This window comes from Sus scrofa, chromosome 7 (genome assembly GCF_054392235.1).
Source record: "Sus scrofa isolate SSC_HxYL_T2T_F1_AM1 chromosome 7, Sscrofa_HxYL_maternal_Yorkshire_Landrace_v2.0, whole genome shotgun sequence".
Lineage (NCBI taxonomy): Eukaryota > Metazoa > Chordata > Mammalia > Artiodactyla > Suidae > Sus > Sus scrofa.
The window spans coordinates 55,673,270-55,931,742 of NC_139389.1; the positions used below are offsets into that span (position 1 = coordinate 55,673,270).

The following is a 258,473-nucleotide window of genomic DNA, read 5'->3' on the forward strand; positions in this document are numbered from 1 at the left end:
GTTACTCTTGGGTTAGACAGCAGAGTTAGGGCCATATTCTCACAGAACTGCTGCTAAAGTACACCACAGGTTAAGAGTTAATGCCCTGGTGATCCTCACTAACCTTTGTCCACTTGCACATAAGTTCAGAGTTACAGTCACATTTCCTGGTCCTCCATCCAAGAAGCCTGGACATTGAGGAGAGGGACAGCCCAGCACTGACTTTCCATGGAGCTCAGGCATAGAGCGCCTTGCTCCAAAATGGGATCCAGCAGGACTTCTGACAACTGGGAACTCCAGGCAATCACCAAACAGATATCACAGAGGTATTTAGAAAGAGAAGCAATAAATAATCTTTCCTAAATATTGATGTTACCTGGAGCACGTCCTGCTGATCTATATCCCACCAATGGAATTCCTTTGGGGCAAACATTTTCTTAAAATATTTTGAGTCATAGTTTAAATGGAGAATTTAACTCAGACAGAGAATAATCCCTGAAGACCTGAGTCAAGCAACAACAAAAAGAACATATGCTAACATAGCCACAGAGAAATTTAGTGTGTATGTATCAAAGATTTAACTGTAAGAAATCAATTTTTTTTCAGTTTAGAAGTGCCCTGGCATTTTAAATAGGTAGGTTTTTCCAAGAGAACCTGGATACCACTGTGAGCATCCTTCAGCAATGGGTAAGTATATTTATTTAATTCAAGGATCAAACAGCTATTGGCAATGTAAATTCACTGACCATTTTTAATTATTATTATGGGATGTAAGGAGTAAAAAAGATTGCCATAGTAATTTTGCTTTGAGTGTGGAGGGGGGCACTTCCCTACAATAAATGTAAGCCTTTCCTGTACCTGAATTTTCCTTCTGTAGGGACTTTAGTAACATAGCTATTGCTGGAGAGCAGCATGAAAGCTCCCTGAGGTTCTCTTTCCATTGCTCAAGCAATTTATTTCTCTCACTATTTAAAAAAAATGATATTGAGATTGAAGTGCTGAAAGGAAGATAAGCTGTGCAGTTCAAACGATTAATAGTGATATTAAAGAACAGAAAATAGAAGACAGAAGTGCAAATTCAAATAAAAATTTTATTTGCACCATGGAGATCAAATCAACTTCTGTTAAACTTCTCCGTTTTATAGACCCAGCAATAAGGCTTTGTTCTGGTGTTTTCACAGTCATTTTTCTTCTTTCAACCTCACAGCAACCTCTGGGCTAGTACCCTGACCCTGGAGTTTTCTCAAAATTTATCTCTTCCATAGCGACTGAAAGATTCCTTCACAAGGATTATATTTTGCTGGGAGCTGTTCGTGCAGGTCTGCCTGCTGACAAAGTCCGGGAGACTGAGGACCCCAGACTGCACAGCACATCTGGGAAAGTAACAGTCCTGCTTCTGCTTCTCTGCCTGCTTATGCTGTTAATAAAAACTGCGAGAGCTGGGAAATTGCTGCCAAATCAAAACTCCCCCCAAAAAAGGCCCAGGAAAGGGTAAAGGTCGGGAATTAGTGCTTACTCATAAGCTGCCAGAAACCCCTAAAATCCCTACAATCCCCCCTTTTTCTAGCCCTCCTTAACCCTGGGGATTGCCCCTCTCTAATATAATGCTTTCGTATCGGGAGTGCTATTCCTTTCACTCTCAGTGGAAGTTTGACAATCAGCCAGGGCATACACCATTCAATTTATGACGAGGATCTCATTTTCCTTGCCAGGGAATGATGGGTAAACATAATTGTTACTGGGCATTGACAAGGGGAAAGTTGGTCCGGTTTGTACCTAGCAACTGGAAACAAATTAGGGAACTATGGGGATGCTGCAGAAGATCAAGCAATGTGAGCTGTTACGTCAGGTCTATAGTTCCAACCCCAAAGAGCAAAATATCAAGGCTTCTGATTCTATGAGAAATAAGTAACCTTTGATAAATATAGCTTAATTTGCTAATGGAAAGTAGTTAGGTTTAATACTTTAGACTTAATAGATTTATATACTAAGATCGTTGATAAGCTTGCTCTGTTCTGCCCAATGACAACTAAGTCATAGACATGAATACATCTGATTCTAAATAGGCAAGAGGAAAGTACAAGAAAAAGGAACATTGTGTAAGGCCCCGTGACATGGAAAATAAAGGGGAAATATTCATTGGATTAGAAAGATAAAAAAAGTGAAAGGATGTAAGATACATAATATAAGAAAACAAAAAATATATATACGCTAAAAATGACAAAAAAAAAAACGAGAGCTCCCACAAAACGGGACATGTATCACCTATCCAGAGGAGCCTCTGTGTTAAGGGAACACCAGGCAATGGAGGCCTGGTTGAATGCAAGTCGGATGAGGTAAAGAGTTATTGGCTCTTTCAGGGAGATCTCAGTGAGATGGGTCAGCACCGTGCCTTGGCAGACATGGATGGGGATCCCAATCGGGCGCACTCCAGGTGGGGTCAATCCATTTGGAGAGAGAAGGGAAAGAGACAACCGGCCAGAACAGACAAGGAAGAAGGAAAGCCTCCAGGCCAGACTGAACGGGACGAAGGAAGGAATCAAAGGGGAAAAAGGCAGACAGACATACTCGTTCCATCCTCACACACACCCATCTTCCTCCATACCTGTGGGCAAGGCTCTATCCAAAAGGAAGCAGGCTGGCACGCCCTGGCGGATGTGAAGAGAAGGGTTTCCAGGGCGAGGCCCGGTGGAGGTTGGCCTCTGCACCCCGAAAGGCCTTGAGAGCGAGAGAGCGCGAGAGCGAGTTGCCACGTGGCAGGGCCCTTCTTGGTCTTTCCTGAGAGCGGAGGGGAAGGAGAGCCCACCATCCTCTGGGCCCCAGACAATGCAGCCCCAGGGACTGCTGAGCCAGAGAGAGGAAAGCCTGCGAGGGGCTGTTCGAGCAGATGTCCACACGAGGGCGCCCGAGCCCCTTCTGGCCCCAGGTGCGGCTCCGAGGAGGAGGCTGGAACAGGTGAGAGCTGCAAGGCTCCAAATGGGCAGGCCCCGCCTTGGGGCGGATGGAGTGTTGAGCGGAGCGCACCCACGGCAAGCACCCAGAGGATGTGCGGCTGTGTCCTGGGCCCCAGGGACTCTCTCCTGCAAGACACCTCCTGTCAGGCGGAGGGCAGAGGTGTGCCTTCCGGATTTGGCGGTGGATGGGCAGCCTGGTGGGGTGGCAGTGGGTTTCGAAGGCTTGAAGCATGTCCTGGGTGTTGGCGTGCCCGGGGGTCCTCTCGAGGCAGGCGCCCAGACCCGCACAGCCTCGGGATTGGACCGTGAGAAGCTGGCCCTGGTCAAGCCCTTCCCATCAGGGGTTGCGTCGGTAAGTGAGAAAGAGGGGGGTGCCGAGGACTGCATGGGGGGGGGGCTTCGGTGGCAAGAGCGTGGGCAGCTGGGCTAAGCCCCGTGCATGGGTGCACTCGGGAGGCTGAGGGAAATGTCCTTCTCGCCTCTCCGGAGGAGCCTCCCTTGTCAGGAGGGCACCAGGCTATGGAGGCCTGGCCGAGTCCAGGTCTGATGAGTTAAGGACTGTGGTGGATTGGTCTCCTCCAGCAAGCTCTCAGGGAGTTCCCACGTGGCTGCCAGGCTGAAGGGTCTCTCCCGGTCAGTGCTGTGGCGGGGGCCAGGGCTGCCTTGGGTGATAGAGCACTGGCCAGACCGCAACTCCGTGTGTCAGGGGGCCCCCAAATCAATGGGAAACGTAAGAAGAGCGATTGCAACCAATGAGCTGAATGGATAAAGACATGCGTCCATGTCAGTCTCTCTTTCTCTCTCACACTCTCTCAGTCTCTCTCGCTCTCTCTCTTCATGGATGTACACACACACACACACACACACACACACACACACACACACAATAGGAGAAATAGCTAAGGAAATGGATAGACATATCGATCCCGAATCTCTGCTGACACAATGCCTCAGGTGTGAGTGGGTTTGAAGTGCCAGGCTGGGGATGTCCAGCGTAGGAGTGGAGCCTTTGGCAGAGCAGAGTGGATCTGCATGCCGCACGTGTGTGCAGGAAGATAACTCGGCGAGTGAATCAGTTCAAAGGGAATCACGTCTCTCTCCTCGTGACTTCATCCACGCCCGGTCGTTAGGTCGGGTCCGATGTGGCTAGGCTTGGAGAGCTTGACCGAATCCGCGGAGTCCTTCGGTCTGTCTCTTTTGCCGAGCGAGGGGCAGCCGTCTCGACCCGGACGCCTTCCTCGGTGCAGGCTGAGATGCTTTCTTGGGGTTTTTGTTGTCATGGCTCTTTCTGGACTGTCGCCGACTCGAAGGGCATCCTTTGCAGGTTCGCCCCAGAGTGATCCCATCGGACATGTCCATCCCTCCTGTTTTTCTCCCATGCTCCTCCCTTGGGTTCCAAGGACAGTGACTAGATGTCGTCCCTTCTGTTGCACAGCAGGATGTCCCTGGGACCCACTGCAAGGGCAAGGGTTTGGATCTAGGACCTCCCCAATCCCAGCACTCCCACGCCCTCCCCCTCCCATGTGGCAACCCCCATCGGTATGGCAGTCCAAGGGTTTCTTTCCTGTAGGAAGGTTCCTGGGTGCCATCGGTACGATTCGAGAGGGACGGAGGTGCACATGGTATGTGTCTGTCTCACAGACCTATTTGGTTCCGTGGGAGCATTTCTCTGTCCGACAGTGTGGTTGCCACCGGCCCCTGTGTCTGCGCACTTGGGTGGCTGAATCCACTTCCGTTGTGTCTGGGGACGTCTGCTTCCTAGTCCGATCATCTGTCCATGGACATCGAATGTGTTTCCTTGCGTTGCTCCTGGGCAGAGGGCTGCCTGAACCTAGTGGGGGCGTTTAAGTTGTGGAAGCGGACGTGTTTTTGGAGACAGGGCCGTGAGGGGTAGTGCTGGGTCTGATGGTCATTCCAGGGTTCTTTGGGGATGCCGTGGACCTTGGGGTCCGCAGCGGTTGACCAAAGGGCCGGACACACCCACCCCGTGGGAGGGCACCTTCTTTGCCACACTCCGCCCAGGGGCTGTCATTCAAAGGCCTCCTAAGCGTGGCCACGGGGACAGGGCTGAAGAGGACCCTCGGCCTCGTTGGGACTCGGACTTCTCTAGGAATCAGGGATGGTGTGCTTCGTCCGGCGCTGGATGCCGTCTGGCTCTCCGGATACGGGCCGCGTGGATTCAGGCCTCCGCCCCACGTGTCACCTGGGTTGGTGGTTTTGGGTTCTCCTTCCTGGTTTGAGTGCTTGAGCTGTTCCACTGGGAAGCCCAGCGTGACCTGGGTTTCGGGGTGCGCGCACTGTGCCTGCGAGGCGTGAGGCGTGCACGGCAGGGGCCAAAACGGACGGAGCTCTCAGGGAGAGCAGCGGTGCCAAGCGCGGGGCAGAGTCTCTCCCGAGGGCTCAGGAACCCCCCTTTGCCTTTCCTTGGGAGGCTCTTCTCTTCTTTCTAGGCACCGGCTGAGAGGGTGTGAGCTAGAGGCAGGCCGGGCCTATGCAAGCTGCGCTATGACCTGATCCCAAGAAAGGGCTCCCTTCTGGCCCCCTTGGGAGAGGGGCTGACTTGGTCGGTGGGGTGGGTTGGGTCAGCACCGCGCCTTGGCAGACATGGATGGGGATCCCAATCGGGCGCACTCCAGGTGGGGTCAATCCATTTGGAGAGAGAAGGGAAAGAGACAACCGGCCAGAACAGACAAGGAAGAAGGAAAGCCTCCAGGCCAGACTGAACGGGACGAAGGAAGGAATCAAAGGGGAAAAAGGCAGACAGACATACTCGTTCCATCCTCACACGCACCCATCTTCCTCCATACCTGTGGGCAAGGCTCTATCCAAAAGGAAGCAGGCTGGCACGCCCTGGCGGATGTGGAGAGAAGGGTTTCCAGGGCGAGGCCCGGTGGAGGTTGGCCTCTGCACCCCGAAAGGCCTTGAGAGCGAGAGAGAGCGAGAGCGAGCGAGAGCGAGAGCGAGAGAGCGCGAGAGCGAGTTGCCACGTGGCAGGGCCCTTCTTGGTCTTTCCTGAGAGCGGAGGGGAAGGAGAGCCCACCATCCTCTGGGCCCCAGACAATGCAGCCCCAGGGACTGCTGAGCCAGAGAGAGGAAAGCCTGCGAGGGGCTGTTCGAGCAGATGTCCACACGAGGGCGCCCGAGCCCCTTCTGGCCCCAGGTGCGGCTCCGAGGAGGAGGCTGGAACAGGTGAGAGCTGCAAGGCTCCAAATGGGCAGGCCCCGCCTTGGGGCGGATGGAGTGTTGAGCGGAGCGCACCCACGGCAAGCACCCAGAGGATGTGCGGCTGTGTCCTGGGCCCCAGGGACTCTCTCCTGCAAGACACCTCCTGTCAGGCGGAGGGCAGAGGTGTGCCTTCCGGATTTGGCGGTGGATGGGCAGCCTGGTGGGGTGGCAGTGGGTTTCGAAGGCTTGAAGCATGTCCTGGGTGTTGGCGTGCCCGGGGGTCCTCTCGAGGCAGGCGCCCAGACCCGCACAGCCTCGGGATTGGACCGTGAGAAGCTGGCCCTGGTCAAGCCCCTCCCCATCAGGGGTTGCGTCGGTAAGTGAGAAGGAGGGGGGTGCCGAGGACTGCATGGGGGGGCGGGGCTTCGGTGGCAAGAGCGTGGGCAGCTGGGCTAAGCCCCGTGCATGGGTGCACTCGGGAGGCTGAGGGAAATGTCCTTCTCGCCTCTCCGGAGGAGCCTCCCTTGTCAGGAGGGCACCAGGCTATGGAGGCCTGGCCGAGTCCAGGTCTGATGAGTTAAGGACTGTGGTGGATTGGTCTCCTCCAGCAAGCTCTCAGGGAGTTCCCACGTGGCTGCCAGGCTGAAGGGTCTCTCCCGGTCAGTGCTGTGGCGGGGGCCAGGGCTGCCTTGGGTGATAGAGCACTGGCCAGACCGCAACTCCGTGTGTCAGGGGGCCCCCAAATCAATGGGAAACGAAAGAAGAGCGATTGCAACCAATGAGCTGAATGGATAAAGACATGCGTCCATGTCAGTCTCTCTTTCTCTCTCACACTCTCTCAGTCTCTCTCGCTCTCTCTCTTCATGGATGTACACACACACACACACACACACACACACACACACACACACAATAGGAGAAATAGCTAAGGAAATGGATAGACATATCGATCCCGAATCTCTGCTGACACAATGCCTCAGGTGTGAGTGGGTTTGAAGTGCCAGGCTGGGGATGTCCAGCGTAGGAGTGGAGCCTTTGGCAGAGCAGAGTGGATCTGCATGCCGCACGTGTGTGCAGGAAGATAACTCGGCGAGTGAATCAGTTCAAAGGGAATCACGTCTCTCTCCTCGTGACTTCATCCACGCCCGGTCGTTAGGTCGGGTCCGATGTGGCTAGGCTTGGAGAGCTTGACCGAATCCGCGGAGTCCTTCGGTCTGTCTCTTTTGCCGAGCGAGGGGCAGCCGTCTCGACCCGGACGCCTTCCTCGGTGCAGGCTGAGATGCTTTCTTGGGGTTTTTGTTGTCATGGCTCTTTCTGGACTGTCGCCGACTCGAAGGGCATCCTTTGCAGGTTCGCCCCAGAGTGATCCCATCGGACATGTCCATCCCTCCTGTTTTTCTCCCATGCTCCTCCCTTGGGTTCCAAGGACAGTGACTAGATGTCGTCCCTTCTGTTGCACAGCAGGATGTCCCTGGGACCCACTGCAAGGGCAAGGGTTTGGATCTAGGACCTCCCCAATCCCAGCACTCCCACGCCCTCCCCCTCCCATGTGGCAACCCCCATCGGTATGGCAGTCCAAGGGTTTCTTTCCTGTAGGAAGGTTCCTGGGTGCCATCGGTACGATTCGAGAGGGACGGAGGTGCACATGGTATGTGTCTGTCTCACAGACCTATTTGGTTCCGTGGGAGCATTTCTCTGTCCGACAGTGTGGTTGCCACCGGCCCCTGTGTCTGCGCACTTGGGTGGCTGAATCCACTTCCGTTGTGTCTGGGGACGTCTGCTTCCTAGTCCGATCATCTGTCCATGGACATCGAATGTGTTTCCTTGCGTTGCTCCTGGGCAGAGGGCTGCCTGAACCTAGTGGGGGCGTTTAAGTTGTGGAAGCGGACGTGTTTTTGGAGACAGGGCCGTGAGGGGTGGTGCTGGGTCTGATGGTCATTCCAGGGTTCTTTGGGGATGCCGTGGACCTTGGGGTCCGCAGCGGTTGACCAAAGGGCCGGACACACCCACCCCGTGGGAGGGCACCTTCTTTGCCACACTCCGCCCAGGGGCTGTCATTCAAAGGCCTCCTAAGCGTGGCCACGGGGACAGGGCTGAAGAGGACCCTCGGCCTCGTTGGGACTCGGACTTCTCTAGGAATCAGGGATGGTGTGCTTCGTCCGGCGCTGGATGCCGTCTGGCTCTCCGGATACGGGCCGCGTGGATTCAGGCCTCCGCCCCACGTGTCACCTGGGTTGGTGGTTTTGGGTTCTCCTTCCTGGTTTGAGTGCTTGAGCTGTTCCACTGGGAAGCCCAGCGTGACCTGGGTTTCGGGGTGCGCGCACTGTGCCTGCGAGGCGTGAGGCGTGCACGGCAGGGGCCAAAACGGACGGAGCTCTCAGGGAGAGCAGCGGTGCCAAGCGCGGGGCAGAGTCTCTCCCGAGGGCTCAGGAACCCCCCTTTGCCTTTCCTTGGGAGGCTCTTCTCTTCCTTCTAGGCACCGGCTGAGAGGGTGTGAGCTAGAGGCAGGCCGGGCCTATGCAAGCTGCGCTATGACCTGATCCCAAGAAAGGGCTCCCTGGGCTCCCTTCTGGCCCCCTTGGGAGAGGGGCTGACTTGGTCGGTGGGGTGGGTTGGGTCAGCACCGCGCCTTGGCCGACATGGATGGGGATCCCAATCGGGCGCACTCCAGGTGGGGTCAATCCATTTGGAGAGAGAAGGGAAAGAGACAACCGGCCAGAACAGACAAGGAAGAAGGAAAGCCTCCAGGCCAGACTGAACGGGACGAAGGAAGGAATCAAAGGGGAAAAAGGCAGACAGACATACTCGTTCCATCCTCACACGCACCCATCTTCCTCCATACCTGTGGGCAAGGCTCTATCCAAAAGGAAGCAGGCTGGCAGGCCCTGGCGGATGTGGAGAGAAGGGTTTCCAGGGCGAGGCCCGGTGGAGGTTGGCCTCTGCACCCCGAAAGGCCTTGAGAGCGAGAGAGAGCGAGAGCGAGCGAGAGCGAGAGCGAGAGAGCGCGAGAGCGAGTTGCCACGTGGCAGGGCCCTTCTTGGTCTTTCCTGAGAGCGGAGGGGAAGGAGAGCCCACCATCCTCTGGGCCCCAGACAATGCAGCCCCAGGGACTGCTGAGCCAGAGAGAGGAAAGCCTGCGAGGGGCTGTTCGAGCAGATGTCCACACGAGGGCGCCCGAGCCCCTTCTGGCCCCAGGTGCGGCTCCGAGGAGGAGGCTGGAACAGGTGAGAGCTGCAAGGCTCCAAATGGGCAGGCCCCGCCTTGGGGCGGATGGAGTGTTGAGCGGAGCGCACCCACGGCAAGCACCCAGAGGATGTGCGGCTGTGTCCTGGGCCCCAGGGACTCTCTCCTGCAAGACACCTCCTGTCAGGCGGAGGGCAGAGGTGTGCCTTCCGGATTTGGCGGTGGATGGGCAGCCTGGTGGGGTGGCAGTGGGTTTCGAAGGCTTGAAGCATGTCCTGGGTGTTGGCGTGCCCGGGGGTCCTCTCGAGGCAGGCGCCCAGACCCGCACAGCCTCGGGATTGGACCGTGAGAAGCTGGCCCTGGTCAAGCCCCTCCCCATCAGGGGTTGCGTCGGTAAGTGAGAAGGAGGGGGGTGCCGAGGACTGCATGGGGGGGCGGGGCTTCGGTGGCAAGAGCGTGGGCAGCTGGGCTAAGCCCCGTGCATGGGTGCACTCGGGAGGCGGAGGGAAATGTCCTTCTCGCCTCTCCGGAGGAGCCTCCCTTGTCAGGAGGGCACCAGGCTATGGAGGCCTGGCCGAGTCCAGGTCTGATGAGTTAAGGACTGTGGTGGATTGGTCTCCTCCAGCAAGCTCTCAGGGAGTTCCCACGTGGCTGCCAGGCTGAAGGGTCTCTCCCGGTCAGTGCTGTGGCGGGGGCCAGGGCTGCCTTGGGTGATAGAGCACTGGCCAGACCGCAACTCCGTGTGTCAGGGGGCCCCCAAATCAATGGGAAACGTAAGAAGAGCGATTGCAACCAATGAGCTGAATGGATAAAGACATGCGTCCATGTCAGTCTCTCTTTCTCTCTCACACTCTCTCAGTCTCTCTCGCTCTCTCTCTTCATGGATGTACACACACACACACACACACACACACACACACACACACACACACAATAGGAGAAATAGCTAAGGAAATGGATAGACATATCGATCCCGAATCTCTGCTGACACAATGCCTCAGGTGTGAGTGGGTTTGAAGTGCCAGGCTGGGGATGTCCAGCGTAGGAGTGGAGCCTTTGGCAGAGCAGAGTGGATCTGCATGCCGCACGTGTGTGCAGGAAGATAACTCGGCGAGTGAATCAGTTCAAAGGGAATCACGTCTCTCTCCTCGTGACTTCATCCACGCCCGGTCGTTAGGTCGGGTCCGATGTGGCTAGGCTTGGAGAGCTTGACCGAATCCGCGGAGTCCTTCGGTCTGTCTCTTTTGCCGAGCGAGGGGCAGCCGTCTCGACCCGGACGCCTTCCTCGGTGCAGGCTGAGATGCTTTCTTGGGGTTTTTGTTGTCATGGCTCTTTCTGGACTGTCGCCGACTCGAAGGGCATCCTTTGCAGGTTCGCCCCAGAGTGATCCCATCGGACATGTCCATCCCTCCTGTTTTTCTCCCATGCTCCTCCCTTGGGTTCCAAGGACAGTGACTAGATGTCGTCCCTTCTGTTGCACAGCAGGATGTCCCTGGGACCCACTGCAAGGGCAAGGGTTTGGATCTAGGACCTCCCCAATCCCAGCACTCCCACGCCCTCCCCCTCCCATGTGGCAACCCCCATCGGTATGGCAGTCCAAGGGTTTCTTTCCTGTAGGAAGGTTCCTGGGTGCCATCGGTACGATTCGAGAGGGACGGAGGTGCACATGGTATGTGTCTGTCTCACAGACCTATTTGGTTCCGTGGGAGCATTTCTCTGTCCGACAGTGTGGTTGCCACCGGCCCCTGTGTCTGCGCACTTGGGTGGCTGAATCCACTTCCGTTGTGTCTGGGGACGTCTGCTTCCTAGTCCGATCATCTGTCCATGGACATCGAATGTGTTTCCTTGCGTTGCTCCTGGGCAGAGGGCTGCCTGAACCTAGTGGGGGCGTTTAAGTTGTGGAAGCGGACGTGTTTTTGGAGACAGGGCCGTGAGGGGTGGTGCTGGGTCTGATGGTCATTCCAGGGTTCTTTGGGGATGCCGTGGACCTTGGGGTCCGCAGCGGTTGACCAAAGGGCCGGACACACCCACCCCGTGGGAGGGCACCTTCTTTGCCACACTCCGCCCAGGGGCTGTCATTCAAAGGCCTCCTAAGCGTGGCCACGGGGACAGGGCTGAAGAGGACCCTCGGCCTCGTTGGGACTCGGACTTCTCTAGGAATCAGGGATGGTGTGCTTCGTCCGGCGCTGGATGCCGTCTGGCTCTCCGGATACGGGCCGCGTGGATTCAGGCCTCCGCCCCACGTGTCACCTGGGTTGGTGGTTTTGGGTTCTCCTTCCTGGTTTGAGTGCTTGAGCTGTTCCACTGGGAAGCCCAGCGTGACCTGGGTTTCGGGGTGCGCGCACTGTGCCTGCGAGGCGTGAGGCGTGCACGGCAGGGGCCAAAACGGACGGAGCTCTCAGGGAGAGCAGCGGTGCCAAGCGCGGGGCAGAGTCTCTCCCGAGGGCTCAGGAACCCCCCTTTGCCTTTCCTTGGGAGGCTCTTCTCTTCCTTCTAGGCACCGGCTGAGAGGGTGTGAGCTAGAGGCAGGCCGGGCCTATGCAAGCTGCGCTATGACCTGATCCCAAGAAAGGGCTCCCTGGGCTCCCTTCTGGCCCCCTTGGGAGAGGGGCTGACTTGGTCGGTGGGGTGGGTTGGGTCAGCACCGCGCCTTGGCCGACATGGATGGGGATCCCAATCGGGCGCACTCCAGGTGGGGTTAATCCATTTGGAGAGAGAAGGGAAAGAGACAACCGGCCAGAACAGACAAGGAAGAAGGAAAGCCTCCAGGCCAGACTGAACGGGACGAAGGAAGGAATCAAAGGGGAAAAAGGCAGACAGACATACTCGTTCCATCCTCACACGCACCCATCTTCCTCCATACCTGTGGGCAAGGCTCTATCCAAAAGGAAGCAGGCTGGCAGGCCCTGGCGGATGTGGAGAGAAGGGTTTCCAGGGCGAGGCCCGGTGGAGGTTGGCCTCTGCACCCCGAAAGGCCTTGAGAGCGAGAGAGAGCGAGAGCGAGCGAGAGCGAGAGCGAGAGAGCGCGAGAGCGAGTTGCCACGTGGCAGGGCCCTTCTTGGTCTTTCCTGAGAGCGGAGGGGAAGGAGAGCCCACCATCCTCTGGGCCCCAGACAATGCAGCCCCAGGGACTGCTGAGCCAGAGAGAGGAAAGCCTGCGAGGGGCTGTTCGAGCAGATGTCCACACGAGGGCGCCCGAGCCCCTTCTGGCCCCAGGTGCGGCTCCGAGGAGGAGGCTGGAACAGGTGAGAGCTGCAAGGCTCCAAATGGGCAGGCCCCGCCTTGGGGCGGATGGAGTGTTGAGCGGAGCGCACCCACGGCAAGCACCCAGAGGATGTGCGGCTGTGTCCTGGGCCCCAGGGACTCTCTCCTGCAAGACACCTCCTGTCAGGCGGAGGGCAGAGGTGTGCCTTCCGGATTTGGCGGTGGATGGGCAGCCTGGTGGGGTGGCAGTGGGTTTCGAAGGCTTGAAGCATGTCCTGGGTGTTGGCGTGCCCGGGGGTCCTCTCGAGGCAGGCGCCCAGACCCGCACAGCCTCGGGATTGGACCGTGAGAAGCTGGCCCTGGTCAAGCCCCTCCCCATCAGGGGTTGCGTCGGTAAGTGAGAAGGAGGGGGGTGCCGAGGACTGCATGGGGGGGCGGGGCTTCGGTGGCAAGAGCGTGGGCAGCTGGGCTAAGCCCCGTGCATGGGTGCACTCGGGAGGCGGAGGGAAATGTCCTTCTCGCCTCTCCGGAGGAGCCTCCCTTGTCAGGAGGGCACCAGGCTATGGAGGCCTGGCCGAGTCCAGGTCTGATGAGTTAAGGACTGTGGTGGATTGGTCTCCTCCAGCAAGCTCTCAGGGAGTTCCCACGTGGCTGCCAGGCTGAAGGGTCTCTCCCGGTCAGTGCTGTGGCGGGGGCCAGGGCTGCCTTGGGTGATAGAGCACTGGCCAGACCGCAACTCCGTGTGTCAGGGGGCCCCCAAATCAATGGGAAACGTAAGAAGAGCGATTGCAACCAATGAGCTGAATGGATAAAGACATGCGTCCATGTCAGTCTCTCTTTCTCTCTCACACTCTCTCAGTCTCTCTCGCTCTCTCTCTTCATGGATGTACACACACACACACACACACACACACACACACACACACACACAATAGGAGAAATAGCTAAGGAAATGGATAGACATATCGATCCCGAATCTCTGCTGACACAATGCCTCAGGTGTGAGTGGGTTTGAAGTGCCAGGCTGGGGATGTCCAGCGTAGGAGTGGAGCCTTTGGCAGAGCAGAGTGGATCTGCATGCCGCACGTGTGTGCAGGAAGATAACTCGGCGAGTGAATCAGTTCAAAGGGAATCACGTCTCTCTCCTCGTGACTTCATCCACGCCCGGTCGTTAGGTCGGGTCCGATGTGGCTAGGCTTGGAGAGCTTGACCGAATCCGCGGAGTCCTTCGGTCTGTCTCTTTTGCCGAGCGAGGGGCAGCCGTCTCGACCCGGACGCCTTCCTCGGTGCAGGCTGAGATGCTTTCTTGGGGTTTTTGTTGTCATGGCTCTTTCTGGACTGTCGCCGACTCGAAGGGCATCCTTTGCAGGTTCGCCCCAGAGTGATCCCATCGGACATGTCCATCCCTCCTGTTTTTCTCCCATGCTCCTCCCTTGGGTTCCAAGGACAGTGACTAGATGTCGTCCCTTCTGTTGCACAGCAGGATGTCCCTGGGACCCACTGCAAGGGCAAGGGTTTGGATCTAGGACCTCCCCAATCCCAGCACTCCCACGCCCGCCCCCTCCCATGTGGCAACCCCCATCGGTATGGCAGTCCAAGGGTTTCTTTCCTGTAGGAAGGTTCCTGGGTGCCATCGGTACGATTCGAGAGGGACGGAGGTGCACATGGTATGTGTCTGTCTCACAGACCTATTTGGTTCCGTGGGAGCATTTCTCTGTCCGACAGTGTGGTTGCCACCGGCCCCTGTGTCTGCGCACTTGGGTGGCTGAATCCACTTCCGTTGTGTCTGGGGACGTCTGCTTCCTAGTCCGATCATCTGTCCATGGACATCGAATGTGTTTCCTTGCGTTGCTCCTGGGCAGAGGGCTGCCTGAACCTAGTGGGGGCGTTTAAGTTGTGGAAGCGGACGTGTTTTTGGAGACAGGGCCGTGAGGGGTAGTGCTGGGTCTGATGGTCATTCCAGGGTTCTTTGGGGATGCCGTGGACCTTGGGGTCCGCAGCGGTTGACCAAAGGGCCGGACACACCCACCCCGTGGGAGGGCACCTTCTTTGCCACACTCCGCCCAGGGGCTGTCATTCAAAGGCCTCCTAAGCGTGGCCACGGGGACAGGGCTGAAGAGGACCCTCGGCCTCGTTGGGACTCGGACTTCTCTAGGAATCAGGGATGGTGTGCTTCGTCCGGCGCTGGATGCCGTCTGGCTCTCCGGATACGGGCCGCGTGGATTCAGGCCTCCGCCCCACGTGTCACCTGGGTTGGTGGTTTTGGGTTCTCCTTCCTGGTTTGAGTGCTTGAGCTGTTCCACTGGGAAGCCCAGCGTGACCTGGGTTTCGGGGTGCGCGCACTGTGCCTGCGAGGCGTGAGGCGTGCACGGCAGGGGCCAAAACGGACGGAGCTCTCAGGGAGAGCAGCGGTGCCAAGCGCGGGGCAGAGTCTCTCCCGAGGGCTCAGGAACCCCCCTTTGCCTTTCCTTGGGAGGCTCTTCTCTTCCTTCTAGGCACCGGCTGAGAGGGTGTGAGCTAGAGGCAGGCCGGGCCTATGCAAGCTGCGCTATGACCTGATCCCAAGAAAGGGCTCCCTGGGCTCCCTTCTGGCCCCCTTGGGAGAGGGGCTGACTTGGTCGGTGGGGTGGGTTGGGTCAGCACCGCGCCTTGGCCGACATGGATGGGGATCCCAATCGGGCGCACTCCAGGTGGGGTCAATCCATTTGGAGAGAGAAGGGAAAGAGACAACCGGCCAGAACAGACAAGGAAGAAGGAAAGCCTCCAGGCCAGACTGAACGGGACGAAGGAAGGAATCAAAGGGGAAAAAGGCAGACAGACATACTCGTTCCATCCTCACACGCACCCATCTTCCTCCATACCTGTGGGCAAGGCTCTATCCAAAAGGAAGCAGGCTGGCACGCCCTGGCGGATGTGGAGAGAAGGGTTTCCAGGGCGAGGCCCGGTGGAGGTTGGCCTCTGCACCCCGAAAGGCCTTGAGAGCGAGAGAGAGCGAGAGCGAGCGAGAGCGAGAGCGAGAGAGCGCGAGAGCGAGTTGCCACGTGGCAGGGCCCTTCTTGGTCTTTCCTGAGAGCGGAGGGGAAGGAGAGCCCACCATCCTCTGGGCCCCAGACAATGCAGCCCCAGGGACTGCTGAGCCAGAGAGAGGAAAGCCTGCGAGGGGCTGTTCGAGCAGATGTCCACACGAGGGCGCCCGAGCCCCTTCTGGCCCCAGGTGCGGCTCCGAGGAGGAGGCTGGAACAGGTGAGAGCTGCAAGGCTCCAAATGGGCAGGCCCCGCCTTGGGGCGGATGGAGTGTTGAGCGGAGCGCACCCACGGCAAGCACCCAGAGGATGTGCGGCTGTGTCCTGGGCCCCAGGGACTCTCTCCTGCAAGACACCTCCTGTCAGGCGGAGGGCAGAGGTGTGCCTTCCGGATTTGGCGGTGGATGGGCAGCCTGGTGGGGTGGCAGTGGGTTTCGAAGGCTTGAAGCATGTCCTGGGTGTTGGCGTGCCCGGGGGTCCTCTCGAGGCAGGCGCCCAGACCCGCACAGCCTCGGGATTGGACCGTGAGAAGCTGGCCCTGGTCAAGCCCCTCCCCATCAGGGGTTGCGTCGGTAAGTGAGAAGGAGGGGGGTGCCGAGGACTGCATGGGGGGGCGGGGCTTCGGTGGCAAGAGCGTGGGCAGCTGGGCTAAGCCCCGTGCATGGGTGCACTCGGGAGGCGGAGGGAAATGTCCTTCTCGCCTCTCCGGAGGAGCCTCCCTTGTCAGGAGGGCACCAGGCTATGGAGGCCTGGCCGAGTCCAGGTCTGATGAGTTAAGGACTGTGGTGGATTGGTCTCCTCCAGCAAGCTCTCAGGGAGTTCCCACGTGGCTGCCAGGCTGAAGGGTCTCTCCCGGTCAGTGCTGTGGCGGGGGCCAGGGCTGCCTTGGGTGATAGAGCACTGGCCAGACCGCAACTCCGTGTGTCAGGGGGCCCCCAAATCAATGGGAAACGTAAGAAGAGCGATTGCAACCAATGAGCTGAATGGATAAAGACATGCGTCCATGTCAGTCTCTCTTTCTCTCTCACACTCTCTCAGTCTCTCTCGCTCTCTCTCTTCATGGATGTACACACACACACACACACACACACACACACACACACACACACACAATAGGAGAAATAGCTAAGGAAATGGATAGACATATCGATCCCGAATCTCTGCTGACACAATGCCTCAGGTGTGAGTGGGTTTGAAGTGCCAGGCTGGGGATGTCCAGCGTAGGAGTGGAGCCTTTGGCAGAGCAGAGTGGATCTGCATGCCGCACGTGTGTGCAGGAAGATAACTCGGCGAGTGAATCAGTTCAAAGGGAATCACGTCTCTCTCCTCGTGACTTCATCCACGCCCGGTCGTTAGGTCGGGTCCGATGTGGCTAGGCTTGGAGAGCTTGACCGAATCCGCGGAGTCCTTCGGTCTGTCTCTTTTGCCGAGCGAGGGGCAGCCGTCTCGACCCGGACGCCTTCCTCGGTGCAGGCTGAGATGCTTTCTTGGGGTTTTTGTTGTCATGGCTCTTTCTGGACTGTCGCCGACTCGAAGGGCATCCTTTGCAGGTTCGCCCCAGAGTGATCCCATCGGACATGTCCATCCCTCCTGTTTTTCTCCCATGCTCCTCCCTTGGGTTCCAAGGACAGTGACTAGATGTCGTCCCTTCTGTTGCACAGCAGGATGTCCCTGGGACCCACTGCAAGGGCAAGGGTTTGGATCTAGGACCTCCCCAATCCCAGCACTCCCACGCCCTCCCCCTCCCATGTGGCAACCCCCATCGGTATGGCAGTCCAAGGGTTTCTTTCCTGTAGGAAGGTTCCTGGGTGCCATCGGTACGATTCGAGAGGGACGGAGGTGCACATGGTATGTGTCTGTCTCACAGACCTATTTGGTTCCGTGGGAGCATTTCTCTGTCCGACAGTGTGGTTGCCACCGGCCCCTGTGTCTGCGCACTTGGGTGGCTGAATCCACTTCCGTTGTGTCTGGGGACGTCTGCTTCCTAGTCCGATCATCTGTCCATGGACATCGAATGTGTTTCCTTGCGTTGCTCCTGGGCAGAGGGCTGCCTGAACCTAGTGGGGGCGTTTAAGTTGTGGAAGCGGACGTGTTTTTGGAGACAGGGCCGTGAGGGGTGGTGCTGGGTCTGATGGTCATTCCAGGGTTCTTTGGGGATGCCGTGGACCTTGGGGTCCGCAGCGGTTGACCAAAGGGCCGGACACACCCACCCCGTGGGAGGGCACCTTCTTTGCCACACTCCGCCCAGGGGCTGTCATTCAAAGGCCTCCTAAGCGTGGCCACGGGGACAGGGCTGAAGAGGACCCTCGGCCTCGTTGGGACTCGGACTTCTCTAGGAATCAGGGATGGTGTGCTTCGTCCGGCGCTGGATGCCGTCTGGCTCTCCGGATACGGGCCGCGTGGATTCAGGCCTCCGCCCCACGTGTCACCTGGGTTGGTGGTTTTGGGTTCTCCTTCCTGGTTTGAGTGCTTGAGCTGTTCCACTGGGAAGCCCAGCGTGACCTGGGTTTCGGGGTGCGCGCACTGTGCCTGCGAGGCGTGAGGCGTGCACGGCAGGGGCCAAAACGGACGGAGCTCTCAGGGAGAGCAGCGGTGCCAAGCGCGGGGCAGAGTCTCTCCCGAGGGCTCAGGAACCCCCCTTTGCCTTTCCTTGGGAGGCTCTTCTCTTCCTTCTAGGCACCGGCTGAGAGGGTGTGAGCTAGAGGCAGGCCGGGCCTATGCAAGCTGCGCTATGACCTGATCCCAAGAAAGGGCTCCCTGGGCTCCCTTCTGGCCCCCTTGGGAGAGGGGCTGACTTGGTCGGTGGGGTGGGTTGGGTCAGCACCGCGCCTTGGCCGACATGGATGGGGATCCCAATCGGGCGCACTCCAGGTGGGGTCAATCCATTTGGAGAGAGAAGGGAAAGAGACAACCGGCCAGAACAGACAAGGAAGAAGGAAAGCCTCCAGGCCAGACTGAACGGGACGAAGGAAGGAATCAAAGGGGAAAAAGGCAGACAGACATACTCGTTCCATCCTCACACGCACCCATCTTCCTCCATACCTGTGGGCAAGGCTCTATCCAAAAGGAAGCAGGCTGGCAGGCCCTGGCGGATGTGGAGAGAAGGGTTTCCAGGGCGAGGCCCGGTGGAGGTTGGCCTCTGCACCCCGAAAGGCCTTGAGAGCGAGAGAGAGCGAGAGCGAGCGAGAGCGAGAGCGAGAGAGCGCGAGAGCGAGTTGCCACGTGGCAGGGCCCTTCTTGGTCTTTCCTGAGAGCGGAGGGGAAGGAGAGCCCACCATCCTCTGGGCCCCAGACAATGCAGCCCCAGGGACTGCTGAGCCAGAGAGAGGAAAGCCTGCGAGGGGCTGTTCGAGCAGATGTCCACACGAGGGCGCCCGAGCCCCTTCTGGCCCCAGGTGCGGCTCCGAGGAGGAGGCTGGAACAGGTGAGAGCTGCAAGGCTCCAAATGGGCAGGCCCCGCCTTGGGGCGGATGGAGTGTTGAGCGGAGCGCACCCACGGCAAGCACCCAGAGGATGTGCGGCTGTGTCCTGGGCCCCAGGGACTCTCTCCTGCAAGACACCTCCTGTCAGGCGGAGGGCAGAGGTGTGCCTTCCGGATTTGGCGGTGGATGGGCAGCCTGGTGGGGTGGCAGTGGGTTTCGAAGGCTTGAAGCATGTCCTGGGTGTTGGCGTGCCCGGGGGTCCTCTCGAGGCAGGCGCCCAGACCCGCACAGCCTCGGGATTGGACCGTGAGAAGCTGGCCCTGGTCAAGCCCCTCCCCATCAGGGGTTGCGTCGGTAAGTGAGAAGGAGGGGGGTGCCGAGGACTGCATGGGGGGGCGGGGCTTCGGTGGCAAGAGCGTGGGCAGCTGGGCTAAGCCCCGTGCATGGGTGCACTCGGGAGGCGGAGGGAAATGTCCTTCTCGCCTCTCCGGAGGAGCCTCCCTTGTCAGGAGGGCACCAGGCTATGGAGGCCTGGCCGAGTCCAGGTCTGATGAGTTAAGGACTGTGGTGGATTGGTCTCCTCCAGCAAGCTCTCAGGGAGTTCCCACGTGGCTGCCAGGCTGAAGGGTCTCTCCCGGTCAGTGCTGTGGCGGGGGCCAGGGCTGCCTTGGGTGATAGAGCACTGGCCAGACCGCAACTCCGTGTGTCAGGGGGCCCCCAAATCAATGGGAAACGTAAGAAGAGCGATTGCAACCAATGAGCTGAATGGATAAAGACATGCGTCCATGTCAGTCTCTCTTTCTCTCTCACACTCTCTCAGTCTCTCTCGCTCTCTCTCTTCATGGATGTACACACACACACACACACACACACACACACACACACACACACAATAGGAGAAATAGCTAAGGAAATGGATAGACATATCGATCCCGAATCTCTGCTGACACAATGCCTCAGGTGTGAGTGGGTTTGAAGTGCCAGGCTGGGGATGTCCAGCGTAGGAGTGGAGCCTTTGGCAGAGCAGAGTGGATCTGCATGCCGCACGTGTGTGCAGGAAGATAACTCGGCGAGTGAATCAGTTCAAAGGGAATCACGTCTCTCTCCTCGTGACTTCATCCACGCCCGGTCGTTAGGTCGGGTCCGATGTGGCTAGGCTTGGAGAGCTTGACCGAATCCGCGGAGTCCTTCGGTCTGTCTCTTTTGCCGAGCGAGGGGCAGCCGTCTCGACCCGGACGCCTTCCTCGGTGCAGGCTGAGATGCTTTCTTGGGGTTTTTGTTGTCATGGCTCTTTCTGGACTGTCGCCGACTCGAAGGGCATCCTTTGCAGGTTCGCCCCAGAGTGATCCCATCGGACATGTCCATCCCTCCTGTTTTTCTCCCATGCTCCTCCCTTGGGTTCCAAGGACAGTGACTAGATGTCGTCCCTTCTGTTGCACAGCAGGATGTCCCTGGGACCCACTGCAAGGGCAAGGGTTTGGATCTAGGACCTCCCCAATCCCAGCACTCCCACGCCCGCCCCCTCCCATGTGGCAACCCCCATCGGTATGGCAGTCCAAGGGTTTCTTTCCTGTAGGAAGGTTCCTGGGTGCCATCGGTACGATTCGAGAGGGACGGAGGTGCACATGGTATGTGTCTGTCTCACAGACCTATTTGGTTCCGTGGGAGCATTTCTCTGTCCGACAGTGTGGTTGCCACCGGCCCCTGTGTCTGCGCACTTGGGTGGCTGAATCCACTTCCGTTGTGTCTGGGGACGTCTGCTTCCTAGTCCGATCATCTGTCCATGGACATCGAATGTGTTTCCTTGCGTTGCTCCTGGGCAGAGGGCTGCCTGAACCTAGTGGGGGCGTTTAAGTTGTGGAAGCGGACGTGTTTTTGGAGACAGGGCCGTGAGGGGTAGTGCTGGGTCTGATGGTCATTCCAGGGTTCTTTGGGGATGCCGTGGACCTTGGGGTCCGCAGCGGTTGACCAAAGGGCCGGACACACCCACCCCGTGGGAGGGCACCTTCTTTGCCACACTCCGCCCAGGGGCTGTCATTCAAAGGCCTCCTAAGCGTGGCCACGGGGACAGGGCTGAAGAGGACCCTCGGCCTCGTTGGGACTCGGACTTCTCTAGGAATCAGGGATGGTGTGCTTCGTCCGGCGCTGGATGCCGTCTGGCTCTCCGGATACGGGCCGCGTGGATTCAGGCCTCCGCCCCACGTGTCACCTGGGTTGGTGGTTTTGGGTTCTCCTTCCTGGTTTGAGTGCTTGAGCTGTTCCACTGGGAAGCCCAGCGTGACCTGGGTTTCGGGGTGCGCGCACTGTGCCTGCGAGGCGTGAGGCGTGCACGGCAGGGGCCAAAACGGACGGAGCTCTCAGGGAGAGCAGCGGTGCCAAGCGCGGGGCAGAGTCTCTCCCGAGGGCTCAGGAACCCCCCTTTGCCTTTCCTTGGGAGGCTCTTCTCTTCCTTCTAGGCACCGGCTGAGAGGGTGTGAGCTAGAGGCAGGCCGGGCCTATGCAAGCTGCGCTATGACCTGATCCCAAGAAAGGGCTCCCTGGGCTCCCTTCTGGCCCCCTTGGGAGAGGGGCTGACTTGGTCGGTGGGGTGGGTTGGGTCAGCACCGCGCCTTGGCCGACATGGATGGGGATCCCAATCGGGCGCACTCCAGGTGGGGTCAATCCATTTGGAGAGAGAAGGGAAAGAGACAACCGGCCAGAACAGACAAGGAAGAAGGAAAGCCTCCAGGCCAGACTGAACGGGACGAAGGAAGGAATCAAAGGGGAAAAAGGCAGACAGACATACTCGTTCCATCCTCACACGCACCCATCTTCCTCCATACCTGTGGGCAAGGCTCTATCCAAAAGGAAGCAGGCTGGCACGCCCTGGCGGATGTGGAGAGAAGGGTTTCCAGGGCGAGGCCCGGTGGAGGTTGGCCTCTGCACCCCGAAAGGCCTTGAGAGCGAGAGAGAGCGAGAGCGAGCGAGAGCGAGAGCGAGAGAGCGCGAGAGCGAGTTGCCACGTGGCAGGGCCCTTCTTGGTCTTTCCTGAGAGCGGAGGGGAAGGAGAGCCCACCATCCTCTGGGCCCCAGACAATGCAGCCCCAGGGACTGCTGAGCCAGAGAGAGGAAAGCCTGCGAGGGGCTGTTCGAGCAGATGTCCACACGAGGGCGCCCGAGCCCCTTCTGGCCCCAGGTGCGGCTCCGAGGAGGAGGCTGGAACAGGTGAGAGCTGCAAGGCTCCAAATGGGCAGGCCCCGCCTTGGGGCGGATGGAGTGTTGAGCGGAGCGCACCCACGGCAAGCACCCAGAGGATGTGCGGCTGTGTCCTGGGCCCCAGGGACTCTCTCCTGCAAGACACCTCCTGTCAGGCGGAGGGCAGAGGTGTGCCTTCCGGATTTGGCGGTGGATGGGCAGCCTGGTGGGGTGGCAGTGGGTTTCGAAGGCTTGAAGCATGTCCTGGGTGTTGGCGTGCCCGGGGGTCCTCTCGAGGCAGGCGCCCAGACCCGCACAGCCTCGGGATTGGACCGTGAGAAGCTGGCCCTGGTCAAGCCCCTCCCCATCAGGGGTTGCGTCGGTAAGTGAGAAGGAGGGGGGTGCCGAGGACTGCATGGGGGGGCGGGGCTTCGGTGGCAAGAGCGTGGGCAGCTGGGCTAAGCCCCGTGCATGGGTGCACTCGGGAGGCGGAGGGAAATGTCCTTCTCGCCTCTCCGGAGGAGCCTCCCTTGTCAGGAGGGCACCAGGCTATGGAGGCCTGGCCGAGTCCAGGTCTGATGAGTTAAGGACTGTGGTGGATTGGTCTCCTCCAGCAAGCTCTCAGGGAGTTCCCACGTGGCTGCCAGGCTGAAGGGTCTCTCCCGGTCAGTGCTGTGGCGGGGGCCAGGGCTGCCTTGGGTGATAGAGCACTGGCCAGACCGCAACTCCGTGTGTCAGGGGGCCCCCAAATCAATGGGAAACGTAAGAAGAGCGATTGCAACCAATGAGCTGAATGGATAAAGACATGCGTCCATGTCAGTCTCTCTTTCTCTCTCACACTCTCTCAGTCTCTCTCGCTCTCTCTCTTCATGGATGTACACACACACACACACACACACACACACACACACACACACACACAATAGGAGAAATAGCTAAGGAAATGGATAGACATATCGATCCCGAATCTCTGCTGACACAATGCCTCAGGTGTGAGTGGGTTTGAAGTGCCAGGCTGGGGATGTCCAGCGTAGGAGTGGAGCCTTTGGCAGAGCAGAGTGGATCTGCATGCCGCACGTGTGTGCAGGAAGATAACTCGGCGAGTGAATCAGTTCAAAGGGAATCACGTCTCTCTCCTCGTGACTTCATCCACGCCCGGTCGTTAGGTCGGGTCCGATGTGGCTAGGCTTGGAGAGCTTGACCGAATCCGCGGAGTCCTTCGGTCTGTCTCTTTTGCCGAGCGAGGGGCAGCCGTCTCGACCCGGACGCCTTCCTCGGTGCAGGCTGAGATGCTTTCTTGGGGTTTTTGTTGTCATGGCTCTTTCTGGACTGTCGCCGACTCGAAGGGCATCCTTTGCAGGTTCGCCCCAGAGTGATCCCATCGGACATGTCCATCCCTCCTGTTTTTCTCCCATGCTCCTCCCTTGGGTTCCAAGGACAGTGACTAGATGTCGTCCCTTCTGTTGCACAGCAGGATGTCCCTGGGACCCACTGCAAGGGCAAGGGTTTGGATCTAGGACCTCCCCAATCCCAGCACTCCCACGCCCTCCCCCTCCCATGCGGCAACCCCCATCGGTATGGCAGTCCAAGGGTTTCTTTCCTGTAGGAAGGTTCCTGGGTGCCATCGGTACGATTCGAGAGGGACGGAGGTGCACATGGTATGTGTCTGTCTCACAGACCTATTTGGTTCCGTGGGAGCATTTCTCTGTCCGACAGTGTGGTTGCCACCGGCCCCTGTGTCTGCGCACTTGGGTGGCTGAATCCACTTCCGTTGTGTCTGGGGACGTCTGCTTCCTAGTCCGATCATCTGTCCATGGACATCGAATGTGTTTCCTTGCGTTGCTCCTGGGCAGAGGGCTGCCTGAACCTAGTGGGGGCGTTTAAGTTGTGGAAGCGGACGTGTTTTTGGAGACAGGGCCGTGAGGGGTAGTGCTGGGTCTGATGGTCATTCCAGGGTTCTTTGGGGATGCCGTGGACCTTGGGGTCCGCAGCGGTTGACCAAAGGGCCGGACACACCCACCCCGTGGGAGGGCACCTTCTTTGCCACACTCCGCCCAGGGGCTGTCATTCAAAGGCCTCCTAAGCGTGGCCACGGGGACAGGGCTGAAGAGGACCCTCGGCCTCGTTGGGACTCGGACTTCTCTAGGAATCAGGGATGGTGTGCTTCGTCCGGCGCTGGATGCCGTCTGGCTCTCCGGATACGGGCCGCGTGGATTCAGGCCTCCGCCCCACGTGTCACCTGGGTTGGTGGTTTTGGGTTCTCCTTCCTGGTTTGAGTGCTTGAGCTGTTCCACTGGGAAGCCCAGCGTGACCTGGGTTTCGGGGTGCGCGCACTGTGCCTGCGAGGCGTGAGGCGTGCACGGCAGGGGCCAAAACGGACGGAGCTCTCAGGGAGAGCAGCGGTGCCAAGCGCGGGGCAGAGTCTCTCCCGAGGGCTCAGGAACCCCCCTTTGCCTTTCCTTGGGAGGCTCTTCTCTTCCTTCTAGGCACCGGCTGAGAGGGTGTGAGCTAGAGGCAGGCCGGGCCTATGCAAGCTGCGCTATGACCTGATCCCAAGAAAGGGCTCCCTGGGCTCCCTTCTGGCCCCCTTGGGAGAGGGGCTGACTTGGTCGGTGGGGTGGGTTGGGTCAGCACCGCGCCTTGGCCGACATGGATGGGGATCCCAATCGGGCGCACTCCAGGTGGGGTCAATCCATTTGGAGAGAGAAGGGAAAGAGACAACCGGCCAGAACAGACAAGGAAGAAGGAAAGCCTCCAGGCCAGACTGAACGGGACGAAGGAAGGAATCAAAGGGGAAAAAGGCAGACAGACATACTCGTTCCATCCTCACACGCACCCATCTTCCTCCATACCTGTGGGCAAGGCTCTATCCAAAAGGAAGCAGGCTGGCACGCCCTGGCGGATGTGGAGAGAAGGGTTTCCAGGGCGAGGCCCGGTGGAGGTTGGCCTCTGCACCCCGAAAGGCCTTGAGAGCGAGAGAGAGCGAGAGCGAGCGAGAGCGAGAGCGAGAGAGCGCGAGAGCGAGTTGCCACGTGGCAGGGCCCTTCTTGGTCTTTCCTGAGAGCGGAGGGGAAGGAGAGCCCACCATCCTCTGGGCCCCAGACAATGCAGCCCCAGGGACTGCTGAGCCAGAGAGAGGAAAGCCTGCGAGGGGCTGTTCGAGCAGATGTCCACACGAGGGCGCCCGAGCCCCTTCTGGCCCCAGGTGCGGCTCCGAGGAGGAGGCTGGAACAGGTGAGAGCTGCAAGGCTCCAAATGGGCAGGCCCCGCCTTGGGGCGGATGGAGTGTTGAGCGGAGCGCACCCACGGCAAGCACCCAGAGGATGTGCGGCTGTGTCCTGGGCCCCAGGGACTCTCTCCTGCAAGACACCTCCTGTCAGGCGGAGGGCAGAGGTGTGCCTTCCGGATTTGGCGGTGGATGGGCAGCCTGGTGGGGTGGCAGTGGGTTTCGAAGGCTTGAAGCATGTCCTGGGTGTTGGCGTGCCCGGGGGTCCTCTCGAGGCAGGCGCCCAGACCCGCACAGCCTCGGGATTGGACCGTGAGAAGCTGGCCCTGGTCAAGCCCCTCCCCATCAGGGGTTGCGTCGGTAAGTGAGAAGGAGGGGGGTGCCGAGGACTGCATGGGGGGGCGGGGCTTCGGTGGCAAGAGCGTGGGCAGCTGGGCTAAGCCCCGTGCATGGGTGCACTCGGGAGGCGGAGGGAAATGTCCTTCTCGCCTCTCCGGAGGAGCCTCCCTTGTCAGGAGGGCACCAGGCTATGGAGGCCTGGCCGAGTCCAGGTCTGATGAGTTAAGGACTGTGGTGGATTGGTCTCCTCCAGCAAGCTCTCAGGGAGTTCCCACGTGGCTGCCAGGCTGAAGGGTCTCTCCCGGTCAGTGCTGTGGCGGGGGCCAGGGCTGCCTTGGGTGATAGAGCACTGGCCAGACCGCAACTCCGTGTGTCAGGGGGCCCCCAAATCAATGGGAAACGTAAGAAGAGCGATTGCAACCAATGAGCTGAATGGATAAAGACATGCGTCCATGTCAGTCTCTCTTTCTCTCTCACACTCTCTCAGTCTCTCTCGCTCTCTCTCTTCATGGATGTACACACACACACACACACACACACACACACACACACACACACACACACACAATAGGAGAAATAGCTAAGGAAATGGATAGACATATCGATCCCGAATCTCTGCTGACACAATGCCTCAGGTGTGAGTGGGTTTGAAGTGCCAGGCTGGGGATGTCCAGCGTAGGAGTGGAGCCTTTGGCAGAGCAGAGTGGATCTGCATGCCGCACGTGTGTGCAGGAAGATAACTCGGCGAGTGAATCAGTTCAAAGGGAATCACGTCTCTCTCCTCGTGACTTCATCCACGCCCGGTCGTTAGGTCGGGTCCGATGTGGCTAGGCTTGGAGAGCTTGACCGAATCCGCGGAGTCCTTCGGTCTGTCTCTTTTGCCGAGCGAGGGGCAGCCGTCTCGACCCGGACGCCTTCCTCGGTGCAGGCTGAGATGCTTTCTTGGGGTTTTTGTTGTCATGGCTCTTTCTGGACTGTCGCCGACTCGAAGGGCATCCTTTGCAGGTTCGCCCCAGAGTGATCCCATCGGACATGTCCATCCCTCCTGTTTTTCTCCCATGCTCCTCCCTTGGGTTCCAAGGACAGTGACTAGATGTCGTCCCTTCTGTTGCACAGCAGGATGTCCCTGGGACCCACTGCAAGGGCAAGGGTTTGGATCTAGGACCTCCCCAATCCCAGCACTCCCACGCCCTCCCCCTCCCATGTGGCAACCCCCATCGGTATGGCAGTCCAAGGGTTTCTTTCCTGTAGGAAGGTTCCTGGGTGCCATCGGTACGATTCGAGAGGGACGGAGGTGCACATGGTATGTGTCTGTCTCACAGACCTATTTGGTTCCGTGGGAGCATTTCTCTGTCCGACAGTGTGGTTGCCACCGGCCCCTGTGTCTGCGCACTTGGGTGGCTGAATCCACTTCCGTTGTGTCTGGGGACGTCTGCTTCCTAGTCCGATCATCTGTCCATGGACATCGAATGTGTTTCCTTGCGTTGCTCCTGGGCAGAGGGCTGCCTGAACCTAGTGGGGGCGTTTAAGTTGTGGAAGCGGACGTGTTTTTGGAGACAGGGCCGTGAGGGGTGGTGCTGGGTCTGATGGTCATTCCAGGGTTCTTTGGGGATGCCGTGGACCTTGGGGTCCGCAGCGGTTGACCAAAGGGCCGGACACACCCACCCCGTGGGAGGGCACCTTCTTTGCCACACTCCGCCCAGGGGCTGTCATTCAAAGGCCTCCTAAGCGTGGCCACGGGGACAGGGCTGAAGAGGACCCTCGGCCTCGTTGGGACTCGGACTTCTCTAGGAATCAGGGATGGTGTGCTTCGTCCGGCGCTGGATGCCGTCTGGCTCTCCGGATACGGGCCGCGTGGATTCAGGCCTCCGCCCCACGTGTCACCTGGGTTGGTGGTTTTGGGTTCTCCTTCCTGGTTTGAGTGCTTGAGCTGTTCCACTGGGAAGCCCAGCGTGACCTGGGTTTCGGGGTGCGCGCACTGTGCCTGCGAGGCGTGAGGCGTGCACGGCAGGGGCCAAAACGGACGGAGCTCTCAGGGAGAGCAGCGGTGCCAAGCGCGGGGCAGAGTCTCTCCCGAGGGCTCAGGAACCCCCCTTTGCCTTTCCTTGGGAGGCTCTTCTCTTCCTTCTAGGCACCGGCTGAGAGGGTGTGAGCTAGAGGCAGGCCGGGCCTATGCAAGCTGCGCTATGACCTGATCCCAAGAAAGGGCTCCCTGGGCTCCCTTCTGGCCCCCTTGGGAGAGGGGCTGACTTGGTCGGTGGGGTGGGTTGGGTCAGCACCGCGCCTTGGCCGACATGGATGGGGATCCCAATCGGGCGCACTCCAGGTGGGGTCAATCCATTTGGAGAGAGAAGGGAAAGAGACAACCGGCCAGAACAGACAAGGAAGAAGGAAAGCCTCCAGGCCAGACTGAACGGGACGAAGGAAGGAATCAAAGGGGAAAAAGGCAGACAGACATACTCGTTCCATCCTCACACGCACCCATCTTCCTCCATACCTGTGGGCAAGGCTCTATCCAAAAGGAAGCAGGCTGGCACGCCCTGGCGGATGTGGAGAGAAGGGTTTCCAGGGCGAGGCCCGGTGGAGGTTGGCCTCTGCACCCCGAAAGGCCTTGAGAGCGAGAGAGAGCGAGAGCGAGCGAGAGCGAGAGCGAGAGAGCGCGAGAGCGAGTTGCCACGTGGCAGGGCCCTTCTTGGTCTTTCCTGAGAGCGGAGGGGAAGGAGAGCCCACCATCCTCTGGGCCCCAGACAATGCAGCCCCAGGGACTGCTGAGCCAGAGAGAGGAAAGCCTGCGAGGGGCTGTTCGAGCAGATGTCCACACGAGGGCGCCCGAGCCCCTTCTGGCCCCAGGTGCGGCTCCGAGGAGGAGGCTGGAACAGGTGAGAGCTGCAAGGCTCCAAATGGGCAGGCCCCGCCTTGGGGCGGATGGAGTGTTGAGCGGAGCGCACCCACGGCAAGCACCCAGAGGATGTGCGGCTGTGTCCTGGGCCCCAGGGACTCTCTCCTGCAAGACACCTCCTGTCAGGCGGAGGGCAGAGGTGTGCCTTCCGGATTTGGCGGTGGATGGGCAGCCTGGTGGGGTGGCAGTGGGTTTCGAAGGCTTGAAGCATGTCCTGGGTGTTGGCGTGCCCGGGGGTCCTCTCGAGGCAGGCGCCCAGACCCGCACAGCCTCGGGATTGGACCGTGAGAAGCTGGCCCTGGTCAAGCCCCTCCCCATCAGGGGTTGCGTCGGTAAGTGAGAAGGAGGGGGGTGCCGAGGACTGCATGGGGGGGCGGGGCTTCGGTGGCAAGAGCGTGGGCAGCTGGGCTAAGCCCCGTGCATGGGTGCACTCGGGAGGCGGAGGGAAATGTCCTTCTCGCCTCTCCGGAGGAGCCTCCCTTGTCAGGAGGGCACCAGGCTATGGAGGCCTGGCCGAGTCCAGGTCTGATGAGTTAAGGACTGTGGTGGATTGGTCTCCTCCAGCAAGCTCTCAGGGAGTTCCCACGTGGCTGCCAGGCTGAAGGGTCTCTCCCGGTCAGTGCTGTGGCGGGGGCCAGGGCTGCCTTGGGTGATAGAGCACTGGCCAGACCGCAACTCCGTGTGTCAGGGGGCCCCCAAATCAATGGGAAACGTAAGAAGAGCGATTGCAACCAATGAGCTGAATGGATAAAGACATGCGTCCATGTCAGTCTCTCTTTCTCTCTCACACTCTCTCAGTCTCTCTCGCTCTCTCTCTTCATGGATGTACACACACACACACACACACACAATAGGAGAAATAGCTAAGGAAATGGATAGACATATCGATCCCGAATCTCTGCTGACACAATGCCTCAGGTGTGAGTGGGTTTGAAGTGCCAGGCTGGGGATGTCCAGCGTAGGAGTGGAGCCTTTGGCAGAGCAGAGTGGATCTGCATGCCGCACGTGTGTGCAGGAAGATAACTCGGCGAGTGAATCAGTTCAAAGGGAATCACGTCTCTCTCCTCGTGACTTCATCCACGCCCGGTCGTTAGGTCAGGTCCGATGTGGCTAGGCTTGGAGAGCTTGACCGAATCCGCGGAGTCCTTCGGTCTGTCTCTTTTGCCGAGCGAGGGGCAGCCGTCTCGACCCGGACGCCTTCCTCGGTGCAGGCTGAGATGCTTTCTTGGGGTTTTTGTTGTCATGGCTCTTTCTGGACTGTCACCGACTCGAAGGGCATCCTTTGCAGGTTCGCCCCAGAGTGATCCCATCGGACATGTCCATCCCTCCTGTTTTTCTCCCATGCTCCTCCCTTGGGTTCCAAGGACAGTGACTAGATGTCGTCCCTTCTGTTGCACAGCAGGATGTCCCTGGGACCCACTGCAAGGGCAAGGGTTTGGATCTAGGACCTCCCCAATCCCAGCACTCCCACGCCCTCCCCCTCCCATGTGGCAACCCCCATCGGTATGGCAGTCCAAGGGTTTCTTTCCTGTAGGAAGGTTCCTGGGTGCCATCGGTACGATTCGAGAGGGACGGAGGTGCACATGGTATGTGTCTGTCTCACAGACCTATTTGGTTCCGTGGGAGCATTTCTCTGTCCGACAGTGTGGTTGCCACCGGCCCCTGTGTCTGCGCACTTGGGTGGCTGAATCCACTTCCGTTGTGTCTGGGGACGTCTGCTTCCTAGTCCGATCATCTGTCCATGGACATCGAATGTGTTTCCTTGCGTTGCTCCTGGGCAGAGGGCTGCCTGAACCTAGTGGGGGCGTTTAAGTTGTGGAAGCGGACGTGTTTTTGGAGACAGGGCCGTGAGGGGTAGTGCTGGGTCTGATGGTCATTCCAGGGTTCTTTGGGGATGCCGTGGACCTTGGGGTCCGCAGCGGTTGACCAAAGGGCCGGACACACCCACCCCGTGGGAGGGCACCTTCTTTGCCACACTCCGCCCAGGGGCTGTCATTCAAAGGCCTCCTAAGCGTGGCCACGGGGACAGGGCTGAAGAGGACCCTCGGCCTCGTTGGGACTCGGACTTCTCTAGGAATCAGGGATGGTGTGCTTCGTCCGGCGCTGGATGCCGTCTGGCTCTCCGGATACGGGCCGCGTGGATTCAGGCCTCCGCCCCACGTGTCACCTGGGTTGGTGGTTTTGGGTTCTCCTTCCTGGTTTGAGTGCTTGAGCTGTTCCACTGGGAAGCCCAGCGTGACCTGGGTTTCGGGGTGCGCGCACTGTGCCTGCGAGGCGTGAGGCGTGCACGGCAGGGGCCAAAACGGACGGAGCTCTCAGGGAGAGCAGCGGTGCCAAGCGCGGGGCAGAGTCTCTCCCGAGGGCTCAGGAACCCCCCTTTGCCTTTCCTTGGGAGGCTCTTCTCTTCCTTCTAGGCACCGGCTGAGAGGGTGTGAGCTAGAGGCAGGCCGGGCCTATGCAAGCTGCGCTATGACCTGATCCCAAGAAAGGGCTCCCTGGGCTCCCTTCTGGCCCCCTTGGGAGAGGGGCTGACTTGGTCGGTGGGGTGGGTTGGGTCAGCACCGCGCCTTGGCCGACATGGATGGGGATCCCAATCGGGCGCACTCCAGGTGGGGTCAATCCATTTGGAGAGAGAAGGGAAAGAGACAACCGGCCAGAACAGACAAGGAAGAAGGAAAGCCTCCAGGCCAGACTGAACGGGACGAAGGAAGGAATCAAAGGGGAAAAAGGCAGACAGACATACTCGTTCCATCCTCACACGCACCCATCTTCCTCCATACCTGTGGGCAAGGCTCTATCCAAAAGGAAGCAGGCTGGCAGGCCCTGGCGGATGTGGAGAGAAGGGTTTCCAGGGCGAGGCCCGGTGGAGGTTGGCCTCTGCACCCCGAAAGGCCTTGAGAGCGAGAGAGAGCGAGAGCGAGCGAGAGCGAGAGCCAGAGAGCGCGAGAGCGAGTTGCCACGTGGCAGGGCCCTTCTTGGTCTTTCCTGAGAGCGGAGGGGAAGGAGAGCCCACCATCCTCTGGGCCCCAGACAATGCAGCCCCAGGGACTGCTGAGCCAGAGAGAGGAAAGCCTGCGAGGGGCTGTTCGAGCAGATGTCCACACGAGGGCGCCCGAGCCCCTTCTGGCCCCAGGTGCGGCTCCGAGGAGGAGGCTGGAACAGGTGAGAGCTGCAAGGCTCCAAATGGGCAGGCCCCGCCTTGGGGCGGATGGAGTGTTGAGCGGAGCGCACCCACGGCAAGCACCCAGAGGATGTGCGGCTGTGTCCTGGGCCCCAGGGACTCTCTCCTGCAAGACACCTCCTGTCAGGCGGAGGGCAGAGGTGTGCCTTCCGGATTTGGCGGTGGATGGGCAGCCTGGTGGGGTGGCAGTGGGTTTCGAAGGCTTGAAGCATGTCCTGGGTGTTGGCGTGCCCGGGGGTCCTCTCGAGGCAGGCGCCCAGACCCGCACAGCCTCGGGATTGGACCGTGAGAAGCTGGCCCTGGTCAAGCCCCTCCCCATCAGGGGTTGCGTCGGTAAGTGAGAAGGAGGGGGGTGCCGAGGACTGCATGGGGGGGCGGGGCTTCGGTGGCAAGAGCGTGGGCAGCTGGGCTAAGCCCCGTGCATGGGTGCACTCGGGAGGCGGAGGGAAATGTCCTTCTCGCCTCTCCGGAGGAGCCTCCCTTGTCAGGAGGGCACCAGGCTATGGAGGCCTGGCCGAGTCCAGGTCTGATGAGTTAAGGACTGTGGTGGATTGGTCTCCTCCAGCAAGCTCTCAGGGAGTTCCCACGTGGCTGCCAGGCTGAAGGGTCTCTCCCGGTCAGTGCTGTGGCGGGGGCCAGGGCTGCCTTGGGTGATAGAGCACTGGCCAGACCGCAACTCCGTGTGTCAGGGGGCCCCCAAATCAATGGGAAACGTAAGAAGAGCGATTGCAACCAATGAGCTGAATGGATAAAGACATGCGTCCATGTCAGTCTCTCTTTCTCTCTCACACTCTCTCAGTCTCTCTCGCTCTCTCTCTTCATGGATGTACACACACACACACACACACAATAGGAGAAATAGCTAAGGAAATGGATAGACATATCGATCCCGAATCTCTGCTGACACAATGCCTCAGGTGTGAGTGGGTTTGAAGTGCCAGGCTGGGGATGTCCAGCGTAGGAGTGGAGCCTTTGGCAGAGCAGAGTGGATCTGCATGCCGCACGTGTGTGCAGGAAGATAACTCGGCGAGTGAATCAGTTCAAAGGGAATCACGTCTCTCTCCTCGTGACTTCATCCACGCCCGGTCGTTAGGTCAGGTCCGATGTGGCTAGGCTTGGAGAGCTTGACCGAATCCGCGGAGTCCTTCGGTCTGTCTCTTTTGCCGAGCGAGGGGCAGCCGTCTCGACCCGGACGCCTTCCTCGGTGCAGGCTGAGATGCTTTCTTGGGGTTTTTGTTGTCATGGCTCTTTCTGGACTGTCGCCGACTCGAAGGGCATCCTTTGCAGGTTCGCCCCAGAGTGATCCCATCGGACATGTCCATCCCTCCTGTTTTTCTCCCATGCTCCTCCCTTGGGTTCCAAGGACAGTGACTAGATGTCGTCCCTTCTGTTGCACAGCAGGATGTCCCTGGGACCCACTGCAAGGGCAAGGGTTTGGATCTAGGACCTCCCCAATCCCAGCACTCCCACGCCCTCCCCCTCCCATGTGGCAACCCCCATCGGTATGGCAGTCCAAGGGTTTCTTTCCTGTAGGAAGGTTCCTGGGTGCCATCGGTACGATTCGAGAGGGACGGAGGTGCACATGGTATGTGTCTGTCTCACAGACCTATTTGGTTCCGTGGGAGCATTTCTCTGTCCGACAGTGTGGTTGCCACCGGCCCCTGTGTCTGCGCACTTGGGTGGCTGAATCCACTTCCGTTGTGTCTGGGGACGTCTGCTTCCTAGTCCGATCATCTGTCCATGGACATCGAATGTGTTTCCTTGCGTTGCTCCTGGGCAGAGGGCTGCCTGAACCTAGTGGGGGCGTTTAAGTTGTGGAAGCGGACGTGTTTTTGGAGACAGGGCCGTGAGGGGTAGTGCTGGGTCTGATGGTCATTCCAGGGTTCTTTGGGGATGCCGTGGACCTTGGGGTCCGCAGCGGTTGACCAAAGGGCCGGACACACCCACCCCGTGGGAGGGCACCTTCTTTGCCACACTCCGCCCAGGGGCTGTCATTCAAAGGCCTCCTAAGCGTGGCCACGGGGACAGGGCTGAAGAGGACCCTCGGCCTCGTTGGGACTCGGACTTCTCTAGGAATCAGGGATGGTGTGCTTCGTCCGGCGCTGGATGCCGTCTGGCTCTCCGGATACGGGCCGCGTGGATTCAGGCCTCCGCCCCACGTGTCACCTGGGTTGGTGGTTTTGGGTTCTCCTTCCTGGTTTGAGTGCTTGAGCTGTTCCACTGGGAAGCCCAGCGTGACCTGGGTTTTGGGGTGCGCGCACTGTGCCTGCGAGGCGTGAGGCGTGCACGGCAGGGGCCAAAACGGACGGAGCTCTCAGGGAGAGCAGCGGTGCCAAGCGCGGGGCAGAGTCTCTCCCGAGGGCTCAGGAACCCCCCTTTGCCTTTCCTTGGGAGGCTCTTCTCTTCCTTCTAGGCACCGGCTGAGAGGGTGTGAGCTAGAGGCAGGCCGGGCCTATGCAAGCTGCGCTATGACCTGATCCCAAGAAAGGGCTCCCTGGGCTCCCTTCTGGCCCCCTTGGGAGAGGGGCTGACTTGGTCGGTGGGGTGGGTTGGGTCAGCACCGCGCCTTGGCAGACATGGATGGGGATCCCAATCGGGCGCACTCCAGGTGGGGTCAATCCATTTGGAGAGAGAAGGGAAAGAGACAACCGGCCAGAACAGACAAGGAAGAAGGAAAGCCTCCAGGCCAGACTGAACGGGACGAAGGAAGGAATCAAAGGGGAAAAAGGCAGACAGACATACTCGTTCCATCCTCACACGCACCCATCTTCCTCCATACCTGTGGGCAAGGCTCTATCCAAAAGGAAGCAGGCTGGCACGCCCTGGCGGATGTGGAGAGAAGGGTTTCCAGGGCGAGGCCCGGTGGAGGTTGGCCTCTGCACCCCGAAAGGCCTTGAGAGCCAGAGAGCGCGAGAGCGAGTTGCCACGTGGCAGGGCCCTTCTTGGTCTTTCCTGAGAGCGGAGGGGAAGGAGAGCCCACCATCCTCTGGGCCCCAGACAATGCAGCCCCAGGGACTGCTGAGCCAGAGAGAGGAAAGCCTGCGAGGGGCTGTTCGAGCAGATGTCCACACGAGGGCGCCCGAGCCCCTTCTGGCCCCAGGTGCGGCTCCGAGGAGGAGGCTGGAACAGGTGAGAGCTGCAAGGCTCCAAATGGGCAGGCCCCGCCTTGGGGCGGATGGAGTGTTGAGCGGAGCGCACCCACGGCAAGCACCCAGAGGATGTGCGGCTGTGTCCTGGGCCCCAGGGACTCTCTCCTGCAAGACACCTCCTGTCAGGCGGAGGGCAGAGGTGTGCCTTCCGGATTTGGCGGTGGATGGGCAGCCTGGTGGGGTGGCAGTGGGTTTCGAAGGCTTGAAGCATGTCCTGGGTGTTGGCGTGCCCGGGGGTCCTCTCGAGGCAGGCGCCCAGACCCGCACAGCCTCGGGATTGGACCGTGAGAAGCTGGCCCTGGTCAAGCCCCTCCCCATCAGGGGTTGCGTCGGTAAGTGAGAAGGAGGGGGGTGCCGAGGACTGCATGGGGGGGCGGGGCTTCGGTGGCAAGAGCGTGGGCAGCTGGGCTAAGCCCCGTGCATGGGTGCACTCGGGAGGCTGAGGGAAGTGTCCTTCTCGCCTCTCCGGAGGAGCCTCCCTTGTCAGGAGGGCACCAGGCTATGGAGGCCTGGCCGAGTCCAGGTCTGATGAGTTAAGGACTGTGGTGGATTGGTCTCCTCCAGCAAGCTCTCAGGGAGTTCCCACGTGGCTGCCAGGCTGAAGGGTCTCTCCCGGTCAGTGCTGTGGCGGGGGCCAGGGCTGCCTTGGGTGATAGAGCACTGGCCAGACCGCAACTCCGTGTGTCAGGGGGCCCCCAAATCAATGGGAAACGTAAGAAGAGCGATTGCAACCAATGAGCTGAATGGATAAAGACATGCGTCCATGTCAGTCTCTCTTTCTCTCTCACACTCTCTCAGTCTCTCTCGCTCTCTCTCTTCATGGATGTACACACACACACACACACACACACACACACACACACACACACAATAGGAGAAATAGCTAAGGAAATGGATAGACATATCGATCCCGAATCTCTGCTGACACAATGCCTCAGGTGTGAGTGGGTTTGAAGTGCCAGGCTGGGGATGTCCAGCGTAGGAGTGGAGCCTTTGGCAGAGCAGAGTGGATCTGCATGCCGCACGTGTGTGCAGGAAGATAACTCGGCGAGTGAATCAGTTCAAAGGGAATCACGTCTCTCTCCTCGTGACTTCATCCACGCCCGGTCGTTAGGTCGGGTCCGATGTGGCTAGGCTTGGAGAGCTTGACCGAATCCGCGGAGTCCTTCGGTCTGTCTCTTTTGCCGAGCGAGGGGCAGCCGTCTCGACCCGGACGCCTTCCTCGGTGCAGGCTGAGATGCTTTCTTGGGGTTTTTGTTGTCATGGCTCTTTCTGGACTGTCGCCGACTCGAAGGGCATCCTTTGCAGGTTCGCCCCAGAGTGATCCCATCGGACATGTCCATCCCTCCTGTTTTTCTCCCATGCTCCTCCCTTGGGTTCCAAGGACAGTGACTAGATGTCGTCCCTTCTGTTGCACAGCAGGATGTCCCTGGGACCCACTGCAAGGGCAAGGGTTTGGATCTAGGACCTCCCCAATCCCAGCACTCCCACGCCCTCCCCCTCCCATGCGGCAACCCCCATCGGTATGGCAGTCCAAGGGTTTCTTTCCTGTAGGAAGGTTCCTGGGTGCCATCGGTACGATTCGAGAGGGACGGAGGTGCACATGGTATGTGTCTGTCTCACAGACCTATTTGGTTCCGTGGGAGCATTTCTCTGTCCGACAGTGTGGTTGCCACCGGCCCCTGTGTCTGCGCACTTGGGTGGCTGAATCCACTTCCGTTGTGTCTGGGGACGTCTGCTTCCTAGTCCGATCATCTGTCCATGGACATCGAATGTGTTTCCTTGCGTTGCTCCTGGGCAGAGGGCTGCCTGAACCTAGTGGGGGCGTTTAAGTTGTGGAAGCGGACGTGTTTTTGGAGACAGGGCCGTGAGGGGTAGTGCTGGGTCTGATGGTCATTCCAGGGTTCTTTGGGGATGCCGTGGACCTTGGGGTCCGCAGCGGTTGACCAAAGGGCCGGACACACCCACCCCGTGGGAGGGCACCTTCTTTGCCACACTCCGCCCAGGGGCTGTCATTCAAAGGCCTCCTAAGCGTGGCCACGGGGACAGGGCTGAAGAGGACCCTCGGCCTCGTTGGGACTCGGACTTCTCTAGGAATCAGGGATGGTGTGCTTCGTCCGGCGCTGGATGCCGTCTGGCTCTCCGGATACGGGCCGCGTGGATTCAGGCCTCCGCCCCACGTGTCACCTGGGTTGGTGGTTTTGGGTTCTCCTTCCTGGTTTGAGTGCTTGAGCTGTTCCACTGGGAAGCCCAGCGTGACCTGGGTTTCGGGGTGCGCGCACTGTGCCTGCGAGGCGTGAGGCGTGCACGGCAGGGGCCAAAACGGACGGAGCTCTCAGGGAGAGCAGCGGTGCCAAGCGCGGGGCAGAGTCTCTCCCGAGGGCTCAGGAACCCCCCTTTGCCTTTCCTTGGGAGGCTCTTCTCTTCCTTCTAGGCACCGGCTGAGAGGGTGTGAGCTAGAGGCAGGCCGGGCCTATGCAAGCTGCGCTATGACCTGATCCCAAGAAAGGGCTCCCTGGGCTCCCTTCTGGCCCCCTTGGGAGAGGGGCTGACTTGGTCGGTGGGGTGGGTTGGGTCAGCACCGCGCCTTGGCCGACATGGATGGGGATCCCAATCGGGCGCACTCCAGGTGGGGTCAATCCATTTGGAGAGAGAAGGGAAAGAGACAACCGGCCAGAACAGACAAGGAAGAAGGAAAGCCTCCAGGCCAGACTGAACGGGACGAAGGAAGGAATCAAAGGGGAAAAAGGCAGACAGACATACTCGTTCCATCCTCACACGCACCCATCTTCCTCCATACCTGTGGGCAAGGCTCTATCCAAAAGGAAGCAGGCTGGCAGGCCCTGGCGGATGTGGAGAGAAGGGTTTCCAGGGCGAGGCCCGGTGGAGGTTGGCCTCTGCACCCCGAAAGGCCTTGAGAGCGAGAGAGAGCGAGAGCGAGCGAGAGCGAGAGCGAGAGAGCGCGAGAGCGAGTTGCCACGTGGCAGGGCCCTTCTTGGTCTTTCCTGAGAGCGGAGGGGAAGGAGAGCCCACCATCCTCTGGGCCCCAGACAATGCAGCCCCAGGGACTGCTGAGCCAGAGAGAGGAAAGCCTGCGAGGGGCTGTTCGAGCAGATGTCCACACGAGGGCGCCCGAGCCCCTTCTGGCCCCAGGTGCGGCTCCGAGGAGGAGGCTGGAACAGGTGAGAGCTGCAAGGCTCCAAATGGGCAGGCCCCGCCTTGGGGCGGATGGAGTGTTGAGCGGAGCGCACCCACGGCAAGCACCCAGAGGATGTGCGGCTGTGTCCTGGGCCCCAGGGACTCTCTCCTGCAAGACACCTCCTGTCAGGCGGAGGGCAGAGGTGTGCCTTCCGGATTTGGCGGTGGATGGGCAGCCTGGTGGGGTGGCAGTGGGTTTCGAAGGCTTGAAGCATGTCCTGGGTGTTGGCGTGCCCGGGGGTCCTCTCGAGGCAGGCGCCCAGACCCGCACAGCCTCGGGATTGGACCGTGAGAAGCTGGCCCTGGTCAAGCCCCTCCCCATCAGGGGTTGCGTCGGTAAGTGAGAAGGAGGGGGGTGCCGAGGACTGCATGGGGGGGCGGGGCTTCGGTGGCAAGAGCGTGGGCAGCTGGGCTAAGCCCCGTGCATGGGTGCACTCGGGAGGCTGAGGGAAGTGTCCTTCTCGCCTCTCCGGAGGAGCCTCCCTTGTCAGGAGGGCACCAGGCTATGGAGGCCTGGCCGAGTCCAGGTCTGATGAGTTAAGGACTGTGGTGGATTGGTCTCCTCCAGCAAGCTCTCAGGGAGTTCCCACGTGGCTGCCAGGCTGAAGGGTCTCTCCCGGTCAGTGCTGTGGCGGGGGCCAGGGCTGCCTTGGGTGATAGAGCACTGGCCAGACCGCAACTCCGTGTGTCAGGGGGCCCCCAAATCAATGGGAAACGTAAGAAGAGCGATTGCAACCAATGAGCTGAATGGATAAAGACATGCGTCCATGTCAGTCTCTCTTTCTCTCTCACACTCTCTCAGTCTCTCTCGCTCTCTCTCTCTCGCTCTCTCTCTTCATGGATGTACACACACACACACACACACACACACACACACACACACAATAGGAGAAATAGCTAAGGAAATGGATAGACATATCGATCCCGAATCTCTGCTGACACAATGCCTCGGGTGTGAGTGGGTTTGAAGTGCCAGGCTGGGGATGTCCAGCGTAGGAGTGGAGCCTTTGGCAGAGCAGAGTGGATCTGCATGCCGCACGTGTGTGCAGGAAGATAACTCGGCGAGTGAATCAGTTCAAAGGGAATCACGTCTCTCTCCTCGTGACTTCATCCACGCCCGGTCGTTAGGTCGGGTCCGATGTGGCTAGGCTTGGAGAGCTTGACCGAATCCGCGGAGTCCTTCGGTCTGTCTCTTTTGCCGAGCGAGGGGCAGCCGTCTCGACCCGGACGCCTTCCTCGGTGCAGGCTGAGATGCTTTCTTGGGGTTTTTGTTGTCATGGCTCTTTCTGGACTGTCGCCGACTCGAAGGGCATCCTTTGCAGGTTCGCCCCAGAGTGATCCCATCGGACATGTCCATCCCTCCTGTTTTTCTCCCATGCTCCTCCCTTGGGTTCCAAGGACAGTGACTAGATGTCGTCCCTTCTGTTGCACAGCAGGATGTCCCTGGGACCCACTGCAAGGGCAAGGGTTTGGATCTAGGACCTCCCCAATCCCAGCACTCCCACGCCCTCCCCCTCCCATGCGGCAACCCCCATCGGTATGGCAGTCCAAGGGTTTCTTTCCTGTAGGAAGGTTCCTGGGTGCCATCGGTACGATTCGAGAGGGACGGAGGTGCACATGGTATGTGTCTGTCTCACAGACCTATTTGGTTCCGTGGGAGCATTTCTCTGTCCGACAGTGTGGTTGCCACCGGCCCCTGTGTCTGCGCACTTGGGTGGCTGAATCCACTTCCGTTGTGTCTGGGGACGTCTGCTTCCTAGTCCGATCATCTGTCCATGGACATCGAATGTGTTTCCTTGCGTTGCTCCTGGGCAGAGGGCTGCCTGAACCTAGTGGGGGCGTTTAAGTTGTGGAAGCGGACGTGTTTTTGGAGACAGGGCCGTGAGGGGTAGTGCTGGGTCTGATGGTCATTCCAGGGTTCTTTGGGGATGCCGTGGACCTTGGGGTCCGCAGCGGTTGACCAAAGGGCCGGACACACCCACCCCGTGGGAGGGCACCTTCTTTGCCACACTCCGCCCAGGGGCTGTCATTCAAAGGCCTCCTAAGCGTGGCCACGGGGACAGGGCTGAAGAGGACCCTCGGCCTCGTTGGGACTCGGACTTCTCTAGGAATCAGGGATGGTGTGCTTCGTCCGGCGCTGGATGCCGTCTGGCTCTCCGGATACGGGCCGCGTGGATTCAGGCCTCCGCCCCACGTGTCACCTGGGTTGGTGGTTTTGGGTTCTCCTTCCTGGTTTGAGTGCTTGAGCTGTTCCACTGGGAAGCCCAGCGTGACCTGGGTTTCGGGGTGCGCGCACTGTGCCTGCGAGGCGTGAGGCGTGCACGGCAGGGGCCAAAACGGACGGAGCTCTCAGGGAGAGCAGCGGTGCCAAGCGCGGGGCAGAGTCTCTCCCGAGGGCTCAGGAACCCCCCTTTGCCTTTCCTTGGGAGGCTCTTCTCTTCCTTCTAGGCACCGGCTGAGAGGGTGTGAGCTAGAGGCAGGCCGGGCCTATGCAAGCTGCGCTATGACCTGATCCCAAGAAAGGGCTCCCTGGGCTCCCTTCTGGCCCCCTTGGGAGAGGGGCTGACTTGGTCGGTGGGGTGGGTTGGGTCAGCACCGCGCCTTGGCCGACATGGATGGGGATCCCAATCGGGCGCACTCCAGGTGGGGTCAATCCATTTGGAGAGAGAAGGGAAAGAGACAACCGGCCAGAACAGACAAGGAAGAAGGAAAGCCTCCAGGCCAGACTGAACGGGACGAAGGAAGGAATCAAAGGGGAAAAAGGCAGACAGACATACTCGTTCCATCCTCACACGCACCCATCTTCCTCCATACCTGTGGGCAAGGCTCTATCCAAAAGGAAGCAGGCTGGCAGGCCCTGGCGGATGTGGAGAGAAGGGTTTCCAGGGCGAGGCCCGGTGGAGGTTGGCCTCTGCACCCCGAAAGGCCTTGAGAGCGAGAGAGAGCGAGAGCGAGCGAGAGCGAGAGCGAGAGAGCGCGAGAGCGAGTTGCCACGTGGCAGGGCCCTTCTTGGTCTTTCCTGAGAGCGGAGGGGAAGGAGAGCCCACCATCCTCTGGGCCCCAGACAATGCAGCCCCAGGGACTGCTGAGCCAGAGAGAGGAAAGCCTGCGAGGGGCTGTTCGAGCAGATGTCCACACGAGGGCGCCCGAGCCCCTTCTGGCCCCAGGTGCGGCTCCGAGGAGGAGGCTGGAACAGGTGAGAGCTGCAAGGCTCCAAATGGGCAGGCCCCGCCTTGGGGCGGATGGAGTGTTGAGCGGAGCGCACCCACGGCAAGCACCCAGAGGATGTGCGGCTGTGTCCTGGGCCCCAGGGACTCTCTCCTGCAAGACACCTCCTGTCAGGCGGAGGGCAGAGGTGTGCCTTCCGGATTTGGCGGTGGATGGGCAGCCTGGTGGGGTGGCAGTGGGTTTCGAAGGCTTGAAGCATGTCCTGGGTGTTGGCGTGCCCGGGGGTCCTCTCGAGGCAGGCGCCCAGACCCGCACAGCCTCGGGATTGGACCGTGAGAAGCTGGCCCTGGTCAAGCCCCTCCCCATCAGGGGTTGCGTCGGTAAGTGAGAAGGAGGGGGGTGCCGAGGACTGCATGGGGGGGCGGGGCTTCGGTGGCAAGAGCGTGGGCAGCTGGGCTAAGCCCCGTGCATGGGTGCACTCGGGAGGCTGAGGGAAGTGTCCTTCTCGCCTCTCCGGAGGAGCCTCCCTTGTCAGGAGGGCACCAGGCTATGGAGGCCTGGCCGAGTCCAGGTCTGATGAGTTAAGGACTGTGGTGGATTGGTCTCCTCCAGCAAGCTCTCAGGGAGTTCCCACGTGGCTGCCAGGCTGAAGGGTCTCTCCCGGTCAGTGCTGTGGCGGGGGCCAGGGCTGCCTTGGGTGATAGAGCACTGGCCAGACCGCAACTCCGTGTGTCAGGGGGCCCCCAAATCAATGGGAAACGTAAGAAGAGCGATTGCAACCAATGAGCTGAATGGATAAAGACATGCGTCCATGTCAGTCTCTCTTTCTCTCTCACACTCTCTCAGTCTCTCTCGCTCTCTCTCTCTCGCTCTCTCTCTTCATGGATGTACACACACACACACACACACACACACACACACACACACAATAGGAGAAATAGCTAAGGAAATGGATAGACATATCGATCCCGAATCTCTGCTGACACAATGCCTCGGGTGTGAGTGGGTTTGAAGTGCCAGGCTGGGGATGTCCAGCGTAGGAGTGGAGCCTTTGGCAGAGCAGAGTGGATCTGCATGCCGCACGTGTGTGCAGGAAGATAACTCGGCGAGTGAATCAGTTCAAAGGGAATCACGTCTCTCTCCTCGTGACTTCATCCACGCCCGGTCGTTAGGTCGGGTCCGATGTGGCTAGGCTTGGAGAGCTTGACCGAATCCGCGGAGTCCTTCGGTCTGTCTCTTTTGCCGAGCGAGGGGCAGCCGTCTCGACCCGGACGCCTTCCTCGGTGCAGGCTGAGATGCTTTCTTGGGGTTTTTGTTGTCATGGCTCTTTCTGGACTGTCGCCGACTCGAAGGGCATCCTTTGCAGGTTCGCCCCAGAGTGATCCCATCGGACATGTCCATCCCTCCTGTTTTTCTCCCATGCTCCTCCCTTGGGTTCCAAGGACAGTGACTAGATGTCGTCCCTTCTGTTGCACAGCAGGATGTCCCTGGGACCCACTGCAAGGGCAAGGGTTTGGATCTAGGACCTCCCCAATCCCAGCACTCCCACGCCCTCCCCCTCCCATGCGGCAACCCCCATCGGTATGGCAGTCCAAGGGTTTCTTTCCTGTAGGAAGGTTCCTGGGTGCCATCGGTACGATTCGAGAGGGACGGAGGTGCACATGGTATGTGTCTGTCTCACAGACCTATTTGGTTCCGTGGGAGCATTTCTCTGTCCGACAGTGTGGTTGCCACCGGCCCCTGTGTCTGCGCACTTGGGTGGCTGAATCCACTTCCGTTGTGTCTGGGGACGTCTGCTTCCTAGTCCGATCATCTGTCCATGGACATCGAATGTGTTTCCTTGCGTTGCTCCTGGGCAGAGGGCTGCCTGAACCTAGTGGGGGCGTTTAAGTTGTGGAAGCGGACGTGTTTTTGGAGACAGGGCCGTGAGGGGTAGTGCTGGGTCTGATGGTCATTCCAGGGTTCTTTGGGGATGCCGTGGACCTTGGGGTCCGCAGCGGTTGACCAAAGGGCCGGACACACCCACCCCGTGGGAGGGCACCTTCTTTGCCACACTCCGCCCAGGGGCTGTCATTCAAAGGCCTCCTAAGCGTGGCCACGGGGACAGGGCTGAAGAGGACCCTCGGCCTCGTTGGGACTCGGACTTCTCTAGGAATCAGGGATGGTGTGCTTCGTCCGGCGCTGGATGCCGTCTGGCTCTCCGGATACGGGCCGCGTGGATTCAGGCCTCCGCCCCACGTGTCACCTGGGTTGGTGGTTTTGGGTTCTCCTTCCTGGTTTGAGTGCTTGAGCTGTTCCACTGGGAAGCCCAGCGTGACCTGGGTTTCGGGGTGCGCGCACTGTGCCTGCGAGGCGTGAGGCGTGCACGGCAGGGGCCAAAACGGACGGAGCTCTCAGGGAGAGCAGCGGTGCCAAGCGCGGGGCAGAGTCTCTCCCGAGGGCTCAGGAACCCCCCTTTGCCTTTCCTTGGGAGGCTCTTCTCTTCCTTCTAGGCACCGGCTGAGAGGGTGTGAGCTAGAGGCAGGCCGGGCCTATGCAAGCTGCGCTATGACCTGATCCCAAGAAAGGGCTCCCTGGGCTCCCTTCTGGCCCCCTTGGGAGAGGGGCTGACTTGGTCGGTGGGGTGGGTTGGGTCAGCACCGCGCCTTGGCCGACATGGATGGGGATCCCAATCGGGCGCACTCCAGGTGGGGTCAATCCATTTGGAGAGAGAAGGGAAAGAGACAACCGGCCAGAACAGACAAGGAAGAAGGAAAGCCTCCAGGCCAGACTGAACGGGACGAAGGAAGGAATCAAAGGGGAAAAAGGCAGACAGACATACTCGTTCCATCCTCACACGCACCCATCTTCCTCCATACCTGTGGGCAAGGCTCTATCCAAAAGGAAGCAGGCTGGCAGGCCCTGGCGGATGTGGAGAGAAGGGTTTCCAGGGCGAGGCCCGGTGGAGGTTGGCCTCTGCACCCCGAAAGGCCTTGAGAGCGAGAGAGAGCGAGAGCGAGCGAGAGCGAGAGCGAGAGAGCGCGAGAGCGAGTTGCCACGTGGCAGGGCCCTTCTTGGTCTTTCCTGAGAGCGGAGGGGAAGGAGAGCCCACCATCCTCTGGGCCCCAGACAATGCAGCCCCAGGGACTGCTGAGCCAGAGAGAGGAAAGCCTGCGAGGGGCTGTTCGAGCAGATGTCCACACGAGGGCGCCCGAGCCCCTTCTGGCCCCAGGTGCGGCTCCGAGGAGGAGGCTGGAACAGGTGAGAGCTGCAAGGCTCCAAATGGGCAGGCCCCGCCTTGGGGCGGATGGAGTGTTGAGCGGAGCGCACCCACGGCAAGCACCCAGAGGATGTGCGGCTGTGTCCTGGGCCCCAGGGACTCTCTCCTGCAAGACACCTCCTGTCAGGCGGAGGGCAGAGGTGTGCCTTCCGGATTTGGCGGTGGATGGGCAGCCTGGTGGGGTGGCAGTGGGTTTCGAAGGCTTGAAGCATGTCCTGGGTGTTGGCGTGCCCGGGGGTCCTCTCGAGGCAGGCGCCCAGACCCGCACAGCCTCGGGATTGGACCGTGAGAAGCTGGCCCTGGTCAAGCCCCTCCCCATCAGGGGTTGCGTCGGTAAGTGAGAAGGAGGGGGGTGCCGAGGACTGCATGGGGGGGCGGGGCTTCGGTGGCAAGAGCGTGGGCAGCTGGGCTAAGCCCCGTGCATGGGTGCACTCGGGAGGCTGAGGGAAGTGTCCTTCTCGCCTCTCCGGAGGAGCCTCCCTTGTCAGGAGGGCACCAGGCTATGGAGGCCTGGCCGAGTCCAGGTCTGATGAGTTAAGGACTGTGGTGGATTGGTCTCCTCCAGCAAGCTCTCAGGGAGTTCCCACGTGGCTGCCAGGCTGAAGGGTCTCTCCCGGTCAGTGCTGTGGCGGGGGCCAGGGCTGCCTTGGGTGATAGAGCACTGGCCAGACCGCAACTCCGTGTGTCAGGGGGCCCCCAAATCAATGGGAAACGTAAGAAGAGCGATTGCAACCAATGAGCTGAATGGATAAAGACATGCGTCCATGTCAGTCTCTCTTTCTCTCTCACACTCTCTCAGTCTCTCTCGCTCTCTCTCTCTCGCTCTCTCTCTTCATGGATGTACACACACACACACACACACACACACACACACACACACAATAGGAGAAATAGCTAAGGAAATGGATAGACATATCGATCCCGAATCTCTGCTGACACAATGCCTCGGGTGTGAGTGGGTTTGAAGTGCCAGGCTGGGGATGTCCAGCGTAGGAGTGGAGCCTTTGGCAGAGCAGAGTGGATCTGCATGCCGCACGTGTGTGCAGGAAGATAACTCGGCGAGTGAATCAGTTCAAAGGGAATCACGTCTCTCTCCTCGTGACTTCATCCACGCCCGGTCGTTAGGTCGGGTCCGATGTGGCTAGGCTTGGAGAGCTTGACCGAATCCGCGGAGTCCTTCGGTCTGTCTCTTTTGCCGAGCGAGGGGCAGCCGTCTCGACCCGGACGCCTTCCTCGGTGCAGGCTGAGATGCTTTCTTGGGGTTTTTGTTGTCATGGCTCTTTCTGGACTGTCGCCGACTCGAAGGGCATCCTTTGCAGGTTCGCCCCAGAGTGATCCCATCGGACATGTCCATCCCTCCTGTTTTTCTCCCATGCTCCTCCCTTGGGTTCCAAGGACAGTGACTAGATGTCGTCCCTTCTGTTGCACAGCAGGATGTCCCTGGGACCCACTGCAAGGGCAAGGGTTTGGATCTAGGACCTCCCCAATCCCAGCACTCCCACGCCCTCCCCCTCCCATGCGGCAACCCCCATCGGTATGGCAGTCCAAGGGTTTCTTTCCTGTAGGAAGGTTCCTGGGTGCCATCGGTACGATTCGAGAGGGACGGAGGTGCACATGGTATGTGTCTGTCTCACAGACCTATTTGGTTCCGTGGGAGCATTTCTCTGTCCGACAGTGTGGTTGCCACCGGCCCCTGTGTCTGCGCACTTGGGTGGCTGAATCCACTTCCGTTGTGTCTGGGGACGTCTGCTTCCTAGTCCGATCATCTGTCCATGGACATCGAATGTGTTTCCTTGCGTTGCTCCTGGGCAGAGGGCTGCCTGAACCTAGTGGGGGCGTTTAAGTTGTGGAAGCGGACGTGTTTTTGGAGACAGGGCCGTGAGGGGTAGTGCTGGGTCTGATGGTCATTCCAGGGTTCTTTGGGGATGCCGTGGACCTTGGGGTCCGCAGCGGTTGACCAAAGGGCCGGACACACCCACCCCGTGGGAGGGCACCTTCTTTGCCACACTCCGCCCAGGGGCTGTCATTCAAAGGCCTCCTAAGCGTGGCCACGGGGACAGGGCTGAAGAGGACCCTCGGCCTCGTTGGGACTCGGACTTCTCTAGGAATCAGGGATGGTGTGCTTCGTCCGGCGCTGGATGCCGTCTGGCTCTCCGGATACGGGCCGCGTGGATTCAGGCCTCCGCCCCACGTGTCACCTGGGTTGGTGGTTTTGGGTTCTCCTTCCTGGTTTGAGTGCTTGAGCTGTTCCACTGGGAAGCCCAGCGTGACCTGGGTTTCGGGGTGCGCGCACTGTGCCTGCGAGGCGTGAGGCGTGCACGGCAGGGGCCAAAACGGACGGAGCTCTCAGGGAGAGCAGCGGTGCCAAGCGCGGGGCAGAGTCTCTCCCGAGGGCTCAGGAACCCCCCTTTGCCTTTCCTTGGGAGGCTCTTCTCTTCCTTCTAGGCACCGGCTGAGAGGGTGTGAGCTAGAGGCAGGCCGGGCCTATGCAAGCTGCGCTATGACCTGATCCCAAGAAAGGGCTCCCTGGGCTCCCTTCTGGCCCCCTTGGGAGAGGGGCTGACTTGGTCGGTGGGGTGGGTTGGGTCAGCACCGCGCCTTGGCCGACATGGATGGGGATCCCAATCGGGCGCACTCCAGGTGGGGTCAATCCATTTGGAGAGAGAAGGGAAAGAGACAACCGGCCAGAACAGACAAGGAAGAAGGAAAGCCTCCAGGCCAGACTGAACGGGACGAAGGAAGGAATCAAAGGGGAAAAAGGCAGACAGACATACTCGTTCCATCCTCACACGCACCCATCTTCCTCCATACCTGTGGGCAAGGCTCTATCCAAAAGGAAGCAGGCTGGCAGGCCCTGGCGGATGTGGAGAGAAGGGTTTCCAGGGCGAGGCCCGGTGGAGGTTGGCCTCTGCACCCCGAAAGGCCTTGAGAGCGAGAGAGAGCGAGAGCGAGCGAGAGCGAGAGCGAGAGAGCGCGAGAGCGAGTTGCCACGTGGCAGGGCCCTTCTTGGTCTTTCCTGAGAGCGGAGGGGAAGGAGAGCCCACCATCCTCTGGGCCCCAGACAATGCAGCCCCAGGGACTGCTGAGCCAGAGAGAGGAAAGCCTGCGAGGGGCTGTTCGAGCAGATGTCCACACGAGGGCGCCCGAGCCCCTTCTGGCCCCAGGTGCGGCTCCGAGGAGGAGGCTGGAACAGGTGAGAGCTGCAAGGCTCCAAATGGGCAGGCCCCGCCTTGGGGCGGATGGAGTGTTGAGCGGAGCGCACCCACGGCAAGCACCCAGAGGATGTGCGGCTGTGTCCTGGGCCCCAGGGACTCTCTCCTGCAAGACACCTCCTGTCAGGCGGAGGGCAGAGGTGTGCCTTCCGGATTTGGCGGTGGATGGGCAGCCTGGTGGGGTGGCAGTGGGTTTCGAAGGCTTGAAGCATGTCCTGGGTGTTGGCGTGCCCGGGGGTCCTCTCGAGGCAGGCGCCCAGACCCGCACAGCCTCGGGATTGGACCGTGAGAAGCTGGCCCTGGTCAAGCCCCTCCCCATCAGGGGTTGCGTCGGTAAGTGAGAAGGAGGGGGGTGCCGAGGACTGCATGGGGGGGCGGGGCTTCGGTGGCAAGAGCGTGGGCAGCTGGGCTAAGCCCCGTGCATGGGTGCACTCGGGAGGCTGAGGGAAGTGTCCTTCTCGCCTCTCCGGAGGAGCCTCCCTTGTCAGGAGGGCACCAGGCTATGGAGGCCTGGCCGAGTCCAGGTCTGATGAGTTAAGGACTGTGGTGGATTGGTCTCCTCCAGCAAGCTCTCAGGGAGTTCCCACGTGGCTGCCAGGCTGAAGGGTCTCTCCCGGTCAGTGCTGTGGCGGGGGCCAGGGCTGCCTTGGGTGATAGAGCACTGGCCAGACCGCAACTCCGTGTGTCAGGGGGCCCCCAAATCAATGGGAAACGTAAGAAGAGCGATTGCAACCAATGAGCTGAATGGATAAAGACATGCGTCCATGTCAGTCTCTCTTTCTCTCTCACACTCTCTCAGTCTCTCTCGCTCTCTCTCTCTCGCTCTCTCTCTTCATGGATGTACACACACACACACACACACACACACACACACACACACAATAGGAGAAATAGCTAAGGAAATGGATAGACATATCGATCCCGAATCTCTGCTGACACAATGCCTCGGGTGTGAGTGGGTTTGAAGTGCCAGGCTGGGGATGTCCAGCGTAGGAGTGGAGCCTTTGGCAGAGCAGAGTGGATCTGCATGCCGCACGTGTGTGCAGGAAGATAACTCGGCGAGTGAATCAGTTCAAAGGGAATCACGTCTCTCTCCTCGTGACTTCATCCACGCCCGGTCGTTAGGTCGGGTCCGATGTGGCTAGGCTTGGAGAGCTTGACCGAATCCGCGGAGTCCTTCGGTCTGTCTCTTTTGCCGAGCGAGGGGCAGCCGTCTCGACCCGGACGCCTTCCTCGGTGCAGGCTGAGATGCTTTCTTGGGGTTTTTGTTGTCATGGCTCTTTCTGGACTGTCGCCGACTCGAAGGGCATCCTTTGCAGGTTCGCCCCAGAGTGATCCCATCGGACATGTCCATCCCTCCTGTTTTTCTCCCATGCTCCTCCCTTGGGTTCCAAGGACAGTGACTAGATGTCGTCCCTTCTGTTGCACAGCAGGATGTCCCTGGGACCCACTGCAAGGGCAAGGGTTTGGATCTAGGACCTCCCCAATCCCAGCACTCCCACGCCCTCCCCCTCCCATGCGGCAACCCCCATCGGTATGGCAGTCCAAGGGTTTCTTTCCTGTAGGAAGGTTCCTGGGTGCCATCGGTACGATTCGAGAGGGACGGAGGTGCACATGGTATGTGTCTGTCTCACAGACCTATTTGGTTCCGTGGGAGCATTTCTCTGTCCGACAGTGTGGTTGCCACCGGCCCCTGTGTCTGCGCACTTGGGTGGCTGAATCCACTTCCGTTGTGTCTGGGGACGTCTGCTTCCTAGTCCGATCATCTGTCCATGGACATCGAATGTGTTTCCTTGCGTTGCTCCTGGGCAGAGGGCTGCCTGAACCTAGTGGGGGCGTTTAAGTTGTGGAAGCGGACGTGTTTTTGGAGACAGGGCCGTGAGGGGTAGTGCTGGGTCTGATGGTCATTCCAGGGTTCTTTGGGGATGCCGTGGACCTTGGGGTCCGCAGCGGTTGACCAAAGGGCCGGACACACCCACCCCGTGGGAGGGCACCTTCTTTGCCACACTCCGCCCAGGGGCTGTCATTCAAAGGCCTCCTAAGCGTGGCCACGGGGACAGGGCTGAAGAGGACCCTCGGCCTCGTTGGGACTCGGACTTCTCTAGGAATCAGGGATGGTGTGCTTCGTCCGGCGCTGGATGCCGTCTGGCTCTCCGGATACGGGCCGCGTGGATTCAGGCCTCCGCCCCACGTGTCACCTGGGTTGGTGGTTTTGGGTTCTCCTTCCTGGTTTGAGTGCTTGAGCTGTTCCACTGGGAAGCCCAGCGTGACCTGGGTTTCGGGGTGCGCGCACTGTGCCTGCGAGGCGTGAGGCGTGCACGGCAGGGGCCAAAACGGACGGAGCTCTCAGGGAGAGCAGCGGTGCCAAGCGCGGGGCAGAGTCTCTCCCGAGGGCTCAGGAACCCCCCTTTGCCTTTCCTTGGGAGGCTCTTCTCTTCCTTCTAGGCACCGGCTGAGAGGGTGTGAGCTAGAGGCAGGCCGGGCCTATGCAAGCTGCGCTATGACCTGATCCCAAGAAAGGGCTCCCTGGGCTCCCTTCTGGCCCCCTTGGGAGAGGGGCTGACTTGGTCGGTGGGGTGGGTTGGGTCAGCACCGCGCCTTGGCAGACATGGATGGGGATCCCAATCGGGCGCACTCCAGGTGGGGTCAATCCATTTGGAGAGAGAAGGGAAAGAGACAACCGGCCAGAACAGACAAGGAAGAAGGAAAGCCTCCAGGCCAGACTGAACGGGACGAAGGAAGGAATCAAAGGGGAAAAAGGCAGACAGACATACTCGTTCCATCCTCACACGCACCCATCTTCCTCCATACCTGTGGGCAAGGCTCTATCCAAAAGGAAGCAGGCTGGCAGGCCCTGGCGGATGTGGAGAGAAGGGTTTCCAGGGCGAGGCCCGGTGGAGGTTGGCCTCTGCACCCCGAAAGGCCTTGAGAGCGAGAGAGAGCGAGAGCGAGAGTGAGCGAGAGCGAGAGAGCGCGAGAGCGAGTTGCCACGTGGCAGGGCCCTTCTTGGTCTTTCCTGAGAGCGGAGGGGAAGGAGAGCCCACCATCCTCTGGGCCCCAGACAATGCAGCCCCAGGGACTGCTGAGCCAGAGAGAGGAAAGCCTGCGAGGGGCTGTTCGAGCAGATGTCCACACGAGGGCGCCCGAGCCCCTTCTGGCCCCAGGTGCGGCTCCGAGGAGGAGGCTGGAACAGGTGAGAGCTGCAAGGCTCCAAATGGGCAGGCCCCGCCTTGGGGCGGATGGAGTGTTGAGCGGAGCGCACCCACGGCAAGCACCCAGAGGATGTGCGGCTGTGTCCTGGGCCCCAGGGACTCTCTCCTGCAAGACACCTCCTGTCAGGCGGAGGGCAGAGGTGTGCCTTCCGGATTTGGCGGTGGATGGGCAGCCTGGTGGGGTGGCAGTGGGTTTCGAAGGCTTGAAGCATGTCCTGGGTGTTGGCGTGCCCGGGGGTCCTCTCGAGGCAGGCGCCCAGACCCGCACAGCCTCGGGATTGGACCGTGAGAAGCTGGCCCTGGTCAAGCCCCTCCCCATCAGGGGTTGCGTCGGTAAGTGAGAAGGAGGGGGGTGCCGAGGACTGCATGGGGGGGCGGGGCTTCGGTGGCAAGAGCGTGGGCAGCTGGGCTAAGCCCCGTGCATGGGTGCACTCGGGAGGCTGAGGGAAGTGTCCTTCTCGCCTCTCCGGAGGAGCCTCCCTTGTCAGGAGGGCACCAGGCTATGGAGGCCTGGCCGAGTCCAGGTCTGATGAGTTAAGGACTGTGGTGGATTGGTCTCCTCCAGCAAGCTCTCAGGGAGTTCCCACGTGGCTGCCAGGCTGAAGGGTCTCTCCCGGTCAGTGCTGTGGCGGGGGCCAGGGCTGCCTTGGGTGATAGAGCACTGGCCAGACCGCAACTCCGTGTGTCAGGGGGCCCCCAAATCAATGGGAAACGTAAGAAGAGCGATTGCAACCAATGAGCTGAATGGATAAAGACATGCGTCCATGTCAGTCTCTCTTTCTCTCTCACACTCTCTCAGTCTCTCTCGCTCTCTCTCTTCATGGATGTACACACACACACACACACACACACACACACACACACACACACACAATAGGAGAAATAGCTAAGGAAATGGATAGACATATCGATCCCGAATCTCTGCTGACACAATGCCTCAGGTGTGAGTGGGTTTGAAGTGCCAGGCTGGGGATGTCCAGCGTAGGAGTGGAGCCTTTGGCAGAGCAGAGTGGATCTGCATGCCGCACGTGTGTGCAGGAAGATAACTCGGCGAGTGAATCAGTTCAAAGGGAATCACGTCTCTCTCCTCGTGACTTCATCCACGCCCGGTCGTTAGGTCGGGTCCGATGTGGCTAGGCTTGGAGAGCTTGACCGAATCCGCGGAGTCCTTCGGTCTGTCTCTTTTGCCGAGCGAGGGGCAGCCGTCTCGACCCGGACGCCTTCCTCGGTGCAGGCTGAGATGCTTTCTTGGGGTTTTTGTTGTCATGGCTCTTTCTGGACTGTCGCCGACTCGAAGGGCATCCTTTGCAGGTTCGCCCCAGAGTGATCCCATCGGACATGTCCATCCCTCCTGTTTTTCTCCCATGCTCCTCCCTTGGGTTCCAAGGACAGTGACTAGATGTCGTCCCTTCTGTTGCACAGCAGGATGTCCCTGGGACCCACTGCAAGGGCAAGGGTTTGGATCTAGGACCTCCCCAATCCCAGCACTCCCACGCCCTCCCCCTCCCATGCGGCAACCCCCATCGGTATGGCAGTCCAAGGGTTTCTTTCCTGTAGGAAGGTTCCTGGGTGCCATCGGTACGATTCGAGAGGGACGGAGGTGCACATGGTATGTGTCTGTCTCACAGACCTATTTGGTTCCGTGGGAGCATTTCTCTGTCCGACAGTGTGGTTGCCACCGGCCCCTGTGTCTGCGCACTTGGGTGGCTGAATCCACTTCCGTTGTGTCTGGGGACGTCTGCTTCCTAGTCCGATCATCTGTCCATGGACATCGAATGTGTTTCCTTGCGTTGCTCCTGGGCAGAGGGCTGCCTGAACCTAGTGGGGGCGTTTAAGTTGTGGAAGCGGACGTGTTTTTGGAGACAGGGCCGTGAGGGGTAGTGCTGGGTCTGATGGTCATTCCAGGGTTCTTTGGGGATGCCGTGGACCTTGGGGTCCGCAGCGGTTGACCAAAGGGCCGGACACACCCACCCCGTGGGAGGGCACCTTCTTTGCCACACTCCGCCCAGGGGCTGTCATTCAAAGGCCTCCTAAGCGTGGCCACGGGGACAGGGCTGAAGAGGACCCTCGGCCTCGTTGGGACTCGGACTTCTCTAGGAATCAGGGATGGTGTGCTTCGTCCGGCGCTGGATGCTGTCTGGCTCTCCGGATACGGGCCGCGTGGATTCAGGCCTCCGCCCCACGTGTCACCTGGGTTGGTGGTTTTGGGTTCTCCTTCCTGGTTTGAGTGCTTGAGCTGTTCCACTGGGAAGCCCAGCGTGACCTGGGTTTCGGGGTGCGCGCACTGTGCCTGCGAGGCGTGAGGCGTGCACGGCAGGGGCCAAAACGGACGGAGCTCTCAGGGAGAGCAGCGGTGCCAAGCGCGGGGCAGAGTCTCTCCCGAGGGCTCAGGAACCCCCCTTTGCCTTTCCTTGGGAGGCTCTTCTCTTCCTTCTAGGCACCGGCTGAGAGGGTGTGAGCTAGAGGCAGGCCGGGCCTATGCAAGCTGCGCTATGACCTGATCCCAAGAAAGGGCTCCCTGGGCTCCCTTCTGGCCCCCTTGGGAGAGGGGCTGACTTGGTCGGTGGGGTGGGTTGGGTCAGCACCGCGCCTTGGCCGACATGGATGGGGATCCCAATCGGGCGCACTCCAGGTGGGGTCAATCCATTTGGAGAGAGAAGGGAAAGAGACAACCGGCCAGAACAGACAAGGAAGAAGGAAAGCCTCCAGGCCAGACTGAACGGGACGAAGGAAGGAATCAAAGGGGAAAAAGGCAGACAGACATACTCGTTCCATCCTCACACGCACCCATCTTCCTCCATACCTGTGGGCAAGGCTCTATCCAAAAGGAAGCAGGCTGGCAGGCCCTGGCGGATGTGGAGAGAAGGGTTTCCAGGGCGAGGCCCGGTGGAGGTTGGCCTCTGCACCCCGAAAGGCCTTGAGAGCGAGAGAGAGCGAGAGCGAGAGTGAGCGAGAGCGAGAGAGCGCGAGAGCGAGTTGCCACGTGGCAGGGCCCTTCTTGGTCTTTCCTGAGAGCGGAGGGGAAGGAGAGCCCACCATCCTCTGGGCCCCAGACAATGCAGCCCCAGGGACTGCTGAGCCAGAGAGAGGAAAGCCTGCGAGGGGCTGTTCGAGCAGATGTCCACACGAGGGCGCCCGAGCCCCTTCTGGCCCCAGGTGCGGCTCCGAGGAGGAGGCTGGAACAGGTGAGAGCTGCAAGGCTCCAAATGGGCAGGCCCCGCCTTGGGGCGGATGGAGTGTTGAGCGGAGCGCACCCACGGCAAGCACCCAGAGGATGTGCGGCTGTGTCCTGGGCCCCAGGGACTCTCTCCTGCAAGACACCTCCTGTCAGGCGGAGGGCAGAGGTGTGCCTTCCGGATTTGGCGGTGGATGGGCAGCCTGGTGGGGTGGCAGTGGGTTTCGAAGGCTTGAAGCATGTCCTGGGTGTTGGCGTGCCCGGGGGTCCTCTCGAGGCAGGCGCCCAGACCCGCACAGCCTCGGGATTGGACCGTGAGAAGCTGGCCCTGGTCAAGCCCCTCCCCATCAGGGGTTGCGTCGGTAAGTGAGAAGGAGGGGGGTGCCGAGGACTGCATGGGGGGGCGGGGCTTCGGTGGCAAGAGCGTGGGCAGCTGGGCTAAGCCCCGTGCATGGGTGCACTCGGGAGGCTGAGGGAAGTGTCCTTCTCGCCTCTCCGGAGGAGCCTCCCTTGTCAGGAGGGCACCAGGCTATGGAGGCCTGGCCGAGTCCAGGTCTGATGAGTTAAGGACTGTGGTGGATTGGTCTCCTCCAGCAAGCTCTCAGGGAGTTCCCACGTGGCTGCCAGGCTGAAGGGTCTCTCCCGGTCAGTGCTGTGGCGGGGGCCAGGGCTGCCTTGGGTGATAGAGCACTGGCCAGACCGCAACTCCGTGTGTCAGGGGGCCCCCAAATCAATGGGAAACGTAAGAAGAGCGATTGCAACCAATGAGCTGAATGGATAAAGACATGCGTCCATGTCAGTCTCTCTTTCTCTCTCACACTCTCTCAGTCTCTCTCGCTCTCTCTCTCTCGCTCTCTCTCTTCATGGATGTACACACACACACACACACACACACACACACACACACACACAATAGGAGAAATAGCTAAGGAAATGGATAGACATATCGATCCCGAATCTCTGCTGACACAATGCCTCGGGTGTGAGTGGGTTTGAAGTGCCAGGCTGGGGATGTCCAGCGTAGGAGTGGAGCCTTTGGCAGAGCAGAGTGGATCTGCATGCCGCACGTGTGTGCAGGAAGATAACTCGGCGAGTGAATCAGTTCAAAGGGAATCACGTCTCTCTCCTCGTGACTTCATCCACGCCCGGTCGTTAGGTCGGGTCCGATGTGGCTAGGCTTGGAGAGCTTGACCGAATCCGCGGAGTCCTTCGGTCTGTCTCTTTTGCCGAGCGAGGGGCAGCCGTCTTGACCCGGACGCCTTCCTCGGTGCAGGCTGAGATGCTTTCTTGGGGTTTTTGTTGTCATGGCTCTTTCTGGACTGTCGCCGACTCGAAGGGCATCCTTTGCAGGTTCGCCCCAGAGTGATCCCATCGGACATGTCCATCCCTCCTGTTTTTCTCCCATGCTCCTCCCTTGGGTTCCAAGGACAGTGACTAGATGTCGTCCCTTCTGTTGCACAGCAGGAGGTCCCTGGGACCCACTGCAAGGGCAAGGGTTTGGATCTAGGACCTCCCCAATCCCAGCACTCCCACGCCCTCCCCCTCCCATGTGGCAACCCCCATCGGTATGGCAGTCCAAGGGTTTCTTTCCTGTAGGAAGGTTCCTGGGTGCCATCGGTACGATTCGAGAGGGACGGAGGTGCACATGGTATGTGTCTGTCTCACAGACCTATTTGGTTCCGTGGGAGCATTTCTCTGTCCGACAGTGTGGTTGCCACCGGCCCCTGTGTCTGCGCACTTGGGTGGCTGAATCCACTTCCGTTGTGTCTGGGGACGTCTGCTTCCTAGTCCGATCATCTGTCCATGGACATCGAATGTATTTCCTTGCGTTGCTCCTGGGCAGAGGGCTGCCTGAACCTAGTGGGGGCGTTTAAGTTGTGGAAGCGGACGTGTTTTTGGAGACAGGGCCGTGAGGGGTAGTGCTGGGTCTGATGGTCATTCCAGGGTTCTTTGGGGATGCCGTGGACCTTGGGGTCCGCAGCGGTTGACCAAAGGGCCGGACACACCCACCCCGTGGGAGGGCACCTTCTTTGCCACACTCCGCCCAGGGGCTGTCATTCAAAGGCCTCCTAAGCGTGGCCACGGGGACAGGGCTGAAGAGGACCCTCGGCCTCGTTGGGACTCGGACTTCTCTAGGAATCAGGGATGGTGTGCTTCGTCCGGCGCTGGATGCCGTCTGGCTCTCCGGATACGGGCCGCGTGGATTCAGGCCTCCGCCCCACGTGTCACCTGGGTTGGTGGTTTTGGGTTCTCCTTCCTGGTTTGAGTGCTTGAGCTGTTCCACTGGGAAGCCCAGCGTGACCTGGGTTTCGGGGTGCGCGCACTGTGCCTGCGAGGCGTGAGGCGTGCACGGCAGGGGCCAAAACGGACGGAGCTCTCAGGGAGAGCAGCGGTGCCAAGCGCGGGGCAGAGTCTCTCCCGAGGGCTCAGGAACCCCCCTTTGCCTTTCCTTGGGAGGCTCTTCTCTTCCTTCTAGGCACCGGCTGAGAGGGTGTGAGCTAGAGGCAGGCCGGGCCTATGCAAGCTGCGCTATGACCTGATCCCAAGAAAGGGCTCCCTGGGCTCCCTTCTGGCCCCCTTGGGAGAGGGGCTGACTTGGTCGGTGGGGTGGGTTGGGTCAGCACCGCGCCTTGGCAGACATGGATGGGGATCCCAATCGGGCGCACTCCAGGTGGGGTCAATCCATTTGGAGAGAGAAGGGAAAGAGACAACCGGCCAGAACAGACAAGGAAGAAGGAAAGCCTCCAGGCCAGACTGAACGGGACGAAGGAAGGAATCAAAGGGGAAAAAGGCAGACAGACATACTCGTTCCATCCTCACACGCACCCATCTTCCTCCATACCTGTGGGCAAGGCTCTATCCAAAAGGAAGCAGGCTGGCAGGCCCTGGCGGATGTGGAGAGAAGGGTTTCCAGGGCGAGGCCCGGTGGAGGTTGGCCTCTGCACCCCGAAAGGCCTTGAGAGCGAGAGAGAGCGAGAGCGAGAGTGAGCGAGAGCGAGAGAGCGCGAGAGCGAGTTGCCACGTGGCAGGGCCCTTCTTGGTCTTTCCTGAGAGCGGAGGGGAAGGAGAGCCCACCATCCTCTGGGCCCCAGACAATGCAGCCCCAGGGACTGCTGAGCCAGAGAGAGGAAAGCCTGCGAGGGGCTGTTCGAGCAGATGTCCACACGAGGGCGCCCGAGCCCCTTCTGGCCCCAGGTGCGGCTCCGAGGAGGAGGCTGGAACAGGTGAGAGCTGCAAGGCTCCAAATGGGCAGGCCCCGCCTTGGGGCGGATGGAGTGTTGAGCGGAGCGCACCCACGGCAAGCACCCAGAGGATGTGCGGCTGTGTCCTGGGCCCCAGGGACTCTCTCCTGCAAGACACCTCCTGTCAGGCGGAGGGCAGAGGTGTGCCTTCCGGATTTGGCGGTGGATGGGCAGCCTGGTGGGGTGGCAGTGGGTTTCGAAGGCTTGAAGCATGTCCTGGGTGTTGGCGTGCCCGGGGGTCCTCTCGAGGCAGGCGCCCAGACCCGCACAGCCTCGGGATTGGACCGTGAGAAGCTGGCCCTGGTCAAGCCCCTCCCCATCAGGGGTTGCGTCGGTAAGTGAGAAGGAGGGGGGTGCCGAGGACTGCATGGGGGGGCGGGGCTTCGGTGGCAAGAGCGTGGGCAGCTGGGCTAAGCCCCGTGCATGGGTGCACTCGGGAGGCTGAGGGAAGTGTCCTTCTCGCCTCTCCGGAGGAGCCTCCCTTGTCAGGAGGGCACCAGGCTATGGAGGCCTGGCCGAGTCCAGGTCTGATGAGTTAAGGACTGTGGTGGATTGGTCTCCTCCAGCAAGCTCTCAGGGAGTTCCCACGTGGCTGCCAGGCTGAAGGGTCTCTCCCGGTCAGTGCTGTGGCGGGGGCCAGGGCTGCCTTGGGTGATAGAGCACTGGCCAGACCGCAACTCCGTGTGTCAGGGGGCCCCCAAATCAATGGGAAACGTAAGAAGAGCGATTGCAACCAATGAGCTGAATGGATAAAGACATGCGTCCATGTCAGTCTCTCTTTCTCTCTCACACTCTCTCAGTCTCTCTCGCTCTCTCTCTTCATGGATGTACACACACACACACACACACACACACACACACACACACACAATAGGAGAAATAGCTAAGGAAATGGATAGACATATCGATCCCGAATCTCTGCTGACACAATGCCTCAGGTGTGAGTGGGTTTGAAGTGCCAGGCTGGGGATGTCCAGCGTAGGAGTGGAGCCTTTGGCAGAGCAGAGTGGATCTGCATGCCGCACGTGTGTGCAGGAAGATAACTCGGCGAGTGAATCAGTTCAAAGGGAATCACGTCTCTCTCCTCGTGACTTCATCCACGCCCGGTCGTTAGGTCGGGTCCGATGTGGCTAGGCTTGGAGAGCTTGACCGAATCCGCGGAGTCCTTCGGTCTGTCTCTTTTGCCGAGCGAGGGGCAGCCGTCTCGACCCGGACGCCTTCCTCGGTGCAGGCTGAGATGCTTTCTTGGGGTTTTTGTTGTCATGGCTCTTTCTGGACTGTCGCCGACTCGAAGGGCATCCTTTGCAGGTTCGCCCCAGAGTGATCCCATCGGACATGTCCATCCCTCCTGTTTTTCTCCCATGCTCCTCCCTTGGGTTCCAAGGACAGTGACTAGATGTCGTCCCTTCTGTTGCACAGCAGGATGTCCCTGGGACCCACTGCAAGGGCAAGGGTTTGGATCTAGGACCTCCCCAATCCCAGCACTCCCACGCCCTCCCCCTCCCATGCGGCAACCCCCATCGGTATGGCAGTCCAAGGGTTTCTTTCCTGTAGGAAGGTTCCTGGGTGCCATCGGTACGATTCGAGAGGGACGGAGGTGCACATGGTATGTGTCTGTCTCACAGACCTATTTGGTTCCGTGGGAGCATTTCTCTGTCCGACAGTGTGGTTGCCACCGGCCCCTGTGTCTGCGCACTTGGGTGGCTGAATCCACTTCCGTTGTGTCTGGGGACGTCTGCTTCCTAGTCCGATCATCTGTCCATGGACATCGAATGTGTTTCCTTGCGTTGCTCCTGGGCAGAGGGCTGCCTGAACCTAGTGGGGGCGTTTAAGTTGTGGAAGCGGACGTGTTTTTGGAGACAGGGCCGTGAGGGGTAGTGCTGGGTCTGATGGTCATTCCAGGGTTCTTTGGGGATGCCGTGGACCTTGGGGTCCGCAGCGGTTGACCAAAGGGCCGGACACACCCACCCCGTGGGAGGGCACCTTCTTTGCCACACTCCGCCCAGGGGCTGTCATTCAAAGGCCTCCTAAGCGTGGCCACGGGGACAGGGCTGAAGAGGACCCTCGGCCTCGTTGGGACTCGGACTTCTCTAGGAATCAGGGATGGTGTGCTTCGTCCGGCGCTGGATGCTGTCTGGCTCTCCGGATACGGGCCGCGTGGATTCAGGCCTCCGCCCCACGTGTCACCTGGGTTGGTGGTTTTGGGTTCTCCTTCCTGGTTTGAGTGCTTGAGCTGTTCCACTGGGAAGCCCAGCGTGACCTGGGTTTCGGGGTGCGCGCACTGTGCCTGCGAGGCGTGAGGCGTGCACGGCAGGGGCCAAAACGGACGGAGCTCTCAGGGAGAGCAGCGGTGCCAAGCGCGGGGCAGAGTCTCTCCCGAGGGCTCAGGAACCCCCCTTTGCCTTTCCTTGGGAGGCTCTTCTCTTCCTTCTAGGCACCGGCTGAGAGGGTGTGAGCTAGAGGCAGGCCGGGCCTATGCAAGCTGCGCTATGACCTGATCCCAAGAAAGGGCTCCCTGGGCTCCCTTCTGGCCCCCTTGGGAGAGGGGCTGACTTGGTCGGTGGGGTGGGTTGGGTCAGCACCGCGCCTTGGCCGACATGGATGGGGATCCCAATCGGGCGCACTCCAGGTGGGGTCAATCCATTTGGAGAGAGAAGGGAAAGAGACAACCGGCCAGAACAGACAAGGAAGAAGGAAAGCCTCCAGGCCAGACTGAACGGGACGAAGGAAGGAATCAAAGGGGAAAAAGGCAGACAGACATACTCGTTCCATCCTCACACGCACCCATCTTCCTCCATACCTGTGGGCAAGGCTCTATCCAAAAGGAAGCAGGCTGGCAGGCCCTGGCGGATGTGGAGAGAAGGGTTTCCAGGGCGAGGCCCGGTGGAGGTTGGCCTCTGCACCCCGAAAGGCCTTGAGAGCGAGAGAGAGCGAGAGCGAGCGAGAGCGAGAGCGAGAGAGCGCGAGAGCGAGTTGCCACGTGGCAGGGCCCTTCTTGGTCTTTCCTGAGAGCGGAGGGGAAGGAGAGCCCACCATCCTCTGGGCCCCAGACAATGCAGCCCCAGGGACTGCTGAGCCAGAGAGAGGAAAGCCTGCGAGGGGCTGTTCGAGCAGATGTCCACACGAGGGCGCCCGAGCCCCTTCTGGCCCCAGGTGCGGCTCCGAGGAGGAGGCTGGAACAGGTGAGAGCTGCAAGGCTCCAAATGGGCAGGCCCCGCCTTGGGGCGGATGGAGTGTTGAGCGGAGCGCACCCACGGCAAGCACCCAGAGGATGTGCGGCTGTGTCCTGGGCCCCAGGGACTCTCTCCTGCAAGACACCTCCTGTCAGGCGGAGGGCAGAGGTGTGCCTTCCGGATTTGGCGGTGGATGGGCAGCCTGGTGGGGTGGCAGTGGGTTTCGAAGGCTTGAAGCATGTCCTGGGTGTTGGCGTGCCCGGGGGTCCTCTCGAGGCAGGCGCCCAGACCCGCACAGCCTCGGGATTGGACCGTGAGAAGCTGGCCCTGGTCAAGCCCCTCCCCATCAGGGGTTGCGTCGGTAAGTGAGAAGGAGGGGGGTGCCGAGGACTGCATGGGGGGGCGGGGCTTCGGTGGCAAGAGCGTGGGCAGCTGGGCTAAGCCCCGTGCATGGGTGCACTCGGGAGGCTGAGGGAAGTGTCCTTCTCGCCTCTCCGGAGGAGCCTCCCTTGTCAGGAGGGCACCAGGCTATGGAGGCCTGGCCGAGTCCAGGTCTGATGAGTTAAGGACTGTGGTGGATTGGTCTCCTCCAGCAAGCTCTCAGGGAGTTCCCACGTGGCTGCCAGGCTGAAGGGTCTCTCCCGGTCAGTGCTGTGGCGGGGGCCAGGGCTGCCTTGGGTGATAGAGCACTGGCCAGACCGCAACTCCGTGTGTCAGGGGGCCCCCAAATCAATGGGAAACGTAAGAAGAGCGATTGCAACCAATGAGCTGAATGGATAAAGACATGCGTCCATGTCAGTCTCTCTTTCTCTCTCACACTCTCTCAGTCTCTCTCGCTCTCTCTCTCTCGCTCTCTCTCTTCATGGATGTACACACACACACACACACACACACACACACACACACAATAGGAGAAATAGCTAAGGAAATGGATAGACATATCGATCCCGAATCTCTGCTGACACAATGCCTCGGGTGTGAGTGGGTTTGAAGTGCCAGGCTGGGGATGTCCAGCGTAGGAGTGGAGCCTTTGGCAGAGCAGAGTGGATCTGCATGCCGCACGTGTGTGCAGGAAGATAACTCGGCGAGTGAATCAGTTCAAAGGGAATCACGTCTCTCTCCTCGTGACTTCATCCACGCCCGGTCGTTAGGTCGGGTCCGATGTGGCTAGGCTTGGAGAGCTTGACCGAATCCGCGGAGTCCTTCGGTCTGTCTCTTTTGCCGAGCGAGGGGCAGCCGTCTTGACCCGGACGCCTTCCTCGGTGCAGGCTGAGATGCTTTCTTGGGGTTTTTGTTGTCATGGCTCTTTCTGGACTGTCGCCGACTCGAAGGGCATCCTTTGCAGGTTCGCCCCAGAGTGATCCCATCGGACATGTCCATCCCTCCTGTTTTTCTCCCATGCTCCTCCCTTGGGTTCCAAGGACAGTGACTAGATGTCGTCCCTTCTGTTGCACAGCAGGATGTCCCTGGGACCCACTGCAAGGGCAAGGGTTTGGATCTAGGACCTCCCCAATCCCAGCACTCCCACGCCCTCCCCCTCCCATGTGGCAACCCCCATCGGTATGGCAGTCCAAGGGTTTCTTTCCTGTAGGAAGGTTCCTGGGTGCCATCGGTACGATTCGAGAGGGACGGAGGTGCACATGGTATGTGTCTGTCTCACAGACCTATTTGGTTCCGTGGGAGCATTTCTCTGTCCGACAGTGTGGTTGCCACCGGCCCCTGTGTCTGCGCACTTGGGTGGCTGAATCCACTTCCGTTGTGTCTGGGGACGTCTGCTTCCTAGTCCGATCATCTGTCCATGGACATCGAATGTGTTTCCTTGCGTTGCTCCTGGGCAGAGGGCTGCCTGAACCTAGTGGGGGCGTTTAAGTTGTGGAAGCGGACGTGTTTTTGGAGACAGGGCCGTGAGGGGTAGTGCTGGGTCTGATGGTCATTCCAGGGTTCTTTGGGGATGCCGTGGACCTTGGGGTCCGCAGCGGTTGACCAAAGGGCCGGACACACCCACCCCGTGGGAGGGCACCTTCTTTGCCACACTCCGCCCAGGGGCTGTCATTCAAAGGCCTCCTAAGCGTGGCCACGGGGACAGGGCTGAAGAGGACCCTCGGCCTCGTTGGGACTCGGACTTCTCTAGGAATCAGGGATGGTGTGCTTCGTCCGGCGCTGGATGCCGTCTGGCTCTCCGGATACGGGCCGCGTGGATTCAGGCCTCCGCCCCACGTGTCACCTGGGTTGGTGGTTTTGGGTTCTCCTTCCTGGTTTGAGTGCTTGAGCTGTTCCACTGGGAAGCCCAGCGTGACCTGGGTTTCGGGGTGCGCGCACTGTGCCTGCGAGGCGTGAGGCGTGCACGGCAGGGGCCAAAACGGACGGAGCTCTCAGGGAGAGCAGCGGTGCCAAGCGCGGGGCAGAGTCTCTCCCGAGGGCTCAGGAACCCCCCTTTGCCTTTCCTTGGGAGGCTCCTCTCTTCCTTCTAGGCACCGGCTGAGAGGGTGTGAGCTAGAGGCAGGCCGGGCCTATGCAAGCTGCGCTATGACCTGATCCCAAGAAAGGGCTCCCTGGGCTCCCTTCTGGCCCCCTTGGGAGAGGGGCTGACTTGGTCGGTGGGGTGGGTTGGGTCAGCACCGCGCCTTGGCAGACATGGATGGGGATCCCAATCGGGCGCACTCCAGGTGGGGTCAATCCATTTGGAGAGAGAAGGGAAAGAGACAACCGGCCAGAACAGACAAGGAAGAAGGAAAGCCTCCAGGCCAGACTGAACGGGACGAAGGAAGGAATCAAAGGGGAAAAAGGCAGACAGACATACTCGTTCCATCCTCACACGCACCCATCTTCCTCCATACCTGTGGGCAAGGCTCTATCCAAAAGGAAGCAGGCTGGCAGGCCCTGGCGGATGTGGAGAGAAGGGTTTCCAGGGCGAGGCCCGGTGGAGGTTGGCCTCTGCACCCCGAAAGGCCTTGAGAGCGAGAGAGAGCGAGAGCGAGCGAGAGCGAGAGCCAGAGAGCGCGAGAGCGAGTTGCCACGTGGCAGGGCCCTTCTTGGTCTTTCCTGAGAGCGGAGGGGAAGGAGAGCCCACCATCCTCTGGGCCCCAGACAATGCAGCCCCAGGGACTGCTGAGCCAGAGAGAGGAAAGCCTGCGAGGGGCTGTTCGAGCAGATGTCCACACGAGGGCGCCCGAGCCCCTTCTGGCCCCAGGTGCGGCTCCGAGGAGGAGGCTGGAACAGGTGAGAGCTGCAAGGCTCCAAATGGGCAGGCCCCGCCTTGGGGCGGATGGAGTGTTGAGCGGAGCGCACCCACGGCAAGCACCCAGAGGATGTGCGGCTGTGTCCTGGGCCCCAGGGACTCTCTCCTGCAAGACACCTCCTGTCAGGCGGAGGGCAGAGGTGTGCCTTCCGGATTTGGCGGTGGATGGGCAGCCTGGTGGGGTGGCAGTGGGTTTCGAAGGCTTGAAGCATGTCCTGGGTGTTGGCGTGCCCGGGGGTCCTCTCGAGGCAGGCGCCCAGACCCGCACAGCCTCGGGATTGGACCGTGAGAAGCTGGCCCTGGTCAAGCCCCTCCCCATCAGGGGTTGCGTCGGTAAGTGAGAAGGAGGGGGGTGCCGAGGACTGCATGGGGGGGCGGGGCTTCGGTGGCAAGAGCGTGGGCAGCTGGGCTAAGCCCCGTGCATGGGTGCACTCGGGAGGCTGAGGGAAGTGTCCTTCTCGCCTCTCCGGAGGAGCCTCCCTTGTCAGGAGGGCACCAGGCTATGGAGGCCTGGCCGAGTCCAGGTCTGATGAGTTAAGGACTGTGGTGGATTGGTCTCCTCCAGCAAGCTCTCAGGGAGTTCCCACGTGGCTGCCAGGCTGAAGGGTCTCTCCCGGTCAGTGCTGTGGCGGGGGCCAGGGCTGCCTTGGGTGATAGAGCACTGGCCAGACCGCAACTCCGTGTGTCAGGGGGCCCCCAAATCAATGGGAAACGTAAGAAGAGCGATTGCAACCAATGAGCTGAATGGATAAAGACATGCGTCCATGTCAGTCTCTCTTTCTCTCTCACACTCTCTCAGTCTCTCTCGCTCTCTCTCTCTCGCTCTCTCTCTTCATGGATGTACACACACACACACACACACACACACACACACACACACACACAATAGGAGAAATAGCTAAGGAAATGGATAGACATATCGATCCCGAATCTCTGCTGACACAATGCCTCGGGTGTGAGTGGGTTTGAAGTGCCAGGCTGGGGATGTCCAGCGTAGGAGTGGAGCCTTTGGCAGAGCAGAGTGGATCTGCATGCCGCACGTGTGTGCAGGAAGATAACTCGGCGAGTGAATCAGTTCAAAGGGAATCACGTCTCTCTCCTCGTGACTTCATCCACGCCCGGTCGTTAGGTCGGGTCCGATGTGGCTAGGCTTGGAGAGCTTGACCGAATCCGCGGAGTCCTTCGGTCTGTCTCTTTTGCCGAGCGAGGGGCAGCCGTCTTGACCCGGACGCCTTCCTCGGTGCAGGCTGAGATGCTTTCTTGGGGTTTTTGTTGTCATGGCTCTTTCTGGACTGTCGCCGACTCGAAGGGCATCCTTTGCAGGTTCGCCCCAGAGTGATCCCATCGGACATGTCCATCCCTCCTGTTTTTCTCCCATGCTCCTCCCTTGGGTTCCAAGGACAGTGACTAGATGTCGTCCCTTCTGTTGCACAGCAGGATGTCCCTGGGACCCACTGCAAGGGCAAGGGTTTGGATCTAGGACCTCCCCAATCCCAGCACTCCCACGCCCTCCCCCTCCCATGTGGCAACCCCCATCGGTATGGCAGTCCAAGGGTTTCTTTCCTGTAGGAAGGTTCCTGGGTGCCATCGGTACGATTCGAGAGGGACGGAGGTGCACATGGTATGTGTCTGTCTCACAGACCTATTTGGTTCCGTGGGAGCATTTCTCTGTCCGACAGTGTGGTTGCCACCGGCCCCTGTGTCTGCGCACTTGGGTGGCTGAATCCACTTCCGTTGTGTCTGGGGACGTCTGCTTCCTAGTCCGATCATCTGTCCATGGACATCGAATGTGTTTCCTTGCGTTGCTCCTGGGCAGAGGGCTGCCTGAACCTAGTGGGGGCGTTTAAGTTGTGGAAGCGGACGTGTTTTTGGAGACAGGGCCGTGAGGGGTAGTGCTGGGTCTGATGGTCATTCCAGGGTTCTTTGGGGATGCCGTGGACCTTGGGGTCCGCAGCGGTTGACCAAAGGGCCGGACACACCCACCCCGTGGGAGGGCACCTTCTTTGCCACACTCCGCCCAGGGGCTGTTATTCAAAGGCCTCCTAAGCGTGGCCACCGGGACAGGGCTGAAGAGGACCCTCGGCCTCGCTGGGACTCGGACTTCTCTAGGAATCAGGGATGGTGTGCTTCGTCCGGCGCTGGATGCCGTCTGGCTCTCCGGATACGGGCCGCGTGGATTCAGGCCTCCGCCCCACGTGTCACCTGGGTTGGTGGTTTTGGGTTCTCCTTCCTGGTTTGAGTGCTTGAGCTGTTCCACTGGGAAGCCCAGCGTGACCTGGGTTTCGGGGTGCGCGCACTGTGCCTGCGAGGCGTGAGGCGTGCACGGCAGGGGCCAAAACGGACGGAGCTCTCAGGGAGAGCAGCGGTGCCAAGCGCGGGGCAGAGTCTCTCCCGAGGGCTCAGGAACCCCCCTTTGCCTTTCCTTGGGAGGCTCCTCTCTTCCTTCTAGGCACCGGCTGAGAGGGTGTGAGCTAGAGGCAGGCCGGGCCTATGCAAGCTGCGCTATGACCTGATCCCAAGAAAGGGCTCCCTGGGCTCCCTTCTGGCCCCCTTGGGAGAGGGGCTGACTTGGTCGGTGGGGTGGGTTGGGTCAGCACCGCGCCTTGGCCGACATGGATGGGGATCCCAATCGGGCGCACTCCAGGTGGGGTCAATCCATTTGGAGAGAGAAGGGAAAGAGACAACCGGCCAGAACAGACAAGGAAGAAGGAAAGCCTCCAGGCCAGACTGAACGGGACGAAGGAAGGAATCAAAGGGGAAAAAGGCAGACAGACATACTCGTTCCATCCTCACACGCACCCATCTTCCTCCATACCTGTGGGCAAGGCTCTATCCAAAAGGAAGCAGGCTGGCAGGCCCTGGCGGATGTGGAGAGAAGGGTTTCCAGGGCGAGGCCCGGTGGAGGTTGGCCTCTGCACCCCGAAAGGCCTTGAGAGCGAGAGAGAGCGAGAGCGAGCGAGAGCGAGAGCGAGAGAGCGCGAGAGTGAGTTGCCACGTGGCAGGGCCCTTCTTGGTCTTTCCTGAGAGCGGAGGGGAAGGAGAGCCCACCATCCTCTGGGCCCCAGACAATGCAGCCCCAGGGACTGCTGAGCCAGAGAGAGGAAAGCCTGCGAGGGGCTGTTCGAGCAGATGTCCACACGAGGGCGCCCGAGCCCCTTCTGGCCCCAGGTGCGGCTCCGAGGAGGAGGCTGGAACAGGTGAGAGCTGCAAGGCTCCAAATGGGCAGGCCCCGCTTTGGGGCGGATGGAGTGTTGAGCGGAGCGCACCCACGGCAAGCACCCAGAGGATGTGCGGCTGTGTCCTGGGCCCCAGGGACTCTCTCCTGCAAGACACCTCCTGTCAGGCGGAGGGCAGAGGTGTGCCTTCCGGATTTGGCGGTGGATGGGCAGCCTGGTGGGGTGGCAGTGGGTTTCGAAGGCTTGAAGCATGTCCTGGGTGTTGGCGTGCCCGGGGGTCCTCTCGAGGCAGGCGCCCAGACCCGCACAGCCTCGGGATTGGACCGTGAGAAGCTGGCCCTGGTCAAGCCCCTCCCCATCAGGGGTTGCGTCGGTAAGTGAGAAGGAGGGGGGTGCCGAGGACTGCATGGGGGGGCGGGGCTTCGGTGGCAAGAGCGTGGGCAGCTGGGCTAAGCCCCGTGCATGGGTGCACTCGGGAGGCTGAGGGAAGTGTCCTTCTCGCCTCTCCGGAGGAGCCTCCCTTGTCAGGAGGGCACCAGGCTATGGAGGCCTGGCCGAGTCCAGGTCTGATGAGTTAAGGACTGTGGTGGATTGGTCTCCTCCAGCAAGCTCTCAGGGAGTTCCCACGTGGCTGCCAGGCTGAAGGGTCTCTCCCGGTCAGTGCTGTGGCGGGGGCCAGGGCTGCCTTGGGTGATAGAGCACTGGCCAGACCGCAACTCCGTGTGTCAGGGGGCCCCCAAATCAATGGGAAAAGTAAGAAGAGCGATTGCAACCAATGAGCTGAATGGATAAAGACATGCGTCCATGTCAGTCTCTCTTTCTCTCTCACACTCTCTCAGTCTCTCTCGCTCTCTCTCTTCATGGATGTACACACACACACACACACACACACACACAATAGGAGAAATAGCTAAGGAAATGGATAGACATATCGATCCCGAATCTCTGCTGACACAATGCCTCAGGTGTGAGTGGGTTTGAAGTGCCAGGCTGGGGATGTCCAGCGTAGGAGTGGAGCCTTTGGCAGAGCAGAGTGGATCTGCATGCCGCACGTGTGTGCAGGAAGATAACTCGGCGAGTGAATCAGTTCAAAGGGAATCACGTCTCTCTCCTCGTGACTTCATCCACGCCCGGTCGTTAGGTCGGGTCCGATGTGGCTAGGCTTGGAGAGCTTGACCGAATCCGCGGAGTCCTTCGGTCTGTCTCTTTTGCCGAGCGAGGGGCAGCCGTCTCGACCCGGACGCCTTCCTCGGTGCAGGCTGAGATGCTTTCTTGGGGTTTTTGTTGTCATGGCTCTTTCTGGACTGTCGCTGCCTCGAAGGGCATCCTTTGCAGGTTCGCCCCAGAGTGATCCCATCGGACATGTCTATCCCTCCTGTTTTCCTCCCATGCTCCTCCCTTGGGTTCCAAGGACAGTGACTAGATGTCGTCCCTTCTGTTGCACAGCAGGATGTCCCTGGGACCCACTGCAAGGGCAAGGGTTTGGATCTAGGACCTCCCCAATCCCAGCACTCCCACGCCCTCCCCCTCCCATGTGGCAACCCCCATCGGTATGGCAGTCCAAGGGTTTCTTTCCTGTAGGAAGGTTCCTGGGTGCCATCGGTACGATTCGAGAGGGACGGAGGTGCACATGGTATGTGTCTGTCTCACAGACCTATTTGGTTCCGTGGGAGCATTTCTCTGTCCGACAGTGTGGTTGCCACCGGCCCCTGTGTCTGCGCACTTGGGTGGCTGAATCCACTTCCGTTGTGTCTGGGGACGTCTGCTTCCTAGTCCGATCATCTGTCCATGGACATCGAATGTGTTTCCTTGCGTTGCTCCTGGGCAGAGGGCTGCCTGAACCTAGTGGGGGCGTTTAAGTTGTGGAAGCGGACGTGTTTTTGGAGACAGGGCCGTGAGGGGTAGTGCTGGGTCTGATGGTCATTCCAGGGTTCTTTGGGGATGCCGTGGACCTTGGGGTCCGCAGCGGTTGACCAAAGGGCCGGACACACCCACCCCGTGGGAGGGCACCTTCTTTGCCACACTCCGCCCAGGGGCTGTCATTCAAAGGCCTCCTAAGCGTGGCCACGGGGACAGGGCTGAAGAGGACCCTCGGCCTCGTTGGGACTCGGACTTCTCTAGGAATCAGGGATGGTGTGCTTCGTCCGGCGCTGGATGCTGTCTGGCTCTCCGGATACGGGCCGCGTGGATTCAGGCCTCCGCCCCACGTGTCACCTGGGTTGGTGGTTTTGGGTTCTCCTTCCTGGTTTGAGTGCTTGAGCTGTTCCACTGGGAAGCCCAGCGTGACCTGGGTTTCGGGGTGCGCGCACTGTGCCTGCGAGGCGTGAGGCGTGCACGGCAGGGGCCAAAACGGACGGAGCTCTCAGGGAGAGCAGCGGTGCCAAGCGCGGGGCAGAGTCTCTCCCGAGGGCTCAGGAACCCCCCTTTGCCTTTCCTTGGGAGGCTCTTCTCTTCCTTCTAGGCACCGGCTGAGAGGGTGTGAGCTAGAGGCAGGCCGGGCCTATGCAAGCTGCGCTATGACCTGATCCCAAGAAAGGGCTCCCTGGGCTCCCTTCTGGCCCCCTTGGGAGAGGGGCTGACTTGGTCGGTGGGGTGGGTTGGGTCAGCACCGCGCCTTGGCCGACATGGATGGGGATCCCAATCGGGCGCACTCCAGGTGGGGTCAATCCATTTGGAGAGAGAAGGGAAAGCGACAACCGGCCAGAACAGACAAGGAAGAAGGAAAGCCTCCAGGCCAGACTGAACGGGACGAAGGAAGGAATCAAAGGGGAAAAAGGCAGACAGACATACTCGTTCCATCCTCACACGCACCCATCTTCCTCCATACCTGTGGGCAAGGCTCTATCCAAAAGGAAGCAGGCTGGCAGGCCCTGGCGGATGTGGAGAGAAGGGTTTCCAGGGCGAGGCCCGGTGGAGGTTGGCCTCTGCACCCCGAAAGGCCTTGAGAGCGAGAGAGAGCGAGAGCGAGCGAGAGCGAGAGCGAGAGAGCGCGAGAGCGAGTTGCCACGTGGCAGGGCCCTTCTTGGTCTTTCCTGAGAGAGAGTGGGGGAAGGAGAGCCCACCGTCCTCTGGGCCCCAGACAATGCAGCCCCAGGGACTGCTGAGCCAGAGAGAGGGAAGCCTGCGAGGGGCTGTTCGAGCAGATGTCCACACGAGGGCGCCCGAGCCCCTTCTGGCCCCAGGTGCGGCTCCGAGGAGGAGGCTGGAACAGGTGAGAGCTGCAAGGCTCCAAATGGGCAGGCCCCGCCTTGGGGCGGATGGAGTGTTGAGCGGAGCGCACCCACGGCAAGCACCCAGAGGATGTGCGGCTGTGTCCTGGGCCCCAGGGACTCTCTCCTGCAAGACACCTCCTGTCAGGCGGAGGGCAGAGGTGTGCCTTCCGGATTTGGCGGTGGATGGGCAGCCTGGTGGGGTGGCAGTGGGTTTCGAAGGCTTGAAGCATGTCCTGGGTGTTGGCGTGCCCGGGGGTCCTCTCGAGGCAGGCGCCCAGACCCGCACAGCCTCGGGATTGGACCGTGAGAAGCTGGCCCTGGTCAAGCCCCTCCCCATCAGGGGTTGCGTCGGTAAGTGAGAAGGAGGGGGGTGCCGAGGACTGCATGGGGGGGGGGCTTCGGTGGCAAGAGCGTGGGCAGCTGGGCTAAGCCCCGTGCATGGGTGCACTCGGGAGGCTGAGGGAAGTGTCCTTCTCGCCTCTCCGGAGGAGCCTCCCTTGTCAGGAGGGCACCAGGCTATGGAGGCCTGGCCGAGTCCAGGTCTGATGAGTTAAGGACTGTGGTGGATTGGTCTCCTCCAGCAAGCTCTCAGGGAGTTCCCACGTGGCTGCCAGGCTGAAGGGTCTCTCCCGGTCAGTGCTGTGGCGGGGGCCAGGGCTGCCTTGGGTGATAGAGCACTGGCCAGACCGCAACTCCGTGTGTCAGGGGGCCCCCAAATCAATGGGAAAAGTAAGAAGAGCGATTGCAACCAATGAGCTGAATGGATAAAGACATGCGTCCATGTCAGTCTCTCTTTCTCTCTCACACTCTCTCAGTCTCTCTCGCTCTCTCTCTCTCGCTCTCTCTCTTCATGGATGTACACACACACACACACACACACACACACACACAATAGGAGAAATAGCTAAGGAAATGGATAGACATATCGATCCCGAATCTCTGCTGACACAATGCCTCGGGTGTGAGTGGGTTTGAAGTGCCAGGCTGGGGATGTCCAGCGTAGGAGTGGAGCCTTTGGCAGAGCAGAGTGGATCTGCATGCCGCACGTGTGTGCAGGAAGATAACTCGGCGAGTGAATCAGTTCAAAGGGAATCACGTCTCTCTCCTCGTGACTTCATCCACGCCCGGTCGTTAGGTCGGGTCCGATGTGGCTAGGCTTGGAGAGCTTGACCGAATCCGCGGAGTCCTTCGGTCTGTCTCTTTTGCCGAGCGAGGGGCAGCCGTCTCGACCCGGACGCCTTCCTCGGTGCAGGCTGAGATGCTTTCTTGGGGTTTTTGTTGTCATGGCTCTTTCTGGACTGTCGCTGCCTCGAAGGGCATCCTTTGCAGGTTCGCCCCAGAGTGATCCCATCGGACATGTCTATCCCTCCTGTTTTCCTCCCATGCTCCTCCCTTGGGTTCCAAGGACAGTGACTAGATGTCGTCCCTTCTGTTGCACAGCAGGATGTCCCTGGGACCCACTGCAAGGGCAAGGGTTTGGATCTAGGACCTCCCCAATCCCAGCACTCCCACGCCCTCCCCCTCCCATGTGGCAACCCCCATCGGTATGGCAGTCCAAGGGTTTCTTTCCTGTAGGAAGGTTCCTGGGTGCCATCGGTACGATTCGAGGGGGCCGGAGGTGCACATGGTATGTGTCTGTCTCACAGACCTATTTGGTTCCGTGGGAGCATTTCTCTGTCCGACAGTGTGGTTGCCACCGGCCCCTGTGTCTGCGCACTTGTGTGGCTGTATCCACTTCCGTTGTGTCTGGGGACGTCTGCTTCCTAGTCCGATCATCTGTCCATGGACATCGAATGTGTTTCCTTGCGTTGCTCCTGGGCAGAGGGCTGCCTGAACCTAGTGGGGGCGTTTAAGTTGTGGAAGAGGACGTGTTTTTGGAGACAGGGCCGTGAGGGGTAGTGCTGGGTCTGATGGTCATTCCAGGGTTCTTTGGGGATGCCGTGGACCTTGGGGTCCGCAGCGGTTGACCAAAGGGCCGGACACACCCACCCCGTGGGAGGGCACCTTCTTTGCCACACTCTGCCCAGGGGCTGTCATTCAAAGGCCTCCTAAGCGTGGCCACGGGGACAGGGCTGAAGAGGACCCTCGGCCTCGTTGGGACTCGGACTTCTCTAGGAATCAGGGATGGTGTGCTTCGTCCGGCGCTGGATGCCGTCTGGCTCTCCGGATACGGGCCGCGTGGATTCAGGCCTCCGCCCCACGTGTCACCTGGGTTGGTGGTTTTGGGTTCTCCTTCCTGGTTTGAGTGCTTGAGCTGTTCCACTGGGAAGCCCAGCGTGACCTGGGTTTCGGGGTGCGCGCACTGTGCCTGCGAGGCGTGAGGCGTGCACGGCAGGGGCCAAAACGGACGGAGCTCTCAGGGAGAGCAGCGGTGCCAAGCGCGGGGCAGAGTCTCTCCCGAGGGCTCAGGAACCCCCCTTTGCCTTTCCTTGGGAGGCTCCTCTCTTCCTTCTAGGCACCGGCTGAGAGGGTGTGAGCTAGAGGCAGGCCGGGCCTATGCAAGCTGCGCTATGACCTGATCCCAAGAAAGGGCTCCCTGGGCTCCCTTCTGGCCCCCTTGGGAGAGGGGCTGACTTGGTCGGTGGGGTGGGTTGGGTCAGCACCGCGCCTTGGCAGACATGGATGGGGATCCCAATCGGGCGCACTCCAGGTGGGGTCAATCCATTTGGAGAGAGAAGGGAAAGAGACAACCGGCCAGAACAGACAAGGAAGAAGGAAAGCCTCGAGGCCAGACTGAACGGGACGAAGGAAGGAATCAAAGGGGAAAAAGGCAGGCAGACATACTCGTTCCATCCTCACACACACCCATCTTCCTCCATACCTGTGGGCAAGGCTCTATCCAAAAGGAAGCAGGCTGGCACGCCCTGGTGGATGTGGAGAGAAGGGTTGCCCGAGCGAGGCCTGGTGGAGGTTGGCCTCTGCACCCCGAAAGGCCTTGAGAGCGAGAGACAGAGAGAGCGAGAGAGAGTGAGAGAGAGCGAGAGAGAGAGAGCGCGAGAGCGCGAGAGCGAGCACCTACGTGGCCGGGCCCATCTTGGTCTTTCCCGAGAGAGAGTGGGGGAAGGAGAGCCCACCGTCCTCTGGGCCCCAGACAATGCAGCCCCAGGGACTGCTGAGCCAGAGAGAGGGAAGCCTGCGAGGGGCTGTTCGAGCAGATGTCCACACGAGGGCGCCCGAGCCCCTTCTGGCCCCAGGTGCGGCTCCGAGGAGGAGGCTGGAACAGGTGAGAGCTGCAAGGCTCCAAATGGGCAGGCCCCGCCTTGGGGCGGATGGAGTGTTGAGCGGAGCGCACCCACGGCAAGCACCCAGAGGATGTGCGGCTGTGTCCTGGGCCCCAGGGACTCTCTCCTGCAAGACACCTCCTGTCAGGCGGAGGGCAGAGGTGTGCCTTCCGGATTTGGCGGTGGATGGGCAGCCTGGTGGGGTGGCAGTGGGTTTCGAAGGCTTGAAGCATGTCCTGGGTGTTGGCGTGCCCGGGGGTCCTCTCGAGGCAGGCGCCCAGACCCGCACAGCCTCGGGATTGGACCGTGAGAAGCTGGCCCTGGTCAAGCCCCTCCCCATCAGGGGTTGCGTCGGTAAGTGAGAAGGAGGGGGGTGCCGAGGACTGCATGGGGGGGCGGGGCTTCGGTGGCAAGAGCGTGGGCAGCTGGGCTAAGCCCCGTGCATGGGTGCACTCGGGAGGCTGAGGGAAGTGTCCTTCTCGCCTCTCCGGAGGAGCCTCCCTTGTCAGGAGGGCACCAGGCTATGGAGGCCTGGCCGAGTCCAGGTCTGATGAGTTAAGGACTGTGGTGGATTGGTCTCCTCCAGCAAGCTCTCAGGGAGTTCCCACGTGGCTGCCAGGCTGAAGGGTCTCTCCCGGTCAGTGCTGTGGCGGGGGCCAGGGCTGCCTTGGGTGATAGAGCACTGGCCAGACCGCAACTCCGTGTGTCAGGGGGCCCCCAAATCAATGGGAAAAGTAAGAAGAGCGATTGCAACCAATGAGCTGAATGGATAAAGACATGCGTCCATGTCAGTCTCTCTTTCTCTCTCACACTCTCTCAGTCTCTCTCGCTCTCTCTCTCTCGCTCTCTCTCTTCATGGATGTACACACACACACACACACACACACACACACACACACACAATAGGAGAAATAGCTAAGGAAATGGATAGACATATCGATCCCGAATCTCTGCTGACACAATGCCTCGGGTGTGAGTGGGTTTGAAGTGCCAGGCTGGGGATGTCCAGCGTAGGAGTGGAGCCTTTGGCAGAGCAGAGTGGATCTGCATGCCGCACGTGTGTGCAGGAAGATAACTCGGCGAGTGAATCAGTTCAAAGGGAATCACGTCTCTCTCCTCGTGACTTCATCCACGCCCGGTCGTTAGGTCGGGTCCGATGTGGCTAGGCTTGGAGAGCTTGACCGAATCCGCGGAGTCCTTCGGTCTGTCTCTTTTGCCGAGCGAGGGGCAGCCGTCTCGACCCGGACGCCTTCCTCGGTGCAGGCTGAGATGCTTTCTTGGGGTTTTTGTTGTCATGGCTCTTTCTGGACTGTCGCTGCCTCGAAGGGCATCCTTTGCAGGTTCGCCCCAGAGTGATCCCATCGGACATGTCTATCCCTCCTGTTTTCCTCCCATGCTCCTCCCTTGGGTTCCAAGGACAGTGACTAGATGTCGTCCCTTCTGTTGCACAGCAGGATGTCCCTGGGACCCACTGCAAGGGCAAGGGTTTGGATCTAGGACCTCCCCAATCCCAGCACTCCCACGCCCGCCCCCTCCCATGTGGCAACCCCCATCGGTATGGCAGTCCAAGGGTTTCTTTCCTGTAGGAAGGTTCCTGGGTGCCATCGGTACGATTCGAGGGGGCCGGAGGTGCACATGGTATGTGTCTGTCTCACAGACCTATTTGGTTCCGTGGGAGCATTTCTCTGTCCGACAGTGTGGTTGCCACCGGCCCCTGTGTTTGCGCACTTGTGTGGCTGTATCCACTTCCGTTGTGTCTGGGGACGTCTGCTTCCTAGTCCGATCATCTGTCCATGGACATCGAATGTGTTTCCTTGCGTTGCTCCTGGGCAGAGGGCTGCCTGAACCTAGTGGGGGCGTTTAAGTTGTGGAAGAGGACGTGTTTTTGGAGACAGGGCCGTGAGGGGTAGTGCTGGGTCTGATGGTCATTCCAGGGTTCTTTGGGGATGCCGTGGACCTTGGGGTCCGCAGCGGTTGACCAAAGGGCCGGACACACCCACCCCGTGGGAGGGCACCTTCTTTGCCACACTCCGCCCAGGGGCTGTCATTCAAAGGCCTCCTAAGCGTGGCCACGGGGACAGGGCTGAAGAGGACCCTCGGCCTCGTTGGGACTCGGACTTCTCTAGGAATCAGGGATGGTGTGCTTCGTCCGGCGCTGGATGCCGTCTGGCTCTCCGGATACGGGCCGCGTGGATTCAGGCCTCCGCTCCACGTGTCACCTGGGTTGGTGGTTTTGGGTTCTCCTTCCTGGTTTGAGTGCTTGAGCTGTTCCACTGGGAAGCCCAGCGTGACCTGGGTTTCGGGGTGCGCGCACTGTGCCTGCGAGGCGTGAGGCGTGCACGGCAGGGGCCAAAACGGACGGAGCTCTCAGGGAGAGCAGCGGTGCCAAGCGCGGGGCAGAGTCTCTCCCGAGGGCTCAGGAACCCCCCTTTGCCTTTCCTTGGGAGGCTCCTCTCTTCCTTCTAGGCACCGGCTGAGAGGGTGTGAGCTAGAGGCAGGCCGGGCCTATGCAAGCTGCGCTATGACCTGATCCCAAGAAAGGGCTCCCTGGGCTCCCTTCTGGCCCCCTTGGGAGAGGGGCTGACTTGGTCGGTGGGGTGGGTTGGGTCAGCACCGCGCCTTGGCAGACATGGATGGGGATCCCAATCGGGCGCACTCCAGGTGGGGTCAATCCATTTGGAGAGAGAAGGGAAAGAGACAACTGGCCAGAACAGACAAGGAAGAAGGAAAGCCTCGAGGCCAGACTGAACGGGACGAAGGAAGGAATCAAAGGGGAAAAAGGCAGGCAGACATACTCGTTCCATCCTCACACACACCCATCTTCCTCCATACCTGTGGGCAAGGCTCTATCCAAAAGGAAGCAGGCTGGCACGCCCTGGCGGATGTGGAGAGAAGGGTTGCCCGAGCGAGGCCTGGTGGAGGTTGGCCTCTGCACCCCGAAAGGCCTTGAGAGCGAGAGAGAGCGAGAGCGAGAATGAGAGCGAGAGAGCGCGAGAGTGAGTTGCCACGTGGCAGGGCCCTTCTTGGTCTTTCCTGAGAGCGGGGGGGGGAAGGAGAGCCCACCGTCCTCTGGGCCCCAGACAATGCAGCCCCAGGGACTGCTGAGCCAGAGAGAGGGAAGCCTGCGAGGGGCTGTTCGAGCAGATGTCCACACGAGGGCGCCCGAGCCCCTTCTGGCCCCAGGTGAGGCTCCGAGGAGGAGGCTGGAACAGGTGAGAGCTGCAAGGCTCCAAATGGGCAGGCCCCGCCTTGGGGCGGATGGAGTGTTGAGCGGAGCGCACCCACGGCAAGCACCCAGAGGATGTGCGGCTGTGTCCTGGGCCCCAGGGACTCTCTCCTGCAAGACACCTCCTGTCAGGCGGAGGGCAGAGGTGTGCCTTCCGGATTTGGCGGTGGATGGGCAGCCTGGTGGGGTGGCAGTGGGTTTCGAAGGCTTGAAGCATGTCCTGGGTGTTGGCGTGCCCGGGGGTCCTCTCGAGGCAGGCGCCCAGACCCGCACAGCCTCGGGATTGGACCGTGAGAAGCTGGCCCTGGTCAAGCCCCTCCCCATCAGGGGTTGCGTCGGTAAGTGAGAAGGAGGGGGGTGCCGAGGACTGCATGGGGGGGGGGCTTCGGTGGCAAGAGCGTGGGCAGCTGGGCTAAGCCCCGTGCATGGGTGCACTCGGGAGGCTGAGGGAAGTGTCCTTCTCGCCTCTCCGGAGGAGCCTCCCTTGTCAGGAGGGCACCAGGCTATGGAGGCCTGGCCGAGTCCAGGTCTGATGAGTTAAGGACTGTGGTGGATTGGTCTCCTCCAGCAAGCTCTCAGGGAGTTCCCACGTGGCTGCCAGGCTGAAGGGTCTCTCCCGGTCAGTGCTGTGGCGGGGGCCAGGGCTGCCTTGGGTGATAGAGCACTGGCCAGACCGCAACTCCGTGTGTCAGGGGGCCCCCAAATCAATGGGAAAAGTAAGAAGAGCGATTGCAACCAATGAGCTGAATGGATAAAGACATGCGTCCATGTCAGTCTCTCTTTCTCTCTCACACTCTCTCAGTCTCTCTCGCTCTCTCTCTCTCGCTCTCTCTCTTCATGGATGTACACACACACACACACACACACACACACACACACACACACACAATAGGAGAAATAGCTAAGGAAATGGATAGACATATCGATCCCGAATCTCTGCTGACACAATGCCTCGGGTGTGAGTGGGTTTGAAGTGCCAGGCTGGGGATGTCCAGCGTAGGAGTGGAGCCTTTGGCAGAGCAGAGTGGATCTGCATGCCGCACGTGTGTGCAGGAAGATAACTCGGCGAGTGAATCAGTTCAAAGGGAATCACGTCTCTCTCCTCGTGACTTCATCCACGCCCGGTCGTTAGGTCGGGTCCGATGTGGCTAGGCTTGGAGAGCTTGACCGAATCCGCGGAGTCCTTCGGTCTGTCTCTTTTGCCGAGCGAGGGGCAGCCGTCTCGACCCGGACGCCTTCCTCGGTGCAGGCTGAGATGCTTTCTTGGGGTTTTTGTTGTCATGGCTCTTTCTGGACTGTCGCTGCCTCGAAGGGCATCCTTTGCAGGTTCGCCCCAGAGTGATCCCATCGGACATGTCTATCCCTCCTGTTTTCCTCCCATGCTCCTCCCTTGGGTTCCAAGGACAGTGACTAGATGTCGTCCCTTCTGTTGCACAGCAGGATGTCCCTGGGACCCACTGCAAGGGCAAGGGTTTGGATCTAGGACCTCCCCAATCCCAGCACTCCCACGCCCGCCCCCTCCCATGTGGCAACCCCCATCGGTATGGCAGTCCAAGGGTTTCTTTCCTGTAGGAAGGTTCCTGGGTGCCATCGGTACGATTCGAGGGGGCCGGAGGTGCACATGGTATGTGTCTGTCTCACAGACCTATTTGGTTCCGTGGGAGCATTTCTCTGTCCGACAGTGTGGTTGCCACCGGCCCCTGTGTTTGCGCACTTGTGTGGCTGTATCCACTTCCGTTGTGTCTGGGGACGTCTGCTTCCTAGTCCGATCATCTGTCCATGGACATCGAATGTGTTTCCTTGCGTTGCTCCTGGGCAGAGGGCTGCCTGAACCTAGTGGGGGCGTTTAAGTTGTGGAAGAGGACGTGTTTTTGGAGACAGGGCCGTGAGGGGTAGTGCTGGGTCTGATGGTCATTCCAGGGTTCTTTGGGGATGCCGTGGACCTTGGGGTCCGCAGCGGTTGACCAAAGGGCCGGACACACCCACCCCGTGGGAGGGCACCTTCTTTGCCACACTCCGCCCAGGGGCTGTCATTCAAAGGCCTCCTAAGCGTGGCCACGGGGACAGGGCTGAAGAGGACCCTCGGCCTCGTTGGGACTCGGACTTCTCTAGGAATCAGGGATGGTGTGCTTCGTCCGGCGCTGGATGCCGTCTGGCTCTCCGGATACGGGCCGCGTGGATTCAGGCCTCCGCCCCACGTGTCACCTGGGTTGGTGGTTTTGGGTTCTCCTTCCTGGTTTGAGTGCTTGAGCTGTTCCACTGGGAAGCCCAGCGTGACCTGGGTTTCGGGGTGCGCGCACTGTGCCTGCGAGGCGTGAGGCGTGCACGGCAGGGGCCAAAACGGACGGAGCTCTCAGGGAGAGCAGCGGTGCCAAGCGCGGGGCAGAGTCTCTCCCGAGGGCTCAGGAACCCCCCTTTGCCTTTCCTTGGGAGGCTCCTCTCTTCCTTCTAGGCACCGGCTGAGAGGGTGTGAGCTAGAGGCAGGCCGGGCCTATGCAAGCTGCGCTATGACCTGATCCCAAGAAAGGGCTCCCTGGGCTCCCTTCTGGCCCCCTTGGGAGAGGGGCTGACTTGGTCGGTGGGGTGGGTTGGGTCAGCACCGCGCCTTGGCAGACATGGATGGGGATCCCAATCGGGCGCACTCCAGGTGGGGTCAATCCATTTGGAGAGAGAAGGGAAAGAGACAACCGGCCAGAACAGACAAGGAAGAAGGAAAGCCTCGAGGCCAGACTGAACGGGACGAAGGAAGGAATCAAAGGGGAAAAAGGCAGGCAGACATACTCGTTCCATCCTCACACACACCCATCTTCCTCCATACCTGTGGGCAAGGCTCTATCCAAAAGGAAGCAGGCTGGCACGCCCTGGCGGATGTGGAGAGAAGGGTTGCCCGAGCGAGGCCTGGTGGAGGTTGGCCTCTGCACCCCGAAAGGCCTTGAGAGCGAGAGAGAGCGAGAGCGAGAGTGAGAGCGAGAGAGCGCGAGAGTGAGTTGCCACGTGGCAGGGCCCTTCTTGGTCTTTCCTGAGAGCGGGGGGGGGGGAAGGAGAGCCCAACGTCCTCTGGGCCCCAGACAATGCAGCCCCAGGGACTGCTGAGCCAGAGAGAGGGAAGCCTGCGAGGGGCTGTTCGAGCAGATGTCCACACGAGGGCGCCCGAGCCCCTTCTGGCCCCAGGTGCGGCTCCGAGGAGGAGGCTGGAACAGGTGAGAGCTGCAAGGCTCCAAATGGGCAGGCCCCGCCTTGGGGCGGATGGAGTGTTGAGCGGAGCGCACCCACGGCAAGCACCCAGAGGATGTGCGGCTGTGTCCTGGGCCCCAGGGACTCTCTCCTGCAAGACACCTCCTGTCAGGCGGAGGGCAGAGGTGTGCCTTCCGGATTTGGCGGTGGATGGGCAGCCTGGTGGGGTGGCAGTGGGTTTCGAAGGCTTGAAGCATGTCCTGGGTGTTGGCGTGCCCGGGGGTCCTCTCGAGGCAGGCGCCCAGACCCGCACAGCCTCGGGATTGGACCGTGAGAAGCTGGCCCTGGTCAAGCCCCTCCCCATCAGGGGTTGCGTCGGTAAGTGAGAAGGAGGGGGGTGCCGAGGACTGCATGGGGGGGCGGGGCTTCGGTGGCAAGAGCGTGGGCAGCTGGGCTAAGCCCCGTGCATGGGTGCACTCGGGAGGCTGAGGGAAGTGTCCTTCTCGCCTCTCCGGAGGAGCCTCCCTTGTCAGGAGGGCACCAGGCTATGGAGGCCTGGCCGAGTCCAGGTCTGATGAGTTAAGGACTGTGGTGGATTGGTCTCCTCCAGCAAGCTCTCAGGGAGTTCCCACGTGGCTGCCAGGCTGAAGGGTCTCTCCCGGTCAGTGCTGTGGCGGGGGCCAGGGCTGCCTTGGGTGATAGAGCACTGGCCAGACCGCAACTCCGTGTGTCAGGGGGCCCCCAAATCAATGGGAAACGTAAGAAGAGCGATTGCAACCAATGAGCTGAATGGATAAAGACATGCGTCCATGTCAGTCTCTCTTTCTCTCTCACACTCTCTCAGTCTCTCTCGCTCTCTCTCTCTCGCTCTCTCTCTTCATGGATGTACACACACACACACACACACACACACACACACACACACAATAGGAGAAATAGCTAAGGAAATGGATAGACATATCGATCCCGAATCTCTGCTGACACAATGCCTCGGGTGTGAGTGGGTTTGAAGTGCCAGGCTGGGGATGTCCAGCGTAGGAGTGGAGCCTTTGGCAGAGCAGAGTGGATCTGCATGCCGCACGTGTGTGCAGGAAGATAACTCGGCGAGTGAATCAGTTCAAAGGGAATCACGTCTCTCTCCTCGTGACTTCATCCACGCCCGGTCGTTAGGTCGGGTCCGATGTGGCTAGGCTTGGAGAGCTTGACCGAATCCGCGGAGTCCTTCGGTCTGTCTCTTTTGCCGAGCGAGGGGCAGCCGTCTCGACCCGGACGCCTTCCTCGGTGCAGGCTGAGATGCTTTCTTGGGGTTTTTGTTGTCATGGCTCTTTCTGGACTGTCGCTGCCTCGAAGGGCATCCTTTGCAGGTTCGCCCCAGAGTGATCCCATCGGACATGTCTATCCCTCCTGTTTTCCTCCCATGCTCCTCCCTTGGGTTCCAAGGACAGTGACTAGATGTCGTCCCTTCTGTTGCACAGCAGGATGTCCCTGGGACCCACTGCAAGGGCAAGGGTTTGGATCTAGGACCTCCCCAATCCCAGCACTCCCACGCCCGCCCCCTCCCATGTGGCAACCCCCATCGGTATGGCAGTCCAAGGGTTTCTTTCCTGTAGGAAGGTTCCTGGGTGCCATCGGTACGATTCGAGGGGGCCGGAGGTGCACATGGTATGTGTCTGTCTCACAGACCTATTTGGTTCCGTGGGAGCATTTCTCTGTCCGACAGTGTGGTTGCCACCGGCCCCTGTGTTTGCGCACTTGTGTGGCTGTATCCACTTCCGTTGTGTCTGGGGACGTCTGCTTCCTAGTCCGATCATCTGTCCATGGACATCGAATGTGTTTCCTTGCGTTGCTCCTGGGCAGAGGGCTGCCTGAACCTAGTGGGGGCGTTTAAGTTGTGGAAGAGGACGTGTTTTTGGAGACAGGGCCGTGAGGGGTAGTGCTGGGTCTGATGGTCATTCCAGGGTTCTTTGGGGATGCCGTGGACCTTGGGGTCCGCAGCGGTTGACCAAAGGGCCGGACACACCCACCCCGTGGGAGGGCACCTTCTTTGCCACACTCCGCCCAGGGGCTGTCATTCAAAGGCCTCCTAAGCGTGGCCACGGGGACAGGGCTGAAGAGGACCCTCGGCCTCGTTGGGACTCGGACTTCTCTAGGAATCAGGGATGGTGTGCTTCGTCCGGCGCTGGATGCCGTCTGGCTCTCCGGATACGGGCCGCGTGGATTCAGGCCTCCGCCCCACGTGTCACCTGGGTTGGTGGTTTTGGGTTCTCCTTCCTGGTTTGAGTGCTTGAGCTGTTCCACTGGGAAGCCCAGCGTGACCTGGGTTTCGGGGTGCGCGCACTGTGCCTGCGAGGCGTGAGGCGTGCACGGCAGGGGCCAAAACGGACGGAGCTCTCAGGGAGAGCAGCGGTGCCAAGCGCGGGGCAGAGTCTCTCCCGAGGGCTCAGGAACCCCCCTTTGCCTTTCCTTGGGAGGCTCCTCTCTTCCTTCTAGGCACCGGCTGAGAGGGTGTGAGCTAGAGGCAGGCCGGGCCTATGCAAGCTGCGCTATGACCTGATCCCAAGAAAGGGCTCCCTGGGCTCCCTTCTGGCCCCCTTGGGAGAGGGGCTGACTTGGTCGGTGGGGTGGGTTGGGTCAGCACCGCGCCTTGGCAGACATGGATGGGGATCCCAATCGGGCGCACTCCAGGTGGGGTCAATCCATTTGGAGAGAGAAGGGAAAGAGACAACCGGCCAGAACAGACAAGGAAGAAGGAAAGCCTCGAGGCCAGACTGAACGGGACGAAGGAAGGAATCAAAGGGGAAAAAGGCAGGCAGACATACTCGTTCCATCCTCACACACACCCATCTTCCTCCATACCTGTGGGCAAGGCTCTATCCAAAAGGAAGCAGGCTGGCACGCCCTGGCGGATGTGGAGAGAAGGGTTGCCCGAGCGAGGCCTGGTGGAGGTTGGCCTCTGCACCCCGAAAGGCCTTGAGAGCGAGAGAGAGCGAGAGCGAGAGTGAGAGCGAGAGAGCGCGAGAGTGAGTTGCCACGTGGCAGGGCCCTTCTTGGTCTTTCCTGAGAGCGGGGGGGGGGAAGGAGAGCCCACCGTCCTCTGGGCCCCAGACAATGCAGCCCCAGGGACTGCTGAGCCAGAGAGAGGGAAGCCTGCGAGGGGCTGTTCGAGCAGATGTCCACACGAGGGCGCCCGAGCCCCTTCTGGCCCCAGGTGCGGCTCCGAGGAGGAGGCTGGAACAGGTGAGAGCTGCAAGGCTCCAAATGGGCAGGCCCCGCCTTGGGGCGGATGGAGTGTTGAGCGGAGCGCACCCACGGCAAGCACCCAGAGGATGTGCGGCTGTGTCCTGGGCCCCAGGGACTCTCTCCTGCAAGACACCTCCTGTCAGGCGGAGGGCAGAGGTGTGCCTTCCGGATTTGGCGGTGGATGGGCAGCCTGGTGGGGTGGCAGTGGGTTTCGAAGGCTTGAAGCATGTCCTGGGTGTTGGCGTGCCCGGGGGTCCTCTCGAGGCAGGCGCCCAGACCCGCACAGCCTCGGGATTGGACCGTGAGAAGCTGGCCCTGGTCAAGCCCCTCCCCATCAGGGGTTGCGTCGGTAAGTGAGAAGGAGGGGGGTGCCGAGGACTGCATGGGGGGGCGGGGCTTCGGTGGCAAGAGCGTGGGCAGCTGGGCTAAGCCCCGTGCATGGGTGCACTCGGGAGGCTGAGGGAAGTGTCCTTCTCGCCTCTCCGGAGGAGCCTCCCTTGTCAGGAGGGCACCAGGCTATGGAGGCCTGGCCGAGTCCAGGTCTGATGAGTTAAGGACTGTGGTGGATTGGTCTCCTCCAGCAAGCTCTCAGGGAGTTCCCACGTGGCTGCCAGGCTGAAGGGTCTCTCCCGGTCAGTGCTGTGGCGGGGGCCAGGGCTGCCTTGGGTGATAGAGCACTGGCCAGACCGCAACTCCGTGTGTCAGGGGGCCCCCAAATCAATGGGAAAAGTAAGAAGAGCGATTGCAACCAATGAGCTGAATGGATAAAGACATGCGTCCATGTCAGTCTCTCTTTCTCTCTCACACTCTCTCAGTCTCTCTCGCTCTCTCTCTCTCGCTCTCTCTCTTCATGGATGTACACACACACACACACACACACACACACACACACACACACACAATAGGAGAAATAGCTAAGGAAATGGATAGACATATCGATCCCGAATCTCTGCTGACACAATGCCTCGGGTGTGAGTGGGTTTGAAGTGCCAGGCTGGGGATGTCCAGCGTAGGAGTGGAGCCTTTGGCAGAGCAGAGTGGATCTGCATGCCGCACGTGTGTGCAGGAAGATAACTCGGCGAGTGAATCAGTTCAAAGGGAATCACGTCTCTCTCCTCGTGACTTCATCCACGCCCGGTCGTTAGGTCGGGTCCGATGTGGCTAGGCTTGGAGAGCTTGACCGAATCCGCGGAGTCCTTCGGTCTGTCTCTTTTGCCGAGCGAGGGGCAGCCGTCTCGACCCGGACGCCTTCCTCGGTGCAGGCTGAGATGCTTTCTTGGGGTTTTTGTTGTCATGGCTCTTTCTGGACTGTCGCTGCCTCGAAGGGCATCCTTTGCAGGTTCGCCCCAGAGTGATCCCATCGGACATGTCTATCCCTCCTGTTTTCCTCCCATGCTCCTCCCTTGGGTTCCAAGGACAGTGACTAGATGTCGTCCCTTCTGTTGCACAGCAGGATGTCCCTGGGACCCACTGCAAGGGCAAGGGTTTGGATCTAGGACCTCCCCAATCCCAGCACTCCCACGCCCGCCCCCTCCCATGTGGCAACCCCCATCGGTATGGCAGTCCAAGGGTTTCTTTCCTGTAGGAAGGTTCCTGGGTGCCATCGGTACGATTCGAGGGGGCCGGAGGTGCACATGGTATGTGTCTGTCTCACAGACCTATTTGGTTCCGTGGGAGCATTTCTCTGTCCGACAGTGTGGTTGCCACCGGCCCCTGTGTTTGCGCACTTGTGTGGCTGTATCCACTTCCATTGTGTCTGGGGACGTCTGCTTCCTAGTCCGATCATCTGTCCATGGACATCGAATGTGTTTCCTTGCGTTGCTCCTGGGCAGAGGGCTGCCTGAACCTAGTGGGGGCGTTTAAGTTGTGGAAGAGGACGTGTTTTTGGAGACAGGGCCGTGAGGGGTAGTGCTGGGTCTGATGGTCATTCCAGGGTTCTTTGGGGATGCCGTGGACCTTGGGGTCCGCAGCGGTTGACCAAAGGGCCGGACACACCCACCCCGTGGGAGGGCACCTTCTTTGCCACACTCCGCCCAGGGGCTGTCATTCAAAGGCCTCCTAAGCGTGGCCACGGGGACAGGGCTGAAGAGGACCCTCGGCCTCGTTGGGACTCGGACTTCTCTAGGAATCAGGGATGGTGTGCTTCGTCCGGCGCTGGATGCCGTCTGGCTCTCCGGATACGGGCCGCGTGGATTCAGGCCTCCGCCCCACGTGTCACCTGGGTTGGTGGTTTTGGGTTCTCCTTCCTGGTTTGAGTGCTTGAGCTGTTCCACTGGGAAGCCCAGCGTGACCTGGGTTTCGGGGTGCGCGCACTGTGCCTGCGAGGCGTGAGGCGTGCACGGCAGGGGCCAAAACGGACGGAGCTCTCAGGGAGAGCAGCGGTGCCAAGCGCGGGGCAGAGTCTCTCCCGAGGGCTCAGGAACCCCCCTTTGCCTTTCCTTGGGAGGCTCCTCTCTTCCTTCTAGGCACCGGCTGAGAGGGTGTGAGCTAGAGGCAGGCCGGGCCTATGCAAGCTGCGCTATGACCTGATCCCAAGAAAGGGCTCCCTGGGCTCCCTTCTGGCCCCCTTGGGAGAGGGGCTGACTTGGTCGGTGGGGTGGGTTGGGTCAGCACCGCGCCTTGGCCGACATGGATGGGGATCCCAATCGGGCGCACTCCAGGTGGGGTCAATCCATTTGGAGAGAGAAGGGAAAGAGACAACCGGCCAGAACAGACAAGGAAGAAGGAAAGCCTCCAGGCCAGACTGAACGGGACGAAGGAAGGAATCAAAGGGGAAAAAGGCAGGCAGACATACTCGTTCCATCCTCACACACACCCATCTTCCTCCATACCTGTGGGCAAGGCTCTATCCAAAAGGAAGCAGGCTGGCACGCCCTGGCGGATGTGGAGAGAAGGGTTGCCCGAGCGAGGCCTGGTGGAGGTTGGCCTCTGCACCCCGAAAGGCCTTGAGAGCGAGAGAGAGCGAGAGCGAGAGTGAGAGCGAGAGAGCGTGAGAGTGAGTTGCCACGTGGCAGGGCCCTTCTTGGTCTTTCCTGAGAGCGGGGGGGGAAGGAGAGCCCACCGTCCTCTGGGCCCCAGACAATGCAGCCCCAGGGACTGCTGAGCCAGAGAGAGGGAAGCCTGCGAGGGGCTGTTCGAGCAGATGTCCACACGAGGGCGCCCGAGCCCCTTCTGGCCCCAGGTGCGGCTCCGAGGAGGAGGCTGGAACAGGTGAGAGCTGCAAGGCTCCAAATGGGCAGGCCCCGCCTTGGGGCGGATGGAGTGTTGAGCGGAGCGCACCCACGGCAAGCACCCAGAGGATGTGCGGCTGTGTCCTGGGCCCCAGGGACTCTCTCCTGCAAGACATCTCCTGTCAGGCGGAGGGCAGAGGTGTGCCTTCCGGATTTGGCGGTGGATGGGCAGCCTGGTGGGGTGGCAGTGGGTTTCGAAGGCTTGAAGCATGTCCTGGGTGTTGGCGTGCCCGGGGGTCCTCTCGAGGCAGGCGCCCAGACCCGCACAGCCTCGGGATTGGACCGTGAGAAGCTGGCCCTGGTCAAGCCCCTCCCCATCAGGGGTTGCGTCGGTAAGTGAGAAGGAGGGGGGTGCCGAGGACTGCATGGGGGGGCGGGGCTTCGGTGGCAAGAGCGTGGGCAGCTGGGCTAAGCCCCGTGCATGGGTGCACTCGGGAGGCTGAGGGAAATGTCCTTCTCGCCTCTCCGGAGGAGCCTCCCTTGTCAGGAGGGCACCAGGCTATGGAGGCCTGGCCGAGTCCAGGTCTGATGAGTTAAGGACTGTGGTGGACTGGTCTCCTCCAGCAAGCTCTCAGGGAGTTCCCACGTGGCTGCCAGGCTGAAGGGTCTCTCCCGGTCAGTGCTGTGGCGGGGGCCAGGGCTGCCTTGGGTGATAGAGCACTGGCCAGACCGCAACTCCGTGTGTCAGGGGGCCCCCAAATCAATGGGAAAAGTAAGAAGAGCGATTGCAACCAATGAGCTGAATGGATAAAGACATGCGTCCATGTCAGTCTCTCTTTCTCTCTCACACTCTCTCAGTCTCTCTCGCTCTCTCTCTCTCGCTCTCTCTCTTCATGGATGTACACACACACACACACACACACACACACACACACAATAGGAGAAATAGCTAAGGAAATGGATAGACATATCGATCCCGAATCTCTGCTGACACAATGCCTCGGGTGTGAGTGGGTTTGAAGTGCCAGGCTGGGGATGTCCAGCGTAGGAGTGGAGCCTTTGGCAGAGCAGAGTGGATCTGCATGCCGCACGTGTGTGCAGGAAGATAACTCGGCGAGTGAATCAGTTCAAAGGGAATCACGTCTCTCTCCTCGTGACTTCATCCACGCCCGGTCGTTAGGTCGGGTCCGATGTGGCTAGGCTTGGAGAGCTTGACCGAATCCGCGGAGTCCTTCGGTCTGTCTCTTTTGCCGAGCGAGGGGCAGCCGTCTCGACCCGGACGCCTTCCTCGGTGCAGGCTGAGATGCTTTCTTGGGGTTTTTGTTGTCATGGCTCTTTCTGGACTGTCGCTGCCTCGAAGGGCATCCTTTGCAGGTTCGCCCCAGAGTGATCCCATCGGACATGTCTATCCCTCCTGTTTTTCTCCCATGCTCCTCCCTTGGGTTCCAAGGACAGTGACTAGATGTCGTCCCTTCTGTTGCACAGCAGGATGTCCCTGGGACCCACTGCAAGGGCAAGGGTTTGGATCTAGGACCTCCCCAATCCCAGCACTCCCACGCCCGCCCCCTCCCATGTGGCAACCCCCATCGGTATGGCAGTCCAAGGGTTTCTTTCCTGTAGGAAGGTTCCTGGGTGCCATCGGTACGATTCGAGGGGGCCGGAGGTGCACATGGTATGTGTCTGTCTCACAGACCTATTTGGTTCCGTGGGAGCATTTCTCTGTCCGACAGTGTGGTTGCCACCGGCCCCTGTGTTTGCGCACTTGTGTGGCTGTATCCACTTCCGTTGTGTCTGGGGACGTCTGCTTCCTAGTCCGATCATCTGTCCATGGACATCGAATGTGTTTCCTTGCGTTGCTCCTGGGCAGAGGGCTGCCTGAACCTAGTGGGGGCGTTTAAGTTGTGGGAGCGGACGTGTTTTTGGAGACAGGGCCGTGAGGGGTAGTGCTGGGTCTGATGGTCATTCCAGGGTTCTTTGGGGATGCCGTGGACCTTGGGGTCCGCAGCGGTTGACCAAAGGGCCGGACACACCCACCCCGTGGGAGGGCACCTTCTTTGCCACACTCCGCCCAGGGGCTGTCATTCAAAGGCCTCCTAAGCGTGGCCACGGGGACAGGGCTGAAGAGGACCCTCGGCCTCGTTGGGACTCGGACTTCTCTAGGAATCAGGGATGGTGTGCTTCGTCCGGCGCTGGATGCCGTCTGGCTCTCCGGATACGGGCCGCGTGGATTCAGGCCTCCGCCCCACGTGTCACCTGGGTTGGTGGTTTTGGGTTCTCCTTCCTGGTTTGAGTGCTTGAGCTGTTCCACTGGGAAGCCCAGCGTGACCTGGGTTTCGGGGTGCGCGCACTGTGCCTGCGAGGCGTGAGGCGGGCACGGCAGGGGCCAAAACGGACGGAGCTCTCAGGGAGAGCAGCGGTGCCAAGCGCGGGGCAGAGTCTCTCCCGAGGGCTCAGGAACCCCCCTTTGCCTTTCCTTGGGAGGCTCCTCTCTTCCTTCTAGGCACCGGCTGAGAGGGTGTGAGCTAGAGGCAGGCCGGGCCTATGCAAGCTGCGCTATGACCTGATCCCAAGAAAGGGCTCCCTGGGCTCCCTTCTGGCCCCCTTGGGAGAGGGGCTGACTTGGTCGGTGGGGTGGGTTGGGTCAGCACCGCGCCTTGGCAGACATGGATGGGGATCCCAATCGGGCGCACTCCAGGTGGGGTCAATCCATTTGGAGAGAGAAGGGAAAGAGACAACCGGCCAGAACAGACAAGGAAGAAGGAAAGCCTCGAGGCCAGACTGAACGGGACGAAGGAAGGAATCAAAGGGGAAAAAGGCAGGCAGACATACTCGTTCCATCCTCACACACACCCATCTTCCTCCATACCTGTGGGCAAGGCTCTATCCAAAAGGAAGCAGGCTGGCACGCCCTGGCGGATGTGGAGAGAAGGGTTGCCCGAGCGAGGCCTGGTGGAGGTTGGCCTCTGCACCCCGAAAGGCCTTGAGAGCGAGAGAGAGCGAGAGCGAGAGTGAGAGCGAGAGAGCGTGAGAGTGAGTTGCCACGTGGCAGGGCCCTTCTTGGTCTTTCCTGAGAGCGGGGGGGGAAGGAGAGCCCACCGTCCTCTGGGCCCCAGACAATGCAGCCCCAGGGACTGCTGAGCCAGAGAGAGGGAAGCCTGCGAGGGGCTGTTCGAGCAGATGTCCACACGAGGGCGCCCGAGCCCCTTCTGGCCCCAGGTGCGGCTCCGAGGAGGAGGCTGGAACAGGTGAGAGCTGCAAGGCTCCAAATGGGCAGGCCCCGCCTTGGGGCGGATGGAGTGTTGAGCGGAGCGCACCCACGGCAAGCACCCAGAGGATGTGCGGCTGTGTCCTGGGCCCCAGGGACTCTCTCCTGCAAGACACCTCCTGTCAGGCGGAGGGCAGAGGTGTGCCTTCCGGATTTGGCGGTGGATGGGCAGCCTGGTGGGGTGGCAGTGGGTTTCGAAGGCTTGAAGCATGTCCTGGGTGTTGGCGTGCCCGGGGGTCCTCTCGAGGCAGGCGCCCAGACCCGCACAGCCTCGGGATTGGACCGTGAGAAGCTGGCCCTGGTCAAGCCCCTCCCCATCAGGGGTTGCGTCGGTAAGTGAGAAGGAGGGGGGTGCCGAGGACTGCATGGGGGGGCGGGGCTTCGGTGGCAAGAGCGTGGGCAGCTGGGCTAAGCCCCGTGCATGGGTGCACTCGGGAGGCTGAGGGAAATGTCCTTCTCGCCTCTCCGGAGGAGCCTCCCTTGTCAGGAGGGCACCAGGCTATGGAGGCCTGGCCGAGTCCAGGTCTGATGAGTTAAGGACTGTGGTGGACTGGTCTCCTCCAGCAAGCTCTCAGGGAGTTCCCACGTGGCTGCCAGGCTGAAGGGTCTCTCCCGGTCAGTGCTGTGGCGGGGGCCAGGGCTGCCTTGGGTGATAGAGCACTGGCCAGACCGCAACTCCGTGTGTCAGGGGGCCCCCAAATCAATGGGAAAAGTAAGAAGAGCGATTGCAACCAATGAGCTGAATGGATAAAGACATGCGTCCATGTCAGTCTCTCTTTCTCTCTCACACTCTCTCAGTCTCTCTCGCTCTCTCTCTCTCGCTCTCTCTCTTCATGGATGTACACACACACACACACACACACACACACACACAATAGGAGAAATAGCTAAGGAAATGGATAGACATATCGATCCCGAATCTCTGCTGACACAATGCCTCGGGTGTGAGTGGGTTTGAAGTGCCAGGCTGGGGATGTCCAGCGTAGGAGTGGAGCCTTTGGCAGAGCAGAGTGGATCTGCATGCCGCACGTGTGTGCAGGAAGATAACTCGGCGAGTGAATCAGTTCAAAGGGAATCACGTCTCTCTCCTCGTGACTTCATCCACGCCCGGTCGTTAGGTCGGGTCCGATGTGGCTAGGCTTGGAGAGCTTGACCGAATCCGCGGAGTCCTTCGGTCTGTCTCTTTTGCCGAGCGAGGGGCAGCCGTCTCGACCCGGACGCCTTCCTCGGTGCAGGCTGAGATGCTTTCTTGGGGTTTTTGTTGTCATGGCTCTTTCTGGACTGTCGCTGCCTCGAAGGGCATCCTTTGCAGGTTCGCCCCAGAGTGATCCCATCGGACATGTCTATCCCTCCTGTTTTTCTCCCATGCTCCTCCCTTGGGTTCCAAGGACAGTGACTAGATGTCGTCCCTTCTGTTGCACAGCAGGATGTCCCTGGGACCCACTGCAAGGGCAAGGGTTTGGATCTAGGACCTCCCCAATCCCAGCACTCCCACGCCCGCCCCCTCCCATGTGGCAACCCCCATCGGTATGGCAGTCCAAGGGTTTCTTTCCTGTAGGAAGGTTCCTGGGTGCCATCGGTACGATTCGAGGGGGCCGGAGGTGCACATGGTATGTGTCTGTCTCACAGACCTATTTGGTTCCGTGGGAGCATTTCTCTGTCCGACAGTGTGGTTGCCACCGGCCCCTGTGTCTGCGCACTTGGGTGGCTGAATCCACTTCCGTTGTGTCTGGGGACGTCTGCTTCCTAGTCCGATCATCTGTCCATGGACATCGAATGTGTTTCCTTGCGTTGCTCCTGGGCAGAGGGCTGCCTGAACCTAGTGGGGGCGTTTAAGTTGTGGAAGAGGACGTGTTTTTGGAGACAGGGCCGTGAGGGGTAGTGCTGGGTCTGATGGTCATTCCAGGGTTCTTTGGGGATGCCGTGGACCTTGGGGTCCGCAGCGGTTGACCAAAGGGCCGGACACACCCACCCCGTGGGAGGGCACCTTCTTTGCCACACTCCGCCCAGGGGCTGTCATTCAAAGGCCTCCTAAGCGTGGCCACGGGGACAGGGCTGAAGAGGACCCTCGGCCTCGTTGGGACTCGGACTTCTCTAGGAATCAGGGATGGTGTGCTTCGTCCGGCGCTGGATGCCGTCTGGCTCTCCGGATACGGGCCGCGTGGATTCAGGCCTCCGCCCCACGTGTCACCTGGGTTGGTGGTTTTGGGTTCTCCTTCCTGGTTTGAGTGCTTGAGCTGTTCCACTGGGAAGCCCAGCGTGACCTGGGTTTCGGGGTGCGCGCACTGTGCCTGCGAGGCGTGAGGCGTGCACGGCAGGGGCCAAAACGGACGGAGCTCTCAGGGAGAGCAGCGGTGCCAAGCGCGGGGCAGAGTCTCTCCCGAGGGCTCAGGAACCCCCCTTTGCCTTTCCTTGGGAGGCTCCTCTCTTCCTTCTAGGCACCGGCTGAGAGGGTGTGAGCTAGAGGCAGGCCGGGCCTATGCAAGCTGCGCTATGACCTGATCCCAAGAAAGGGCTCCCTGGGCTCCCTTCTGGCCCCCTTGGGAGAGGGGCTGACTTGGTCGGTGGGGTGGGTTGGGTCAGCACCGCGCCTTGGCAGACATGGATGGGGATCCCAATCGGGCGCACTCCAGGTGGGGTCAATCCATTTGGAGAGAGAAGGGAAAGAGACAACCGGCCAGAACAGACAAGGAAGAAGGAAAGCCTCGAGGCCAGACTGAACGGGACGAAGGAAGGAATCAAAGGGGAAAAAGGCAGGCAGACATACTCGTTCCATCCTCACACACACCCATCTTCCTCCATACCTGTGGGCAAGGCTCTATCCAAAAGGAAGCAGGCTGGCACGCCCTGGCGGATGTGGAGAGAAGGGTTGCCCGAGCGAGGCCTGGTGGAGGTTGGCCTCTGCACCCCGAAAGGCCTTGAGAGCGAGAGAGAGCGAGAGCGAGAGTGAGAGCGAGAGAGCGTGAGAGTGAGTTGCCACGTGGCAGGGCCCTTCTTGGTCTTTCCTGAGAGCGGGGGGGGAAGGAGAGCCCACCGTCCTCTGGGCCCCAGACAATGCAGCCCCAGGGACTGCTGAGCCAGAGAGAGGGAAGCCTGCGAGGGGCTGTTCGAGCAGATGTCCACACGAGGGCGCCCGAGCCCCTTCTGGCCCCAGGTGCGGCTCCGAGGAGGAGGCTGGAACAGGTGAGAGCTGCAAGGCTCCAAATGGGCAGGCCCCGCCTTGGGGCGGATGGAGTGTTGAGCGGAGCGCACCCACGGCAAGCACCCAGAGGATGTGCGGCTGTGTCCTGGGCCCCAGGGACTCTCTCCTGCAAGACATCTCCTGTCAGGCGGAGGGCAGAGGTGTGCCTTCCGGATTTGGCGGTGGATGGGCAGCCTGGTGGGGTGGCAGTGGGTTTCGAAGGCTTGAAGCATGTCCTGGGTGTTGGCGTGCCCGGGGGTCCTCTCGAGGCAGGCGCCCAGACCCGCACAGCCTCGGGATTGGACCGTGAGAAGCTGGCCCTGGTCAAGCCCCTCCCCATCAGGGGTTGCGTCGGTAAGTGAGAAGGAGGGGGGTGCCGAGGACTGCATGGGGGGGCGGGGCTTCGGTGGCAAGAGCGTGGGCAGCTGGGCTAAGCCCCGTGCATGGGTGCACTCGGGAGGCTGAGGGAAATGTCCTTCTCGCCTCTCCGGAGGAGCCTCCCTTGTCAGGAGGGCACCAGGCTATGGAGGCCTGGCCGAGTCCAGGTCTGATGAGTTAAGGACTGTGGTGGACTGGTCTCCTCCAGCAAGCTCTCAGGGAGTTCCCACGTGGCTGCCAGGCTGAAGGGTCTCTCCCGGTCAGTGCTGTGGCGGGGGCCAGGGCTGCCTTGGGTGATAGAGCACTGGCCAGACCGCAACTCCGTGTGTCAGGGGGCCCCCAAATCAATGGGAAAAGTAAGAAGAGCGATTGCAACCAATGAGCTGAATGGATAAAGACATGCGTCCATGTCAGTCTCTCTTTCTCTCTCACACTCTCTCAGTCTCTCTCGCTCTCTCTCTCTCGCTCTCTCTCTTCATGGATGTACACACACACACACACACACACACACACACACACACACACACACACACAATAGGAGAAATAGCTAAGGAAATGGATAGACATATCGATCCCGAATCTCTGCTGACACAATGCCTCGGGTGTGAGTGGGTTTGAAGTGCCAGGCTGGGGATGTCCAGCGTAGGAGTGGAGCCTTTGGCAGAGCAGAGTGGATCTGCATGCCGCACGTGTGTGCAGGAAGATAACTCGGCGAGTGAATCAGTTCAAAGGGAATCACGTCTTTCTCCTCGTGACTTCATCCACGCCCGGTCGTTAGGTTGGGTCCGATGTGGCTAGGCTTGGAGAGCTTGACCGAATCCGCGGAGTCCTTCGGTCTGTCTCTTTTGCCGAGCGAGGGGCAGCCGTCTCGACCCGGACGCCTTCCTCGGTGCAGGCTGAGATGCTTTCTTGGGGTTTTTGTTGTCATGGCTCTTTCTGGACTGTCGCTGCCTCGAAGGGCATCCTTTGCAGGTTCGCCCCAGAGTGATCCCATCGGACATGTCTATCCCTCCTGTTTTCCTCCCATGCTCCTCCCTTGGGTTCCAAGGACAGTGACTAGATGTCGTCCCTTCTGTTGCACAGCAGGATGTCCCTGGGACCCACTGCAAGGGCAAGGGTTTGGATCTAGGACCTCCCCAATCCCAGCACTCCCACGCCCGCCCCCTCCCATGTGGCAACCCCCATCGGTATGGCAGTCCAAGGGTTTCTTTCCTGTAGGAAGGTTCCTGGGTGCCATCGGTACGATTCGAGGGGGCCGGAGGTGCACATGGTATGTGTCTGTCTCACAGACCTATTTGGTTCCGTGGGAGCATTTCTCTGTCCGACAGTGTGGTTGCCACCGGCCCCTGTGTCTGCGCACTTGGGTGGCTGAATCCACTTCCGTTGTGTCTGGGGACGTCTGCTTCCTAGTCCGATCATCTGTCCATGGACATCGAATGTGTTTCCTTGCGTTGCTCCTGGGCAGAGGGCTGCCTGAACCTAGTGGGGGCGTTTAAGTTGTGGGAGCGGACGTGTTTTTGGAGACAGGGCCGTGAGGGGTAGTGCTGGGTCTGATGGTCATTCCAGGGTTCTTTGGGGATGCCGTGGACCTTGGGGTCCGCAGCGGTTGACCAAAGGGCCGGACACACCCACCCCGTGGGAGGGCACCTTCTTTGCCACACTCCGCCCAGGGGCTGTCATTCAAAGGCCTCCTAAGCGTGGCCACGGGGACAGGGCTGAAGAGGACCCTCGGCCTCGTTGGGACTCGGACTTCTCTAGGAATCAGGGATGGTGTGCTTCGTCCGGCGCTGGATGCCGTCTGGCTCTCCGGATACGGGCCGCGTGGATTCAGGCCTCCTCCCCACGTGTCACCTGGGTTGGTGGTTTTGGGTTCTCCTTCCTGGTTTGAGTGCTTGAGCTGTTCCACTGGGAAGCCCAGCGTGACCTGGGTTTCGGGGTGCGCGCACTGTGCCTGCGAGGCGTGAGGCGTGCACGGCAGGGGCCAAAACGGACGGAGCTCTCAGGGAGAGCAGCGGTGCCATGCGCGGGGCAGAGTCTCTCCCGAGGGCTCAGGAACCCCCCTTTGCCTTTCCTTGGGAGGCTCCTCTCTTCCTTCTAGGCACCGGCTGAGAGGGTGTGAGCTAGAGGCAGGCCGGGCCTATGCAAGCTGCGCTATGACCTGATCCCAAGAAAGGGCTCCCTGGGCTCCCTTCTGGCCCCCTTGGGAGAGGGGCTGACTTGGTCGGTGGGGTGGGTTGGGTCAGCACCGCGCCTTGGCAGACATGGATGGGGATCCCAATCGGGCGCACTCCAGGTGGGGTCAATCCATTTGGAGAGAGAAGGGAAAGAGACAACCGGCCAGAACAGACAAGGAAGAAGGAAAGCCTCGAGGCCAGACTGAACGGGACGAAGGAAGGAATCAAAGGGGAAAAAGGCAGGCAGACATACTCGTTCCATCCTCACACACACCCATCTTCCTCCATACCTGTGGGCAAGGCTCTATCCAAAAGGAAGCAGGCTGGCACGCCCTGGTGGATGTGGAGAGAAGGGTTTCCAGAGCGAGGTCTGGTGGAGGTTGGCCTCTGCACCCCGAAAGTCCTTGAGAGCGAGAGACAGAGAGAGTGAGAGAGAGCGAGAGAGAGAGAGCGCGAGAGCGCGAGAGCGAGCACCTACGTGGCCGGGCCCTTCTTGGTCTTTCCCGAGAGAGAGTGGGGGAAGGAGAGCCCACCGTCCTCTGGGCCCCAGACAATGCAGCCTCAGGGACCTTTGAGCCAGATAGAGGAGGAACGCCGGAGAATTTCTGTTCAAGCAGATGTCTAGAAGATGTTGCCATCGTACCTCCTGCTCCCTCGTGTACCTGCCAAGGCTGCAGGTGCATGCTCAGCGGTGCAGTTGAGTGTTTGTTGATAGGAATCCACAGCAAGCACCCAGTGGTCATTGGCTTGTTTCTTGGGCACCTGGGACTCTCTGGTCCAATAGGCCTCCTGTCAGGTAGAGGATGCACACGTCCCTTTAGCATCTGGAATGGGCTTGTCAGCCTGGTTTTTGGGAATGTGCTTAGAATGCTTGAAATATTCATTGGGTGTCAGAACGCTTTGTGTTCCTCCAGACGCAGGAGCAGAGACCCCCCAACATCTGTGGTATAACGGGAGCCGGTGATTTTCAAACCCCTGACTGTCAATGGTTGAGGTAGGTGGAGAAGGAGGCTGTTGTTGCTGCTTAATTAATGGTGGACTTTGGAGGCATTATGGTGGATAGCTGGGCGAATCCCTCTGCTTTATGTAAGACTATCTCTGAGCCTAACCCAAGAGCTAAGCCCAAACCTAACTCTAACACTAACCCTAACCCAAGACATAAGACTAAACCTGACCCTAAACCTAGACCTGAGCCTAAACCTAACCCTAACGAAAAAAGTAACCCTAACCTAAACCTAGCCCTAAGCCTAACAAAAACTTAAACCTAAGTCTACTCCTAAATGTAGCCCTTAGCCTAACACTATACCTAACCATTCCCTAAGCCTAAGCCTAACGCTAAAGCTAACCATAACACTAACCCTACAACTAAAACAAAACCTAATCCTAAACCTAACCCTAACAATAACCCTAATGCTGACACTAACCCTAACCCTAAACCTAGGGATAACCATAACCGTAGGGCTAAAGCTAAACCTAAACCTAATCATAACCCTAAACCTAAACCTAATCCTAGCCCCAACCCTAAGCCTACACGAGTCCTAAGACTAACCCTGACCGTAAATATAGACCTAACCCTAACCCTAAACCTAACCCTAAGCTTAAACCTAAAACTAATTCTAAACCTAACCCTAGCCATAAGACTAACCCTAAACCTAAACCTGACCCTAACACTAAATCTAACCCTAAAACTACCCCTATCATAAAACTCTCTAATCCTAAACCTAAGCCTAATCCTAAACCTAAACCCTAAACCTAAAACTAAACCAAAACATAACCCTAAACCTAACCCTAAAAATAACTGTAACCCTAATCTAAGTCTAACCCTAACCCTAAACATACCTACCCCAACCCAAAACTTAACACTAGACCTAACACTAAGCATAAACCTAACACTAGCCCTAAGCATATCCCTAGATCTAACCCTAAACCTAACCCTATTTCTAGGCCTAAACCTAAACTTAAACCTAACACTAAGCCTAGCACTAAACCTATCCCTAACCTTAAACCTAACCTAGACCTAAGACTAACCATGACTCTCTAACCTAGACCTAAGACTAACCCTGACTCTCTAACCATAGATGTAAGCCTAAAGCTAATCCTAAAAGTAAATCCTAAAACTAGACCTAAGACTAACCCTGACTCTCTAACCATAGATGTAAGCCTAAAGCTAATCCTAAAACTAAACCTAAAGCTAATCCTAAAACTAAACCTAAACCTAACTCTAACACTAGCCATAAAACTAAACCTAAACTTAAAAATTAACCTGAACATAAACATACCTTAACCCATAAATACCATTAAACCTAAACCTAAATATCTAACCCTAACCCTAATCCTATCCCTTAACCCTAGCCATAAGACTAATCCTAACAATAACTCTGACCCTGACTTTAATCCTAAACTTAAAAATACCCCAACCCTAAACCTAACCCTAACTTTCTAACCAGAAACCTAAACCGAATCCTAAGCCTAACTCTAAACTTAACCCTAAACCTAGCCCTAACACTATAACCCTATCCCTAACAATAACCCTCAATTTAACACTCTATCCCTAACCCTATCCTTAACCCTAATCCTAACACTAACCATAACACTGTAAACTGAACCCGAAACCTAAGCCTAAACATAACTGTCTAACCGTAAGAGTAACCGTAACATTAAATCTAAAACTAACTCCCTAACACCAACCACTAACCCCTAAACCAAACACTAACACTAACTCTAAACGTAACCCTAAACAATCCCAAAACCTAACACTAAATAGAAACCTAACCAGAACCATAGACATAAACCTAACACTAACTTGAAACATAACATGAAACTTAACACTAAACCTAACCCTAAAAAATCCTACATGAAAGCGTAATCCTAACCATAGCCCTAAGCCTAAGCCTAACACTAAGCCTAACCCTAGCCCTAAGCCTAACCTAAAACTAACCATAACACTAAACTTAAATTGGGCGAAGCCCTAACCCTAACAGTAACCCTAGACCTAGCCCTAACCCTAACACTAACCCTAAGCCTAAGCCTAATCTGAACCCTAAAACAACACTAAGCTAACAATAGCCCAATGCCTAACCCTATCCCTAAGCCTAAACCTAGCCCTAACCCTAAGCCTCACCCTAGCCCAAAGCTGAAATTTAACACCAGCCCTAAGCCTAACCATAGCCATAAGACTAATGCTGACACTAAAACTAGCCCTAATCTTAAACCTAGACCCAAATTGAACCATCACCCTAGCACTAAGACTAACGCTACAAATAAGCATAAGCCTCACCCTAGCCCTAAGACGAACCCTGAGCCTAACCCTAGACCTAAGGCTAAAACTAACCCTAACACTACCCTAATTCTAGGTATAAGAAAAAACCTGACCCTAAGGCTAGACCTAAGCCTAAACCTAACCCTAAACATAACACTGAACATAAATCTAACACTAAAACTAATAAAACCCTACACTTAAGTCTAAGCGTAACCCTAACACTAACCCTAACCCTAAACCTAGCACTAACCTTAACCATAACCCTAGGTCTAAACCTAAACTGAAACCTAACACTAACCCTAAACCTAAACCTAATGCTAGCCCTAACCCTAAGCCTACATGAGTGCTAAGACTAACCCTGACCCTAAACCTAGACCTAAGTCTAAGCCTAACCCTAAACCTAACCCTAAGCCTAAATCTACACCTAACCCTAACTCTGAACCAAAAACTAGCCGTAAGACTAACCCTAAACCTAACCCTAAACCTGACACTAACCCTAAACCTAACCCTAACACTAGCCATTAGACTAACCCTAAACCTAACCCTAAGCCCTAACCCTAAACCTGACCCTAACCCTAAAACAAACCCTAAAACTACCCCATCCCTAAAAGTTACCCTTTAATCCTAAACCGAAACCTAATCCTAAACCTAACACTAACCATAACACTAATTTAAGACTAAACCTAACCATAACCCTACCCTACCCTAACCCAAAATCAAACACTAAAACTAACCCTAACACTAGCCATATCCCTAGCACTAAATCTAACCCAAACCTACCCTAAACCTAACTAAACTAAACCTAACCATAAACCTTGCCCTAAGTTTAACCCTAACCCTAAAATTAAGACTAAAACTAACCATAACCCTAATGATAACACTAAACCTAAACTAAACCAAACCCTAAATATAGGCCTAAACCTAAACCTAACAATAAAGCAAAACCTAGCCCTAACCCTAAACCTACCCTAGCCCTAAGAATAACCCTGACCCTATCCCTAGAACTAAGCCTAAGGCTAAGCTTAAAACTAACCCTATGCCTAAGACTAACCCTAAACCTAATTCTAATTCTAGTATTAGCCGTAAGACTAAACCTGAAACTAAACATACACTTGACCCTAACCATAACACTAACCCTAACCCTAAACCTAAACCTAAAATAACCATCTAACCCTAACCCTAAGCTAACCCTAACCCTACCCTAAACCTAATCCTAAAACTCAACCTAACCCTAACCCTAAGCTAACCCTAACCCTACCCTAAACCTAATCCTAAAACTCAACCTAAACCTAATGCTAACCCTAACACTAAACCTAACCCTAAACCTAAATCTAAGCCTAACCCTAACCCTAGCCATAAGAATAATCCTGAAACTAACCCTAAACCTAAAACTAAAACTACCCCTAAGCCTAAACCTAACCCTCTAACCCTAACCCTCTAAACAGAAACCTAAACTTAACCTTAACCCTAACCCTAAAGCCTAAGCCTAACCCTAAACTTAAGCCTAAAACTAACCCTAAAAGTAACGCTCTAACCTGAACACTATAACCCTAAACCTAACCATAAAGCTAAACCTAATCCTAAACCTAAACATAACCCTAAACCTCTAACCCTAACACTATAACCCTATCCCTAACCCTAACACTCAAATTAACAGTCTATCCCTAACCCTATCCTTAACCCTAATCCTAACACTAACCCAAGCCCTGTAACCTGAACCCTAACCATAAGCCTAAACATAACTGTCTAACCATAACAGTAACAGTAACCGTAACACTAAACCTAAAACTAAACCCCTAAGCCAAACCACTAACCCCTAAACAAAACACTAACACTACCACTAACCACAAGCCTAACCCTAACCCTATCCCGAAACCTAACCCCAACCCGAACCTAACAGGAAACTTAACACGAAACATAACCCTAAAACTAACCCTAAATTTTACCCTAAGCCTAACAAAATACTACCCCAAGCCTAAGTCTAACCATAGACCGAAGCCTAAGCCAAACCATATGCCTAAACTAATCCTAACCATAACACTAAAACTAAACCTAGACTTAGCACTAAACCAAGCCCTAATGCTAACATTAACCCTAAACATAACCCTACCCTAAAACTAACCCAACACTAATCTTAGCCCTAGCCCTAAGCATAACCCTAACCTGAACCCTAAAACAACACTAAGCCTAACAGTAGCCCTATGCCTAACCCTATCCCTAAGCCTAAACCTAGCCCTAACCCCAGCCCAAAGCTGAAATTTAACACCAGCCCTAAGCCTAAACATAGTCATAAGACTATGCTGACACTAAAACAGGCCTAAGCTTAACTCTAGATCTAAATCGAACCCTAACACTAGCACTAAGACTAACCCTGAACCTAACAAGAGACCAAAGCATAAATATAATCCTAACCCTAAACCTAAGCCCTAGGCCTATCCCTAGCCATAAGCCTAATCCTAAGCATAACATTAAGCCTAACCATACAAATAAACCTAAGCCTCAACCTAGCCCTAGGACAAACCCTGGGCTTAACCCTAGACCTAAGCCTAAACCTAACATTAACACTAACCCTAACCGTAGACATAAGACTAAACCTGACCCTAAACCTAGACCTAAGCCTACACATAATCCTAAACCAACACTAAGCATAAACCTAAACAAAGGCCTAAGCTTAACTAAACCCTACACCTAAGTCTAAGACTAACACTCGCCCTAAGCCTAACCCTAAACCTAACCATACACTAGCCCTAAAACTAAACCTAAACCTAACCCTTAGCCTAAATCTAACCCTAACCATAATACTAACACTAACCCTAACCCTAACCGTAACCTAACTCTAGGCCTAACCCTAAACCTAAACCTAACCCTAACCCTAAGCCTACATGAGCTCTAAGACTAACCCTGACCCTAACCCTAAACATAAGCCTAAGCCCAAACCTAACCCTAAGCCTAAACCTGACACTAACCCTAAATATAACCCTAATGCTAGCCATAAGACTAACCCTAAACCTAATCCTAAGCCCAACCCTAACCCTAACCCTAAAACTACCCCTGTCCCTAAAACCTACACTCTAATATTAAACTGAAACCTAATCCTAAACATAAACTTAAACCTAACCGGTAAAACTAAACCTAAACCTAACCCAAACCCCAAAACTAAACCTATCACTAATATAAGTCTAATCCTAACCATAACCCTATGCTATACTAACCCAAAAATTAACAATAAAACTAACCCTAACCCTAACCCTAAACTTATCCCTAGCCCTAAATCTAACCCTAGCCTACACTAAAACTAACCAAAACCCTACCCCTAACCATAAACCTAACTCTAACCCTAACCGTAACCCCTAACTCTAACCCTAACCTAAACTTGACACTAAACCTAAAACTAACCCCAGCCCTAAACCTATCCCTAGCAATAATTTTAAAGCTAACCATACCCTAAATCTAACCCTAACCCTAACCATAATCGTAAACATAACCATAACACTAAACATAGCCCTAACCCTAAACCTTGCCCTAACTCTAACCCTAACGCTAAAATTAAGCCTAACCTTAAGCCTAACCCTAAGCTTAAAACCTAACCCTAACACTAAAACCTAACCCTAACCTTAAAACTAAACCTAACCCTAAACCTAACCCTCAAACCTTAGCACTATAACCCTAAACCTAACCGTAAACCTAGCCCTAACCCTAAGCCCTAAGAGTAACCCAAACCCTAACCCTCGACCTAAGCATAAGCCTAACACTAAAATTAGCCCTAAGCCTAAAACTATCCCTAACTCTAACACTAACCATAGCAATAGACTAAACCTAAACTTGAACCTAAACCTAAAACTACACCTATCCCTAAAACTTACCATCTAATCCAAAACCTAAACCTAATACTTACCCTAAACCAAAAGCAAACCCCTAAAACTAACCCTAACACTAACCCTAACACTAATCTAAGTCTAACCCTAACCCTAACACTACCATACACTATCCCCAAACCTAACCCTAACCCTAACCCTAAAACTAGCCCTAAACATATCACTAGATCTAACACTAACCCTAACACTACTCTAAACCTAACCCTAAACCTAATCCTAACCTAACCCTAAACATATCCCTAACCCTAACCGTAATCCCTAACCTTAACCTAAACATAACCCTAACACTAAAGCTAAATCTAACCCTAGCCCTAATCCTAGCCCTAAACCTATCCCTAGCCCTAACTCTAACCCTAACTCTAGACCTAAGCCTAAGCCTAACCATAAAACTGACCCTAAACCTAACCCTAAACCAAATCCTAACCCTAACCCTAACACTAAACCTAACCCTAACTCTAAGCCTAGACCTAACCCTAAACCTAAGCCTAACCCTAACCCTAAATCTAACCCTAGCCATAAAACTAATCCTAACCATAACTCTGATCCTGACCCTAACACTGAAACTAAAACTACCCCTAACCCTAAACCTAAACCACTAACCCTGCCCCTCTAACCAGAAACCTAAAACTAATCCTAACGCTAACCCTAACGCCTAAGCCTAACCCTAACATTAAACCTAACCCTAAACATAACCCTCTAACATTAACACTATAACACTAAATATAACCCTAACCCTAAACCTAACCATCTAACTCTAACACTATAACCCTGTCCCTAACCTAACCCTCATCTTAACACTCTAACCCTAACCCTACCCTTAACCCTCATCCTAACACTAACCCTAACCCTGTAACCCAAAACCTAAACCTAAGCCTAAACATAACTGTCCAGCCGTAAGAGCAACCCTAACACTAATCCTAAAACTAACCCCCTAACCCTAACCACTAAACCCCAAACCAAACCCTAAACCTAACACTAACCAAAAACCTAACCATATACTAAACCTAAACCTAAACGTAACCCTAGCCCTAGCCCTAATGCTGACCAAACCCTAAGCCTAAGCCTAAGCCTAACACTAAACCTAACCCTAACCCAAAACTAAGCCTAACAATAGCCCTCGGCCTAACCCTATCCCTAAGCATAAACCTAGCTCTAACACTAAGCCGAACCATAGACCTAAGCCTAAACCTAACACTAGCCCTAAGGCTCACCATAGCCATAAGACTAATGCTGACACTAAAACTAGCCCTAAGCTTAACCCTAGACCTAAATCGAACCCTCTCCCTAGGCCTAAGACTAACCCTGACCCAAACAATAGACCAAAGCCTAAACATAATCCTAAGCCTAAACCAAAGCCCTAAGCCTATCCCTATCCCTAGCCTAACCCTAAGTCTAACATTAAGCCTAAACCTACAAATAAGCCTAAGCATCACCCTAGGCCTAAGACAAACCCGGAGCTTAAACCTAGACCTAATCCTAAACCTAACCCTAACACTAACCCTAACCCTAGCCATAAGACTAAACCTGACCCTAAACCTAGACCTAGCCTACAGCTAACCCTAAACATAACACTAATCCTAAACCTAACCCAAGCCCTAAGCCTAAAAAAACCCTACACCTAAGACTATGCCTAAGCCTAAGCCTAATAATAACCATAATGCTAACCCTAAAACTAAACCCAAACCTTAGCCTAAGCCTACCCAAACCGTAACCCTAGAGCTAACACTAACCCTAACACTAATGCTAACACTAAACCTACCCCTACCCTAGCACTAAACCTAAGCCTACATGAGCCCTAAGACTATCCCTTCCCTAACGCTAGAAATAAGCCTAAGCCTAACACTAAAACTAACTGTAAGCCTAAGCCTATCCCTAACTCTACCATAACCAAAGCCATAAGACAAATCCTAAACCTAACCCTAAAACTAACTAACCTTAAACCAAACCCTAAACCTAACCAAATAACCCTAAAACTATAACCCTATCCCTAACTCTAACCTTCATCTTAACACTCTATCCCTAACCCTCTCCTTAACTCTAATCCTAACAATAACCCTAACCCTGTAGCCAGAACACTAACCCTAAGCCTAAACATAACCATCTAACTGTAACAGTAACTCTAACACTAACCCTAAAACTAACCCCATAACCCTAAAAGCTAACCCATAAACCCAACACTAACACTAATCCTAATCCTAACCCTAACCCTATCCCGAAATTAACCCTAAATCAAAAAATAACCCGAACCCTAAACCTAACCCTAACTGGAAACCTAATATGAAACTTAACCTAAAAATAAACCTAACACTAAGCCTAAAAAAATCTACACCTAGCCTAAGCCTAATGAGAGCCCTAAACTTAAACCTAACACTAAGCCCAATCACTACCCCTAAACCTAAACCTAAGCCTAACCTAAAATTAACACTAAAACTAAACCTAAACCTATCCCTAACACTAACCCTAACCCTACCCTAACCCTAATCTTAGCCTAACCTTAACCCTAAATCCAACCCTAACCCTAAGCATAACCCTAGACCAAAGCCAAAACCTAAAACTAGCCCTAAGCCTAACCATAGCCATAAGACTAATACTGACACTAAAACTAGCCCTAACCCTAGCCCTAAGCCTAAACCTAACACTAAGCCTAAACCTGGCCCTAAGCCCAAGCCTAACCCTAACCATAACACAAGGCCTAAAACTAAACTTAAACCTAACCTGAAGCCTAACCCTAACCATAACCCTAATGCTAACACTAAACCTAACACTAACCTAACTGTAAAACTAGACCTAACTCTATCCCTAACCCTAGGACTAAACCTAACCCTAACCATAACATTAACCTTAACCCTAACCCTAGCCCTAAGACTAACCCTGAACCAATACCGAGACTTAAGCCTAAGCCTAACCTTAAAACTAACCCTAATCCTAACCTTAACCCTAAATCTAACCCTAATCTTAAAACTAAACCAAACCCTAACTCTAACCCTAGACCTAAACCTAAACCTAAGCATAACCCTAACCCTAGCCATAAGACTAATCCTAAACCTAACCATAACCTGAACCCTACCCTAACCCTAAACCTAACCCTTTAACCCTAACCCTCTAACCCAAAACATAAACCTAATACTAAACCTAACCCTAACGCTAAAACCTAAGCCTAACCCTAATCTTAACACTAAACCTAAACATAAACTGAACCCTCTAACCTTAACAATATAACCCTAAACCTAACTGTAACCCTAAACCTAACCCTAAACTTAATGGTAACCCTAACCCTCTAACTCTAACATTGTAACCCTATCCCTAACCATAACACTCAAATTAACACTCTATCCCTAAACCTATCCTAAACCCTAATACTAACACTAATCCTAATCCTGTAACACGAACTATAAATCTAAGCCTACATATAAATCTCTAAACTTTACTGTAACACTAACACTAACCCTAAAACTAACCCCCTAACCCTAACCACTAAACCCTAAACCAAACACTAACACTAACAATAAACCTAAGCCTACTCCTAACCCTATCCCGAAACCTAAACCTGAATCGAAACCTAACCTGAACCGAAACCTAACCTGAACCTTAAACCTAATCCTATCCAGAAAACTAACACGAAACTTAAACCTAAAATTAGCACTAAACCTAACCCTAAGCCTATCAAAATCCTACCCCTAAGCCTAAGCATAACCCTAGCCCTAAGCCTAAGCCTAACACTAAGCCTAACCCTAGCCCTAAGCCTAAACTAATCCTAAACCTAACACAAACCTAAACCTATACTAAGCCATAACACTAGCCCTAAACCTAACACAAAATCTAAACCTAACGCTACCCTAAAGCTATGCCAAACCCTAACCCTAACCCTCACCCTAACTCAACACTAAGCCTAAACATAGCCCTCTGCCTAAACCTAGCCCTAACTCAAAGCCTAACCCTAGACTTAAGCTTAAGCCTAAACCTAACACATAGCCCTCTGCCTAACTCTATCCCTAAGCCTAAACATAACCCAAAGCCTAAGCCTAACCATAACCCTAACCCTAGCCATAAGACTAACCCTAAACCTAACCCTAACCCTAAACCTCTAACCATAACCCTCTAACCAGAACATAAACCTAATCCTAACCCTAACCCTAAACCTGACCCCTAAGCCTAAACCTAATGTTAACCCTAACTCTAAGCCTAACCCTAACCCTACACTAACACTAACTGTAACCGTAATGATAGCCCTAAACCTAACCCTAACCCTAAGCTTAAAATTAACCCTAACAATAACCCTAACACTAGCTATAAGACTAAACCTAAACCTAAGCCTAACCTTGAGCCTAACCCAAACCCTAACCCTAAAACTATCCCTACCCCTAACCATAACCCACTAACACTAACCATCTAACATGAACCCTAACCCTAACTCCTAAACCTAACCCTAACGCTAAACCTAACACTAACCATCTGACCCTAACACTATAACCCTATACCTAACACTAAACCTGAACTTAACACTCTATCCCAAACTCTATCCTTAACCCTATACTAACACTAACCCTAACCCTCTAACCCTAACACTAACACTAAGCCTAAACCTAACGATCTAAACCTAACAGGAACCCTAACCCTAACCCAAACCCTAAACCCTTAACCCTAAACACTAACCCGTAAACCAAAACCTAAAAAAGCCCCTAACACTAAGCTAACGCTAAGTAGAACCCTAATCATAACCCTAACCCTGAACTTATCCCGAAACCTAACCCAAACCCTAAACCTAACCCTAACCAGAAACCTAAACCGAAACTTAACCCTAACACTCACCATAACCCAACACTAAGCCTAACAATACCCCTATACCTACCTAACCCTATCCGTAAGCCTAAATCTTGCCCTAACCCAAAACCTAACCCTAGACTTAAGCCTAAACCTAATACGAGCCCTAAGGCTCATCATAGCCATAAGACTAATGCTGACACTAAAACTAGCCCTAAGAATAACACTAGACCTAAATCAAACCCTAACCCTAGCCTAAGACGAACCCTGACCCTAACACTAGACCAAAGCCTAAATATAATCCTAACCCTAAACCTAAGCCCTAAGCTTATCAATAGCCCTAAGCCTAATCCTAACAATAAGCCTAACACTAACCCAAAACCTAAACCTAACCCTAACACTAGCCCTAGGCCTAATCCTAACCCTTACCCAAAGCCCAAGCCTAAGCCTAACCCTAAGCCTAAACCTAATCGTAAACATAAGACTATCCCTACCCTAACCCTGATCCTAACCCTAATCATAACCCTAAAATGACCCCAAACCTTAACTTAACCCTCTAACCCTAACCCTCTAACCCGAACCCTAAACCTAATCCTAACCCGAACCCTAAGAGCTAAATCTAAGCCTAACCGTAAACCTAACCCTATACCTAATCCTAACCCTGTAACCCTAACACTATAACCCCAACACTAATCCTAAACTTAACACTCTGTCCCTGAACCTATACCTAACCCTCTAACCATAAACCTAACCCTAAACCTAAACCTAACATCCTAACCCTAACAGGGACCCAAAACCTAAACATAACCCTAACCCTAAGCCTAACCCTAACCTAAGTATAAGCCTAACCCTAATCCTAAACCTAAACATAAGCATAAACCTAACCCTCTAAGCTTAACACTATAAACCTAAACCTAAACGTAACCCTAAACATATCCCTAAAACTAACCCTCTAACCGTAACAATATAACCCTATTTTTACACTAATTCTCAACTTAACACTCTGTCCCTAACCCTATCTGTAACACTAATCCTAACAATAACCCTAAACCTATAACCAGAAACCTAACCCTAAGCCTAAAATTGTCTAACTGTAAGAGTACCATAACACTAACCATAAACCTAAACCCCTAACCCTAACAACTAACCCTTAAAACAAAGCCTAACCCCAAGCCGAACACTAAGCCTAGCCCTAACACTATCATGAAACTAAACCCTAAATCGAAACATAACCTGAAAGCTAACTCTAACCCTAAACGGAAACCTAACATGAAACTTAACAATAATCCTAAATCTAACCCAACACTAAGCCTAACCATAGCCCTCTGCCTAACCCTATCCATAAGCCTAAACCTAGCCCTAACTCTAACCCTAACCCTAGACCGAAGCCTAAACCTAACACTAGCCCTAAGCCTAACCATAACCATAAGACCAATACTGACACTAAAACTAGCCCTAAACCTAAATCTAGACATAAATCAAACCCTAACCCTAGCCATGAGACTAACCCTGACCCTAACACTAGACATAAGTGTAAATATAATCAAAACCCTAAACCTATACACCAAGCTTAACCCTAAGCCTAACACTAAGCCTAACCCTACCAATTAGCCTAAGCCTAACCTAGCCCTAAGACTAACCCTGACCCTAACCCTAACCCTAATCATAACCATAATCATAAGACTTTGCTGACAGTAAAACTAGCCCTAACCCTAACCCTAGAACTAAATCGAACCATAAACCTAGACCTAAGTGTAACCCTGACCCTAACACTAGACCTAAGCTAAACATAATTCTAAACCTAAACCTAGCACTAAGCCTAACACTAAGCCTAAGCCTAACCCTAGCCCTAAGAAAAACCCTGAACCTAAACCTAGACCTAAGCCTAACACTAACCATAACCCTATACATAGAACTAAGCCCTAAAACTAAGCCTAAGCCTAACCCTAGCCCTAAGACTAACCCTGAACCTAAACCTAGACCTAAGCCTAACACTAACCCTAACACTAACAATAACCCTAGCCATAGGATTAAACCTGAACTTAACACAACACCTAAGCCTAAAACTAACCCTTACCTAACACTAATTCTAAACCTAACCCTAACCATAAGCCTAACACTAACCTTACCCTAACCCTAAACCTAAGCCTAGCCCTAGCCATAACCCTAAAAGTAACACTAACACTAACACGTAAACCTAACCCTAACCATAAACCTAAACCTAACCCTATGCTAAAACTAAACCTAAATCTAACCCTAGCCCTAGCTCTAACTGTAACCCTAACACTAAGCCTAACCCTAACCCTAACCATAGCTATAAGACTAACTCTAAACCTAACCTAACAATCCAACCATAACCCTTGAACACTAACACTAACACTCAATCCTAACCCTAAAACTAAACTTACTTAACCCTAAACCTAACCCTCTAACCATAACACTATAACCCTAAACCTAACCCTAAACCTAAAACTAGCCCTAAACCTAATCCTAACCATAACCATCTAACCCTAACACTATAAACCTATACCTAACACTAAACCTGAACATAACACTCTATCCCAAACCCTATCCTTAACCCTAAATTAATACTAACCCTTACCCTCTAACCCTCAGACTAACACTATGCCTAAACATAAACGTCTAACCATAACAGGAACCCTAATACTAAGCCTATTCCTAAACACCTAACCCTAACCAACACCTAAGCCAAACAATAACACTAACCCTAACACTAAGCCTAACCACAAGCCTAAAGCTAACACTAAAACTAACCCTAACCCTAAACCTAAGCCTAACACGAGACATAGCCCTAACCCTAACCTAAGTCTAACCCTAACCCTAACACTAAACCTAACCCTAACCCTAGCCTGAAACCTAACCTTAACCCTGACACTAACCCTAAACCTACCCTAAAACTAATCCTAACCCTAATCCTAAACCCAATCCTAACCCTATACCTAACCCTAACCCTATACCTTGCCCTAACATTAACACTAACCCTAAGCCTAACCCTAACACTAAACCTAACACTAACCCTAAACCTAGCCCTTAAAATAACCCTAACGCTAAGCCTAAGCCTAAACCTAAATCTAACCCTAAAACTAACCCTAATCCTAAACCTAAACATAAGCATAAACCTAACCCTCTAAGCTTAACACTATAAACCTAAACATAATCCTAAACCTAACATAACCCTAACCCTAAACCTAACCATAAACCTAAAAGTACCCCTAACCCTAAACCTAACCCTCTAACCCTAACAATCTAACCCAAACCATAAACCTAATCTTAACACTAAATCTAACACTAACCACTAAACCTAACAATAACCTTAAAACTAAGCACTAAGCCTATACCTGGCCCTAAGCCTAACCCTAAGCCTAAGCCTAAAACTAGGCCAAACTCTACCAATAAGCGTAAGCCTAATGCTAGCCCTAAGACTAAACCTGACCTTAAACCTAGACCTAAGCCTAACCCTAACCCTAAACCTATCCTTAAGATTAATCCTGACTCTAACCCTAGACCTAAGACTAAACCTAACCCGAAAACTAAAACTAACCATAAACCTAACCCTGACCCAACAAAACCCTACACCTAAGCCTAAGCCTAACACTAAGCATAAACTTAGCCCTAAACATAAGCATAAGCCAAATCTGAAGCCTAAACCTAAACCTACCTGCCCTAACCCTGGCCCTAAGCTTAACAAACCCTACACATAAGCCTAAACCTAACTCTAAGCGTGAACGTAGCCCTAAGGCTAAGGCTAAGCTTAAGGCTAAACCTAAGCCTAAATATAACACTAACCCTAAAAACTAAACCTAACCCTAAACCCGAACCCGAACCCTATCCCTAACCTTAGGCCTAGCCCTAACCCTAAACCTAACACAATCCCTAAGAATAACCCTGAACCTAACCCTAGACCTAAGCCTAAACCTAAACATAACCCTAAGCCTAAGCAAAACCATAAACATAACCCTAACCCTAGCTTTAAGACTAACACTAAACATAACCCTAAACCTGACCCTAACCCTAACCCTAAAACTACCGCTAACCCTAACCATCTAACACTAAACCTAATCCTAAAACTAACACTAACCCTAAACCTAAACATAACCCTAACACTATAACCCTATAAATAACCCTAAACCTCAACTTAACCCTCTATCCCTAACCATAAATTTAACATAAACCTAACACTAACCCTAACACTCTAACCTTAAACCTAACACTAAGCCTAAACAGGAACCCTAACCCTAACAGGAACCCTAACAATAACCCTAACCCCCTAACCCTAACCACTAACTCCTAAAACAAAACCTAACACTAACCCTAAACCTAAGCCAAACCCTAAGCCTAAACCTAACCCTATCCAGAAACCTACCCCTAAACAGAAAACTAACATGAACCCTAAACAAAACACCATTTGGAAACATAACCCAAAACTTAACCCTAAACCTAACCCTAAACATAACCCTAAACTTAACCCTACCCAAAACTAGGCCTAACCATATCCCTATGCCTTACACTATCCCTAAGCCTAAACCTAGCCCTAACCCTAACCCTAGACCGAAGCTGAAACCTAACAATAGCCCTAAGCCTAACCATAGCCATAAGACCAATGCTGACCCTAAAACAGGACTAAGCCTAACTCTAGACCTAAATCGAACCCTAACGCTAGCCATAAGACTAACCATGAACCTAACAATAGACCTAAGCCTAAACATACTCCTAACCCTAAATATAAGCCCTAGGCCTATCCCTAACCTAAGCCTAACCCTAAGCTGAAGCCTAACACTAAGCATAACCCTACCAATAAGCCTAAGCTTAAGCCTAGCCCTAAGACTAACCCTGATCCTAACCCTAGACCTAAGCCTAAACCTAACCCTAACACTAACCCTAGGCCTAAGGCTAACAAAAACCCAGCCCTAAGTCTAAGCCTAACACTCAGCCTAACCCTTGCCCTAACCCTAACTCTAACCCTAACGTGAATTCTAATGGTAATCCTCACCCTAACACTAGCCCTAATCAAAACACTAACCCTAACCCTAACCATAAACCTAAATGTAAACCGAACCGTAAACCTAATCCTAACCCTAACACTATAACCCTAACCCTTAACATAAACATAAAATTAACCATAAACCTAACCCTAACCATCTAACCCTAATCTATAACCCTATACCTAACACTAAACCTGAACTTAACACTCTATCCCAAACACTACCCTTAATCCTAAAATAACACTAACACTAACCCCCTAACACTAACACTAAGCCTAATCCTAATCATCTAACACTAACAGGAACACTAAACCTAAGACTAACTCTAAACCTGTAAACCAAACCCTAAACCAAAACCCAACCCTAACCTACCCCTACCCCTTCAGCTAACCCTAACCCTCTAAACGTAACATCTAAACAGAACCCTAAACCTAATCCTTACCATAAACCTAACCCTAAACCTAAACCTAACCCTGACCCTAACCGTAAACCTAACCGAAAATCTACCCCAACCATAAACGAACCCTCTAACACTAACCTTCTAACCCTAACCTGAAACCTAACCCTAACCCTAAGCCTAACCCTAACCCTATATATAATCCTAAGCCTAACACTAGCCCTAAGACTAAAACTGGCCCTAACCCTAACCCTAAACCTAAGCCTAAACCTAAACCTCTAACCCTAAAAGTAACCCTAACACTACCGCAACACGAACTCCCTAACATTAGCCCTAACCCTAAGCCTAACCCTGACCAAAACCCTAAACATAACCCAAATCCAGGAATAGCCATAGCCGAATCATGCAAATCCTGAAGGCTAAACCTATCCCTAAACCTAAGACTAAATGTAGACCTAAGCCAAAACCTAACACTGGCCCCAAGACTAACCATAGCCATAAGAATAATGCTGACGCTAATACATAAACCTAACCCTAACCATAATGCTAAACTTAACCAGAGCCCTAAACCTAACCCTAACTCTAGCCCTAAGACTAACCCTGAACCTAACCCTAGACCTAAGCCTAACCCTAAAAATAAAACTAACCCAAAGCCTAAGCCTAAGCCTAACCATAACCCTAACCCTAACCATAACCGTAAACCTAAGCCTAACCCTAATCCTAACCCCAAACCTAAACCTAGCCCTAAGCCTAAACCTAGTGCTAAGATAACCCTGGCCCTAATCCTAGACTTAAGCTCATACCTAACCCTAAACGTAACCCTAAGCCTAACAAAAAACAACCCCTAAACCTAAGCCTAACAAAAAACAACCCCTAAACCTAAGCCTAACACTAAGCCTAAACCTAGCCCTAAGCCTAAGACTAAGAAACTAACCCTAACCCTAAACCCTAACACTAACATTAAAACCTAACCCTAAACCAAACCTTAAACCTAGACCTAACCCTAATCTTAGCCCTAAGACAAAGCCTAAGACTAGACCTAACCCTAAGCCTAAGCTTAAACCTAACCCTAACCTTAACCAGAGCCAAAAATCTAACCCTAAACTGAGCCATAAGCCTTACCCTAACCCTAAACCCAACCCTAAACCTAAGACTAACCAGGACCCTAACCCTAGACATAAGCATAACCCTAACAATGACTCTAACCCTAAGCCTAAGCCTAAACTTAACCCTAGCCCAGCCATAAGACTACCCATAAACCAAACCCTAACACTGACCCTAACCCTGACCCTAACCCTAGCCATAAGACTAGCCCAAAACCTAATGGTAGCCCTAACCATAAAACTACCCCTAAACCTAAATCTAACCCTCTAAACCTAACATTCTAACACTAAACTGAAACCTTACCCTAACCCTAACCCAACACTAAGCCTAATCATAGCCCTAGGCCTAACACTACCCCTAAGCCTAAACCTACCCCTAACCCTAAGCCTAACCCTAGACAGAGGCCTAAACCTAACACTAGCCCAAAGACTAACCATAGCAATAAGACTAATGCTGACACTAAAACTAGCCCTAAGGCTAACCCTAGACCTAAATCGACCCTAATTCTAGCCCCGAGATAAACCCTGACCCTAACACTAGACCTGAGCCTAAACATAATCCTAACCCTAAACCTAAGACCTAAGCCTATCCCTATCCCTAAGCCTAACCCTAAGCCTAACACTAAGCCTAACCCTACCATTAAGCCTAAGCCTAACCCTAGCCCTAAGACTAAACCAGAACCTAATCCTAAACCTAACCCTAAAACTACAACTACCATAAACATAACCCTCTAACCCTAACACTAAACCTAAATCTAATGGTAGCCCTAACCCTAAACATAGCCCTAAAACTAACCCTGACCCTAACACTAGACCTAAGCCTAACCCTAACCCTAAGCCTAACTCTAAACATAACTCTAACAGAGGCCATAAGACTAACTCTAAATCTAACCCTAAGCATGACACTACCATAACCCTAGGCCTAAAACTTCCCCACCACTAAACCTAACCCTCTAACCATAGCCCTCTAACCCTAACCAAAAACCTAACCCTAACTCAAATCCTAAACACAGCCATAGCCCTAGCCCTAGCCCTAACTCAAACCCTAACCCTAAACCTAACCTTAAACCTAACCTTAAACATATCCCTAACCCTAGCCCTAAGACTACTCTGACCCTAAACTAGACCTAAGCCTAACCATAGACCTAAACCGAACCATAACCCTAGCCATAAAACTAACCCTATACCTAACCCTAACCCTGACCATAAAATTACCCCTAAACCTAAACCTAACCCTCAAACCCAGCACTTTAACCCAAACCCTAAAAATAATCCTAACACTAAATATAACCCCTAAAACTATCCCTAACCATAACCCTAAACCTAATCCTAAACCAAACTGTAACCCTAACCATCTAACCATAACACTATAAGCCTAACCCTAACCCTAAACCTAAACTTTGCACTCTAACCCAAACCTTATACCTAACCCTCATACTAACACTAAACATAAACATCTAACCCTGAAGCTAATCCTAAGCCTAAACCTAACTGTCTAAACCTAAGAGTAAAATTAATATTAACCCTAAACCTAACTCCCTAACCCTATCCACTAACCTCTAAACAAAACCCTAATCCTAAGCCTAACACTAAGCCTAAACCTAACAATATAACCAAACCTAACCCTAAACTGAAAACTAACCTGAACCCTAAACCTAACCTAACCAGAAAACTAACCAAAACCTAACCCTAAAGCTAAAACTACACATAACCCCCTCTAACCCTAACCTTCAAAACCTAAACTAAATCCAAACCCTAACCCTAAATATAACCTTAACCCTAACCCAACAATAATCTAAACCTAGTCCTATGCCTAACCCTATCCCTAAGCTTAAATATAGCCCTAACCCTTAGCCTAAACCTAAGCCTAATCCTAGACCTAAGCCTAAACCTAACAGAGCTCTAAGCCTAACCATAGCCATAAGACTAATGCTGACATTAAAAGAAACCCTAAGCTTAACCTTACAAATAATGCGAACCATAACCCTAGAACTAAGACTAACTGTGACCCTAACCCTAGCACTAAGCCTAACAAAACCCTGCCCCTAAACCTAAGCCTAAACCTAGCTCTAAACTAAGACTAACACTAAGCCTAAACCTGGCCATAAGCCTAATCCTAACCATAAACATAACCCAAAGCCTAAACCTAAACCTAATCCTAACCCAAAACTTAACCCTAAGCCTAATCCGAAACCTAACCTAGCCATTGGACTAACCTTACCCTAATTTAGCCCTAATCCTAATCCTGAACCAAACCCTAAACCTAAACCTAACACCAACACTAAAATTAACACTAGACCTAAAAATAACGGTAACCATAGCCCTAAGACTAACCATGACCCTAACCCTAAAACTAAGCCATAACAATAGCCATAAGACTAATGCTGACAGATAAAAGAAGCCATAAGGATAACACTACACCTAAATCGAACCATAACCCTAGACCTAAGACTCGCCCTGACTCTAAAACTAGACCAAAGAATAAACAAAATTCTAACACAAAACCTAAAACCTAATACTGTACCTAGACATAAGCCTAAGTATAACACTAAGCCTAAACCTACAAATAAGCCTAATCATAACCCTGGACCTAAGAGTAAACATGACCCAAATCATAGAACTAAGACTGAACCTAGACCTAAGTCTAAACCAAACACTAGCCATAAGACTAACCCTGACCCTAACCCTAGACCTAGCTGAAACTTAACTCTAAACATAACCCTAACCCTAAACCTAAGCCTAGCACAGAACCTAACAAAACCCTAGCCCTAAAACTAATCCTAACCCTAACCCAAAGCCTAAGCTAACACTAAGGGTAAACATAGGCTTAAGCCTAAACCTAAACCTAACCGTACCACTAACTATAACCCTAACCCTAATCCTATAACACTAACTCTCTGTGCCTAACCAGAAACCTAACCCTAACACTAACCCAAACCGAACACTAAGCCTAATAATAGCCCGAAGCCTACCGCTATCCCTAAGCCTAAACCTAGCCCTAACTCTAATACTAAAACTAGACCTAAGCCTAAACAAAATTCTAACCCTAAACCTAAGCCCTAAGACTATACCTAGCCCAAATCTAACCCTAAGACGAAACCTAACACTAAGCCTAACCCTACAAATAAGCCTAAGCCTAACCCTAGACCTCAGAGTAAACCTGACCCTAATCCTAGACCTAAGACTGAACCTAAACCGAACCCTAAACCTGACCCTAGCCATAAGACTAACCCTGACCCTAACCCTAGACCTAAGCATAAACCTAATGCTAAACTAACACTAGGCCTAAACCTAAGCCTAGCCCTAAGCCTAAACCTACCCCTACTCCTAACCCTAACCCTGGCCATGAGACTAACCCTAACCCTAACCCTAAACCTCAAGCTAACCCTGACCCTAATCCTAACCCTAACCCTAAATCTAGCCCTAAACCTAGATCTAAACCTAAGCCTAGCCCTAATCCTAAATGTGAACCTAAACCAAACTGTAAAATAACCCTAGCCCTAACCCAAACCCTAACCCTACCCTAAGACTAAACATGACCCTAACCCTGGACCTAAGCCTAACCCGAAACCTAACACTAAGCCTAATACTAAGCCTAACCCTAACCCTAAACCAAACCCTAACAGTAAAGCTAACGATAACCCTGACCTTAACCCTAAACCTAACCCTAAAACGAACCCTAACCATGAACCTAATCCTCTAACATTAAAACTCCAACCCTAACCCTAAAACTAATTGTAACATTATCACTAAACCTAATCCCTAACCTAACCCTAAACCTAAACCTAACACTAACACTAACCTTAAACCTAACAGTAACCAAAGCCTAAACCTAACCCAATGTCTGACCCTAAGCCTAAGCCTAACCCTAACCCTAACCCTATCCCTATCCCTAGGCCCTAGGTCTAACAAAATGCTACCCCTAATCCTAAACCTAAACATAGCTCTAAGCATAAGCCTAACCCGAACCCTAAATAAACACTAACCAGAAACCTAACCGGAAACCTAAGACTAAACCTACCCTAACCCTAACCCTAACAATAACCCAACACTAATATACCCATAGCCTTAGGCCTAACCCTATCCCTAAGCCTAAACCTAGCCCTAAACCTAAGCCTAAACCTAACACTAGCCCTAAGCCTAACCATAGCCATAAGACTAATGCGGACACTAAAACTAGCCCTAAGCCTAAACCTAGACCTAAATAGAACCCTAACCCTAGCACTAAGAATAACCCGGACTCTAATATTAGAACTAAGCCTAAACATAATCCTAATGCTAAACCTAAACCCTAAGCCTATCCCTAGCCCCAAGTCTACACCGAAGCCTAAGACTGACACTAAGCAGAAACCTACCAATAAGCCTAACCCTAACCCTAACCCTTGCCATAAGACTAACCCTGACCCTAACCCTAGACCTAACCCTAAACCAAACCCTAAGCCTGAGACTAAACCTAAAACTAAACCTAGCCCTAAGCCTAAAATAACCCTAAGCCTAAGCCTAAGCCTAAAATAACCCTAAGCCTAAGCCTAACACTAAGCCTAACCCTACAAATAAGCCTAAGTCTAACCCTAGACCTCAGAGTAAACCTGACCCTAATCCTAGACCTAAGACTGAACCTAAACCGAACCCTAAACCTGACCCTAGCCATAAGACTAACCCTGACCCTAACCCTAGACCTAAGCATAAACCTAATGCTAAACCTAACACTAGGCCTAAACCTAAGCCTAGCCCTAAGCCTAAGGCTACCACTATGCCTAAACCTACCCCTACACCTACCCGTAAACCTAACCCTGGCCATGAGACTAACCCTAACCCTAACCCTAAACCTAACCCTAACCCTAAACCTAAACCTAACCCTGACCCTAATCCTAACCCTAACGTTAAAACTACCCATAACCAAAACCAAGCACTCAAACACTATTCCTCTAATCCTAACCTGAAGCCTAACCCGAATCTAATGACACACTAAGCCTACCAATAGCCCTATGCCTAAGCCTAAACCTAACACTAACCCTAAGTCTAACCCTAGACACAAGCCTCAACCCAACACCAGCCTTAGCCTATATAGCCATAAGACTAAAGTTGACACTAAAAATAGCCCCAAGCATAAACCTAGACTTATGTAGAACCGTAACACTAGCCCTAAGACTAACCGTGACCCTAAAAGTAGACCTAAGCCTAATCCATACCATAAACCTAAGCCGGAAGCCTATCACGAGCTCTAAGCCGAATGCTAAGTCTACGCTAACACTAAGCCTTAACCTACCAATAAGCCTAAGCCTAACCCTAGCCCTAAGACTAATCCTGACCCTAATCCTAGACCTAAGCCTAGGTATAAGACTAACCCTAACCCTAACACCAAACCTGACTTTAAAACTACCCATAACCCTAAACCTAACACTCTAAACATCACCATCTAATCCTAACCCGAAAAATAACCCTATACCTAACCCTAACCATAACACAACACCATAGCCCTATGACTAACCCTATCCCTAGGCCTAAAACTAGCCCAAACCCTAAGCCTAACGCTACACCTGAGTCTAAACCTAACACTAGCCCTAAGACTAACCATAGCCATAAACTAATGCTGACACTAAAACTAGCCCTAAGCCTAAACCTAGACCTAAATTGAACCCTAACCTAGCCCTAAGACTAACCCTGACCCTAACATTAGACCTAAGCCTAACATAATCCTAAACATAATTCTAAGAGTCAGCCAGGATACTCACCCCACACCCTGAAATCAATGACACCACTTTGTAAGTCATGTGAACAGACCCCTCATTGATCAGCACCATTCAACCCTGGGACCCAGCATGAAACCAAGGACCATCAAGCCTTTATATACCTTGTCCAGTTTTAGGTAGCTAGCTACCTTGCAACAGGTGTCTGGCAGAGGAGGAAGAGGCTTGGGGGCAGGGAAAAATGCTTGAGGAGATCTCTAGAGAGAAAGAGAAATGGTATGAGCACAGCCTGCACCCCCTAAACCACTGTGTTGACACAGTCCGTTCACAAACAGAAGGCCTACTTTCCAGAAGTACAAATCCACATGGACCAGCCTGATTATAGCAAAGTGTAGGGAAAAATCCCAGCCAGATATTTCTGGGTCCAGAGTTTTGCATTCAACCCATTATGGGGACTCAGACTAGAGACAGCCTGTCAAATTCTCTAGCAGTTGGGCCACCAGACCAAGGACCCATCTCCAAACTTGCCTCCAAGCCTGAAGGTGAGGTCTGGGACCTGTGATGGGGGCAGGGGGATCTCTTGTGCTCTGGTGCCAGATGGTGCTAATCTGCTCTAACAGCAACTCTCAGCATTTCCTCTGCCTCCACATAGTAACCTTGGCCTGCACTGGCCTGGAACACTTGTCAGTGTGATGTTCTTACCCCTCTCCCTCTCATCACACACAAATACACATGGGAGTGACTTACTCATAGCGGGCCAGGCCACTCACCATACCCAACTTTATGCCAATGCCTGAAGTCAGCAACACTCCTATTTAAGTCAGGACAGCAGGCTTAGAATCAGCAGCCTTCCTCCCCATGACTCTGCTTGTAATCCTAAACAACCCAGCCGTGATTCATGATTCACCTTACATGGTTTTAGAGAGCTTCCTTTGAATGGGTGTCCTTCAGAGGCTGAAGCAGCTCAGGTGCAGAGGGAAGATGAAGCTCGTGGACATCTCTGGAGAAAAAGAGCTCAGCCATGAGCACAGCCCACCCAACCCCCAAAATGCAACAGCGCAGACACACAATATTCATCACCTGAAGCCCAGCTTTCCAGAAGCCAAACTCCCCACCAGGCTTATTCTAGAAAACTGCACATCCAACATTCAAGCCAGGTGGTTCCGGATCCAGAGTTCTGCTTGCAAACATGCAAAGGACTCTCAGACCACAGACTGCCTATCAAACTCCGTAAACTTGGGGCCACCCAACCAGATAGGAATTGAATTTGAGATTTAATGGCAGAACTCTGTCACCTCACTGAGTCGAGGCAAATTGGGCCACAGGGTCAGAGGCACCATGAATACAACAGCAGGCTCTGGGCACCCCCTTGAGGTTCCATGGGTCCAACTTCAATCCCCTTCTGAGCCTGGAGATAGAAACAGGGAACTGCAGAGTGGCTCTGCTGTGCTCTGGCGCCCTCTTGTGGACACATGCCCTAACAGCAACTCTCAGCCGTTCCTCTGCCTCCCACAGCAAAAGTCTGGTCTGTACTGATCTGTGCACTTGCCAGCATGATGTCTTTACTCCTCTTCCTCACAGGCGCACTGAAATACACTATGGGGCAGGAGTATAGCTTCTTCACAGTCACCCCATATACATAGCCCACACCCTGAAGTCAATGACCCATCTTTGTAAGTCATTTTAGCAAGCTTGGAATCAGTGAACACCCTTCAGCCCTGGGACCCAGATAGAAACCAAGGACCACCCAGGCTTTATTCATGTTACCTAGTTTCAGGTAGCTTCCTCTGAACGGGTGTCTGGCAGAGGAGGAAGAGTCTCAGGTGGGAGGGGGAAAAAGCATGAGGAGATCTCTAGCGAGAAAGAGCACGGCCATGAGCACAGCCTGCCTCCTAAAAAGCACCAGCTTGAGAAAGTGCATTCACCACCAGAAGCCCACCTTTCCAGGAGCTCAACTCTGCATGAGCCAGCCTGATTCTGGCAAACCGTACAACCAACATTCCAGCCAGGTAACTCTGGGTCCAGAGTTGTACATGTAAACAATCAGGAGATTCAGACCCCAGACAGCCTGTCAAATTTCCTAGCCATTGGGCCACAGGACCATGCAGGAATTGAACCAGAGAGGAGCTGGCAGAACTATGTCCCCTCTCCTGAGATGAGGCCAATTGTCCAGAGACTGGAAGGTGCCCAGTAACCCAGCCTCAGATCTGGGCCCTTCTTTTGGCTTCCACTAACCCATCTCCAACCATATATTTGAGTTTGAAAGTACAGTCATGGAGATGCAGAAGGGGTTCTGCTAGTGCTTAGGCACCATCTGGTGGGCAAGGGCATTCACAGCAAGTCTCAGCCCTTCCTCTACATCCCACAGAGGAACCCTGCTCTGCCCTGGCCTGGGCCTCTTGCTAATGTGATTTGCATACCCATATCCCTCTAGGCCCACTTAGATGCACTGTATCTGGTGGAGTGACAATCTCACAGTCAGTCAGGCCATTCGCTAAAATCAGCAACCCTCCTATTTAAGTCAGGAAAGCAAGTCTTTATTCAGTAGCCTTCCTACCTGGGACTCAGCTTGGAATCCTAAACAACCCAGCCATGAATCAACTTACATGGATTTAGACAGGTTCCTTCAAATGGGTGTCCTGCAGAGGCTGAAGCATCCAGGTGCAGAGGGAAGACAGAGGCTGTGGAAATCTCTGGAGAGAAAGAACTGAGTCATAAGCACAGCTCACACTCTGAAAGTGTGGACCTACTCATGGACATGCTGCAGTAACACTCCAAAGCCCAGCTTTCTAGAATTCAAATTCCTTCCCAGGTTGATGCGAAAATTGCACATCCAGGATTCGAGCCAGGTTTCTCTGGGTCTGGAGTTCTGCCTCCAAACAGCAAAGGATACTTAGACCCCAGAGAGCCGGTCAAACTCACTCATATTTTGGCCAGCTGACTTAGAGGAATTGAATTAGACATGTGATGGCAGAATGCCATCCCCTCACTGAATTGAGTCAAATTGGCCCACATTGTCAAAGGCACCACGAAAACAAACACCAGGCTCTGTGCATCTCCTTGAGGTTGCATGGGTCCATTTCCAATTCCCTTCTGAACCTGGAGATACAAACAGGGAGATGAAGGGGGCTCTGCTGGTGTGCTGTCGCCCTCTGGAGGACATGCGCTCTAACAGCAACTCTCATACATTCCTCTGTCTCCCACAGCAAAAGTGTGGTCTGCCCTGGCCTGGGGCAATTGCCAGCATGATGTCCTTTCTCCTCTCCCTGTCAGGCACACTGTCACAGTCAGCCAAGACCCTCACCCAACACAACACAACCCCACACTCTGAAATCAATAACTCCATTTCGTAAGTCATGAGAGCAGGCTCCAAATCAATCAGCACCCTTCAGCCCTTGGATCCAGCTTGAAACCATGGATGACCCAGGCTTTATATAAGTTACCCAGTTTCAGGGAGCTTCCATGCAACAGGTGTCTCCTAGGGGAGGAAGAGACTCAGGTGTGAGGGAAGAAGTTTGAGGAGATCTCTAGAGAGAAAGAGCATGGGAATGAGTGCAGCCTACTCCCTAAAATGCACTGGGTTGACACAGTACATTCCCAACCAGAAGGCCAGCTTTCTAGAAGCTCAGCTCTATGAGGACCAGCCTGATACTAGCAAACTGTTTAGCCAAAATTCGTACCAGGTAATTCTTGGTCCAGAGTTGGGCCTTCAAACAAACAAAGGGGACTCAAACTCAAGACAGCCTATCAAACTCTCCAGGCATTGGGACACTGGACAGTGAGGGAATTGAGCCTGAGATGTGATGGCAGAACACACTCCCCTCTTCTGAGATGAGGCAAATTGCCCAGAGACTTGGAGATGCCCTGTAACCTGGCCCCAGCTCTGGGCACCTCTTTTGGTTTCCACCAACCTATCTCCAACATGGATTTGAGTCTTAAATTGCAGCCAGGGAGCCCCAGAGTATTGGGCAAGGGGAGGGGTGTTAGGCTGGTGCTCTGTCACCATCTGATGGACATATGCTCTAATAGCAATTCCCAGCCCTTCCTCTGCCTCCCTCAGCAGAACCCCGCTCAAATCTGGCCTGGCACTCTGTCCAATGAGATTTCTTTATTCCTCTCACCCTCTGTACTGAAATACACTACAGGTGTTTTATGACTATCTCACAGTCACCAGGGCAATTACCCCCCCAGGTATGACACAACCCCCCCCTTCCTGAAATCAGCCACACACACACCCCTATTGAAATCAAGTGAGCAGTCTTTGAATCAGTCAGCAACCATCAACCCTGGACCCAGTTGGAAATCAAGATTACCCATCCTTCTTCACATTACCTGGATTTGGGTGGGTTCCTTGTCACTGGGGTTGGTAGAGGCTAACATGGGAGGGAAGGAGGTGTTTTGGAGGAGATCTCTGAGAGAAAAGGCACACAGACCAGTACTGTCCATCCCAAAATAACCACCGTTTTGAAACTCTGGTAACATTCATAACCAGAAGCCCACCTTTGCAGAAGTCAAGCTGCACTCCATAGTGATTCTAGAAAACTGCACACCCAAGACTCAAACCAGGTATTTCTGGATCCAGAGATCTGCCTTCAGACTGTCAAAGAGCACTCAGAACCCAGAGCAGTCTGTCAAAGTCTCTAGCCTTTGGACCAACTGAACATGAAGGAATTAAACCACAGATGTGATGGCAGAATTATTTCCCCACTCTCAGAGGAGGCAAAATTGGCCAGAGGGTCAGGGGCACCATGTACCAAAATGGAAGGCTCTGGGCACCTCTGTGGGGTGCCAAGGACCCATCTCCAACTTTGCCTCTGAGCCTGAAGGTGAAGTCTGGGAGCTCAGGGGGAGGGCCTCTGCTGGTACTCTGCCCCCATCTGGTGGTAAATCTGCTCTAACAGCAACTCCCAGGCCTTCCTCTGCCTCCCACAGCAGAACCCCGGTCTGCACTGGCTTGGGTAGCTTGCCAGCCTGATTTCTTAACTGCCTTGCAGTGCACTGAAATGCATGATGGGCAGGGGTAGGACTATCTCAGAGTCAGCCAGAGCACTCACCCCAACTGAGACCATCCCACTCCCTGAACCAGACACCCCACTTGGTAAGTCAACAGAGCCAGCTGGTCTCAATCAGCACCCCTCAGCCCTGCGCCTGGCTTGAGATCCTGGATCCCAGGCCTTATACACTGTATCTGGATCAAGGTAGGCTCCTTGGCACAGGGGTCCCCTGAAGAGGAGTAGGCAGCTCAGGTGGAGCAGGAAGGAGGAGGATGTGGAGCTCTCTAGAGTGAAAGGGCACAGGGAGAGGGTGAGACCTGCCCCCAGTATACAACTGCATTGATACGCTGCATTCATAACAAAAAGCCCAGGTTTCCAGAATCCAAATATTACAGCATCCTGATTCTAAAACACTTCATGACACAAGATTGAAGCCAGGGATTTCTGGGTCCAGTGTTGTACTCCAAACCAGCAAAGAGCACTCAGGCCCTAGGAAGCCTAAGAAACTCTCTAGCCATTGGGCCACATGATCATGCAGAGATTGAACCTGAGATGTGGTGGCAGAACCTTAATCCTTCTCTGAGTTGAGGTACATTGGGCCACAGAGTCCATTGAACCATGTACCCAAAGGGAAATATCTGTGTACTTGTTGGGCCTCCACCAATCATTTTCCACCCTGAATCTGAGCCTGCTGTTGCAGCCATGGAGCTGTAGAGGGGTGGTGGATGGGCAGGGCAGAAATGCTGCTGTCATTCTGGCACTGTCTGGTGGCCAGGGGCCCTAAGAGCAAATCTCGGCCCTTCCTCCAATTTCCACAGCAGAACCCTGCTCTGCACTTGCCTGGAGCATTTGCAAGCGAGATTTTCTTACTCCACTCCCACTCCACACACTCAAATGCATGCTATACGGGGATGTGACTCTCTCACAGTTGGCCAGGCTACGCAACCCACCTGACTTTACCCCACTCCCTGAAATCAGCAACCCTGCTATTTAAGTCAAGGCAGCAGGCTTTGAATCAGCAATCTTCCTCCGTGGGTCTCTGCTTAGAATCCTAAACAACCCAGCTGTGACTCACCTTACATGGATGTAGACATCTTCCTTCAATTGTCTGTCCTGAAGAGGCTGAAGAAACTCAGATGCAGTGGGAAGAAGAAGCTTGTAGAGATCTCTGGAGAGAAAAACCCAGCCTTGATCACAGCCCACCCCCCACAAGACCACCACAGGGACACCACAGCTTCATTCATGACCAGAAGCCCAGCTTTCCAGAAGCCAAACTCCCCACTGGGATTATTCTAAAAACTGCATGTCTAACATTCAAGCCAGGTGTTTCTGAGTCCAGAATGGCCTCCAAACAAGCAAAGGACACTCAGCCACAAGCAGCCTATTTCTCTCATCTTGTAGCCACCTCACCAGACAGGAATTCAATTAGACTTACGGTGGCAGAACTCGGACCCCTCAATGGGTTGAGGCAAATTGGGCTACAGGGTGAGAGGCACCAAGAACACAAACACCAGGCTCCAGGGACCACCCTTGAGGATCCATGGGTGAAACTCCAATCTCCTTCTGAGCCTGGAGATCCAAACAGGTGGGCACAGGGGGCTCTGCTGTGCTCTAACAGCATCTCTCAGACATTCCTCTGCCTCTCTCAGCCTAAGCCTGCTCTTATCTGGCCTGGGGCATTTGCCAGCATGATGCCCTTATTGCTCTCGCTTTCAGAGCAATGAAATACACTACAGGCTGGGATATGACTATCTCATATTCCGGCAAGACACTCACCCCCCCAACGACATCACACATCCTGAAATCAATGACCCCCCTTTATAAGTCATGTGAGCAGGCTCTGAACAAATCAGCACCCTTAAGCCCTGGGAACCTGCATGAAACCCAGGACCACCCAGCCTTTATTCACATTATCCAGTGGCAGGTAGCTTCCATGTAACAGGTGTCTGGTAGAGGAAGAAGAGTCTCAGGTGGGAGGGAAGAAAAGGCATGAGGAGATCTGCAGAGAGAAAGAGCGTGGGTTTGAGCATAGCCTGTCCCCCAAAACAACTGGGATGAGACAGTGCATTCACAACCATAAAGCCAGATTTCTGGAAGCTCAACTGCACATGGACCAGCCTGAATCTGACAAACAGTATGGGCAAAATTCCAGCCAGGTGTTTCTGGGTCCAGCTGTTGTGCTTCCAAACAATCAAAGGAGGAGTTCCCATTGTGGCACAGCAGAAACAAATCCGTAACAATGTAACAATGGTGTTGTGGGTTTGATCCCTGGCCTTTCTCATTGGGTTAAGGATCTGGCATTGCTTCAAGCTGTAGTGTAGGCCACAGACATAGTTTGGATCCCATGTTGATATGGCTGTGGTATAGGCTGGCAGCTGTAGCTTCAATTTGACCTCTAGCCTGGGCACTTCCATAATCTGTGAGTGCTGCCTTAAAAAGGAAAAAAAAAAAAAAAAAGAGAGACTCAGACCCAAAACATCTTGCTACATTCCCTAACCACTGGGTCACCGGACCATGCAGGATTTGAACCTGAGATATGATGACAGAACTGTGTCCCCTTTCCTGAGATGAGACAAATTTCCCAGAGACTTGGAGGGGCCCTGTAACCCAACACCAGCTCTGGGCCCCTCTTTTGGCTTCCCCCAATCCAGCTCCAACTTCATATTTGAGTCTGAAGGTGCAGCCAGGGAGGTTGCAGATGGGACTCTGCTGGTGCTCTAGTGCCATCTGTTGAGACTTGGGCTCTAACAGCAGCTCTCGGCCCCTCCTCTGTCTCCCTCAGTGGAGCCCTGCTCTACTCTGGCCTGCTGCTACTTCCAGTGCAATTTCCTTCTCCCCCTCTCTGCTGACTGAAATACACTATAGGCAGGGTTATGACTATCTCAAAGTTACCAAGGCAACTACCCCCACTATGACCCAAACCCACTCACTGAAATCAGACAAACAAACCCCTTTTGAAATCACATGTGTAGGATCTGAATCAGGAAGCACCCTTTATCCCTGGGCTCAGCTTGAAATCCAGGATCACGCAGTATTTCTACACATTATCTGGATTTGGCTGGGTTCTCTGTCACTGGGGTTGGCAGAGGAGGAAGAGACTCAGGTGGGAGAGAATAACGAGGTTGTGGGGAGACTTCTGGAAAGAAAGGTCACAGGCCATCCCAAAATAGCCACAGCTTGTAAACTCTGGTACCTTTCACAACCAGAAGCCCAGGGTTCCAGAAGTCAAACTGCACTCCTGCCCAATTCTAGGAAACCATCTCAAGCCAGGTATTTCTGGATCAGCGTTCACAAGAGAAGGTATCTGGCTCCAAAGTCCTGCCTCTTGAAAAAAAGAAAAAGCAAAAAAAAAAAAAAAAAAAAAAAAATCAACAGGCAAACTGACTCCATTAAACTGGGAAGATTTTTAGCAATGTGATATGTGACCAGATGTAATTACCTAGGGGGTATGAATTTATTCATATATTAATATTTTTATTGATTTTTAAATTTACCTGTTAATGTTCCTGCATCCATTTGTGGCAGGCAGATACTCTTGGCTGAGTAACTGAAGCCACACCACTGCTGTACATCCCTAGGCTCATACTTAAAACCCTTTTCAACTGGATGTATTGTGTCAGGAGAGCCTTTATGATTGACTTATCTCTTAGATCCTTAGCTGCTCTGTAGGAATGTGTATATGTATTCATTGACTTATTTATCAATAGAGCAATTCTATTCTATATCTATTTTATTTTTTTATTTTTTTTAATTTTAATTTATTTATTTATTTGTTTTTTGTCTTTTTAGGGCTGCACCCATGACATATGGAGATTCCCAGGCTAGAGGTCTGATCGGAGCTACAGCTGTCAGCTTAGGCCACAGCCACAGCAATGCCAGATCCAGTTCTGAGCTACGTCTGTGACCTACACCACAGCTCACGGCAGTGCCAGATCCTTAACACACTGGGTGAGGTCAGGGATCGAACCCACAACCTCATGGTTCCTAGTCAGATTCATTTCCACTGTGCCACAACGGGAACTCCTCCATATCTATTTTAATTTAAAAAGTTATTTGGATGCCACCTGCGACGTTAGGATGTTGTCTGACAAGAGATTGATCTCAAAACACAGCTCTGAACACAACTACAGCACTGACAGAGACTCTGAAGCCAGGCAGCAACATGTGAACTCCCTGAGAGCTTTCCTGATACCAATCAACCCTGCTTAATTCATCAGACCTGGTTTTGGTCAGGCCTCCATACCCTGGCTCTGGCCTTAAAAGAGAGGCTTGTCTTGAAAGGCAAGAGGGAAAATTCACTTGGTCTCTTGAGCCAAAAAGCACAGGGATTAGCACAGCTGTACAAATTAATGCCACCAAAGTCCCCAATACTTTCATCAGCACAACCCTCTTTCTCCACCTACCTAAACTCCAAACAGTTGGGAGCTTGCGAATGGCCAGCTCATGACTCAACACAGATGCTATGTGGGTCTCAACTCCTGGTTCTGGAGAAACACAAGGCATTCCAAAAACCAGTGAATCCAGCCAGCATTTGAAACACACTGCCACCCAACCAGGCTGCCAATCCACATCAAGAGCTGAAGGGACACCTGTGTCCTCTCCCTGACATGGGACATCTTGGAACAGAGAGTCCCAAGTGCACAGAAAATAACCCCAAACCTCTGGGTGCTTGCTGTGGGTTCCACCCAACACAACATCAATCCCATCACTGAGCCTGAACTTTCAGCCTTGGAGCTGCACCTGGGTCCAGAAGGTACTGGGGCCCAATCTTGTGGACATCTGCTCTAACAGCAACACTCAGATTTTCCTCCTGTTTCTGGGTAAGCGGCCCCAGGGGCTACATTGACCATGGGAAAAATGCTCATTGGATTTCTTTCCTCCAATTTCTTGAAATACCAAGAAGTGTCCTTCCAAGTGTGCTATTTTTCTCTCAAAAGCTTTAAGAGCCATGAGGCCAACCTACACCATGCCACTTCATTCAAACACTCAGCACCTGACCCATCATGTCAGGACAGACTTCTTCTTTTTTATATATCCCTGCACTTATGTATTTATGAAGACAGCTGTGTAGGTATGTAATGATTTTTTTCTTAATTTTCCAACTGAGATTCCTGCGTTTGCACAGTAAAGTCTTATTTCTTTTCTTTTTTTTCTCTTTCCCTCTTTCCCAATTTCTTTCTAACTTTATTGAACCACCAGAGGCGTGCATGAGTTGTCTGTCCGGCGATGTTTTTTAAGCAACAGAGTTTACCAAAATCCACCACAGTGACAAAGGCATGTCTTTTGCTAAGGGAGTTGGGAGGAATCTCGGTGAGAGTTTACTTTATAAATCCATCAATCTACCAGCCATAATTCCCCAGAGCTGGATTTAGATCAGGTCTTCATACCAGGCATATAGAGAGAATTTCACATGAAAAGAAAAGCATGGAGTTTCAGGAGACCACTTGGGAAAAAAACAGGGATTAGCACTGCCGCTCACCAAATTATCACTGTTTTACACCTTTCCATACACATCCCGTAGGCACTTTTTCCTGATCCCAAATCTCAGGTCAGGCTGCGGTTTCCAGAACAACTGATAATACCCAACAGCAAAATAAAACCAATAACCTCATGGAAAAAATGGGCAAAAACCTAAATCCACATTTCCCTAATTCAGATATTCAGAGGGCAACAAGCACTGAAAAAATGATCACCATCACTCATTAGGAGAGAAATGCAAATAAAATAGATGCTGAGATACCACTGCACATCGTTAGAATGGCCATCATTAGAAAGTCTACAAATAACAATTCGTGGAGAGGGTGTGCAGTAGAGCATGCCCTCCTACAGTGTAGGTAGGTATGTAAATTGGTACAACCAATAGGAACCACTGGATGGAGGTAAGTCCAAAAAATAAGTATAGAATGACTGCATGACACAGCAATCCCATTTAGGGGAATACACCCAGAAGAATGTTCTTTTGAAAAAGTTAAAGGCAGCACTACATACATGCAGCACTACTCACACCAGCAAAATATGGAAACAAACTCAATGTCCATTGACAGATGATTGGATTAGGAGGATGATATACATACACAATGGAATACTACTAAGACATAAAAAAGAAAAAAATGCCATTCACAGCCCCATAGATGGAATTAGAAACCCTTATACTAAGCGAAAAAAGTCTGAAAGAGATACAAAAATACCAAAGAAGACCCCTTTGATATGGAATCTAACAAATGGCAGTAATGAACTTTTCATCAGAAAAGAAACTCATGGACAGGAAAACAGATTTGTGGTTATCAGATTGGAAGGGGAGGGTGTGGGAAGGACTGGGATTTGGGGGGTAAGAGATCCAAAATCTTGTACTTGGTGTGGGTAAGCAATAGGATCCTGATATTTATCCCAGGGATCTGTACCTAGTCCCCTTTTTTAGAAAAAGGTGGAGGATAATGTGAGAAAAAGAATATGTATATACATGTATGGATGGGTCAGTTTGATATTAAAGACAAATTGAGCACCATATATTAGCTATAATGGAAAGAAATTATTTTAAAAAATCCTAAAATTACCAGCTCAGCATCACTGGAGAAAATGTCTATGTCCACACTCCTGCCTCTTGAGAAAAACAAACCAAAAAATACCTGGCAAACAGACTCCATTCAACCTGTCAAGATCTCCTAGCAATGTGACATCTGACTAGACATAATTACCTAGTGTGTATGATTTACATACACACTATTAGCATTTTGATTTACATTTTTAATGTACCTAGTTATGTTCTGTGGCAATTTTTGTCATGCAGATATTGTCTGCCCAGTTACTGAATCCACGCCACTGCCGTGCAAACATCAGGATCTTGCTTAACACCCTCCATCCCCCGAGTTATAGTATCAGAAGGACCTTTAGAATTGCCTTATCTATTAATTCCCTTAACCACTCTGTAGGAAAGGATATATGAGGTCATTAAGTTCCTTACAATTAAGCTCATTCTTTTCGATATCTATTTTTATTTATAAATTTATTTGGGTGCCACCTGTGATATTGGGATTTTGTCTGGCCAGGTTTTGATCTCCCAACGCAGCTCTGAACACAACTACAGCACTGACAGATAATCTTAAGCCATGCAGCCATGAGGGAACTCCCTAAGAACTTGCCTGAGGATACCAATCAACCCTGCTAAAATCATCAGACCTGGTTTCAGTCAGGCCTCCATACCCTGGGGCCACCCTGAAAAATGAGGCTAATCTTGAAAGGCAGGAAGGAAATTTCCTTAAGACTCTTGAGTGAAAAAAGCTCAGGGATTAGCCCAGCCGCCCAAACAAATGCCAACGAAGTCCCCAATTCATTCATCAGCACCACCCTATTTCTCCACCTACCTAAACACACCTAGGCAAGGGGCTGGAAAATAGCTGATGATACAACAGAGATGCTGTGTGGGTCTCAGGCCCTGTCTCTGGAGGAACACAAGCATTCTGAAATCCAGCGAATACTTCAAGCATTCTCAATACACTGCCACCCCACCAGGCTGCCAATCCACCCCAAATGATGAAAGGACAACATATGGCCTTAGCCTGACATGAAGATTTTGGAGCAAAGAGTCCCAGGTGTCCAGAAAACAACCCCAAATCTCTGGATTCTTGATATGGGTTCCACTCAACACATCATCAACTCCATATCTGAGCCTGCACCTGCAGCTTTGGACCTGCACCTGGGTCCAGAAGGTACTCTGGCTGCATCTTGTGGATATCTGGTCTAACAGCAACTCTCAGGGTTTCCTCCCATGCACGACCCTCAGGCACTTTATCCTGATACCAAAGCCTGGGTCAGGCTGGGGTTTCCCAATTAACAGCACAACAACTGACACCAGCCAACAGCAAAACAAACCCAAAAACCCAATTGAAAAGTGGCAAAAGACCTGAATAGACATTTCCCTACACAGACATACAGAAGGCAAAAAGCACTGGGAAAAAAATGACCACCATCACTCATTAGGAGAAAAATGCAAATCAGAACGACTCTGAATTACCAACCCACCCCTCTCTGAATGGCCATCATTAGTAAGTCTACAAGGAACAAGTCCCTGAGAGGGTGTGGAGAAGAAGATGCGCTGCTACAGTCTGGGTATTTTTGTAAATGTGTACAACCACTATGGACCACAGGATCGAGGTAATCCAAAAAATCAATCTAGAATGACCTTATGACCCAGGAATCCCACTCTTGGTCATATTTCTGGAATTTGTTCTTTTAGAAATTTAAAAGCCCCATTATGTTCATGTGGCATTATTCACAAATGCCAGACGTGGAAAAAAACTCAATGTCCATCGAGAGATGATTGGATTAGGAAGAGAATGTATATATACACAATGGAATGCTACTCAAATGTAAAAAAAAAAAAGAGCAAAAAAAAGCCACTTGCAGCCACATAGGTGGAAATAGAAACTGTCATACTAAGTGAAATAAGTCAGAACATGAAAGACAAATACCAAGGGATATCCCTTCTATCTGGAATCTAACACATGGAACCAATGAACCTTTCTACAGAAAAGAAACTCATGGACTGGAAAACATATTTGTGGTTACCAGATTGTAGGGGGAGGCTGTGGGATTTGGGAGTAATAGACTCAAACTCTTGTGCTTTGGTATGTGTTAGCAATGAAGTCCTGCTCTATAGCACAGGGATTATACCTAGTCACTGATGTGGAAAACAAATGGAAGACACTGTGAGAAAAAGAATATGGATATACATGGACGATTGGATCACATTTTTGTTAAAGTGAAATTGAGCACCATCAATCCATGAGAATGGGAAATAATCACTGATATAATCCCACATCATTAATGGCTTAGGACTCTCCATAGTATTTGTATTGGTAGATACACCTGCCTCTTCAGAGAAGCCAGACTGGCTCCATTGAGCCTGACAAGGTTCACTAGCAATGTGACATGGGATCAGATGTAATTACCAAGCGTGTATGAATTTATTTCTATAATAACATTTCATTTTATATTTTTTTAATTACATGTGTGGCATGCAGATACACTCTGCCCTGGAAATGCATCCACTCCTAGGCTGTCCATCCCAAGGCTTGTACTGAAAACACTGCCACCTGAGGTATAGGGTCAGGAGAACCTTTAGGATTGCCTTATCTAGCAATGCCCTTGCTACACTCTAAGAAGGAGCATATGTACTCATTTTCTTCCTTATCCATTAATCTAATTCTTTCCAAATCTATTTTTAATTATAAATTTATTTGGATGCCACCTGTGACAATGGGATATGGTTTGGCCAGAATTTGATCTCACTGCAGCTCTTTCCACAGCCACATTAGTGACAGATAGACACTCTTAAGCCAGGCAGCCACGAGGAAACACCCTGAGAGCTTACTTGATGCTACCAATCAACCCTGCTTAATTCCTCAGACCTGGTTTCCACCAGGCCTCCGTACCCTGGCGCTGTACTGAAAAGTGAGGCTCTTCTCCAAAGGCAAGAAGGAAACTTCCCAAAAGCATTGGAAGGGAAAAGCACAGGGGTTCGCCCAGCTGTCCACCATAATGCCACCAAAGTCCCCTATTCATTCATCAGCAGCAGCCTCATTCTCCAGCTACCTAAACCACTGACAGTCAAGGGCTGGAAAATGGCCAGCTCTGGATACAACACAGATGATGGGTGGGTCTCTGCTCCTGCGTCTGGAGGAACCCAAGGCGTTCCGACACCCAGTGAATCCTTCAAGCATTCTAAGCACACTCCCAAACAACCAGGCTGCCAATTCAGCTCCAAATGCTAAAAGGATGCCTGCGTCCTCTGCCTGACAGGAGGCATCTTGGACCAGATCGTCCCAGGTGCCAAGGAAACAACCTAAAGACCTCTGGGTGCTTGCTGTGGGTTTCTATTAACACACTCTCAACCCCACCATTGAGCCTGCACCTGCAGCCTTGGAGCTGCACCTGGGTCCAGAATGTGCTCTGGCGCCATCTTGTGGACATCTGCTCTAACAGCAACTCTCAGGGTTCCTCCTCTCTATGGCTCAGCAGTCCCCAGGGCTGCATAGCCTCTGGGCAATATGCTCCTTGAATTGCCTTCCTCCTCTTTCTTGAAATACTAAGAAATGTTGAGTTAGAGGGAAGGGTTTTTGAGAGACCTCACACTGAATAAATGACCTTGACTGCAGCAAGGCCAGTTTGCCTGTTATGGCTCAGCATGTGAAGGACCCAGTGTTATCTCCCTGAGAATGAGGTTTCCATCCCTGGACTCCCTCGGTGGGTTAAGGATCCTGTGCTGCCACAAGCTTCAGCATAGGTTGCAGATATGGCTCAGATCCAGTGTTGTCGCGGCGTGGCATAGGCCTGAAGCTGCAGCTCTGATCTGACCCCTAGCCCGGGAATTGCCATTTGCCGGAGGTGCAGCCATTAAAAAAAAAAAAAAAGACACCTGACAGAGGCAGCTCAGAAGCTGAAAGAAACTTTAGGCTTCAGGACAAAACAACCAATACAACTGACACTTTTGAAGTTTTATCCTCCTTTGGATGAATTCCTCCTCCCCAGACCAAGAGGGGTGAATGTTTTTGATGCTTTAGTTCAGGGTTTGGGTCTTCCATAGGCCTGTACTCCTCTGGCTGAGTTGCTGCTGGGCGGTGGGTGAAGCCTTTGGTTCCTGCCTGTAGAGCCAATGCATGCTGAATTGAGCCTCACTCTCTCACACTCCAGGGCTTCGAGGTGGTGCTCTTTCCAGGAGGACTTTATGGAAACACAGACTTGCTTCTGTGTTTGGGGTTTGCCCTAATCAATTAATGTATTATATGACTCTGAAGAGCCCAAGTGCCTGGAATCTATAGTCTTCTCCTTGGTTACATTTAGGTCTCATCTTGCAAGACATGAAAAATTAAGTAGCAACAAACACAGTCCCTCAGACCTAATGGGCCAAGGGGAAGAGGCCCTGGCTTACTCAAGACAGGTATATTTTTAACATTGATAAACATGCTTCTCCTGCTAAAAGCCTTGGGCTCCACTCAGATGATCAAAACGAAACCTGAGAGGAGACATTGTGTTTGTGATAGAAAACCAGAGGAGTGGTCAGGAGATGTGGGAGCCAATTCTGGCTTCCCTGGCCCCTCTCTGTGGAACATGTGGCCAGTCATGGCCCGAGTTGAGTCTTGGATTCTTTGTATGTTGGACAATGTTCATATTTTCATTATTCAAACGTTTACCTAGCTTCAACTACATGCTAGCCACTTTGCTAGCGCTAAAGGAAATAAAGAATCAAGGAGCTTATAGGCCTGAAGGCAATACCAATATGAACACCACAAAAAGCCAGACAGTGAGAAACAGGAGGGTGAGCAGAGCTTTATTATGGAATAGGAGGCAGGGATAGAGGTGGGATAAAGCCTGTCTCAATTGAGGAACTGATTTGTTTTCTACTTTCTAAATATAACAGTGATGGTATTTAGTTTCCCCTTTGGATTTCCAGGAGCTCCAGAGCTGATCTTAGTTGGGTTCTCCCAGAAGTAAACTCTGAGACAAAGATTCCAGTGCAAGAAATTTATGTTGGAGGTGATCCCAAGGAGCAATAAGAGGATGGGGGCAGTGCAGGGAAGGGAAGCAGAATACCATGTAGGCCTGTTACCCTATAGCTCTTTCTCCTCCAGGGGACTGTGAGAATATTATAGGATATGCCTCAAAGTTATCCCAACTGTGGCAGAGGGTGATGATGTATTCATTTCCCAACTCCTTGTTCATTATTGGTCGTGAGCTGCTTCTGGAGGCATTCCTCTGGCACTTCCAGCCTATATTGTGCATGGCAGAACACGCTCCCGTGATAGAGGGTTGCAAATGCTGACAGATTTCTTAGTTTTGGATACTTGTGTTCTCTTTGTGACAGACTGTTAACTGTCTACCGCTGCACAACCCCAACCCCGTCCATTCTCCTCTTTCAGAATAAGAATTTTAGTTGAACAAATGGCTATCTAACCAGAGACGGACTTTCCAACTTTCCTCGCAGTGTGACCAAATAGCCTAGTGATGGACAATGAGGTGTGCCTAGAAGGATGAACACCACTTCCTAGTCTTGTCCTTAAACAGATGGGACAGACACACTTCTGCTCCCCCACCCCCACTCCCCACTTCCTGCGGGAGGGAATGCTGAGGCCAGAGCAGCCAACCTGGACTCAAGGACAGAAGCCACATGTTAGTGGATGGACAGTGGATGGACAGTTGGTTGCTACATCAGAGAGAAATAAACTTTCTAGTTTAAACATTATACTTTGGGGGTCTCTTTGTTATATCAGCTCAGCCTGTACCCTAACCAATACACTTCCTTTCTCTAGGACTTTTAATGTTTCCTTTTTAGTCTTACGATATTACTTTTATTGGATCATATCTTTTAGCATGATTCCTTACGTCCGTCCTAGCAAGAGGCAAGTAATTTTGTTTGGCTGCACCCACAATATGTGGAAGTTCCCGGGCTGGGAAATCCCAAGCCTTAGCAGGAACCCAAGCCATAGCAGTGGCAAGGCCGCGTCCTTAACCGCTAGGCTACCAGTGAACTCCCAAGTGGCAAGCAACATTGTACAACTATAAATGTAATAAATTCATTGAGTAATTAAAAAAATAAATAAATAATAAAAGAAAGATTAATAGGAACAAAAATAAAGAATAGCTAAATCCCTGTGATTGATATTTGTCATTTTCATGGCTGACAATCATGCTTTAAACCATCTCTTTATATTTAGGAAGCTTCTGTCAAAGAAAAACATAGCTGGACATGAGTGAAAGTGGTGAAAACAGATTTTATGCAGCAACTACTGACAGCACGGGGAAATGCTGGGCTTTGATTGGTACAGAGGTGATGGGGCATTTTAAAGGGAGAACGAAGGGATAGGGAAGGAGAGAGAGTGGGGACTCAAATAAAAATAATGGTTGCTCAGGGGACTGTGATTAGCCCAGCTATGTCTGAGAGCAATTATAGAAGTTAGCATTTTCTCCTCCCACATAACCTGGGAGACAGAGGCCCTATCTCTCCTGATGATGACATTTTAGAGGGATTATTTTCAGGTTCTGGAAAAAGACACTCCTGACTTGTAGGAGATACATAAACATCACAAAGGAACAGAAACAGGATTCACAATTGCAAGTCCTTTCTGACAAATGCCCTAAGAAAGGGAAATCAGAGATCTTTTGTCAAGTGTTGGTTAGAACAGACAGTGAATCCCTTTGACAGCCCTGAGCTCTTCTAGCCAGGGGCTGGGTTGTCCCAGGCACCCAGCCTTAGGTGGCCAGAAGCCATGTTTTTTGCAGTTCTCTGTTCCCACGTTATGGATGCCCCCTCCTCAATGTGGCAGTCAGAACTTGCACCTCCAGACGCCTTTGTAGCGAGGGTGCAGGCTCCTGACCCCATTTCTACTGTTATCTTGGGTGAGGAGGAGGCCAGGCTCAGGGAAAATGATCACAGTGGTGATGGTACTGGGATTTGGGGGCAGCAGGCTAAGACGATGTGGTAAGACAGGGTCTGAGAGTACATAATATTGCAAAGAGTACTGCTTGCTGCTCCTCCAGACAACCGCCGCCACCAGGATGACGGACTGCCGCTGGCGATGCTGACAGGAACAGGAAGCAACACCCCTTTTTTCCAGCAACTGCTACCACCCTGCAAGCAAAAGAGGGAGGTAGTCTGTAGCCCCAGGACCCCAGAGTATAGAGGGGGGTTAAAACAGAGAAACAGGAGTTCCCATTGTGGCTCAGTGGTAACAAACCCAACTCATATCCATGAGGATGCAGGTTTGATCCCTGGCCTCGCTCAGTGGGTTAAGGATCAAGTGCACAGCTTGTATCTGGCATTGCTGTGGCTGTGGTATAGGCTGGAAGCTGCAGTTCTGATTTGACCCCTATCCTGGTAACTTCCATATGCCTCAGGTACAGCCCTAAAAAGAAAAAAAGCAAAAAACAAAAAACAATAGAGAGGAGTTCCCATCGTGGCGCAGCGGGAAACGAATCTGATTAGGAACCATGAGGTTGCAGGTTTGATCCCTGGCCTTGTTCAGTGGATTAAGGATCTGGTGTTGCTGTGAGCTGTGGTGTGAGCTATGGTGTAGGTCACAGATGTGGCTTGGATCCAGTGTTGCTGTGGTTGTGGCTGTGGCCTGCAACTGTAGCTCTGATTCAACCCTTAGCCTGGGAACCTCCATATCCCTCGGGTGTGGCCCTAAAAAGACAAAAAAAAAAAAAAAAGACAAAACAACAGAGAAACAATAGCTTAATAATCAGCAAGGATCTTAAAAACAAAGGTGTTATATAATCTTAGGTGTATGGTATTTCTTGCAATGGAATAAACCCTTTGATTATTTCCTTAATTTGTCTCTTTCCTTTTTGTCCTCTTCTCTCTTCCTAAGTGATCTCCTTCATGGCTTCAGTTATGATCTGTCTGACATTACCCCCAAATTCTATTTCCAAGGCAGACCTCTTGTCCACCCTGCAGTCCTATATATTCAGTGGCCTTCTCAGCATCTTCCCCCTTTTGTCTCTCAGACCCCTCAAACTTTACATGTTTACACACAGCACCTTTCCTTGGAGCCTGCTCCTCCTGCAGCCTTCCCCATTTCAGGCTAACATCTGAGAGCTTGATACCTCCCCCTTCTCATTTTTCACATCCATTTAGTATTGAGTTCTGCGGGTGTACCTCCTCAGTATTTCTGAATGTCTTACTCGCTTGTCTGCACATCCACCTCACCAGCCCTGGTCCAGGCCCATCATCTTTTCCCACCTGAGCCTCCTAAGTGATTCGCTGCATCCGCTTTTGCTCCCCACTGTGCAGTCAGTCCTCTTGGTGATCCTTTAAAAATCTGATCATAACACCTCTATGTTTAAAATCCTTTGCTGGAGTTCCCGTCGTGGCGCAGTGGTTAACGAATCCGACTAGGAACCATGAGGTTGTAGGTTCGGTCCCTGCCCCTGCTCAGTGGGTTAACGATCCAGCGTTGCCGTGAGCTGTGGTGTAGGTTGCAGATGCAGCTCGGATCGCGTGTTGCTGTGGCTCTGGCATAGGCTGGCGGCTACAGCTCCGATTCGACCCCTAGCCTGGGAACCTCCATGTGCCGCAGAAGCGGCCCAAAGAAATAGCAAAAAATAAAAATAAAAAAATAAAATCCTTTGCTGGTTTCCTTGTTACTCTTAAGATAAAGTCTGGAATCCTTACCGTGCCTTGCACACAGACTTTGCCTACCTTCCCAAACCACCTTACAGCCCTCTCCTTCGCTTTCTTGTTTTTTTTGTTGTTTGTTTGTTTTTTGTCTTTTTGCCTTTTCCAGGGCCACTCCCGCAGCATATGGAGGTTCCCAGGCTAGGGGTTAAATCGAAGCCATCTAATCTGGCCAGAGCTGCAGCAATGCGGAATCTGAGCCAAGTCTGTGACCTACACCACAGCTCATGGCAACGCCGGATCCTTAACCCACTGAGCAAGGACAGGGATTGAACCTGCAACCTCATGGTTCCTAGTCAGATTCGTTAACCACTGCGCCATGACGGGAACTCCACAGCCCTCTCCTTCTGCTCACTTATATTCGAGGCCTTGGATCTGTTATTGGTTATTTCAAAGTTCCATCTCTGTCCTGCCTCAGGACCTTTGTACACGTCTTTCCCTCTGCCCAGATCTCTCTTCACCTCACCATCTTCTACTCATCCTTCAAGTCTCAGCTTAAATGTCACTTCCTCAGGGAAGTCTTCCCAGATCGAACTATCACTGCCACTCGGGCTAGGTAAGGCCTGCTTGTATAAGCTCTAATACCATCCTCTAATTCTTTGTGACATTCATCATCCTTGTAAGTGTTTATTTATATAATTATTTCTTTAATACGTCTTCTCATTACACTTACGGTCCATAAAGACAGTGTCTATCTTGTTCACTGCCATAGTCCAAGCATATATCATTTACCTATGGCAACATATATATCACAGGTAGTAGTATTCATTATGAATTTGATGAATAAATGAGTGAGTGATAAGAAAGCTACTTTGAGGAGGATTATAGCATAGAAGAAATCACACTGGGGAGTTCCTGCTGTGGCACAACAGGATTGGCAGCATCTCTGGAGCGCTGGGACAAAGGTTCCACAGCCTGCCCAGCACAGTGGGTTAAGGATCCGGTGTTGCTACAGCTGTGGTATAGGTCACAACTGTGGCTTGGATCTGACCCCTGGCCCAGGAACTCCATATAACATAGGGCAGGAAAGAAAGAAAGGAAGGGACGGAGGGAGGGAGGAAGGAAGGAAGGAAGGAAGGGACCACACTGGACTAATAGCCACGAGACCTGGGTTCTAAGCCTCGTTTCATCATGTCATCAGTAATTTTTTTTTTTTTTTTCTTTTTAGAGCCATACCCGCGGCATATGGAGGTTCGCAGGCTAGGGGTCCAATTGGAGCTACAGCTGCCAGCCTACACCACAGCCATGGCAACGACATATCCAAGCCGTGTCTGCCACCTACACTGCAGCTCACGGCAATGCCAGATCCTTAACCCACTGGGTGAAGCCAGGGATCGAACCCACAACCTCTTTGTTCCTGGTCAGATTCCTTTCTGCTGCACCACGATGGGAGCTCCCTCCTGGGTGATTTTTACTGACCATCAATTTCATTGAGCTTCAGGGTCTGAGTCTTTAAAATGAAGGGATAATGCATGGTCTCTGAGGTTTCTTCAGTTTCCAAATGCAGTCCTACTTTCTAGTGAGGACTCCAGTGGCCTCCCAGCTCCTCCCAATCTCAGCACTCTCAGTTTGATTACAGAGTCAATATCCCTCTCATCACCACCAAACCAACAGTGGACCCATCTCTTTGACAGATTAAGAAATCAGAGAAGAAGTTCAGGTGTGTCAAGCTTCCAGAAAAGACAGGAAACTGGTTCCCCTGAAAACAACTTTCTCTCTTGGGCTTGAGAATTGTAAGGTCAATTTAGAACAAGTACCGGAGCTTGTCCTGCACCCATCGCTCTCCCCGACACCTCCACGTGGGAAAGGCTGGGCAGCGTGTGGGATGAGGAATGGTGCCTAGGGTAGAAGCAGGACAAACCCCCCCACCCCCAGCTCCTTCACAACAGGCTGCGGGATGGGTTTGGGCCTGCTTGCATGTGGATGTGTCAGGCATTCTGGGAATTCATTTCAAACAAAATCATCTCCACAACAGGAAGGTCTGAATCACAAGACACTGACAAGTTGTCCGATTTCCCCTCTCTGCTCCTTGCCCTATTCCTTCCCGGCCCCCAGCCCATCCCAGGAATCAGTGCACTCTGGGTGTGAGTCGAGCCCAGCTCCAGCCAGGAAGAGCAGGTTCAAAACACCACCCCGACCTCTCTCCCTCCCTTAGGCTACTGTCCATCACCAACCCCACAGTTTGAGGTTTTTTAAAGGCCTCTCTGGAGCAAAGCAATCATATCCAGAACCGCAAGAAGCATTTGCCCTCGGAGATCCTGTGGCCCAGTTGCATTATAATACATTATGCCAACTCTGCCAGCAAGGGCTCTCCTCCCACGTTCAGGAAGCTCAGGAGGAAATGTGTGAAAAAGATCACCCTACAAACAAAAATATCACATTTCCACAAAATCCAAGCTGTAGTAGACTTCCTCAGAGAATCATACTTAATTGGTTGCATTCCTAAGATGGAGTGACCTGCCAGCTTGCTCAGCCTAGGTAGACCAGCTGTATTAAGACGGAGTGTTTTAGGAGTTCCCGTCGTGGCTCAGTGGTTAACGAATTCGACTGGGAACCATGAGGTTGTGGGTTCGATCCCTGGCCTTTCTCAGTGGGTTAGGGATCCAGCGTTGCCGTGAGCTATGGTGTAGGTTACAGACGAGGCTCGGATCCCGCATTGCTGTGGCTCTGGTGTAGGCCAACGGCTACAGCTCTGATTGGATCCCTAGCCTGGGAACCTCCATATGCCACAGGAGGGGCCCAAGAAATGGCAAAAGGGCAAAAAAAAAAAAAAAAAAAAAAAAAAGATGGAGTGTTTTATTCAAGCACAAATTGCCTGGTTTGGGAAACAGAAAACCTGTCCACACTCCACACTTCAAACCCCGTGTTTGGAAGCCACTTCCTTCCAGAGCCTTTGTCTCTTTCTAATTCACACGAGGGCAGTGTGTGAGTTAGCGGTGGCTCTGGCCCAGGACTCTAGATCCAGGCGGGATAACAACCATCTCAGAACGAGACACACAATCATATTGTGGCTTTGCCCCTCTCCTTTTCTGAATGTTCCACAAAATATTATCTCATTTCTTCAAAGCAGTATCTGGTCATTTATTTAGGAAATACATACTATCCATTGTTTCTGTGTTGGGCAGAGTGCTACCCTTAGGAGGTTACGTTAGGAGGTCGTATCAGAAAACAGTTCCCAAGAGAACACAGGTGACACTCTTAGCTTCGGATACTTTCAGGAGGAGGTCTATTAACAAAATAACAGTGTGTAAAGGTGAAGTTGTGGAGGACTGGCAAAGATAGCACCGTAATGCAGACAAGCCAAGCTGTCACCACTCCCAGGCTTAGAGAGGTGAGGGGAGGAGGGATTGCTGGTACCTGGAATGAGAGAGGATCCGTATAGAGCAGTGCCACCCAAAGCATGATTTGGGAAACCGGGCAGGCCCCTTCCCTGCTACCAGTCTATGACAGTCTTTGACAATTGAAAGTGGACGTGCAGAAAATTCTTTTGCATTTTTATGTTGCCACAACATCAGTGATCGTGAGCCATATCAGCCAATGTTAGTTTGAAGTTTAGGTTTTATGGAGGAATATGTTCTGCTGATGCAGCTGCAAGGACAGGGAAACAGTCCTTCTGGGGCCTCTTATTCAGATTAAGAAGCTTCTGTCAGTATGTAAATGGACATGCTGCTGCTTCACTGAGAAAGTCATGCTCTCCTCCCCCCACCCTGTAGTAAATAAATAAGTCTTCATGTCAGCTACATTTTTTTGTGCTAGGTGATAGAACATTTTCAAATTTGATAGTTTTTCATCTAAAGAAGCTCCCTGCATAGGAGATTAATAGCTCCAGAGCTATAACTTAATGGGACAAATTGTTCATGTTGGCTATTGATAAAGGATTGGCGATGACTTTTGAAACATAGCATCACTTGCCTCATTTTTGTGTCAAGGTGAAAAATGAAGTCGGAGCCTGCTGAGGTTGCTTAAAACCTCTTCTGTTCTTGTCAATGTATCTTTTCGAGACTGATTCCTCTACTATAAAGTGTAATTTTTAAAAAACATTAAAACCATTTACATTATATCCCTTGGTATCAGTGTGGTTGAACCAACGTGGATTAGATAAATTAGCAAGCAAAAAGCAAGATGTTTGTCACATTAAGGACTTGAAGTTGATATACACATTGTTCTTTCAAAGTGTTCGTAGGCATTTAACATGGGCAATGACTATATCCTTCCTAATTTTTGGTTCAGATATCATTGTAGAACAGCAAGAATTTGTAAGTATGGAAGCAGTTCTTTATATTAGTCATCTGTACGCAGACCTTCAATGAGCAACATGTATACTTTTTGCAACTCTTTTCTTTTTTTCTTATGTTTCTTTTGATAATATTTTTTTGACTATAACTTTAAGACTTAAAATCTAGTAATAAAAATCTGGCCTTATATTTTACAAGTCGTTGCCTTTTAAATTTTATAAGAACTCACTTTTAAATAATTCATTTTAATTGCATTTCATAAAAGTATCATTCTGCACTTGATTGGAAAGAAAACAAAGTGACTCTTCACCCCAGATGGTTTGAGGAGGAAGAAGAGGTCCAGAAGAGGCTGTGAACTTCACTGAGGGAGGCAGCCAGCCCAAGGCCAAATCCTATGGTGGGAACCAGGAACAAACACCAGGCTCTCACTCCCTGCCCTCCAGTCAGTCTCCTGCTGGGGCCTCTCCATTGGCCAAACCCACCGGAAGCCAGAGAGCAAGGAAGCCTATAGAAGCAGTCCTTTGAGGTCAGCCTCCAGGGCAGGATGGAGGACAGAAAAAGTGTATCTTACTGGAGCGTGGGGGGAAGTAGAGACACAGTTTGTGTCCCAAGGTGTGGATTGGCTTTGTGGGGTAATAGCAAATAGACAACCCCTAGGCAGTGCCAGGACGGAAGGACAATGGCAGTCCTGTGAGGGCAGACACCTGATCCAGGGCACATCTAGCCCAGCCTGGACATTCATTTGGAGCCAGAGGGAGTCAGGTCTGGAGGGGGCTTCCTAGGGCATGTGATGTCTGAGCTGAGGCATGAAGGAAGAACCACCGTTGGCCAGGAGACAGGGCCAAGGGCAGTGAGGGGAAGGGGGCCCCAGAGGAAACAACCCATGCAAAGGCGTATATACTCAACAACAGGAACCAGGGACAAAGCAGGTGAGGCAGGGGAGGTGGCCTGGTCAGATCACAGGGCATCTGCTCTTGGGCAAGAAAGTTGACTGTATCTTGAAATAAATGAAGTGTTTGCTGCAGAAGGAGTGACTGAGAAGGCCCGAACTTGAAATGCTATGGGGAAGAGCAGGAAGTCTCAAAGTCTGGATTCAGGAAGGAGCAGAGATGACAACAGCCAGGGCTAAGCCTTAGGGAGGGCTTCCTCAGTGCCACACTCTGTTCTAAGTGCTTACTATGTGTTCATTCATTTAAAACTCCCAGCAACACTACCAAAGAGATGCTGTTACTACTCCCACTTTATAGATGAAGAAACTGAGGCATAGAGAGTTTGGGGAATAGCCTGAGTTCACACTGTTGGTAAGTAAAAAGAGCTAAAATTTGAATGCAGGCTGTCTGGCTCCAGCATCTGTGGTTTTTTTTTTTTTTTTTTGAATGTTGATAGGGAGACATTTAATAAGTTCTGCAGTTGATGAATTATACTGAACTGTAGCACAAATTTTGTACATGTGATTTTAGCAGTAGACTTAAGCAAGCAGTGTTACACAGTAGTTATACTCTGACAACTTTACAAGAACATATCTTTTCCTGTTGAACTTCAGGGCAAAAGAATAACTTACACAATAACTTTCCATTTGATCGGGCCATTTGGTCACAGGTCATGGGACATCTTATCCTCATCTAAAGATAGATTTCTATGACTTCAGAAACAAAATTAGAGTGTTTTTTGAACAATTCAATTAAATTGTACAAGCATGTAATATACCAGCAAGGAGCTATCTGGGAGGTGAGTCTTAGACAGTAAATACACACCTCAATTAACAAAATTAGAGTTTAATATCCACTGAAACATCTTTTTCTCTCTAAAATTACCCTCATTTTACCAAATATAGCCAAATTAAGACTTAACTTTATTTTTGCAAAATAAGTCTGGTTATTTGATAACATAGTCTTTTTTAAATTGTCTGTGCTGGAACTTTTCATAAGATGTTTCAGACTGAACTTTTCAAAGACTCTCAAAGCCCAGGGCATGCATCATATTCTGTCTGGGTGGATTTCTCTCCTCCAGCATCTGCGCTCTTAACCACTGTTCTGGGACAGGGGAGAAAACCAGAGGAGGACAATTAGAGGACAGGGACAGGGGGTGGGGGCACTAAGGCTAACATCTGCCTTCCCACTGTTGCCTGTGTGGAGAGCCCAGTAAGCGTGGAAACCATGGCCACACCGCCTTCCAGACTGGCTGTTCCTTGATATCTTATTAGTCCTTGCCTACACCCTTAAGATGCATAATCCTATCCTCTGTGCTGGATGAGCTTTTCTCATTTGCATTTTGCATTTTGGCTTTGATATAATGGCAAGAACACAAGAGATGGGCAACACAGAATTAAGTCCCAGCCTGATCCCGTGGTGGCCCCGTGCAAGTCACCAACACATGGGCACCTGCGTGAAACAATTTTCCTTCTTCCAGTGGCTCCTCTTTTATCTTTTTGTACATTCTGAGACAAATTTGCTCTCTGTGCCACATTCCCTCCTGTTCTGGATATGTGATGATTGATAACTACATTATGTTATCATCAGTCTCCAACAATGAGTACTTGCTTGTTCATTCGATTTGTGTTGTTTATGAAATGTTTCACCATCTACTAATGCAGGGTAGTTCCCGGGTCCCTATCCATGGCACAAACAAGCAACTCAATGTGTGTGTGTGTGCTTGTGTGCTTGTGTGTGTGTGTCCATCTGCCTGTCTGTCCCAAGGGAACAGGGCACTGTTGAGTTCAGGCTGATTATTAGCTCATGGTCTGTCAGTAAACTCTGTTCACAAGAAAGCCATTTGCTGTTATGTCTCTGCGGTGACGTCATGCAGCTCATGTTTTATGTTTTTCAGAGTTCATTAGTTTTTATGAGTCCTTGGTTAATATCTAGCTCAATGGACTTTGTAAGTGGAAAGCCCCCAATCACAAAGTCACCCTCTTGAAATATAATTGAAAATACATGCACATTAATTTCCCATTGTTGGTGCTGGCTATTATAATAGTTAAGGGCACAGGACCCTGGAGTTAGATTGTTGGGTTCAAATTCCCACTCAGCCATGGTGAGCTTGTAAAGTGTTGGTTTCTTGATCTGAAGAATAGAAATTTTTTTTCTTTTTTTCTTTTTTTTTTTTTTTTGCCTTTTATAGGGCTGCTCCCACGGCATATGGAGGTTCCCAGCCTAGGGGTCTAACTAGAGCTGTAGCTGCTGGCCTATGCCAGAGCCACAGCAACATGGGATCCGAGCCACATCTGCAACCTACACCACAGCTCATGGCAACACCAGATCCTGAACCCACTGAGCAAGGGCAGGGATCAAACCCGCAACCTCATGGTTCCTAGTCGGATTCGTTAACCACTGTGCCACGACGGGAACTCCAGAATTTTTTTTTTTTTTATTGGCTGCACCTGTGGCATATGGAAGTTCCCAGGCCAGGGACTGAATCTGAGCTGCAGCTGCAACCTACACCACAGCTGCGGCAATGCCAGATCCTCAATCCATTGCACCATGCTGGGGATCAAACCTGTGCTACCACAGAGACAATGCCAGATTCATTTTTTTGTTTTTTTTTTTGTCTTTTTGCCATCTCTTTGGGCCACTCCCGTGGCACATGGAGGTTCCCAGGCCAGGGGTCGAATCGGAGCTGCAGCCACTGGCCTACGCCAGAGCCACAGCAACGCGGGATCCGAGCTGTGTCTGCAACCTACACCACAGCTCACGGCAACACCGGATCGTTAACCCACTGAGCAAGGGCAGGGACCGAACCCGCAACCTCATGGTTCCTAGTCGGATTCGTCAACCACTGCGCCACAACGGGAACTCCAATGCCAGATTCTTAATACACTGCATCACAGTGGGAACTCTCTGAGAACGGAAATTTTTAAATGAGGGAGTTTATGTGAATACTTTTAGCATCCTGCCTGGCTCAGGGTAAGTCCTCGGTCATTGCTGGCTATGCTTGTTATCACACCAACTGTGCTTGTATCCATCAGGCAGGAAAACATTCAAGCTCCACAGCCAAGCTAGGAGAGGCACACATGTGCCTTCTGGTGTTTTAGCTCAGAGCCCTTAGTCCAGGGAGGATCCTGAATTCAGAGGCCCTGATCGTACCACATTTACTTTACAGTTGAGCATCACTTCTGCTGATCAGTGAAATTGACATAATGCCTCTTTTTTTTTTTTTTTCAACTTTTTAGGGCCACATGTGTGGCATATGGAAGTTCCCAGGCTAGGGGTCAAATTGGAGCTGCAACTACTGGCCTACCCCACAGCCAGAGCAATGCAGGATCTGAACTGCATCTGTGACCTACAACCTAGCTCATGGCAACACCAGATCTTTAACCCACTGAGCCAGGGATTGAACCTGAATTCTCATGGATACTAGTCGGATTCATTACTGCTGAGCCACAATGGGAACTCCAAAACCTATTCTTTTTTCTTTTCTTTTTTTTTTTTTTTTTTCCCAGCCACGCCGGTGGCATGTGGAAGTTCTTGGGTCAGGGATCAAACCTGCACCACAGCAGTCGACCCAAGCCACAGCAATGACAATGCCGGATCCTTAACCTGCTGAGCCACCAGGCAAGTCCAATGCCCCAGTTTTGAGGCATGTGCCCAGAGCGGCCTGTGTCAAGAAGAGCAGCATGTTTCAATTGGCTGGAGTGAGAAATCCAATTAGGGGCAGAACGAGAAATGATAATGAGAAAAGGAAAATACACAGCCTGGGTAGGGATCACTGAAAGTCAGGAAGAGGACACAGGGTGCAGTGTGTCCCTCAAGCCTGAGGGTACAGATCCTAAGAGCCCGCCTGCAGCTCTAGGCTATCTACAAAGGGGAGCAGAGGGGTGGCCATCTGGTTGGAAGCCAGGCAGGGTGACATGACTTGAGTCCTCTGTTTTCTGAGACTGGGGGGAGGAGACTGTGCCCAGAACAAGAGACCTCACATCAGGTCTCTGCCCATCCACACCCGTTTCTCCTCTGGGCTCCCTAGACCACAAACGACAAACTCGGAAAGCCAGGCAGACTCCCACAGGGGTGCCTACTGGGCAAGGCCTGGCTGCCCTTGACCTGTGCCTGAGGGTGCTGCCTGACTCTTCAGCACAACTGTGAGAATTTCCAACTGCGGACACACCGTGCCCACAGAGACGCCTGTGAAGCGTCCTTTTGGTTTAGGGAGCCGCTTCAGCAGCTGCCTTACAAATACGTGGGACTGAAATGGGACGCCCTGGAATTTTGATAACTTTTCTTCCCTCTAGCATGAAGGGGCCTCTAGTTCTGTTTGCTTTGTGAAAAGTGGATCTGTGCTTGAGTTTTTAGAACATTTGGAGAAAGATTGGTCAGGAGGCAGCTAGCCTGAGCACCCAGAGATTTTTCTCTCTTCCTAGAGCACCAGGTTTGGAGTCTTGGCTTTTCCTTCTGCCTCAGCCATTCTCCAGCCTCTGTGAAGTCACTTGCCTATGCTAAGCCAAGGCTTTCTCACCTGTGAGTGAAGGTGATGACAGGTGCACATAAGAAGCACCTGTCATCAGGCACTCTCATAGATTAACAGGGAGAATTGAATGAAATAACACATGTGAAGTGCTTACTACATGATCAGGCATATGGTAGGTGCTTGGTAAATGGTGATCCCAATACCATCTTATCTTATTTTAGTCTTTTCTTGGGCTGATCCCGCAGCATATGGAGATTCCCAGGCTAGGGGTCTAATTGGAGCTGTAGCCACAGGCCTACGCCAGAGCCACAGCAATGCAGGATCGGAGCCATACCTGCAACCTACACCACAGCTCATGGCAACGTCGGATCCTTAACCCACTGAGTGAGGCCAGGGATCGAACCTGCAACCTCATGGTTCCTAGATGGATTCGTTAACCACTGAGCCACGATGGGAACTCCCCAATACCATTTTAGGAGAGGTGTTTTAGGAGAGCTCAGTGGCAGAAGCATTTGAAAAGACAGACTTGGAAGATGACTGTCTCTTAGAGATATGAACCTCCCTCCTCCACACCCTGCAGAGATGCTAGGCATTTGCTCAGTGGGGTCCTTCAGCCTCTTCACTCTTGCCCTAGGGTTGAGCAGGACCACACTGCTTACTGCCTCTGTTGCTGCAAGAACCCACCTTCTTCCTGGGCTAACAACACCTCAGCCACTTGCATCATACAGGAACTCAAAGAGAATAGAAAATGCTAACACTGAACCACAATTTATTCACCTACTCTTCAGTTGATGGGCAGTAGGTTTTTGTTAGCCTGCACAGAATTAAGAATCCTCCTTGAACGTGTCTCCTATTTCACATGTGCAAGAATTTCCCTTGGACCTAGAGTGGAATTGCTGGGTTGTGAGGCATGCCAATATTCAGCTTTGTGAGACAGAGACAAACTGTTTTCCACAGTGGTTGCAAGAATTGACGACCCTGGCAAGCAATGCATAAGAGATCTCAGGACCTATGTCCTCTGGTGTTGTCACACAGCAGTCCAAAAGAATGAACCAGATACAAAGTGTTTACATGAATATGTGACTCTTAGCAATATAATATTCACTGAAAAGAGCAAATCCCACAAGGATGTGTATGGTCTACTTAATATAATTTGGAAAACAGCTAAAAAGAAAATATGGATTACATATTTTAGGATTATATAAAGTAAAGCTAAAGCTATAGTTAAAACAACTCAAGGGGAAGAGTTTGTTTTGTTTTGTTTTTTTAGGGCCACACCTGCAGCATATGGAAGGTCCCAGGGTAGGGGCTGAATTGGAGCTGTGGCTTCGGGCCACAGCCATAGCCACAGCAACACCAGATCTGAGCTGCACTTGTAACCTACACCACAGCTTGTGGCAATGCCGAAGCCTTAACCCACTGAGCAAGGCCCGGGATCAAACCTGCATCCTCATGGATACTAGTTGGGTTCATTACTGCTGAGCCACGACAGGATCTCCAGAAAGAGATATTTGTACACACATATTCATAGCAGCATTATTCACAACAACCAAAGGTGTCCATCTAGGGATGAATGGATAAACAAAATGTAATATAGTCACACACTGGAATATTATTCAACTTTAAAAGGGAAAGAAATTCTGACACATGCCATAACCCAGATGAACCTGGAGGACTCTACGCTAAGTGAAAAAAGTTGGTCATCAAGACACCTCCCTCATGATTCCACTTAAATGAAGCAGCCAAGGCAAATGCTACAGACAGAAAGTAGAAGGGTGGGTGTCGGGGGGCTGGGAGAAGAAGGAAGGGGGCGTTGTTGTTTAAAGAATGCAGAGTTTCTCTTTCTCAAGGTGAAAGGAATTCGGGAGATTGACTGTACAAAACTGTGAATATACTCAATACTACTGAACTGTCCACTTAGAAATACTGTGACTTTGACATTATGTGTATTTTAACACAATTAAACAAAAAAAGGAAGTCAGGAACGTGAGATTCAGGAAAGTGGTTACCTGTGGTGGGGGTGGGAGAGGTCATGATGGTTAGATGGGGCGTGGGGAGGTTCCGGGAAGTGAGATCTAAGTTGCAGTCAAAGTCCTAAATTCTGCTTTCTTTTTAGGGCCCCACCTGTGCATGTGGAAGTTCCCAGGTGAGGGGCTGAATCAGAGCTGCAGCTGAGGCCTATACCACACCCACAGCAACACCGGATCTGAGCTAAATCTGTGACCAAACACCACAGCTTGCGACAATGCTGGATCCTTAACCTACCAAGCGAAGCCAGGGACTGAACCCGCATCCTCACACTGTGTTGGGTTCTTAACTCGCTGAGCCACAACGGGAACTCCCTAACTTTCATTTTCAGTGGTGAAGTCCCTTTAAAAAAAATAGCACAAAGTGCATTTTAAAAATAAACAAACACATAGCAATGCTCCTCTATGCGCCAATGATGAGAGCATGTCATCAACCAGGGATTAGATCAATCCAATTCTCTACAAGGTGCAAAAATACTTATCCTCAAGGTACTCTAGGAAAATATAAGCTGTTTTCATTTTTATTTATTTTGTTTTTGAAATATTTAGGCAGTTATTTAATGTATTTGTCATTAGAGAATCATAATACATATCAAGTTTTTTGAGGACCCTGAAATAAGCCTGGCTAAATGCCGGTTCCCAGAAGTTCAGAATGTGAGTGTAAAAAACACAACTTTTCTTTGCCCTGATTTTCCAGATACCAGATGCAACTCCTAACACCAGTTTCCTGCCATAAACTGACAATGTAAACTGTGAGTCAAGGGCTTCAGACAAAAGTTAGATGTGGTACCATGGAAAACATAAACCAAGGAGAGAAATACTATATATAAACTGTTTTTAAATTTATGATAAGAGTTTAAACTTCTCCCACCCTCATCTTCATCCTGTCATTTTTATAAAGCCTTGAATTAAAAAAGCCTTTAATTCTGCATAACCCTTTATTGCAGATAGAAGCCTGAACCAGGCAGACCCTCATCTAGAAATTTCAGTCAAACTTCTGGCACCCTGAAGATGCAAACAAGGTAGGAAGCTTGCCCTTATGGAAAGGTAAATTTTAAAACAATTCAACAGAATGTCAGTGTATTCATTAACCCAAGTGAGAATCTGATTGCAAGTTGGCCAGTCAGCGTTTCTAATTTTTCTATAAGATTAATCCACAAAAAATTTGATCGTTGACTTATTTGGACCCAAATTTGCTATAGAATAATGGTTTAACAAGGCTTTGTTCAGGTCTGTTTATATCCCAGGGTAGAACAACATAGATTTGAGAACCAGAAGTAACTGTAGAGATCATCTTGTCCAGAGATGGCAAATAGTTGGCATATACGTCAAGAGTTCCCAAACCCCTGCCCACGGCAGACATTGCTAATCAATTGTGGCACACTCTCCCCTGAAGCCTGGCCCACTCTGCATATGAGATGAAACCTATTCGGCATCTCTGATCTAGTCCAACCCTCTGCTTGTACAGATGGAGAAATAAAGGCGGTGACTGTCCAAGATCATAAGGCAATGATTCCCTTTTCCACTTTTCCACTATCCTTGAGTCCTCCTGTCTTTTAGGGCTCTGACAGAAACCAGACACCATCATCACAGGAATCTCAGACGGTGCTGCTCTTTTGAGCTGAATCCAGCCCCCGGTTATGCAGCCCCATCCACAGATGATTTTCTTTCTGGGACTCGCAGGCCTCTTGCTCACTCTCTGTCCTTTTAGCTGCAACTGCCAATGCTGGCCAGGCTTTCCATACAGGAGAAAGCATCCTTCTCATCTTTCATGATGTTCTCTTGGCATCTCCCCAAGCTCAGCCTTTACAAATAACGCTGCCAAGTCTGGGCGGGAGGTAACCTGTCAGGTCCCTCAGCAGGGACATCTTCCTTCCAAGGCTGTCTTGTCAACATGGTTCCACCTCCGTAACTCTCTACCCCACCCCACCCTCAATGCCACGAATGACCTGGGCATTATTTCTCTGAGTAAACCTACACACTTCAAATCCTTGGGCAAATAAATGGAGGTGAAATTGTGGGAACAGGTAAGTTGGAGAAAGGCAGGCAGCAGCTAAGAACCTTCCCCTCTGAGGTGCCACAGAATGGCGGCACCAAGGCCTTACCTTCATCGAAGGGGGCACTGGGGCAGGTAGGGCAGCTCGCCTTCCCTTCAATCATGTAAGAACACGGCACAACCTTGGCCAAACTGCTACATTTGAATTACACTTCAAAGCCCACGGCGTCTGCCTACGGTCCAGGACTCTTCTGCTTCTATTTCCTTATTATTTTTGTTTTTATTTTTTTGGCTGTACCCACAGCATGTAGAAGTTCCCAGGCCAGAGAGTGAACCTGAGCCACACCAGTAACAACACTGAATCCTTAACCATTAGGCCACCAGGGAACTCCATCTGCTTCTATTTTGTAATCATTGGGGCTTGCTTGGGGCCTTGGGAAATGGACGTATCAAAGCAAGCCTCGACTGAAGGCTGACCTCGATGGGTGAGTAAAGGAAACTGCGGGACCTTGCTATTGGAGGGGGAGATTGACAGGCAGGGGCTGAAACCAGCATGGAACCAGGCCTGGTGCCACTGCCTGGCAGGTATGTTTCTCTTTTAACCCTTTCAGTAGATCTGGGAAAATTTTTTTTAATCTGAATTAGCTTTTATTTATTTATTTCATTTGAATGTACAGTTTGTGTTTTCCTTAATGAATTTTATTATATTTATAGGTGTACAACAATCATCTCAACCAAATTTTATAGCATTTCCATCCCAAACCCTCAGTGCATCCCCCCATCCTTCAACCTGTCTCATTTGGAAACCGTAAGTTTTTCAAAGTCTGTGAGTCAGTATCTGTACTGCAAAGTTCATTCTGTCCTTTTTTTAGATTCCACTTGTAAGTGATACCATATGATGTTGGTGTTTTTCACTGTCTGACTAATTTCACTTAGCAAGATAACTTCTAGGTCCATCCATGTTGCTAAAAATGCCATTATTTCTCTCCTTTTAATGGCTGAGTAATATTCCATTTTGTATATGTACCACATCTTCTTTAGCCACTCCTCTGTCAAAGGACATTTAGGTTGTTTCCATGTCTTGGCTATTGTACAGAGTGCTGCAATGAATGTTGGAGTACATGTATTTTTTGAGTCATAGTTTTCTCTGGATAGATGCCCAGGAATGGGATTGCTGGATCAAATGGTAATTCTATTTTTAGTTTTCTGAGGCATCTCCATACTGTTTTCCACAGTGCTTGCACCAATTTACATTCCCACCAACAGTGTAATAGGGTTCCTTTTTCTCCACACCCTCTCCAGCATTTATTGTTTGTAGGCTTTTTGATGATGGCCATTTGGGCTGGTGTAAGGTGGTACCTCATAGTGGTTTTGATTTGCATTTCTCTAATAATGAGTGATGTTGAACATCTTTTCATGTGTTTTTTGGCCATCTCTATGTCTTCTTTGGAGAATTGTCTGTTTAGATTGCCTAGATCCATTTCATGGATGAGAACGTGGGGGTCAGTAACAGTAAGTAACTTGTTTAAAATGTCCTCGTTAGAGATTGGTTGCACCATTTGAACCCAGGTCAGCCCCAAGAGCCTTGACCTTCCTTCCCAACACCCACTCAGGATCACCCTCAAGCCATACAAAGTCAAGCCAGTCCCTTGTGGATTTTTAAGAACCCAGAGTTAGGTAGAAGTGCGTAGGTTTCATTTTATTTGGATGATTCCAAGGCAAGCCCCGGGTAAGCAAATGAGCTTATGGGTAGGTGTGGGGAAATTTTATTTTTTATGCAGGGGGTATATAATCCTCTTAGGAGAATAAAATGTTCTTAAGCCACTTGGCAGTAGTTATTTTTATAGATCCATTCTATTATAAGGTATTGCCTCTAGCTCACTGGTCTATATCTTCCAGAAAAGAAAACTTTGCAACTAATGTTTAAAATGGAAGAAATACTTGTTTGTATAAGGCATACTGTTTATCCCTATTACAAACTTGGGGAATTCAGGAGACTGGGGTCTGCTCTAAGCTCTGTAAGGGCAGGAAGACCCAAAGCTTCAAGGTGGAGCTCTTTTGCAATGCTGTTTCATAATGGGAAGATTGCTTAATAACTCAACTAAAACTTTATTGCTGGACATGTGCATCTGGCCTTTTGATCTATGGATTCCATATTCATGGATCAAAAATATTCCCCCAAAATCCCAGAAAGTTCCCAAAAGCAAAACTCGAATTTATGGTGTGCCTTTACATGTATTAGGTATTATAAGTAATTTGGAAATTATTATAAGTAAACATAGGAGAGGATGTATGTAGGTTATATGCAAATACTACTCTATTTTATATAAGGGATTTAATACCTGGAATTTTGGTATCCATGTGGATTCTGGAACAAATCACCAGAAGATATGAGGGACAATTGTATATTATTTTCATTTTTTAAAATAGGACAACTACATTGTAACAAATATCCTTTAGCTAAGTCATAGCTGATACACAATGTTATTTCTTCATAATTACTTACTAGAAACTACTGATTAGATTTAAGGCTTGAGAGATACTGCCAAATTGGCCTCCATAAAAGGCTCCAATTTGCATTCTCAGCAGTGTATGAAAGGCCCATTTTCTCAAATCCTCAGTAACACAGGGTTTACATTTTTTTTTATTACTCGTAAAACTGAATATTGTTTTATGTATTCATTGGTCATTTGTATCTCTGCTTTTCTGAATTACATCTTATTTCCTTCCCTCATTTTTCTTATTACTATGCTTGTCTTTTTCTCATTAGTTGACAAGTACTTGTACATAGCGGAAATACTATTTCCACACTTTGATATATTTCATTATGTAGAAATAAAAACTTCTATATATTTTGAGACACCAGAAACACAAATTAAAAGACAAAAGACAAATGGAGAAAAACAAATTTGCAATAATGTAAAAATTTTTCTTTTTAGTTTCATGTTTAGAATGTCCTGAATCATCCCCAAGATTATAGAAAAAGGCATTTTTTGTTTTCTATTCCATTTGTTAATATGTTTATAGTTTTCATGATTAACATCTAAGCCTTTATAAGAATTGGAATTAATTTTAAAGCAAAAATGATCTAACTTGATTTTTTTTCCAGGTAGGTAATGAATTGCTCTAACATAACTTACTGAATAAACCTTCCTTTTTGCAGAGATTTCAAATGCCATCTTATCACATCCTAAGGTACATTCTCACGAAAATTTGGGTTTGTTTCTGGACTTACTATTCTGTTTTGTGACCATGGTCTCTTCTAAATTCTAAAGCTATACCTATTCCAACAAGGGCTCCCAAATGACTGGAAATAGATTTTACATAGCTTTAGAGGTCTTTGTTTATATTTTTGTCTCTTATGCGAGACGGTAAGTTCCTTGAGGGCAGATGATCTGTCTTCTTCCTCTTTGCACCCAGTGTGCCTAGTACAGTGCCAGGAAAGGAGGACATAGCAGCCTCAAAGCAAAGGGGACAAGCCCCAGGCAGAGGTTTGCCAGATTTAACAATTGAAACTACAGGAAAACTTGTTAGATTAGAATTTCAGACCAACAAGAAATCATTTTTATGTAAAATATGTGGGACATACCTGTCCTAAGAAGTTATCTGAAATTCTAGTTTAAGTGGGAGTCCTATATTTTATCTGGCAACCTTACCCAGACTGAATGTTGAGGGCCCTGGCTTCAGTTCTGCCTCTGCCAGGACTGGCTGGGAGACCTTGGACAAGCCATGGAGCCTCTCCTGACCTCAGTCTGTCATTGTGAAATCAGGGACTTGGTTCATTCTGCAGACATTTCTTTCTTTCTTTTTTTTTTTCTTGGCCTCCCCATGGCACATGGAGTTTCTGGGCCAGGAATCAGATCAGAGCCACAGTCTTGTCCTAAGCCGTAGCTGTGGCAATGCTGGCTCCTTAACTGACCGTGCTGGGCATGGAATCGAACCTGCGTCCCAGCACTCCCAAGACACCACTGATCCTGCTCACCACAGTGGGAACTCCAGCACAGACATTTATTTCTTAAGGACCCATGACACACCAGGCTCTCTAAGGCAGTTGTGTGGCAAAAGCCCAAATCTGGGAGGCAGATGTTCAGATTCTGGAGTTCTTTCACGGCTTAGTGCGTTAAGGATCCACCATTGTCCCCGCTGTGGCTCTGGTTACAGCTATGGCACAAGTTAGATCCCTGGGCCAGAAACTTCCTCACACTACAGGTGCGGCAGAGAAAAAAACAAAAAACAAAAAACAACAGCAAACAAGATCTGGGGGTTCTGACATGCGTTCCTCACCCCCAACATGAAAAGACTCATACTGGGAGAAACTGGGCTTGGCGAGCTCTACAATGCCTCCCAGCTTGCATTTCAAGGGCCCCTCCAGACATCCCCACTACAACACTCATTCTCCTCAGACCTTACATTTGGCCCAACCCTTGCTATGCCCTCTGTGCTGGCCAATAAGAATGGAGAAGTGTCCAGCTGGCTGAGTGGGAGGGTGCAGAATGCAGCCTTCCGCACCTGCAGGGGCAGCGTCACTGGCCAGGGAGACAATGACTGCAAGCCAGTCCTCTGAAAAGCCCCAGGGACCTTAACCTCAGCAGAGTGGGGCAGACGTTCTATGATTCTACAGCTGACCACACATGTTCTTTAACCTTTCTTTTGCATGCAAAGGGAAAATGGGGCTCTTCTTCGTTACTACCTCCCAGCCCATGGTAACAGACTGGACACGCCCAGCAGACACGCAGGCAAGCTGGTGAAGCCGTCGTTCTATTTCTCCTTCTTTCCTCCACAGTTTCTTCTGTGTTCACAGGTGACACAAGCCCACACAGCCTACATACTTGGCCAAATGGCCCCTAGTTTGTGCCAAACACGATGCTAAGCATTGGTGCTACAATAGTACATAAAAAAGCGCCTGGCTCTTACTTCCCATGGAGCTCGCAGTCTAGTGAAGGAGATGGCCATGAGTCACATGATCGAACTTATTTAACTGGAAAGGTATAAGGAGATATGAGAGCATATTAGCAGGAAACTTGGATTGATGGAGTGGGCAGCCAGTTCCCCCAAACAAAGGATGTTTGAATTCACTGTCTATTCTATGAGAGGTATCTCTGGCAGAAAGAACAGTATGTGCAAAGGTCCTGGGGTGGGAGGCTATACCCTCAAGGATCTGAGGTGAGTGAGGCAGTAAGAGAGAGAGAGTGAAGCAAGAGGAGGCTGCAGAGGCTGGCAGAAGCCAGATCCTGCAGGCAAAGGGTGAGTCAAGAGCATCGAAGGATTAAGCAAGATGGCGATGTAATGATATGGGGTTTTTGAAGATGAGTATGGCTGCAAGACAAGAATGGTGGGTTGGAAGGGGCCAACGTGGAGACTACCAATGATGTCTCTGTGAGGGGGGATAGTGACCTAGTAGTGAAAAGAGGAGGGAGAGAAAGAGGCTGTATTTGGCTCAGTCCTGCTTGAAAGAGGCATCCGTGAGATGTGGCATAGCAAGAGAAGCCGTCCATCACCTATGGGAGGAGGGGTGTTAATCTGGGGAGAGAAGCAGCGTCGAGGCTGAGGAAAAGGGAAGGAGCAGGAGGGCGGAAGCTGAGAGCTCCGGGGACCAGGGAAATCCTGCTACGGCCCAGTCACAGAGGTGGGGCAGAGGGAACTCTCATCTGTCATGCTTTATCTCATTTTAACCCCACAAAGATCTTGCCAGGTAGGGGGCCTTAGCCCCCATTTTGCACAGGAAGCAAATGCAGTTCAAAAGGTTTCGCAGGAGGCAGCACTGGTGCAGGGCAGAGTTGGGATTTGAACTTATGACTGTTGAACTATACTCCTTCCTCTCTTCCGGGAGCCTCCTCCTGCCCCTGGATTCATGGCAGGATGATGTAACAAGATCCAGTCATTCAAAGGGAGAGCTCGTAGGTAGGTTCTCCAGCCAGGGAGGAAAGGGAATTGGTGGGAAAGAGAATTCTCATTTCCTGTAGTTCTGAACAGAGATCACTCTGGGCACCTGGAAGGTTGGGGCCATATGGAACCAAGGCAGCCCCAGAATGGATGCAGGAAAGGGCAGTGATTCTCAACCCTGGCCAAGCATTGCAATCATCACAGGGACTTTGGAAAACCCTGGTGCCAGGCTGCCCTCCGACCCATCACTCTCTCCAGGTGATTCCTATACGCAGCCAGGTTAAGGCCCATCGGCATATCAGCTGCTCTCAACTCCACCCTCTCTTGGCCTTTCAGGCTGGAGACTCTTAGCAAAGTCTCCCACAGTTGTGTTTGGGGACACAGACACAGAACCCCAGCCTAATCTGAGTTTAGGCCCTAATTAGGAATTTTAGAGGCCCAAGACGCAGCAAACATTATTATCTGCCTTTCAGCTCTTTAATCCAAAATAAAAACAAGATGATATCATAAAATAAAATTTCTTTTTTGGGGGGCGGGGGTGGGGCATGACACTTACATGGCAGCTGAAGTGAAAATAGCTTATTTCTAGATTTCCTGGGGTATGTGTGCACCCCGCCTCTGCTGGCGCCCCGCCTGTGTAATTACTGTGTCTACTGGGTCAGTCTGCATAGTGTCTGCCCAATTTCCAGCAAATGAAAACTCGACCCAGTGCAGTTTCTGAGCAGTAGAGATGGAAGCAGCCGTTTCCATTTTGGGTTTAATTTGAATTAAACTGCCAGGCTGTACTTGATTCAAGAAACTGACCATTTTCAACAAGAAAAATCTTCAGATGAGACCTGCCTCCATGAAGTGTAACTCTGGAGCTTGCTTGGAAAGGGTGCCAGCTTTGGCTGGAGGCTGAGTCAGAAGGGTTCCCCCTGAGGGGCCAACAAGGTCTGTCCATTAGGGAAGTGACCTGGGTCTGTCCAGTTTTAACATAGGAGCATGTGCTTGCTATAATTGAGGCAGAATAATAATTCAGGTAGTTAGTGTAGGAACAGGGGCTTCGATATATTCTTTGATATGGTCATTGATTAACATCCGTGACTTAAGGGTTCCAGGGAGTAACATCCCCACTGGCCTTGTTTATTATATCTGTTTTATCCAGATATATCTGTTTTACCCAGATGAATGTTAATCTCTAACCCACTCCTCAACTGATAGAAAAGGAATGAGAGGAATAGCAACTCCCCGTCTAGGGAAAAGAAGAACAAAGAAACTTTAAAATTTACTGGGCATATTCCCCTCTAAGACCTCTACTGGACAAGGACTGATACAGGTAAACTGGGCAAGACCAATGGGAAAGAGAACTGGTATCTGGACCCCGCATTGGTACCTCTGTCTTAAAGAGATAAAAACCTCCGTAGAATAAAAAGGGGGATTCTTCCTCCCCCTCCCAATGTCTGTGCTAGGAGCTATTTGCTTTCCTGTAATAAAGACTTTTGCCTGCTTGCTGCCTGTGTGTTCACAAAATTCATTCTTCGGCTCCGCGAACAAGAACCTGGATTCCGGTAACATCTTTCTGGTAACACAATGACCAGCGCTAATAGGGGAATTAGGGACACAGGCACTGACAGGTGGGTGTACCTGAGGGGTGAACCGTTCCTGGTCTACAAACAAATGTTGGTGAGGATGTGGAGCAAAGGGAACCCTCGTACACTGTTGGTGGGAATGTAAGTTGGTGCAGCCTCTGTGGAAAACAGTATGGAGGTTTCTTAAAAAACTAAAAGGAGAACTACCACATGACCCAGAAACTCCACTCGTAGGTATGTATCTGAAAAAAAAAAAAAACCCACTAATTTGAAGAGATTCATGTACGCCAATGTACATAGCAGCACTATTTACAAGAGACAATATATGGAAGCAACGTAAGTGTCCATCACCAGATGAATGGATAAAGAAGATGTGGTACATTTATAAAATGGAATACCACTCAGTCAAAAAAGAATGAAATTTTTCCATTTGCAGCAAAATGGATGGACTTGTTGGGTATTATGCTAAGTGAAATAAGACAAATACTGTATGATATCACTTATATGTAGACAAAAAAATACAACAAATGAGTGAATATAACAGTAAAGAAACAGATTCATAGATTTAGAGGAAAAACTAGTGGTTACCAATAGGACAGGGGACAGGGAGGAGCAATACAGGTGTGGGAAAGTGGGAGATACAAACTATTGGGTATACAATAGGCTCAAGGACGTATTGTGCAACACAGGGAATACAGCCAATACTTTGTAATAACTGCAAATGAAAGTCACATTTAAAATTATATAAAACATGGAGTTCCTGTCGTGGCTCAGAGGAAACAAATCTGACTAGTATCCATGAGAATGCAGGTTTGATTCCTGGCCTTGCTCAGTGGGTTAAGGATCCGGTGTTGCTGTGAGCTGTGGTGTAGGTCACAGACACAGCTTGGATCTGGCATTGATGTGGCTGTGGCATAGGCCAGTGGCTGCAACTCTGATTTGATCCCTAGCCCGGGAACCTCCATATGCCACAGGTGCGGCCCTAAAAAGACTTAAAAAAAAAAAAAGAAAAGAAAATTATATAAAACAACAAGGTAACAAGGTCCTACTATATATAGCATAGGGAACTATACTCAATATTCTGTGATAAACCACAATGGGAAAGACTATGAAAAATTATATATATATATGTGTATACATATATAAAAACTGAATCACTTTGCAATACAGCGGAAATTAACACCACATTTTAAATCAATTATACTTCAATGAAATAATTTTTAAATGCATAAAAATAAAATAAATTTTAAAACGTTTCCATTAAAAACAAAACAGGTATACCAACAATGAAATATTAGAAAAGGAATACAAAAATACAATACCTTTTAAAATGGCACCTCAAGAAATCAAATACCTTGGAATACACCTGACCAAGGAGGTAAAGGACTTATATGCCAATAACTATAAAACTTTAATCAAAGAAATTAAAGAAGATGTACAGAAATGGAAAGATATTCCATATTCATGGACTGGAAAAATCAATATTGTAAAAATGGCCATACTACCCAAAGCAATCTACAGATTCAATGCAATCCCTATCAAATCACCCATGACATTTTTCACTGAACTAGAACAAACAATCCAAAAATTTATATGAAACCACAAAAGATCCAGAATTGCCAAAGCAATCCTGAGAAACAAAAACCAAGCAGGAGGCATAACTCTCCCAGACTTCAAGCAATATTACAAAGCCACAGTCATCAAAAGTGTGGTACTGGTATGAAAACAGACAGACAGACCAATGGAACAGAATAGAGAACCCAGAAATAAACCCTGACACCTATGGTCAATTAATCTTTGACAAGGGAGGCAAGAACATAAAATGAGAAAAAGAAAGTCTATTCAGCAAGCATTGCTGGGAAACCTGGACAGCTGCATGCAACGCAATGAAATTAGAACACATCCTCACACCATGTAAGAAAATAAACTCAAAATGGCTGAAAGACTTAAATAGAAGACAAGACACCATCAAACTTCTAGAAGAGAACATAGGCAAAACACTCTCTGACATCAATGTCATGAATATTTTCTCAGGTCAGTCTCCCAAGGCAACAGAAATAAGAACAAAAATAAACCAATGGGACCTAATCAAACTGAAAAGCTTTTGCACAGCAAAGGAAACCCAAAAGAAGACAAAAAGACAACTTACAGAATGGGAGAAAATAGTTTCAAATGATGCAGTGGACAAGGGCTTAATCTCTAGAATATATAAGCAACTTATACAACTCAACAGCAAAAAAGCCAATCAACTAATGGAAAAATGGGCAAAAGACCTGAATAAACTGTTCTCCAAGGAAGATATACAGATGGTCAACAAGCACATAAAAAAAAAGCTCAACATCACTGATTATAAGAGAAATGCAAATCAAAACTACCACGAGATACCACCTCGCACCAGTCAGAATGGCCATCACTAATAAGTCCACAAATAACAAGTGCTGGAGGGGCTGTGGAGAAAAGGGAACCCTCCTGCACTGCTGGTGGGAATGTAAACTGGTACAGCCACTATGGAGAACAGTTTGGAGATACCTTAGAAATCTATATATATAACTTCCATATGACCCCACAATCCCACTCTTGGGCATATATCCGGACAAAACTCTACTTAAAAGAGACCCATGCACCCGCATGTTCATTGCAGCACTATTCACAAGAGCCAGGACATGGAAACAACCCAAATGTCCATCGACAGATGATTGGATTCGGAAGATGTGGTATATATACACAATGGAATACTACTCAGCCATAAAAAAGAACGACATGCCATTTACAGCAACATGGATGGAACTAGAGACTCTCATACTGAGTGAAATGACTCAGAAAGACAAAGACAAATACCATATGATATCACTTATATCTGGAATCTAATATCCTGCACAAATGAATCTCTCCACAAAAAAGAAAATCATGGACTTGGAGAATAGACTTGTGGCTGCCCGCAGGGAGAGAGAGGGAGTGGAGGGGATCCGGAGCTTGGGGTAATCGGATACAACTTGGAATGGATTTACAAGGAGATCCTGCTGAGTAGCATCGAGAACTATGCCTAGATATTTATATTGCAACAGAACGAAGCGTGGGGAAAAAATATATACATGTAAGAGTAATTTGGTCCCCATGCTGTACAGTGGGAAAAAAAATTAAAATAAAAAAATCTGAAAAAAATAAAAATAAAAAAAACAAAACAGGGAGTTCCTAGTGTAGCTCAGCAGGTTAAGAACCTGACATAATGTTCTTGAGGGTGTAGGTCTGATCCTGGCCTCGCTCAATGGTTTAAGGATCTGGCTTTGCTGCAAGTTGAGGTATAGGTCACAGATTTCAGCTCAGATCTGGCATTGCTGTGACTGTGGTGTAGGCTGGCAGCTGCAGCTCCAATTCGACCCCTAGCCTGGGAACCTCCGTATGCCGTGGGTGTGGCCCTAAAAAACAAAACAAAACAAAAACAAAGAGTTGTGTGCATGTCAGTGGTACCCAGGTTGGGCTCCTTCAATCGTCCCTTGATGCTGCCCTCTGGAAACCTGGGCAGGCTGATGGAGAGGTTCCTTGGGTCTTGATTCCCTCCCGGTGCCCATCAACTCCTAGCCCCCCAGCAGGAAGCCAAGACTAAGAGAACAATTGATCAAGTGAACCCAATATGTGGCCCAAACTCCCTACGACAGGCAGACTTTGAGGACAAAGAATCTCACCTATGGAATGATGACACCTCTGACCACATCTTCACTCTGAGCCCTGGGCCAAGGAGCCCAGCCTTGCTCACAGTTGGGCCTGGAGGAAGCTGTGTCTCCTGTGTTCTCGCCATAGTTGACTCCCCCCATAGCAGTCCTCTGTCCTAGCCAGACCAGTCTGCCACGTCCTGCCATGTGGGTCAGGACTCTTTTGGTGTGAGCGACAGAAAATTCACTTGAGCTGCTTAGGCAAGACAAGAAGTTCACTGGCTCAGTGAGGAAACCACAGAAGAGCAAAGGATCAGCTGGGCCTCAGGAACACCTGCACCCAGGGTCATCGACACCATTGGGATTTGCAGGCTCCTTCCCCTGTCTCTGCTTCAGTCTGTGTATCAGCTTTCTTCTCTCAGGGCACCTTTTCCCATGAGGTTGGAATCAGGCAATGGGCCCTACTAGGCTCCCATCTTCCTGGCTTTGCCCTCCCAAAAGGATGGTGCCCCTCTCCCTTAGTTCCTATTCAGAAAATTCCAGGGAGTTTTCTTTTTCTCTTTCTTTTTGGTCTTTTTAAGGCTGCACATGAAGCATATGGAAGTTCCCAGGCTAGGGGTCAAATCAGAGCTGCAACTGCCGGCCTACATCACACCAGAGCAACATGGGATCTGAGCTACATCTGCTACCTACCCCACAGCTCAAGGAAACACTGGATCCTTAACCCTCTGAACGAGGCCAGGGATCAAACCCACATCCTCATGGATACTAGTGAGATTCTTTTCCACTGAGCCACCATGGGAACTCCCCAGGGGCAGTGTTCTGATTGATCTAGTCTGGGTGGCCTGTCCAGCCCAGGGCTGAGAAGCCAGGACAGTACAATGGCTGGGCCCCCTAGTACCATACAGTCAGAATAGACCAGGGCGGTGTTTTAGCTGGTGAGGGCTGCCACAACAAAATACCACAGACTGAGTGACTTACACAATGGAAATTTACTTCTCACAGTTCTGGAGGCTGAGGGTTCCCAGATCAAGGGGCCAGCAAAGTAGGTTTCAATCTGAGGCCTCTCAGAGAGGCTGGGAGGCAGCTGCCATTTTGCTCTGTGCTCAGGTGACCTTGTGTGCGAGGGAGACAAAGCCAGAAAGAGGAAGCTCCAGCTCTGTGGTGTCTATTTTGATAGGGACACTAATCCTATCAGATCAGTGCCCCACCCTTACGATTTCATTTAATCCTAATTACAGTCCTTAGAGGACCTATCTCCAGATACAGTCACAGTGGGGGTTTGGGCTTCAGCATATGGATTTGGGGGCAGGGGGAAAACGAATATTCGAGCCATAATAGAAAACACTATTTACCCAAAGAAGGCGGTTTGGTGGTCAGACAGGAAGGAATTTGGGAGCCCTGGATCCCCCAGTTATTTTGTAAAGGACATTTTAGAAAATGTCCAGCACATGGGTTTCTTGTCTCCATTACCCAGGATCCACAAGGTCTCATGTTCAGACAGATTTTATCAAACAACCTGCACTCATAGTCATACTTCATTCACTTTCCTAAGAGATACCCCAAATTACATAGAGTGGTATGTTCGTTGAGAAGATTCCAGGTCAAAAGAAAGACATTCTCTGTTTTTGTTTGCAGTACAGCCTTATTATGGATCGATATTAGATTTCCATGGGGTATGTTGCATTTGGCAAATATTGCTCAAGTTGGAAACCTAAAAAGAGCCCCAGCTTTGGAGGCAAAGACCCTTGCATTCAAATTCCAGCTGAGGGCCCATGAGTAAGTCACTAGGTGGCTCTGATCCTATCTCCCTATTGTATGATCACCTGCTTCCCATCATTAGTGAGGATGGAGATAATGCATGTGAAGCACCCACTCTGTACTCAGCACATAGTAGAAGCTTAGTAAGTTTAAGTTCCCTTCCTTTCCCACTATCCTAATGTATTTGCTAAATATGGGGGAGAAGAGGTATGGAGGAATGGGCTGGGGAGAATAACACAGGGGACGCTCTCGCTGTACCCTTCAGTCCTAGCCAATCAAGTCTCTGAATTAGGCTTCAGCTTTTAGTTTACAAAATTAGGCAGGGTGGGTGGGAAGAGGAGGAGCTTGGATTTGTTTGTTTTAGCTGGTCTTCTCTGCCAGGTTCCTGCCCACCCCACTACATCAGCTCCCCTTGCTCTGAAGTTCTTTTGGTTAAGTTTCAAGGCTGTGCAAAGAAAGGTGGCGGGAGAGAGGGAGAGGCATTTCCCCAAGACAGCCTGCAGGTGGCACCAGAGCAGCACAGGAGCTGAGCCTCCGTCTCCAGCGGTCAGGCGGATCCAGCAAAGTGGGCACGGCAGGCAGAGGTGGTGGGCACCTCCCTGCAGGGCAGCGACACCTAGCCAGCGAGTTCCATTTGAAAACGGCACAAGGGTCCTCTGGCTAATTTCCTCTCTTTGGTAGGATGATCTGGGATTTACTGTTCAAATCCAGACACCGATTCATCACTCAAAATCCAGCCGCTTCAGAGTGAAAGGGGCCGCTATTAATAATTGCTCTGGAACAACAGGCTTAATCTCGTGTCCCTGGCAAAGCAGAGCTTCCTGTCACCTTACCCTCAGGTCGCTTTTTCTTCATTGTTTCTGTTTCTTTCAATTTTTTTTTTTAAATACACTATTCTTTTTTCCCAGTCTCCATTATCTCTGAAGCTGCCTTTGTAATGGATAGTTTAGACCTTGAAGCATATGCTTTAGCTTCTTAAGGCAGCATGGAGTCTCTCTGAACCCACACCAATGGCTGTCTTTAGCTTCCAGTTAGAAGATGCTGTGTTCCCTGGGATAACAACCCCACGGCTCAAGAGTTAAAGATGCCAGACAGCGACCCTTATCTCAATTTCGATGGGTGCCTCTTACAGTCTTCTTTGCTAAATTTATTCCTGTCATTTTGTTCTGAGTGCTCATGCCCTTTATCTCTTTGAATTTAACTATTCTGATTTATTGAATTACAAATAGACAAGTCCCATTAAACAGGATTCTTATATTTTCCAAGATCATCCCACTACGCTATTCAATCTCAAATTAGCATGCCATTTATCCCCTTGTTTCGAAACCCTCTTCACTTAATAGCCTCATAAACATCCATCCATTGCAAAAAGGGCTCAAACTTGTTCTCACTTTCATTTTTAGTTGATTCAGCAATATCCAAGTAATGGGTTTGTCTGGGAAGTCATTTGTAGAGAGCCAGTGCCCTTAGTCGTATTTTTAGAGTTGGATTTTGCTAGTCAATAGCTTATCTCTGTCTGTCATTCACACTCACCCCAAATGTCTAAAGATTTCAGCCTTAACCTAAAATCGAAGTTAGTCATGTCATTTTAGCTGAATTAAGTAGATCATGGGAAAAATAAAGTTTTAACTGAAATTTTCTCAGCTAAGAACCTCAATGGTCACAAATATGTGTGTAAGCAAGAAGAAAATTAGGGTCTAAATGTATAAAATCTTAAACTGTTATTTATAGAGACAAGGTTTCCCATGTTTATTTTTTCTTTGTTAGTGAAATACATTTTTAGGGCTGCACCAGCATATAGAAGTTCCCAGGCTAGGGGTAGAATTGGACCCATGGCTACCAGCCTACACCACAGCCACAGCAACGCTAGATACAAGCTGCATCTGTGACCTACACCACAGCTCCCAGCAATGTCGGATCCTCTGCCCACTGAGCAAGGCCAGGGATTGAACCTGCATCCTCATGGATGCTAGTCAGATTCGTTTCCACTGAGCCATGACGGGAACTCCAGTACACATATCTTAAGTGTACAAATTTATGACTTTTTGCATATGTACACACTTGTGTAACCATGCCCACCCAGCTCAGGATATAGAAAGTTTCTTTCACCCTAAAAGTCTCCCTCATGCCTGCTCCCAGTTGCTATCCACTTCCGAAATAACTGTTCTGACCTCCATCATCATAAATTAGTTTTGCCTGTTCTGCAACTTCATATAAATGGAATTACACCATATGTGCCCTTTTGTGGCTAGCTTCTTCCACTCAGCATAATGTGTGTATGATTTATCCATGTCACTGCTGTGTACTGGAAGTTACTTATTTTTCATTGCTGTAGTTTTCCATATTTTATTTATTACTCTCCAATTTATGTCTAACCCAATGTCTTGTGGGGTCCGTTGGTCCTTTTGGCTAGATTGATATTAAAAATATTTATATTAATGAAGCATCAAAAATTTTAGAAGACAAAAGCCTGAGAACCAAAACCATCTGATCTTAAACCGAGTTTCTTTCTCATGACTGCTTCAGGTGGTCTTCTTCTCATGGTACTTTTCCTCACAAAATAGATAAAAAATTAAGGAAACTTAAAACCTCATTGTATTATCAGCTTAGGGATAGCTGTCATCTGGACAACAGGATAGAATAGTTACAATCTGAAAGGCTGAAATAACAATGGTGAATGCCTACATAGTACTTATGAGTGTTCGAAGTATTTTACGTCTATTAGTTAATCCTTAAAACTATGTTATGAAGTCAGTACTGAAACAGGAGGGAAGGAGGCAGGGCACAACCCTTAAAGACTGACATAGCCCTTGAGGGTATAACAAAAACTGGTTAGAACCAAGATGGCAGAAGATCTGATTTCCAGTGGACCCTGAACCTCATTATACACTCATTTAAAAACATTAGCATATGCTAAATGATATGCTCTCAGTGCCATGACAGTTTTGAAACCGACCATCAAAGGCCAAAAAGTGGTCAATGGCCCAAATCCTGGAACCCCCTGCCCCTTCTCCAAAAGAGTTATAATAATCCTCCCAACCCATTAGCCTATGCTGTTACCCCGCTCATAAAAGCTAACCACACCATATTTCAGGGCCTCCTGCCTCCTGAGACAGTCCACACCCTACCACAAATTGACTTCTTACCTAGCACTTTGCCTCCTCCTGAATTCCTTCTGCGCTGAGACATAAAGAACCTCAACTTCAGGTCCTGAGTCTTGCAGTGTGATTTCAATTAAAAGACCGTGGGTTGGAGTCTCAGCTTGTGGGTCCAAGCCCCAACCTGAGTTTTGGCTGGGTTTGAATCCCATCTGAGCTTTGTGGTTTCAATACTAATATTGTTTTGTTTGTCTTTTGTCTTCTCAGGGCCATGCCCCCACGGCATATGGAGGTTCCCAGGCTAGGGGTCTAATTGATAGGGATGGAGTAGGCACTGGTAGTTGTGGAAGTCCCAATAAAGGACCATGGATAACGAGGGAAACTTAGGGGATGTTGGGAGATCACTGTAAGTAAATAAATTGCTCCAAAAAAAAGCCATCAGCACAAGGCAGTCTTGCTTGACTAGTGGAAGTGCAGGAATTGCCTCAGGTCCTTGAGTGAGTGGTGGGATGAGGCCTGCATTCTGATTCAGACCTAGGGCAGGAGTTTGAGGACCGCCCTTCTGCTGATTTGAATACACACCTTACCGGACACCAAGGAGGAGCTAGTACTCCCAGAAAGGAAAAGGCAGGCTTTTCTGACCCCCACTCCCCTTGAAGGATAGAACTGTAGCCCACCGGATGCTCAGGCAGAGCTTCCTTGCCTGCTCGCTTGCATCTCTCACAAGCATCTTTTCCTAATCTATTTCTTGCTTATCACTTTGTCTCTTGCTGAATTCCTTCTGCGTAGAGACATGAAGAAGCTGCACCTCAGTGAGTCCAGACACATTGTGAATGATTCTAATTTAAAACCGTGGGCTTAAGTCCCAATCTGGGTTTAGGCTGTGTTCGAGTCCTGGCATGTGGGTTCAAGTCCCAATCTGTGTTCTGGCTAGGGTCAGGCCATTAGTACTGTCCATTTCATAAGCAGAGCTGTAGCTGCCAGCCCACACCACAGTCACAGCAATGCAGGATCCAAGCCTCACCTGCAACCTACACCACAGCCCATGGCAACGCCAGATCCTTAACCCACTGAGCGAGGCCAGGGATGGAACCCGCAACCTCATGGTTCCTAGTTGGATCTGTTTCTGCTGTGCCACAACAGGAAACCCTCAATACGAATATTGTTATGCTCACAATATTTTCAGTGGGGAAACTGAGACACTGAGAGGCCGAGTAAATTTCCTGAGGTGGCAGACCCAGAATTTGAACCTGAGCAGTCCAGTTTCAGAGCCCTCATTCTCCACCACCATCTTGTGCAGCGTGATGTATTTTCTCCTATTAGCCTGGTAGCACTTTCCAAATAATTCCAATCTTATAAATTTGCTTCAAAGTATATGACTAAATTGAAGTGGAAGATCTAATATGGAATGTGTGGCATTCATGAATAAATGATAAGACTCTCTGGTTTTAAATAATAATTATTTTCTTATCTTGTGACTTCTGCCAATAGGGCTATGGTGTGCCAAACTTCATTTCGCTTCTCTTTAACAGGAGGAGATGGGCTCGGTGAGAGGCACGATTTATCATAAAATCTCATCAGCCTTATCATCTGGAAAGCTGGAGACAGGTTTGTAGAGTTTTAACTGGTTGAGACAGAGCTGAATGCCACTGGCAGCAGAGTGAGTTTAAGAAAAATGGGTTTTCCCTTCAATTCTATTGCACGGGGTCATGTGAGCTTTGGCCATGAGCATAAATGACTGACAGTTTTCTCCCAAAGATTTTCAGGGTTCTAGGTGAAACGATCTTCAGTTCCTTCTGCTGCTAAAAGCAGGAGTTGGGATAGATCAACTGTTCCACTCTGGAACTCTAGTTATGAGCTTGACTGGGAAACACCATGGTAACAGGGAGGGGGATTTTCATTTTCTGAGTCCTCCCCTCCCCATGCAGTGCTCCACACTGGAACTCAGCCCCTTTGAACAGCCTGAAGCCTGCACTCCAGGTCATACGTCCAGGTTCCTGGCTTGTTTCTCGGCCTCCAGCTGTGCTTGTTTGCACCTTACCCATCAGTGGTACCAGATCCATCCCCCAAATACCCCTTCCCTCGTGTAACCTTCCCCTGCCCAATGCACCTTCTGCCCTGCAGGAAATGTCTCCAACCTCAGCCTGGCACTCAAGGTTCTCCCTGATGTGGCCTCACTCCTCACCATTCCACCATGTCTCGCCTCAGCCCCTGCCAAACTGGACTGATTTTCCCCAGACACAGAGTGGGCTTTCTTGTGAGTTTCCCCTAAATGCCTTCATCCTCCCTTTCCCCAAGTCCAAACTATATCCATCCTCCAAAGGCCTGGCTTAAATACTTGTCTCCAGAAAGCACATCCTCTCTCTCCTTCTCTCTCTCTTCATACTGGTCCTCTATGTATACCTTCCTTGGGCATTTTTTTATAGTCAACTTCAGGTTGGAGTTGTCTCCCTACTGCATTAATCCAATTAGGCTGGAAAGCTCCATCAGGGCAATGACCTTCTCTTTTTAGCTCTGTATGCCCTAAATACCCAGCACACTGTAGGCATTCAAAAACTTGAGTGGATGTATGAATGAATACATGAGTGGAGGAAGTGAAACAGGAATAAGAGCTATGGGAGATCAGAGGAGACGACTCGCTCCTGTTGGCCATGACTAAGGAAGCCTTCGAAGGACAGGGAGGATCTGGACAGGCAGGGGAGCAGATTAGAAAGATCTTGGAGGTGAGATCATAAAGGTGTGCTGGGGACACTGAAAATGCACATGGTAGCCAGAGCAGAAGTTCCCAGAGAGGCAGGAAATGGCCACGTCTGTGAACTGAAGAGCAAGATTTGCTATCATCCGTTCCAAAGGCAAGAGGAAGGCCTTGATGACTTTTGGACGTAATAATTCAAAACTCATGGTCAATGCCAAGTTTTACAATGAAAGCTCCAGGAACGGCTCATCAAAGATAAAGTTTTAGGTGGGAAAGCAGCGATGCCAAGCCATCTAAGGAGGAACGTGTACTCACTTATGCACTTTGGAGGAGGAAGAGCTCTTAGAAACAATCTAGTCAAACTCTCTTATTTGGCAGAAGGAGAAACTGAGGCCAAGAGAAGGGAAGACAGCCAGACAGTGATGGAGGCAGGACGAGACCACAGAGCTCCAGAGACAAGCACCGGGCGTGCCTCCCAGCTACGTACCCCCAGGGCAGGCCAGGCGGGGAGAGAGGGAGAATGGCAGTGATTTGTGGGGGGTTTTTGGTTCGACTCTTCCCAAGGAGATGAGACAAGATGAGACAAGAAAACCCCAAGTCCTTCTGCTAGACATTTAAGGTGTTATGTGGGTTTCAGCCCCAAGGGCTGCATTCTGTAGATCTAGAATTTATCTGACCCACCACCACAGTGGGATCAGAGAAGGTCTTGAATGCCTGTTGAGAGCTGGACCTTTATCAGGCAGAGAAAGGTCTCTGTGGAGAAGGGGAAGGGCAGGGATGGGAAGGCCTGCAGCAGCTGGTAGGGAGCACCCTTGGCAGATTGGGGGCTGGGGTGCTCCCTCCTTGCACAGCCAGGTAGGCCAAAGGGAGCCACCTCCCAACTGGCCTTCTCCAAGAAGAGTTTGATTTCTTTTCCCAGTCCTGAGCTTGTCTCTGCCCTCACACAGTGATAAAATTGTGTTCCTTTCCCAGTGACCAGCCAGCAGTGTGAAGCAGCAATTTAGGAAAAAAAAGCCAGCTGAGTGAATGCAGCACAGACCCATCCAAAGACCAAGATCCATCTTGCAATCTTTGAGGCCCTTGGTGTCTGGCTGAGATGGTACAAAGATATGGGATTGGATGTCTAAGTTTCTGTAGAGGCTCTACCACCAAGCTGCTGTGTGACGCTAGGCAAATGACTCAACCTCTCTGAACCTCACTTTCCTCATCTGCAGAGCGGGGAGGCTGCCACTATCCTCTCTGGGCTTGGAGGGGGATCAAATGAAAGTTCAAGTCTACATAAATACTAGTCACTTTTCCATTTACAGTGTCCCCCGATTGCTCCCCGCAAGTGATCAGTCCTCCTCTGCTGGGCTGGGGATAAGGGGACCAACCAGGAAGCAGTGGGGACTTTTGCAGAAGTGCCCCTGGGCAGCAGATCATGGGGTGTGACCAGTAACTAGGATTCTCAGCGATGAAAGAAAATGGCAGGAAGGAGGGGGAGGGAGGAAGGGAGGAGGGTAGAATCCGTTCACTCAGCTCTCATTTATTTGAGCCTACAGCGTGCCGAGGGCCACGCTGGGCCGGATAAACAAGCCTTTCCTTCACTTCTTGAACAAACCATTGTTGAAGGACTGGCAGGTTGGCGAACAAGCATTTGGATACAGGATGGAGGTGGACAGAGAGAGGGCTGTGCAGGGTGCCCTGGGTGCAGAGGAGGCAGAGGGTGCTCCAGCCTGGGAGGCACCTCCTGCTCAGTGGCTGTGTGGAATTCTTGGCGGGAGGGGAGGGGAGGCTGGGAAAGTCAAGAAAGACCCTGAATTCCATCAAAGGTTTGGGCTACAGGGATACAGGGAGCTGCTGAGCCCCTTCTAAGAAGGAAAAGGCCAAGCTCAGGTTCTTTTTTTTGTCTTTTTAGGGCTACACCCATGGCATGTGGAGGTTATCAGGCTAGGGGGTCTTATTGAGCTACAGCTGCCGGCCTACACTACAGCCACAGCAACGTGAGATCCAAGCCACACCTGCAACCTACACCACAGCTCACGGCAAAGCCAGATCCTTAACCTACTGAGCGAGACCAGGGATCGAACCTGCAACTTCATGGTTCCTAGTTGGACTCATTTCCGCTGTGCCATGATGGGAACTCCTAAGCTCAGATTCTAATTGGGCTGCACTTTGGCCAGTGGAATGGAAATGGGGGATGAAGCAAAGATGAAGAAACAGAAGGGGTGGGATGAGAGTCTGGAGACAGGGTGGTTGAGGGGCTGGACTCGGTGACCCCTTGGCTCCCTGGGGTGAGGAAGGGAAGTGGGCACCATGACAGCGGGTATTCACTGCCATAGGAGGTACAGCAGGGGTGGGAAGCAGAGCCTCCTCTAGCTCAGACTCTCCACTTATGAGAAAAGGGTGCCCAAATCAGTCTGGATGGGGTGGGAGGAGGTAGGGTGGACAGGTCACTTCCAAAAGTGTTCCCAGCCCTGCCCTTTGGTGCTTCTGTGGCTGTGACTGGATCTCCAGCCTGGAACTTGACCTTTAAAGGTCTAAGCACTGAAGATATTATGGTGATTTTTCCCCCCAGTGGCGGGGGGATTCAAAAATAAAAAACAAAGCTATAAACCAGAGAACACAAGACTTTTATGGCTAATCAAAATAAAATGGTTTCTTTCTAAATTTCCCCAATGGCAACAGATGGAATCAATATTTGGAAGCTCAGTCTCTTTTGCTCTTTTTGGAGGGTGTGTGGCTTTTGCAGGTACCCTCAGCCTGCCTTGGTTCACCCATTTATTAGGTCACTCGCTCAACCCTGTGGACCTTTAGGTTCCAAGTCCTCGGGGGCCCCCTTGCACACCAGGGATGGAAAAGGCTGTAGGAGCCTCTAATGTTCTTCCTGGGTCAGGGGATCCATTGATTCTTCTGTTATCTGGCACCTCCCTTCCCTTATCCTGAAGGCTCAGCAGGTTCATCCTGCTTTGATGCATTATTCAGGGCTCGCCAGGACTGGCCCTCAGCTGATTCCCATCCTGTGACTCACAGAGGCTGGAGCTCAGCTGAGTTCAGGGGAGACCCTGGTGAATAGAAGCTGTCTAGACCTGGACTAGGAACAGGGGAAAGAGAGCTCCTGATGGGGGCCAGCTGTGCTGCATGGACTGCAGGGACCCAGAAGCTTGGGGATTTTATGGCTGGCATGACCTGACACTCCTAGCTTAAATATGGGCAATCAGGGACAGAGGGATGTAAGCTACAAAGCCGAGCCAAGCCAAGAGACCCCAGAGATCCGGGCCACAGCACAGGGTGGCAGCTGGTGCCATATGAGATGCCTGGGGCAAGGCTTGTGCCTGGCACATGGTAAGAGCTCAAAAGGTAATGATAGAACTAAATTCCCACCAGCAGACCTCATTCAGGGTCATCAAAGACTCTCTGACCACTCTGGCCCACCACACTGGGGTTCTGCCTTGCTGATGCTAAAAATCAAAAGTCAATGCAAAGAATGTATACATGTATGTGTAAGTGGGTCACCATGCTGTACAGTAGAAAATTGACAGAACTGTAAACCAGCTATAATGGAAAAAAATAAAAATCATTTACATATATATATATATACACACATATATATAAAGTCAATGCATACACTAGCAGCCTGTGGCCCTTTCCTCACCTGGTCCTTCCTGGCCTCAGGCCACACACCTCCAGGAAACCCTTGGTGTTCACTGTCATGTAGCTTCCTCTGCTTTGAGTGTGGTTTGAGGAGCTGTACTGAACAGACCCCAATCAGCCTCGTGGCATGGAATGTACTTGCCTAGATTCTGACTCTCTGTCCTAGTACAACAATGCTGTTCCCCACCCCCCCATCCCAGAAACATGTGGCCTCAGGCAAGCTGCTTAACCCTTCTGAGCCTCCATTTCTTCATCCACAAACAAGGACAAAGAAATAATAGGACCTGATGTTATTGCTCCTAGAGCTGTGTGAGGTTTCAGTGAGAAGTGAGGTGCGCCTGGTACGTGAGAAGCACAAATTCATATTGACTGGATGAATGAAAGAGTGAATCAGTGAAGTGGGGCCTTCCTAGGGCATGGCCTAGAGAAACATCTCCTGGCTGGTGAGGACCAGGAGAATGTGGGCCAAACCCTCTCTCCATCACTAGTGCAACAAGGACCAGCAGGAGAGGGCATAGGAGAGTGTCACAGTGGCAGGAAGACCTCCAGGTCTGGGAGGAGGTCTGGGAGGGCCCTTCCTGGTCCCAAGCAGTGAGGGAGAAGAGAGAGGAGGGTTAGAGACAGGAGCCATGTGAGGACTTCATCATCATCACAAGATTGAATCCCAGGTGCCTAATTTACGTGATAAAGCTCTTTTTGGGAGGAAGGGGAATAACTTTGGAATTTTAAGAAATGATTTATCCATGAAGAAAGACATTGAGAGACAGAAATAAAGGTGAATGCCCAGTCCAAATGTACCCCCCTCAACAAATGGTCCATCTCCCTGGAAGTTGGTGTTGTCAGAGGCATCTTCACCCCTCCCACCCAGACCCTGCCCTATGGACCCCCACTCAGAAGACATGAGGTGCCCCGTCCTCTAGAAGGGGAAAGAGTTCCATGTGCTGCCAGCCCTCACTGGCCAGTTCTTTTAATTCTTTATTCTATGATCTTTGACCCCCCCCCCAACTTTTACAAGCTCTAGTCCGTATGGGTCATGGGGTAACATCAAAGAGGCAAGGAGTAGCATGGTTTTGGGGATTTTAGGAGAGTTCATTGCCATCCCAGGATGTAGACTTCCCTTGCCTGGAGCTGTAGGGGACATGTCAGCTGCACTTCATAATCCTGATCCCCCGCCTCCCACCGTTATAACAACCAGGGCTCTACGAGAAGGCCTCAGCATGACATTGTGACCTCCATCCACATTCATTGGGCGATAGCTCTCCTGGGAACTCCCAACCTTGACCTTGTAAACTCGTGGGGTCCTATGACACTCGTCTTGATGCCTGAGTGCCAGTTTCTCTAGCCTGATCAACAAGGTCAGATAAATACCAAACTATTACATAAATCCTCCAAGTCAATCAAAGGAAAAGTAAAGGCCAAGCATCCAAGGCGAAACGGGATTAAATGACCTATTACCTGTGGATTCACGTTAATTAAGCTAACAAAGGATTCAGATATGGCCTGATCCAGAAGAAGTGTGGGAAGGAAATGCCTACTCCAGCAGTCTTGTCCTTGGACTCTGACAGGGAAGCAGAGTCTACCTCTGCTATCCCAATTCCACTATAAGCCACCTAAGGTAATGCATCAGTAGCCCCTATACACCATTGTTCTCAGTGTTCTAGGCTTTGTGTGGCTCTGCCCACTCTGGGCTTTGCCATGTGACTTGCTTTGGCCAATGGGACATCAGTAAGTGTGATACAAGAAGAGGTCACCAGCTCCTCTTGGAACCCAGCTTCTCTGCTATGAGGACCTGGCCATCCTGTTAGAGAGTTAGTGACTACATCTGGAGTCCCCAGAGGGTGAGACACCTCATGAGGAAGATTTCATGTGGAGGAGAGAGAACCAAGACACTCCAGCCGAGCTCCCAGATAAATTCAGTCACATGAGTGACCCCTGTCAATTCCCCATGAAGCAGAAGAACCAGTCAACCCACTGAATTGTTAGACAGAATAGTTGTTTCAGCTACAAAGTTTTGGGACGGCTTCTTAGGTAGCAATAAATAACCTCAGAGCTTTAGAAAAAATGAGGTGGTGAGTTCTCCATTCCTGAGGCTATTCACTTAAAGCCCTGTGAAGGCCAAACTGTGGAGACATGGAGGAGGACATTGGACTAAGATTATAGAAACCATCCATCAAAGCTTATTTAAATCATGCAAGCTTTCCATCCTATTGTCTCTATCAACTAGGAAAGCCTTCAAATATGTTAGCTAGGCAGTGAGTAAACTAGTCAAAGCCCAAGACCCAGACTTCCAGGGTTCAAATCCTGTCTCTGCTATTTACTAGTCATGTGACCTCAGGCAAGGTACTCAACACTCTAAGCCTGGACTTCTCCAACTGCAAAATCAGATGAGGTATGGTCTAGTTCTCACAAAGGGGTTATAAAGATAGGATGAAGTTATGTATATAAAGATCTTGGAATGATGGCTATGACAGAGACTTTAGCTCATATTACCCATAATGTTAACACTTGTTATCTCCCAGATGGCCTCTCACACAGCAGCACCTCCAAAACCTCTGGTAAAGCCACAAGTCTAGAGAGTCTCAAGAGCTAAGGGGGCCTCCCAGGCTCTGTCAGTGCTAAAACTGTGGCTCCTTCCCTCCTGTCACATCACCATACTGCTTCGCACTTCAGTCTTTGTGACATATTAATTTTCATGTTCTCTCTTCTTAAAGAAGAGTGCAAGAACGCAGAGGGGTGTTGGGCCACAACGGCAAAGAGCAGGACACATAGGACTAGGCTGGGACAGTTCCCGCCACATCTCATTAAGAACAACCCCAGAAAGAGAAGTTAAGAAAACAATCCCAGGGAGCTCCCTGGTGATCTAGTAGTTAGGACCTGGCATGTTTACCGCTGTGGCCCAGGTTCAATCCCTAGTCTGGGAATTGAGATCCCACATCAAGCTGCCACAAGCCATGGTCAAAAGAAAAAAAAAGGGAAAAAAGTTCTTAAAAAAAAGAAAACAATCTCATTCACATGGCATCAAAAAGAATAAAATACCTAGGAATAAATTTAACCAAGGAGGTGAAAGACCTGTACACTGAAAACTATAAGACATTAATGAAAGAAACTAAAGAAGACAAAAATTCAGGTTTCCTCCTCTATCCAAAAGTAGAGCATTTTTGTGAAACTTTCATAAGTTGCAGTGACGTAAAGAGAAGAAGCAATTACCTTAGGACACATCTTACTTGGATATAAAAAAAAATAATCTAGATAAGGTACAGATGCTCACAGACACAGTTCAAAGCTATGATGGCTTGATGCTGAAATGCTGAGTGTAATTCCCAGGGCAGGAGCTTGGTGGTGCCACTCTTGCTACAAAACAAATGCTGAACACTACTTTCACTTCCTGCCTTTTTAAAATAAAAGTGAACAGAATTCCATTGCGGATCAGTAGGTTAAGAACCCGACTAGTATCCATGAGGATGCAAGTTTGATCCCTGGCCTTGTTCAGTGGGTTAAGGATCTGGTGTTGCCGTGAGCTGTGGTGCAGGTCGCTGACATGGCTTGGATCCCATGTTGCTGTGGCTGTGGTGTAGGCCAGCAGCTGCAGCTCAAATTCAACCCCTAGCCTGGGAACTTCCCTATGTCACAGGTGCAGCCCTGAAAAGCAAGAAAAGAAAGAAAGAAAAAGAAAAGGTGAAAAATTCTCTTCAAATTTCTTTCAGTTAGCAAAAACAGGTACTAATGTAGTAGGTCTTTCATAAAAGCAAAGAAGCATAAAGCAAACTTTCAAAAAGAGATTTACAGGGGATACCTGTAAATGGAAAGAAAATACATTCCTTGTTCATGGATTGGAAGAAAAAACATGGTTAAAATATACATACCATGCAAACCAATCTGAGGACTCAATGAAATCCACATTAAAATTCCAGTGGCATTTTTAACAGAAATAGAACACACAATCCTAAAATTTGCATAAAATCACAAAAAGCCCTGACTAGCCAAAGCAATCTTAAGAAAGAACAGGGCTGAGGCACCACACTCCCTGGTTTCAAACTATATTAAAAAGCTTTAGTAATCAAAACTACATGGTATTGACATGAAAACAGGCACATAATGGAACAGAATAGGGAGCCCAGAAATAAACCACATATACATGTGATCAACTAATTTATAACAAAGGAGGCAAAGATGGGGAAAGGACTGCCTCTTCAATGAAGTATCCTGGTGACACTTGACAGCCACATGCAAAAGAACAAAACTGGACCATATCTTATACCATACCCAAAAAATTAACTCAAAATTGGTCCTCGAACATAAGACCTGAAACCATAAAAGTCCTAGAAGAAAACACAGACAGGAAGCTCCTTGACATTGGTTATGGCAATGATTTTTTGGATTTGACACCAAAAGCAACAGCAACAAAAGCAAGTGGGATTACATCAAACTGAAAAGGTTCTGCACAGCAAAGGAAACCATCACCAAAATGAAAAGCAACCTATTGAATGGGAAAAAAATAATCACATCTCAGAAGGGCTAATAGCCAAAACATATAAAGAACGCCTACAATTCATTAGCAAAAGACCAAATAACCCAATTAAAAAATGAGCAGAGGATCTGAGTAAACACTTTTTTCAAAGAATATAGGTGGCCAGTAAGTACGTGAAAAGGTGCTCAACTTCATTAATCATTGGGGAAATGCAATTTAGAACCACAATGAGATATCTGCTCATATATGTTAACATGGCTATTACTGAAAGGACAAGAAACAACACGTGTTAGTGAGGATGTGGAGAAATGGGAACACTTGTGCAGTGTTGGCAGGAAGGTAAATTGGTGCAGCCACTATGGAAAACAGTATGGAGGTTCCTCAAAAAATTAAAAAGAGAACTATCATATAATCCAGCAACCCCACTTCTGGGCATTTATTGGAAGAAATAAAAACACTAATTCAAGAAGATATATGCATCTGATATTCATTGCAGCATTATTTACAACAGCCGTGATATAGAAAAAACCTAAGTGTCCACTGACAGATGAGTGGATAAGAAGTGTGACAGAAAGATAGATATAGATTTGGAAACAGCTATTCCATTACATGCATACACACTGGAATATTGTTCAGCCATTAAAAAAATGGAATCTTGTCATTTGCAACAACATGGATGGAACTTGAGGTCATTATGATAAGTGAAATAAGAGAAAGAGAAAAACCATATGATCTCACTTATATGTGGAATCTATTTTTCAAAAAATAAAAACAACACCAAATTCATGTGTCGTAGAGAATAGATTGATGTTTGCCAGAGGTGATGGATGATGGGAAGGGGATGAAATAGTGAAGGTGGTCAAAAGTTACAAACTTCTAGTTATAAACTAAATAATTCCTGTGCATATATTGCATAGTATGGTAACTATAGTGAATAATATTGTATTACATATTTTAAAGTTGCTAAGAGGATAGGTCTTAAAAGTTCTCATCATAAAAACATTTTGTATAGTAGAAAATTGACAGAACACTGTAAACCAGCTATAATAAAAATCATTTAAAATTAAAAAGTTTAAAAAATTTTGTAGCTATGTAGGGGGACAAATGTTAACTAGACTTACTATGATCATTTTGCAACATATATAATTATTGAACCATTATGTTGTACACAAGAAACTAATAGAATGTTATATGTCAGTTATACCTTTAAAAAAAAAAAAAAAAAAAAAGGGACCCTGAACCAAGACACTTGGGGCTCTGGGAAAGATATCTAAGGACCCAAAAGGGGAAACTAGATCAGGAGGAAGCGAGATGATCAGGCATGTTTGTGGGGGCTGGTATTTACTGCCTCCTAACTTCATTCAGTCCCCTAGTGGACTGTAGCCTGCTGATGACCACTCAGAAATAAAGACAGTTTCCAGGTAACTAATAGACTTGGGAGGACAAGAATATCACCGGATAAACTTGGAGGTTCCTTCTAAATTTGGGGCTCCTGTATTCAAAACTGAGAAAATTTCATTTTCAAATTCACTTACTCTCGGAGTTCCCGTCGTGGCGCAGTGGTTAACGAATCCGACTAGGAACCATGAGGTTGCGGGTTCGGTCCCTGCCCTTGCTCAGTGGGTTAACAATCCAGCGTTGCCGTGAGCTGTGGTGTAGGCTGCAGACGCGGCTCGGATCCCGCATTGCTGTGGCTCTGGCGTAGGCCGGTGGCTACAGCTCAAATTAGACCCCTAGCCTGGGAACCTCCATATGCCGCAGGAGCGGCCCAAGAAATAGCAACAACAACAACAAAAGACAAAAAAAAAAAAAAAAAATTCACTTACTCTCATAGAGCCAGAATGCTGGAGAAACTAAGCAAAGCTTGCTCTGTGCATGTGTCACATACAGCCTCAAGCTCTTCCCCTAGCTTCCCAGCCCATCCTTCCTGGAAGAAGTCACTAATATGCTTGATTGTATTCCAAGGTGCCGGCAAGGTCATTATTATGAAAAGGTCCTGTACTTGGGCACACCTTGGGGGAGTTCCTCTGCCTCCCTTTGCAGGACAGGCTGACCCTGGTTGGCCAAGCCTGGTCATCTCCTCCATTTCTATCTTAGGCCAGAGCTGTCCAGGTGACTTGGTTTCCTACCCTATGTGCTTGCTGAGGGTGGTATAGTTCAGAAGTGCATGTTGGGTTAAAGCAGTGGGTTTCACATAGGGGACATTTGCTCATGTCTGGTTATTTGGGGCTGTCATAACTCCGGGGAGGGTGCTACTGCATCCAGTGGGTAGAGGCCAAGGATGCTGCTACATTGCATCCTACAATCACAGGACAGCCCCTCACAACAAAGGCTATCTAGTCCCAAATGTCCATAGTGCCGAGGTGGAGAAACCCTGGGCTAGTGGAAGCAAGAGTTCATGTAGGCAGCCTCCAGAGAGCATGGCCTTAGGGGTTCAGGCCCCCTAAGAATGAAATGGTCCTTATCTCCTGTGGGGCCATAGGGAGCTGAGAGAGCAGCTCAGAAAGCAGGGTAGGATTCAGGTACTCCTGTATCCTGAATCCTAGCCAAAGATGGTTCCGCACATAGCATAATTTTCTCTAACAATGTGGCTAGCATGGGGTGAATGGGAAAAATGTTCCCTCTCCATCCTCTAGTATATTGGATTTAAAAACTCACTTTAAAAATATTACCGAAAAAAAAAAAGAAAACATCACAAGGACATTCACTGCAGCACCATTGATACTGAAAAAGATCAAAAACAACCTAAAAGACCATTCGTAGGATCAGATAAATACTACATTCGATAGTGACTGTTACATTCACACAGTGGAATTACATGCAGTGGGTGAAAAGAACGAGGCAGCCCTAGTATCCATCAGAAAGAATCTCTAATCATATTCAGAATGCCAGTAAGATGCAAAACAATGTGCTTGGTTTCCTAATACTTGTGCCAAAACACATCTGTAAATATTCTATCAATGTATTACTGAATATGCATTGACTCTCTCAGAAAAGATGCATAAGAATCCGGTGCCAGTGATGGTCTGGTTGTCTTTTGGGTGGGGATCTGGGGCCTGGAGGGGGCAGAAAGGGAAGACATTTCTCTTCACTCTACATCAAATCTTTTGAATTTTATATTCTGTTCATATAGTATCTGTTCAAAGATGAATACATGTTATAACATGGTGGATCCTTGAAAACATTGTATTAAGTAAAATAAACCAGACACAAAAGGACACATTATATTCCACTTACACAAAGTACCTAAAATAGGTAAATTCATGAAGACAAGGTAGAAGGGTGGTTTCCAGGGCTGAGGGGAGGATGGAGAGCTAAGGTTTAAGGGGTACAGAGTTTCAGTTTGGGAAGATGAGAGAGTCCTGGGGATGGCTGATGATGGATGCGAATGCACAACGTGAATGTACTCAATGCTGCAGAGCTGCACACTTAGAAATAATGAAGACGGTACATTTTCTGTCAGGTACGCTTTCCCACGATGAAAAAATACTTGACATAATCTATTTTAAAAATAGATATTTTACAAGTTCATTGTCTAATAATAGTAAATATTTTAGTGTTTGCAGGCCATTTACAGTCTCCATGGCAAGCCACTACTCAATGCGAAAACAGCAACTGCTGACAACACATAAAGAGTGAGTGTGTCTGGGTTACCGAAAAACAGGCAGAGGCCGACCCGATTCAGCTCACTGGCTGTAGTTTGCCAACCTCTGCTCCATGGCTCGCAGTCCCCTTATTTGTAAGATGGGGACAATACTTTTCCTTACTTCATAGAGATGTTGTGGGAATGAAAGGGAGTAACGGGTCGAGGGCTTTGCTCTCTGACTTAGGCACAAGAGGCAGCCACTGAATGTGAGTTATTATTGCTGATGTGGTTGCTGAGGTGGGAGTTAAGCACACAGAAGAGGAGGCCGCCTTTACTTAGCACCCATGTGCACATGTAGGGCTGAGTCTTAAAGAGACAGGACTTCATTTTTTTTTCCCTATTTTTTGGCCACCCCAGAGCACATGGCATTCCCAGGCCAGGGATCAGACCCTAGTCACAGTTACAACCCATGCCACAGCTGTGGCAATGCCGGATCCCTCCTTAACCTGCCACACGGGGCTGGGGATCAAACCGGGGTCCCAGAGCTCCCAGGATGCTGCCGAGCCCATTGCACCACAGCAGAAATTCCATTTTTTGTTATTTCTTATAATAACAAAAACATCTCGTGTTGGCAGAGAGCTTTGTGCATTTGGTCCATTGTCTCACTTGTTCTTGATGATTTGTCTCTGGGGTAAATTTCCAGATCAGGAAGCCAGGCCTCTAAGCTCACAGGCGAGATGTGAATCTTCCGCAGTCTTCTTCCAAAACCTGTGTTCTCAACCAAGGGTCGTACTGCCCACTCCTTCTCCACCCAGTCCCTACTCCCGCCCCGGGAAGCTTGGAAATGTCTGGGGATATTTTGGTGGGACGTTCAAGAATGGAGAGGCACCCCTGGAGTTTAGTGACCAGGACCCAGGAATGCTAAATGCTCTACGGTGAATAGGATGAATAGGACGGCCCTGTAAAAGGAAGAATTATCTGATCCGAAGCACCAGAGGTGCCCCAGGGAGGAATTCTGCTCCACATCATGCTCCCTGGAACAGCTCACAGTCATATAGGGAGGGGGGCTCACAGGCTCACCAAGAATGCAGAGGGATTAGCACCAGTGGTGGGGGCCAGGGGTGGGGGTGGAGGCGGGCCAGCAAGGTGGCATGGGAGTATGCAGTCAAATCTGCTGGGCGTAGAAGGGACAGCTGGCACAAGTGGCTACATTTTAAGTTCAGTGGATCCTTTAAATGTCCGTCTCAATTTGCCAGAAAGAAACAGTGTGGTATAGGAAAAAGAGCAGTTAGTTCTCTGAGGTTGAAAGCACCAACCAGCTGTGCAACTTGGGGCAACTGAATCGACCTCTCTGGGCTTTGATAGCCTCAGAGTGAAATGAAGATAATGACATGCATCTGTCCCCTTGCAGGGCTGTAGAGAGGATTCAATGAACAACAGAGAGAACGTGCATAGCGCTGTACAAAGGGAAATAATTTTACTAAATGAATCATAAAGCAATTGCCAATAAAATCAAACGCTTCCCTTTTAAACCTTAAATTTGGCTTCCACAGACGGTGCGGAGGGTCCTCCAATAGCCCAGGTGCGAGCTTGCCACCCGCTGGCCCTCCTGCCCAACAAATTGAGATTCAGCTTTGATTGCATTTCCTGCAAAACCGGTCAGCGTGAAAAATGAGCCCAGGAAAGAAGGACCATGCTTCCCGTTTGCTGTAACTCCTCGGAGCAGTGGAGACGCCATCCCTATCCAGCCAGATGTTGAGCCAGAGCAGGAGCTGGAACAGCTTGATGGGGTCAACTACCGGTCAGGCCCCACAAGCTGTTTTTCCCCTGGGGGAGGGGAGAGGTTAATAGTTCCTTTGGTCAAAATGTCAGGTTGGAATTAATCTATGTAAACGTCAGCCCTGCTCTGTGAGCAAAAATGAGGAGATTCATCATGGCAGAAGGCCTGTCTGCATGACGAGGTTCAGACATTTTATCTATGAATAGCTTTGATTTCTATTTTTCTATCCAGAGACCAGCTGGATCCCCTGCCTCTTTGGATGCAGCTAATCATGGTTCTAGCTCTATGATTTTACTCCTTCTGAAGACTTCCCCAAGCTATCTGCCAGGGTCTGGGAGCTGTATCTCTTGACCTCTCCTCTTGATGCCTGCTTCTCCTTTGTCTTTTGTCAACTCAGCTGAGACATTGACCTACTCTCTAGTTCCAATCACAACAAGAAAAACAATCCTAGAACCATCTCAAAGCAAGAAGAATTTGAGGATGTTTTCCCCAAGCCAACACAGCAGTCAATCTTGTTTTGCAGAAATTAGGTTTGGAGTCAGACTTCTCAGCCTAGAACTTCTACTCCCTCCCTTACTAATGGAGTGAGCTCAGGAAGTCACTGAATCACTGGCTTCAGTGTTTTCACCTGTAAAATGGGGCTGCCAATCTCTACGATAAAGAGCTGCTATGGGGACTAAATTAGATTAGTCCTGTAAATGGTAGGCACATGTTATGTGCTTATTTCAGTTAGAACGCTTAATATGAAGTAGTTTAAATAAAAGGAATATGTAGGCTGGCAAAACTGCAAAGCCAGGCAGGGTTTGATCAAGGTCCTGGCTTTCTTTCTTTGCATTCCCTGCTCTGTGTAATTGCTTCCTTTTACATCCAGCTTCCCTCAAGATTACAAAATGACGGAGTTCCCGTCGTGGTGCAGTGGAAATGAATCCAACACCAAACCATGAGGACGCAGGTTCGATCCCTGGCCTCACTCAGTGGGTTAAGGATCCAACATTGCCATGAGCTGTAGTGTAGGCTGGCAGCTGTAGAGCTCTAATTAGACCCTTAGCCTGGGAACCTCCATACGGGTTTTAGCACTGTGGGTGCAGGGCCCTAAAAAGACCAAAAAAAAAAAAGATTACAAAATGACTACCACTGTTTTGGGTGTCTACCCTCTGCAACATCCAGAAGAAGAAAATCCTTTTTCTTGGACCTTTGAACAAAATATTGTTCACTTTGCTTATAACACATAATGGCAAGTACTTTCTCTCTCTCTTTTTTTTTTTTTTTTTTTTTTGTCTTTTTAGGGCCGCACCCACAGCATATGGAAGTTCCCAGGCTAGGGGTCAAATCAGAGCTACTGCTGCTGGCCTACACCACAGCCAAGCAGGATCCTTAACCCACTGAGCGAGGCCAGGGATCAAACCCACGTCCTCATGGATCCTAATCAGGTTGGTTAACCACTGAGCCATGACAGGAACTCCCTCAAATACTCTCTTCTGAACCAATCGTTGTGTCTGGGGCTATGCCTTGCCCTGACTGGCTTAGGCTTAGGTGGCAGAGGGGTGGGATTATATTCAGCATCCTGAAGGACCCTGAGATCTAGGCTCATCTACATGGGATCCTGCTTCTTCATATTTGTGTCCCCAAAGCCTATTTGACAACAAGGAGATGCTCACTAAGAGCTTGTTGAATAAATGATGATCACTGAATGATGATTACAACATCTAAGGTGAGAGGATGTATGTGGTTAGAACATCTTATTCTCTGAACGAGCTGCCCAGACAGTGGTAATTTCCAAGATACTCTCTTCAATGAAAACCCAAATTATAAATGTCAGCCTTCACCTTTCCCCAGAGAACAGACTGCTTCTTCCAGTAACACCAGGGAAAGCCTAAATAACAGCCCCCCATTGCTGGGGCCTCCTGAACTGCCTTTATCCAGCTCACTCTAGCAGGGAGCATGGAAATCAAAAGTCCAGTTCCACTTTCAATCATTGGATCCAATAAAGAATATTAAACTTATCCTTAAATAGCTTTTTAAAAAATGGTTTAATGGAAATGAGGAAATTGAGGTTTGAAAGGGCAAGGCTTAAAAAAAAATTTTTTTTTAATTCGAGGGTGTGGGGGCCAAACCCCAGGCAGCCTTCCTAGGGGATATTTCCTCTGCTAGCACAGAGGTCCGGGCAAGGAGAGGGTATGGTGTTTCCATGGAGCAGAGCCACCGTGAAACAGCAATTCCCCACCTTTCAGAGATCACCTGTCCCGGGCCCAGCTGGGCACCCAGCATGGGAGGAGAGGGGAGGCAGTAGCACCAGGCTGCCCAGCATTCAGCCTGGGCTGTCCCATACCTCCTCTGCCAGGACTGAGGAGCAGGATGGCCATTCAATGGTGCCCTGAGCTGGGTGGCAGTGAGGGGACCTCAAACCAGTAACTCCAACATATCCCTGCAGTTCAGACCCACATATCCTGCTGGTAGTTGCCTGACTGGCCTACTGTGTCCTCAAACTCCCCATATCCAAAGACAAACTCATACCTTGCTCCTGCCTGCTGCTCCCTGCCTCCAGTGTCTAATCTGCACCACCCCTCTAGCACCCCCAAACTTCAGGCATCATCCTAGACCGCCACCCTATTCCCATCTGCCAAGGCCATTGCTTACCAAGACCTATGAATTCTATCATCACAACATTCTTTTGGTTCTTCTCGCCTATGAAAGCTTCCCCACCCTCTCTCCCTGAATTGGTCTTTCTGGCTCCAGTCTCACCTCCTCCAGTCTTCTCCATGGGGTCACTGGATCTGGGCTTCTAGCACACAGATCATATCCTGCACATCACCTCCTCCCAAATCTTCACTAGCTCCCCATTGCCCACAGAAAAAAAGCCCATACTCTTTACCAGACACCCGAGGCCCTTGGCTGTCATTGTATCCTTGCTGACAGGGCATGAGGCGCCCTATTTCCCCATTTCCTGCTTTCCCCTGCCTGCTCTGGACACAAGGCCTGCCTTCTCCGTCTCTTCCTCCCAAATCCTACTATTTTCCAGGCTCAGTGCTGCCTCTTTCAGGGCACCTCCCTGGGAGGTGAGTGGGCAATTGTCACCTCCTTTTGCGGCTGCCCTTTGCTGGTGTCTATATTTCTATGTTCTTTTTGACTTTTTCTAGGGCCACACCCGAGGCATATGGAGGCTCCCAGGCTATGGGTCAAATCAGAGCTGTAGCTGCCAGCCGCAGCCACGGCCACTGCCACAGACACAGCAACACAGAATTCGAGCCACATCTGCGACCTAAACCACAGCTCACAGCAATGCCAGATCCTTAGCCCACTGAGCAAGGCCAGGGATGGAACCCACATCCTCATGGATGCAGGTCAGATTCATTTCTGCTGAGCTACCACAGGAATGCCTCTATTTCAAACCATCTTTCATTTTGCCCAGGGCAGCGAGGAGGACAATGATCAGCCACCATATTAAGCATTTACATTTGCACCAGGCATTGGCCAGGGGAATGTCCATGCAGGATCTCATCTAATCGGCACAGCCAGAAGGGGTGGTTTCATCCCCATTTCACAGTCAGGAATCTGCAGCTCAGAAAGGAGATGTGCTTTGCCCGAGCACATGAAAGCAAGTTCCCTCCTGCATCTTCTAACTCTGAGTCCACCTTCCTGTGCAAGGCAGTCTTAGAGTAAGTGAACCCTCTGGAAACACATCTGCTCTCTGTTTAATTTAAAGGGCCCTTGAGTCCGAAGCCGGCTGGCTGAACGGCGCCCGCGATCACTAATTCAGGTTCACTCTCCCTCCCAGTCCCTGTCCTCAGGCCGAGGGGTGAGCAGTTCTGCATAATTTCCTGAATGTCACCAAACGCATCTGTCACTTTCGGAGCTTCCCAAACGCCATCGTGGGAGCACCCAGAGAGGCTTTGAGCCATATGGCCAAGAAGCCCCACTGTGAAATCCCATTACTGCTTTCCACTAATTGGCTTCAAAGCATGAATGGGAAGAGCTTCCTCCTTGCTTGTCCTCCTCTCCACGGGGAACTCATCTCTTTTGAAATGCCTCCCTGCCCTCTAATGGCCTGGGCCGCCTTGGCGAGGCAGACAGGCGGCTCAATGAAAACTTTCTCTTCAGACACATGGATAATTGTGACAAGAGTGAGTTTTGAGATATTAGCCCATGTTGTTCTCTCCTTCCTGTCCTTCCTCCTTGTCCAGCTTGGACCCCACTGCTCATGTGGGGGTGGGGGGTGGGGTCGGGGGCGATGTGACAGAGTGGAGAGGGGAAGGCAAGGACAGAGGGAGAATGCCTGGCCCTCCAGCACAGCATTTCCTGCCACCCCATCATCCCAGGAAAGAGCTCCCTGGTGGGTCTAGGACCATCCTGGGCCACAGATCAGAAATGACGGACAGAAAAGATGTCAACCTGGGTGGAAGGATGACTGAGGAATGAGGTGTCTCCCCCCACCCCAAGCTCCCTGACTTTGCATAAGACCACAGGACAGAGGCACAGCTGACTGCCCAGGAAAGGGGATGTTGTGTTTTAGAAGTTTAAATCTTGCACTTAAGAAGAAAAAGGCCAGGGACACTTGTGCACCTGAGCCCTGGATGGATGCAATAGCCTAAAGAGGGAGCACATACTAGCTCTGGGGCCCTGCATTAGGCACTTTGGATCCATTCTCTCTGACCTCCCCAGCAACCTCCATGTGAAGATGAGTCAGAGACCACAAGGGGGGTGATGGTGAAGGAGAAGCAAGTACTTAGAGTCTGAGATTGGGCTGGGAACCAGGCCAAGGACCCACACCTCTCTCCTTCTGAGCACCGTGCCAACCAGCTCCCCACAGGCCAAGGGCCAGAGCCAGAGGAGTGGACATGGAGCATAGCCCCTCCCAGGGTCACTATGCTATTGCCAGAACTTTCCCTATGGAGGGACTTTTTGTACTGAGTGCTTCTACCCCATTGGGCCTGGAAGCACCTTCCGTGGCTGGAATCCTGTGATTGTCACAGTGGCCTAAGATGACTATGCCCATTTTCCACAGGGTGCAAGGGAGGCTGGGAGAAGATGTAGGAGCCTGGGGTGGGGAGCCCGAGGGAGAATGAGGGGCTGGGGAGGGGTGAGAGGAGGGCCTCTGCTGATGGCCAGCTGTCTCAGCTGGTGGGTCAGGACCCAACTTCAGATATTATCCTCTGAATGGGGCCACCCATCCAGGAGACCCCTGGGCTGGGGGAGATGGAGCTGCAGTCCAAAGAAGTCATTTCTTTTTTTTTTTTTTTTTTTTTGGTCTTTTTAGGGCTGCACCCACAGCATATAGAGGTTCCTAGGCTAGGGGTCCAATCGGAGCTGCAGCTGCTGGCCTATACCACAGACACAGCAATGCCAGATCCAAGCTGAATCAGCAAATTATGCCATAGCTCATGGCAAAGCCAGATCCTTAACCCACTGAGTGGGGCCAGGGAGTGAACCCACATCGTCGAGGATACTAGTCTGGTTCTTAACTCACTGAGCCACAATGGGAACTCCCAAAGAAGTGATTTCTGGGGCACCTCCCAAGGCAGAAAGGCTTACCAAGGCACCCCACAAAACAGGAAACCCAACATTTAGCTAATGGAACACTGACAAAACCTGCTAAATTTGCCGGGCCCTGAGTAATTCAGACGGAGCCAGGCCAATGCATTATTAAAAAAAAAAAAAAAAGACATGCATCTCCCTGCCAAAGCACTGAAGTGTAACATAAATTGTTAGTGGTGGTTTCATGGGGACATGGAGGAGGCATTTATGCAACACATCATGTGACACAATGTCCCCCAAATCTCCTCTAAACACGGCTCACCACAAGCCCGGTCCTGCCAGGGGTTGCCCAAACCTCTAGCCCTCTTTTCTCCTGCTCCTCTCAAAACTGAAGCTGTACCCTATGTTCTTTACCCCACCCTCCCCTTCCTGGAGGGCCTCCCTGATTTCCCAGAGCCCCCCTCCCTGACCCTCTCCAGGGACTTCCATAATTTCCTCAAATGGATCAATCTGGCCTCTCTGAGCTTGTCCAAGGCTGCATCTCAACCGTTCTCCCTTTACGACACAAGAGAGGCCGAGAGCCCGCAAGCAAGGAGTCCTCCCCTTAGAGACGGGGGTAGAGGTGATTGCAAGGACTGGGTTATGATTTTCTTCCCTGACCTACCTGTTTACCTGGGCAGCACTGAGCCCTGGTCCTGGAAAGATGCCAGGACCAGCTCCCTGGAGTGCCAGAGCAAATGGGGCCCAGGGAGCCTCGGCTCAGAGCCCTCGCATCCTGCTCTGTGGCCACTCCCACCCTGACCACTGGCTCTTCCTGTCCTCCTCAGGCCGCCCTGCTGCCCTGGCCAGTCCTGCCTCAGCCTGTCCAGGGAGGCCCCCAGGAGGCTCACCCCTTCCAAGGGGTCCTGAGAAGTCCAACGTTCAGAGTTCAGCTGGGGTTTTGGAGCAGCCAGGAAGCTGATGTGGACAGGGCTGGCTCAGGCTGGAACGGTAGGCCAGGTAGGCCGGGTCTGGCCCTCAGGAGTGCCCTCTCCCCACTCCTGGCATCCTCTTGACATCCAGCCCCCGGATCCCATCCTCACGCGGCCAGGGCAGTGGATTTCCACTACTGAGCTGGGGGGGAGCAGTGGTCAGAGCTGCAGACACCCTGCAGATCATTAGCTGAGTCCAACTCACTCGGGTGACTCAGGATGGGGATGCTGAGGCCCGAGGAGGGTCAGGGACCCTCTCAAGGTCACGTCGCCTGAGAGAAGGAGCCAGAACCAAGATCTCCTGGCTTCTAGACTAGTGTTTTCCCCACAACACAATTTCTAAACTATGGCGGGGGGCGGAGGGTGGGTGTTGTTGAACCGAGTGAACTTGAACATGCAAATTGTGGGTCCTCTCCTGGGTTATTTGCATTTTAAGTGACTTAAAGAAAATCCATGGAGACAGAAAGCAGACAGTGGTAGCCAGTGTCTGGGGTCGAGGACTGGGGAGGGACCATTTCAGGGGATCCTGGTTTCCAAAAGTCCTGGAGCTGGGTAGTGACAATGGTTGCACAACACAGAATATACTTAATGCCACTGACTTTATAGACTTTAAAATGGCTGAAATGGTCAATTTTATGCTATGTGTATTTTTACTACCTCTGCCCTCCATATACATGGGTTCTGAATCCACAGATTTGACCAACCATGGATCAAAAATATTTGGAAAAAAAAAATTCCAGAAAGTTCCAAAAAGCAAAGTTTGTGTTTGCAACTATTTATATACCATTCACATTGTATCAACAACTGTTACATAGCATTGACAGTGTGTTAAGTATTTTAAGTAATCTAGAGCTGATTTAAGGTACATGGCGGGGTGCGTAGGTTATGCGCAAACAAAGGACTTGAGTGTCCTCAGATTTTGATATCTGTAGGGGTCCTGGAACCAATCCCCCATGGATACGGAGGTTCACCTGTACAAGTTTTTAGACATCTGTTTGACCCCAGTAAGTAACACCTGTTGTGTGGCAAGGCCAGGAGTTTGTTACCCTTTGTCCAATTTCTCCTCCTTCCGTCCCTCCCCAGATGTGTGCTAGGGGCCTTTCTGGGTTAAGGGAGCCCTCCACCCCATGTACAGAAAGGCCAAAAATCGGAGTTCCCATCTGGTGCAGTGGAAACGAATCTGACTAGGAACCATGAGGTTGCAGGTTCAATCCCTGGCCTCGCTCAGTGGGTTAAGGACCCAGCATCACTGTGAGGTGAGATGTAGGTGGCGGACATGACTGGGATCCCACATTCTGTGGCTGTGGCTGGCAGCTGTAGCTCTGATTAGACCCCTAGCCTAGAAACCTCCATATGCCACAGGTGTGGCCCTAAAAATACAAAAGACAAAAAAAAAAAAAAAAAGAAAGAAAGGCCAAGAATCTACCCAACGATAATGCTAAGAAACAAAACACTAGAAGCTGCTCCTGACAACGTGTCCAAACATCCAGGAAGAGGAGCGAACAGAGATCAAACCAGCCAGTCACTCTCCGTGGCACTCCCGGCTCAGTGCAGAGAGGGTAAAGCTTTCTCCCAGCCGAGGACAGTAGCAGCCATGGAGCAGGCTGGGGGCCACCATCACCCCCACTCTGCCATTGGCCACCCTACTTCCCAGCCGCACCCCTTCCTCCCCACGAGCCCCCTTCCCTGCCCTCCTTAAAAGCACTGCTTCCAGCCGCCTCCTCTCATCTCACCCAGCCCCCTGGTTGAGTTCTCGCCCTTCTTATTAGGAAAACACCAGGGCCGTGACGATTTGTACGCATTTGTCTGCTTTTATAAAGGTTTACATAGTAGATAGTTTCCCACACATTTACAGTCTCAGTTTAAAGGGTAAATCAGTGTATGTGTGTATGTGAGGGGTGTGGGTGCTGTTCCGTTTTAATCCCCTCCCTGAACCCCCATAGCGCCCAGACCGTGTCCTGAGCACAGTCAGTCATCTGGCAGGAAGGTGGTACTCAGGCTGGGGTGGGGGTCTCTGCCCCTCAGCCCCATAGTGCTGGGGGCTGGCAGGTGTCCCCATAGGGTGGGTGGGGCTTCAGGGCAGACAGAGGTCTCTGGTCACCTCTAGCCCTGACCTCATGGAAGCTCTGCCAACACCCTGTAGAAAGGACCCCATTGGAGCCCATTCTCCCCAACTCCATCTGGGGAGAGAAGGACACAAGGGGAGAGGTTTAATTTCTCCAGCTTATTGGCCATCAGCTCTGGGTGGCCGGACCTTGAAGTCCCAGGCAGTGCAGGGATGAGGAAGCTGCTATGGGCCTTGCCAAGGCCTGGCCTCCGAGGAACTGACCACCTGGGCTGGGAGGGGGTTGTTCCCCCCGTGAGACTCAGAGACACACACAACGTCAAATAGCGAGGTGGGTGGAGTGGGGTGGCTGAGGCCCGGAGAGGGGAATGTGTCAAGGCTTCCACAGTGAAGGGGGCACCTGTGACCACCCCCCAGGAGACCCTCAGGCACGTGTCCCTTTGTAGCCCCAATTTAGGGCAGTGTTGAGCCACTGCCCCTCCACTTCCCTAAAGCATCCCTAGGTGGTCAGCTATCCTGGTCAAGGGATTGAGTAGCCCAGCAACCCTTAGCTTAGTTTCCTGTAGCTTCTATAACAAATTACCACATACTGAATGACTTAAAACAACAGAAACTTGCTTACAGTTCTGGAGGCTGGGAATCTGAAACCAAGATGTCAGTCAGCAGGGCCATGCTCCCTCCTATGAGATAACAAAAAAAAAAAAAATATGTATTGGTCTCCATTTCGAGCTCCTGACACCTTATAATTTCCTGGATGACAGGAGTCTCTTTTATTGTAATGAGGGGACTCTGGGTGGGGTCCTGGATGGCTCCCTGGGGAGGGGGGTTGGTCACCAGAAAGAACCAGCCTCGATTAGAATGGTGGGTTTCTCAGCCCCACTGCCTGTTCTCCAGAGAGCGGAGAAGGGCTGGAAATCAAGTTAATAATTGATCAGGCCTGTGCGATGAAGAATTCATAAAAATCCCAACAGGAAGGGGCTCGGGGAGCTTCCACATTGATGAACACAGGCAGGTGCTGAGAGAGTGGGGCCCTGAGGGGGCGTGGATGCTCTGTGCCCCTTGCCCTGTGCATCCCCGTACTGGGAGGGTGACACCCCAACTCCACGGGGACAGAAGCTCCTGTACACCAGACACCCCCCCCTCCTCAACTTGACTGTCTATCTGCATCTTTTACCATATCCTCTAATAAACTGGGAACCATATGCTAGTGTTTCCCTGCATTCCGTGAGCCGCTCTGGCAAATAATCAAATCCAAAGGAGAGGGGGCACAGGGACGTCTGATTTGAAGCCAAGCTGGATGGAGGTTGAGGGCAACCTGGGGACCTACCATTTGGGATGGGTATCCGAAGCGGGGTGACAGCAATCTTATGGGACCAAGGCCTTAACCTGAGGGAACTGAATTAAACTGTTGGACACCCCGCTAGTGTCACAAAGAATTGCTCAGGGTAGGAAAAACCACATATTTGGTGCCTGGAGGTGACATGTTCTCCACCCCACCCACCAATTTGGCTTTTTAAATTCTCTTTTAAAATACTGTACAGGAATTCTTGCTGTGACTCAGGGTTAACAAATCCAACTAGTATCCATGAGGACGCAGATTTGATCCCTGGCCCCACTCAGTGAGTTAAGGATCCAGTGTGGCTGTGAGCTGTGGTGTAGGTCGCAGATGTGGTTCGGATCCCGTGTTGCTGTGGCTGTGGTGTAGGCCAGCAGCTGCAGCTCCCATTGGACCCCTTGCCTGGAAACCTCCATCTGCTGTGGTGTGGCCATAAAAGGCAAAAAGAAATTAAAAAATAAAAATTAAAAGCAAAAAATTATAAAATACTGTATAGTGAAAATAAATATACCTTCTCATCTACCAGACAAGTTTGGTCCTGTCTCTCCTGGGTTCTGTGTGAAAGTAAAGGAGACACACAGAAAAAGACAGACGTGGCAGGAAGAGAGACTGAGTAGAAAACTAATACAGCCGGGAAGGAGCTCCAGCTTTTGGTGGCTCTGGGCCCTTCTTGGCTTATGGTCGTATCCCTCCAATCTGTGCCTCTTTCCTCCAAGGTCTTCTCTGTGTCTTTTCCTCTTCTCTTTTCTTTCACTTTTTAGGGCCATACCTGCAGCATATGAAGGTCCCCAGACTAGGGGTCAAATTGGAGCTACAGCTGCCAGCCTACACCACAGACACAGCAACGCCAGATCGGAGTCACGTCTGTGACCTATACCACAGCTTGCAGCAACGCCGGATCCTGAGCGAGGCCAGGGATGGGACCCAAATCCTTATGGCTACTAGTCGGGTTCATAACCCGCTGAGCCGCAAGGGGAACTCCAAAACTCTTTTGTTTTGTTTTGTTTTTAGGGCCGCACCCATGGCATATGAAGTCCCCAGACTAGAGGTCAAATTGGAGCTATAGCTGCCAGCCTACACCACAGACACAGCAACTCCGGATCCGAGCCATGTCTGTGAACCACACCACAGCTCATGGCAATACCAGATCCCCAACCCACTGAGCGAGGGCAGGGATCGAACCTGCGTCCTCATGGATCCTAGTAGGCTTCATTTTGCTGTGCCAGGATGGGAATTCCTAGAACTCTTCTCAATGAAAAGTTCTGATGTTAATTGTCACTAGTAGGTAATACAATTCCAACATAAAAAGAAAGGTACTGCTAATTTTCCTGCCTTAGGGCCTTTCCTCAAGCTGTCCCCTCTAGAACATACTAGAACTTTCCACTCCCCAGCCTTTGGGACCCAAATCTCACCTCCTCCAGAGAGGCCTCTCCTTGTATATCAGCCCTGCCCCAGTGTCTCCGACCAGCCTCCACCTTTCTGGGGGGCTTGCTATGTGACTACCTTTTTTTTTTTTTTTTCCCCTCTCAGTCTTTTTGTATTTTCTAGAGCCACACCCACAGCATATGGAGGTTCCCAGGCTAGGGGTACAATCAGAGCTGTTGCTGCCAGCCTGCACCACAGCCACAGCAACGCCAGATCTGAGCCGTGCCCGCGACCTACATCACAGCTCATGGCAATGCCGGATCCTTAACCCGCTGGCCATGGATTCGAACCCGCAACCTCATGGTTGCTAGTCAGATTCGTTAACCACTGAGCCATGATGGGAACTCCTCTGTCTGCCTTTTGTCTAACTCTTGTGGGCTGTGTGTGTGTGTGTGTGTGTGTGTCTGACTCTCTCTCTCCCTTAGAATGCTCATTTGAGGCGGACAATTTTGTTGTGAAATTTGGCTTCAGTCTCTTCACTCAATTTCTCTTCCTCTTTCAGTTTTCCTAAGTCTGTCTGTATCTCTCACTGTCTTGCTTTGTCTGAATGTATCTACTTGTCTGTTTTCAATCTGCTGTTTTTCTGTTTTGCTTTTTTTTCCTTTCTCTGCCTCTCTATTTCTCTGTCACTGTTTCTCTCTCTTGGCCTCACCTCTGACTCTATCGTATTGTAATTTTGTATCCCCTGTTGTCACTCTTTCTCTGTTTCAGTCCCTTTCCCATCTGAGTTTCCTGACCCTTGTTCTTCATAATAGATGATGACAGCTATAGAACCCAGAATGTTAGTGCCAGATGCGTGCACACACACGCACACACACACATTCAATCTCTCTCTCTCTCACTCAAATCCACTCCTAGAGGAGCTAATACCTCCATGGGGACCAAAGGCCTGAACCCCTGGATACCCAGGCTGGGCTTTTTCCCTGGCTCTAAACTACCACCTACCACACTGGCTCTCAGGATTTGTAGTGCCCAGCTGGCTGGCAGGGGTCAGGTGCCAGGCACAGGACCCACCCCACCAAGGACCCTGCCCTCCCATCTGGAGTCATAGCTCTCCAGGCCCACAGCTGGGGTCTGGCAAGTCTTGTTTCTGGGAAGCCAGATTGAATTAGCTGCTGGGCCCATCTGGCCAGCCCTTACCCTAATACCATCTGGCAGCTCATGCCTCAATGCCAACCCCAGCCCCATGGCCTCACGGCCAGAAATCCAATTTGCCACAGCTTAATTGAGCCCTGGACTCCCCGGGGCATTGGCCCTCAGGCCCTCCTGCCCAGCCAGCAGCAGATTTCCCGGTGATTAGGAGAAGGCGGAAAAAAACAGCAGGAGCCAAGTTAATTTCAATTACCCTCATTTTCTCCCCAGAGCAGCACACACTCCACGCTAAGTGCAGCTTTGTGTCAGCTGCAGTGGCCGTTGATGAGTATTAAGTATTTGGAGCACTCGGGGTGCCCCAGACACCTTGCATTTATCTGTTGACTGTTCAGGGAGCAGGCAGTGCCCCCCGACCCCGTGGGCCTTCAACATTTAGTCCTATTTCAAAGAGCCTGGGCCAGATGCTCAGAGATGCCATCAATGCCAAGCTGTCATATCCCTGCGTCTCCCCTGGTCATGGTCCCTGGTTCATGTCTGCTTCTGGTAGAATCAAAGACTGGGCTCCAATAATGTTTTATGACCCCAATGGGAATCATGCCTCTGTTTCTCAGCACCCCCCCAGTCCTGGAAGCTCAGCCAGACCACCACCTCTACTAAGAGGAAGCCTGTTAGCCATGGTTCTGCAGAGGGCTAGCTTAGTAAGAGGCAGCCACCTTTCTTATGCTAGAGATACCACCTTTCTTACGCCGACAGCCTCCTCTGAGAGGCTCCAGGGCTACCCAGACTCAAAAAGACACCAGCATCAATCCTTGGGGATGATCAAGTCCAGCCCTGAAGCCCAGAGATTGGAGGACACTTATTCAAGGTCACGTGGCCAATCAGAGCTGAGCCTGGAGCCGGATTCCAGTCATATAACCCTCAGTCCCACCTAAGCCTTCTCCAGCTAATTGGGGGAAATGGACATTCCTGGGTGGGTCCCCCCTACCCCCAACTGAGCAGGCTCACTCACCAAACTCTGAGAAGTGGGGTCCAGGCAGGGGCAGCTCTGGGTCAGGCTGAATTCATAAATCCACGCGCTCCAAAGAACCTCCACAGGCAGTTGCGGGGCCTCAACTCCACACAGGTGCTCGTCATCTGCTGGGGCTGCCCAGCCTGCTCTTGGCACAATGGCAAACACCAGGAGTCGGCATCAGGGGTTGGGGAGAGAGTTCCAAAAGCGCTGCTTGACCACAAGCTGCAGGGAGAGAGGCCGCCTTGAGGCTGCAGCACAATGGCCCATGTCTTAGAGTCGTCTGGCTCCTCCAGGGGGTTATCAGAGCCCCCCTGTTTCCTTCCAGCCCCCAGAACTGCCCTCCTGGGAGTGAAGCAGATGACTGTTTCTGGCCCTGCATGGAAGACTCAGAAGAGCAGCCCGAGGAGAGAGGGGTTCTGTCAGGAGCTGGCCCACACCTGGGCAAAGGAGGCAGGACCTCGGGACAGGAGAAGGAGGTGGCCGGCTATTTTACCATGGCCATCACCCGATTTCTTCCCATTGTGAGCTCTGGTGAGAGGCTGAAGGAGTGTCCCGAAATCTGTCTTGTTTGAACCTGCCAGAACCGGATCAGGCTGCTCCCGGTCTTGACAATGGGCCAGGGAGCCCCAGAGCTTCCGCATCAGGTGTGCCTGGTGGGAGCATCAGCCCACCAGAGCTGGTCTCCCGACAGCCTCCTCTGAGAGGCTCCAGGGCTACCCACCCCTCCCACGGGAAGGAGGGCCGGCCCCGGGCTGCTGTGAGGTCCTGGCCCTCTAGTCTCATCCCTGACAGATCCTGGCACAACAGACCAAAAGCCAGGCACCCCGTCTGTGTTACCTCTGTCAGAAGTGGCACTTGGATCCACCCCACCCCACCGCCTCAATCCTCCACTGGAAAGGTCAGGGGGTTCATCCTGTGCCAACATTTCCCAGATTCTTTGGCCTTGGGGCCCCTTTGCACTTTGAAAAGTTACCAGGGAATCCATGGAGCTTTCGTTTTTTATGAGTTCTATCTATTGATATTTACCGTTTTAGAAATTAAACCTGGGAAGTGTTATAAAACATTAATTTATTTTGAAAGAGCAGTAAGCCATTACATATTAACAGAAAACATATTTTTACATAAAATAAACATATTTTTCAAAAGTAAAAAAACAAAAAAAAAAAACAAAGTTTAGTGAGAAGAGAGGAATTGTTTCTGCTTTGCAACCTCATTAATGTCTGGCTTCAATAGAAGGCACCTGTGTTCTCCTCGATGCTTCTGCCTTCAATCTACTGTAATGTGTTGTTTCTGCTAAAGTGTATGAAGATGACCTCACAGAGAGGCAAGGTAGGAAAGGGAAGGAAGCTTTTAAGTTTTTTCAGATCCTTGTTGCTATTCTTAAACACTACACTAAAAAGCAACAAGTGGTAGCTTTTTAAAGGTTAGTTGCAACATGAAACTGAAAACCTTATCACTGAAACTTTGGTACTCTTACATTCTTCTATCTTGACTGAATGACTTTCACTCAGGCATGATTTTGTAACATCATGCATTGGTCATTTGGAAAATACTGGTTCCCAGTGGTGGGGAGGGGGGGGGTGGAGCCTTTCAAATGTTTTTAAAATATTTTTTAAAAAATCCATATCTGGAGTTCCCTTCTTGGTTCAGTGGCTAATGAATCCAACTAGGAACCACGAGGTTTCGGGTTCGATCCCTGGCCTTGCTCAGTGGGTTCAGGATCTGGTGTTGCCGTGAGCTGTGGTGTAGGCTGGCAGCTGCAGCTCCAATTAGACCCCTAGCCTGGGAACCTACCTATGCCACGGATGAGCATAAATAAAAAATTTTTAAATCCCCAACATTGGTTATTCTTACTACAGAGCTCATCAAAAAAGTCTTCAAGTGTCAGAAAGATGTTAAGCTTGTGGCCATGGAGACATGTTTTCCCAAGTTCCCATTTCCAATTAAAAAGGTCAAATTTTATTTTTACCAGCAAGGACTATGAGTCATTTTCCTTGAAGTGATGAGCTTACTTTTTTATTTTTGTCTTTTGTCTTTTTAGGGCTGCATATGGAGGTTCCCAGGCTAGGGGTCGAATCAGAGCCACAGCTGCCAACCGACACCAGAGCCACAGCAATGCCAGATCCGAGCCTCATCTGTGACCTACACCACAGCTCACAGCAATGCTGGATCCTTAACCCACTGAGTGAGACCAGGGATGGAACCAGCATCCTCATAGATGCTAGTCAGATTCATCCGCTGAGCCATGATGGGGACTCCCTTACTTTCTTTACTAAAGAAACAAAAAATGCCGGAGTTATCACAAAAATGTACAAATGTTTTTTCTCGAGACGTTCATCACACTTCAGAAGGAAGTCCAAGTGCTTTATGTGTACTTCCTATTTCTCCCCATGGATTATTAAAAAGATACGGACTCAGGAGTTGGAACTTCACAAAAAGTCTTTTTTTGCCTTCATTGAAGACAGCTGTAAATAAAACGTGATTTCATTTGCTTCAAGTGTGTGGCCATGAAGACTAAATGTCCACCAGGACAGTTTGGTACCACCGTCCTGATGTGGGATAGGGCACCAGCAGTTTTACCCCCAACGGAAAAACTCCCCAATTTTCTTCTCCCCACTTACTGCTTCTGGCGACCAGAAGCACGTTCAGACACCTCTCCCCGATTCCTGATTCAGGCTCCTGGTGTTTGGCATTGGTGGGGAGTTTGCTCACACCAAGGAGTTCTAAGACCTCAGCTGGGTGTCCTACAATTTAACTCAATTCTACCTGGGGTTAGCCTCAGACCCCACAGGTCAAGGGCTTAGTCCCACATGACTGCCCCCTCTGCCAACCCCCATCACAAGTCCAGGTTGTCACCTGTACTTCTGTTGACCCTCTTCCCTGGTTTGATAAGTCGCTAGAGCCACTCACAGAGCTCAGGAAAACAGTCTAGATGAGCAGTTTATTGTAAAAGGGTACAACTCAGGAACAACCAGGTAGAGATGAATAGAGCAAGGTGTGGGGGCGGGGCATGGAGCTTCCTTGCCCTTTCCAGGTGTGCCACCCTCCACATGTTCACCCAGCCAAAGCTCTCCAAGCCTCGCTCTTTAGGGATGGTTAATGGAGGCTTCATTACATAGGCACAATTGATTAAGTCAATTAAATTAATCCCAAGCCCATCTTCCCTCCCAGGAGGTGAGGGGATAGGGGATGAAAGTGCCAACCCTTTAATCACATGATTAACTCTGCTGGCAACCAGCACATCATCCTTAAAATCTTTCCAAATGTCACCACATTAATATAAACTCAGGTGTGGTAGAAAGGGGTTTGTTATGAACAACAGAAGATGCTCCTTTGGCCTCTATCCCTCTTATCACTTAGGAAATTATAAGCGTTGGAGGAGCTGTGTGTCAGGAACAATGAAAGAAGATCAACCTATCTTTCTTATTCTATCACAATATCACACCTCCCAATGCTTTTGCACCATCAATGTCAAAGGCAAATGTCATTGTATATTATGAAAATGATTTGGACCTTGTAGACCTCCTAGAAAGGTTTTGGGGACTGGAGGTTCATGGACTTTGAAAACCACTGCCCTAAAGTGGTGCCTATTGAACGTCTCAAGCATGCATGAGACTCACCTGGAGAGCTATAAAGATTCTCAGGTCTTCTTTCCCAAATTCTGAAACTCTAGATCTGGGGTGGGGCCTGTGTTTCTGCATTTTGGGGGCCACACCCACAGCATGTGGAAATTCCCTAGCCAGGGATTGAACTTGCACCATAGCAGCGACCTGAGACACAGCAGTGACAGCACCAGATCCTTAACCCATGGCGCCACAAAGAACTCTCGCTTCTGCATTTCTAAAATAATCTCCCAGGTGGTTCTGGTACTGTGGGTCCACTAATCAAATGTGGAGGAGAAAAATCCAAGAGTACAATAGGAAATATTTTCCGAGGATGTGAGCAAGTGTTTCCCCCCCCCGCCCCCCCCCCCAAGCATTTTGTGACCAAAGACATTTGGGAGATACCAGGTTCTTCAAATTTAAACATCTGGAGCCTTGGGGACAAAGTGCCACCTGAGAGGGGAGGCTAGGATGAGGGAACCCTGCTAGCCAGCCCTCCTTGGCCCTGAGTGGGTGGGGCAAGATGGGAGAAAGCCAAGGGCACACAGGACCTGCCAGCTGCCTGGGGAGAGACACTGCTGCTTACAGGGTGAATGGCACGGGTTGAGCTGTTTGGGTTGGAGGGATGTTGGCAGGGGACAGGAAGTTGTGGAGAACAGAGGAGGAACTTAACCCAGCCTGGCAGTCACTAACGCTTTCTGGATGAGCTGATCTGGGAGCTCCCAAAGGGAGGTGGGTAGTGAGGAGATGAGGGTCTGGGTCTGTGGCACTAACCATGTCCCGCCACATGGCAGGAAACACCAAGAAGGGGCATAAGACTCTCCCCAGCAGATAATCTGAACCATCTAGGAATAGAAGGGATGAAGGGGTGTTCCAGGAAGAGGGGCCAGCATCGTCCAAGGCTGGGACGCATGGAGGAGGCTCCTGGAGAAACTACAGAGAGATGAGGCTAGAGATGCCAGCAGAGTTCAGCTCACAAAAGGCCGTAATGTCATGCTATGGATTGCAGTTTTGATCCTGGCAGCTCTAAAGGTCAACTGAAGAGTTCAAGCAGGAGGCACCCCGCTCAGATCTGTGCATTTGGAAGGTTGCTCTGGCTGTGGCCATGTGTGCCGGGAGGGGGGAGGTTGGAGGCGGCAGTGCTCAGATTAGCCCCAGCAGGACAGCGAGGCTGAGTTAGGGCAGTGGCTCCAGGAACAGAGGGAAGAGAGGTGCCAGGAGCATCACAGGTGGAGTCCCAGGTGAGGAGCAGGAGCCAGGAGGCAGGGACCTGGCTCAGGTGTAAAGAACCCTGGAGAAGCTGACAACAGATAGCCGTGTGTGCGTGTGTGTGTGTGTGTGTGTGTGGTGTCAGGGTGTGCAGAGCATCTTCATGGAGTGGCCTGGTGATCAGGTATCCAAGGACTCAAAGCTGAGGTCGGCACTGATTGCATCCCTGTGATGACTGGACAAGCACTTGGTGAGGTCCCAGGACAAGCAGAGTGTAGTTCAAGATGGAGACAGAGAAGACAACTTCATATGCTCTGTTTCATTCAAGTGATGGGTCAGTGGTCCAAAGGTCTAGACTTAACAATAGCAAAGAGCATGCAAGGGGGTTCTGGAAGATGGAATGGAGGTGGAGACCTTTTAGAGAGGGAGCAGAAGCCCATAAAACATGCAAAGGGGCTGGAGCCAGGAGGGCTCACCTGTCTGGCAGCAGAGCCTGAGCTTATGGCCATGAGGGCATGTATCACAGTGAAAAGTGGGGCTGGAACAGGCAGGCCCCCAAAGCTCCAAGTGTGAATATTCTGTGTCCCTTCTGCCAAGTCATGAATGCAGCCAGACACCTACCTGCACTAGGGAAGAAAACCAGAGTTTCTCCTCTACAGACTACTGAATTAGCTGCCTGGTGAGCCTGGGTGCTGCTAGCATGTCATCAGCATTCTTGAGTAAGTCCCCTTTATTCCAGTATTGAGGGCCTGTAGTTACCAACTGGTCCCCCATCTGTTCACTCTAGGCTCTGCCCCTGTGTACGTATCTCCAGGACAGCCTGCAAAATACTAAAAAATGCCAGGTAGCCCCATACATTTTGAAGGAGAAAGAGAAAATGCAGAAAATAAAAGACAACTTTAAAAAGAGAGTAGAGGAGTTCCCATCATGGTGCAGCAGAAACGAATCCGACTAGGAACCTTGAGGTTGTGGGTTCAATCCCTGGCCTTGCTCAGTGGGTCAAGGATCTGGCATTGCTGTCACTGTAGTGCAGGCCAGTGGCTACAGCTCTGATGGGACCCCTAGCCTGGGAACCTCCATATGCCACGGGTGTGGCCCTAAAAAAAAAAAAGAGAGAGAGAGAGAGAGTGGAGAAAAGGGAACCCTCTAACATTGTGGGTGGGAATGAAGAACAGTATGGGGTTCCTTTAAAAACTAAAAATAGAGTTACCATATGACCCAACAACCCCACTCCTGGGCATATATCTGGAAAAGATGAAAACTCTCTAATTCAAAAAGATACATGCACTCCCTATGTTCATAGCAGCATTATTTACAATAGCCAAGACATGGAAGCAACCTAAATGTCCATCAACAAAGGAGTGGATAAAGAATATGTGAATATATATATATATATGTGTGTGTAAATATATATGTGTGTGTGTGTATATATGTGTGTGTATATATATATATATGTATGTATGTATATATATTGCTCAGCCATAAAAAAGACTGAAATAATGAATTCAATTTTTAGCAACATGGGTGGACCTAGAGATTTCATACTAAGTGAATTAAGTCAGAAAGAGAAAGGCAAATATCATATCACTTATATGTGGAACCTAAAAAAATGCTACAAATGAACTTATCTAAAAACAGAAATAGCCTCACAGAAAAGGTAACTCTTTTACAGTGTTGGTGGAAATATAACCTAGTGTAGCTACTATGGATAAAAGTAAGGTATTTCCTCAGAAAACTAAAAATAGAGATGCCATATGATCCAGCAATCCTACTCCTGGGCATACGTCCAGACAAAATGATAATTCAAAAAGATACATGCACCCCCATGTTCATAGCATCACTATTTACAATAGGCAAGACAACAAATGCCTCCCAATAGATGAATGGAAGTGCTATATATCATGGAATATTACTCAGCCAGAAAAAGGAATGAAATAATGCCATTTGCAGCAACATGGATGGACCTAGAGATTATCACACTAAGTGAAGTCAGTCAGAGAAAGACAAATATCATATGATATCACTTGTATGTGGAATCCAAAATACAACACAAATGAATATATCTATGAAACATAGAGTCCTATCAGATATAGAGAACAGACTTGTGGTGGCCAAAGGTCAGGAGAGGAGAGGGAAGGATTGGGAGTTTGGGATTAGCATATGCAAACAATATATATAGGATGGATAAACAATAAGGTCCTACTGTACAGCACAGGGAACTGTATTCAATATCCTGTGGTAAACCACAATGGAAAAGAATATAAAAAAGCATATATATTATATATGTGTGTGTGTGTGTGTGTGTGTGTGTATACAGCAGAAATCAACATAGCATTGTAAATCAACTGTACTTCAATAAAATTAAAAAAAAAAAAAGAAATGGAAAACAAACTTATAGTTACCAATGGGGGAAGGGGGAGGGATAAATTAAGAGTTTAAGATTAACATATACACATTACCATCCATAAAATAAACAAGGACCTACTAAATAACACAGGGACATATAGTTAATATCTTATAATAACCTATAATGGAAAAGAACCTGAACAAAGAATATGTATAAAACCCAGTCACTTTGCTGTACACCTGAAACGAATACAACAGTGTAAGTCCACCATACGTCAATAAAAATAGAAAGGTTAGTATTCCAAAGAATGCCCAAGAATATACTGCCCCTTAAAAGAAAGAGAAAAAAAGAACAATTAGAAAAAAGAAGTAACTTTTAAAAAATTGTGATAGAATATAAGCAATATAAAATTTGTGATCTTAACCATTTCTAAGTGTACAGTTCAGGGGCATTAAGTACTTTCACACTGTTGCACAACCATCACCACCCTCCAGCTCCAGCATATTTGCAAAATGCAACTCTGCAGCCATCAAACACTAAGTCCTCTCCCCTCCCTCCCCCAGCCCCTGGCACCTACCATTCTACTTTCTATTTCTGTGAATTTGACTAGTCTGTGTACCTCATACAAGCAGAATTATATAGTACTTGTCCTTTTGTGAATGGCTTATTTCACTTAATGTCCTCAAGGTTTATCCATGTTCTAGTATATGTTAGAATTTCCTTCCTTTTTAAGGCTGAAAATTATTATATTGGATGTACATACATTAGTGGACATTTGGGTTGTCTCTGCCTTTCGGCTATTGTGAATGATGCAGTTATGAACACAAGTGTACAAATTTTAAAAATCTTTTGAACATTAAAAATAATTTTGCCATAATAAAACTTTTAATAGGAAATGTTTGGAAAAAAATGTTGGTGAAATCTCCAGAAAATGGAACAAAATGTCAACAATAAAAATATACAAGAGGAGAGATACTACTTAGAGAAATTATTCAAGAAGTTCAGCATCCAACTGGTTGACCTTCTGGAAAGAAGACAGGGGAAAAAAAGCGAGGGGGAAGGGGTTACTGAAGAAATAATAAAAGAGAATTTCTGAGGGCCATGGTTGGCCAGATTGAGGCTCTACTATGTGTCATATAATGTGTGGCTTCTGGAGCAATAACTGACACAGTCCTGCCACATGGCAGAGAGTCTTAGGAGAGAGAGAGAGACAGACAGAAACAAAGCAGTTACATAAATGAATGTAAAACTGTAACTAGAGCACACATCATAAAGAAGCTATGGAAACAGGGAAAGGCTTCGGAGACGGGGCCATCTGAGTTCTCAAGGGATCAAACAGGAGAGGGAGGGAGGGGCGTTTGGGGCAAAGGTCGCACCATCTGCAAAGACAACAGCATGATGAGTCTGAGAAGCCAGAAGTAGGCCTGTGTGGCTGGAGGTGCCAAGAGGCTTCCCAGCTGGGGTGAGGGGTGAGGATGGAGCTGACCACGTGGATCTTTGAGGGCCCGAAAGTGGTAAGCAGCCAAGTCATAGAAACACAGGCGGGTTCCTAGGGAGAATCCTTCTGGATTCCAGGACCAAGAAGCAAACACAACTTAAATCCTCAGCGGCTACCTGGTCTTCCCTGATCTTTGGTGGGACATCCAGCCTCACCGGAAAGAGCTAAATCCGGCCCTGCCATGAGTGCCACGAGGGGGCGCTGTGAGGTTCAAACCAGAGAAAGACTGGGAACTGGCTTGCTCTTTAAGGGAAATCAAAGGCACACTTATCCTAAAAGCCTGGGTGGAAGAGGACTTGAGTGACTGTTGGAGTGAGATGCAGGAGAGGCGGTTTGGACTCATGGATGCAGATTTAGGCAGTTTCTATTGCCTACCGTGATGCACGCCCATTAATGCAATCATTCTGTGCATCAGATTATTTCTTTAGGATCGTTCGATTTCCAGAGCTGGAATTTCTGGTGCAAAAAGAAGGAAAGCTTTAAAAGCTTTCACCCTATGGAACAGTTGCACCGATGTACAGCCCCAACAGCAGTTATGTGAGAGTCTGTTTGTTCACTCATCTGTCTGGGTGTCATTTAAAAATTATCCTCTGTTCTGTGCCAGTTCAGCTGGAAGAAAGACGTTTCTCATGGTTTTAGTAGCATTTCTTTTATTATCATTGCAAATGATTTCACATGGTTACTGGGGATCTGTACTTATTTCTAAACCACATGTGTGTTATGGTCAGTGTCCATTCCTGTTGGGCTGATGTCTTTTTTCTATTAATTTGTAACCCTTTGTCAGGGTTAATATTAACCCTTTGTCAGATATATGTTGAATTCTCCCAATTTATCATTTGCTTATTCATTTTGTTTATAATTTTTTTTTGATGTGCAAGACTTTTTCACTGCCATATTTTCCCATCTTTTCTTTATGGTTTCTGCTTTCCGGGTTAAACTTAGGGTGGTTTCCTCTATACTGACATTAAATATTTTCCTCTATTCTCTTTTTGGTATCATTGTTACATTTAACTCTATCCCATTTGGAATTTATGTTAGTATGTGGTTTGAGGAAAAAATCAAATCCTTAATTTTCTCAGCCATTTTTATTCATTTCTAACCCATTTTGAAATGGCACATTTGTCATATTCTAAATATTTCCCATATATTTGGACTTCTGGGCTTTCTATTATATTACATTGGTGTATCTTTTATAAGTATCATAGTCCCCTACAATATTCTTCTGGGTTTTTTTTCAGTATTTATTTGACTATTTTCTCCAATTTACCAGTGATATTTAGACTGGATTTATCAAGTTCACTACCACTGCCCCTGCCCCCCCAGCCATTCCTTTAGGATCTTGCTTGGGATTTATAAATTAACTTGAAGATAACTTTGCATCTGGAGATATTGTTCTCTCTCTGACTCTGACTCTCACATTAGCGCATGTTGACAATGAACAAGGTCAAAGGTGGTACATCCAGCGGGCTCGTGGTCTTGCTGGGAAGCCCAGCTTCTCCAACCCTCCCCCTGCCCCCAGGCCTTGAAAAGTCCATTAGGAAGAGGTCATCCTCCTTCCTCATTAACTGCTGTGCCCAGCGGGCGCAGCAGAAGTTCTAGGAAGTCAGCTCTCCCCACAGGCCGCCTGCTCCCTCTAAGCAATGGGCATGTTGGGGAGCAGCTGCAGAGTCACCGCACCCTGGCCGCCACCCCAGCACAGGCATCCGGAGCCGAGAGCCATTGGGCTGCAGGGAGAGGGAGGGAGCTTGCCTGCCTGCCAGGACCCTGGGGTCCTGATTCTGGAGTGAACTCCCCTGGACAGGACAAGAAGGCAAATGTCCTGTAAAATGGCACTAACCATGCCTACCTCGCACACTCGATGGGAAGACAGAGGGAATGTTTGCCAAATGCCTAGGAGAGCGTGCTGGTCCCCTGCTACGTGTTTATTAGAAAAAATATGGTGAGTTACCACAAATACTGCCAACAGGTATTTTTCCAAGCCAGGGGGATGCTATGTTGCTTCGGGGCAGGATGAGAAGGAGCAAGTCACTGATTAATTCATTCAGCACATATTTACTGAGCATCATTCTCTATCTGGCACTGTGCCAGGTGCTGCAAATGTATATAGTGCTCCCCAAACCGGTTTCTGTCAGTACTCACATCCTAAGGCTGTTGTGACAAAGTACTAGAAACTGGGTGGCTTAAAGCAACAGAAATTTATACTCCCCCAGTTCTGGAGGCTCAAAGTCCATTGTCAAGCTGTCCTGGGGAACTGGTTCCTTCCTAAAGTTCAGAAGGAGGAGCTGCTCCATGCCTCTTGCAGGACTTTTGTGGCTACTGCTGGGCTTCCTTGGCCGCAGCACCATAACTCCAGTCCCTGCCTCCAACACACAACATTCTCCTTGTGTCTGTCTCTGCATTTCTATTTCCAGCTTCTTATCAGGACACCAGTCCTTGGATTAGGATCCAGTCTAATTTAGCATGACCTCATCTTTACAAGATGACATCTACAAAGACACCATGTCCCCAAAGGGTCACATTTGCAGGTTCCGAGAAGTGTCAAACATAAACCCAGACATGAAAGTGGGAAGAGTAGACTGTTCAGTGCTAATTACTGCCATGGGGAAAAGCACCCACAAACTCAACTTCAATCTGTGCAGAGATGAGCGGGCACTGCAAAGGGAGGAGGGGGAGAGGAGAGATTAGGTTTGTTTATTGGTGCTTCTCTGGAGAAGCAAACATCTCTATCCTTATGACAGCTGGTAGAAGTAAGTCAGCAAGGAGGTGCCCACTGGGCTGGGAGGGAGAAAGGGAGTTATTTCTCTGAATGTGTGCGTTTCAAAGAGACAGTTCTCAGTTCCTGGAGAAGACAGCTCTGGGTGGTGCGGTTCCAAAGAGGGAGAGAGGATTTCCAACTGCAAGCTTTCTAAAGCAGCAGCTTTGGGAGGTGGGTATTCAGGGAGCCTGTCTAGTATGGGGTCTTGACTGGGAACACACGGTGATTCTCCTGGCAGCCTGATACTATCTCAAGCAGACACTTTAACAAGGGGGCTGGGGTCATCCTGGAGAGGCAGGCTTGAGCTGTTAGAGACTCTGTTAGTGTTTGTTCAAGGCCTTTGGTGTGGGGATGGGGAGCAGGCAGATCATTTGTGCTGAGTCTGCAGTTTTTACAGACCAAAGTTGAAGCCTCATCAAAAAGGGGTTCAGAGGAGCCTGTCTAAAGTTCAACAAGAAGAAAGCCTTTGATGGTGAATGTGACTTTGGGGGAGCTGCTTTTCACCCCAGCACACCTCCTCGCCCTCCCATGTCAGTCAGCAGCTCCTCATCCTCCCAGTTACTCAACTCCCCACCTGGAGCCATCCCTGATCCTTCCCCATCAAAGCCTCCTGGCAGCAGTATTTCTGGTTTGTTCCTTTCTCTCCACCTCCCCATTCGCGACCTAGGCTCCCGCTGCTTCAGCTCTAGCTGGGCCTTCCTTCGAGCCCCTAAGTGGTCCCCTGTGGGGACCCCTATCTTCATCCAGCAGCCAGCGCAAGTCAATTAAAACAGTCACGTCATTGCTTAAAACCCTCTGGAAGAAAATCCAGAGCTTCTGCTTAAATGACATGCGTCCTGCTTCACTCTCTCTAACCACATTACCAACTCTCCTCCCCTTTGGTGACATCCTGCCAGCCACACACACCAAGTCTGCCCCTCTGTGGAGACTGGGCCATCTCCTATCCCCTCTGCCTGGGACACTCTTCCCTAGAGCTCCATACAGGTGGCTCCTTCTATCACTTGGGTCTCAGCAAAATGTTACCTCCTCAGACAGCTGGGGTACCCCATACCCAGTCACTCTGCACCCCACCACTCTGTTATACTTTCTCCGGTGCACTTAACACCACAGTGAGAGGTTACCTATTCATTCATTTCTTTATTGGTTCCTCTCCCTCTTATTTCCCCCTCCTCCGCAGAATGAATGAGAACAGGACTTTGATTTGTTTATTAGTGTATCACTAAGACTTAGTATCCCTTAGACTGGGACACAGAAAATGCTCTTACAAATGAGAGAGTTAAGATGGGTTTAACTCTACACCTTCACAACGCTTCTGTCTGGAGTATTCCTATTGGCCTATTCCCAAGACTGGCTATAGACCACAACAACCCAAAGCAGTGGTTAAAATATAGACTCCTAGACATCACTTGCAGATGAATGAATTAGAATTGCCAGGAGAGGGCCCTGGGAATCTTTATTTGGGGATGCCTGCTTTAGATGACCAAGAATTGATTCAGGTCAGGGTCCTAGGAAAAAGACTTGGGTGTGTGTGTCAAAATCTCATGGCTAACCCTATGTGCTCTCAGGAGGATGTTAATAGCTTCATCCAATCTTAATAAATACAGTTATCAATGCCTGGCAGGCATGAAGCACTTAGGAACTATTAGTTGAGCTTTCTTCTTTCTGCTGGCAGTAGCAAAGTAGTGTCACTGCCTGCCAGAGATGCAAGATCTTTCTCAAAAAGTATTGCTGGAGACGGGATTAAGATGGCAGAGAGAAGGACTGGAGCTCAACTTCTCTCATGAAAGCAACAAAATTACAACCAAATGCTGAACAAACTTAGACAAATGGACTGGAAACTTTCAAAAAGATATCCTACTCCAGAAGACAAGGAATAAGCCACATCAAGAGGTAGGAGGGGAGATTATGTGATATAAGTAACCCTATACCTCCTGGGTGGGAAGCCTACAGACTAGAAAGAAATTGTATCACGGAGACTCACCTATAGGAGTGAGAGTTCTAAGCCCCACCTCAGGTCCCCACACCTGGGGATCTGGCATTGGGAGAAAGAGCCCCCAGAGCATCTGGCATTGAAGGCCAGTTGGGCTTGTGTGTGGGAGCTCCAAGGGACTGGGGGAAATGGAACCCCATTCTTGAAAGGCACACACAGGCTTTCATGTGCACTGGGTCCCAGGGGAAAGTATAGGAGTCTGGGTCACACCTGACTGCAGTTCTTGGAGGATCTCCTGGGAAAACAGGGGGTGACTGTAGCTCATTGTGGGGAAGTACATTGGAGGCAAAGTTCTTGGGAATATTCATCAGTGTGTGTTTCTCTGGAGGTGGCCATTTTTGGAAAATCTGGCCCCACCCATCAGTGCTGAGAAGCCCCAGACCAAACAATAATCCAGATGGGATAGCAGCCCCACACATCAGTCAACAGGCTGCCTAAAAACCACCCATGTACACAGCTGCCTCTAATCTCACCCAGAGACAAACGCCTACCCATCAGAGGGACAGGAATCAGCCCCACCTACCAGTGGGCAGGCACCAGTCCCTCCCATCAGGAAGCCTACAGCAAGCCTTCATATCAACTTCAGTCCAAGGAGGGCAGACATCAGAAATAAGAGAGGCTACTCTATTGTCTGCAGAAAGGAGACCACACCAATAACCTATAAAAATGAAAAGGCAGAGAATTACAACTCAGATAAGGGAACAAGGAAAAAACCCAGAAAAACAGCTAAGTGATCTGGAAATGATCAGTCTCTAGGAAAGACTTTAGACTGATGATGCTGAAGATGATGCAAGACATTGGAAGTAAACTGGAGGCAAAGATTGATAATTTACAGCAAACTCTGAGCAAAGAAATACAAGATTTAAAACTTAAGCAAGTAGAGATGCAAAATACAATAACTGAAGTAAAAACTTCATTAGAAGCAACCAACAGGAGAATACAGGAGGGAGAAGAACGAGTAAGTGAGATAGAGGACAGACTAGTGGAAATCACTAATGTGGAACAGAAAAGAGAAAAAAGTTTGAAAAGAAATGAAGAGAGTCTCAGAGAACTCTGGGACAATGTTAAATGTGCCAACATCCACATTATAGGGGTGCCAAAGGGAGAAGAGAGAGAGAAAAGGAAAGAAAAAATATTCAAAGAGATAATAGCTGAAAAATTCCCTAACATGGGAAAGGAACCACTCACTCAAATCCAGGAAGCACAATGAGTACCATACACAATAAACCCAAGGAGGAACACCCCAAGATACATATTAATCAAACTGACCAAAATTAAGGACAAAGAGAAATTACTGAAAGCAGCTAGGGAAAAGAAACAAATAACATACAAGGGAATCCTGATAACATTATTGGAAGATATTTGCAGCAGAAACTCTGCAGGCCAGAAGGGAGTGGCATGATATACCTAACGTGATGAAAGGAAAAACTTCCAACCAAGATTACTTTACCCAGCAAGACTCTCATTCATATTTGAAGGAAAAATCAAAAGATTTACAGATAAACTAAAGCTAAGAAAATTCAGTACCACTAAATGGACTTTACAACAAATACTAAAGGAACTTCTCTAGGCAGAAAAGTAAAGGCCACAACTAGAAACAAAATTACCACAAATTACAAGGCTCACCAGTAAAGGCATATATACAGTAAAGATAGGAAATAATCCATGCACAATTGTGCTACCAAAATCAGAAATCATGAGAAGAGGGTACAAATGCAGGACACTGAAGATGCACTTGCAATTAAGAGACCAGCAACTTAAAATAATCTTGTAGTTCGATAGACTCCTATATCAAAACTTCAGGGCAACTGCAAACCAAAAATCTACAATTGCTACCCACACAAATAAGAAAAATCAACTCAAATACAACACTCAAAATAGTCACCAAACCACAAGAGGAGAGAATAAGAGAAGAAAGGAAGAAAAAAAGCAACAAGAGCAAATCCAAAACAGTTAATAAAATGGCAATAAGAACATATATATCAATAATTACCTTAAATGTTAATGGACTAAACACCCCAACCAAAAGACATAGACTGACTGAATGGATACAAAAACAAGATCCATATATATGCCATCTTCAAGAGACCCACTTCACTTCTAGGGACACATACACATTGAAAGTGAGAGGATGGAAGGAAATATTCCATGAAAATGGGAATCAAAAGAAAGCTGGAGTAGCAATACTCATATCAGATAAAATATACCTTAAAATAAAGAATATTTTAAGAGACAAGGAAGGACATTACATAATGATCAAAGGATCAATACAAGAAGATATAATAATTCAAATATTTGTGCACCCAACATAGGGTCACCACAATATATAAGGCAACTGCTAACAACCTTAAAAGGACAAAACGACAATAACACAATAATAGCGGGGAACTTTAACATCCACATATGGCAATGGACAGATCATCCAGACAGAAAATCAATAAGGAAACACAGGCCCTGAATGAAGCATTAGACCAGATGGACTTAGTAGATATTTATAGGACATTCCATCCAAAAGCAACAGAATGCACATTCTTCTCAAGTGCACATGGAATATTCTCTAGGATTGATCACATTCTGGGCTACAAATCAAGACTTGGTAACCTTAAGAAAACTGAAATCATATCAAGCTTCTTTTCCGACCACAACGCTGTATGATTGGAAATCAATGACAAGAAAAAAACTGCAAAAAACACAAACATGCAGAGAGTAAACAACATACTACTAAATAAGCAATGGATCACTGAAGAAATCAAAGAGGAAATTAAAAAATACCTAGAAACAAATAACAACAAAGATATGACACTCCAAAACCTATGGGATTGAGCAAAAGCAGTTCTAAGAGGGAAGTTTATAGCAATGCAAGCCTATCTCAGGAAACAAGAAAAAGCTCAAATAAACAACCTAACTTTAATTTTAGGAAGCTAGAGAAGAACAAACAAGAGCTAAAGTTAACAGAAGGAAAGAAATCATAAAGATCAGAGCAGAAATCAATGAAATAGAAACAAAACCGTAGAAAAGATCAATGGAACGAAAAGGTGGTTCTTTGAAAAGATCAACAAAATTGATAAACCCTCAGCCAGACTTATTCAGAAAAAAAAGAGAGAGGAATCAAATCAATAAAATTAGAAATGAAAAGGGAGAAGTTACAATGGACATCACAAAAATGCAAAGGATCATGAGAGATTACTATATGCTAATAAAATGGAAAACCTAGAAGAAATGGACAAATTCTTAGAAAAGTACAATCTTCCAAGACTAAACCAAGATGAAATAGAAAAGATGAACTGACAAATCACAAGTACTGAAATTGAAACAATGATTAAAAAAATTCGAACAAACAAAAGTCCAGGACAAGAAGAGTTCACAGGCAAATTCTCCTTTTTTTTTTTTTTTTGCTTTTTAGAGCTGTACCTGTGGCATATGGAGGTTCCCAGGCTAGGGGTCAAACTGGAGCTACAGCTGCTGGCCTCCACCACAGCCACAGCCACATCAGATCCAAGCTGTGTCTGCAACCTATGCTACATCTCATGGCAGCGCTAGATCCTTAATCCACTAGGTGAGGCCAGGGATCGAACCTGCAACCTCAACATTCCTAATCGGATTCGTTTCCACTGTGCCACAATAGGGACTCCCCACAGGTGAATTCTATCAAACATTTAGAGAAGAGCTAACACCTCTCCTTCTGAAACTATTCCAAAAAATCGCAGAGGAAGGAATACTCCCAAACTCATTCTATGAGGCCATCATCACCCTGATACAAAAACCACACAAAGGTATCACAAAAAAAAAAATTATAGGCCAGTTTCACTGATGAACATATGTACAAAAATCCTCAACAAAATACTAGCAGACTGAATCCAACAAAACATTAAAAGAATTGTACATCATGATGAAGTGGTATTTACCCCAGGAATGCAAGGGTTCTTCAATATCCACAAATCCATCAGTGTGATACACCACATTAACAAACTGAAGAATAAAAACCATATGATCTTCTCAATAGATGCACAAAAAGCCTTTGACAAAATCCAACACCCATTTCTGATAAAAACCCTTCAGAAAGTGGGCAAAGAGGGAACCTACCTCAACATAAAAAAGGCCACATATGACAAATCCACAGCTAACATCATTCTCAATGGTGAAAAGCTGAATGAATTCCCACTGAGATCAGAAACAAGACAAGGATGTCCACTATCGCCACTACTATTCAACATGGTTTTGGAAGTCCTAGCCCCAGAAATCCGAGAAGTAAAAGATATAAAAGGAATACAAATTGAAAAGGAAGAAGTAAAAGTATCACATTTGCAGATGACATGATACTACACCTAGGGAATCCTAAAGACTCTACCACAAAACTGTTAGAGCTCATCAATAAAATTGGCAAAGTCACAGGATACAAAATTAATACACAGAAATCAATGGCATTTCTATACACTAACAATGAAAGATAAGAAAGAGAAATTAGGGAAGCAATCCCATTTACCATCACATCAAAAAAAGAATAAACTACTTAGGAATAAACCTACCTAAAGACACAAAAGACCTGTACTCTGAAAACTATAAGACACTGATGAAAGAAATCAAAAATGATGCAAACAGATGGAAAGACATACCATGCTCTTGGATTGGAAGAGTCAATATTATCAAGATGACTGTACTACCCAAGGCAATCGACAGATTCAATGCAATCCCTATCAAAGTACCAAGGACATTTTTCACAGAACTCAAAACAAAATAATTTTAAAGTTTGTTTGGAAGCACAAAAGACCCAGAATAGTCAAAGCCATCCTGAGAAAGAAAAATGGAGCTGGAGGAATCAGGCCCCCTGACTTCAGACTAGACTACAAAGCTACAGTCATCAAAACCACATGGTACTGGCACAAAGACAGAAACAGAGATCAGTGGAACAGGATAGAAAGCCCACAATTAAACCCACACACCTACAGTCAACTCCTCTATGACAAAGGAGGCAAGACAGCCCCTTCAATAATGGGAAAACTGGACAGCCACATGTAAAAGAATGAAATTAGAACACTTGCTAACACCATACACAAAAATAAACTCAAAATGGATTAAAGACGAAAATATAAGGCCAGATACCATAAAACTCTTAGAGGAAAACATCGGCCAAACACTCTCTGACATAAACAACAGCAATATCTTCTCAGATCTACCACCTAGAGTAATGACAATAAAAACAAAAATAAACAAATGGGACCTAATTAAACTTAAAAGTTTCTACACAGCAAAGGAAACCTTAAACAGAATGAAAACACAACCCACAGAATGGGAGAAAATATTTGTGAATGAAGCAGCTGACAAGGGATTAATCTCCAAAATTTATAAACACCTCTGCAGCCCAATACCAAAAACAAACAAAAAAACCACCCCATCAAAAAAAATGGGCAGAAGATCTAAACAGACAATTCTCTAAAGACAGACAGCCAAAAAAAAAAAAAAAAACACATGAAAAGATGTTCAACATCACTCATTATTAGAGAAATGCAAATCAAAATCACTATGAGGTACCACCTTACAATGGCCAGAATGGCCATCATCAAAAAGTCTACAAACAGTAAGTGCTGGAGAGGGGGTGGAGAAAAGAGAAGCCTATTACACCGTTGGTGGGAATGTAAATTGGTGCAACCACTGTGGAAAACAGTATGGAGATGCCTCAGAAAACTAAATATAGAATTACCATATGACCCAGCAGTCTCACTCATGGGCATCTATCCAGAGAAAACCATGACTTGAAAAGATACATGTACTCCAGTATTCATTGCAGCACACTGTACAATAGCCAAGACATGGAAACCACCTAAATGTTCTTTGACAGAGGAGCGGCTAAAGAAGATGTGGTACACATACAAAGTGTAATATTATTAAGCCATTAAAAGGAGAGAAATAACGGCATTTGCAGCAACATGGATGGACCTAGAAATTGTCTTGCTAAGTGAAGTCTCGTCAGTGAGAAACACCAACATCATATGGTATCTCTTACAAGTGGAATCTAAAAAAAGGACACAATGAGCTTCTTTGCAGAACAGAAACTGACTCACAGACTTTGAAAAACTTATGGTTTCCAAATGAGACAGGTTGGGGGTAGGGGGATGCACTGAGGATATGGGATGGAAATGCTATAAAATTTGGTTTTGATGATCATTGTACAGCTATAAATGTGATAAAATTCATTGAGCAATAATTTAAAAAAGAACTATTAGTTGAGAGGGAAATGAAATGAAATCTATACCTGATTGTCACAACTTTCCTGATGCAGTGGAGAGATCACTGCTTTGGGAACCTGGGTGGTGGGGACCACCCCAATCTTGCTGCTTCCTAATTGGGCAGCTTCTGAGCCTTAGTACCCTCATCTTAAAAAAAAGAGAAATAGTATGTAGACCATGGAGTTGTATCATTCATTCATTCATTCATCCATTCACTCACTCTCTCATTTATTCATTCTTTCAAACATTTACTGAGTATATTCTGTGTTCCAGGATTAAGCCAACACATAGGTGATATAGAAATGAATGAGAGGCAGTCCTTGCAAGGAATAATGATTTTTGTGCCCCTAGGAGCAGAAATGTCCCACCCTCTTTCCGCTTATAGCTATGGTCTCAGTGAGATCCAGAGTGACACAGGAGAAAAAACCATCCCTGGAATGCAGCATCTCACGGAACTTTGTTTAAATTGCATGTCTCCAGCATTATAGCAACAGGCATGACACTTTCCAAACCAGCTCAAAGGAAGCAACTTTCTTCAAATCTTATTTAGGATAAGATCACTGTCTATACTTTATATCTGCATTTACTCATCCATATAGCAAATATTTACTAGGTATTTACTTACTACTATTCCTATTGGGTATGTGCAACTGGTGGAGGTTGCTATTCGCAGTAGAAGAAATATTGGTTAAGAAATAGGAGTTCTTGTCGTGGCTCAGCAGAACTGAATCTGACTAGGAACCATGAGGTGGCAGGTTTAATCCCTGGCCTCTCTCAGTGGGTTAAAGGATCCAGCATTGCCGTGAGCTGTGGTATAGGTTGCAGACGTGACTTGGATCTGGCATTACTGTGGCTGTGGTGTAGGCCGGCAGCTACAGCTCTGATTCGAGCTCTAACCTTGGAACCTCCATATAACATGGGTACAGCCCTAAAAAAACAAAAAAAAAAGAAAAAAGAAAAAGAAAAAAAAAGAGAGGAAGAAAGAAAGAAAGAAAAAGAAAAGAAAAGAAAAAAAAGAAAAAAAGATACAGGTTTGAGGGAAGACTGTGAATTCAATTATGGAAATGCTGAGTTAGAGGTCCTGTAAGGGGACATGCCTGGAGCCTAGAGGAGATGCCTGGTTGCCAATGTGTAGAAGATTTTTTTTTTTTTTTAGGGCCATTTAAAAAAAAAAGCATCAAAATTTATCAGATACTTAGGAATAAATTTATCAAACCTCTACACTGAAACAAAACATTGCTGAAATTAAGGAAGACCTGAATGGAGAAATACACCAGTTGTTGCACTGAGAGATACAAAATACCTAACATAGCAATTCTGCCCCAAACTGATCTATAAATTCAATGAAATCGCAATCAAAATTCCAGTAGTCACTTTTTTTCAGAAATTGAAAATTGAATTTTAAAATGTAAATGGACATTCATAGGACCCAGAACATCTAAAGCAGTTTTGAAAAAGAACAAAAAATAAGAGCTTACCTTAGCTGATTTTAAGACTTCATTAAAGCTACAGTAATCAATACCATTTAGTACTGATGAAAAGATAGACACATAGATCAATGGAACAGAATAGAGTCCAGAAACAGACCCACACATGTATGGTCAACTAATTTTTGATAGCAGTACTAAGCAATTCAATGAGAAAAGGAAGTTTTTCTCCACAATTGTGCTGAAATAACTGGATAACCAGTGAGGAAAAAATGAACAATAATATCATACATCATATCCAAAATTTTACTCAAAATAGGATCAGAGATCAAAATGTAAATTCTAAAATTATAAACTTCTAGACCAAAAATGGGAGATTATTTCTACAACATTGGGATAGGCAAAGATTTCTTAGATAGAATAAAAAAGCATTTTAGTTGATTGATAGAAAATGTATATGCTGGACTTCATCAAAATAAAAAACTGTTGCTCTATAAGAAAAAAAGGCAAGACATATTCTGGGGAAAATAATCATAATATTTACCGGACAAGATACATCAGAATGTATAAAGAACTCTTACAACTCAGTAAGAAAATGGGCAAAGAATTTGAACAGTCATTTCACAGAAGATACAGAAATGGCTAATAAGCACATTTTTTAAAAGCCCAATATCATTAGTTATCAGGGAAATGCAAATTTTAACACAAATGAAGCCTACACCTACCACATAACCCATTTATTCCATTCTCTGATATTCACCTGAAAGAAACAAAAACATGTTTCCATACAGATGCTTGAGCAAGGAAGTTCACAGCATCATCTGTAATAGCAAAAGGATAGAAACAATTCAAATTTCCACCAACAAGCAAATAGCTGAACCATGGAGTAGTCACACAATGGAATACCTTTCAGCAATAAAAGGAAACAAACTATTGACACACTTGATAAAATGGAGGAATCTCAGAGGTTCCCATTGTTGCAGAGCGGAAACAAATCCGACTAGGAGCCATGAGGTTGTGGGTTCGATCCTTGGCCTTGCTCAGTGGGTTAAGGATCTGGCGTTGCCATGAGCTGTGGTGTAGGTCGCAGACACGGCTCAGATCCCGAGTTGCTGTGGCTGTGGTGTAGGCCGGTGGCTACAACTCTGATTAGACCCCTAGCCTGGGAACCTCCATATGCCACGGGTACGGCCCTAAAAAGTTTAAAAAAAAAAAAAAAGAGTAATCGCAAGCTCATGATGCTGAGGCAAAGAAACCAGACTCCTCTCCGCACATCCCCAAAGAGGGCATACTGCATAATTCCATTTACACAAAATTCTAGAAAGTACACACTAATCCACGGGACAGAAAACAGATCAGTGGCTGCCAGGGACAGGAATGGAGGGAGTGACAGATTACCATGGGGCACAGGAAAGTTTGAGGCGTTACGGAAATGTTTGCCCACTGAACGTTAGTTTCATGGGTATATATAAATATCAAAACTGACCTCATTGTACTTTTTTTGGCTTCTGTAGGCATACGGAGGTTCCCAGGCTAGGGGTCGAATAGGAGCTACAGGTGCCAGCCTACACCACAGCCATAGCAGTGTGGGATCTGAACCACATCTTCGACCTATACCACAGCTCACAGCAACACCGGATCCCCATCCCACTGAGTGAGGCCAGGTATCAAACCTGTATCCTTGTGGATACTAGTCAGATTTGTTTCTGCCAAGCCATGACGGGAACTCCAAAATTGTACATTTTAAATATTTGCAGGTTATTGTCATTCAATTATACCTCCAGAAATGTAGATGAATCTTTTTTGAAATATGAAACTAATCTACACCATTAGAAGCCAGAACAGTGGCTCCATGTGCAGAGGGTAGTGACTGGGAAGGGGCCCAGGGCATCTCCGGGAGCTGGTGATACTCTGTGTCTTGCGTCTCACCCAGTGTCACAGCTTCCCCTGGTGTGGCATTCACTTCCCAGCACTTCATTGCTGGGCTGCTTGTTTTACCCACATTACGTCATTTAATCATCAGGACAGCCTAGCGCGGGGGTTGGAGGTGGGGTGGGAAGGAGAAAGTAACTTTCCCAAGGTCATGGTGTCCCCAAGGGGCAGAGCAGGACGGGAACCCTGTCTGTCGACCTCACAGCCCTAACTACCACCCTGTGTTTTGAAAGTTGAGTCTAGAGGCTGGAAGGATGATGGAGAAAACTCCTTTGGAATCGCCACGTAACAGAGGAGGACTCTTTGAGACCAAGCAGCAGGCACTGAGATGGCAGCAGCCCAGATGCTGAGCCGGCAGAAATGCCTGGGGTGGGGCTGGCCAGGGGGAGGGGACCAGCTGTTCTTTGTGTCTGTCCCCTCGGGTTGGGTGGCTGCACTTGCAAGATTTCAGCTCTGAGTCAGCCTGACCCGTGTCCCTGAGCCCTAGCTGCAGAGCCACTAACGCTGTTGACTTGTGGTCTCAGCTCCTGGAACCCCAGGTGCTGATTAGCTTCATGGAGAGTGGAGCTCCCTGGCTGGCGGGCAAGGAGGGAGCAGGTGGAGGAGGAGTGGGTGGTGGGGGAAGGCGGGGAGGGGGGGAGAGCAGCAGGGTCAGGGAGCAAGGGCCATGGGATCCAACAGAGGCTGGACAAAGGTAGAAATCACAGCTCTACCTCCCGCCCCAGGCATGGGTAGGTGGAAGAGTTGTGGGTTCTGGACCCTGCTGGTCCTGGATTCAAATACCAACTCCACCCATTGACTTCCCCTTCATTTATAAAATGGTACAGTAAACTCTTAGGATGACAAAGTGAGAAGAAACATTATGGCGTATCTAGTACCTCAAGAGGCTTGGCACCTTGTGGCTTCCCTCCTACTTGCCCTCAGAGATGAGGATCAAAGACCTTACCCTGTCTCTGAAGCCCTTTCCAACTTGAGTGAAGCTGACCCTTTTAACAAACAATTCTGCTAAGAGCCTGCATGAAAGTAGTCTTTGTGGAGCTGCCAAGGGAGAGAAGGGGAGGTTTCCTGGAGGAGGAGGGAGCATCCTGGTGGAGTGCTTGCCACTCAAGCCTGCCTTGAAGGAAGAGTCAGAGTTCAATCAGCAAAGAAGCAGATCCACCAGGAGTTATGGGCTGAGGGATTTATTGTAGGAATTGGACCTTAGTTGATTATGGGAGGAGCTGGGGAAGTGGAGGTGTTAGAGAATCAGAGAAGCGGTCACCCTTTGCTCAATCTGAGAAGCCTTCCACCTAAGTGGGACTGCCAAGGGGATGCTCCTGAAGAGGACACTGGACAACTGGGCCAAGCTGGAGCTCCCACATCTGTGGGTGCGGTGGTGGACCTGGCATCAGTGTTGGTCAACAGGGCCAGCAGCTGGGAAGAAGAGCTGGACCCCACAGGCACTGCTACATCTATCACCGCATATAACCAGAGCAGCCTCCAGACAGTAAGGGCTGTCTCTTCACTTCTGCCTTCTGAATCTATACCAATTCTTCTTTCGGCTGTCTCGGCCCCAAACGAAACACAGAGGGGGTTCTGGGAAATGTAGTTCCAGCTTAACCAACTCAACGCAGTATAACCCACCACAAAGGATGAGTCGGAAGCAAAGACAAGGAAGGGCATCCAGGCAGAGGGAACAGCACTTGCAAAGGCTCAGAGGCATGAACATTCCAATCTGGTCCCACCTTAGGCGCCCCCACATCCGCATATACACCTGTTGTTCCCTCTTGGAGACTCAGTAATTTTCCTCATCATTATTTGTCAATCTTCTTTTATTTATGTGTTGGTTTAATGTGTTTCCCTTCTACTAGCCTGTTAATTCCATGAGGTTCTTCTTAGCCATCATTTTATTCCCAGCACCAAGAACAGATCCTGGCACAAAGTAGATGCTTGGGGCATAGTCTGTTATTATGCCCTAATACCCATTGTCCCTTACTTCCAGCATGGTAGAATCCCTGATTGTTTGCTGAACTATAGCCACCCGAAACAAAGAGTACTTTCCCCGCTCCTATGGAGCTAAGTGTGACTAAGACCTCAGTAGGATGTAAACAGAAGTGTTGTGTGGCAGTTTTCCAAGGCATTTTCTTTAAAGACAGCTGGCCCGTGCTCTTAGTTCTTTCTTCTTGACTCTATTCTTCTGGCTACTTGGAGTGAACATGTGAGGGCTGGAACTCTAGCAGCCATTCTTGAAACATACAGACAAGGAATCTTATCTTAGGATGATAGAGTAGAAAGCTGGAAGGTCCACGTGTCCCCAGGGAGCTTTTGAAATAAAGTGACCATATTAGTCCTGTATTGTCAACTCCCAGGTTTCTATGTGAAAGAGAAGTAGATTTCTATCTTGTTTATATCACTATTACTTTTGTTTTCTACTTTTTTATTTTTTTATTTTCTATTTCATTTTATTTTATTTATTTATTTTTGTCTTTTAGGGCTGCACCCATAGCATAGGGAGGTTCCCAGACTAGGGGTCGAATCAGAGCCACAGATGCCGGCCTACACCACAGCCACAGCAATGCAGGTTCCAAGCTGCATCTGTGACCTACACCACAGCTCACAGCAATGCTGGATCCTTAACCCACTGAAGAAAGCTGGGAACTGAACCTGTGTCCTCGTGGATAGTAGTTGGGTTCATTAACCACTCAGCCATGATGGGAACTCCTGTTTCCTACTCTTTATAATGAACCCCATATTGAACTATTACAACCGTTTAATAAATGTTTATGGTGTGAATGAAGGAAGGGAACAGACTCATGGCATATCTGGATAGGGTTTAGAAGGAGGAGGGGTTAAGTTTGCTGAGGAAGGCTGACCTCAGACCTTGGAAGGAGTCGGTGTTGGCCAAAAGGGGCTAGAACCACCTTACTACTGTCTAGAGCCTGAAAATCTGAGACTTTCCCAAGAGCCAGAATCTAGCCTGTTAGGCCCTGGGACCCTCCACAGCTCAGTGTCAGGAGCTGGGTAGGAAGATGCCGCAGCTACAGGAGCTCAGTCCTGGCTCCAGCATCAAAGTGAAAGGGTGACCCTTGCCAAAATGATTTGAATGCTTGGGAAAAAAACCAAACCAAACCAAACTCTTCACCCAGACCCAGGTCCTGGCTCCTGTAGTGTTTGAATGGGAGCAGCCTGGATGCAGAAGCTCATGGAGGCGTCTGGGGAAATGGGCTCTCCCCATGACTGCAGCCTGCTCAGTCTTCCTCCTGCATCCCCCTGGATGGTTGCCACCTCCCACCCCCCAGCCCACCCCTAACCCCACAGCCTGGTTTCTCCACCTCCAAATGCTGCAGTCTCCAGAGCTGTACTTCAAACATGTGAACTATAAATCTGAGCATCATCACATCACCCCCAGATCTGCTCTGGCTCCCCACTTCTTCTTCCCAGCAGACCATGTCCCTGAAACTGCCTCTCTTCAACCTCCAGTTCTCACCATGGCCCCTCATGCTCCACATCAAATCAGAGCCGACTCCTTGGGGTTCCCTCGGTGCGTCATGTTCTCCAAGCCAACCCCTCCCTTGTCAACCTTGCTTCCACTGCCCAGGGCCTCCTCCCGGCCCATCCCCTCACCAGGCTTGGCAAGGGCAGCCTTTTCTTTCCAGATTCAGTGTGAGGATCACCTTTCCAGGAAGCCTTCCCTGACTCCTCCTGCAGGGCTAGTTTCTCCCACCTCAGAGCTTCCAGCATCTCTGGGCACTCATCCGTCGCAGCCCTCATATCACTGCACCACCTCGAACACATAGTGGCCTCCCCAGAGCCAGTAACCACAATGATTTAAAATAATACATTTTTTTCCTTTTTCTTTTTCACTGAGGTGAAATTCACATCACATAAAATTAACCCTTTAAAGTGTACAATTCAATGGTATTCAGTACATTCATAATGCTATGCAGCTACCATCTCTATTTGATTCCAAACCACTTTTATCCCTCCAGAAGAAAACTGCATACCCATTAAGCAGTGTTTTGTTTTGTTTTCTTTGCTTTTATGGCCACACCTGTGGCAGATGGAAGTTCCAGGGCCAGTAGTTGAATTAGAGCTGCAGCTAAGGCCTATGCCACAGCAACACTGGATCTGCAACCTACGTCACAACTTACGGCAATGCTGGACCTTAACCCACTGTGTGAGGTCAGGGATTGAACCCGCATCCTTACAGAGACAACGTCATTATATACAAATAAAAGATGAGAGGACGCTGAAGGGTAGAGAGTTAGATGTCTTGCGGCTGGAAGATGCCTAAGAATGTGTGTGTGTGTGTGTGTGTCCAGTGTTTGTTTCTTATTAAGAAGAAAGCACTGAAAGGAAAAGAGGAAAAGGCAACGGCAGTTCAGGACAGGGATTAACCTCCAGGAATTTGGAAGCAGACTTCTGCTTAGTCCCTATTACCCAAGGCATGAGCCACAGGCCTCAGGACCAACCCTGAACATGAGAAAATAGAGCCGGGTGAATCCTTGGGGAATACACAATCTACCATCTCACTGCTGATGGAGAAACCAGGCTTTGAGTCTGCCTTAGATTGTGGCAGATCCCAGGCTGCTTCTCTTTGTCTCTGGCCAGAACCGCTCTAGCCTGGCCTCAGCTGGTGAGCCAGCTGGCCTCACCCATGGCCAAGGCAATGGCCAAAAGCACACACACTGGTCATAGGCCAAGCCCCAGGCCAGGACATCAGCCTGTCTCTCTGGCCCTTGGAGAACTGCTCAGCCTGCAACTGGTGCCAAGCCAGCCAAGGCCCCAGCACACAGCAGGGAGGGTACTGCCCATCTCCATAGCCATCCTCCTCCTGGGCCCAGTCACCGAAAGGCACCCCTTTTTAGAAAAAAAAAAAGTTAATTAGGAAATATGTCAAACATACACAAATCTGTAGGAAATCACCTCATAAACACCTGGGTACCACTCTCCAGCTTTATCATACTTAATAGCATTTAGTCATATTTACTTCAGTTCTCTTTTTCTTATTTTAAGAAATAAAAGCATTTTTGAAACAAGTTAAAACACCCTGAACTTCTCCCTAAGCTTAATCCTCTGCCTGTCCTCAGAGGTAACCACTGCTCTGAACTTAGAGTTAATCATTCCTGTGTAATTTTTAGATTTTGATTACTTTTGTGAGTATCTTTAAACATATTTTATTTATTTATTCAATTTTTTTAAGGGCCTCACCCTTGGCATAGGGATGTTCCCAGGCTGGGGGTTGAATCAGAGCTGTAGCTGCCAGTCTACACCACAGCCACAGCCACGCCAGATCCGAGTCACATCTGCAACCTACACCACAGCTCATGGCAATGCTTGATCCTTAACCCACTGAGCGAGGCCAGGGATCAAACCCACACCCTCATGGATACTAGTTGGGTTGTAACCTGCTGAGCCACAACTGGAATGCCCTAAACATTTATTATTATTATTATTATTATTATTTATTATTTTTGTCTTTTTGCCATTTCTAGGGCTGCTCCTGCGCCATATGGAGGTTCCCAAGCTAGGGGTTGAATCGGAGCTGGAGCTGCCGGCCTACACCACAGCCACAGCAACGTGGGATCCGAGCCACGTCTGCGACCTATACCACAGCTCACGGCAACGCCAGTTCCTTAACCCATGGAGCGAGGCCAGGGATCGAACCCGCAACCTCATGGTTCCTAGTCGGATTGGTTAACCACTGAGCCACGACAGGAACTCCGCCCCAAACATTTAGATGTTAGCAAATATGTATATCCATATATAATGGATGGTACAAGATTTACTTTTTCATATCACACTATTTTTAAAAAAAGATTTATTGAAAATTAATTAACATGACTCTAGGTCAGAGGTCAGCAAACTTTGTCTGTAAAAAGCCAGATAGTAACTATTTTAGCTTTGCAGGTCACACATGGTCTCTGTTGCACATTCTTTGTTTCGCTTGTATTGCTGTTGTTTTATTTCTCACATTCCTTTAATAATGTGGAAAAACCATTCTTCTTAGTTCCCAGACTGTACAGAAAGAGGCTATGGGCCAGATTTGGTTCTAGGCCATTCTCTATTGTATGAATATCCCACAGTGCATTCCTTCATGTTCCTATTGCTGGACATTTCAGCTGTTTCCAATTTTCACTGTTACACACACAGGACGACTATGAACATCACTGGGTAAACGTGTGAGTGCCCAGCAAGCCATGGAAGGGCTGGGCATTGGACACGACCCAAGCATCCAGACTTCATGACGCAGCGCCAACTTCTCTGTGTAACCAGTGCTGGTTGACATCCCAGCAGCAGCCTAGGAGCATCCTTATTGTTCTGTATCCTCATTAGCACCTGCTGTTACAGGGCTTTCAAAATCATGTGAAACAGTATCTCATTGTTTCTTCTATTTGCATCCCCCACCCCCCCTGAGGTTAAACATCTTTGCCAACATTTGTGGGCCACTTAAGTTTCCTCTCCTGTGAATCGAGTGTTCCATGGCATTTCAGTGCTCCATTTTCTCTCTGGCTGGTTGACTTTTTAAAACATTAATGTTTATGGGAATCCCTTAAATATTCTGGAGCATATACTTTGTGAATTAGATGAATTGCTAAGATCTCCTCTCAGTCTATGGTTTCTCTCGAAACTCAATTTGAGATCTATTTAGTCAGATGGAAGTTTAAACAGTTAAGTGAGATAATTTTCCTTTGGGGCTTATGTTTTCAGTTTTTTAAGACATTACTTTCTGGAGTTCCCTGGTGGTGCAGTGGGTTAAGGATGCTGCATTGTCACTGCTGTGGCTCGGGTTGCTACTGCAGTACGGGTTGGATCTCTAGCCCGGGAACTTGCACATGCCGGGAGAACAGCCAAAAGTTAATAAATAAAAATAAATAAATGAGAAATTACTTTCTACCTGCTATGAACTTAATGTTTGTACCCACCCCCAAATTCATTTGTTGAGATCCTAACCCCGGTGTGATGACATTAGGAGGTGGGGGCCTTTGGGGAGTGATTAAATCATGAGGGTGAGTCCTCCTGAATGGGACAGGTGCCTTTATAAGAAGATAACAGCAGAAAGTTTGCTTCTTCTCTTTCTCTGCTCCCTGCCATGTGAGGATTCAAGGAGAAGGTGTCTGTCTGTGAACCAGGAGAAGGGCCCTCCCCAAGAACTCAACCATGCAGCAGGTCTGATCTTAGCCTTCCAGCCTCCAGAACTGTGAGAAATAATTATTTATGATTTAATACCACCCAGGCTCCAGTATTCTGTGATAGCAGCCCAAACTGACAAAGACACTACCCTAGTCATAATGCTATCTTCCTATACTTTCCTCTAAACACTTGAAAAAATTTTCATTTCACAACTGAATCTTTAATCCAGAATTAAATCTTTAATTTAATCTTTAATTCTTTTGGGGATGATGGCAGCTACGATCCAGTTGTATTGAATTGATTTACTTTCTGGGTGGATAATCCATTGTCCCAACACCATTTATAAGAATATTCCATACTTTGCCTCATTGATCTACCAGGTAATCCCTGTCTCATCTCAAGTTTCCACGTGTCATAGATCTCTTGCTGGGCTCTCGTTCTCTTCCAATGGTCCACTTGTCCATCCCCTTGACAATGCTGCACTGTCTTACTTTCTATGGTATTATGTCTAAATATCTTAATAAGTTCCATTACCACTACCACCTGCCTCATTCCTATTCTTTAAAAATGAATTCACTTGGGTTTCCCCAGCAGCAGAGCCTGAGACAAGGATTTGGGTGCAAGAATTTTCTTTAGGAAGCCATCCTAGGAAGGACAGGAAAGAGTGGGGAAGTGAGATAGGGAAGGGAAGAAAGCCAGTGGAGGGTGTGTTAAAGACCAAAAGGGACAGTCACCGGAGCTGTCTCACTGGGCACTTCAGAGTTACTACGACCAAGGGGTAAAGAAACTGGAGTATTTATCACAAACTCCCACTCCTCATTGGCTATTTATAAATGTACTCAGGAGCTCCTGCTGAGGCACAATGGGGTCAACAGCGTCTTGGGAGCACTGGCACATGGGTTCATTCCCAGCCCAGGACAGTGGGTTGAGGATCCAGCATTTCTGTAGCTGCAGCTTAGTTCTTGGCTATAGCTTGGATCTGATCCCTGGCCTGGGAGAGCCATATGCTGCTGGGTGACACCCCCCCACACACAAAATAAAATAAAAATGTACCCATGATTCGTTTTAATTGGTTATGATAAGACACATAGACACAGAAATGACTGTCATAAAGGAAGAAATTTTCTACCCTCACAGATCCCTAGAAACAGGAGGCATGGCATGGCACAGCATGCAGGGCCACACGGGGAAGCACCAACATCAGACAGGAGGCAGAGGAAGTAAGGCAAAACCTGGCTTGAGCCTTTATTGTGGTTTTTTGCAGGAAAGGCAAGTCAGGTACACAGGCTTAGGATTGGCTAGTTTGAATGATTTCACGGGCTCTGGGGCATATCAATTGTCTGCAATTGTCTAGTATTTGGCTCTAGGATGACTAGGGCAAATGGATGGTGGCCTAGATTATAGGAGCCTGATAAGGAGGTGGTTGAGGGCTATGGGCTTTGGATGGTTGGTTTGCTTGTGAAAGCTGCACTTACAGGTGAGTCTTTTTTTATCTCTAGGAATTGGCTAACCCCTGGGAGCAGCAGTCTCTCCAGGATCAGCAAAGCCCCAGCTGTCAGAATATCAGAAAATATAGAAAATTGGAGTTCCCATCGTGGCTCAGCAAAAACAAACCTGACTAGTATCCATGAGGACATGGGTTCGATCCCTGGCCTCGCTCAGTGGGTTAAGGATTGGAAGTTGCCATGAGCTGTGGTGTAGGTCACAGGTGCGGCTCAGATCCTACGTTTCTGTGGCTGTGGTGTAGACTGGCACCTGTAGCTCTTATTCGACCCCTAGGATGGGAACCTCCATATTTCATGGGTGTGGCCCTAAAAAGCCAAAACAAAACAAAAAACCAAAACAAACAAAAAAGAAAACACGGAAAACAAAAAGTCATGATTGATGCACTAAGGCTGCTCTTGGAAGCAACAACTCCCTGGCATGTATGGAGTTGGTGATGCTGAGGGGTGGGGCAGGGCACAATGGTATCTGTTACACTATTCTTAGCCCCTTGATTTCTTTTTTTTTTACTTTAATGATTTTAATTTTTTTCCATCATAGCTGATTTACAGTGTTCTGTTAATTTTCTACAGTACAGCAAGATGGCCCAGTCACATATACATATATACTTTCTATATACACATTCTATTTTTTTAATTTTAATGTTGGCCCCTTGATTTCTACATGGATTTTGCAATCTGCCCATTAAATTCCATGAAAAATTCTATGGGGATTTGTTTGGGAATCACATCAAATTTATAGATTAATTTGGTAATAAGTCATATATTTGTAACATAGGTTCTCTAGTTCATAAATGTGTTTCCATTTTATAACTTGAGTCCTTATATTCATAAATATGATCTCTATTTCCAAGTCACTTCTTCCTTTAAGTCCTCGTGAAATTTTTATTTATTTATTTATTTATTTATTTATTTTTGTCTTTTTGCCATTTATTGGGTCGCTCCCGCAGCATATGGAGGTTTCCAGGCTAGGGGTCTAATCGGAGCTGGAGCCGCCGGCCTACACCACAGCCACAGCAACGTGGGATCCGAGCCTCATCTGTGATCTACACCACAGCTCATGACAACGCCAGATCCTTAACCCACTGAGCAAGGTCAGGGATCGAACCCACAACCTCATGGTTCCTAGTCAGATTCGTTAACCACTGAGCCACGACAGGAACTCTGAGAAATTTTTAGAATGTTCTTCATGAAGTTCTTGTTTATCTTTTGCTTGATGCATTCTCAGATTTTTATGGCTATTGTGAATAGAATCTCTTTTCCTATTACATGTTCTAATTTGGTACTACTCACATATACGAATACTATTAATTTTTTTTTTCTTTTTAGGGCTGCACCCATGGCATATGGAGGTTCTCAGGCTAGGGGTCAAATTGGAGCTAGAGCTGCTGGCCTACACCACAGCCACAGCAATGTAGAATCCAAGCCACATCTGTAATCTACACCACAGCTCAGAGCAACGCCAGAGCCTTAACCCACTTAATGAGTCCAGGGATTGAATCCGCAACCTCATGGTTACTGGTCAAATTCGTTTCTTCTGCACCACAATGGGAACTCTGCTATTAATCCTTTTTAAGTTGACTTTGAATTCAGCAATCTTGCTCTCTTACTAGTTCTCATAATTTATCTGTATATTCTCTTGGGTTTTCTATATAGACCACCATATCATCTGTAAATACAGGTAGTTTTCCTTTCCAATTCTTATTTATTTTCTTTCTTTCTACTGAATTACTGAATGGTATAAGATGAATTATATAGGTTGAATTATATAAGACGCTGCTGTTGGGCAGACTGTGACCTAAAAAATGGCAATTTCATATAATTTAAGCTAACATATGAAGGACTAGGACCTCCACTGTAGTGATAAATAGAAACCATAATAGAAGGCATCCTTGTCTGAGTCCTGACCTTGATGGAAATTGCTTTTAAAGTTTTACCATTACGTATGATCATTGCTATTTGTTTATTAGGTTTAAGGAAACTAGTTTGCTAATAGGTTACATTGCATGAGTAATCTGTTCCTGTAGTATATTACGTTAGTAAGTTATCTAATGTTGACTCACTCCTGTATTCTTGGAATAAGCTCTACTTTTCCATGATGAATTACATTTTATTTTATTTTTATTTACTTATTTATTTTGCTTTTTAGGGCCACACCTGCAGCATATGGAGGGTTCCAGGCTAGGGGTCTAATAAGAGCTACAGCTGCCGGCCGCCTACACCATAGCCACAGCAATGCAGGATCCGAGCCGCATCTGCAACCTACACCACACCTCACAGCAATGTCAGATCCTTAACCCACTGAGCGAGGGCAGGGATTGAACCCACAACCTCATGGTTCCTAGTCAGATTCATTTCTGCTTCGCCATGACAGGAACTCCTCCACCATGCATTGTTTTTTGTGTACACTGTTATTTTCAATGGTATTATTTTATTTAGAATTTTTTGAATTTACGTTCATGTTAACTAATAATAGCTAACATTTATTAGGTGATTTCTATATTCCAGGCACCATTAAGGCGTTTTCCAAGAATTATTTCATTCCATCCTAGAAGGCCTATTAAGAAAGTTATTTCCTCCTCTGATGTGACATAACTGAGGTACAAAGAAGTCAAGTCACCTCCTCAAGGTCACAGAGGGTAATGAGAACAGAATACAAATTCAGACTGCTTGGCTCCAGAGGCCATACACTAACCCCTATTCATGCCATCTCCTTGTGACAAAGACTCATAAATCAGATTGGTCTATAATTCTCTGGTATGTCCTTGTCTGGCTTGGTACCACAATTATACTATCCTCAACAAATAAGTTGGATAGCTTTTAATCTTTTTCTTTCTAAAAATTATTTGTCACACTTCTATAAAAACTTATTTCATCTGGAGTGAATCTGCCAATTTCTTTATTTCATTGGCTATCTTTCCTAGCCTTTGATTGCTCATGTTTTCAAATCTTGGTTTGTAGGCTCACTTTGCTTTTTTAAAAAAATCTCAAATTTACAGAAAAGTTCAAGTACCATACAAAGAACTCCCCCCGCTGCATCATTTCAAATGCATTCCCAACACAAGCTTCTGAACAGTTTCATGTGCATTATCTGCAAAGATGCTCTCTGATATAACCAAAATACAGCCATTAATAGTAAGAAATTAACATGGTACAACCATCTGATCCCCAGACCCCACTCAAGTTTTGCCAGTTGCTCCCCTAATGTCCTATGTAGCAAAAGGATCCATTTCAGAATCAGGCATTGCATTTAGTTGTGATGTCCCTTGAGTCTCCTTGTATCTGAAACAGTTCCTCAGTCTCTCCTTGACTTGCATAACCTTGACACTTTTGATGATAACAGATCAGTTATTTTATAGAATTTCCCTTAATCTGGGTTTGTCTGATGTATCCTCATGACTAGACTCAAGTCATACATCTTTGGTAGGGATATCAGAGAAGCAATTTGGTCTTCTTGCAACTGTATCCTATCAGGTGGTGTACAATTTTGATTTGCTCCATTACTCATGATGTTATCCTCAATCACTTGGTTAAGGTGCTGTATTGGTTTCCTGTTGAAAACTGTCCTGTTTGCTGTAACAAATTACTACAAATGTAGGGGCTTGAAACAACATACTTTTTTCTCTTACAGGTCTGAAGATCAGAAGTCCAAAATCAGTCCCATGGGGCTAAAATCAAGGTATTAGCAGGACTAGTTCCTTCTGGAGGTTCCAAAGGAAAATCTGTACCTGCCTCTCTCAGCTTCTAGAGGCTGCCTGCGCATTCCTTAGCTCAGAGCTACATCACTCCAACCTCTGCTTCTCTCTTTGCACACATTCTCTCATTCTGATCTCCTGCCTCCCTTTTATAAGGATCTCAGTGACTTCGTTAGTCTCACCAGAAGAAACTCCTAATCCCAAGACCTCTAATTTACTCACATCTGCAAAGTCCCTTTCACCATATAAAGTGACATTTACAGGTTCCAAGATTAGGGTGCAGACATCTTTGGAGGCCATTATTCAGCCTACCATGGGCAGTATCTGCCAAGCTTACCCTCTGTTAAGTTAAATCCTTTTCTCCTGCTTAAAATTAGTAAGTATTTTATGGGGAGGTATTTTGAAACTATGTAAGTTCCCCATTTCTCATCAAACTTTCATCATTTATTTACTCCAATACAGGCTTATAGTTTCTATTTTTATTCAGTGAGTATTCCTCACTGTCATTATTTATTTTAATGCTCAAATTGTCCCAGATCTGATCAGTGGAGCCCTTTCAAGGTGGTTCTGGGTCCCTCTGACATGGCCCCATCATTCTCTGAGCCCTTTGCTTATGTTCTGGCACAAGTTGTTATTATTATTATTATTATTATTATTGCCATTTCTTGGGCTGCTCCCACAGCATATGGAGGTTCCCAGGCTAGGGGTCAATCGGAGCTATAGCAGCCGGCCTACACCAGAGCCACAGCAATGCGGGATCCAAGCTGCATCTGCAACCTATACCACAGCTCACAGCAACGCTGGATCCTTAACCCACTGAGTGAGGCCAGGGATCAAACCCGCAACCTCATAGTTCCTAGTCAGATTCATTAACCACTGAGTCACGATGGGAACTCCATGGCACGAGTTATTTTGAATGGATAGTATATCCTCTCCCTCCCTCTCTTTCCCTTCCTGCTCTGCCCCCAACCTTTGCTCACCTAACTTAAGGTTTTGCAGTTGCCTCCAGATTGTATGGCATTTTTCAGGCTCTTATACTGTGGCACATGGTGGGTAATACACATCCTATAAAGCTAGGGCCTCAGAAGATTGATCAGCAGCAGCACCCCCACCTCAGCTTCCTTTCAGGGGTACATCCAAGCCCCCAGCTCCTAGCCAAGAGTTTTCAGTCCCTTTTTATCCCTGAGGACCTGCCACTGCCTTTGGCTTCCAGAGCCTAGTAGACTCCAGGCTTCAGCCTTCCCATCCGCTGGCATTTCTTTTCTGATTTTGCTTCATAGAGATCTCATTGTTCAGCCTGGTTATGTCTTTTTGCTTTACTTTATGTATTTCACCTATTTATTACTGCAGTTTGGAGAGGATACACTCACACCTAAATTCTCCAAGTCATTTTAAAAAGAAAATCAGCTCCTTTTCAACACTGTTCCTTTTAAAAGTCTACATGTGAACATGTCAGATTGTAACAAAAAAGACATTGGGAGAAGCAACATGAAAGCAAGACTGCGAGTGCTGGAGAGAAGGTGGCCAAGGTGCCTTTTTTTAGGTGCTCACTCTCCCAGATCCTATCCTTCCCACCTTGTCCCTCCAGGTGTTAGGTTTGCTTACTGGGGCCCAGACAGGGAAGGAGCTGGGGATCTGGAGAGGAAGGGGTGACATGGGCTACAGGAATATGTCAAAGGACCTTTTGGATCCTGGATTGAGGCACCAGTTCTAGCCAGGTCCCAAAGTAGGGCTGCCCTGGCGCTGATGTCTGTTCTGTGAGGTCCCCAACCTCCAAGGGAATGATACTGATTCCAACACTTAGCAAGGGCCACCTGGCTGGGGTGGGGGCTTGCCCCTTTGAATCACCTGAGCTGCCTGTGGTCTGCACAAGTTGTAAGGCCCTAGGTGAGGAAACAGCCAGCCCACTCTGGCCCCATCCACTCCTTTCCCAGTCACTCAGTCTAGGTAAGGGCTCCCTGAACTATTTTTACCCTCCACACACACTTGTCCTAAGCTTCCCGCTCCCCTGCACCGATGTCTGTAAATAGCTGTGCTCCATTCCAGGTGGCTTACTCCCCATTCTCTGAAGTGCTACGTTCTTTCAGCAACCCCCGTGGACACATACTTGAGAATATTTTCTGAAAGACCTCCCGAGTCTTGACAGCAGGCAAAGCCCAGGGACCTCCTGGCTGGAGCACACCCACTTTCTCCAACAGTAGAGGGATCCAGAGCACGTGTCTGCTTCAGTCTCCCCAGCTGCACAAAGGGTGCAGGTGTTGTCCTGCTGGCCTCCCTTCAGTGGTTGGAGGCCAGAGTTGGTCGGAAGTACCAAGGCCAGCCCCTGGGGTGACGAACCTAGGTGGTAGGTGGAGAGGAGACAGTAGAGCCAGAAGGTGGCGGCCGGGGCCCCAGGGACTCTTCTACCCCGCCCCATCCTCTGGTGGGCGGAGCTCACAGCTGCGGGCCCCCAGCGGGGCTCAACTGGGCGCTCCGCCGGGTCCTAGTGCCCGCCATCACCGCGTCTTCAGACTCCCGAGGCGGTGGGCAGCAGCGCTCACTCGCCTGCTTGCGGCTTCCAGTGCTTGGGTGGTCGGCCCGCTGGGTTCGCCTCAGCCGCCTCTTCAGCCCCCGCCCGTCATGAGAAGTGTGCTTCCCCTGCTGCTTTTCTCCCTAGTTGCCCTTTGCTGGCGCGGTGAGTTCTTTTCGGGGAAGGAGGGAGGGGCGCCTGATCAGGCAGAGCTCTGGGGACTGGCCACAGGTGGGAGGGAAGGAAGGTGCCCAGAGGAGTGGCCCTAGGTTGTCTGGGACAAATGGGGGCATGGGCGGGGTTGAGCCCACTCGCCAAGGCAGCAGGGGCGGGCCAGGATGAGTGGGTCTGCGAGGTTTGGAGTGGGGACCGCCTCTCCTCCGCGCGGCGGCCAGGGCCACCATCCTTAGGGAGTGCCTTTGAACTGGGCAGCGGAGCTGAGGGGTACCCGCTGGACAGGCAGCTCTGCTCAATCCCAGCGCTGTTGTGAAGATAGGGAAACTTAGCCTGGGGGCGTGGGGAGGGTGCCTAAATCGCCAGCCCGGGTGTGTTTGGGGGGTGGATCTCCTGGGAAACACACTTTTTTGGTACCACTGCCTCTAGTCACCTCCCCTTGGGGGTTGGCCAGCTGGGAGAGCCAGCTTGGCCTGCTACTCAGGAACCTGCAGACTCTGACACCTGGAAGGGAAATCCAATCGGCCTTTCCCAGACATAGTCCATATATGGTGAGGATTGCCTGCTCCCAGCCTGGCTCCCCACCTGGGTTCCAAGGGCTCTTTTGGTTCCTACCCTCCAGCCCAAACTTGTCCTCCCAGCCCCAGTCAGCCTAGAGGACCAGGCCTACATCTCCCTTGGACAGAGACACACCACAGGGGGTATTGGCAGTAGGAGTGGAGGACATACACGATTCCTATGGTGAAGCGGAGATCTCACCAAAGATGGTGTCTGCACTTCGTGTGTGTGTGTGTCCTGGCTCTGTCACCATTTGCTCAGTTGACCCTGTGCCATTCCTTGACCCTCTCTGGGCCTCAGTTTCCCTCTCTGCTCTATGGAGATGAGATGCCCTGGCTACATACTGAGGGACTCAGATGTGAGTCAGTTGCAATGATTCTTAAGCACAATCCTGGGGCCACCTGTATCAGAAACACCCAGTACACATCCCTGGGCCCCATCCTAGGCTCACGGGATCAGGATCTCTGGGAATGGAGCCTGTAAATCAGAATTTATACAAGCATCCAGGTGATTCTTACACGTGATTGGAAAAGTTACTGATGATACATTGTGAGTTCTTTGTAAAAAGTAAAAAGCTCAACTTTTAAGAAAAATCCGTAGCTGCCTTTTAGTAAATACAAATCTTGTTCCCTTCTTTAGTTAAGGACAAACACCCCCAATTGCAAATCACTCTGCCTTTCAAGTGCCCACTTGCCAAGAGTCCACTGACCCTTTACTTTTTGTGGTTTGTATTCCAAACCAATAAATATTGCCTTTCCATTTCCCAATATAAACTTTATGATCAGCTTTTCAAACTGTACACACATGCACACCATTTAGAATCCCAGTTATGGCTTCCTCTCAGACTATTAACCCCTAACTGATGGGGGGAAGTTTTTTCTGGAGAAAGCTTGGCAAGTCAGGTCAGGCCCACTCCTCAGAATCATTGAGTCATGACTGACCCCTAGTGGTGGCGTCTTTGTTTAACTGTGCCAGCCAAAGGTCTGGGAGGTGACCCACACCCCCCAGTTCTGCCCTAGAAGCTTCCACCCATTCTTTGCCACCTCTGTCATCTGGGCGTGAGAGGCCTGTCTCTTGTCTTTTGAACCCAGCAGGCCTCACAGGCATAAAGCAGCAGATTGAAAAGCCTAAACATGTGTTGTTCTGAACCTCTTTGCCCCAACTCGTAAACACAGATGCAGGTTTGAGTACACCCTGGGCTCTGGACATCAAGACAGCCTCTGCAAGGGCAATCTCCTTACAGGAAAGTTAGAAAGGGAAAGAAAGAAGGCACAGGGCTTGGGGGAGGGCCTTGACCTAAAAGAGCTTCCTAGACCAGGCTCTGCCTCTGACTTGCTGGAGCTCCTTGAGTAAGTTCCTGCTCCTATTTGGTCTCAGTTTCCCAGCTAAGAAACAGAGTGGGCTAAATGGTCTAAAGCTTTCAAAACCTACAACTCTGGAGCCTATATCTGGTCCTCACAATGGGCAAGGATCCCTGGGGGCTATCAGAATACCTGAGAGGCAGGACAGGTGCAAAGGTGAGCAAGCAGAGCATCCCAGGTGGGCTCAGAGCTGGAAGACAAGCCTCCACAGCCCACAGAGCAGCCGTGGCTTCTCAGGAACCAAGGTAAACCAGCCTCCTGGGGATGCAGAGATGTGGGATCCAGCTGCCCCCAGCCCAATCTGCCACAGACGTGCCAGATGGACTTGGGCAAGTCATATTCCACTTAAATGATGAGTCAGACCAAATATATAAAATAATGAGGGGCTGTGGGAGAGACCTGGCTATAGCCTAGGGCTACAGACTGACTTCTAGGGTATTCAAGCAGCTGGCTTCTGGGAGGGGATCCAGGGTATGAGAGGCACGGCTCAGAATATAGGCCAAGCATCCACAGGACCCCCTCTGGACGGCCTGGGGCAGTTTGGGGGAGGGACAGCAGGCAGCAGGTGCGCTGGGAGCATCTTTCACAGGCACTAAATATTGCATCTGCTCCAGATAGGCAACGAGTTGGAAAGTGCATGGAGCAGGCAGGGTGGTGGCTACTCCCCATGGCCTTGTGTCCAGCCCAGCATCCACCCAGGAGTCCACCTTAGACTTGTTCCATCAGGCAGTTCACACTCTGGGCCCTCTGGCCGCATCCAGAGGGATGGATTTGGTAAGAGAAAGTAAACTGGCCCTTTGTGGGGGGGATGTAATCCCGGTCCTGGACCCGGCAGCCAGCAGACCCACTCCCGCCTCCTCAGCCTCCCTTATTACTTATTTTCTCCATCTGTTGCCCCCCCCCACTACTTCTTCTGCACACCTTCCTGTTTTCCTATGCTCCTGGGGTCTCCTGCTCAGGTGTCCTTGACCTTCCTCTAAGGCTCCCTCTTTCCAATCCCCCCATGCCCAGCTGCCCATGCCTGCAGACACCAGAGTGCACAAGGAGTTCCTGAACCTCACCTTCCAAACATGTGAGGGGGGACAAAGACTCAAATGCCACCTGGCAAGAGATCTGGGGTGTCAAGAGGGGCAGATCTGGCACCATGGGGACTTGAGGGAGCTCAGAGCCTGGTCAGCTCCCTGCAGGAGGCTGGATTTGCTGGGTCTCAAATATGACTCTGAGCCCAAACCTCTCCACCAAGCTCCAGCTGCCAGCTGGACCCCTCCGTTTTGTGTCTACCTTGCACTCTGCAGAGCCAGCTGTGAAGCCAGGAAGCTCCCCCTAGTGCAATTCCTCTTTCTTTAAATGAAAGCATCACTCCTGCCCCCCAGCTCTACACACAAACCCACGTTTGTGTGCAGTATTTCTCTTCCACACCACTGGAGGCTCTTTGAGGGCAAGAGCTATTTCTGGTTTTTTGCTTGCTTTCATCGCCAGTACATAACACAGTGCCTGGCACAAGAAAGACACTCAGACAGTCGATGGCTGGTGGCCTGGGGGACATCTAGGCAGAAGAAAGAGTGTGCTTGAAGACTTAGCCACATGGGGAAATATGTATATATGGCCAAATACAGAGTGCCTGGGTGTCAAAATGAAGAGGCAAGAAAAGATCGGGTTGAAGAAGAAAAGCTGGTGCCAAGGGCGAAGGGCTGTGGATGCCAAGCCCCAACATTTGGGTTTGAACTCTGCCTACAGCTCTGAGAGGTTACAGCCAGGGACAGGCTCTGGTCCAGTAGCTGCAGGAGGACTACTCTGGCACTATATGGTACATGATGGCAGGGGCAGAGTGGGGGTGGGGGGCTCAGCAAGGAGCCTACTGGAAGAGCCTGGGGCAGGGGGGGTGAGCCAGGACCAGGGCTGGAGGGGTGGATAGGGGAAGACAGCATGAGAGACCTGGGAAGTAGACTAGACAAGATTGGGTGGCCCCTTGGATGAACCAAGGGAGCAGTCGGGAGAAGACACCCGAGGTTTGGACTAGATTTCTAGAGTGTTAGAACTATTCAGTGCTAGAGGGAACAGGAGAAGGAAGGTGTAGGGCCTGGGAGGAGAAAGCTGAGCTCTGTCTTGGATGGACTTAATTTGATGTCCCCAAGGAGAGGCAGGCCTGTGGGACCTTAGCGGCTCCAGCCAGCCCTGAGGGCTCTTGCACGTCCTGGCCCTCGCAGCTCTCCCCTTCAGTGCCATCAGCCAGTGGAGGACCCAGCAGGTCTGATTTGTCCTTTCCCAGGGGACTGCCGCATGGCCAATGCTGAGGAGAAGCTCATGGATGACCTTTTGAACAAAACTCGCTACAACAACCTGATCCGCCCAGCCACCAGCTCCTCCCAGGTCATCTCTATCCAGCTGCAGCTCTCCCTGGCCCAGCTCATCAGTGTGGTAGGTGCAGGGGGCAGCCGGGCCTCCAGGCTCAGGAGGTGAGGCACAGTGGGTTTCCAGCGCCCCGGCCAGGTCCTGGGAAAGGAGTCAGGGATTTACTTCTGGCACCGCCAGAGGATTGGACAAGGTCCTAGGTTGTGCATCTGATATTTTTCCATATGCATAAATTAAGGAATTGGCCTAAAGTTTGAAGAGCCCTGACTCTGTCTCTAAGTTATGATTCTTTCATTCCAAAATTGTGCCTTTGCGAGCGTTCTTCTCTTTGGTAGGGACGTCCTGCCCGCTTTGTGCACTCCACTTCCACAGCGTGGAGCCACCTGCAAATCCACGATCTCAGTACCAATTAAAATGCTTTGGCTTCAAGCGTAGTTGGATGTTCAACGAAACATCCAGCTACGAGTGGCTGAAACAATAAGGCCATCTGTTGTATCCCCTGACAGGATAGCCAGCCAATCGTTTCAGTGTTGGTTAATGTAGTAAGTCAATGATATCAGGATTCTAGGTTGTTAGTGGTGCTGTCAGGACTCTGTGATTCTCTTCTTTCTCCCCCATGATCACAAGATGGTGCCCATGGCTCCAAACTTGACAATGTCTACAGCAGGAAATGGCAAATCTTTTCTTGGTTCCATTTTTGAGTACGAGGAAAACTTTCCTAGAGACCTGCCTTCTAGGCAGCCCCTACCACAATGGCCAGGGCTCTAGCTCATGCCTAAGCCTTAACTGATTATTAGCTGGAGGAATGAAATTACCATGGTTAGCTAAGACTTAGCAGTACATGGCATGGAGGCTGGAGAAGGGCCCAGGAAGTTCATGAGTATCCAACAGCTAACAAATTCATGGTTTTATTAGCAAAGAAGTTGTGAGGGGGGAATGACCACTGGGTAGGCAGCCAAGGGGCCTGCGGTAGACAGGCAGGCTTCTAACATGGCCTCTTCCTACCCTAATAGCTCCCCTAGCCTGCTCAACAGATGACCTCACATACGCCCTACCTCTTGAGGTTTTGATTGATGGGCATGGAAGCCCAGGTGTAGAGACAGGACCAGAGGCAGCTGCTGCCTCAGTCTAGCCAGCTGGGTGAGGGTCCAGGTAAATGAGGGTGCTGGATGCAGTGGAGAGAAGACTGGATTACAGAGTGCACAAGTAGGGCTGTCATGTGTGGGTGTGGGGCTGGAGTGGGGGTGCTGAGGCAGGCTGAGGTACTAGGGAGTTCCCCTTCTCCCCGCTGCTGTCCTGGGTGTGCCCGAGGGAACCCTGGCCATTGTTAATCTTCCCTGGGTGGCTGGGTGGCCCTTTCTAACCCCCACACCTACCCCCCAACACACACACAGGTTTGGAGCCCCGCTTCTGGAAGCAGCTCTGAGGGGAGTGTTACCATGAGGAGCCCTGTGAGGGCCCTGTGTCCAGCCCTGGGGAAGGGGCTATCCAAGGGGACTGAACCTCCTCTGGTGCAGGGGAGGTTCAGCATACTTGTCATCCACAACAGCAGCCCTGCCAACCTACAGCCCTCAGGAAGGCTTTGGCCAAATTAATGGATGGCTCCCTCCCCAGGGAGGAAGTACAGCCCAAGGATGGGGGAGGGGTGAACAGCCTGTGTTCTCTGTCCCTCCCTCCCCCCTCTACAGGCAACTGGAAGTAATAAGAGCTTCCGGCCAGGCTTCTCCCAGGCTTGTGTCTGAGTATTATCGTCCAGCCCAGGGCTTTTTGCTTAATGGAGTGAACCCAGCTGCTGCCCTGCAGCTGCTGCCCTGGTGAGGGTGAACAGGCAGGCAGCTCTGGCCATGCTTCAAGGCCAAGGATGGCCCCGCCACATCTGCTCTGTGGGCCCTGTGAGGTAACAGAAGGAGGAGGGTGCATAGCCTCCAGCCCCTACGCCTCTGAATGTAGCACAGTGAGCTGTCATAAGCCTGAAAGCTATGTATAGGGCAAATACGAGGTTTTACGGCTTAGTTTTCCTTTTGTGTTTCAGGGTTTGGTTTTCAAGGAAAGAGGGTTATGGGCATGACCAATGTAAAGATGGAAGTTTCTGGAGAGCAGACAGGGAGTTTGTACTGTGTAGGCCAGCAGGCCCTCAGACGCAGCTCTTTGGGAAGGTCAGGTCTACCTTTGGGAAGGCAGCTGCTGGGGGAGTAAAGGGGAGTGAGTGATAGGATTAAGGGACAAGAGAACTTTCTGGGTGATAGAAATGTTCTGTACCTTAAAAGGAAGGGGGTTACCCGGACAATGCATTTGTTAAAACTGATTAAACTGTATGCTTAAGATCTATGCATTTCACTGTATGTAAATTACACCCCAGCTTTTAAAAAAAAATTTTTTTTTTTAAAGACACATGAAGGTTTTGACATTTGAGTAATGACAAAATAGCTTGGTGCAGAATAACTTTTCCACAAGAACAATTAGAAAAAAGCCAGACAAAATTGTCTCTCCTTTCCCAACCCCTAAATTTGAAGCTCTCAGAGAGCTCAGGCAGGACTTGAGGACCCAGGATCCAGGAGTAACCCTGACACAGTCTCTGGTGCTTTTCCCCTCATTTGATGGTTGATAAACAGTATAGGGCCAAAGGGCTAGGGAGCTGAGCATAAGTGGTGGCTAAGCGGCTGGGAAGCCTTGCTGAACACTTGGTGCTCTTACAGGGCTTGAATGACACAAACTGGAAGTGGAGCCCCACTAAGCAGATGGAGCCTTGGTGAGGACCTGGAAAGGACCATTCCTAAGAGTTGAAATGAATCAAGAACAAACCAGCCCTCATAGAATGTGGCGAAAAAGGAATCCTTTACACAATTGGTGGGAATGTAAGCTGGTGCAACCACTATGGAGAACAGTGTGGAGGTTCCTTAAAAAACTAAATATAGAACTACCATATGATCCAGCAATCCCACTCCTGGGCATATATCTAGAGAAAACAATAATTCAAAAAGAATAGTGCTGTGTTCACTGCAGCACGATTTACAATAGCCAAGACCCCAAAGCAACCTAAATGTCCACCAACAGAGGAATGGATAAAGATGTGTACATGTATACAATGGAATATTACTCAGCCATAAAAAAGAAAAAAATAATGCCATTTGCAGCAACGTGAATGCAATTAGAGATTATCATACTAAGAGAAGTCAGATAAAGACAAATATCATATGATATCACTTGTATGTGGAATCTAATAAAATTATAGAAAAGAATTTTTTTTTTTTTGTCTTTTTGCTATTTCTTTAGGCTGCTCCCATGGCATATGGAGGTTCCCAGGCTAGGGGTCGAATCAGAGCTGTAGCCACTGGCCTATGCCAGAGCCACAGCAACACGGGATCCGAGCCGCATCTGCAACCTACACCACAGCTCACGGCAACGCCGGATCGTTAACCCACTGAGCAAGGGCAGGGACCGAACCCGCAACCTCATGGTTCCCAGTCGGATTCGTTAACCACTGCGCCATGACGGGAACTCCAGAAAAGAAATTATTTATAAAACCAAAACAAACTTACAGATTTCCAAATAAAACTTATGGTTACACAGGGGAAAGTGTGGGGAGGAGGAATAAATTAGGAGGATGGGAATAACATATACATACTGCTGCATATAAAATAGATTATTAATAAGGACCTATAGGGAAATCCACTCAAAATCTGTAATAACCTATATGGGAAAAAAGACTGTATATATGTATATGCATAACTGATTCACTTTGCTGTACACCTGAAACTAATACAACATTGAAGTCAGCTATACTCCAATAATAATAATAATAATAATAATAATAAAAGAACAGACTGAACCTCATAAAAACTAAAACTTGCTTTGAACCAGCTCAGTCACAGACTAGATGAAGATGATCTGTCCCTTCTCTAATGGCCTGCCATAAAGCCTACCTGGAGGCAGATAATGACAGATTGAAAACTTATCAAGTGGTCAGGAAGACAAGATGAAATAAGAAACAACCAAGAGAAAAAAAGAAGGGAAACAGACACACAGATGATTCAGATACTAAAGTCATCAGACGTAGACTTGAAAACAATCACCATTAAGATGGTAAACTTTGTTACACATATTTTACCACCAAACAAAATATTTTTTCTTAAAAAGCAAATACCATGTATTAATATGTTCAAGAAACTTACAATGGAGAAGTTAAAACTTATTGGGTGGGTTTAACAGCAGACTGGTCATAGCAGATGAGAACATTAATGAACTGGAAGAGAGGTCAACGAAAAATATCTAAACAAGTGGTAGAAAAAAGGATGGAAAATACAGAAAAGATAATATGATATGTGATAAAAAGGTTCAGCTCTAACATGTGTATTTAGAGTTCCAGAAAGAGAGGAAATAAAAATTAGACAGAAAAAATATTTGAAATGATACTGGCTGAGAATTGTCCAAAACTGATGAAAGGTATTAAGCTACAGATTCAAGAGGCTCTATCAAACCCAGGAGGGATAAATACGAAGAAAATCATACCCAGCTACATCATATTCAAACTCCGAGCAACCCAAGACCATCTTTTTTTAAATCGAGGATTAGTTTTTTTTTTTTCCAATTCACAGTGTTCTGCCAATTTCTACTGTACAGCAAAGTGACCCAGTCATATATATACATATATTCTTTTTGTTTTGTTTTGTTTTGTTTTTTGTCTTTTGTCTTTTTACGGCTGCACTTGTGGCATATGGAGGTTCCCAGGCTAGGGGTCTAATTGGAGCTACAGCTGCTGGTGTATGCCACAGCCACAGCAACACCAGCTCCAAGCTGCGTCTGGGACCCACACCACAGCTCACAGCAGCACCAGATCCTCAACCCACTAAGTAAGGCCAGGGATTGAACCTGCCACCTCATGGTTCCTAATTGGATTTGCTTCCGCTGTGCCACGACAGGAACTCCCTATATACATTCTTTTTCTCACATTATCTTCCATCATGTTCCATCACAAGTGACTGGATATAGTTCCCTGTGCTACAGCAGGATCTCATTGCTTATCCACGCCAAATGTGATAGTTTGCATCTATTAACCCCAGACTCCCAGTCCATCCTAGTCCCTTCCCCTTGGCAACCACAAGTCTGTTCTCCAAGTGCATGAGTTTCTTCTCTGTGGAAAGGTTCATTTGTGACATATATTAGATTCCAGATATAAGCTATATCATATGATATTTGTCTTTCTCTTTCTCACTTACTTCACTTAGTATAAGAGTCTCTAGTTCCATAGTTCCACCTATGTTGCTACAAAGGGCACTATTTTGTTCTTTGTATGGCTGAGTAGTATTCCATTGTGTATATATTCCACATTTTCTTTTCTTTTCTTTTTGTTTTTTTTAGGGCCGCAGCTGTGGCATATGGAGGTCCCCAGGCTAGGGGTCTAATCGGAGCTGTAGCCACCAGCCCATCCCACAGCCACAGCAACACCAGATCTGAGCCTCATCTGCAACCTTCACCACAGCTCATGGCAACGCCGGATCTTTAACCCACTGAGCGAGGCCAGGAATCAAACCCAACAACCTCATGGTTCCTAGTTGGATTCGTTTTCTCTGCGCCATGACAGGAACTCCTCCACGTTTTCTTAATCCATTCATCTGTCAATGGACATTTAGGTTGTTTCTGTGTCTTGGCTATTGTGAATAATGCTGCAATGAACACAGGGGTGCATGTACCTTTTTCGATGAAAGTTTAGTCCAGATATATGCCCAGGAGTGAGACTGCTGGACCATATGGTAGTTCTATATTTAGTTTTCTGAGGTACCTCCATACTGTTCCATAGTGGTTGTACCAGTTTACATTCCTACCAACAGTGAAGGAGGGTTCCCTTTTCTCCGCACTCTCTCTAGCATTTGCTATTTGTTGACTTGTTAATGATGGCCATTCTGACTGGGGTGAGGTGGTATCTCATGGTAGTTTTGATTTGCATTTCTCTAATAATCAGTGATGTTGAGCATTTTTTCATGTGCTTGTTGGCCATCTATATCGTCTTTGGAGAAATGTCTTTTGCCCATTTTTCAATTGGGTTGTTGGCTTTTTTGCTGTTGAGTTGTAAGAGTTGTTTGTATATTTTAGAGATTAAACCCTTGTCAGTTGCATCATTTGAAATTATTTTCTCCCATTCGAGAAGTTATCTTTTTGTTGGGGTTTTTTTTTATGGTTTCCTTTGCTGTGCAAAAGCTTGTCAGTTTGATTAGGTCCCATTGATTTATTTTTGCTTTTACTTCTGCTGCTTTGGGAAACTGACCTGAGAAAACATTTGTAAGACTGATCTAAGAGAATGTTTTGCCTATGTTCTCTTTTAGGAGTTTGATGGTGTCTTGTCTTACATTTAAGTCTTTAAGCCATTTTGAGTTTATTTTTGTGCATGGTGTGAGGGTGTGTTCCAGTTTCATTGATTTATATGCAGCTGTCCAGTTTTCCCAGCACCGCTCCCTGAAATGACTGTCTTTTTCCCATTTTATATTTGTGCCTCCTTTGTCAAAGATTAATTGACCATAGGTGTCTGGGTTTATTTCTGGGTTCTCTATTCTTTTCCATTGGTTTGTTTGTCTGTTTTGGTACCAGTACCACACTATCTCGATTACTGTTGCTTTGTAACATTGCCCGAGGTCTGGAAGAGTTATGCCCTCTGCTTGGTTTTTGTTCCTCAGGATTGCTTTGGCAATTCTGGGTCTTTTATGGTCCCCTATAAATTTTTGGATTGTTTGTTTTAGTTCTGTGAAAAATGTCATGGGTAATTTGACAGGGATTGCATTGAATCTGTAGACTGCTTTGGGTAGTACGGCCATTTTTACGATATTAATTCTTCCAATGCAGGAGCATGGAGTATTGACAAAGAAAATCTTAAGAGCAGACAGGAGGAAAAAAAGTCAGGAGAAACAATAAAACTAACCGTTGAAAATGAAAGCCAGAAAATCAAATGACATTTTTAAATGCTGCAAGAAAAAACTGCAAACCTAGAAGTGGAAAACCAATGAAAATATAATTCAAAAATGAAGGTTAAATAAAGATATTTTCGGACCAAAAAAATAAATAAATAATTTAACACAAGAAGACCCAGAACGCAAAATAAAGATGAAATGAAGTTGGGAAAGTTGGTAAGGACTTGCAGACCCTGTGAAAGTTTTGGACTTTCATTTTATGTGTGAAGAAAGCCACAGAAGTGATCTAAGTAAAGACAAGATTGAGTGGGGAATGGCAGGAACTTTGGAAGTGTCTTCTGGCTGCATAGGACAAATAGATGTGTGTGTGCATGGGGTGTGTGTGTGTGTGTGTGTGTAGAATGGACAAAGACAAGTTTGGAGGTTCTTGAGGTGGTCCAGGTGAGCATTGGATTATGGTGGTCTCTAAGATTCTTACATTCTTCAGCAAATATTTACTGCATGTCTGACACATCCCAGATACCCTTCTAGGTGATGCCTGCCCTCAAGGAACTTGGATTCTGGCAGGAGGTGGCACACAATACACAAATAGAGGTGTCCAGTGGTGATAAGTGCTATGAAGAAAAATAAAGCAGGGTAAGAGGGAGAGAAGGAGACAGGGTGCTGTTTTATATAGAATGGTCGCGAAGACCTGAAGAAAGACCTGAGGAAGTCAGCTGCGTGGATTTCCAGGAAGAGGGAACAGCACATGCAAAGGCAGGAGCAAACAGACCGGTGTAGCCAAAGTGGGAAGAGCTAATGGGAGATTGTTGAGACTAGAGGTTCTAGAGCTAGTGAGGGAGGAAGTGGGGACTTTGGCTTTCACTTTGTTGTTTTTATTTTGTTTTTTGGCACAGTGGCATCAGCTTGATGTGGGATCTCAGTTCCCAGGGCAGGGACTGAAGCCAGTGCACAGCAGTGAAAGCACCGAGTCCTGGCCACTGGACCACCGGGAACCCCCTGGCTTTCAGTTTGGATGAGATGGGAGGGGAGCTGAGAGTTTCCTCAGAGCAACATAGTCTGGGGAGTAGAGATTTTAAAAGAATCACCCTGACTGTCCTGTAGAAAATGGACTAAAGGTAGGCCAAGGCAGAGCAGGAAGCCCAGTTAGGAGGTTACTGCAGGAGTCCAGGCAACAGATGATGGTGGCAGAGGAGATGGCGAGAAGCAGACAAATTTGGGACTCGTGTAGGAGATACAATCTCCAGGATTTACTGATGGATCAGAGTGAGGAGCCGGAAACAACCCAGGCTTCTGGCTTGTGGAACTGCATGGCTGGGGGTGCCCTCCACTGAGAAGGCAATGCCAGTGGAGTCCCAGTTCTGGGTGAAGGTCATGAGCTTTGCCGCAGGCATGCTGGGTGGGAAATACCTCTGAGCCAGCCAAGGATGTTAGGTTGGCGGTTGGTCACATGGCCCTGGAGCTCGGCACCTTTTGCTTGATAAAGTGAGGTCACTCCCCTCCTACCCGGAGAACTGACAGCCTCATTTCCCTCCCCAGAACGAGCGAGAACAGATCATGACCACCAATGTCTGGCTCAAACAGGTAAGTGCCCCACAGGGTCCCCAGCCCAGGAGGCATTTTCTCCAGGGCTGCCCCTTGGCGGCGAGGGACCTACAAGTGACAGGGCCTTGCCTGTCTGCTCAGGAGTGGACAGACTACCGCCTGGCCTGGAACAGCTCCCGCTATGAGGGTGTGAACATCTTAAGGATCCCTGCAAAGCGCGTCTGGCTGCCTGACATCGTGCTTTACAACAAGTGAGTGGCAGGGTTGGCCAAGGTGGTGAGGGCCGGGCCAGGGGGTCCTCCAGTCCTGTACTTGACTCTGACTTCCAGGCCATCAGGCTGCAAGAGGAACTAGAGATGCACAGAGCTGGCACCCTCAGTTACAGATGGGGAACCGGAGGCCCAGAGATGGGGAAGGCCTTATGATTCACTCTGGCTTGGCTGGAACCAGGGCCAGCATCCTCACCCCAAGTCCAGCACTCTCTCTGTCCTCCACACTGTCTTTTTGACCTTCAGTTGCTTCGTCAGTGTTGGCTGTCGGTAGCACTGACTTAATATGCATAAATATCTCAAGTAGGCGGAGGGGTCTAAAGAGACTTCCCAGGCCTTAATTGTACCAGTAGAAGCATGAAATGATTATGAGAATGTGGTCTAAGGAAAGACCTGACTTCAAATCTGGCCTGTATTGCTTACTAGTTTTCTGACCTTGAAGAAGTCAATGAACTTCCCTGAGCCTTGGGTTTCCCATCTGTAAAATGGGGATGATGACATCTATTTTATTGGACTGTTGTGAGGCTTAAATGAGCTAATCCATGTGAAGCCTTCAGGCTGCTTCATGGCAGGGCTCTCTCTGCCATGCTGTTGCCAGATAAAGCAGGCCTTTCCAGGGAGGGCACCAGGGGCTGGGAGAGTGAATAGGAAGAAATAATCCTGCAGGGCTCTGTGGTGAGTCCTGAGAACAGCCAAGCCCCGTCCAGGGATTTCACGATCTTCTTCTCCATGCCCTGTCCCCACCTCCAGCGCCGATGGGACCTACGAGGTATCTCTCTACACCAATGTGTTGGTCCGCTCCAATGGCAGCATCCTGTGGCTGCCCCCTGCCATCTACAAGAGCGCCTGCAAAATTGAGGTGAAGCACTTCCCCTTCGACCAGCAGAACTGCACCCTCAAGTTCCGCTCCTGGACCTACGACCACACAGAGATCGACATGGTCCTCAAGTCACCCAAGGCCAGCATGGATGACTTCACCCCCAGTGGTGAATGGGACATAGTGGCCCTCCCTGGGCGAAGGACAGTGAACCCGCAGGACCCCAGCTACGTGGATGTGACTTACGACTTCATCATCAAGCGCAAGCCGCTCTTCTACACCATCAATCTCATCATCCCGTGCGTGCTCATCACCTCGCTGGCCATTCTCGTCTTCTACCTGCCGTCGGACTGTGGCGAGAAGATGACGCTGTGCATTTCCGTGCTGCTGGCGCTCACCGTCTTCCTGCTGCTCATCTCCAAGATTGTGCCGCCCACCTCCCTCGATGTGCCACTCATCGGCAAATACCTCATGTTCACCATGGTGCTGGTCACCTTCTCCATCGTCACCAGCGTCTGTGTGCTCAACGTGCACCACCGCTCGCCCAGCACGCACACCATGGCACCCTGGGTCAAGCGCTGCTTCCTCCACAAGTTGCCCACCTTCCTCTTCATGAAGCGCCCTGATGGCAGCCCCTCCAGGGCCCCCCAGCCCAGCCAGGCTCGCCTGATCAAGTCCGAGGCAGCCGCCACTGCCTCTGCCCTGGGCCCCGCCAGCTCCTCCAACCTCTATGGGAATTCCATGTACTTTGTGAATCCTGCCTCTGCAGCGCCCAAGTCTCCAGCCGGCTCTGATGTGGCAGGTATCCCCAGGGATTTCCGACTGAGGTCTTCTGGGAGGTTCCATCAGGACGTGCAGGAGGCTTTAGAGGGCGTCAGCTTCATCGCTCAGCACATGAAGAGTGACGATCAGGACCAGAGTGTAAGTTGCTAGCCCAGCCCCCGACACCTCCCCAGTGGAAGAGGCTCAGATAATAGTCAGTTTCCCATTTCCCAAAGTCAGGCGATAGGGGCTCTCAAACTCTTTGTTTGAATAAGGCATCCAAGACCTGAAATGAGTTTCATTCTAGTTTCTTGCACCAGGGGAAAGGAAGGAGTACCAGTGATCCTTTTTTGTTTGTTTTGGGTTCCCCAGAAGTGGAGCCTGAGATGAGGACCTGGGCAGAGGCAGTTTTTTTGAAAAATGATCCTGGGTAGCACAGTGAAGAAGTGGGGAAAGTGAGACGGGAGAGGTGGAAAGCCAAGGTGGGTGTTAGTGAGCAAGATACTGCCATGGCCCCTGGGGGCTAGTCCAGGTGGAGACCCCCGTGGAAGCATGGGAACAAGCCTCAGAGTCATTCCCGGAGGAAGAAGAACTCCCATGCCCCATGGGTTGAGTAGCCTTGGGGTATTAACTCCTCTGCACTTCCTGGTTATGCCAGCTGGCTCTGGAGCAAGCTTTTTTTGGTGCTGGAAAAAGCCTTGGGGCAGAGAAGAGAGAACCAGGCATGAGGTGGGAGGCTGTCCGTGGGTTGGAAAATGATTCCACAGCCTTTAGGGTCACAGGGGGCCCGGAGCGCCAAGGGCATCTGCTCCCATTCTTGTCAGCCTTGCCATGAATAGCTTTTTTTTTTTTTTTTTTTTTTTATTTTTTTAAGGGCTGCATCCGTGGCATATGGAGATTCCCAGGCTAGGGGTCTAAGCAGAGCTGCAGCTGCCGGCCTATGCCACAGCCACAGCCACGCTGGATCCTTAATTCACTAAGCAGAGCCAGGGATTGAAACTTCGTCCTCATGGATACTAGTCAGGTTTCTCAACCACTGACCCACAACAGGAACTCCCAAACATATATAGCTTTTAGGAGTCTAGAACCATCCACTGAAACACTACTGCCACCAGGGTAATATATGATCAAGTAGGGTAACTACAATTACAGTTTTCTTTGAAAAGATTAAATTTACTTTCACAGGACAAAGCAGTGAGTTCTAGAGTTTGGGTGTCTCAACCAGCTCCTTTGAACAAGGAATGCTTCAATGGACAAGTTTTTAATAACAAACACAGAACGCGATGGTTAACAGAAATTTTCACACATTTCCAAACTGGGCAGGAGAACAAGTTTCAAAGTCTTGTGAATGTTCTTATTTTAACACCTTATCAGATCAAGTTCTCTGAAAAGGTTTTTGCAACACAACACACAGCTGCCTGGGAAAAAGAGGGCCTCACCTTGTTCTTACCTTTCTGCAATTGCTTTTCACTAGCTGCATTCTCGAGGGAAAGCATGGGATTCCATTAGCACGGAGAGAAAAGAGCAGGGCAGAAAGGGTCCAAAATACACTATGAAAAAAGAAAGAGAATTGCTAACAAGCGGAATGTAGGACACAAGCCCTTCTACCCTCTTGTCCTCATCCTTGGAGTGTGGTCCTGCCTCGCCTGGGAGCTGGTTACAAATGCAGCATCTCAGGGCCCACCCCAGACCTACTGGCTCAGCCACTGCAGTATAGCCAGATCCCCAGGGGATCCGTAGGCACGGTCCTGTTTGAGAAGCACGGCTCCAGAGGACAATCACATTTCACGTTCTAAAAAATTAATTTACTTGTACTTGTCTTAGATCAAAACCATTCAGTAGCTCAGCATCACCTAATTCATTGATTGGCTCCCCAATGTTAATAAAAAGCCTGGGGCCCTGCTGGCTCAAAAGGAATCACTTGAACAACTTTTCAAACTTCACCTTTGGGGAGTTCCTGTTGTGACACAGCGTAAATGAATCCAACTAGGAACCATGAGGTTGTGGGTTCGATCCCTGGCCTTGCTCAGTGGGTTAAGGATCCAGCATTGCTGTGAGCTGTTGTGTAGGTCACAGACGCAGCTCCCATATGGTGTTGCTGTGGCTCTGGCGTAGGCTGGCAGCTGTAGCTCTGCTTAGACCCTTAGCCTGGGAACCTCCATATGCTGTGGATGCAGCCCTAAAAGGACAAAAGACAAAAAATAAAATTAATTAAAAAAAAAAAAAACTTCAGCTTTGGGGTCACCTGTTCTGACTATGGCATGTGGAAGTTCCCAGGCTAGGGGTCAAACTGGAGCTACAGCTTCCAGCCTATGCCACAGCCACAGCCACAGCCATGCTGGATCCTTAACTCACTAAGCAGGGCCAGGGATCGAACCCGAGTCCTCATGGATACCAGTCAGGTTCCTTACCACTGAGCCACAATGGGGACTCCAGGAGCTACATTTTTAACCAGATTCCCCCTGGTTCTTCTGCACATGCAGGTTGAGAAGCTAGTCTTCTGCACCCTGGGCTGAGCTGCCCCTACTCTCTTCCGAAGGCCTCACCAGCCCCTAGACACTCACAGGCCTCCTCCTGTTTCTAACTCAGTTAATTAAAAGCATCTTGTGGGAAGGAGCCAGGCAAGACCCACAGTTATTATAATCACCAGTGTTCACTGAGCTCCAACCACACAGCAGGTGCTCTGCCAGGACCCAGCATACGTTACTGCTAACTCTCCCAGAAACCTGTGAAGTGGCTTTTACTAGAACCCCCATTTTAAGATAGAGAAAGCTAGGACCAGAGAAGCTCATTGACTTGCCCAAAGTCACACAGCTGGCACAGAGCAAAACAGGCTCCATGCCCAGATCTTTCTGGTGTCCTAAATCTTCCTTGCCCCTCCCAGCATCTTGCCCTGCAGACAGTGGCCTTACTGGTTGATGGGCTTTCTCATGTCTAGCTGAAGAGAAGAGGCTCTCCCCACTCCCAGAGCGTGCCCACCCCTAAGCCAGCCAGGCTGTTTCTCATCTTTGGCACTTTCACCCTCTCTAGTGATTAACTGGGCACCATAAATAGCACAAAAATATAAAAAGAGGGGGAAAGGAGGGTGCATGTTCACACTCACAATTGTAACTAGGACTGTCACAAAGAAACCCGGGACCTCGAGGAGAGTGCCTGGTGGAGAATGTGCTTTGCCTGCTGTGTCTGGGAGATGGAGTTAGCGGCGTGTTGGGCTGCGGGTGTGGAGCTGGTTGACGAGGGATCATCCAGGAGGATAGATGCACACTGCTAACCAGGGCTCTGACGAATTGGGTCACTGACATCAGCTTGCCCATTGATGCCCAAATTTGCAGCTCCAGAGCCTCTGCTGAGTTCTGCTGATCCGGGCACTCCCCATCAGGGAAAGTAAGCATGCAAAAGGATCCAGAGGGGTTGGGGTGGGAAAGCAGGGTTGAGGGGAGGGGGGACCAGGATGCTGGGTCTCTCTGGGGCACCTCCCAGGCCAAAACGGCAGGTACATCTATGGTGGCATTTTGGGAGACCAGCCATGTTTCTGCCAATCGTATTCCCCACAACTGGGTCTGAGAAGACCCAGAGAAGCGGGTGAGGGTGGGGTTGGGGGGGTGTGGACCCAGATGTCATGAAAGGAGGCTGGATCTTTTTTTTTAAGGGCTGTACCTGAGGCATATGGAGGGTCCCAGGCTAGGGGTCTAATCAGAGCTACAGCTGCCGGCCTACACCACAGCCACAGCAACACCAAGATCTGAGCTGCATCTGTGACCTATACCACAGCTCATGGCAAAGCCAAATCCTTAACCCACTGAGCAAGGCCAGGAATTGAACCCACAACCTCGTGGTTCCTAGTCAGATTCGTTTCTACTGCACCTCAACAGGAACTCCAAGAGGCTAGATCTTAATTACAGGAACTGGCAGACACTGCCATTGACAGAATTGAGAAAATTAAGCAGCAGGATCTCCACTGCCCATGCCCCCTCAACTTGGTGCACCCCAAGCCTTGGAAGCCAGCTCAGGCCGGGGACTTGGGGCAAAAATGAGAGCAGGGGCTTTGTGATCCTCGGGTCTCATCCCCCTTCTTTATAATCCAAGTTGGTTTCGAATCACAATGTGTGGTATTAATAACCCCGTCCATTCCTAACCTTCCTGCACAGCCCAGTTCCCAGTGACTCTGTGATGCCTCGTGGGGCAGATAAGGGATGGGCAGACAGGTGCCCAGTGGGAAGACTGGCCTCAGACGCAGAATTGTCCACTCTAAGTTCTCAGTGGCCTGCAGGGTCCCTGGCCAGATAGTGAGACCCCAACTCAGAAGGAAGAGGGGAAGCAGGGAAGACCCCCTGAGCTACGAGCTGGACCCCTCTAACCAGCCCCTCTCTCTGCCCACAGGTCATTGAGGACTGGAAGTACGTGGCCATGGTGGTGGACCGGCTGTTCCTGTGGGTGTTCGTGGTTGTGTGTGTGCTCGGCACCGTGGGGCTCTTCCTACCTCCCCTCTTCCAGACCCACACGCCCTCGGAAGGGTCCTAGGCTGCCCAGCTGCTGAGGGTGAGATGACATGAGTGGCCAGATGGACAGTATGCTGCTTCCCTCTGGGTCACGGCTGATGAGGCCCTAAAGAAATGAGTCTACCAGCCATCAGCCCCATCAAACAGCCAAGGCTGTGGAGGGGGTGGGAGGCAAGGATGGGGGCCTGGACCATCTCCTCTGAAGGCCTTGGAGGAACCCCAGGAAAGCCTCCTCAGGGGAGTCTTTGAACACCTGAGCCTGGCCTCTCTGCCTTCCGTGCAGCGGGCACGGGGGATAAAGTTGAGCATAACAGCGGCATCCCGTGTGCCAGGCATCTTGTCTGCATCCCGGCCTACCTCTCACTCCATCTCCCTCTGCTCCTCCTCGTCCATTAGGTTCCCTGGCCTTTTGGGCCTTCCCGTGCTTCATGGTCTTCCCAGCTTCAAGCCTCTGCATTTGCTGTATGTTCTACCCAAGCTTTCCTCCCCTGATGCCTCCTGAGCTCTATCCCAGGGCTGCATCATTCAGGGCTCTGCTCCGGTCCATCATTTGTCCAATGTCACCTTCCCCAGAGGCCTTCCCCAGGTACTCATTCCAAAGCCTTCTCCTCCACAGCCACGTGACCCCGCCCCCCTCCTCCAGCAGCCCTCTGTGCCCGAGGCTCTCATGTGACAGAGTGTTTACTGTCCACATTTCAGCACTAGAGTGTGAGCTCCATGAGAGCAGGGACCTGGCCCTTGGTGTTTGCTGCAGTATCCCCAGGGCCTAGGACAGAGCTTGGCATATAGCAGGTGCTCAATAAATGTTTGTTGAATGAATACATGGCTCTGATACCTCCTTCAAGCTCAGATGCTCCCTCCTCTGAGCAGCATTTCCTGGCTCCCTTCCTGAATGAATGGCTCTCTCCTGGCCCCACTGCCCAGCTTACATTCTGCTTTTTATCCCCGCTGGGTCAGCTGTGTCTCTTTCAAAAGGTAGCATGTGGGGGAAAGCAAAAAAAAAAAAAATATATATATATATATATATATATATAATTATACAATAAAATTGACTTTTACTTACCATTCTATTAATTTTTTTTTTTTTTTTTTTTTTTTTTTGTCTTTTTGCCTTTTCTTGAGCCACTCCCACGGCATATGGAGGTTCCCAGGCCAGGGGTCTAATTGGAGCTATAGCTGCCAGCCTACACCACAGCCACAGCAACATGGGATCTGAGCCTCGTCTGTGACCAACACCACAGCTCATGGCAACGCTGGATCCTTAACCCACTGAGCAAGGCCAGGGATCGAACCCGCAACCTCATGGTTCCTAGTCGGATTCGTTAACCATTGCACCATGACGGGAACTCCCGTTCTGTTAATTTTAAGGCATGTATAGATTCATGTAATCAGACACTCATCACTGCTGCTCCTTTATGGCCACGTGCCCCTCCACCCCTAATTCCATCCCCCACCCAAGCAACCACTGGCTTTCCTCCATCAGTGCAGTTTAGTTCCTCCAAGAATGTTTTTTTTTTTGTCTTTTTAGGGCCACACCCACAGCATATGGAAATCCCCAGGCTAGGAGTCTAATGGGAGCTGCAGCCGCTGGCCTACACTATAGCCACAGCAACCCCAGATCCAGTTCGTGTCTGTGACCTACACCACAGCTCACGGCAACACCAGATCCTTAACCCACTGATGGAGGTTATGGATGGAACCTGTGTCATCATAGATGCTAGTCAGATTCATTTCCGCTGAGGCACAATGGGAACTCCCAAGAATGCATTTTAATGAATCACACAGCATGGAACCTTTGGGGAGTGGCCTTTTTCATTCAGCGTATCTTTGAGATTCATCCAAGCTGGTGAGGTTTCAAAGGGTTTGTTTTTTTGTATCCATCGTATGGATGTTGAAGCACATTTAGGTTGTTACTAATTTGGGGCAATTATCAATAGAGTTGCTATAAACATCCACTTAGAGGATTTCGTACGAACAGAAATTTTCATTTCTCTAGATAAATACTCAAGAATGGGATTGTTGGGTCATATGGGGAGAATATGTTTTACTGTATATGAAACTGTCAAACTGTTTTCTGGAGCGGTTATGCTATTTTGCATTCCCACCAGCAAAGTATGAGAGAGCCAGCTGCTGTTTCCTCGTCTGCACTTGGGGTGGATTTGTTTGTTTGTTTGTTTATTGCCATCTCAGTGGCTGTTAAATGGAATACCACCTTGGTTTTAATTTGCTTTCCCTAATGGCTAGTGATGTTGGACATATTTTCATGAACTTTTTGACTTTATCTTGGTCTTGTCTGTTTAACTCTTGCTCATTTTTAAACTGGGTTTTAGTTTTCTCACTACTGAGTTCTTAAAAATAGATATTTCTTAAAAATAACTATTTATTGACATATCATAAAATTCACCCATTTTAAGTGTACTTTTCAATGCATTTGGGTAACACAGTTATAGAACACTGGCATCTCCCCAACACCATCCCTCATACCTATCTATCCTTACTTTTGAGTTTTGAGGATTCTTTATATCTTCTGGATATAAGTCCTTGGTTGGATATATGATTTGCAATATTTTCTAAATAAAGGGCTCTTGCCAGGAGAATGCTCTAAACAGGGGCCTGAGAGTAAGCTCCAATTCTTACAAATATTTTCCGAGTCCTGCAAAATATCTCTTTTTGTCTGGTTTTCATGCGGGTAGGTGGCCCATTCTGGAAATAATGAAGGCAACTCACCTGTGCTGTGAAAAAGGAACTCCAAGGAAGCTCTCAGGAGCCCCACCCCACAACTGGTGGGTGGTCAAAGAGGCCAAAGCTGCTTGCTCATCACAGAACTGTCCT

The 258,473-nt window shown here is 50.9% G+C and overlaps 1 protein-coding gene and 2 long non-coding RNA genes across 7 annotated transcripts; 2 read left to right on the forward strand and 1 right to left on the reverse strand.

The window, feature by feature from the left end:
* The first annotated feature begins 6,202 nt into the window (after positions 1 to 6,202).
* On the forward strand, positions 6,203 to 160,478 carry LOC146401594 (uncharacterized). Its single transcript, XR_014810286.1, has 3 exons — positions 6,203 to 6,474; positions 152,056 to 152,130; positions 153,819 to 160,478. It is a non-coding gene; the product is annotated as an uncharacterized LOC146401594 (long non-coding RNA).
* On the reverse strand, positions 93,576 to 199,163 carry LOC110261710 (uncharacterized). Of its 2 annotated transcripts, XR_014810280.1 has the most exons (13): positions 199,096 to 199,163; positions 198,600 to 198,824; positions 194,360 to 194,417; positions 126,184 to 126,273; positions 125,350 to 125,442; positions 121,887 to 121,973; positions 120,576 to 120,688; positions 120,193 to 120,280; positions 119,445 to 119,537; positions 95,836 to 95,981; positions 95,467 to 95,595; positions 94,310 to 94,562; positions 93,576 to 94,121 (listed from the first exon to the last, which is right to left on the reverse strand). It is a non-coding gene; the product is annotated as an uncharacterized LOC110261710 (long non-coding RNA). The 2 variants fall into 2 exon arrangements; XR_002346175.2 differs by lacking the exons at positions 93,576 to 94,121; positions 94,310 to 94,562; positions 95,467 to 95,595; ... (2 more) ...; positions 198,600 to 198,824; positions 199,096 to 199,163 and having other exon boundaries at positions 95,795 to 95,981.
* A 37,220-nt stretch (positions 199,164 to 236,383) lies between these two features.
* Positions 236,384 to 256,460, forward strand: CHRNB4 (cholinergic receptor nicotinic beta 4 subunit). 4 transcript variants are annotated; one of them, XM_005656244.4, is made up of 6 exons: positions 236,384 to 236,570; positions 240,768 to 240,916; positions 249,289 to 249,333; positions 249,436 to 249,545; positions 250,314 to 251,301; positions 255,523 to 256,460. In XM_005656244.4, exons 1-6 carry the CDS (start codon positions 236,516 to 236,518, stop codon positions 255,661 to 255,663), a joined length of 1,488 nt encoding a protein of 495 aa, XP_005656301.4. In that variant the 5' UTR covers positions 236,384 to 236,515; the 3' UTR covers positions 255,664 to 256,460. The 4 variants fall into 4 exon arrangements, with proteins under 4 accessions (XP_005656301.4, XP_084824480.1, XP_084824482.1 ...); XM_084968354.1 differs by having other exon boundaries at positions 249,289 to 249,545; XM_084968356.1 differs by lacking the exon at positions 240,768 to 240,916.
* The last annotated feature ends 2,013 nt before the right edge of the window (positions 256,461 to 258,473 follow it).

Coding starts and splice junctions, on each gene's coding strand:
- CHRNB4 (XM_084968354.1), top strand. CDS start 236,516: ATGAGAAGTGTGCTTCCCCTGCTGCTTTTCTCCCTAGTTGCCCTTTGC. Junction 249,546..250,313: donor GACATCGTGCTTTACAACAA/GTGAGTGGCAGG, acceptor CCCCACCTCCAG/CGCCGATGGGACCTACGAGG. Junction 251,302..255,522: donor GTGACGATCAGGACCAGAGT/GTAAGTTGCTAG, acceptor CTCTGCCCACAG/GTCATTGAGGACTGGAAGTA.